Source organism: Podarcis liolepis, assembly GCF_965112155.1.
Source record: "Podarcis liolepis genome assembly, chromosome: 2".
In the NCBI taxonomy this organism is placed as follows: domain Eukaryota; kingdom Metazoa; phylum Chordata; class Lepidosauria; order Squamata; family Lacertidae; genus Podarcis; species Podarcis liolepis.
Window position 1 is genome coordinate 61,781,905 of NC_139555.1, and position 247,593 is coordinate 62,029,497.

The 247,593-nt window shown below is 42.4% G+C and overlaps 9 protein-coding genes and 4 long non-coding RNA genes across 41 annotated transcripts in view; 8 read left to right on the top strand and 5 right to left on the bottom strand.

The window, feature by feature from the left end:
- The window catches only part of LOC310699787, a 94,272-nt gene extending 75,414 nt beyond the window's left edge, over positions 1 to 18,858 (top strand). Inside the window, exon 3 of the long non-coding RNA XR_014522253.1 lies at positions 18,663 to 18,858. This is a non-coding gene — a long non-coding RNA (uncharacterized lncRNA). The remainder of the gene's footprint in view (positions 1 to 18,662) is intronic.
- ADAMTS2 (ADAM metallopeptidase with thrombospondin type 1 motif 2) overlaps positions 1 to 30,490 on the bottom strand; it is a 308,871-nt gene extending 278,381 nt beyond the window's left edge. Inside the window, exons 1-2 of one of the 3 annotated variants that reach the window (XM_083487964.1) lie at positions 30,410 to 30,490; positions 29,228 to 29,312 (exon numbers count right to left, since the gene is read on the bottom strand). Coding sequence is in view for 1 of the 3 variants with exons in the window: in XM_083487961.1 (XP_083344087.1) it covers positions 29,228 to 29,246 (19 nt within the window). In the remaining 2 variants the exon portion in view is untranslated. Of the gene's footprint in view, positions 1 to 29,227; positions 29,313 to 29,982; positions 30,120 to 30,409 lie in introns of those variants that run through there. The other 2 variants (XM_083487961.1, XM_083487963.1) reach the window with 2 other exon arrangements.
- RUFY1 (RUN and FYVE domain containing 1) lies at positions 30,121 to 55,023 on the top strand. Of its 6 annotated transcripts, none has more exons than XM_083488100.1 (18): positions 30,121 to 30,682; positions 39,186 to 39,359; positions 40,335 to 40,452; positions 41,942 to 42,043; positions 42,676 to 42,799; positions 43,354 to 43,415; positions 44,405 to 44,470; positions 45,080 to 45,149; positions 45,773 to 45,874; positions 46,317 to 46,433; positions 46,715 to 46,882; positions 48,105 to 48,202; positions 49,369 to 49,488; positions 51,020 to 51,149; positions 51,518 to 51,612; positions 52,769 to 52,817; positions 53,304 to 53,381; positions 54,309 to 55,023. In XM_083488100.1, the coding sequence occupies exons 1-18, from the start codon at positions 30,376 to 30,378 to the stop codon at positions 54,447 to 54,449; spliced, it is 2,121 nt and encodes a 706-aa protein (XP_083344226.1). In that variant the 5' UTR covers positions 30,121 to 30,375; the 3' UTR covers positions 54,450 to 55,023. The 6 variants fall into 6 exon arrangements, with proteins under 6 accessions (XP_083344226.1, XP_083344227.1, XP_083344231.1 ...); XM_083488101.1 differs by having other exon boundaries at positions 30,258 to 30,682; positions 39,189 to 39,359; XM_083488105.1 differs by having other exon boundaries at positions 30,378 to 30,633; positions 39,189 to 39,359.
- A 905-nt stretch (positions 55,024 to 55,928) lies between these two features.
- On the bottom strand, positions 55,929 to 71,753 carry HNRNPH1 (heterogeneous nuclear ribonucleoprotein H1). 18 transcript variants are annotated; one of them, XM_083488177.1, is made up of 13 exons: positions 71,612 to 71,753; positions 63,221 to 63,349; positions 62,323 to 62,478; positions 62,002 to 62,145; positions 60,683 to 60,821; positions 59,612 to 59,790; positions 59,455 to 59,526; positions 59,267 to 59,379; positions 59,036 to 59,171; positions 58,702 to 58,785; positions 58,528 to 58,578; positions 57,392 to 57,484; positions 55,929 to 56,671 (listed from the first exon to the last, which is right to left on the bottom strand). In XM_083488177.1, the coding sequence occupies exons 1-13, from the start codon at positions 71,658 to 71,660 to the stop codon at positions 56,553 to 56,555; spliced, it is 1,464 nt and encodes a 487-aa protein (XP_083344303.1). In that variant the 5' UTR covers positions 71,661 to 71,753; the 3' UTR covers positions 55,929 to 56,552. The 18 variants fall into 18 exon arrangements, with proteins under 18 accessions (XP_083344303.1, XP_083344301.1, XP_083344302.1 ...); XM_083488175.1 differs by having other exon boundaries at positions 59,267 to 59,397; XM_083488176.1 differs by having other exon boundaries at positions 63,221 to 63,355; positions 71,612 to 71,752.
- Positions 64,956 to 70,063, top strand: LOC310699742 (deoxycytidine kinase 2-like). Its single transcript, XM_083488248.1, has 7 exons — positions 64,956 to 65,089; positions 65,898 to 66,013; positions 66,211 to 66,404; positions 66,753 to 66,900; positions 67,900 to 68,015; positions 68,419 to 68,518; positions 69,646 to 70,063. Exons 1-7 carry the CDS (start codon positions 64,993 to 64,995, stop codon positions 69,667 to 69,669), a joined length of 795 nt encoding a protein of 264 aa, XP_083344374.1. The 5' UTR covers positions 64,956 to 64,992; the 3' UTR covers positions 69,670 to 70,063.
- Positions 71,659 to 82,106, top strand: LOC310699761. The gene is made up of 4 exons (XR_014522222.1): positions 71,659 to 73,519; positions 73,571 to 77,232; positions 81,811 to 81,897; positions 82,010 to 82,106. It is a non-coding gene; the product is annotated as an uncharacterized lncRNA (long non-coding RNA).
- CBY3 (chibby family member 3) lies at positions 78,410 to 78,995 on the bottom strand (the record flags this gene model as incomplete). Its single annotated transcript, XM_083488273.1, has 1 exon — positions 78,410 to 78,995. One exon carries the CDS (start codon positions 78,993 to 78,995, stop codon positions 78,504 to 78,506), a length of 492 nt encoding a protein of 163 aa, XP_083344399.1. The 3' UTR covers positions 78,410 to 78,503.
- Positions 79,832 to 81,876, bottom strand: LOC310699762. Its single transcript, XR_014522223.1, has 3 exons — positions 81,601 to 81,876; positions 80,169 to 80,412; positions 79,832 to 79,905 (listed from the first exon to the last, which is right to left on the bottom strand). It is a non-coding gene; the product is annotated as an uncharacterized lncRNA (long non-coding RNA).
- A 6,592-nt stretch (positions 82,107 to 88,698) lies between the features above and the next one.
- On the top strand, positions 88,699 to 115,717 carry CANX (calnexin). 3 transcript variants are annotated; one of them, XM_083488123.1, is made up of 15 exons: positions 88,699 to 88,721; positions 96,956 to 97,153; positions 98,935 to 99,008; positions 99,790 to 99,848; positions 101,699 to 101,840; positions 102,435 to 102,516; positions 103,489 to 103,681; positions 103,960 to 104,149; positions 105,771 to 105,884; positions 108,353 to 108,509; positions 109,295 to 109,510; positions 110,938 to 111,057; positions 111,166 to 111,292; positions 111,458 to 111,567; positions 112,777 to 115,717. In XM_083488123.1, exons 2-15 carry the CDS (start codon positions 96,959 to 96,961, stop codon positions 112,828 to 112,830), a joined length of 1,833 nt encoding a protein of 610 aa, XP_083344249.1. In that variant the 5' UTR covers positions 88,699 to 88,721; positions 96,956 to 96,958; the 3' UTR covers positions 112,831 to 115,717. The 3 variants fall into 3 exon arrangements, with proteins under 3 accessions (XP_083344249.1, XP_083344248.1, XP_083344247.1); XM_083488122.1 differs by lacking the exon at positions 88,699 to 88,721 and adding an exon at positions 88,754 to 88,995; XM_083488121.1 differs by lacking the exon at positions 88,699 to 88,721 and adding an exon at positions 89,413 to 89,531.
- A 1,961-nt stretch (positions 115,718 to 117,678) lies between these two features.
- Positions 117,679 to 141,786, top strand: MAML1 (mastermind like transcriptional coactivator 1). Of its 2 annotated transcripts, none has more exons than XM_083487979.1 (5): positions 117,679 to 118,553; positions 130,765 to 132,162; positions 134,301 to 134,564; positions 136,254 to 136,365; positions 137,746 to 141,786. In XM_083487979.1, the coding sequence occupies exons 1-5, from the start codon at positions 118,128 to 118,130 to the stop codon at positions 138,723 to 138,725; spliced, it is 3,180 nt and encodes a 1,059-aa protein (XP_083344105.1). In that variant the 5' UTR covers positions 117,679 to 118,127; the 3' UTR covers positions 138,726 to 141,786. The 2 variants fall into 2 exon arrangements, with proteins under 2 accessions (XP_083344105.1, XP_083344106.1); XM_083487980.1 differs by having other exon boundaries at positions 130,768 to 132,162.
- Positions 141,787 to 143,958: 2,172 nt separating this feature from the next.
- LTC4S (leukotriene C4 synthase) lies at positions 143,959 to 164,542 on the top strand. Of its 2 annotated transcripts, none has more exons than XM_083488274.1 (6): positions 143,959 to 144,627; positions 151,267 to 151,338; positions 157,848 to 157,947; positions 161,733 to 161,803; positions 163,255 to 163,336; positions 164,313 to 164,542. In XM_083488274.1, exons 1-6 carry the CDS (start codon positions 144,582 to 144,584, stop codon positions 164,422 to 164,424), a joined length of 483 nt encoding a protein of 160 aa, XP_083344400.1. In that variant the 5' UTR covers positions 143,959 to 144,581; the 3' UTR covers positions 164,425 to 164,542. The 2 variants fall into 2 exon arrangements, with proteins under 2 accessions (XP_083344400.1, XP_083344401.1); XM_083488275.1 differs by lacking the exon at positions 143,959 to 144,627 and adding an exon at positions 150,363 to 150,568.
- Positions 164,543 to 165,518: 976 nt separating this feature from the next.
- Positions 165,519 to 239,246, bottom strand: MGAT4B (alpha-1,3-mannosyl-glycoprotein 4-beta-N-acetylglucosaminyltransferase B). Its single transcript, XM_083488150.1, has 15 exons — positions 238,793 to 239,246; positions 196,406 to 196,585; positions 194,899 to 195,039; positions 193,268 to 193,401; positions 190,252 to 190,298; positions 186,213 to 186,326; positions 185,122 to 185,197; positions 184,050 to 184,164; positions 182,070 to 182,200; positions 177,485 to 177,592; positions 175,791 to 175,984; positions 174,298 to 174,376; positions 173,716 to 173,803; positions 167,747 to 167,859; positions 165,519 to 166,589 (listed from the first exon to the last, which is right to left on the bottom strand). The coding sequence occupies exons 1-15, from the start codon at positions 238,887 to 238,889 to the stop codon at positions 166,566 to 166,568; spliced, it is 1,641 nt and encodes a 546-aa protein (XP_083344276.1). The 5' UTR covers positions 238,890 to 239,246; the 3' UTR covers positions 165,519 to 166,565.
- Positions 226,180 to 229,189, top strand: LOC310699217. The gene is made up of 3 exons (XR_014522007.1): positions 226,180 to 226,264; positions 227,812 to 227,967; positions 229,051 to 229,189. It is a non-coding gene; the product is annotated as an uncharacterized lncRNA (long non-coding RNA).
- Positions 239,247 to 247,593: the final 8,347 nt, after the last annotated feature.

The window sequence follows — 247,593 nt, forward strand, 5'->3', positions numbered from 1 at the left end:
GTAGTGGTGGGGAAGCAGTGTGCGGTGGGTCAGGCATGGAAGATGGAGAAGGAGGGCCGAGAGTGGTGGTGGCCTCCCTTCCCATCGGAGCAGCCCCAATCCCATTCCTACTTGCATGCAAGCGGGAGGGGTCGGGGATCCCTCAGCTGGGAAGGGAGGCTTCACACTGCCTTTCGGAGCAGTTCCATCCCAACTCCTACTTGCCTGCAAGCAGGAGGGTGCAGGAATCTCTCAGGCAGTGCAATGCCTCCCTACCCATCGAAGCAGCTCCAGTCCCATTCCTACTTGTGTGCAAGCAGGAGGCAGAAGGGATCCCTCAGTTGGGAAGTGAGGCTTCCCATTGCCTAACTGAGAGATCCCTGCCCCCTCCTGCTTGCACGCAAGCTCTGATAGGCAGTGTGAAGCCTCCCTTCACAGCTGAGAGATCCCCGTCCTGCTCCTGTTTGCACACAAGTTGGGAGGCTGCTCCGATAGGCAGCATGAAGCCTCCCTTCACAGCTTAGTTGCTGGGGTCAGGGAAGGCGGAGGCAGCCCGGAAGCTGCATCTTAGAGCCCCAGCACCACCATCATATGGGGACCTCTGAGCAGATCCTGAAGCCAGCCAGAGCCAACTGCTCTGGGCTGCTGAAACTGCGGTTGCTGCATTTCCCGGGGACATTAGATAAAATCTGGGGACATTCCAGGGATGGAATTTGTCTGGGGACTTATTTGCAAATCCGAGGACTGTCCCTGGGAAATGGGGACGACTGTTGTTGTTGTTGTTTAGTCGTTTAGTCGTGTCTGACTCTTTGTGACCCCATGGACCAAAGCACGCCAGGCACTTCTGTCTTCCACTGCCTCCCAAAGTTTAGTCAAACTCATGCTGGTAGCTTCGAGAACACTATCCAACCATCTCGTCCTCTGTCGTCCCCTTCTCCTTGTGCCCTCCATCTTTCCCAACATCAGGGTCTTTTCCAGGGAGTCTTCTCTTCTCATGAGGTGGCCAAAGTATTGGCGCCTCAGCTTCACGATCTGTCCTTCCAGTGAGCACTCAGGGCTGATTTCCTTCAGAATGGATAGGTTTGATCTTCTTGCAGTCCATGGGACTCTCAAGAGTCTCCTCCAGCACCATAATTTAAAAGCATCAATTCTTCGGCGATCAGCCTTCTTTATGGTCCAGCTTTCACTTCCATACATCACTGGGTAAACCATAGCTTTAACTATATGGACCTTTGTTGGCAAGGTGATGTCTCTGCTTTTTAAGATGCTGTCTAGGTTTGTCATTGCTTTTCTCCCAAGAATGTCTCCCAAGGACGTCTAGTAACCCTAACATATGTAGCACTCACAGGACAGCAGGGTTTTTGCAATGGCCACTCTTTATGTATTTAATTTATGTATCACTGTCCATACTTTTCTGCATCTCATTTCCTTCTGACCTCACTACAGTTGTAACCTCGGGTTACAAACTTAATTCGTTCCGGAGGTCCGTTCTTAACCCAAAACCGTTCTTAACCTGAGGCACACTTTCGCTAATGGGGCCTCCTGCTGCCGCCCTGCTGCCGCCATGCTACCGCTACACAATTTCCATTCTCATCCTGGGGCAAAGTTTGTAACCCAAGGTACTACTTTCCAGTTAGCGGAGTTTGTAATCCAAAGCGTTTGTAACCCGAGGTACCACTGTACTGTATTTGTAATCTGCCCCCAATGTATAAATGTATCTGCAACCCAGGATAACACTTCATACATCCGATGAAGTAGATTGCAATTCACAAAACCTTATGCCACAATGCATTTGTGAGTCTTTAAGATGCCACATCGTGCTTTGTTGTTTTTGCTGCAAAAGACTTTAGTTACCCCTCTGTAGAAGGAAGCATACATAAGCTTCCACGCAGCTTCAAATGGTGCCCACAGAACAGTGCAAAGCAGCTAGACTGAAAAAGGTGAATGACATTTCACATAATTCTTATGACACGTGGATGTCTACCTGCATTACGGTGCCCATTCACACATTATGTATTAACTGCAGCAATCAGTACAGTATGTTCAAGTTCTTATAACACCCCCTTGTGGGAAACCCTATTATTGCAGATTAGGAGTCTCACTTCCCGCTACTTTTAGAAATAATGAAATAATTAAGGAATCACTTTTTAAAAACTATGTGCACTTTCATCTCCATTACGCAAAATATATGAAGTCTTTCAGAAAAGAGCAGCCTTTGCCATTTATCATTGTTATCAGTAGTAATAATTTTATTATCAATCATTTGTTACATCTCTAGGCAACTTGCATACGCAGTTAAAAAATAACCATGCAGTTTTAGAACAATGAGACAGAATCACTAGCTGTGTGGAGTGTGAAAAGGAAGGAATCCTTTGCTGTACACAGGCTTTGGGGTCATCTTTCCCCTCCCTGTTTTGTCTACGTGTTAGTGCATCACTCTCAGCAAGTAAACAGTTTGATCAATAACTTGTTATGGAAGCAATTAGTTGGTTCTTGCTCACTGACAGCGCTGTTTAGATTTAGGACAGGGAAAGGTAAAAACTATATGTTGTTTTCCTCCCTTCCATTGCTATACAAGGCAACTGTGCAAGCTTTGCTGCTGTGGGTCTTGCACATCACTTTGATTATGTGTAAATGACATGCAAAGGCTTTAGCTCAATATTGATATGGGCAGTATCTCTCCAGCGTTTCAGAGAGGGCCCAGGGGTATTTCCCGGGACTGAACATGGTACTTTCTATATTGACACAGAGCTACAGACCCTTCCCTAGCCTGGATGCCATAGTGGTGATGATTGTCTTTCATAAGTTTTCTTCCCTCTCATCAGTAGATGATGATGAAGAAACTGAAAACTGCCTTTTACATATACTGTATGTCTCAAGGTGATTTACAGCAGTGTAATCAAAACAGCTAAGAGAGCTGTTTATACAGTACAAAAGCCAAACTGAAAATAGGTTTTAAAATGATACGAAATGAACAGCTAAGGCAGGGACGTTTTCACCCAGCTTCACTTAACTGAAGCTTGTCTTCAGTTGTTTCTGGAAAGTACAGATAGTGGGCACATATGCTTTTCTTGAGCTATGAGCGTTTCCCATGTAGGGTGTTCTTCAATAGGCTTGTAGCAGTTTATTCCTAAACAGGAGATAACAAACAAAAAGAAGGAAAAAGCCAACAAAACCTCATCAGTGATTCAAAGGAAGTAAGCAGAACAACAAGGCAGGGGAAAGAGTGATAATGCAAATAATAAGCTCTTCTATAGAACAAAGATTACAAGAATAGGAATGGAGAGGTAACGAGGAAGTTTGTGAGTACAGAATTTGGATTTCTTTGGTGCAATATGTGAAATCCCTCCCCTTGTTTTTTACGTAGAATATGATTGGCTTTTGCTTTTTGTGGTTCATGCTTCCTTTAAGGGACAATTTACATTTATTTACCGTAGTTATTGTGTTTATTTATATCCCACCTTTTTCTCCCGTGCAGCTCAAGATGGGGTACATGGTTCTCCCCTCCTCATTGAATCCTCACAGCAACTCTGTAAGGTAGATTACGGTAAGAGGCAGTGACAGGCCCAAGTTTACCCAATTTGCTTCATGGCCGAGTGAGGATTTGAACCCTGGTCTCCCATAGTCCTAGTCCGACACTCTAACCACTACACTACAAGGTTACTGGTCTGGGGGCAGAGGTTAGATGGTGCCTGTGGTGCAACATATTGCAAAGTTAGTATTCCATCCCTACAGGTAAACGTATTATATGGGCATTTGTGTGCCACCAGTCAGACTTTTAATACAGTACCCATGTGAGACAGCAATGCAAGAGCAACCCAGAATATCAAAGGCAAAAACAAAAAACAAAAGAAACAAAGCCTCCATGTGCAAACAGCAAAACTCATTTCATTTGTAAACACAACTAGATATGAGAAGGGATAGTGGAATTAGTTCTAACAAGCACAGTGGTAAGGTTGATCATATCACTTAAAAGGCAAAATTAGTTTTGACAAGCACAGTTGTCAGGTTGATCCTATCACTTAACAGGCAAAATGTAATAATTCCAGAAAGATCCCATACAAGAAGGTGAGAGCAACTGTGGAGGAGGGATGGAGGAGAAATTTGACTCCATGTGTGTTTAAAGGCAAATCTACCTTTGCCTTTAAACTTCAAACTTTCCAAAATAATACACAAATCATAATACAGCTATCCTTCAAAATTCACACTTAGCCAAACCTGGTGATGCAGTTTTCGAACCAAATAATGTTTATAAAAATGCAGGTATTAGGGGGAAATTGTACATAAAAATGAACGTATCCCTGAAATCAAAATGCATTGCATTAGGAGAAATTGCTTTTAAAAATGTGTCTGTTAGTCAAAACTCAATACAAACAATGTGCTTATTCAGAGAAATAAGCACTAAAATGCTAATGTTCATAACGATTTTTTTTTAAAAATGAAATTGCTGCAGAAATGTGGAGAACCAAATTTAAGACTGGAAAAAAATAGAAAATGAGTTAACTGAAACTGACACATTCAGCCATCTCTGGTGTGGTGTAATTGTGAGGCTAGGACCAGACACAATTCAAATCCCTGCTCAGCCATAGAGCTTGCTAATACTGCAGTCCTATACACTCAGTGAGACTTAGTTCTGAGAAGACATGCAGCAGTGGATAACCCTATGGCCTTCAAGATGTTGGATGCCAATTCCCATCAGCCAGTCAATGGTCAATGGTCAGGGATGATGGGAGATGTGGTCCAGCAACAACTGGGGGGGGGGCGCACAGGTTCCCCATCCCTGTCTTAAGGGGTTGTTTCAGAAGTCCTACACATTTCCCCAGGAGGACCTCAACTAATTCCCAGTATGTTTCCCACAATATCTCATACAGGGGGAAATTTGAGGTTCTGACTGAGGATTTAGTGGATAATGCTTTGATATGATCCCTGCCTGGCTCAGCTCTTGGATGCAATATCTTTGAAGAGTATTAATTCCTTTGAAAAGGTTCAGCCCCCTTCAACACAGTCTGTTCCAAAGTGACTTTATTCTCTTTATGCCAGATTCTTTTCAGCTAATTTTCATCTTAGTGTGTGTCAATAAATTTGGTGCCTCTTGGGCAATGACTTTTACTCAGCAAATGTTACCTAGAAATATAATGGCACACAAGAAACCATTCAAGTCTCCATCAGGCTTTTAGCAATATATTGATTGGCTTCTCTTTTTCTCATTATTGGGTCCTTTGAATCCTTGACCTCAAGAAGGAAAAGGTCTAATGAACACCATATGGCTTTTTGTGCATGTGTGCATGAACATTTAGAGGATGTGTGCACATCTCCCAAAATCTGCTGAGATCCTGATCATGATAAGTGTCGTCTCCAAAAGCTATTTGCATTATAAAATCATGCATGTTACATACAGAGATGTATTTAACATTCTAGTTTGGCCTGTTGGCTCCATTCAGCAATTAAATAACTCACCTGTTGGCAGAGATCTGAATCTACAGAATTAAATTTTAGCCAGGTCTCACCAGATCTCAGCCTCTGGCACTGACAATAGGTTTAGAAACTGCTACAGAGCACATGCTGAATGCCTGTCCCTCCCAAGTAAATTGGGAAGGGAACATATTACAGTGACAGACCATATGCTTTGAGACTACAAAAGGTAGTCCAAAAAGAACCCTGTCCAAAACCTTGGAGAGTAAGGATGCACGTCAGTCACCATCATTAGAGTAATCAAAAGAGAGCAAAGTGCTCTAAATATTAGGCAACACTGGGCCCCTACAGTATTGCACATTTATGATGATTTGTGCTAGTGATGATATCGGGGCGATCACATGCATTTCCACTTTCCCTGCTGGAGCGGGAGCAGCAGCAGAGCCAACCTGCCGCTCCAAATGAAGCCTCCTGCACGGTAATCCCCTCTTCTGACACCCTCAGTAACTGGCAGCAATAGGCGGTATTGGGAAGCCAGATCAGAAATGCAGCCCCACTTAGAGAATAGCAATGTAGCTTTACCCATGCTGTCCTGCCAACCACTACTGGCTAATATATAGCGAGTATGACTAGTAGGCATCAATTGCCTAAACCTCCATGTTCTGGTCTTAGCGCCTTTTAAAGTAGGTGATCATCACTGCATCTTGTGGGAGTGAATTCCATGTGCTGTGTAATGAAGTTCTTTCTTTTCTCCCATTAATTTTCACAGTTTTTGTCATCTTATTCTAAAGCTGTTTTAAAAATAACCAAGAGAATTAAAATCAAATACACTTGAGACATGATCAGGGAAGGGTAATTTTAAAAAAAGAAAAAACTCCACATGTTAGAATAAGCTTGCCAAAAACAACAACCTCAAAGCCAAAACCCTGAAGGCAGAACAATTTGTTCTCTGCTTTGCCAACAATGAAGCACCATTGACTCTAGACATTTTGAGAACAGATTGTTTACTCCATTTGCTTAATTAAATGAGTGTGGGCCTTGAGCGGGCACTCCAGTGTTGGTGGGTGTCGTTCAATAGCATTTCATGGAAATATTTTCCCATCCAGATGTGTGAAATATTTCTGTAGCTGGTCATCTGAAGAAGGGTAGGCAGAAAATCAAGGGAGGACCTCAACATTTTGGATGGCCTCAACCATCAGAACAATTAACAGAACAATTCTAACTCCCTGCTGCCATCGCTGGGGCACTGCAGAGTGGCAGGGCCACTGCAACCTCTGCAGCCTGGCTGCTTACAAGCAGCAGAAGATGGGAAGCGGTCAAAACAATTCCATTGCTAATTGGCAGCAGCTATAAGAACAACTCTGGATCCAATGGATCTCGGCTCAGCTCTGTCTCCTTGCCACCCTCAGAGTGCTCTATTTTGGTGCTCAGCTGGTGGGGATATAACCAGTGGCCAGCTGCATGCTCATTCTGGTGGCCAGAAGGAGCCCAGCTGAAATGGCAGAAGTGAGCAGAGGGATACTGCTGCTCAACCCACAACCCAGCATAAAGGAGATTCGGGTAGTGGCCTAAACCTTCTTATTTAATTGCCACTTTACTATAACAGTATCAAATGAAATTGAAGTTCAGAACCAGCAAAAATTATTCAGAGGAGCTAAATGTTTATAAGCAGCATGGTCATCCTCAAAATTCAAGGGCTTCTTTCTTCATTCCTGCTTGTCATCATGAGCTTCTGCTTCCATTCCATTTAACAGGCATCTTCAACAAGTGCTGAAAAGACAGCAGACATGATGGGAGGGAGTTCTCAATGCAGGGGTTGCAACACTGAAGGTCCAATTCCAATATCCTATGGAACTAACCTCTTCACGACATGGTATCTTCCAGAGTCCCTCTGTTGCAGAAGGCAGCGATCACTTGCATATTTAATGGATAAAATCTTCTTTTAGGTATCCTGGTCCCAATCTGCATAGAGCTTTGTATACTAGTGCCTATGAACTGGACTTGGCTCAGAGAGCACTCCAGATGGAGGGCTGCCCTCTGTAAAGTATTTCGCCTGACCACCCTAATCTCCAGTGACATTAGCTGGTGGAGGGGAGTTCAACTGACTTTGCAGGGTCATGACTGCATCTTTAAATATATCTGCATATATGCTAGTTGTTTTTTATCTGCAGAAACAGATGAAAACCAGTAGAAATATCAGAGATCACTGAAAAGCAGAGATTCTATATTTGTATTGGAATACTAATAAAGATGTGGTTCGGCCTCAGTCATATAAAGGGTGTGTCTCTTTTTTTGGTGATGTTTTGTTTGTGTCTTGTCAACTGTGTTTGACTTCAGGTAGAGAGGAAAAAGAGGGGTTTGTGCTTGTCTGTGCAAGCAAACGGCTTATTTTTACATCTTATTTCAGTGACACTTTTTCTGTTATTCTAATGCTGAAATTGGCTGGGTTTGCTAATTGTTTTCTTTCTCTCTCCCTTTCTCTCTCCTTCCCCTCCTGTTGAGAATATAAAGGTTTGCATATTGTAGGTTTTTGAACTGATTCATGTTCTCAGGTAAAGGTAAAAGGTCGAAGGTTCAAATCTGCGTGGCGGAGTGAGTTCCCATTGCTCTGTCCCAGCTTCTGCCAACCTAGCAGTTCAAAAGCATACCAGTGCAAGTAGATAAATAGGTACCACTGCAGTGGGAAGGTAAACCGCGTTTCCGTGTGCTCTGGCTTCCAGAAGTGGTATAATCATGCAGGCCACATGACCCGGAAAGCTGTCTGCGGACAAACCCTGGCTCTCTTGGCCTGAAAGTGGAGATGAGCACCACAGCCTATAGTTGAATTCAACTGGACTTAACTGTCCAGGGGTCCTTTACCTTACCTTACCATGTTCTCAGATAAATAAATAAGTAAATAAATAAGTGTGAGATGAACTGCTACACACACAAACACTAAGATACCTAAGGCTGGATTTCTTTTGTGGTTATTACAGACGTCTACAAAGCCTTATCACTATCCCAGGGTTTTACATTAATGAAGTTACTTGATGCAGTTTAGACCCCATGTTAAGTAGCTACTGAGAGTCACCTGTTGGGACAGGAATAGGCCCACGTTTCCCACCCAAGAGTGCTTTGAGTGGAGTGGAGGGGTACTGGTGTTAGTCTTTTGGCTTATGCCATGAGCCTCCTGCTGGAGAAATATACTAACTGTTTCTCTCTTTCTGCAGTCTTTCATGAGTGCATGACTGTGTACGTGGACAGTCTACAATCTACAGCATATGGGACTCTAGATTGCACCCTCTGTACTTAATCCTCAGCTATTGGCTTTTTATTGACTGTGAAATATGCAGATATGCCTTTCCAATGCCTGAACGGTAATTTACTACAACCAAAGATAAAACTACAATTTGAGAAGCACTTTTTAAATTCTGAAGTAGTAAATGTATAATCTTAGGGCCATAAACACTCTTTATGGTATTTTTTGGTCCTCTGATTACTCTGGCTTATAACCCCCCCCCCTTCTCTCAAAATATTTATTTAAATGGGTGAAGTAAGGAGGGGAATAAAGATCAACTATCTGGTACATTTTGTTTCTAACATCTGGCTTGAAGAGCAGATGAAAGCGTTATCCAGAGAAAGCCTATAAATTTGCAGAGGAAGGAGAGACGTGGTTGTTAAAGTGCTTTTAAAAAACAGTTTGGAAGCGCACCAGTACTTGCATGCATTTACAAAATTTGAAGTATGTGTTTGTGAAATTTAAAGCAAATATCTGTGTCAAGTGTCTGAAATTAATTGTTTTCAAGCATCACTTATAAAATGAATGCAAAAATTCATCCAATAACTAAGACCTTAACAGGACTGTGATTCTCTGGCCTTTTGCCCAATGTTGCACTTGCCACGTAAACTCTTCTCTGCAACACATTTTTTAAAGTGTCCCCATATACTTTGTGCCTCGCCTATTTCCTCTCTAAATTATAGACTTCAGGAACTTTCCATGCTAGCGAGTAGTTCTGAGGGATAAATTTAAGCTCCTGCCCCAGTACAATTCTTGAGACATATTCAAGGTCTCCACTTATGTGATCCTAGCAGGTTATCTCCTGGCTGGTTCAAAACAGGCGTCACTGGGGAAGCAGTGTGTGTGTGTGTGTGTGTGTGTGTGTGTGTGTGTGTGTGTGACCGTATATCAGTGAATTAATTTGTTTGTTTGTTTTCCTCCCCACCTTAGTAACAGCTAAGAGCAAATTAAAAAAATTCAAAACATTGACATGAGATAACATGGAAGAGCAATTGCCTTTTCTTACCATGTGGGAATACTGAAAGGGCGTCAAGATGCTCTGGTGCTCCAAATGTTGTTAGATTCCAAATTAATCAGCCTCAGCCAGTGTAGCCAGTGGTCAGGGCTGCTGAGAGCTGTAGTCCAGCAACATCTGGAGGAGCACAGATTCCTCAACCCTGGTTTCACCTCTGCCCTAGCTGTAATTTTTTATCGATGTTTTGTTTTAAGCTGTAAGCGACTTTGAGAGATTGCTTGTATCTGAAAAACCACATCAACAAGAAAGAAAGAAAACTGTTGCATACACATGTTTAGGTTGGGGGTGTCCATGGGAGCCTACTGCAAGGGATAGGCAGGGGCAGAGTCATGTGAGTGTGTAGACTCCATCGAAAAGCTCAGAGGAAGCAGCACTGTGAGGTAGCCAGCAGCAGCTTAGTGGGAAACAGTGATGCCACAGGCAAAAGGTGGAAGGTTCATTTCCACCTCTGACAAATGGGAGTCTGGACACAAGAAGAGGAGGGTGGGGGAGACATTTGGCTCAGCACACATTTAAAGGTGAAACGATATGTGGACTGAATCACAACCATCCTCCAAAATTCACACTTCTCTCAGTTTTGCAGTGCCGTTCTCCAGCCAAGCAATGTGTACAAAAACCCACATATAAAGGTAAAACGTGCATAAGGAATGAAAATGGTAACACAAATGCATTATGTTATTAAGCTTATGTTTTGTAAAAATGTGTATATTAGGCAAAATCTAGGCATACAAACATGCCCATTTTGGGATAATTTTGCACTAAAATGCTGGTGAATTTTCATGAAGCCTTAAAAACCAAAAAGCAAAATGATGTGGAAATGTGGAGAACTGGCCTAAAGACTGGAATAGACCAATTCACCTATCCTTACTTGAGAACAACAGTACTTTTCAACAGAATAAAAGGCAGGCTTTCCATTCAACTGAGCATCTTTCTAACCACACAGCCAAAAGAAAGTTATGGAATTTGCAATCTTCCAAAGGAGCTCAGTCCTCCTTCCCCTTCTCCCTCAGCCAAAGAGTCAATAAAGACTAGAGTCCACATGTTGCTCTGTAGCAGGGGTGCCGTGTCCTGTTTTGCTGCTAGAGGTAAAACAGGAAGTGCCGCCTTGCCCTGCCGCCACTCCCACCACTACCATACCTGCTGCTACTGCTACCGCCATCTACACCACCCATTCTATACAAAAACAGATCAAGAGAACCTTTTTCTAGCCTTCTTTCTAGCAGCCCTTGCCTGAATATTAGCATGCAAATACAGGTCTCTTTTTCTGGCATGGTGTTGAGCTTCACACCTTTCAAACACCTGTAGCTTTGTTCTCAACTGAGTAAAGTATTTCCATCATGGCTGAGAAACATTGCTGATTTCCTTGTGAAGGTTCAGCGCCATCAAGCCTGACATTCTGTAACTGGAGATGTGATGGTTCAGTGCTTCACGGCAAAATAAGCCAATTTTCTGCCCCTTTCTGGTTTTGCTATAATCTGGAGTGTGAAGCTTCTCAGCTAGTCAGTTCCTGCTCTTTGGAGGAACAAGAGCTCAAATATATTAGCAATGCTTAGGGGAAGAGCAAAGTTTTAGTCCTCCTTATTTCTTCATCAATATCCCCTTTTGTTCTTAAAGAATAAAGTGGGCCACCATCCAGCATGGCTTCAAGACAGCTTGGAATTTTATTTTATTTTTACTAAATGGTCTGTAACCAGTGACTATAGGCTAGAACACCAAGCTAGTGTGAATGAATTTTGCTGTGTGCTCTTTGAAATATTTCATTTTTCCATCATTTAAATTCTGATCTCCTTACTAAATTCCTTAAAAACCTCTTATATCAGAGATTGTTGTGTCCAGGGGCTTAATTTCCACTCTCCAGCCTACCCACTCCACCACATGGCTTTACACTGCTCAGCTTTGGGGAATCTTCCAAAGCTACAAATTATTATTTTCAAATTACATGTGGATGCTCTGTTAGAGATTCCCCTATCCACGTCTAAAAGTGGGATGCTATCAAGATGTTTATTGGCTTTTATTCTACTGAAGGAACTATTCCCAGCGCCCAGATCCTATGAGTAAAGAACCCTTATTCACAGGAGCAACACACCACACAACCCCCATATGTATGAGTACTGGAAGGTTTAGGCTCAAGCAGCAGGCTGGTTCCTGAGAGCTCAGTATCACCACTCTCCTCAAGAGTAAAGGGCACCTTAGGAATAATTGCACTCAACAGTAAAGAGATCCCAGCAAGCAGTTTTAAGCATCTGCAGCTGGTTTGGGGCAGGATGCCGGGGGCCGGGATATATAACCCTTCAGTTGAAATGACCAGTGGTCTGGGATGATGGGAACTGTAGTCTCAAAGCATCTGGAGGATCAATGTTGAGGAAGCCTGCCACAGAATGATGGTGGATTTGGCTGCCCCTACCTGCATTTCTTCACTTTTTCTTTTTCTCAAGATTGCTCAAGAGGGGGGAAGATATGCTGCAAGTTGTAGAAATTCCTTTCATCCTCATTGAGAATTTTGCTCCATTTCCTTCCTCCTACATTGCATTAGATACAGTTTCCTTAGCGGAAGTTTGCCTCTTCACTCTAGTTAGCTTTACTGACTTGCTAGGCTCCATACCATATTGATTGGCTACGGAGACTAGCCAGACTTATGTAAATCTAGGCAGCAAAGGTTTGTGTAAATAGCAGCAATGGTTGGTTATGACTGTACTAATTCACAGGACTGAGCTTCATACCGCTCTGATCCATTTCCCAAGTCAAACCTTTCCTGGTTAGCAATAACTGCTGGCCTGAATTTATTTATTAACGATATGTATTATAAACCCCATTTCAGCAGAAGAACGCCTAAAATATACTTCAGAATAATTAAGCAACAACAACAACAAAAACATGAAAATTGCCTTGCTGGATCAGGTCAAAGGCCTATCCAGAAAAGCAGCCTATTGTCACAATGACCAATGAACGTGCTCCGCATGACGTCAAGACGGCACTAGGAGGAGCCAAAAGCGGCGGCAGCACAGCAGCTCCAATGACCACAGCTCCTGCTCCTTCCCCGCCACTGCAGGAGGAAGAAAAGAAGGAGCTGGCCACTGAAGCTGTGCCACCCTCAGCTCTATGCTTGGCTATTTGAACATGGCGAGGGCCTGGGTCCCTCCCAAAAATATTGGGGGGGGGAGCAAAAGGGCTCAGCCCCTAGGAGATGGCGCCCCTGATTCCTAGCAACTGGTATTCAGAGGCATGTTGCCTCTGACAGTGGAGGTAGAGCAGAGCCATCGTGGTTAGTAGTCACTGATAGGCTTATCCTCCATGAACTTGTCCAGTCCTCTTTTAAAACTATTCAAGTTTGTGACCATCACTGCCTCCTGAAGAAGTGAATTCCATAGTTGAACTATGCGCTGTAAGAATTTTTTTTTTTTTTTGTCTGTCCTGAATCTTCCAACGATCAGCAAATTGAATGGCTCTGGGTTCTACTGTTACAACATGTTTAAAAGAACAACCACCCAGAGGTTTCTACCCTACCCACTTTTTCCAAAACATACATATTATACACCTCTATAATGCCCCCCACCATACTCTTTTTCTAAACTAAAAAGCCCAAATGTTATAACTTCTTTTCATAGAGGAGATGCTCCTGTCTTTTGATCCTTTTATTTGCCTTTTTCTGAACCTTTTCCAAATCTATAGGTAAAAGGTAAAGGTACCCCTGCCCGTACGGGCAGTCTTGACAGACTCTAGGGTTGTGCGCTCATCTCACTCTAGAGGCCGGGATCCAGCGCTGCCCGCAGACACTTCTGGGTCACATGGCCAGCGTGACAAAGCCGCATCTGGCGAGCCAGCGCAGCACACGGAACGCTGTTTACCTTCCCACTAGTAAGCGGTCCCTATTTATCTACTTGCACCCGGGGGTGCTTTCGAACTGCTAGGTTGGCAGGCGCTGGGACCGAACGACGGGAGCGCACCCCGCCGCGGCGATTCGAACCACCGACCTTTCGATCGGCAAGCCCTAGGCGCTGAGGCTTTTACCCACAGCGCCACCCGCATCCCTCCAAATCTATAATATCATTTTAAGGTGAAGGTAACCAAAACAGTATAACGCTGTCTTTTATTTTCTTCATATATTATTTTTGGTGGGTTTTTTGTATTTTGGTATGGATAATTTTAATTTATCTCTATTCTACACTGCCCTGGATTCCATGGCTCTTTAGGAATGTTTGACAATGCATCAATAAATTAATGGAAGCAACTAACTGCTTCACCTAATCAGCAGACAACTCACTCCACATTCACAGATTACAGTTTCCAAAGGCTTCAAAGTAAAGGCTTAAGAGTAAGGGAGATAAATTCAAATAGCTAGGAACCCTATGGTAATACAAAACACATACAGAGCCTGCTGAATTAAGCCAATGGCCCATCTAGTCCACCATCCTATTCTCACAGTAGCCAACCAAATGCCTGTGGGAAACCTGCAAACAGGACACAAGCACAAGAGCACTCTCCCCTCCAGTAGTTTATGGCAACTGGTATTCAGAGGCACAGGATAATTCACACAAGGATAGGGAGGGAAAACAGTCCCCCAACAGAACTTTCTGTACCATGCCCTCTTAGAAGGAGGTGAGCCACCGCAAAGTATTGCCTATTGTCCCCAGCACTTGGCAACCCAGGTCGTGGTCCAGAATGCATATCCCTGTTCACACTAAATCTTAAAAGCAAGCAAGATCATGCTGGTTCAACACATTGATAAGATATTTAAACAATGCTGTGTGAGCATGGAGAGATTGGTACTGGGGTGAGATGCTGTGAGCAGCTTTTCAAATACATAATGCATTCTGATCACATCCCAAACCAAACTTCATTGTCAGAGCCAAACCAGACAAGACACAGGAAATGTGTGAGGAGCCTCCTGATTTTTTAAAAAGCTGAAGTACAGCTGGAAAGGGCTGAGATGTGGCTGGAGTAGCAGTATGCAGGAGTAGGCAGTGATTTGCTGTTTCCTGTGGGCTGCCATCACTATCCTCACGCCTTCCCTTAAAAAAATCCATAGAAGAAAATATACTTCCTTGTATTTCTCCTGAGAAAAGCAACAAGGCAATTTTATTCAGAAAGATGGGCCACAGGGAAGGGTTTCCACACCACCACCACCCCAATGCATCTCTGATCGGATTTGCACAGACACAAACATACAAAAATTGCAGCTGCATTTCAGTTTAACAAAACAACAAAACTGGGAGGATATTCATGTGCCTTGCCTTGTCAAATTTCACCCTCAGGCCTACTGAATCAAATCTAAATCTGTGTCTCAGATTCAAGGCTTTGGTGAAAAGCAGGACTTTTTTTTTTCAGCCAGAACTCACTGAAACTCATTTCCAGCACCTGTCAGGTGGGCACCATTGCCATTATATGAGAACACGGGATTCATGCATTCATGGTGAGTTCTGGCATCTCTTCTTCTAGAAAAATAGCACTGTGTACTCTGTGTGTGTGTGTGTGTGTGTGTGTGTGCGCGCGCACACACACACACACACACACACACACACACACAACAAGGCCTTCTCTGTAGTGACACAGCACCAGTGGAACTCCTTTTCTATGGAAGCCTACTTGGTCCAATTCCTGTTAACTTTAACAACTTCCTTAAAGACCTTCATTGTAATGGGTGTTGGTTTTTGTTTTAATTCTTTACTGCCATTTTTAAACCTTTAGGTTTATGTTTTTGTTGTTTTTACAATTGTAGAGTTTTGCTTATTGTTTTTGCTGGGGTTTGTTGCTCATTGTACTTTGTCCTTATTATGCAGATGACATTGAGAGCTGATAAGCAGAAAGGTAGAGTATAAATAGATAAAGAGGTGGCAACGTAACATTAATTTTCGGTGTGGAAATAAAAAGGTGCTCTTCTGGCTGGCTTGCATTAATAATAAAAAGGAAATATAGCTTTTGTTTTTCAAAAATCTTTGACAAGCACACACACACACGCACACACACACACACACACACACACACACACACACACTTTAGGCCTTAACCAGCTAAGTTGTCTTGTAGGTGCAAGGACTTCTGCCTATGCAACGGGACTTCGTCTCCCTTTCCTAGTGTTCTCCTACAATCTGCTCCAGAGGGTTGTGGGAAACAAAAACAGATTTGGGCCCATGCAGGGTGGGGGGCAGAAGGAGCGGAAGTCTTTGTGCTAACAGGATGATTGCTCTGGATACAACCCAATGTATTACAGATTACTAAGAAATTCTGATGACAGCAGAAAATATTCCTCTTGTTTCTTTGACAGATGAGTTTCATCTATAGTTTATTCCATTTACAATCAATTTGCTTTTAGTAACTCCAAGACAGCAAGTGAAAAGGATAACATCCACCCTACTATGGAAGTCTCCTGCTAGGTCAGGGGTGTTGTGGCACGAACACACACACCCCTCATCCCAAAATTCGCTTCTTGCCTCCTCCCTGCAATTTTGGCTCCATCCTCCATTCTCTATTATTTGTTTGTTTGTTTGTTTGTTTGTGGCATAGTTTTTTAAAAAACAACTCAAAATCAACCTAACACTTAACAAAGAAAAAAATACATGGAAAGATTTAAAACCATTATTAACTCATAGCGCTCAGCCAGCAATAACTGTGTCACTGTCATGTCCATTTGCACAGGTGCTGCAATTGCTAATCTACTCCTCCTAACAACCTCTGGGTCAGCTAAGGTACTTGGCAACCACTTGACTCCAAAACAAGAAAGCAAAGTGAGTTGCCAGAGTCACAGGCAACAAATTCAGTTGCTGGGGGGCGAGGGGAGGATTTCTGATTCACAGACAGTAAAACCACAGGAGTGCAGAGCCAGCTCTAACATCTGGCAGAGTGAAGCACCTCCCTCAGGCAGCAGAAGCTGGAGGGTGGCGAACATAAGAGCTTGCCGGATCAGCCTATGGACCACTTAGTTCCCCCAACCTGTTCTCACAATGCCCAACCAGATGCCTACGGTAAATCCACAAGCGGGACCTGAGCGTGACAGAACCCTTTCTATCTGCGATTCCCAGCAATTGGCATTCGGAGGCACACTGGCTTCAAAGTGGAGGTAGAGCAAAACGATTGTCGCTAGTAGCTATTGATAGCCTTGTCCTCCTTGAATTTGTCTAATCCTCTTTTAAAGCCATCCAAGTTGGTGGCTAGAGAGTAGTGTGTCCATATTTTTAAAAGCACTACACAGCTAAAGGTGCAGGAGCTCTGTCCTCTTTTGAATCTGTCCACCTACCAGAGAACAGAGATAGTGAAGGAAATGGGGCTGGGGGTCCATTAAAGGAAACTAACATACTTTTGCACCATTACCAGCCATAAAATATTGGAGTTGCATCAGAGTCCTGTGACAGGCCACCATCTAAAGTAGGCAAGCCAGAGATGAGAAGGCAGGTTGTTTCTCTCCGCTGGAGATTATATTATTGCATTGAAAGGAGGGGAAAGCATAATTTGCAGACGTGGTAACACACATTAATTAAAGTATTAGCAATAGAGTTAGCAATAGAAATATGCTGAGGATACTATTCATGGTGTGGTACAATGGCCAACCTTTTTTCTGGCAGGACTCCTGCGCCTTTAACATTAGGCGCTAGAGAAAGCTGCACCAGAATTTATCTCTGGCATGCTATTGCTCGAGGCACAAAGAACCTGCTCTTATTTAATAGCAAAGTAGAAAATAAAGGTTTGTAACAAAGTGAGCCAATGCCATCGGAACTTAAGGAGAAATGTGGTGTGGTGGCTGGTGCTTTGCCACAGCTTATGCTGCGGTATGTTAAGTGCTATCCCACTTTAAAGCAACAATTCTGGGAATTAAAATACATAAATAAATATGCCTTTCATCTTTATAGGCAAAGGAAATACTAGTCTTTCAACAACCACCCTTTTTTGACAAAAAAGGGCAAAAAAGATCACAAAGAATCTCTGTAGCAAATTAGCAGCCTAAGTCTCCACAATCAAATGGAACATCCGAGCCAAGCCACTGAAACAGATTTTTTGTTCAGTTCTTTCTTTTCTTTGTTTAATTATACTTTTTCCAAAGCAAATAATAAAAGGCTGACTTGTACAATGGCATCTAAACCCTTTAGTATTTCCACTCTGTGCATTTCTCATTTATTTCTCCTTCCCACTGGCCGTGCTTCTCTCACTCTTTTTTCTTTGTAGAGCTTCCTGGCTGTCTGGGTTGTTTTTGAACAAAACCTTTTACATAAGGAGCTAAAGCAAGAACTAAGAAGAGAAGCAGTGAGCATCGTAACTCAACATTTAAACTTAAATCCGCTTAGCCCCAGTTCATAACTTGTGTCTTAATGAAGAATCACAGAGAAGGAAGCCTACCAGCTACTGTAGTGGCCAACGGCTCCCAAACTACCTCACATACCGGTACTTCACAATCCTCCTTCAAGGCCTTCCTCCCCACTCCATCTTTCAGGCATGGAGAAAGCCTCTACCACTCCCCTACTGGCAGTGCATTGCCTGGCTGTTTGGAGATTTCCTTGGCTGTGTCCACAGTAGGGAGCAAATGCATACATAGATCACAGATGAGCCATTATAAGAACAAAGCACCAAAGGGCTTGTGAGAGATGGTGAATGGGTAGACCCTCCCACCATAACAGATACGGCCACAGTTTAGAGTTGAAAGGTTAGGAGTGATGTCACCGAGATGGAAAGCGGCAAGCTCAAGAGAGAGGGACAACGTTAAGAGAGCTATGGCTGATGTCTTCTTGAATCCAACTCTGTGGTTATGGAAGAAGCAAGCCTTGATTAAATTCTAGCACTTACTGGTCCAAGGGATTTAGAGGAGTCTGGACTCACAAAATCATAGGAATACTGTGAGCATGCCCTCAGCAACAACTAGTGGAAAAGGCAGACTGGTTCTTTTCCTTATGGGCTGATGGTGACAACCCAGAGATTGCATCTGATTGTCGATTTTTAAAATAGATATCCAGTAAAAATGTAGCCTAAGCCTCTCTTGTCCTGCTTCTTCCCCAGACATCACCCATCATTATCTCCTCAAACACGCAAGCAAAAACAAACAAACCTCCTGTAGGTAAGGAGGAAGGATTGGTGTCAGGATAACGAGAAGACTTACATGGAAGAAGCTGTAGCTGCATCCTAGTTCACAACCACCGTTCTGTCAAAGAAGCCGACACAGACGCCAGCTTGTGACCTTACCACCCAAGTAGCAAGAAACAAAGGGTAATTGGTTCCATAATGTCTATTTTCACTTTGCTGCTTCTAATCTAGGCTCTTTAAGGCTATTTCCATAGTCAAGAGAATCCCTTTTATGTTTGAGGTTCCTCTTAGGGGCATATAAAAAAGATAAAAGCTATTGGATTTATCAAAGGGTGAGACAGGTGTAATTTTATAAAAATGAAGGTGGAAAATAATGAAGAGTGGCAATGCCCTCTCTGAAATGAAGGCTGAGATTTTCCTATCTCAGGTGAAACTTCTTTTTTTAAAAAAAAAATATTCTGCTATTTGAAAGTGAGAAAAGATCACTAATTAAATTGCCTGCCTGAAGTGGGCCAAGAAGGATACCTCCACTGAGTTGCTCTGTTTGCTTGAGAGTGAGAATAGTAATTGGTATCCAGCTGTTGAGATTCAATGTCGTGTCATCTTTTCATTTTCTCTTCATCCTATTAATTCCAGAACATTTTATACATTCCATTTCTTGGTTTCTGGAAATATCTGCCTAGTCACTGTAACAGTATTTTCTTGCAGTGCGTATGAATAACATACATCCCCCCCCCCAAAAAAAAACTTCACTTGAAGGTGGTTTGGCTCACTGAAGTGTGTAAGAAAGAACACAAGACCATAAAACTAACACAGGACACTGAAAATCATTTTTATTTGTTTTTCCAGAAAACATAAAAATCTCAGGGTTGAAGGTACTCATCTGACTAAGCCTTTGCTTTACGTGAACTGAATTCGTAAATAAAAAATAATGCCATTTATATTGTTGTACTTTATAAAATAGATTTTTTAAAAAGGCAGGGTTTATCTGCTGCTTTAAAAAAAGTTTTGAGGATGAGAAATCAAAAGCTTCTGTATTGTTCACTTATTGTTCCAGCTTATACGCTGGTCAAATATAATAAAATAAGCAGAACTGATCCAGACCATCAGTTATTGTGGAAGACCTCATTATGCCAGGAACATCAGGATGTGGAGGCACTGGCCTGGTGTGTTATTGAAAATCACTGTCTGTCAAGCAAAACTATACACGAGAACCTCTGGCAAGCTGTTGAAATTCATGTTTTGCAAGCACTGAGCTGCACAAATGACTCAAGCAGAGGCATAAAATCTAATGGTGAATTTATAATCGATTTGAGACAGGGGAGAGGTGGGGGGTGCATTTGGAATAAGAACCTAGAAATCATTCCAAAGCTGATACACCTCCTCTTTGCAACAAAAGTATGTATGTCATTCTGATGCTACGAATTCATGCATTTTGAGGTACAGATACCTATTTATCTGGTGGAGAAGGGAGGACTCATGAGCCTCTGATAGGCAATAGGTGCTTTTTAGCAGCCACAGATTCATAGAGTTGGAAGGGACCCTGATGATCATCTAGTCCAACCCCCTGCAATTCAGGAATATGCAGCTGTCCCTTACAGGGCTCAAACCTGCAACCTTGGTGTTATCGTGCACCTCTTTACCTTGGACTTTGGTGGTTAGGTTTGTTTGTTTTGTCTTATGGGGCCCACTTCTAACCACTAAACCACACTGACTTTTACAATGATCTCCATTCCAAGCCCTGTCCTAAAGCCATCTAAGAATGAGAAGCAGGGTGGAAATGGGATCCCTATCTGCTCATCAACAGCACCAGTAAACAACAGCTGTAGGCTATGGTGGCCAGCATCAGAGCTGGAGTTGGGATTCTGGAAGCCAAGCAGAGGAATAGGGATGGGTTGCCAATGTTCTCATCCTAGCAGGGCCCCTGTGGGCTCCATAGCATAGGAACCCAGATCTCAGCAGAGTCCTTAAATCCAGTTAAAATCAATGGGACTGAAAGGTGCTGAAATTTGGATTGTGTCCGTACAGTTTTATCTTTATTTATTTTCCATCTTTATGGTGTTTGAAATCATTTTAGGAATGTGCTTTGCATTTTCTTGGGTTAACAAAAATATTTAATTTTATCCTGTAATTCACAACATGTTTATTTTGCATCAACGGAATCATGCTGAGTTCCTTATAAGGGCTATTTATGTCCTATTTAGACATTTTCATGGCTGCTAACCAAAGATGTGTCATATTTTTAAAACTATTGCATTCAATTTGTGTGTTTAATCTATATTTATACCCCTTTCTTATCAAATACTTCAGGGCTTTATTAACTGTTACTACCTTTTAGGAAGCCAAAACAAAGAATACTTGACACCTCATGTTCCTCTGCACAATAGAAGCAAAGTTCAATGAATTGGGGAGAGAGGGAAACGCAGTAAGAGCTAAAACAAATAAACAAGCAAAGTAAAACACAAGACAAGGAGTGAAACAAAAAAAGAAACAACCACATCAGCAAAAACTAGTCCAAAGTATGCAAAAACAATTATAATTCATAACAGTTCTTCTTCCCTGAAGGGGAATTATCTCACCCAGAGGTGGGGAAGCTTTTTTCAGATCAAGGGCCACATTCCCTCATAGGCAACCTTCTGGGGGCCACAAGTCAGTGGTGGGCAGGTCCAGAGGCAAAAGTGGGTGCAGCAGAAAGCGTGACTCTGACCTTTGTACAATGAAAGCCAGAGGTCTTTACATTCACCCATGCATTTCTCCATCCAGCCCAAGAGGAATTGTTAAAGAGCAAGCATACATTCTAGCCAGACAACAGCACTCAAGGAGGGCCTAGGAACAGTCCCCAGGGGCCAGAAAGAGAGGCCTGGAGGGCCACTTTAGCCTTTAGGCCTGAGGCTCCCCACCCCAGCTGTAAATAGTTAGCCATTTCTTCCATTTTCTAGTAGACTTCTGAAAACTTTACACGTTACATACTTTGACCGGATGTATACACTTGTTTATTTTTAAAAGGAAGTCCCACTTGATCCAGTAGGACTTTCCAACAAGTAAACATGGCTGGAATCTGCCTGTTATTCTGGACTCGCTGCCATTGTGAATTGACAAGCAGCTTCTCCAGCCCAGACTAGGGCTCCTAAGCCTTATAACCACCCTTCTTTGTGTGCCTTCAACAGGCAGGCTCACACGCAGGCATTTAACAGATGAGGCAGAAAAAAGAGCACTGGGGGAAAGACTGTTGCCTACTACAGGCACAGGGAACTGTGGCCCTCTGCACAGTGTTGGTTTCTGCCGCAGCCAATGATCAGGGGCAATGGGAGCTGTAGTTCAACATATGAAGGAACACAGATTCTCCCTCCCTGGCCTGGATATTCTTATTTGTGATCCCAGAGGGAGCAATAAAATAAACAAATGAAAGGAGCAGCATTGGCTCCGTTACCTACAGACTGATGAAGCAGCATGGAAACATGGATTGCGTCACAGCTGAAGTGGTGGGAGTGTGCATCTCTCAAGACTTATATCCAGGCAAGAAAAAGCTTCACCTGTTATATTTCTGTGTTGGAAAGACCCAGGAACTGTTTCAAATGTGACAATTCTGTATCCACACAATCACTTCAAAGCATAGTAAAAGATCTGTTCAGGGAAGTTTTTAATGTATGATATTTTAGTGTGTTTTTTTGGTTTCTATGGAAGCCGCCCAGAGTGGCTGGGGAAACCCAGCCAGATGGGCGGGGTACAAATAATAAATTATTATTATTATTATTATTATTATTATTATTATTATTATTATTATCTACCAGAGCTTGGCCTGGCAACCCTAGTAAAAGCCCACAAATCTTTACTGTTTATAGCCTTGTTGTTACCTGTAAGTAAGACATGTAATATGCGCTCCTTCCCTAATTTGGGGTGCTCCCTCAGGATGCTTTATTTTAAGGGCATTTGGCAACTGTAATTATTACTTCTTGATTACAAACTGTTGCCAAAACCACTTAACTCTCTCTTTATAAATAGGGCTGGAACCCTGTCTAGACATTTCAGGCTACAGCTCCCACCATCCCTCACCATTGGTCCTGCTGCCTGAGGCTGATGAGAACTGGAATCCAACATCTGGAGAGCACAGGTTGAGGAAGGCTGCTCTACACACTTACCTGGGAGAACACCCCGTTGAATTGTACAGGACTTGATTCTGAACAGCGAGACGTGGGATTGCCCTGTTAAAAGCAAATCTTGTGCATCCTACAGTTAGTGGCCTGGTTTACAAAAAGAGCTGAATCACCAAAAGCAAAACCGATCGGCGGCAGCTGGCAGATTGAAGTTCTCAGCAACTTTCAGTGGAACATCTCTCTGATTAGCGATAAACTTTGTACAGGAGAGAAGGTTTAGGTACCCCAGTATCAATCATTACATCTCTGGCAGTTCTATAAATGTCAGACAGGCTGCTGATTCATTTCCTAAAATGGCTTCCTCTGGTACGGCCAATGTCTCTGGAGATAATGACTTTAAAGGCTCCTTAGGTAAGCGATGACTAGTGTTTCTTTTAAGGTCAAAAAGCAAGATTCTCCCATAAATCATCAGGAGGCTTTTTTAAAAGTGAGAATTTAAGAGAAGTAGCAGAATTTATAGCATCCGTTGCTCCAGCCACAGAGTAGTAGAAGGTGGAAGCATAAATAAGGTTGCCATATTTTGAAGAGCAAAAAAGAGGACACATTTGCCAACATCTACTTTTAACTATGGATCGCTTTGATGACTCTGCCGATGAAAAAGAGGACAAATAGCAACCCTACAAGCATTTGTGACCCCATTATTGGGCAAATGAAGAGAGGCCTTTTTGGAGTGAATGTGTGCCCACACCACTTCAGTGGCAGAAGAAAGACAGAAAAGCATGTTGGCCATTCTCTAACAAAACATGAGACATTAACTACTTCCAAATAAAATCACTGGGGGGGGGGGGAATTGGGGTGTGTGGAAATTCCAGGTTTTCCTGTGTGCTTTATAATATCATTTCACTCCCGAATATAGTATCCCTTCCCAAATCTCATTAAGCAGTGTTTTCTTAATATTTTAGCTTCCCAGTGAGCAGCACAGGAGTCCTGAGTAAAGCAGCTTCCCTTAGACAAATGTATCCATGTTTTCCCTCTGAGTCGAACTTCTCTGTTGTGGCTTCCTATAGAGTTGGGACTTATCACAACAGCACAGCACATTCAGCAGGGTTGCAATGAATGAGATGAGCTTTAAAAGGATTCGGTATCCATCTGCTTATTTTGCATTAGCCAAGCAAATGCTTTGAGAGGACACATATTCTTGAACTGCTACTATATGGCAAGATAACGTACCAAATATGTGAGTTTCTTGATACTTGCAATTTGGAGCAAGCATCTGAAAATGTAGGGGGATATACTGTATATCTTCATAGCATTAAGATTCTATTGGCTTCATTTAGTATTCCGCCTCCCCTTTTAAAAATAAATACTTTTTTTTACTCTTCTTCTTCTGTTAAATATTATTTATGAGGAAAATTAGAAGGAAGTGCATCCTATGTACTATATGGCGGGGAGTTAATGGTGAGCATTATTTTACTCCATTCTCTCCCTGTGAACTAAGAATGTGCCTTAATAAACTAGGGTTGTTTTTAGTAATCTCCTGAGATATGTCAGGGGAATTACCCTTTGAAAATGGTGTAGTTTTACTAAGCAGCTGTATAGTGGATTTGCTAGAGGTCTGAGCAAATAAAGCCTATTCTGTGAAGTGCAGATTTCCAATATGAGTAAGGAAGTGCTACAGTGACATCTATTGGAAAGCACTATGATCCATCATTACAGAAAACAGATTAATCCAATAATCTGTTTTGTTTGTCTGGAAGAATGTACAAGCCACTTGATCAAAGAATCCCTAAGCAGCGTACATAGAACAGTTTTTTAAAAAATTATTAATATGTTTCTTGGTTTGCCATGAAAACCAGTGCTTTGTGAGTGGTAGGAAATCACTTTCTACTTCATGATACTTTTCATTGGGCTAATCTTTCACTGATGTTCACGACGGTAACACTAAATCCCGGGTGTCTACACAAAAAGTTCTTCTGAGATGAAGTAATGCTATCCAGAGACCTGATGCCAAACTTTAGACAGGAATCAAGCATGGCATCCCAATTCAGTGAATTATAGAATGACTATACTGACGATACATTTTGCCAATAGTGGCTGGCACAGGCAATGATGTGTGCTGTTGGGAAACCAGGTAAGCAACGCCACCCTCTCCACACTGGCCACTAATACATCTGCTCCAGATGCGTGATAAAATTATCCATGAGACCTAAGATTCACAGAATGGTAAAGTTTGAAAGAAATACACAAAGCAGAAGGATAAAAGGTGAGATCCTGGGATACAGATCCTTTTTATCACCAGAGCAATCAACAATCAATGATGGGGTAAGGGTGAGAAGATGTAGATTGGGAAAATAATGAAGAGAAAATCTGAATTCTCTCCCCCCCCCCCAACTGTTCTAATTTGGAGCCCCCGCTCCACTCAGAAAACAGCTTATAAATGAAACGGGGGGGGGGGAATCAGGGAGGTCTGATCACAGATTTCCAATGTAATATATAGTTTGGTCCAAACTCTATTTACTTCCCCAACAGTTTGCCTCACCCACAGCCACTCAAGACATCAGTCACAGCTGTTGTCCAGCTTTAAAGTAGAACTTTTCATAAGAGCTTCTTGTGGACCTCAGGAAGGAAGGAATTTGCCCCAGTTCTTATTTTTCTGCATGACTACAATGTGTGCAGCTTCCTTTAAGCCCTGAAACAAATTGGTGTGACCAAGGAAGTATCTTATCGCAACCCTACAGTTCCTTGGCTGTTCCTTATAACAGTGGTACCTCGGGTTACAGACGCTTCAGGTTACATACTCTTCAGGTTACAGACTCCGCTAACCCAGAAATGGTACCTCGGGTTAAGAACTTTGCTTCAGGATGAAAATAGAAATCGTGTGGTGGCGGCGCAGCGGCAGCAGGAGGCCCCATTAGCTAAAGTGGTACCTCAGGTTAAGAACAGTTTCAGGTTAGGATCGGACCTCCAGAACAAATTAATTTCTTAACCCGAGGTACCACTGTAGTATAGAAGATAACCATCCCCTGAGCAGAACAAATAAATAAATAAATGAGCACTTCGAAAAGGACATCCTTTTGAAGCTTGGAGAATCCTGCAAGATATATAAACTTTTCTCTTCTAATCTGAAACTCTGAATCTTTCACTTCAACAAGCCAGAACCTCAGGTGTCTGATTTTTTGTGGTGGAAGTCTAAGTCTGCGGGAAGTAAGTTGGTTGTGTCATAGTCTGTCTCTCAGCATTTAGATGATTAAACGCCTTTCGTGTGCAAATTTTAATATCTGGAAAAGTTGTATAAAAATAGAGAGAAAGCAAAATCTCTAGGAAACCAGAACCAAGCCTTAAAGATGAAAGAGTAGCCAAATTGAAATTTATCTGAAGAGATACTTTTGACACTTTGAAGTTATGGTGAGCAAAAACAGTTAAGTACAAGCAGTTGTCACATTTTTTAACCAATCATTGAGAGAGGGGGGGAATCTAGGGAACTTTTATTGGGCTAACAATAGGTTCAGTAAGAAGAGAAGACTTTAAGATATCAGATCCATAAATAAAAGTTAATATACACTGACTGGCCATGGAATGCCTGGGTGGAAGCCAGCTGAGCCTGTGGTTTATTCATTTTTGGGACCACACTGCAGTGTTGCCTCCATGTGCAGCCCATAGAAACCTTCCTATAGGAATGAATGGCAGCCATTCACATATACAGTGGTGCCTCGCAAGACGAAATTAATCCGTTCCGCGAGTCTCTTCGTCTTGTGGTTTTTTCATCTGGCGAAGCACGGCTATTAGCAGCTTAGCGGCTATTAACAGCTTAGCGGCTTTAAGAAAAAGGAAACAAACTCGCAAAAACTCGCAAGACATTTCGTCTTGCGAAGCAAGACCATAGGGAAATTCGTCTTGCGGAACGACTCAAAAAATGGAAAACTCTTTCGTCTAGCAAGTTTTTTGTCTTGCGAGGCATTCGTCTTGCGGGGCACCACTGTATCAGAGAAGGTAAGTAGATACATTAGGGTGGAGGGAGCTAAATCTGGCCCTGTACTCACCATAGTAATCCCACTCTCTGGCACGAGGAACACAGTACTTCTTGGTCATGCTTGAATGCAGTGAAACTCAGGACCCAGCTTTTTAAAAACATTAGACTTTTATAACTTTCCTTTAAATAAAATTACCTTTACAGCCAAAAAATTACCAATGAGAGGGGCCAACAGTGATGGTTTGCATTTGTCCATCAGTTTCCAGTGGAATAGCAATTACTATGAAAACTCCTCTATGAAGAAAGGTTGCAACATTTGGGGCTTTTCCACCTAGAGCAAGCAGTGGACTGGGACCTCCTGGTGGGTCTTGGGTCATTTTCACGTGCCTGCCCCATGCCCTCCTTCACTTGCCTGCTCCTTCCCCTGGCTATGCCATAGCCTTTTGGTTGGACTGATGCCAGCACCAGCAACCCCTTGAATGCTGAATAAATGTTGGCAGAGATAGAGAAGTTTGTGGGGGCAAGAAGAAGAAAGGTAGGTCTCCCTCCTCTGAGGAGAGAGAGTGAGAGAAGGCATTGAATGAAATTTGAAAGAGAAAAGATTTGTTATTAATAAAATGGTGTCAGTAAGGACCAGCTGCCAAACTCTGCCTCTCTCTCCTAATACAATAACTCAGGACTATCCAGGCAATGTTGGTTGATTGAGGACTGATGGAAGGAAACATCTCTTTACACAATGCATAATTAAACTATGGAATTTGCTCCCACATCATAAATTGTAGTTAGCTGAATGGCTTTAAAAGAGGATTCAACAACTTAATGGAGTTTAAGGTTATCCATGGATACAGTACTAGGAATGGTGGTTATAGGATACCTTTGCTGTGAGAGGCAGAATGCCTTTGAATACAATCTGCTGGGAATTGCAAGTGAGGAGGGGCCTTTTGCACTCGGATCCGGCTTGCAGGCTTCCATAGGTATCTGGTAAGCCACTGTGAGAACAAGAACCTGGCTGAGATAGTTCTTTGGTGTCATCTGGCAGGACTCTTCATATGCTCTTACTACACATTGGTGTGTTTTGTGACCATACAAAATATGTCTCTAAACTATATATATATACATACTGCCCAATGGCAATAAAATCCACCATAAAAATGATAAATCTGCATAACATAGAACAGTATAAGAGAACAATAGAAAGATTTAACAAACTTAAAAGTTGTTTTTTCTAAAGGCAAGCAGTTAAAAATAAATTAGATGTGAATTAAAACACATAGAATCATGGAATTATAGAATTGGAAGGTACCCCAAGGGTCATCTCGCCCAACCCCCTGCAATAAGGGAATCTCAACACAGTCCCCCACCCAATTTAAAACCAGTTTGCAAACCTGCTTAGCTTTGCAAATGTGGTAGCAATTTATTGGGGGGGGGGCTATTTTCTCATGGGACAACCTCATTTGGGGGGGGAAATGCTTTTTTCATATAAACCTCTGGCTAAATGCATCCAAATGGCTAGAGCTTTTCTTTATTGCATTTCTGAAGGCTGAGATGCAACTGACGAGTGCCTCAACGTGTGTCCGAGGACTGCCCTTGAGGTTTTTTCTGGTGATCTTCAGCAACATTTGACACCCCACCCAGCTCCCATGCTGCCTTCCCAAAGCTGGGTAACCAAGGTGCTGGTCTTTGGGAAGGAGGTGTGAGGGCTCTGACAGGGTCCTAGAGTCCTCTCTATCCTTCCCAAAGCCTAGTTAGCACCTTCCCAGCTTTGGGAAACAATGGGGAGCTCTAGGACCCTGTCAAAACCTTGTGCCTCCTTCCCAAAGCCCTGTGCCTCACTTACCAGGCTTTGGGAAAGCAGAATTAAGGGCTGGGGTGCCTCAGATTAGGGCCTCAACACTCCCCCCCCCCCCGTGACTAGGCAGTGTGCAGCCTGCATGTTCTGTATTGAAGTACTCTTGCAGCCCACTTGGTATGAAATGTTAGACTGTCCTGGACTAGCCCCTTCATCCAGGTAGATGAGATCATTGTAGTGGTATGAGTATGGTCCACCCAAACCTCAGTGCCTTTTTGTTTAGGTTTCAGCAGAGGACACATGAAAGGCATTGAAATATAATGCTTCACAGCTTTATTGCTTGGTCATTGATTGGTGGCCTGCGAGTCATTAAGGGTTCAACCACAGAATCCATTGCAATATTTTATTGCAAACCACTCCACTCTTTGTTCTTGTTTCCAAAATGAGTACAGTACGGTAGTTCCCTAGACAGTGTAATTTACCAGATCAACCCACTAGGTGGCAGTGAAAGCTCATAGTTCATGATACCGTGCTTGGAACAGCACTGAAGTCCAAGCTAAGCTCCCATGCCAGCAATTTATTCAGCCTTCATCCTGATTTGCTTGCACAAAGCTTACCCCAGTGATTAGACTACCTCTAGTCTTTACTGAGCATTTATCCTGATTTGTTTGCAGGGTACAGTACTTACATGTCTTCCTGTTAATCATTCATTCATCCTACGCTTTTCAGTGCATTTTCTTGTCACTTTCCTAACTGCACTTTCTTTAAAGTCCCTTTAAAGAAACAAGCAGTTTTGTTATGCTAGTGGTCACTTCCAGATGCCTTGTTTACTGAACATTCATTCAACATGCATGGAGAATAAATGACATTTGACTATTTATTGAGTGATCCTTCTGATTTGTTTGCAAAAAATGCTATGCCAAGCAATTCTTAACCCACACTTCCCATTCCATTTTCTGGGCACTTCCCTTATTTCATCAAGTTCGAACTTGGGGGGGGAAGGGGGTTTATTGTGCAAGATCTCCAAATCAGTGTTAACTGTGCAGCCTGAATTTGCCAGTGTGTGAGTGAATCCTGTCGGAAAACAGCAAGCGTCTGGAAGTGTCCGCTTTAATTGCACAAACTTTCTGGTATGTGCTTGAATCCGTCCCGCAAAATAAATCGTTTCAAGACTGGTGATGGCCTTTCATTCTGATGCTTTTTAAAGCGCATCAGAGGGAGAGATCCATCCCAAACGGAAAGCTTCCAACTTGGGAAGCTTTTCTTACTAGATGCATGCTGGGGGCAAAGGGCAGAAGTTATTTCACCCAGCCTTTCTTGGGTCTGGGCCTTTGGAGACGGTGTTACACTGGCTGGACCTTGACCTGGTCAGTCCTCAAGGTAGTTCTTATCTCTCGAAAAACAACTTTTGTCCACCCCGCCCTTTGCTCAGAAGCTGCCCACCTGGAAGCCTGCAAGCTTTTAAAATCAGGTCGGTGGGACTCCTGGCTTTCCTTCCCCTAAGCAAAAGCAGCAACCCCAGACCCTGCTCTTCCGCGAGTCGACTCGGAAAAGCAAGTTTCCCTCAGTCCCAGGTGAGTGCAGGGTTGCGGCCTGACAGCGCGGGAATCCCATGTTAAACGAGCCCAAAGGAGCAAAGTTCCTGAGGCAAAAGTCGGCTTCGCGAAAGAGGCGCTTCCTTAGGAGTAAGCCCGCCCAAGTTCCTCCCTCGACGCCAGTGCAGAGCAGCCACACCAGGGCTGTGGGCGAGGAAGCCAGCGAGAGGGACCCGAGAGGGACAGGAAGAAGTTGCCGAGGCCCGAGGGCTCCTGACTCGCGTCATATGACCCAGCAAAGATGGCTGAAGGAGGGCAGAGTTGCGAAGTAGTACCTGCTGCTCCCGCCGCGGGAGAGAGCGAGGGCTGCGAAGCCGCCGCCGCCGCCGCCGCCCGGACCCCCGGCAGCGCGCCTGAGCTGAGGGGCGGCGGCGGCGGCGTCGGCAAAGAGAGGCCGGCCGAGGACTCGCGGTGGCCGGCTCCCATCCTCTCGCTGGCCAAGAAAGCCTCGGAAAACTTAGCAGCCGGCTATGGGAGCGCCCTGAAGTCCGCAGCCTTGGTAGGACTCGTGCCCAAACCGCTCAGCAATGACAGCCCAGCCAACCCAAGTAGGGCCATGCTTTTTGCTTGTGATATTGAATTTATTTTTTTTAGGGGGCGGCGGGAGGAGTGCGAAGAAGCAGCAAGTGGTTTTATTTCCTAAACTGCCGGTGGGGGCGGTAGCGTTGGTCGCCCGGCGGAGGGAATACTTTCTTACATTGTTAGCCAATATAAACATAAGGAGGTGGCTAGGCTTAAGTCAAGGCTGTCTGCATACGATGGATACCTTTATGTTTTCCCCCCTTTTATTTGGGGGGGACATGATAGAAAGCGTATAAAACGCACGTGGTGGGGGGAAACCTGCCGCGTTCCAGATGTTGCTAAACTACAACTCCCATCATCCCTGGCCGCTTGTGCTGATGGGAGCTGCAGTTCTCCACTCCAGAAGCAGAGTGAGAAATCCCCCCCCCCTCTGTCATGATGTTAGAACCATGGGCCACGTTCAACAAAGATTCAGGGCAGGCAAAAGGAAGTACCTCTTCACACACCTTCTATTCTGGGATTTGCTACCGCAAGAGCTGGTGATGGTCACAGACTTAGATAGTGTTACCTTCCATCGATTATTCTGCTACCGTCCCCCCATCCTGTAAAGCACTACCAACGGCTGCCAGTCATGATGGCTATTTATTGCCTCCAGTATAGGAGGCAGATAGGCTTTGTTCTTATCCAGCAGGGCTCTTTGTATGTACTTTTGTTTGATTGACCTAGAAACACTCCCCCCCAAATTCCAGACTGAGGCTTTGTACTTGGTGTCACAGATACAGAAAAGCCACTCTGCACAGCAGAGAGCAGCAGATCCCTGACTGGTTTGAGGCCAGCGTTTAGAACATGGAGCCTGTTACCACTGCAAAGCACAAGGCTGTTGTGAACTAAAAGTGTGCCCCCTGCAAGAAGATGCTTGCTGCACTGAGAAGTGCAAGGAACAACGCCCAGAAGATTGCCAGGCGATGTGCCAGTGACTAAAGCTAAAGCTGTGTCAGAGCATTTGGCTTGCTGCTGACAGTGGCAGTACTCACAAAATATCCAAAGGCATGAAGAAAGCCTTTGAACCAACAGTAGAAAAAACTGCACCACTAAAAACCTTGTCTGGAGAGACCATCACAGACCATAGCAAGCAGATGAAGTGATGGGCAGAGAACTATCAAGAACTGTACTCACAGGAAAACATAGTCTTCAACACAGCTGTTGATAGCGTCCAGGCTCTGTCTGTCTCAGGTATGTGGGGAAGCCCTAGGATAGGACAGGATGGAATTCCAACAGAGGTGCTGAAAGCATGCCTCAATTTGCTCATGACTCACCTCCACAGACTTCTCTTGCAGTGTTGGGGAACGGGATCTGTGCCACAAGACATGTGTGACCTTCTACAAGAACAAATGTGACTGCCATGACTGTAACAATTACAGTAGCTTGCTGAGTACTTTCACACATGTAGTTCTCAACAGATTACAGTCACTTGCTGACAGGGTCTATCTTGAGTCACAATGAGGCTTTAGAGCTCAGAGGTCAACAGTCAACATGATTTTCTCACTGCGCCAGAAAAATGCAGAGAGCAGGAATGCCCCATGTACATTGCCTTCATAGACCTGATGAAGGCCTTTGACTCTGTCAGCCGGAAAGGACTCTTCACACTGCTCAACAAGATAGGGTGCCCATCTAAGCTCTACAAGATTAGCATGTCCTTCCATGAGAACATGTGTGGCACCATTCAGTATGACAGTTCATCCTCGGATACCTTCCCTATTAATACTGGTGTGAAACAGGGCTGTGCTCTCACTCCAACTCTCTTTGGCATATTCTTCTCCCTGTTGGTCTCCCATGCCTTCTGTTTGACTGAAGATGGTGTGCACTTCCATTCAAGGAGTGAAAGGGTGTCTGTTCAACCTGTCACGTCTCCATGCCCCAAAAAAGTGTGATGGGTTATCATCTGCTAAATTTTGTTTGCAGATGAAGCAGCCTTGACAGTCCGCTGCAAGAAAACTCTACAGAGACTCATCAACCATTTTGTCCAAGCCTGCATGGAGTTAGGACTTACCATCAGCCTTACAAAGACCGACATCTTGGGCCAAAACATCGCCAGCACTCCACACATCAGCATTGGTGACCGCACACTTGAGGTGGTAGACAATTTTGTCTACCTGGACTCCACCATAACCAGCAACCTGTCCATTGATGCAGAGCTAGACAAGTGTATTGGTACAGCAGCTACAGTATTGGCTTGTCTCCCCAAAAGGGTATGGGAAAATGTGATACTAATGACCAGGCTTGAATGCTGAGTATGCTGCTTTATGGAAATGAGTGATGGCCAACTGAACACCTGCCTGGAGCAACACTTCAATGCCTTCCATATGCACTGTGTCAAGATGATTTGGGGCATCCCATAGCAGGACAGTCTCAAACAAAAATGTGCTCTTCTAAGCCCACATTCCAAGTTTTTTTTCGCAGTTTCTCAACGAGGTCTATGCTGGCTTGGTCACATACACAGAATGAAAGATGTCAGGATCCCCAAGGATGTGCTTTACAGGAAGCTGGCTTCAGGCACTAGGCCTGTTGGCAGACCAACTCTGTGTTACAAAGATGTCTGCAAGTGTGACGTGAAGGCTGGCAACATTAAACTCTGCCATGTGGGAATCTCTTGCAGATTACCATAATGCCTGGAGACAGGCATTCAGGTCATGTATCCACAGCAGCAACCAGAGGAGAAGTGGCTGCTATGAGGAGTGCAGAGAAAAGAAATGCCATGGCACACCTGTAACAGCAAAACCAGGCACCTTCATCTCTCCCTGCTGCAATAAAACATGTCTCTCTCATATTGGTTTCTACAGTGACAGCAAGCACTGTAACTCTCCCAATGGTTTGATGGTGCATCGAAGCAGACAGATGCAAACAGCATGCTCAGAGTTCATCTCCTTCACATGTTCTAGTGTTGAGGTGTGGAACTGAAAATAGATTCAAGAACTAAACTCTAGCAAACTCTTTGTTAAAATTTATACACCATTTGATTGTAGAAAATCACAAAGAGGTTTGCAAAAGATAAAACAGTAGTAGCAGACTGCATTTTATTCTGAAGCCCATTAACATTTCTTTCATCCACCTATTACATTGATGTATAGATGTCTGGAAAACTGAGGTAATTTTAATCTGTTTTAGTATTTTAATTTTTGCATTGCAGGGGGTTGAACTAAATGACCCTTGGGGTACCTTCCAACTCTACAGTTCTATAATTCTGTGTATTTAAGAATGGTTGTTTTCTCCTGGAGAGTTTAGTTCAGTTGAAAAATGACTTGCACCGATTGCCTGTATCAGGTGACAATGACTTAGATGAATATATAAAAACATAATTGTGTAGAAATAGAGCATAAAGTTGTAACTACTAAATCTAGGCAATCAAAATGTTTTCTTCAATTATTAAAAGTCCATAAATTTATAAATAAAGGCTGATGGATGTCAGTTGTAGCTTACTCCAGGGGTCCTTTATCTTTTTTACCTTTACTACTCTTATATATAATATTTGGAGTGTTATCAAATTCCAGTAGGAAAAAAATCACTCTAAGGGTAAAGAAAAAGGGATATCCTAGTGTAGAAATGTAACTCTTAAGTTAATTGGAAGGGAACAAGATGGGAGAGAGAGCTGTTACTATCAAGCCAATTATGTAGGAAAATTAGGAGACCCAAATGTGTTGCAAATTACCAGTTCCTTTCTGTGCATTTTTACTCAATGGCAAGCCCCATTGCGTTATTTGGGGCTTACTCCCAAACAACTGTGCACTGTATGTCCACCACTTGAGAATAAGTCCCATTGGGCTGTTTTATCATTCTTCTATTCCTGCAAAGGACTGGAAAGCTGATTAAACATTTAGTCCTGGAACTTAAAACAATTTTCCAACACTGGGATGCAGGATTTGTATGAATAGTTGTGTTAATCTGTGTTATGGCAAAAACAGAATATTGTGGTACTGAAAGAATAAAAATAATCTTGTTAGGGTTGTATCGATTGAAGTTCAACTTGGAGTAAACCCACTGAAATGAAGGGACCCAAGTTAGTCATGGCCATCATTTTTAATGGTTCTACTCTGAGTATGACAAACATTAGTTACAACCTTCAGGGTTTTTTAAGACACTGTATTTTTTATCCATGGTGTAAAATATGTTGGAGAAATAGAAGGCAATAAGGGCATGGAGAAATTCACTACAACTAAATATAAATACCTACAAATACACGGAAACCTGAAAAATAGAATAGTATGCCATTCCAGTAGTCTTAAATCATTTAAGTTTTCCGTAGGTATTTGGTTGACCACTATGAGAATAGGATGCTGGACTAGATAAGACTTTTGGTGTGATCCAGCAAGGCTGTTCTTTATATTCTTACAGACAAAGACTAACTGGGTTATTGTGCCACTTTAGAGGCATGTGTGTACCACCCCACCTAAGCTATCAAGCACATCTCGATTACTGGAGCATTAAATCAGGGGTCAGCAACCTTTTTCAGCTGTGGGCCGGTCTACCGTCCCTCAGACCATGTGGTGGGCCAGACTATATTTTTTTTGGGGGGGGGGGAAATATGAATGAATTCCTATGCCCCACTAATAACCCAGAAATGCATTTTAAATAAAAGCACACATTCTACTCATGTAAAAACATCAGGCAGGCCCCACAAATAACCTAGAGATACATTTTAAATAAAAGCACACATTCTGTTTAGGAAAGCTTTTCATGTTTAATAGGTTATTGTATTTTAGTGTTTAGTTGGAAGCCGCCCAGAGTGGCTGGGGAAACCCAGCCAGATGGGCAGGGTATTACTCATGTAAAAACACCAGGCAGGTCCCACAAATAACCCAGAGATGCATTTTAAATAAAAGGACACATTCTATTCATGTAAAAACATGCTGATTCCCGGACCGTCCGCAGCCCGGATTGAGAAGGTGATTGGGCCGCATCCGGCCCCCAGGCCTTAAGTTGCCTACCCCTGCATTAAACCATATGATGCACTGCCAAATGGGCAGGCAATGCACTTTTTTGTAGCAAGTAAGAAAATAGCCTTATCAGGCTTTTGAGAAATGCAGGTGCTACAAACTTTTTATGAATTCTGATTTACGTAGGAATTCTTAAAATTTATATGATTCAGTTAAAGTGCCATGACAAGAGTATTGTGGCTCAATTTTATTTATTTTTTTGACATAAGCTTTCGTGGGCTATGGTTGACTTAAGCAGATGGATTTTTGCTGCAATAAACTAACACAAAAAGGGACGCGGGTGGCATTGTGGTCTAAACCACTGAGCCTAGGGCTTGCCGATCAGAAGGTCGGCGGTTTGAATCCCCGCAACAGGGTGAGCGCCCATTGTTCAGTCCCAGCCCCTGCCCACCTAGCAATTCGAAAGCACGTCAAAGTGCAAGTAGATAAATAGGTACTGCTCCGGCAGGAAGGTAAACAGCATTTCCATGCACTGCTCTAGTTCGCCAGAAGCGGCTTAGTCATGCTGGCCACATGACCCGGAAGCTGTCTGCAGACAAATTCTGGCTCCCTTGGCCTATAGAGCGAGATGAGCGTGCAACCCCAGAGTCGTCCACGACTGGACCTAAGGGTACCTTTACCTTTACCTTAAACTAACACAACTGGAATTTATGACAATAAAAAGTGACAATGCAACCAAAATATTCCCTCACTGATTTCTGCAAAATCACAGTTACCTGAGTGTTTCAGAATTACCATCAAAAAATAAAAGATATAAACCTCTCATCGTTGCTTGTACATTCACACTTTTTATAATTGATCTGTTCTGCCACTGTAACTTGCTGAAGGATAACTGCTGGCAGATTATTGTATCTGTGAAATGTTTTATTGTGAGTTTCAGGCTGCTGGGCATGATTCCTTAGAAAGAAGCTCCAATGAAATCAACTCAAGTTGGTTCTGACTGAGGTTGTTGGTCCTTTGTTCTGTATTTTATGGTTTTATATTTTTTTGATGTTTTCATGATTTTATTATACACCACCATAATATTTTTAATGAGTTGGTGGTTTGTAAATACTCTAATAAACAAAAAAGCCTGCAAACCTACCCACATTTATTTTGAAGGAAGCTACAGTGGACTCAAGAGGGAGTTGTGTATGAATGCCCACTTCAGACTATTCATGTTTGAGAAAACATAATGTGTATACTTTTATCAATTTCAGAAGTGTCTTAAACTTTTAAGTTATCAATTCTATACAGTTCTATATTAACTACTACCATTAAATGTTTCAGTTTGTATACATAAATTGCCTTTATGCTTAAAGCTGGCAATGACTCTGTTTTAAATTAAATGCAACTCAAATTATCTCAAATGCTCTAAAATAGTCTTCATTTAAGGAATTGTCTCTCAAATATAACAAAACACCCCAGCCATTGCAAGTTTGCAGTTTTATGCTCACATCTGAAAGAAAGCCCCCATTGAACTCAGTGGAACCTACTTCTGGGTAGACATACATAGATTTATAGTATCAATCCGCTGGTGACTATCAATTCATTGGTTTGCCTGCTGCAGTTTTGCAAACCAGAACTCTGGACATTTTTAATTTTAAGCCTAAAAATAGTGAATGATCCATTTTTACAACTCCTAAAGCTTGCAAAAACCGTACTAAGTTCAGAATGCTTTGCTTCTGTCTAGCCACACTGCAGGCAAAGTACCTAAGCACCTTAATACCATAACTCTAACATAGTAACTTCAGTGGGAATTCTTTCAGCTTCACAAAACTTGTGTTCACTTCATCCACCAGAAATTTGGCCATATACTAATGTGTCATTAGGAACACATAGCTAATACTGTACAAGGCTGCAATATAATTACAAAACATCAAGTATTATATATCCCTTATAGTCCCAGGTGCTGACACTTGAAATAACCATACAGCTTTGCTAAGTGCCTAACAGAAACGAAGTGGTTCGTTTAAATTAAAAAAACTCCACTTGTGGCTGGAATTGTACTGTACTGTTAATTATTCTTGAGGTCTTGATTTTTATTTGAATTATAGTGTTACCTTGTTGACAACAATTCAAATTTTATTTCAAACTGGGAAAGCATTTCCCCCATATAGTTGAAACACATGAAATTGTCTAGCAGCGTCTTGAAAAGGGTTGTATTTGTCAGCCACCAAAGCTTTTTGAATGACGTTGAGGTGAGTGGGGGAAGGTGGGGGAAAATCAGCATTTGCTACAGAGGAAAAATACACGCAAGTGTAAAAACACAGTACAGTACTATTATCCTCGCGTTTGGTTTTCCACAACGAGAGGAAGAGGCCTTTAAGAAAGTAACAGCGACCAGACAACTAAAATGGCGCCACCCCTCCCTTGTTTACAGTGTCGCGCTGCCTCTGCCCAAAGCCTCTTTTCCCCGTTTGCCCAATGAGGGCTGCGGTAGCGGCTGGGCCTTAAAACCATTTCCTGGCCGGTCGGAACATGGGAGGGCAGGTCGCTGGCTGTGGCCAATCCGAGACACCGGCTTGTGCACCGGGCGTTCCGATTGGCTTGCAGGAAGGCGATCAGCGGCTTGGGTGCCTTTAACCAATGAAGGGCCTCTCTTTGGATTTTGAGGGGGAGGGAAGTGTTGCTCTGGTAACGCCAGGTGAAGGTGAGATACCAATGGGGAATTAAGCGGGGGGAGGGGGGTTATCGAGGGCTCTGCTTAGGGGTCGTAGAAATGGTGGTGGTGGGTGGGAGCCTCCCTGGGGAACCCACATTGCGGGAAGATTATTAGCACTGAGCTGCCAAAATGCAGGTGTGTTTGTGTGAGCCAGAAAGAGACTACAGAGGAGAGCAGAAGGCAAAACATGCTCGGAAGCGGCTATTGCTCTGCTCCCCTCCTTCCAGCGTTGATCTCGCTGCAATGATCCTTCTCCCTGTGAAGTTAAGATGCTTTCCTTTTCACTGCAGAATGCGGGTCGTACCAAGGCAGAATCCGCGGGGGCTTCCCTTTTAGTCTGACTGGCAGATGTTTGTTCCTCTGTGTCACCATCCTTATGAGCTCTTCTGTTTGTATTTGGGCATAACTAGGACTGTCATTCTCATACGAGACACAAAATAGGATTAAAATATTGCACCCAAAATGTTTTCGCTTTCTTTTTAACAGAAATTGGGATGGGAATAAGCGGGGTGTTTTAATGCTTGTGGGTATTTTAGACCTTAAAGGTCTGTGATTGCTCCTTGGTTTGTTAAATGTCTCTCTTTCTTTCTCTCTCTCACACACCACCTAACTGCACCATTTCAACCCTTTCTAGAGTGCATCTGTTTCATGAACATTCACTGTCTTAACAAGAGAGGTGTATATATAGTTCCTGATATATGAACGGAAAAAATCTTGGATTGTTTTGGTTTTTCTATTGCCTCTTTTCTCCTCCTCCACCACCTCTGGCATATTTCTGTTGTGCTAAACTATGAAGCAAGAGGGTGTTTTGTGGGGTTTGATGTTTTGAGAATAAGTCTATCAATCTTACGTCAGTTTCTTTTCTGATATGTATGTGTATCTACATTTGTTCAGCAGCCAAATTCCACATGATGGAAGAACGTTCAAATCTCATGAACATGATGAAACTGAGTGTTAAAGTCTTAATCCAGTCAGCTCTGAGTTTGGGTCGGACCCTTGATTCAGACTTCCCTCCCCTGCAACAGTTCTTTGTTGTGATGGAACACTGTCTCAAGCATGGACTTAAAGGTGAGCTTCCTTCCAGTATTGGTTTTGGCTTGTGGTTTCAAATAGTATATTTTTCTTATCCTTGTATGTATGTGCCTTTGATTATAGGCTTGCAGCTTTAACCAGTTTATCTGGGACTATCCCCCACTGAATTCTGAATAGGCATATATAGGATTGCATTGTAAGAGTATTTTAATTGATGTGGATCTTAGCTTTAGTGTGCACATAAGCAGGCTAACCACCAGATATTTCTAGAAGTCAATAAAAATTGTGTGGTTTGTGCCATGAGAAAATTCTTGGAAGGAGTAATAGACAAAGCAAAAAGGAAATGATGTTCAAAGTGGAATTCATAGCCTGATTAATTCGTCAATTTACCTCTTACTGAGGAAACAGAAGTGGCATTAAAGCAAGGTAACGCCCATCTGCTGGACCACTTACAGACCTTGTTCTAGAACTCTGTAGGATGAGAAATGGAACAAGTTTAATAGCATTGAGAGCATTGTTGTGTGTGGCACTAAAGATGACTCTGAACCCTTCCTCCTGCTACTTGTCTGAAAATGTAAATGGAATAAATTTGTGACAGAGATGAACTGCCATTTTAAACTAAATGTTCACTCTAGCCACAGAAGTTTCACAATAAAATTGCAGAATGCAAAGTTGGGGGGTTGTTTTCCTAAAAAGAACTTCATAGCACAATCATATATTACTTGAAAGTATTATCATACTGTGTTCAGTTGGTTTTACTTCCAGGTATGTGTATGCAGAATTGTAGCCTGAATGTGAGGTGTGAAAATACCTTAATTATGCAAGCAGATCCATGTTTACTTAAAAGTTCCACTATGTTTAATGATGGTTACTCCTTCCCTTGTTAAGTGTGCTTTCTGTGTTTTACATTTGCTTTATGTTCATTGAACTGTTGTGAACCTTTTTACTTTGCACACATTAGACTGAAATAATGCAACGTTACTTCCTTTCCATTGCCTCCCTTTTATCTAGCTAAGAAGAGTTTCATTGGGCAGAACAAATCGTTTTTTGGACCTCTAGAGATGGTGGAGAAACTTTGTCCAGAAGCATCCGATTTAGCAACAAGTGTCAGAAATCTGCCAGAGTTAAAGTGAGTTTTAAAAGATTCAGGTTGAGGTTAAGGAAACAAATTGTTATAAGGAATGAGGTTGCTAATAGTATTCATGTACCTTCATAATATTTTATGGGTTGATTTGTTAACAAGATGATGGGCTAATTTCAAGTTAAAAGATGGGGAAAATTTCACTGAAATTATCCTTTATTGACAGGGGTTTTCAGTGCTAATGCTGTTGTTGTATACAGTGACAGTTTAGCTACATTTTCCTGTCATTTAACGCTTTTACCAATACCGTTTTACATTTAAGACTGTCAAAATTATTACAGGTTTCTTTTTTCTTTCTTTATAAGAATTGTTGTGCCAATTCAGAGCAATGGGTTTTCAACAGGTGTCAGATGCCAAAGGGAAACATTAAAGTGGGTACTGGGAAAAAGTCATATTGATCTCAGTAGGACCTGCTTCAATATTAACTATTTAGACCTGCCCATATGACTTTCCCAGTAGTCAAACTTTCTCAGTTTGCAGTTCTTAGTAAAGAAAGTATTGATCTGATATGTAGAGATCTTTCCTATTCTAATTAATTCAAGAGGGTTCTGAAAGCCTCTCTGTGTGAAAGAAACAAGCAGAAGGTTCATGATGTTTTGGTTATTCCTTCAGAGAAGCCGAGTACAGCTGGCTTAAACTGGTTCTCTTATCTCTTCTGGCAAGGTCATGCTGACTATAAAAATAGGCCAGAAGGAGCCTGGGGTTCACTTTTTCTCTTTCTATCTCTTTTCCTACTGGTGTGGTGTTCTGTACATAGTATGCTTAGTGTTAAGGTTTAGACTTATTACAGGTTATTGTAAGTTTAAGTCTGCTGCAACTGGATTTCTTATGGACAGTGCCATTCCTGAATGTATTGGATTTGTGACCATTATGCTCATTTGCCTTCAGTAGCAGTAAAGCTCTACTGGATGAAATATTAATTGCCTCTGGTCTGTGTTGTTGTTGTTTTTTTTTTTGTTTTGTTTTGTTTTGAATCCTGCAAAGTGTTTAAAATTTTACCCTGCTAACTATACGTTGGAATCTGCTATGGATCAATAAGGGTAGAATTTCATGACAATATTTCCTTTACTTAAATGTTCTTTCCAAATCTTCTGTAATAAGGTATTTCCAGTGCTTTTTTCTAAAAAAAAAAAAGATGTTTAGGGGTACTCTCATTTTCCTATTCATATTGAAATACTGCCCATGAATGAGACCAAACTTAGATTCACAAAATGTTTAGGGGTATGTGTACCCCCAGAAAAAAAGCACTGGGTATTACAGTACTTATATTAATTGGTAATTCACTAATTAATCAGTTAAAGGAAAGGCAATGAATAAATGTGTAGGCCTAAATGTTTTTTATCTGGCTTGTATAATAAACAGTTATCTGCTGCAGGAAATATGTACTCATGGTAAACTGCAGAAACATTTATCGGATGCATTTTTATATACCGAGTGGATAGCATGTTTGACACCTGGTGTCCTTGTGGAATTGTAGGACCCCAATTGGAAGAGGCAGAGCTTGGCTTTATCTTGCTGTGATGCAAAAGAAACTGGCAGACTACCTGAAAGTACTCCTGGACCACAAGAATCTATTGAGGTATCTTTTGAACTTTTTATTATTATTCTGGGATAACACATCTTGCCACACAGGGAAGCATCTAAAGTAAATGAGTTTGATCCAGAGAAAAGCCTATGGAAAGGGGGCTGGCAGTCCTCAGCCCACCCCAGTGTCTCCCAACCCTTGAGAGAAGATTTTCAGAGGCTGCTGTTGCACAGGGTGTGGGGTGAGGGAGAAAGGCAGCTTGCATTATCTCCCTTCTGTTACTATTACAGTGGTACCTCGGGTTAAGTACTTAATTCGTTCCAGAGGTCTGTTCTTAACCTGAAACTGTTCTTAACCTGAAGCACCACTTTAGCTAATGGGGCCTCCTGCTGCTGCTGCGCCGCCGGAGCACGATTTCTGTTCTCATCCTGAAGCAAAGTTCTTAACTCGAGGTACTATTTCTGGGTTAGCGGAGTCTGTAACCTGAAGCGTCTGTAACCTGAAGCGTATGTAACCCAAGGTACCACTGTATTTTTTAATCTGGATTGAGCCTAGTGCTTGTATTCTGACCATAAAGTTGATAGGAAGGACTGAGCTCAGTATAATCTTTACTGAATTGTTCTTAATTGGGTGGATAATACAGTACCCCTCACAATAGTTATTAAATTATCTGTTTTCTTTCCTAGTGAATTTTATGAGCCTGATGCCTTGATGATGGAAGAGGAAGGAGCTGTGATCATTGGTCTGCTTGTGGGACTGAATGTCATTGATGCAAATCTCTGCTTAAAAGGAGAAGATTTGGACACCCAGGTAACTTAGGAGTAATATTTAACATTCACAAACCACCCTATAGACCAGGAATAACTTGTGTTTTGGTAGTTCAGGCCTATATTATCCTAGTAGTCTAAATCTGTCTTGAAGCCAGGGGGGGGTCATATGGTGGCATTAAGTAAGCAGAAGCAATTCCGCTCATTCAAGGTTGGACACCTGATTTCTACCACTTGTCCCTACTCACTGCCGTATGGGAGAGCCTCCTACTGTGCTAAGGCCACTGTGTGTCTTTGTGTGTGAATTGAGTCCCTATGAGTAGCATTTCCAAAAGCACTTGTTGTACTATGAGCCATAGTGTTTCCTTCCTTTCCATTTTGTGGGGTGACCATACCCAGCACTGGTTGGTGCACTCCATGGAGGGTTGGTCAAGGATGAATGCATCCCCCAGGCTGACAAAAGTTGGCCTCCTGTGCTTTGTTCCCTTAAAACTCATTTATTAGAATGTGAAGGAGAGGATAAGAAAAAAGTAAAGCATAGCTAATCCTGTTGAGGCACTTAATTCAATTGTAAATAAATCTTATTTGTCTTTTCAGGTTGCAGTGATTGATTTTTCCCTGTACCTTAAAGATACACAAAACAGTGACAATAGCAAAGAGTATGTAAGGTTGAATTTATGTTCCTAATCTTTGTTTAATAGAGTTTTTAATTAAAGTAGATGAATCCATATTTAGGAATTTCTTTAGTTCTTTCTGAGAAAGAGAGGAGTGGGAGAAATGGAATATAGAAAGGCTATTGACAAAAAAAAAAAATAGGGCAGAGGAAATATATAGAGGATCAAACATGCTAATTCTGGCTTCAGTTCCAGTTCCACTCAAATGTGATTTTAAGGGCAGGCATCCTCTACCCAACCCCTATTTCTACACACAGGTCCTACACACCTGTCTTGTTGAACTAGTGGGGACTGAAGGAGCTATGCTCTGCTAACTGGGGAACCTGGACGAGCTGCATAGAAAACCTGTACATTTTATATTTGCATAACATGTATAATTCATAACAATGCATTAAAACTGCATCCATTGCAGTCCTGGGTGCTTTTCTGACTGAGCTTTTAAAACTGTGCTTTTTACCTGCTCTTAAATGTGTGGAGAATTACTTTTTAAAAACCCAGTTTCTTTGTGTCTTTACACATTGGTGTGCTATCTTTTCATATTGATAATGGTTTTTCTCAGCATCTCTATTTTGGGTGCAGCTGCAATTTGACCTTGCTGGCCAGAATGTGGGGCTGATTTTAACCCCTTGGAATCATTTGTCCACTATCATTTTTTTAAAAATCCAGCTGCACATCTTGTTGACACCAGACTGGTCCTAATAAAGGAAGAGCATTTGCATATATAATGCATATGTAGTTTTTTGTATGATAACTTTTCTCTGATATAACATGACAAGTCTTGTGGCAAACTGACTATAGTCCACACAAAAAATTATTTCACAATGCATTTATTAGTCTTTAAGATGCCACAAAGCTCCTGTTGATTTTGCTGTAAGAGAACCTATATGGCTGCCATTCTGGAATGTCTCTAATATAAATGTTGCACTTGAGAAAATGAGTCGTTCTTTAAAATACCATCTTTATTTCAATATCAGAGATGGAGGCATTACTGCGGTGCTTGATCAGAAACATTATGTAGAAGAACTTAACCGCCATCTAAGGTAGGCTTCCTTGGTGAAAACTTGATTTCCCCCTGTCCTCTTCCCCTCCCCCATGTTTAAAATCACAGCTTTAGCTACGGCAGCAGTTTAAGGAATGCTATACTACTGAAAAAAGGGTTTCATGCTTATTCCTTCAGAGGGATCTGCCCCTTTTCTTCGTACAGTGGTACCTTGGTTTACAACCATAATTTGTTCCGGACGTCCAGTTGTAAACCAAAACAGGTTGTAACCCAAGGCACGGTTTTGCCAATGGGGCCTCCAAAAAAAATTGGTTGTAATCCAAAAAAAAAAGGGTTGTAATCCAAAAAATGGGACATGGACTTCCGGGTTTGACATGGTTGTAGTCCAAGACAGTTGCAAACCAAGGTACCACTGTACTATCTTGCTCTTCTGGCACCTACTTTTGCTAGCCTTGTAACTCCTGTACTTTAAACCCCCATATTTGCAATCCAATAATATTTTTCATTAATTTTCTTAAACTGTGAGCGCTAAGTGTTGTGGGGGACGACGACAACAGAATAAATCTTGGTTGCTTAGACTTCCCTTCAACACTTGGCATTTTTTTGAGTGGCTAATGTTAAGTGGGTCTTGGTAATCTTTTTGTCACAGTTGCACTGTTGGAGATCTGCAGACCAAGATAGAGTGCCTAGAGAAGACCAATTCAAAGCTCCAAGAAGAGGTTTGTGGTGCTCAAGTTTTTCAATTGCTACTGGTGCCTGCTCCTTTTTGAAAATTTTGAAGTGACTTCCTTCTTGAAACTGCGAATCTTATCAAATGGGTTTCCTGAGCAGAGCAAAACTGATAGGAATTGGGAAGCTGGAAAGGTCATGGTGAGGAGAGCCAGATAGTTCATTTCCTCTCATATACAACCTAAAGGTACATGGAACATAGGAAGCTGCTTCTATACCAAGTTAGACCATTGCTCCATCTAGCTTAGTGTTGCTGACGCTGACTAGTAGCAAGTCATCAGCGTTTCAGAGGGGAGAGGCAAGTGCTCTGCCATTGAACTACAGCACTTACACAGTGTCTGGACTAAGAAGGACTTAACCATTTTAAGACTGAGAAGTTTTCCCTCTAATGCGTCCTTTCTGAAAGGAATGTTCATCAACAGAAAAACTTGCCAGTTTCTGTCTTGGAATAATAAAACAGTTGTGTGTATCCACCTTAGTGGCTGAATTATGAAATATGAGCTTGCCTGGTCTTAATTTCAGGCTGCAGTTGAATGGGATGTTTTTAAATATTCATCCAGATGATGCATGGCGGTTTGTCTTCTCTCTTCTCACACCCACCTCTGTTTGTCAGCTGGCAGCAGCAACTGATCGGATCAGGGCACTTCAGGAAGAGCAGCAGGAGCTGAAGCAAGAAAATGAACTAATCCGTGAACGAAGCGAAAAGCATGTCGAGGTCAGATACAGTATGTAGCTGATGTGTGTGGAGGTCCACCTAGGAGCTTGTTTTCCATTTAAACATTAGCATACCTCTGTAGGACACTTTGTGCAGGAGAGTCTTCTTTAAGTCCCTAAAATATCAGGAGCCTGCAGAAGGACTTTCAGTGTGGCTGCCTCTGTTTTAGGGAACATCTTCGTTGACATACAACAGGCACTCTGTATTTGTAGCTTTTAGAAACAATTGAAAACATTTTTGTTGCAACAAGCTTTTCCAGGTAGATTATTTTATATATTCAGGACAATTCATAAATTAATAAAACAACAATAATAATACATATCTTCCTGTAGTTAATACTGTCTGTAGATATAAAATCACTTCTAAATAAACATAATTTCTCTTGTGAGAAACTTACCTACTCTACCAACAGGTTGATTTCTCAAATAACCTTTTATTCCAGGTAACAAAACAGGACACCAAAGTTGAACTGGAAACATACAAGCAGTCACGGCAAGGCCTGGATGAAATGTACAGTGATGTCTGGAAGCAACTGAAAGAGGAGAAAAGAATCCGAACGGTAAAACACCATAATTCATTAACTGGAGTGAATCATTGTTTGTTCGGTTTCTGTATGCACCATCATAGCAAGCTTGCTTGGATGCTGTGCCAGGGGTCCCCTGACCCCTCTTTGCGACTATGGGGGGGGGGGCGCATGCTTTCAGAAGCAACCTTCAGCTTCTTTTGATTCCAGCCATTGTCACACAATCTATAAAAACACAAGTTCACACGGGTCAGGTTTTACACAGCTCAACAGAAAATATTTGTTACTTTATGCAGATTTGAATTTTATTTTTAAAGGAGCTGGAAAAAGAGCTGGAGCTGCAGATTGGAATGAAAACAGAAATGGAAATTGCTATGAAGCTCCTGGAGAAAGATACTCATGAAAAACAGGACACTTTGGTGGCCCTTCGCCAGCAGCTGGAGGAAGTTAAAGCTATCAATTTGCAGATGTTTAATAAATCTCAGGTAAATTTGTTAAGTAAATGGAGAAGCAACCTATTCACTAGGTATGAGCATAACAATTTAAATGTGTACAGTGCGTTCTGATCATTAGCTTCGTCCTTGCAAAAGCCCTATGTTGTAGCACAGGGGTGGCCTGTGTGCAGCCCTCCATATATGTTTGGACTTTAACTCCCATCATTCCCGACTGCTGGCCATGCTGACGTGATGGAGTTATGGTCCCCAACACAGGAGGTCACCACACTGGCTACCCTTGATGTAGGATCACTGTTGAGCTCAGGTTTATAAATGGAGAACTGAAAAGGAGAGTGGCCTGCCCAAGCCCACACATTCTTCCTTCCCCTTATATGTTGGCTTCAGTGGAGAGATCCTGGTTTGTTTAAACTAGAGTTCCCCATTGCATCCAAATGAACCAAAGTGAGCATGGCAGGAAGAGTGCATACAGACCTGATGCTCATTCCTAGCTTCATAAACCACGGTCCTCTGTCTCAACTGCATATGCCTTCTGGTTCAGTTATATAGAAGTTTCTTACATTAATTTTTATTGTGGGGATTTGTCACCCTGTTAGGTACAACGTCAGGATTCTGAGTAGACACAACCAACCTTGCATGAATATGCATTTTGGGTGGAATTTAACATTGCACTCTTCCAATAAGCATTTCATCTTAGTAGTGGGAACAATCCCCCCTTTTCTCCCCCTGCACTCTGTTTGGAGTGGGGATTCTCATGACACGCCTTGACTCAATTAGGGCGTGTGTTTAGAGGGATCCCCATTGCCCAAGCAGAAGTCCTTGCGCAGGGCTTCCACTGACAGGGCTGGTAAGATGAATCCTGCCCTTTTCATGTACTCAGTGATGTATAGTGAGCACAACATTCATTCACATTCTTAGTGGCTGGAAGAAAAAGAAAACTTCCTGCTTACGAGTAAGGGCCTCTTCACATGATACAGTTGAAAGCAGGAGATTGCTTTCTCATATCCCAAGGTTAAGCCAGTTCCTTGATTCTTGCCTCCACGTTGCCTGTTCTAGCATTACGGTAGTGAGGCAACTTTATTCTCTGCCTTTTGAAGTGGGGGAAAAAACCTATTTCAGTATGAAGAGGGAGACATGATGAAGTAGCTTTCTGACCTGTTTCATTACTAAGCTAATCATATATGGACCTGGAATGGTTTGGGTTTTGTAGTCACAGAACAATTTTGCAGTGAGCAGTTTGATTCTTTCCCTCCAGAATGCAGAAGGTTCGTTGCAGCAGAAAAGTGAAGCAATATCATCCTTTGAAGGCAAAACGGATCAAATGATGTCTTCTGTCAAGCAGATGGAGAGCAGGTAATCCCTTCCATAAGCCTGATTAGCTGTGACCTGCCTAGTTCCCCAATTTTAAATGTTTCCAAAGTCAACATTAGTTTCCTTTCATGGGCACAACATGTTTCTAGGGAAGGCATGGATGACCCACTGACCTATTTCCTGTAATCCCCTTTACCTTTCTGTGATCAGGAGTGGCATAGCCAGACTCCCAAGGGCCCTGGAGGGCTTAATTTGGCCCCTGAACCTGAGGTCCCTCACCCCTGTGCTAGATGCTGAAGAAGGATAAGGCAGACATGTGAGAAAGTTCAATGTGGTGGAAAAATCAGGGGAGGGAAAGGGAAAGAGCCATGCAGGGGAGGCTTGGGATGCCCTTGGGCGGAATGGAAAACTGATGAATTTGCAAGAGGGAACGGCAAGTTGTACTTTTAAGAGAATTGTTCCTTTATATGCCGCGTTTCTGCCAGTGCACCCTAAGGTGATTTATGCTTTTAACATACTAAAACAACAGTTTAAAAGCATAGAACAGGATTCTCTCAGGCCACTCGATGGTCCCTTCAGGAGCTGATGGCATGAGCTGCCTGGCTGCCTTTTCTACTGCCCTCCATCAGGGCACATGGGGCTTAAATAGCTGTTAGGGCTGTTCACTGAAGCACTGTTCACTGGTGGTCTCCTTAGGAGCTGAAGACATAAGCTTATTGGCCCAACTTCCCCAAGCTCAGGCTAGGACTGGTGAACATCTGTCTCCTTGCTAGACAGGGTAACTTAGACAGACCCTTGTGGGCCAGAGTGCTGAAGGCTGACCTACCTACCCTGCAGTAGCTACTGACCAGTGTGGTGTAGTGGTTAAGAGCGATAGACTCGTAATCTGGGGAACCGGGTTCGTGTCCCCGCTCCTCCACATGCAGCTGCTGGGTGACCTTGGGCTAGTCACACTTCTTTGAAGTCTCTCAGCTCCACTCACCTCACAGTGTTTGTTGTGGGGGAAGAAGGGAAAGGAGAATGTTAGCCACTTTGAGAATCCTTCGGGTAGTGATAAAGCGGGATATCAAATCCAAACTCTTCTTCTTCTTCTAATATAACATGTTAATGCATGATAAGGGTGTGTTCAAAGGTGGTAGCTTTGGCAAGAGGAAAGCCTACTATAGTTCTATGTAACTTGTGTGTGTGTGTTTTTTCTTCTTTTTTAGATTGCAGCATGCAGAAAAGGCCAGGCAGGTTGCAGAAGAAAAAAATGTCAAACTGAAACAAGAACTGGGTGGCAAAATTGTGACCTTGAAACAGCAGCTAATCCAGCTGGATAACAAGTGGTAACCTTGTGTTATGTATTGTTTATCCTTGGTTTTCCTGGAAACAGAGCGTTTAATTCACAGCTTAAATGCCTCACAAAATCAGCTAGCCACAAAGCTAACAAGATGCATCAGCACAGCAAATTAGTTGACACTAAACTTTCTAATATGATATGGGAGCTGTGATCGTTTTGAACTGTCATTTCTTATGCATTCTTCCATATATTGCTTCAGATTGATTGTGCCTGTAGATTCTAAAGGCAGGGCCTGGTTTAACTTGTTGCCACTCTTATTGGCTGGGACTAAAGAAATGAAGAACTGCATATCTATTTTCGTGCATATCCCAAAGGAGCCTATGAATTTGGATTTCTTAGCAGCACTCAGCTCAAGAAACATGGCAAATGACTCATGAAACAGAGACGTTCCAAAATGAGGGTGTGCTGTTAAAAGAAAACATCAACCAGAAACTCACATGCCTAAAGTAACTCTCTGGATCCCATCCACTCAGTTGGATCCAGCGAAAGGGGTGGGCAGAAGCAGGCATTCCCATCTCCTTATCCCCCTGGCAGCCCCAGATAAGCTTTTGCAGGTTGGATTCCCCTTGCTATATGTGGTGGGGGAGGGGGTTGGGGGGTAAGGGAGCAATTCATTAAAAGTGGACATAGAGGCCTTCCGTGAGTTGGAATTTTGCTTGTGGAAAGTGCCTCTGCTAAATTTTGCAGGGATCACCCCCTCCCATGCCACAGCCCGCCTCATTTTCAGAGGGCCCCAATCTTCATAGACATCTCTGGGGCTGCTAGGGAGAGGCAAAAGCAGGAAAGTCAGTGTCCACCCCTTTCCATAAGCTTTTCTCTACATCATCATCTTTGGCGATCACTCGTCGTTGAGTAAGATTGTCTTCCATGAACACGTTCTTAACGGTTTCTGTAGGTGACTGTGGAGGCCAGTTCTGGATCTGCACATCCTTCCACAGTGGGGACATAGATTTCCGGGCAGGAGTTTATCATGGTGAGGGTTTGCCAAACCTGCCTTCCTCTTAGCTCATTTCTCCCTTTCGTTCTGAGTTTGAGTGTCTTCAAAGTCCATGACACCTTTGGCAAAGGTTGTTCTCCGATTGGAGCGCTTGCAGGCCAGTGTTTCCCAATTGTTGGTGTTTATACTACATTTTTTTAGATTTGCCTTGAGAGAGTCTTTAAACTTCTTTTGTTGACCACCAGCATTACACTGTCCATTTTTAAGTTCAGAATAGAGTAGTTTCTTTCAAAGACTATAATCGGGCATCCGCACAACATGACCAATCCAACGAAGTTGATGTTGAAGAATCATTGCTTTGACACGGGTGATCTTTGCTTCTTCCAGTACACCTGTCTTCCCAGGTGATATCCACTATCTACACAGAAATTCAAAACTCCTCCCTTGTGGCTTCAGGAGCATGCTACCTCACCCCACCTCCATAATTATTTCAAGAATTTCTAGCGAAGTAAATACTGCTGTTAAACAAGCTTTGTTTCTAACTTGGCATTTGTTTATTTGGTCTCTGAATTTAAAACAGTTTAACTCTTGAGAGAGAATTAAAATCCGAGAAAGAGCAGCGGCAGACTCTGCAACATCAGCTGCATCAAGAGAAGGACACTACAGCTTTGCTAAAAACAGAACTGCAGCAAGTGGAAGGGTTAAAAAAAGTAAGTGAGCTGGAAATCCAAATCGCAGCCAGACCAAATGCTGTAGATCAGCAAATGATCAAGTGAGCATCCTCCTTAGGCTGAATAAAGCCAGTCTTTTGGCAACATCGCCATGGCTAAGACTAGGAGCCTTTCCACATACAGGTTTTTTCAACATACTGGAATGTTGTTCTTAATGGTTAAGACGAAGTCAACCATTCATTGGCTTAATAGCAAGGTAATACATTTTTACAAACGGCAGGTAGTCAGTTTTTCTCTCCTTCACCCAAAAGTGATATGGTTGAGATCTTATCAGTCAAGTTCAAAATAGCAGGAGGAGGAATTTCCTAATGAAAATTATATAGCCTTTTTTGTGTTTTGTTTTGTAGGAGTTGCGAAAACTGCAGGAAGAGAAGCAGCAATTGGAAAAGGTCTGCGAAGAACAGGAGCAAGCCCTTCAAGAAATGGGGCTTCACCTTAGCCAGTAAGCATGTTCTGATATTGGGCCCCTTTCTGTTCATCTCTCATTCCCAGAGAAGATGCATTATTGAGTTAACTTGTGTAAGATAAGAATAATAGAATTGTAGAGTTGGAAGGGACCCCAACTCTAGTCATCTAGTCCAACTCCCTGCAATGCAGGAATCTCAACTAAAGCATGTTTTATATGGCAATTGTTTCTCATGGCTACACCAGTGTTTCCTGCAGCAAATTGCAGAAGCACAGCTGTAAACAGGAGGAAGCACACCATGTGACTCCAGTTTTAAACATAATTTACAGACTAGCTGGATCAAAGGCCCATCTGGTCCAGCTTCCTGTTCTCAGTGGCCAACCAGATGCCTATGGGAAGCCCACAAGCAGGATCTGAGTGTGAACACTCTCTCCCTGCTTGTAGTTCCTGGCAACTGGCATTCAGAGGCATACGATCCTTAGGGTTGGAGGTAGAGCATAGCCATCACGGTTTGCAGCTTTTGATAGCTTTAGCCATGAATTTGTCTTTCGGTCATCAAAGTTGCTCCTTTGTGGGAGCAAATTCCATGATTTTAGCTCTGAATAAGCAGCACCTCTTTTGTCTTCCTAAATCTTACAGTATTGTTTCATTGGATGGCCCCAGGTTCCTATTATTACGAGAGGGGGAGAAAACCTTGCTATTGCACAGCGCGAAACAATAGAGGATGCTGCTGTTAAAAGTTAGTAAGATGCTGCATAAGGAGCAAGTGATTCAAAAACATGCTACTGGGATGGAAATATGGGTGGTTCAAGGCAACTTTTTGGTCCCTTCAATTTGGAATGTGTTTCCTTCTAGAGCCATTTCTCCAGTCTGAGAGCTTGCATATCAGTAGGAGGATGAGCTACAAATTGGAAGTCACTGGTCTGAAACACTCCTCTGCCATGAACTCACCAAGTTGCCTTCGACTAACCACTATTTCACCCTTCGCTAGCCCCACTCCATCTGCAGTGTGGAGATGATGATGATGATGATGATGATGATAATAATAATAATAATAATAATAATAATAATAATAATGGACCTTGCGGGGGTTATTGTAAGGATCACCATACAGTGTATGTGGTGTCCTCTGAATACTGTAAAGCACAATACAAATGTAAAATGCTGCTATTAATTTTATTATTTTTTCTAGATCCAAGCTTAAGATGGAAGATATTAAAGAAGTGAATAAAGCATTAAAGGTATTGCAGCTTTAACAGCATTCTGGCATTCATTAGCAAGCTGGTTGGTGATTGCTGCTGCTGCTTCATTATTTGCATCTCTGCCCCTGCTAGCATGGGATACTTTGCCTCAGTTATCAGGAGTGTGTCATTTTCAAACTTGTAGTAGCAGCTTTTAAATACCTTAATTTTTTATTTTTATTTTTGTTCTCTAAACATGGCATGCTCTAGTCTGAATGGACACTACCAATTACATATAGTCCTTTGGATGCTTATTCAGAAACAAATTCCATTGTTTGATTGGCACTTACACCCAGTTAAGTGTGGATAGGGTACCAGCTTAAATCTTTTCCCCTTTTGGTAGGCAGGGAGGGGGGAATGCTAGATATACTTGATGCTAAGGCTAGGCCAACGTTACCTAGACAACCATTCAGCCTCTTTGAAGCCTACGGTTCACTGATGTCTTACATGAGAAGCTGTATATTGAAATAATTCATTTTGTTTTAGGGTCATACATGGCTAAAAGATGATGAAGCAACCCACTGTAAACAATGTGAGAAGGAATTTTCTATTTCAAGAAGAAAGGTAATATAAAGGGCTAACAAGCCTCCTGGTAAAATTCTGAATTATTCCGTGTATCTGGGAGACTTGCCTGGGAGAGAGCAATTTCTAAAGCACAACCTCCCTTTATAGAACAGCAACAAGGAGGATCAGGGATGAAAGTGCAGAAAAAGTAAATTTGAGCCTTGAAGCACATCTACTAATGGTTGTTTTTTACACCCTGTGGAAGTTAGATTTGTAACATCCCACCCAGTTCAGTCCCGAGACATGCATCAGCAAACAAGTACTTGGTGGATACTATTATGTTTTGGTATCAAAGACCTGATACTAAGTGAGCTTCTGGGGAAAGTATATCAAAATTGGAGTGCCACCACTGAGGAATTATTTCCTCAGTTGAATTATCTTAATGTACAGACCTGTACAAAAGGAACAGCTCCTCCTCAAAACAATCCAGTAGTAAAATCAGCAGCAACTTTACCACTTTTGAAAAACCTCCTAACAGCAAAGGGACACGGCAAGGGGATGGTATCCAGAATATACAAATACTGCTCCAAAATCTCACAACACTTAAGGTCTCACAAGAGGCAATGTGGTACTTTTGTAAACTGAGAAATCTTTAATACTTTTTTTAAGGAGCAGGTCCTTTGGGGCCATGTTAAGTTTGCAAATTTAGAATCATTTTACAAAGCCAGGAAACCATACTTTTACCCTAGGTAACAAATATGAAAGTTATCTGAAATGCATTCTGTTGATTGAGACCATAGGCTTTATGTTGTTTACAACTCTCCTTTGATTTCAGCCCAAACTCATTTATTGTAGCACTTCAGGAGTGAGGGCTGACTTTATTTCCATTTATCTTAGTGAGACTTGCAGTTTCCTTTGATTTGGAGCCTATATTTAAGAATTGCTTTTGCTTATAGTCCTAATACTGTGTTTTCACTACCTTTGCAGCACCACTGTCGAAACTGCGGTGACATCTTTTGCAACACTTGTTCCAGCAATGAACTTGCACTTCCATCCTATCCAAAGCCTGTACGAGTTTGTGATACTTGCCACACTTTACTGCTTCAAAGATGTTCATCTTCTTCCTAAGACATTGGCTTGTCCACAGGAAAATCATTTAAAACTGAGAATGAGCCAAATGTTTAATAGGCTTTATTGGGAATCTAAATGCCACCAGTATGTATCACTTTCTTATGGTACTAGTTTCCCATGATAGATTGGGACATGAGGTTTCATTTATACAAATTGGGCTTACCAAAATAATAAAAACTGATAATGCATAGAATGAAGTGCCAGAGACAACCCTAAATGTGCTCAATGTGCTGCAATCTTGAGATGCAGTCATACTTCTGGTTTTGTTTTTAAGATGTAAAAAGCTATTGTTTGTATTTAACTTTGTACTTCGACATTTGTACATTTGACCTCTAAAATACATTACTTTTCTCAACACTTTAATCCCCTCTACCTATTGTAAGTTCCACTTAAAAATTCCTCTAGATTTATATGTTAAAGAAAAAATGTCAATCTCAGTCCCTATGGAATAATTTTTTACGTAATGTATAAAGAATGTGCCTTTACTTCAAAAGTAAATAGAGTATATAGTGTTTCTAAAGCACCTACAAAATAGTGATTACGCAATAAAGACTTAAACGCAATTAAACAAGTTCATCAATATTTGCAAGTTTCTTGCAATTCAGGTTTAACAGTGACTTCAACCATGTGCAAAAAAAAATCATATGGCAAAACTTGCTTACAAGTTTTTGTAAGAACTGCAATGGAGGCAGAAGCTAACAAACATGTCAATGCAAAGTGAGGATCTTTTTCTTTACACATTTGTGAAAGTTCAAAGAAATGTGAAACAGTGGTGTAATGCAGTGATGATGTCCATTAGCAGAACTTCTACCTGTAAACATCTCTTCTGGGGTTTTTCCCAACCTTCAGAGCAGACTGGTTGGGGCTGTTATGGGGAGATGGGACCCTCCTGTTAGCACAAGATCCTCTTGTAACAGGATGACTTCATTGGAGACAACCCTGTGTAGTCCTTAAGCCTCCTGGTTTCCATTCAGGTTTTAAGTTGGTCTACACCAGTCCTTATAGGTGACACAGGCACATGTGGGAATGAAAAGGCACCCCAAGTAGTTCCCTGTTCCCTAAATCTACACAAGCTAACCAGAACATCCAACTATTTTAAGTAATAGGTAAATAGAGAATAGTGGTGGGTTATGACTGCTCTTCTTCAGCATTAGCATTTACCGTATTTTTTGCACCATAACACTCACTTTTTTCCTCCTAAAAAGTAAGGGGAAATGTCTGTGCGTGTTATGGAGGGAATGCCTACGGGTGGCATGCCTACGGATTTTCCTCCTCTAAAAACTATGTGCGTGTTATGGTCAAGTGCGTGTTATAGAGCGAAAAATACGGTACATTCTTTGTCAAGTTCCGTTTCAGTGGTTATTGACAACTCGAGTCTTTCTGCTGCTGGATGAAACTACTAAACTGGTGGCAGTAATTAGTGTATCAATTGCTGCTGGCAACACAGTGCTCATTTCAAATCAAGAGAGGTTCCAGTTTTTAAAAGGAAGTTTTATTTTAACAATTTTCACTTAAGCGCAAACACCTAAAAGTAAATCACAATACAATGAAAGATTAAATCAAGGCCTCAGATTTCATACGAACACCAAGACCAAAATCCTAAAGGTAGCCGTATTGCGTCTCACATTTCCCCATTAACTTAAAAAGCTTAAATGTGCCTTACAAGATATTAAAAAGAAAAAACTAGAACTAACATGCCAAATGTTCACTTTTTGAGATTCCAACACAGCTCCTATATCTTGTTTGTACAAAAAGGCATGTTCTTGAACATGCTCTGAAAACAGCGTCTGGTGTTATATGGTATAAGAGCAACATTTAACATAATTGAAACAGCTTTAACCTAAATACGCTTACTGCTCAAATACACTCCTACAACAAAAACTGGAAAAAAGCTGAAAATTGTTTAACAGGAACTTCTTTACTTGACTTATATCCTAGATGAATGTTTCAGCATATTCAAAAATACTGAACCTGAATGTTTTAAAATGATCCTGATTTCACTTACAAGTAAAGCATAAATCACAAGCTTGTATTGCAAAACTGTTAAACTTAGTTTGTTTTGTTTTCTTAAAAAAAGTTGACCAAAAATTAGGAGACCAGTTACATTCCCCAGCCCCCACTCATGTTGGACATGTTCGACATTCCAGCCATGCCATTCACTCCCATGGATGCACGATTCCCACTGCTGTAGTAGCTGCTGTTCATTGCACTCTGGTTACCTAAGACAGATAACAAATAAGACAATTCAGTGCAGTCACTTCAATACAGTGGTGCCCCGCAAGACGAATGCCTTGCAAGACGAAAAACTCGCTAGACGAAAGGGTTTTGCAGTTTTTGAGCTGCTTCGCAAGACGAATTTCCCTATGGGCTTGCTTCGCAAGATGAAAACGTCTTGCAAGTTTGTTTCCTTTTTCTTACCACCATTAATACAGTTGCGACTTGACTTCGAGGAGCAACTCATAGAACGCGGTGTGGTAGCCTTTTTTGAGGTTTTTAAAGACTTTGGTGATTTTTGAAGCTTTTCCAAAACTTTTCCAACACTGTGCTTCGCAAGACGAAAAACTCGCTGGACGAAAAAACTCGCGGAACGAATTAATTTCGTCTTGCGAGGCACCACTGTACATGGCACCACATTTCCCTCACCCCAAGTTATCCTTCTAACCTTGCTTTAGATCCTGTACTATCACACAATGGAAGTGGCAGGCTAGCTTCATATAGATTGGATCCAACTCTGCATCACCCAACATCATCTTTTAAATGTGGTGTTTTTTTAATCTAGTCACTGAAAGCTTTTCCTGCTCGCTCATCTAGACTGATTTTTTAGCTGAAACCAAGTATTTGGACAATATATTTTAACTTTTTCAAGACAAGGTGATCCTTGCATTAGGTGGATAGCTAACTGCGTAACACATCCAAGACTAATAATAAAAACATCTTACCATATCCGCTCATGCTGCTTTGACCACCATAGCCTCCTCCATAACCACCACTCAACTGCTGGTTAGCTGGACCACCGTAACTGGATTGGCTTCCTTTCAAGTTAAGGACACACATGTTAAGAACTTGGCTACAGTCACCTTCTACAAAAAGCATATGCCAACATGCTACCTTAAAAAGGCAAGTCTGCTCCTAGTTCACTGTGTACCTGAACTCTAATTTGAGAAGATTCTTATTAATTTGCTCTTCACTCATGAATTTATTTGCAGATAAGCAATTTATAGATTCTTATAGCACCTGAGTTTTCAAATTATATGAACAATTGAATTAGAAGCAGAGGAGGGTGTTCTCCCCCTGAAACTGCTATTTTATTTCTTGGCCATCATTCATTTCAAACCTATTGACCTAATCTGAAGTAGCATTTGGCAATATAGAGCATAGCCTTCATTATGTGGCTAACAGACTACACAAACCCTTTTGTATATGTAGCTTTAAACAGCTCAGGGGAGATGCCAAAATAAGTTCGCCTTTCCAAGCTGTGACTAGGAAACCTGCACCTGACACACAACACCTTTCTACATTTTTGTACATTTTTGTACAAACTAAATGCAAAATACAGCTGGTAACCAATTTCACATCTCTGCAAAACTCTTTTGCAGTTGAGGATATGAAGTTTGCTTTTTTAACTTAGTTGTACCTTGTAAAGCACGAAGCCATTCTGCAAAGTGCTACTAAAACAGCATATGCACCCCATACAAATAAAACGAACCACCACTTCAGAATAAAACTTTTTAATACAAGCAAACCAAGCTTCTGAAGTTTAATAATTTGGTTTTACTGAATATTCAAGTATTCAAATATTTAAGTTAACAGGATATCCAATAAGAGGAACCACCATTGTGGTATAATCTTTGCCAGTTTAATTCTACCTTCTATTCAACATTACTACCCTCACCCTCCCGGAAGTGACTGCTGTAGGTAGAAAACTGTAGCAACATTACGGAAAACAAGCATCTCTTTCCCCAAACAACCAATGTTACCACTCGGCACCCTGAAAATCACTCATACTACCATTCATTCATGCAGTTTTTATTTAGCAGTCTAATTGTCAAAATGTAGACCCAAAAGGTTTATATACCTGCCAATGTGTTCGTGTTCCAATCTTGAACTACCCCTTCCGTTTCCTTGACTGTGATTAAGACAGAATGTTGAATATTAGTTTTAGGCCACCGAGAATAAGCAGAACTGTAAAAATTAGCCAGTTTTGTTAAACATCAGCGGGACAACATGAAACTGAATTGCTTACACATACCCATTGCTCCCATCATTTGACTGCCATAAGCACCACCACTTCCTCCAGCTGTGGAATTCAAGAAGAGTTCTACATATCGGTGTTCTAAGGAAACAAAAAATAGCCATGCTCTGAACACAAACAGTTCAACTTACCACATGTACAGTACAAAGAACTTAGCCACCTTGATGCAAAACTTGAAGGCTGTTCAATTCTGAGAATCATGAGCAGTAGTGAACATTACTCTCTCACCAAGTTACCACAATGTTAACAAGCAAAGCCAGTATAGTAAATGGATTCATTCTACTCTACAGTTTTTTTAAGTGCATACATCTGCAGGGGAGCTTTAACTTACGCATATTTGCTTTGTCTTTGGACATTGCAGCAACAGCATCCTCATGAGTAGCGAACTCAACATCTGCCTCTCCTGTTACTCGACCATCAGGCCCAATTTCAATGTGTACTCTTACAGGATTAAGAGGCGAGAAGAACTAGGTAGAAAAGAGAGTCATTAACTCAATGAAAATTTCTCAGGCAATGTTCTGCAGCAACAAATCCAAATAAAAATGTCAAGACAGTCACTTACATTGTAAATGTCGTTCTCTGTAGCTCTGTAAGGTAATCCTCTCATGTGCACACAGTGACCAGTTGTGCTTTGGAAAGTAGAGGATCCATCCCCATACCTGTGGTCTGACATCCCTGTGGAAACAGTCCATTCTAAATCTTTTGTATGTAGGACAAGTTTCCTCAATTGCCCTAATCAAGAATTCTTACCTCTTCCAAATCGATCCGATCCAAAGCCATAGCCATCATTATATCCATTATAGTCATCATAACCACCATAACCTGCAACCCACAATTTAGAGTTATGTTGAAAATAATCTTCCAACAGAACTATCTGTTTTTGAATAAGAAAGCTCTATATATTTACCTCCTCCATATGCACCACGTCTCATTCTTTCAAAACCACTTCCTCTACCAAGGCTGTTGTAGCCTCTTCCCACGCCCGGCCGGTCATAAGGACCTGGCCTCTGCATGGCCATAAGCTTGCGAGGAGGATCATAATGAGTGCGCACTTCTGCTCTGCTACTCTTGAAGATTTCAATGTACCTAAAAGGTTCACACACATAAAACTAGTTGAGTTTTTTTAAAAATTTGCATATTAGGTTATACAATATAATACATTACAATACCACAGCCTTGGAACTGGCAATTTTAAGCCAGAATTTTTACGTTTAGTCATAGAAAATAATCCAAGGCTAATTCAGTAAATCAGTTTGAGGTTGCTCATTAAGATATCCCAACCTTAAGGGTTAGGGAGAGCAAACTAGTTTAAGCTTCTGAAGAATCAGAACTTGGAGGGACTAATGTCCACTCAACAGCACCCATATTTTGCTCATATGGCAATATGCAAGAGGGTTAGAAATCCAGCCTCCGCCAGAATTCTAATCCATCAATACACTCCAAAAAGCACTATGTGGCTCATGAGCCCATCCTATGCGTTTGCATAGCAAATCAGCAAATGCAAAAAAGGTGCATGCTTCAATTAATACGTCACAAAACTTAGAATAAATCCCTTTGTGACATTTTCGGAAATTATGTGTTTATGTGAAAAATTATACAAGAAAATGTTACATCAATATATAGAACAAGTTTAGTAATCACATTTTCTTATGGTAATAAAATGCTAAGTGTCTTTAGAGCTAGAGGCATAATTGGTGCTATTAGAAAAATTTAAAGCCATAATCTCTCAACTTCCTTAATTATTTAAACTTGTTCAGAATGAACAGTTTTGAGAGGTCTAGGGAAGGGAGGATGAACTAGCCTTTCACAGCCAGTTTGCACAAACATAGCAAAAATTAACGTTTCATTATAAAATTGGGGGTGTTAGTAGGGCATGAAATTACATGTTGTGAGGTGAGCACTTAAGAAGAGAGAATATGGATTTAATAACAGTTTACCATAAGAAGAGCGACATATCCAACCAACCATCCATCCCCACCTGTGCCCTATTCTTTCCTTGTGTTTCTTTAGAGCCTTTTCAGCTATTTCCTGTGAAGCAAACTGCACGAAGGCCTCCCCCGTACTCCTCCCCTGGAAGTCCACCGGCAATGTTATCCCATTTGGCACGATTTCCAACCCTTCAACCCAAGGACAAATAACCCCAGTAGGGGGGTAATATTAACATCACAAGCCCAATCATGATTTTCTTATAGCTTTAAAATACACCAGAAGTTATACTTTATAAATTTCAGAATCAGTAAACCATAGTATTAAACACTATAAAAGAAACATGTCAACAAGAAACACTTATTACATACTATTTAAAAGATTCTTAACTCAGCCTGCTTGCATAAAAGATATTTCTGTAACATCTCTATTAATATTATTTCCAATTAGTGCAGGATGTGTTAAGAAAAACATTAAAGCAGCAATTTACTAATAAATAAATTCAATCGAACAATTAAAATTCCTCTAAAAATACGTCAATTCTAGATCTTAACAAGAATCAAATTAAACTCAAAGATAATTTCATGCAAAATATTTAACAGATCTAATAACAAAATCAAAGATGTGCATTTTCATAAACACTTCATTTCAAGACACTGTATATACATATTAATTTTTATGAAGAAAAAACAACTTGGGAAAAAATATTTCAACAGAAATCTAATACTGTGCAAGTTGATCTGTTCATCACAATTCATCAGAGTACATTCACACTTATCTGGACTACTGCAATATATTCCAAACATTCTGACGTAACACTCACTTCCATTTGCTTTAACATTTCAGTTTCAATAGAGTTTTTAAAAGCAAATTACTTTATGACATACCAAACCTTAAAGCAAATATTTTTAAACCTATCGGACAAATACTTATTTTCTGTATTCTTTTTACATGTCATAAAGAGTTTCTACTACACATGTGAGAATTTCCTTCCATCCATTCAACCAAGCTAAAGTTATAACATTTATTAAATAACCTTATTCTAGACACTCAAATTTAAAAAAGCATTCTAAATGTTTGGCTGAGTGGAGTGGAAGAGTTAAAATGGCAACTTTTCTTCCAATATGGTTTAACGATTAGTTAATCCTTAAAGCTTTGCAGGGTTAGACTGGAATAAAGTTTTACTTGCTATATCAAGTTTTAAGAGGCAGTTCTCAAATTATCAAATAATTTAAAAACACCTAAAGCATAACCATACAGAATTGGCCATTCAAGGATTATTTATTATTAGTTGGCTAGGCATTACTTCAGTGCCATTGCAATTCTAATCTTTACCAATACAGCTATAGCTAGAACTTATACCCCACATACCTGAGAAAAACTGAACAATTTCTTCCTTGCTACAACCAAATGGAAGTCCTCTAAGACGTACAAAACCATCATTAGCCGTATCAGGGCTGTTAGGACCAGTATGCTTCAGAACCCAATCCATTTCAACGTTGTTTGACTTGAAGACTGCAAGAGGCACTTAGAATTAATGAATTTTGGAACATGGCACAAAAAGGTCAATGCACGACATTCATTTGGAGAACAGGTTCACATTTACATACACACAGAAGAATAACCATGCATCTAAGCTCCACCCAACTGAAGAGCTACTTAAGTCAGTTACTATGTCAATTCAATCCAAACCTTCAACATATCTGTGTCCCATTGTTTCTCTGTCTTTTTTCAATGCCAGCTTCACATCTTCTTCGGTCTCCAGTTCAACAAATGCTTCTCCACTTGGTCTTCCTTCCCTTGTGTAGATAAAACGGACCCCTGAAGATCCATTTAGTATTTTGCATTCTAAGAAAAAGCGGAAGAACAAGTTGAACACACTGTGAAGCACCACTAACTTCATCAAGGACTTCTAACTGTGCAAAGGCTTGGCTTGTACGGCTACAATCTGATGTGAGTCCTTGAAATCTCAATAGATGTCAATAGGGTTCTTTCAAGTAAACAGTTTCATCCTGCAGTACAGAATACATTATTTATGTAATTATATGTTTAACTTCAAAAAAAGAACAAAAGCAAAATTAACTTAGCCATAATATTATTATGGGGGTGGAAAGTGACAAAAGAAACATAACCTTATGATCTTTATTTCTGTTCTCATTACCATGAGCTGTCATTCTCATTTCTTTGCAGTTTTAAGCATTGTAGTCCTTAATACTATCTGAAGTAAACAGCACAAATCTAACCATGTCTACTCAAAAGTAAGTCCTACTGAATCCAATGAGGTTTACTCCCAGGTAAGTGGGGTTAGGATTGGAGCCTAATTTGTGAACTGTTCTATCCTTGAAGGCAGCTTCCCCTATTACCAGAGGGGAAAGTACTTAATTGCCCATTTTACTCTTTTTCTAATTCAGAGTTCTAGATTTAATCTAACCTGCAACACGGAAGTTCTTACGGAGGAAAGGGTATGGAGAAAAAAACAACTCTACAGCTTGTTTACCTTTCACTACAGTAACTGAGTAAGGGAAGGAGCCTGCTCCATGGAGACTTGGGGGGGGGGGAGAGAAGAAGCAGACACGCGAACGGCTCTTACCGGAGAAAAACCTCTGCACCTCATCCGCGGAGCAGGACCAAGGCAACCCTCGCACTTTCACGACATACCCCTCGCCGCCTTCGGTGTTTAACATCATGCTGGAAGTGAGCGTAGTCTCCGTTTCGCCTTCTGTTGCTACGGGGCAAACAAAGACGTCGCCACACTGAGTGGGGCAGAAGATCGGCAACGGAGCAACTCTCCCGCCCAAACTCGCCGCCCGCCCGCCCTCTTCCCCACTCCTCAAGTATCTTCCCCACGTACACATGGCAAACCGAAATGCTGGTCCCCCGCGGGCGGGTTTTAGGGTCGCTTCGCCTCTGCGAACCCAGTGGGCCGGGCGGCGGCGACGCGCTCTAGGTTCACTTATGAAATGGCGCCGACGGAGGACTTGCGTTTCCGCTCGGCCGAGCCCTGGCGCCGCCTCAGAAAAAACAGGCCTCGGTCGTCGACAGCAGCCCGAAGAACCGGCTGCGCAGAGAGGCCCCTCGCTAGTCGAAGCAAAAAATACTCGCGGAACCCGAACTGGGACAGGACCAACGGCTACAAAACTACGAGGGGGCTCACCTGCTTCTTGCGCGGCGTGGCCGAAAAGGCAGCTCACGGCGCATGCGCGCACATCCCCACCCGGCGCATGCGCTGCGCTGTCTGCCCACCCCTCCCCCGCGCCGAAAATACAAGCGCCACTTGCGCATGACTTGTGGCAGACAAAACTCCCCCGCCCCCTCCCCGCTGCGAGACCAAGGCTACCAATCGCTGTGCGCTTTTATTTGGGAGTACACCCCAGTGAACTTAATGGCATTTACTTCCGAGTAAAACAAAGTTGGTAGGATTCCGCCGCCCCCTCCCGCAACAACCGATCCTGCTCTCGTCCTCCTCAGCCTGCCCAACTCAATCCCCTCATCCTACGCATGCGCCGAAGAACAAAGCCAACCCCCTCCCCCAAGTTGGCTCTTTTGATTTGCCCTTACAAGCAAGACTACGAGGCCTATACCCTTCATTGCATAATCAAGCGGCGGAGTCATCCATGTTGTACGTGCTTTCAACGCATACGGAAATGGCCATCAAACATGGCAGCACCGACAAATTTCGCTCAAGACAGCACCGCAAGCTGTACCAGTATTAGACTAATGTACAGTGTCGGTATAATTAGCCTCTTCCAACTCAAAATGGCACAGGAACACAAATGGCGCTCAAAGTACCTTACGAAATATGTTGGGTGCTACACAGACCTAACGATTCCTTACATGCTTTATACTTTAATGCCACTCCCTTGATGATCGGGGAATTAAGCCCCAACTAATTATTCCACCTCTTTCCACTTTAACCCGATTCTACACGATCTCGTGCGCCCAATTCTGCTTATGGAACAGTCTGGTTCCATAATTGATAGAAATTGCAATTTTACCACAACAACATAGGCGCCAATTGCAAAGCCCCCAATAATACAGCCGAAACAAAAATCCAACCTGAAATTGCGAGTGCCAGAGGCACTTTGTGAAAGGGGAGACACGCGGCAAGGGGCTAGGACTGCAAGAAGCAACTTCAACCGCGTCTCCCCACAAGAAGGGCGGGCGGCGGTTTGCAGAGCGCGGGAGTGAAGGGTCGAGCTCTCCTTGGCAGCAGAGCCAAGAGGGCGGGACAGGAGAAAAAGCAGAGGCGGGTCGCCGCTATGGATTGGCTGAGCACAGGCGGGATTCTTGAAGAGACGCGAAGGCGCGGGAAGAGCTCGCCCCAGTTCCTTCCTGAAGCCAGGCAAACAAAGACCGCTCGCCATGTATCCCCCCGCCAAGCGCCCCTGCGTCGGACCCAGTGCGTTGGACCGCAGCTTCCAAAAACGCCTGAAGAAAATCACCATTGAAGGGAATATCGGTAAGTGCCTGGCCGTGGACCCGCCTATGTTTGCTTGATAGGAATGTCTTAACTTTGGTGTCTGCCTTTTTAAAAACTAACTCCTGTAAATTAACGGTGGGGAAAATGAAGGCTTTGCTTCAAAGGAGGGCTTCCTATTTATAAAGACAGAGCTATTGGGACGGCAGTAGCACGTCCCAGTAGTACTGTCCCAGTAGCACGTCTTCCGGCGCCAAATTACAGCTAGGAAGACGGACGTTGATATGGCGGGATTTAAGGCGCTGGCGCCTAAACATTGATAAGGACAGTGCTGTGTTCGCCTGCTACCTCTGCTAAAAACACGGCTCAAGGCTGTCCTTATCTATTTACCGAATAGATTCACAGTATATGCTTATGGAACATCCGCTTATATAATATTAGGCCTTAATAAAGCAATGGTAACAAAAACAGTTTTTAAGACAAGTCACTGCAAAGGTCTGGATTGAAACAGCTAAGTCATACAGAAGGGTGCAAGGGTAAGAAAGCCATAAAAACCTGGAGCTCCTCATACTCAATACATACTCCAATACTTCTCCAAGTACACTTATTTTCTGCCCTCATACCTTCCACACAACACAATGTTTTGTCATTTGGGGATAGAAAGCCAAGTTACACGTTATAAATGCATTCCAAATCAGGAGCTTGAGGAAGAGGGGTAAATAGGATTCATAGGAGAAAGAAGAGCCTAGCCTTGCAAGTGTTTTAACACCCCAGCTTCTGGAAAGGCCAGTGTCTCTCTGTATTATACTACCAATGTCTTATCCCAATACTAGCTGAATTTTCTTAACAGCTGCAGGGAAGTCCACATTTGTCCAACTACTAGCAAGGAACAGTGATGAGTGGGAAATCATTCCTGAACCAATTGCCAAGTGGTGCAACATCCAGACAACTGAAAATGAGTCTGAAGTAAGTAAGCATGCTGGCCCTCTAGTGCTAAATGTTGCAATACCACAAATGTTGCAATAGTCAATGTAACTTAGCAATACTTTATGCTGCTTAGGTTACACTAGATGCTTTGTTTTACTTTCCACAGCAGATGTTTGGTATGTCTAACAACCAAGTGACAAGATTACCGACAGACTTTCTTTTTTTATCATTATCAGGAACTTTCAACATCTCAAAAGAGTGGTGGAAATCTCCTTCAGATGTTGTACAGCAAACCTACAAGATGGGCTTATACATTCCAGACCTATGCCTGTTTGAGTAGAGTTAAAGCACAATTAAAACCAATTTCTGCCAAGTTACTTGAAGCAGAACATCCTGTACAGTTTTTTGAGAGATCAGTCTACAGTGATAGGTAAGAGCATACATACATTTACAGAAATAGATATTGGTAGAATTAAGGGGCTACTTTACATACACCTTGCTAAAATAAAATATGAAGTATGCATCCAAATAGTCATTTTAAATGTAAACAGTACAGTGAAAGATGCACTGAGTTCAGTCAATTTGCTTTCATGTGGGGAACCTGTGGGCCTGCAGATGTTGACTTCATCAGCAACAGGGACCCATGGCTAATTGTCAGGAATGATGTTTTCCAAAAAACACCTATTTCTGGTATATAGCAGCTGTGATCAATAGTTGCATTCTGAATCTCTTCAGATACACAGTATCAATTTGCATTTAAAAGCCTTTTCTATTACAGGTATGTGTTTGCCTCCAACTTATTCGAATCAGGAGACATCAATGAAACAGAGTGGGCAATTTATCAGGATTGGCATGCATGGCTTCTGAACCAGTTTGACTCCAGCCTAGAGCTAGATGGTATTATCTACCTCAGGACTACCCCTGAGGTATGCTTCCTTCTCCCCAAACTGACTAGTTTTAGATGCAATACTAGTACCAGAACTAGGAGCTCTTGGTACTAAATAGAGTACAGGCAACTCCCCATTTGCACAGGGGTTGTGTTCTGAAACACCATACACAGCAGGATGAACACAAGCCCACTGTTCCGCAGCCAAAGATGGCGCATGTGCCAGTGGGTCACACGTGCCTTGACAGTGTGCAAATGGGGAGTTGCCTGTATTGTGTTAAGCTTTTACTTAATCAAATTTGAATATGTCTTTGATGGCCCCGAAAAAGTAACTTTTGTCCTAGACACTAAACATGGGCAAATCACAATCTTACCTTTTAGTCCAATATTCATGAACAGCAACTTGATGCTTGATTTTACGCAGAAACAGTCCTGCTCAGTTAGAGTACTGTAAACCTAGATCTCAAACCTTTTAACAAGACATTCTGATGTCAACAGAATCTACTTAAACACTGTTGCCAAGAGACAACAATGGACTTATGTAGTCCTTTTAAACATTCTTATTTGTAGGATCTCCATCTAAACTAAAGCATTGTTAAAATCTTCTGTATCCTCTCAATAACAGTGTTTTACTTGCATTGTCAGGAGACTGCAATCCATTTTCTTAAGTTTACTAAGCATTAAGAAGGCTGGAGTCCTAAGCCTATGTAGTTGGGAGCAAATTCAGTTCATCACACTTGCTTCCAAGTCAGCATGCTTTGAATCAAAGTATTAGGCTGTGTTAAAGCTAATTGAAAAGTTCTGATATTAAAGTTTAAGAAGCTAGTATACCTAAGTAGTTCCACTTCAAGAATGTTTCAAAGTCCAACACTGATGATTGGGTAGCACTCATTTTAGATATATGTAAAGTATACAAGTTTAAGTAGATATAAATTTACAGCAATTCACTGAAGGTAAAGATTAGTTAGATACATGTGAGAACTTTTCATAATAACAATTCAGCGTGCTAAATGTTATATTGTGACATTAAAAATTACAGAAATGCATGGAGAGGCTACGCCATAGAGGCAGAGAAGAAGAACAAGGAATTCCACTGGAATATCTAGAAAACCTTCACTATAAACATGAAACCTGGCTTTATGAGAAGACAATGAAGTAAGAACTCTCATAGCTCTGACACTTTAATTATGCTAGTTCTGCCCCTAACAACAAAAAGCCTGCCATTTTTATCATCACTGCAATCACAGTTGTTACTAGATTATTATGTTTAGCTCATTATATTAGTACTTTTTCTTAAGAATGCCATACTGAAATGGCAAAAAGTGTTATCTTGCAACACAGTGGCTACATACTAAAAGTGTTTTAGGTGCTGCTGGTGCTTGTTGTCTTTAGGAGATGCAACCCTAACTTGACTCAAAGTTTAAGCCACAAATTTCATAAACATAACAGTTTAGAAACTGACAGGTTAACAAATGGGATGTCATTGAGATTCCTTATTTTTAAGTTAATTGATATTTCTTCCAAGTAAACACTGAACTTTGTGGATTTTGTTTTGTAGGGTGGATTTTGACAATCTTAGAGACATACCAGTTTTGGTTTTAGATGTTAATGATGATTTCAAAAATGATGAAATAAAACAAGAATACTTATTGGAAAAAGTAAGTATCTTCCATCCTATGTTTTTTAAAGCCCACGTGCTTGATTTAGCTCAATCTACCTTTTGTAGTCAGAAATTCCACGAGGGCTTAAATGGCCCATAGCTGACTCCTTTTCTTGTTTACAACTTTATTGTTTAAACCAGTGTTTCCCAAACGTTTTTGGGCAACGGCACACCTGCTTACCGGAAAAAAATCTCGCGGCACACCACCATTAAAGCCCCGCCCCGTGACGTCAGCGCGCAGCGTCACGCCGGGAGGGACGCACAAAAGCGAAAGTTTTTTCCCTCCCCCTTGCCGGGGTGGGAGGAGGCAGCAGAGCGAGGGCAGCTGAGGCGGCGGCGGCGATAGCGGGCGGAGGAGGAGCCGTCGCCGGGAGTTGCTGCTGCTGCTGTTGCTGCTGCTGCCCGGACATGCCGGCCTCCTCCTCCTCCGCTGTCTCGCGCTCCTCCCTTTTGCGCGAGCTGCCCCGCCGCTCGGCACCACCACCGCGGAGCCGCCCCCGGCTCGACGCGGATCCTCGCCGCCGCCGCCTCTCGCCGCCCGACTCCCTCCCACGGCACACCAGCCGGTGTCTCACGGCACAGTAGTGTGCCGCGGCACACCGGTTGGGAAACACTGGTTTAAACCATGGGTAGGCAAGCTAGGGGCCGGATCTGGCCCAATCACTTTCTAAATCCAGCCTGCTGACAGTCTGGGAATCAGCGTGTTTTTACATGAGTATAATATGTACTTTTATTTAAAATGCATCTCTGGGTTATTTGTGGGGCATAGGAATTCATTCATTTTTATTTATTTATTTTCAAATTATAGTCCGGCCCCCCACAAGGTCTGGGGGATCTCTTGCACTAAAGCTTTAGTGTTTTATACACATGAATCAAATGCCATTAAATTAAGGTCAAATTTCCAACTCAGTGTATCAGACTGTTGCCATGAAAGTTGTCTGCTACAGGTTAGATTATCTAATGTGCAGAATGCTAAACATTATTAGCTAGCTTTTTTCCTTATGTGACCTCCTCCGTGGACATATTATAGACAACCCCACATGCAAATGTTTAATACCTGGTTTGGCCCTAGGGTTTTGATCAGAATTGTTTTCAATACCTCATTCACGTATCTTGTTTTTACAGGTCAAGGCGTTTTTGACAACTTAGCAACTAAAAATACCAGTCTAGGAGGATATTTGGAGAAGTGCCATTTTATCTAGTGTATAACTTTGTACAGTAAACAGTCCCTGCTTTCTTTGTATGGACATAAGGTGAAAGGTTGCTACCCAGCAGAAAAGAAAAGCTTTAATACATAGATGTAAAAAGCTATTCAAGACACTGGGATCATTTTCAGAACCAATTCATCTTGTGGTCTGAGTTTCTCTGAGGTAAAATGAGAGAATTTGTGCATCTTGCACAAATATACAACTTAGAAGAAATTCTACTCATTACTGGAAGTGTCTAAAAAGCTTACTTGAAAGTTGTTACAAAGCTGTTTTGTTCACCTTGTTTTGTGTAAATCAGATATGTTTTAGGTACAATAAACATTTTGTAAATAAAACCTCTGTGAATGCCTTCATCAGAACTTGACTGCAGCAAATGTTTTCTCCAAGAGAACAAGGCCACTACATTCACAAGTACTACTGGCCATGTGCTTTCAGTAACTAAATTGAGACAGATATCTCACCAGCATGTGCCCACTCTTTGGTGCATTTAAAGCATATTCTTATCAATGCCCCCATTTCTTAGTCAAAGGGGTTCATAACGTAAGAACTGGCAGGCTGAGAAATCTCAAGACTAGCAGGATTTTTTGTGGGGTGGGGGTTGTATGAGATTATGGAGGAAAACTAAAATAGTTTAGAACCATGAAATGTTTACCTTAGAAGCAAGTCAAAGTTCAACAGTGCTCTGGAGTGAGACTATATACAATACAGAGGAACTTTTTTATTTATACAGAAAGACAAGTTTTCCTTTAAGTTTGATTGGGTTTTTTCCTCTAAAGGTCTTACTCCTCACCTTTGCTTAGGTAGATGAAGCAGAGCAATTAAAATACTTCTAAGTAAAGGACCGCTTGGCTAGTTGAGCCTATTGCTAGTTCCATAATTGAAGAGAGGAAGGAATCGGGCATCTTGCTGAAGAGCCACTGCCACGTGCGCCCTGAAACCCGGAACCCAGCACAGCCAATTCTTTATGGCTCGATTAAGATGTCGGGGAGGCTATTATTTTTATTTTCCAAGCGTGCCAGCAACACATGGCAGGGCCGTCTTCAGCAGCCACGCCGCGGAGCAAACAGCGCGGTGCTTTGTGAAAGAAGACGCGCGGTGGGGGGGGGGGCGGAGGACTGGGATAAGTTCGACCCGCGTCGCGCGACCAGTCTCCGAACCGCCGTCGGTCACGTGTCGCGCTACCCTCCATTTCGGGGATTTCCACTTATCGAAACAGCTTTTCTCTCTCCCACCCCCCACACTATTTACAGCGTTATCCCACCCGCAATCCTAGAGCTAGTTACGTTATTCTCTTCCCCGCCGTCGCCTCACTATAAGCAAATAAGGGTCCGACGGGGGGGGGGGAGAGGAAGAGAGGCGGGAGAAAGGCGGCCAACGGCCGGGCCGATTCTAGCCGTTTCCTACCGCGACGGCCTCCAAGCGCGGCTCTACCGCCTCAACTGCCGCCTAGGCCCCGGAATGGCCGCCGAGCGCACAGATTGGGCAACACCCACCACAATGGCGGAGGCAGGACGTGGTCAAAGGAGAGAAGGGGGGGGATGAGAGAGAAGAAAGGGAAGAGAAAAGGAGGAAGGCAGAGAGCATATAAAGGGAGAGGGCCGGAAGAGCTAAGGGCGCGCTCCCGCCGCTTTCCCCACTGGGGAGGCTGGTGGCGGCGAGAGGCCTAGAAAGGGAGGGATGAGAGAGCCTCGTTGGACTTACACAGGCAGGCAGAGCGGAGGACCGAGGCGTCTGCGCCGAAGCCCCTCCTCTCCCCCTCCCCCCTCCCCCGATCTGCGCCAGCGCTCGAAAGCCGCAGCAGCAGCAGCAGCAGCAGCAACGGCCTTAACGGCCGCGGATTCCTTCCGCCGCCGCCTCCTTGCCAGTTGGCGGCGCCCACTCACCCAGGCCGGGGATCTCTGGGCCGGTTTCTTCAGTGTGGCACGGATCCATCGCGTCGGGCCTTTTTTCCCCGCTGTTCTTTTTGTGTGTGCGTGCTCACGCGCAAGTCTGTCTTTCCCCCGGCGACGATCAAGGCGGCTGGCGGAGTCGATCAACCGAGCGTGGCGCTAAAACAATGAAGGAAGAACACGAGAGGTGGTTAAAAAAAAAAAAAAGCCCTCGTCGTCCAGCTTCCCCAGCCGGAACTGGCGTCGCTTCCTTCTCTCTCCCCCCCCCCTGCTTCCCCCATGGCGCACCTCAAATTAAGGAAGATTGTATTTTTGAGAAAAGGCCGAATCCGATGGCGCGCGCGCACCTCCCGCTTCCTCCCTCAGACTCACCAGGCTTCCTCGCAGTTGCTCTCCGCCTCTATAAATAACTCCTTCCCCCCACTTGTAGGCTTGTGACATCAGATTAAGTAACCCCTCCCCATTCCCGTCCAGCGGAACCAACCAATCGCTTGGCTACAGAGGAGCCGGAGGGGCAGCGTCGCCCCCATGCCTTGCTCTCCGTTAAAGCGCCAAGGCTTTTTTGTACCTTCAGGATAGGGGATCTGTGGGGCAGGTGGGGTGGAAGGAGACCTACTGCATCGACCAGCCCAGGGCTGCAGTCCCTGATCCTCCCGAGGAAGAAGCGAACGCCGCGGAACGCGCTAGGGCTGAAGTGAACACGCTTAGGCTGGAGCTGCGGGTCGAGCCCCCTATCTTGGAGCAGCTGGAATCCTATGGACGTTCTTACTCCGTCACATAATAACTCTGCATCCTTATCTCCGTTGGTGGTTCTGCTCCAGGAGATGATCTGAAGAGCCTTTCCAGTCTTAAATAGAGAGGGGCCAACGAAGGGCAGTCAGTCGTATCCTTGCAGACCCTCCAAGTGTCCCTATTTTCTTATGTCCAGGTTTCTGATTTGATCCCGGAATGTCCCACTTTTCCTTAGGTTGTCCTTATTTTCACTGGAGAAATATTGGAGCGTATGGCATTATCCAACCGCCCACCCCAGCCGTCTGAAGGCAGCCCTGTAAAGGGAAGTGGTTTTTTAAAATGGTTAATGACTTAACTATGTTTTTATGTATGTTGAAAGCTGCCCAGAGTGGCTGGGGCAACCCTGTAAGATGTGTGGGTTAAAACTAGTAAAATTGTCATTATGGAATGGGACGTCCCTATTTTCATCCGAGAAATGTTGGAGGGTATGTCCTTGGCGCAGGGGAGCCAGGTATTTCCCCCTCAATTTAGCTTCCATAGTGTTGGGCTAGGAGACTAGGGTTAAAATCCCTGCTCAGCCATGAGGCTCACTGGGGCCAGTCAAAGCCTCTCAGCCTAAACTACCTCACAGTGTTGTTGTGAAGATAAAAAAGAGAGGAGGAGAATCACGTGTGCCACCTTGAGCTCATTGGAGACGAAGTGCGATATAAATGTGGCAAATAAATTTCACCTTTTCCCAACATTCCACACCTGACACACAATCTGTTCACTAGCACATTGATTGCAGTTGATAGGATGTGTGTCATTTTAAGACTGGTGACAAGTGACTCCCCCTATGCTTTGTGAACTTCTAAAACGAACATGGGTGTAGACAGGGAGGGGTAGCTGCCCCCAAAATCAATAAAAATACATAGCTAACTGAGGTTCTGCGCCCCCTAACAAAATGCCTGCCCCCCCCAAATCCTGGCTAAGTCCATGAAAAAGAATTTCTGTTGCATCACCACAGTGAAAAGGTGTCTGAAGTTTGTAGAGCAAAACAAGACACACCAGCAGCAGCTCACAATTTGGGCAACCTTTTGCTTTTTTTTTTAAAGCTCTTAAAATACTGTGCTGACCTCTCCTGTACTCAAATGTATATCTTCCATAATTCCATAATATGTGTGCGTATGTGTGTGTGTGTGTGTGAGAGAGAGAGAGAGAGAGAGAGAGAGAGAGAGAGAGAGAGAAAGAGAAGCAGAAAATGCAAGTATGGCTGTTCCTCAACTGTGGGCCTTATCCCCCTTCCCCCATCTCTGTTACATACAGCCAATTATCTCTTGATTTTAGCTGTGAACTGGCATAGTAGAGCACTAAAGTCTAAAGTCCAAGTTTGTCCACTTGCAAATATGTCTCTGGTTTCTCTTAGCAGTCCTTAGCAGTGAATGTGTCATCCAAAGGTTAAACCAACAAAAAGTTTGTCTATCTGCTTTTAAAGACTTCCACTGACTTCACCTGGTGTATGTTTGTTCGGCAGTAAGTTACCGGTACATGAATTTCAGTGGGCCTTACTGCTAAGCAAGTTTGTATGGGATTGCAATCTTAGGGTTATCCCTTAAAGAATTCAGCAGGTAAAATAATGTAAGGTGGGGGGTTCAATTCTTTGCAAAGACCTGTTAGCTGCACCTCCTAGTAGCAGCACATATGAAGAGAGCAAAGCATTGGAAGATGGTAGGAAAGTATACCATGCAGGTTTTATTTATGTGGCAGGTAGCATTATCATCAGGGAGAAAGACATAGTGGGGAAAATAGGATAACTTTGTGAAGATCTGGTTCCTCTTTTTCTTATACATCAAACAGGGTAGGATGTGTCTCTCCTCTGATCATGCAGAGGTCATTCTGGAGAGACTCAGATGGTATGTGATATAGCCATGATTCCTAGCAAGTATGAGAGAAGTCAGAGGTTGAATTCATTGTACTCAGGCTGATGTTTTATTGTTTTGCTTTTTTATATAAAAAAACCCTGTCCCCTTAGTTTAATATTTTAAAAGGCTGTCCCATCAGAGCACTTGTCTGGTGCAAAATATTCTATCCAACAGAGTTTGATAGCAGATACTCATTTTAAAAACATTCAGAAAGTGTTCAGAAAGTGATGTTGGGGGATGAGTGTTCAGACCCCTGGGTGTGGGGTGCCTCAGGGTTCCATCCTCTCCCCCTTGCTCTAGTTATCTCCCACTTGAACTACTGCAGTGCACTCTACATGGGGCTACCTTTGAAGGTAACCCGGAAACTGCAACTAATCCAGAATGTGGCAGCTAGACTGGTGACTGGGAGTGGCCACCAAGACCACATAACACTGGTCTTGAAAGACTTACATTGGTTCCCAGTACGTTTCCAACCACAATTCAAAGTGTTGATGCTGACCTTTAAAGCCCTAAACGGCCTCGGTCCAGTACAGTATACCTGAAGGAGCATCTCTACCCCCATCGTTCAGCCCAGACACTGAGGTCCAGCATCGAGGGCCTTCTGGCGGGTCCATCACTGCAACATGAGGTTACAGGGAACGAGGCAGAGGGCCTTCTCGGTGGTGGCACCCACCCTGTGGAACACCCTCCCACCAGATGTCAAGGAAATAAACAACTATCTGATCTTTAGAAGACATCTGTTTACGGAAGTTTTTAATGTTTGAAGTTTTATTCTATTTAATATTTTTGTGGGAGGAGCCCAGAATGGCTGGGAAAACCCAGCCAGATGGGCAGGGTATAAGTAATAATTTTTTATTCTTATTCCTTATTTTTACAAATTTTGGCTGTGAAACAATCCATGCGAGTCACAGAAGATTAGAAAAGGAAAGCATTTTAAGGCATAAGAGGTAAATTATTAGTCTAGTACAGGCTTCCTCAACCTCGGCCCTCCATATGTTTTGAGACTACAATTCCCATCATCCCTGACCACTGGTCCTGCTAGCTAGGGATCATGGGAGTTGTAGGCCAAAAACATCTGGAGGGCCAAGGTTGAGGAGGCCTGGTCTAGTATGAGTTTTACTTTGCTTCTTAGTATCCCTCACGTGACGTGTGAGTCTCTAATTAAACTGCTATATAAAGCAGAGAGCTGTATATAGGGCAGTGGAAGAGAGATGTGCAGAAACAAAGCTTATTTAAGAGCAGAGATGATGATTTTGATGATGACTCCTATGGGACTATTTACCAATTCTCTGTGAGCCACATATAAACATTTTCTTAAAGAAAAAACCCACTAAATCAGCTAAGGAGGGGAAGAGGTACCAGTAACATACATTTGCTTTTGTAGCTAGGGGTTATTTTTAAGTACTGTATTATGATGAACCAAAATGTAACAAAAGTTTTTGAGTCTCCAGAACTTTTTATCAAGCTGAATATTATAGCAAAGTGAAGTAGGCTAAAATATTGGTTCCATTAGCATGACAGCTCCTACATTCTGGAACTCCCTGCTTATGATGCATACTTCTAGCTGTTGATTTGCCTGCACATAAGGCTGAGTAATTAGACTTCAATTAGACTTACTTCCAATCTAAAGAGTGCTTAATTTTGGTTGTATAATCCCCACTATTTTTCTTTTTTAAAAAATCCAAAGGCACTAACGGTATACAGTGGTGAGTTATATTAGAAGCTGTCTGATTAGTTGAAAGATAAACTGGATTTCTACATATCTTTTGCCAGTTTTTCTTCTAAATAAGCAACAATCTCTTTATCCATTTGTATCAACAAGGCATGCAATGCACTAGAAATAATGAAGAAAATATAAAACAAAGCATATTGAATGTTGTATACTGTACCAGTCTGAGAAAGGGGGGGAATGTTACCAGTTTCTGAAGTACAGTAACAGAACCACAAATTGGAAAATATATCTGAAATACAGCCTTGAATGTTGAGGGAACTGGCACTGTCCTTCCAGCTTCACCTTCTGGCTTTCAGCAACTTTGCCATATGCCCATTCCGTTCATTGCAAAGAGCAACCCTAATACCATTTAAAACAGCTGCAGATGATTTGATAAGAGCTGCTACTTATCTGAAATGGCAAACAGACAGAAGCCACTGCTCGGAGCCAAGTCAGCAAAAGATAAGTTTAAAGTATCAACATATAATTTTCCAAGTAAGAACGTTTCCAGTGAAATGTTGTATAACCCCAGGGATGAAGGTAAAACAGAGAAGCAGTTGTCACAAAGACCAAAGTGGGGGAAGAGCTTTTGAGTAAATTATAATAAAATATTGATGTGCACTATAGTGTTACTGATTAGATTTGGATTTATATATTTGTGAAAGTTTCTTCTGTAGCAATTCTGCCAAGAAAAGTGGATTTGACAGCACGTTCTTTTCTCCTGGGCCAACTCAACAGCTGTATCTGCCTGCCTTTATATGGAATGTTATGAGGTTTAGAAATGGAGCAGCCCAGCTACTGGGTTTACCACACATGCTGTAGCTAGGCCCTCCCAAGGAGACCTGGGCCACTTTCAGTTTCTGAGGCCCCTAGTCAATGGTGGCTGGTGCCCATTGGACTTGGTGGAGCTGCTAGAAGGTCATGGAGGCATGACCAAGTTGTTCAAAGCAGCATTCATGGTAACATGGACATTCCGGCACTGAACTAATTAACACGTAGTGGGGAAAACTCCATTATCTTGATTCAGGCTACAGGCATTAGGATTAGATTTATTAAGAAATTGTAGCCCTGTTGTTTCACACACCCTCTGAAATTCTTCTGTTCAAGAACGGCCCCTTTAAACTCAGAATTTCCACAGACGCTGAAATGCTCTCTCCCCCCCCCCCCCGACCACTCTTTCTGATCTGAAATAATTTATTTTACTTCAGTACCAGCCTGTTCGTTCCATAGAGAATGCAGAAAGGCATTGCTGACCGATATCACATTGGAAGGTGAGCAGATGATTGAACCCTTGATGTTGTGGCTGACATGGTATTTTGTAATAGTGTTGCCTAAGTAGATACTAGTCCAGTGTTTGTGTGCCTGCTCTGTGATTTATTGTTGCTGGCAAGTAAGTGTTTTAGGTTAGGGCGCTATCTGCCTATCATCATTGATGTAGCCAGGATTTATGTTGGGGGGGGGGTTGAGGCTTCATGTTAGAACCTCAGTTAAGTTTTTTATTGATTTACTTGACCTGGAGGGCAGCCCCCCCCCCCCCGGCTATGCCCACGATTATAATGATTATCATGTTATGTGTGCTTGTTAGTTGTGCAAGCTACCTTTTTGCAAAAGGCCCGGCCAAAAATCGTTCCCACTTCTAACTCCCAGTTCTCTACCCACCCTGCACATTTTGATACATTAAGATGTTCCCCTGCTGGATCCATGCTGCTGTGCTGTAACTAGGAGTCCTGTCCTCTGGTGTTGGTGGGGGTGGAAAGGGAAGGTAAAGGTCAGATTTAGTTGTATGTGGCTCTCCATTCAGACAATTTAAATTACATTGCCTCTTTTGCATGTGTAACATTTCATTCTTGAACACCAGCCACAAGTAAGCATAAGATTCCAGCTAGCTTCCATTTATTCCCTACCATGCCCCAAGCCCCGCATTATTTCTCCCTTTGCACTGGAGAAATGACAGTGTGATTTCTCTCTCCCCCCACCCTGCCCAAATTGGTGTAGCATTGTCTTCCAGCAGCTCAAGGAGTTTTGCAAGCAATTCTATCTCATCCAAGTACGTAATCAGTCAAAAACAGTATTATGCAGTTCATTATAATGCAGTTCATGTATTGTTTCTGATAGCTCTGGACTTCTGTGATTACACATTGCAGTACATAGAAATGAAGTGTGAGATGGATGGGAGAGAATATTATAATTCAGCAGTAGAATTATTTCAGTGATAGCCGTGAAATATAGCCTGTCAGTTGGGATAACATATAATGGGCTAGGATATTTTGAATCACAGGTGTAAGTTGGCTTTTAAGAGGCAGGCTCTATTGAGGATATTGCAAGTAGGAAAAAGAGATCAGGTATATTTGTGACTTGTTTTAGTTATGATCCTTAGATCAAAATATAAAAGCCATGTGCTATTCCAGGGAATGGAGCAATAAAAAAATATTGATCCATCAAACGCAATCATTTTCTTCAAGATTTTATTTAATGTCTGGACATGGGAAGGCAAACTTCTTCAGAAATACAATTCTCTCTGGTCTTGGGTCCAAGATGTTTATTAAGACCGGAGCATGAGCACCTTGCTTGGCTTCTTAATCTTTGGGTGCCATGAAGTCATGTCCAGCTTTTTCTCTACTGAGTGTAGTCGTGCTGTGGTCTCTGTCAGCATGTCCATTAGCAGCTCAAGCTGCAGCTTCAAGTAATTGTTCTCTTCCAGTAGAGCTTTGTTTGCTTTCTTCAGGGCCTTGTTAGGTGATTCCTTATCATGATGAGAGGAGGAGGAATATAACTGTAGTAAGGGCATCTGTGGAGGGACACCATCACCCTGCCACGCACCCCCCTGGAAGACAAACTTGGCTTTGTTCAGCTGAGTACTTGGAGGGCCGTAATCCATCCCTAGTTCAGCTTGCCGGGTTTTGTAGTCCAACAGATAGTAAGTGGACAAAGAGGTTGTTTGGCGAAGTGTTGGCCGCCTGGGTAGAAATCTTTGAGAAAAATGGTCAGCCCAGTAATCACGCACATCCTGCAGAATTTGAGAAATGGTTTCCATGCTGAGAAGAGCTAGGGATGGAGGATGTCAATAAGAGTCCTACAGAAGTAAGTTCTGGAACAGAAAGCCAACATGTGCAGTGTTACAGAGGAGCAGAGACATTATATGGCATTGCTAAAATGAAAAAAAAAACAACCAACAAGAAGCCGAAAATCAATAACTACACTATGACATTGAGGGGAGGAATGACAGGGAGATAAACTGTCAGGGTAACTATTGCAAAACAGTGCAATCCTAAGGTGATAGTGAGGAGCTTCCTTGGTGGAGAATCTGCCACTTCCTAAGCCCATCTGGTTGATGCACACCAGGGCAGAAGTGTGTGTGTGTGTGTGTGTGTGTGTGTGTGTGTGTTATTTATTATTTGCCATTGGGAGTTTTAAAGAAATAAAATGTTGCCCCTCCTAGCAGAAGGAGATATAATTACACCCAGGGTGGATTAAATCAAATTGATTTAAATCACAATTTAAATCACAATTTAAATCACTAGTCAGTAAGGCTTGATTTAAATAATTTTTTTTTACAGGAAGACTTATTCTTGCTGGTATGATCTTAATTTTTACAACAGCTGGTTTTATTTTTGGAATAATAAATTTTCAGAGTAGTTTTTACTTGTTTATCTGAATAATTTATATATTGTCTTTCTGATATACAACCTCCCAAGGGATGCATTATTGATAATGATTAATATAATCCTTAAAAAAAAAAGACAGATTGACCCATAAGTCAACCTTAACTTATTTAAAAGTCTGGGCACATTTTAAAAAGTCTTCAGCCAAAAATTTAATACTTCCTTTGGGAATCGAGTTCTAAATGTGGAGCACCACAATGAAAGAGGACCAAGTCATATCATGTCTCGTCTAGCATCAGGGAGTAGAGAGACCCACAGAAATCCTTTCATTGAGGATCATACCTAGTCATAAGCATGTGGAAAGAGGCAGATCCCCAAGTTAGCAACTGCTTGTGAAAGACATATTTTCCTTGTGGTGGCCCCCATTTCATTTTGGACAAACTGAGTAAACACAACAACACTATTTGGTATTCGGGTTGTGTAAAGTTTATGCTCCAGCACCTGAGGAAATACAATGGGATTACATTTTATTCAACTAGTGCCTGCCACCAACATTACCGGGTGTGGGCGGGCATAAGTATATCTCAGTTACTTTGGTTTCATACCAGTTTAGCATGCATGGCTTCCTCCTAATAATTCTGGGAATTGTAGTTTAGTAAGGATGCTGAGAAATATCTGTTTAGAGGACCCTCCAGCTCCTTCCCTTACAGAACTATCAGGGGGAAAAGAATGACTATTATCCAGTGTATTACAATGGGAAGATGGGGAACCTGTGGCCTTCCAGGTGTTGTTGGATTCCTGCCCATATCAGCTCCAGCCAGAATGCCCAATGGTCAGGAATAATGGAAACTAGTCCAGAAACACAATAGGGATAATAGACGTTGTACTCCAAGTATTTCTGTGTGACTCACAGTGTCTATACAGTGATGCCTCTGTTTGGATTTTATTTTTTTTTTTGCTTGTTTTTCTCATTGAATAAACTGTTTTACTTGTTTTTAATTATGTAATTATATTGTAACCTGCCCTGGGACCTTATGATGAGAGGCAGGTATAGAAGTATTATAAATAAGATTCCTCATCCCTGCCATTGACCTATCTCCTCTGCAGTATCAGTGGATGATATTATTAATGAGTACAGATAGCAGTCATATAATAACCCAGCTTCACACTGGATGGCAGTGCCATTGTCACATCACCAACACCTTCCCATTCCCTCCCCCCCCCCCCGCCTTTTCTCTTCCTTGCCTAAGTCCTATTCCACATAAATAACAGCAAGGGATTGATGTAAAATAGAACATTGACTTGAGGGATTGCCGTTGCTCAAATCACCAGCACCTCCATGCAACAACTCGATAGGATTTGGAACATGGATCCTAGTAGCACCATGGGAAGACCATTTACCCCATTGGATAATTTTTTAAAAAAAGTTAAATGAGTCTGACTTGGATCATTTCCTCAATTAAGAAAGTCATACAAATGCATTTTTCCCTTAACTTGCCTCCCCCTAGTCCTAAGAAAGCCAACCGGCTCTAGGGCCAAGTCCTTGGTGAGCTTGACACAAATGTCAACGTATGACTCATTCCCTTATGCTAGTAAAAGAGCATGTCATTTCATGGCAATAGGACCAGTGAGCTACTCTGGTGGGTGTGAAGAGATTCCGTCTTCCCACTGTACAGTATTCTGTGGAGCTCAGTGCAGCCATAGGAGCTGCTGAAGTTAGCACACGTATGCACCAGTGGAATAAGATTAAGGGAAATATTAAAGAAATGCTGGGTTGAAGTCAACTATCTTCTATTCACTTAGGTTAGCCAATGTTTCAATGGGTCTACTCTGAGTAGGGCTAACATTGGCTACAGCCTGCAATTAGGATCTCAGTTTAATAAGGATGCATTGTTTTATCTGAGGCACTTCTCCTAATTTAACCCGTCACAACCTTGCCACACCTATTAAAAGGCTTTCTAACAAACATATGGAGGCAGGTCACCCACCAGCCATTAAAAAACCATTTTCTTCCGTTTCTCAAAATACTCTGCTCACCAGACAGTACTTTGTTGCAGTCACTTAATTTTTTGCTTCTGTTGAAACCTCAGAAATGAACAATTTGGGCATGGGAAATAATCTGTTTGTTGCTTTTCAGTAACACATGCAAAAATTGTGCCTGACATCATGTTGATTGCCTCATGTCATCATGTGGTTTGCAGTGTCTCACAATTACTTTTCTTACTTTGGCCAATCATATTTTTGTAGGCAGTAGACACCCTGATGTGTGTATCTGTGCTTCACTGCTGTCAGCAATCAGCTCAGTGTTTAGCTTGAGCTGATTAAAACAAACAGGTAAGTTAACTATTTACATATATGGCACCTGTACTGGGCAAAGTACTCAGAATTAATGAATAAATCAATATATTGGACATTTGCACAATAACCTGTTCATTACTGGTGACAGTATAGATTCAATGTTCAAAGACTTCCTAACCTTGATGATTGTGGCTAGTAGCTAACTACCCAACATTGGAAGACGGCTACCAACCTGAATTTAGAGACATGGTGGGGTCGAGTAGGGAATGTAGCCCGAATGGAGAAACTGACAAAACAGCTTGGAGCACTGCAGAATATAAAAGGCAAGGAGGACTTTGGAACAGTTTGGCATATGTTTATTCAACATGCTAGAAAAGACAGGGTTGCTGTATTGCCACTCGTCACCATCAACAAATGGTTCATGTTGGAATAACCTGTTAGGAAGACATGCAAGATACTCTTGATCTGAACAGAGATCAAAATGAATGGCTGAAGTATTTACAAACTTACCTGTTACTTACCTAACTGGGGAAAAAATAACATTATTGGATTGTCTGGAGGGAGGGGGGTTTCCTGTTAGATGTCTTTTTGAAAATGCGAAATTAAGTATTCAATTTTTAAAAATTAAATGGCTGCTGGTACATATTTGACACAAGGATGTATTGTGCAAATGTAGCAATTAATATGCTCTTTGAGTATATTTCCTGCATATATTTTAATCTTTCTGTATATTCCCTGAGATACTTAGTTGGAAGGCTTAAAGCGTGTTATAAGGTCCCAACTCTCTGATGCTACATTCATTTTGAAAATCAACTCCATACTATATAGTAGCTTTCATGCAACTACTTCAAGGTGTATGGACTTCAAAGGTCATTATTAGGAAATGTATGGAGTAAGTCAGAGAACAATCTGTAGGATTCCAGCATGTTTGAATCTAATTAGCGCATGAAGAGGTTAAACAATAGAGAAAGCTGTTCTATCAGGCTAAGCCCATGTCATCATTCCCTACCTTGAGATGAAATGGGTCACATAACCTTTGTTATCTCTCTATGTGGATTTCAGTATGCAGGGAGCTCTGAGCTGGTCACTCCAGCTGCCCACATGGCTTTAAGGATCTTCTTTAGTGTTAGACCAGAATGGAGCAGAGTAGACCCATTGAAATTAATTAACATTATTAAATCAGGCAAATTAATTTAAGAAGTATACTCTGAGTAAAACTCATCTGTGGTATCATGCCACTTTGAGCAGTCATGTCTTCCCCCAAAGAATCCTGGAAACTGTAATTTGTTAAGGATGCTGAGAGTTATTAGGAGACTCCCTATGTGCTTCTCATTACTAAAGTTCTTAGATCTCCCTGGGAAGAGAGATTGTTAAACCACTTTGGGAACTGTAGCTCTTTGAGAAAATTAGGGATCCCCTAATAACTCTCAGCACCCTTAACAAACTACACTTCCAAGGATTCTTGGGAGGAAGTAATGACTGATTAAAATGGCATGACAATAAGTGTACTTTTAATGTATAGTGGAGATTGGGCCTCAGTTGAATACCAATCTCAGTATTTTGTGGGAGCTTTAGTTTTGGATAATCAAAGTGGACTGAAGTCACCCTAACATGACAAATCCATTTTAAAAAATCCATACTTTTCAGTTATGAAAGAAATGGGGAAAGTGTCGATGAACAAATTATTAATGTGAAGATGTGTAAACACCCCACAAGCAAATCAGAATAAAATGCACACCAAAGACCAGACATTATCTAAGCATTGCAAAAGCTTTGTGCAACCAAATCAGGATGAATGCTGGATAAACAGGTTGCCTGAAGGAGCCCTAGGATCCCCTTCCTTACAAGCAAGCCCTGTTTGGAGAGAACTGGTCACGGCAAAGCAGCTTTTGGACAAAACCATAGCTGGGGAAAATATTCAGCACCCACCTCCTGACTGATACTTCTCTGCTTTAGATCACATACAACGCACACTTTATATTTATTTGGGAATGCTTAGAAGTCAAATCACTGTCAGAGCTAGTTAGAGCTTAAATCTTTTGGTCACAGACGAAAGTGGGTCAGAAGAGAATTGGAGTGCAAACCTGTGCACACTTACCTGGGAGTAAGTCCCATTAAATTTAGTCAGATATACTTCAAGTAAACTGCGCATTGGATTGGGCTGTTAACTGTGAGAGGATTTAGGCCCCTCTAGAAACAAAATGGAGTTGGGCCGTTTACTACCCAATTGCACACTGTTTTAGTCTGTCTTAAGACAAACTTAATATAATGTCCAGTTAAAGGGTTGCCTCTGAATTTGTTTCTTGGCCTGAAAAGAACAAGAAACCTTTTCTCTTTCTCTCTTTTTTTTAACATCATAGGTTTCCATCCTTAACTCTTGTCTCTAGCCTTCCCATTTCTCCTCTTCTTTCCCTCACTGATCTGGATGTGCTTTTTCTGATCAAAGTGAGTATTATTTAGACCAGTCTGACCTACTTCTGCCCTGCAGCTGGCTCCCTTTTGTTATGGATGCAGCTACTATGGCAACCTGTGTAACACATCTGCATCACAAAGAGTAGCTTCAAGTAGACTCATTTCCATTGCTACTTTGGGGTTTCACGGCAGGCTTTTTTCACACACTTGTGGCAGGCTATTTGTTCACATGCTGGGAAATACATTGATGCTCAGTATGAGATGCACTGCATCCAAGATACTGACCTGTATTCTTTTGAAATTACAGCTCTAGGATTCAGGATATTTCATTAGGCCTTCAACACTCTTGATTGCTGAGTGTAAATTGCTACTGTCTGTAAACTGGATGCTTACTAAATGTTAATTTGTGAATATATTACCTGCTTTGTGCTTATAAAGGTATAGTGACTCTGGAGGCAAACACACACATTTTGCCCATTAAAGCTGAAACTTAAAAGTGATAGGCTGTAGCCAGCTAAATCATACTAAAGGTAGATCCATTAAAATCAATGGACTCCATAACTCCATTGATTTGAGTGGTTCTATTCTGAATATGGCTTAGATGGATACAATCCCATAGTGACTATTGTTTTAAGGGGGGGAAACCAAAAGTTTCATGATGTGGGGTGAATTAAAATATACATTTTTGTTAAAATTATTTTGTTTACATAATATTTAATGTTTAATGCCAAAAGGACTGCTAAAGTAAGAGATGACTCACATGACTCCTATATGCTGGGGCTGTTCACCAAATATCTCTTTAAAAGTTTATTAAATGGATTTTTAATGCATACGTTAGTAAAAGAAAACAATAGGAAGGAAAAATGTCTTAAATGAAGGAATGTATATACATATGAATTGTGCATACACAAACTTATTTTTTAAAAAATGTGATACCTGGCATTTTTCTACCGAGAAGGTTTTCAACACATTAGAATAATAGAATTGTAGGGTACACAAGACAGGGACAATTAGAAGGGGCCACTAGGGTCATCCAGTTCAATCCCCTGCAATACAGAAATCTTTTTGCCCAATGTGGAACCCAGGACCCTGAGATCAACAGTCTCATGATCTACCAAAGAAGCTATCCCTTCAGGATTAGTTGAGATGCAGGGAGCTTCAGTCTAGGATATCTGTACAGCCTGTAGAATGGCAAGTCCTTCAGGTATGTAAAATGGCTTAAGTTTTGCTTGTTTTCAGCCGCACCTAATAATCAAGCAGGGTTGAATCTGTGCTTAAAGTTTTGGTTGTTTAATTAAAGGCTGCAGATTTAATCCGCACATTAGTATACCAGCGGCAAGTATTCGCATGAGAGCGATTAGGTTTGAATGTCTGTTTTTTGTTTGTTTGTTTGCATTTTCAAAAACAGAAACAGAGAGCATACTTAACCCCCCTCCGCCTCCCCATCCCACTTACAACTTCGTACCAAATACAGCATATATACATATACCATGACTTCCCTTCCACCCTTTTCCTGGTTCCTTTGCTTTTCTACTACTCTGCATAATCCACATATTTTTAATCATCCAATTTGTTATCTATTAAAAACTCTTTATCTATTTCAACCCTGCTAGATTTACTCAAGACCTGCTAAGCTATGTATTTGTTTATAAAATATTCAATAAACATTATCCATTCAAAGCTTTGGTTGATTAATTGAAGCCTGCAGATTTAATCCGAACAAACATATGTTAGTACCAGTGGCAGGTATTAGCATGAGAAGTATAGGGTTTGAATGCCTGTTGATGGGTCATGTGAGTATTCTCAAGCTGTGCCCACCCCCAAATATCTTGGCTATGCCCATGGTTGGTTGCACAACGTTTAGCTAAACATTACACAATAAACTTTCAGATTTATTCAAGGTTTTGCAAAACAAGTTCTAGGTAACTCCTTGTTTTGACTACACCACATATTCCTAACGCCTTTAATCTTTGTGTCTGTGTTTTGATCTAATAGTGACCACCATGGGAATTAGCAAAGGTCTATATCTTGCACACATACTGAGCACACTGAATCAGTATGCCTGCTGCTACCCACCTTATCCTTATCACAGTATTCTGGAAGCACTGCTAAAATATCCCCCAGCCCCGAAGAAAAAATTGTAGTAACTACTTTGCCATTGCAGGACTATTGAAATGGTGGAATAATATTGGTTATTATAGATAAGGCACAGTATTTATTTAGGTAAAGGGACCCCGACCGTTAAGTCCAGTCACGGACTCTGGGGTTGCGGTGCTCATCTCGCTGTACAGGCCGAGGGAACCGGCGTTTGTCCATAGACAGCTTCTGGGTCATGTGGCCAGCATGACTAAGCCGCTTCTGGCGAACCAGAGCAGCTCACGGAAACGCCATTTACCTTCCCGCTGGAGTGGTACCTATTTATCTACTTGCACTATTTGACGTGCTTTCGAACTGCTAGGTTGGCAGGAGCAGGGATCGAGCAACAGGAGCTCACCCCGTCGTGGGGATTCGAACTGCCGACCTTCTGATTGGCAAGTCCTAGGCTCTGTGGTTTAGACCACAGTGCCACCCATGTCCCTTTATTTATTTAATAAGCTCCATAGTAAATAGATTTGTATAACAAACCATAAGTTGTTTGAGCTTCAGGCTTATTAAAAGTGCTTTAAAAATGCTGTGATTTAAATTATTATCCACTTTCTGTCAGCAGCTGCTTTTGGTTTTCCAGCCCAAATTCCATAATTCAAGATCTCCTACCCAGTCCAAGTCTAGAACTTGACTGGCTTCAGAAGGCTCCTGCTTTTTTTGACTTACAATCAGAGACATTATGTTTTTGCCCCTAACAAAGCTTCCAATGAAAATTCCAACAGGAAGCTGGGTGACGTGCGTAGTCTGTCTTTTAGTTTTGACACAAACAGCAGGATACAGTACTTCAGTTAAGAAAATCTGATTTGTCTGAAGTGCATAAAAAAACAATGTGGGTGCTAAACAAGAAGAACAGGTAAGACACTGTCTTAGCTCCTCATGTGATTATCAGCTTATCATGCCAAATCTGGATACACCCAAATTACAAAACAAAAAAGTTCAACTGTGCCAATGATACTTGGTTCAAGGACTGGTTCAATGTGCAGTGTTCAAGGACAGTGCCTTTGTGAACAGTGCCATCTGGCGTGAAGGTGGGGTATTCAGGTATCCCAAAAAGAGCTCTCCTTGGTTTGCCCACTTGAAATGGATTATGTTTGACTTATCCTTCCTTCAAAACTGAGCAGATACCAAACAGAAAAATTGTAAAGCTATACTAGTAACTTTCCTTGGAGCCATATCTATATGTATGCTTAAAGATTAACCAGTTTATTATGGAATAAGCTTTCTTGGGCTAGAGTCCAGTTCACCAGAAGCATCATTCTTAGTAATCCATGAAACCTATGCATTAATACTGTTAGATGCTTGTTCATTTCTGAAAATAAAATATAAAAAAACAAATAATTAAAAGACAGGTGGTGGATAAAACTGCCCCAAAGGTACACAATAATTTGTATGTGTGCTTTTTGTACACCGTTATATGGATTTATTTATGTAAGATTTATACTCCGCTTGATTGCGGGGGGGGGGGGGGAATCCCTCAAAGCAGTTCTCAAAAGAAAAAACAGTAAAATCAAGAAAAAAATCACACATCTCCTTTAATACTAATGCAATTAAAATTACCTCAACTTTTTATGCATCTGGGTAGGCCTGACTAAACAAGAATGTTTTTAGCAGGCGCCAAAAAAAAGTGCACGGAAGGTGCCTGCTTGAGCTCAATAGGCAGGGAGTTCTAAAGTGCAGGCGCTGCCAAAGGTCAGAGTTCTTACAAATGCGGGTATTTTGTGGCACCTGTAGTAATACCGGCTCCGTCCTATAGCGCATGAGCGAGGCCCTACATCAGGTATAGGCAAACTCCGGCCCTCCAGGTTTTGGGACTACAATTACCATTATCCCTAGCTAACAGGACCAGTGGTTAGGGATGATGGGAATTGTAGTCCCAAACATCTGGAGGGCCGGAGTTTGCCTATGCCTGCCTTACATGCTGCAGGCTGAACAGGTGTAGAAATACAGACCACTGCTTCCTCCCTCCCTCACAGTCTTTCCACTTCATTCAAAGAACACCTCCCTGTCACTGCCTACGGAAACGCTCGGTGCCCGTTTTAAAAAGGCGCCCGAAACTACGCCTCGCTTCGGACCTCTCGGGACAATGCGCGAGACTACATTCCGCCCGAACGCAAAGAGCTCTTCCCTCTAAGCAAGCCCGCTGTCTCTTTAAAGAATGAATCGGGATCCGATTCACGCTACGTACCCGCCTTCCCCGCCTCTGCCGCCCAATCCGCGGGGTCTTCGTGCCGAGACGGGGGAGCCAATGGGGACGCTCCACGAAGGGCAGCGCCGTAGGGACGTGGCTGAAGGCGAGAGCCTCGGTAAGTGACATGCCCTCCCGGCCAATCGGATCCAGGCGTGAATCCAAGGGCGGGAAGTTAGTACCCGCCGGAATCAATGGGGTAGGGAAGCACCCGAGCGTCGGAGGCGGAGCTCGGGCTGGGAAGAGAGGCGGCGGAGTGGGTGGGCGGCTGGCGGCGCCGACTCTCTCTCTTTCTTTCTTTCTCTCACTCACTCACTCTCCTGAGGGGCACGTGACAGGAGCCGCTGGGGCTACTACAACCGAGTGCTTCGGCGGGTGGGGTGCGCCGAGAGGTGAGCGTTCCAGTCTGTCCCCCCCCTCTCAAAAAATGAAACCATCCTTTGCCTCTGACAGGGTGGAATAGAATAAGCCTTTTGGTGGGCAGCCCCTCACTCGCCCGCGGAGAGAATGCCGGGACTCTGGAGGGGGGCATTTTGACCCCAGGGAGGGCAGTGAGGGGTGGGTTGTACCATTGCATGTAGGGGAGATTGGGCCATGGGGCTTAAAAGAGGGGAGATGAGAGTGACGGGGGAGGGGGCCAGTAAGGCCTAAAGTGTCAGGCCAGGTTGTGGGGTGGGTATTGATGCGGTGGGTCCGCAAAGTCTGGGCGGTTGAGTCTTTTTGGGGGGGGCAAGGGCCCGCCAGGAGCAGCCAGGCCTGGCCTTCTGGGGTTTTCTCTCCTTTTTTTGGGGGGGGGGGTACAGAGGAAGGAGAGGCGTCGCAGGCGCACCGCGAGTGGGGAAGTCGGGCCTTCCCCGTTAGGTCATGCTGTGGCAACGCCGTGAGACCTGCTCGCGAGTAGCACATGCGCGGTATGACTAATCACTTGGTAGGTCTGCGCGGTCATGCCTTGGAGTTTTTTTTGGGGGGGCGCCTCCTCCGACTGGGCTGGGGACACGGGGCGTCGAAGGAGCCCGCAGTTTCTCACGTCGCGTATTCTTGAATATCAGAAAAGGAAGAAGGGAGAAATGTGGCGGTTGTGGGAGAGGCCGCAGGAACCCTCCCTGCCCCCTGTTGGGTTTAAAGAGTATGCGTGACTTTGTGACTATTTTGTGGCGCTTTTTCACATGAGGAAAGAACATGGGGCATGGGAGTGGATTTGGCACAGGCCAGTTTAATAAAATGGAGTATAAGTCAGGTATGGTGACGTTTGAATGGATTGATGACTTGGGAACGGTTTTGCACATTTTGTTGCTGCATATTTTCTAGTGGGCATTCTCAAAACTGGAATTTAAGCTATTTTAGTGCTGAACTACTTATGCAGAGCACCAGGGCTCCCAGGACACATATTCTGGAAATAATTGCGTGGGCAGGGAAATGTGCAATATAAAATAATGGAAGTTAAAATTAAGTCTTAAGACTGGCTTGTACTTAATATAGATTACTGGCAACAGTTGCGTGAATGTGAATTTTTTTTTTTTTTACTGGAATTGGGTAGTCAAAGAAGATAAGGGCAAAAGTCCTGTCTGGTGTGAAGAAGGAAGTGATAATTTTGCAATGTGCCAAGTGAAAGCAGAAAGAGGACAAAGGTGAACTGCAAAGGGAGGGTAAGGAATTCTCTAAACTATAGAGGCCTTGAACTTCAAATGGATAGTGTAGTAACTTATTGCAGTTCACACAATACTAAGGGGGAAAGTATTGGGGTATTATATTGGCACAAGTAGTAACAAATTCTTGTTTCTGTTATGTTGCAGTTATGTTGAACCGAAAATGACAGAAATTTCTTATATATGTTAAGAGGTTTAGGTGTTGCCTTAAACACGATTCACTGCCTTTATTTGGTATGGAGTTAAGTTAACTGGTGGGTGTGGTGTCCTAAAATAACTAAAAAGCTGGTGGGTGAGTCTGACTCCATTGCCTTCCTACATTGCTGCCCCACTGTTCACACTCAAACTAATTTTTCCTTCTTGCCCTCCCTCTTAGGAAACATCAAGGGGCAGCTGCTATTGGCACCCTTCTAATCTACTGTGATGTAGTTCTAAGGGCTGCTGCTCTCCTTCAAGGCTAGTGCTGCAGGCTCCAAAGCTGGAAGGAAGAACAGTAGCTTGGAATTTGCATTTTGGAGGCCCTCTGTGGCACCTCATGAATGAAGCCCCGTCTTAAAATAGATTATGTGTATCTCCCCCCCCCCTTTTGTCCCCAAAGAAACTCAGATATATAAGCTCAGTGCCAAATGGCTTCCTAAACCAGGGTTACAGTCGCCAAAATGCAATGCCTAGTTGCCATTTTTGTGCCAGACAGAAGTCATTTTTCAATATGACTTTTTGGTTCCTGAAATTCATTCTGATTGTGCAGATAAAATTCAATGGATAGAATTGTACAGGATGCATTGCTAGTGTGTAAAAAGTGTCCTGATCCAACGACCCCCAGATATGCGCCTCCAGATGGTGGAGATCTCAGGCAACATCCTGAGGCAACTTGGTCACAAGTGGCCGATAGCCAGATGCAAAATGTACCTGGCGCATAGTGAATTTCGAATGCTGTCCACAGATATAGCTGAACTGTACCTCCCTTAACAACTGTTTATTGTTATTTATGGAGGCTCAGGTCACAGTTAGTGAACCATGGATTTAAAATATTGATGACTTGCTAGTTCAGTGGAGTGCAAACTTGAATGAAATCTCTCCCTGCTAGTCAGCCTAGTTTGATCTAAGAAATACACTTAATGTGGAACCTAATATCCTCTGTAACCCTGGGTAAGGGGTTAGGGATTATTAGTACAGTGGTACCTAAGTACTTAATTCGTTCCGGAGGTCCATTCTTGACCTGAAGTACCACTTTAGCTAATGGGGCCTCCTGCTGCCCCTGCACCGCCAGAGCACGATTTCTGTTCTCATCCTGAAGCAAAGTTCTTAACCTGAGGTACTATTTCTGGGTTAGCGGAGTATGTAACCTGAAGTGTATGTAACCCGAAGTACCACTGTACTGGGTAAAATCTGGCCTGTAAAACAATTTTACGACTCACTACTGCTGCACCAAATTTAAATAAAGGTGAGAGTTACATGAGAGAATTTATATGGGTTTAATAATAATAATGTCAGAAGTGTTCTCAGTTTTTTCACTAGGACTAGGGCAGACAAGGCAATAGCCCCTTGATATTTTATTTATTAAATTTGTATACCACTCGCCATCCATAGATCTCAGGGAGGTTCACAGCATAAAATAGTTGAGTAGAAAAGCATGCATTTTGACCATTGTTTGTTGGAAAACCTGGTTCAGAAATAAAGACTAAAAAACTACCGCCCCATGAAATACTGTATTAAACTGTATATTGGGAGGGGATGTGATTTTGTATGTCGGCTTGCATTTAGAATAGAAAAATTTAGATTCGAATAAGATAAATTTGTCCAGCTGTTTTCTTCTGCCTCCTGGTTTCATATTATGCCAAAGTACTTTATGCTGCTCTATTTTATCACACTGTTCTCAGCACAGAACTTCCCAGTGTGTTACTAACTTCATATTCTATTTCTGTGAGCGGTAATACACACATTCAGATACCAACAACTGTACTCTCTTCAGTAGCTGTGAACTGTTTCAGCTAAACCTGAAAAGGCACTACATGGTAGCTCATAACTTGTTACAAATCCCATTTGTAATGTATTTGCAAACATGCAGCTTTTCTTAAAAGAACAGCTAAAACAATCTGCAAACACTTTCCCATGTACTCTTAATAACCTTTAACAATTAGTGCTTGGTGTGCACAACATAATAGTATTTGCTTTAATTACTTCAAGACAAGTTATAGAAGATATATAGAAAAGGGGCAACTTGTATGTTAAATATTCATGTGTGTATTTTAAAAGCTTCCAGTGTTTGCTAAGTTATAAGGAGATTTTAAAAAGCCAAGAATTCTTCTTGGAAACTCAATCCTCTAAAAGGTCTCATAAGAATTGGTTTATTCCCCCCCCCCCCGCAACAGCCAGCCATGTGCCTATGGCATACAGTGGTGCCTCGCAAGACGAAATTAATCCGTTCCGCGAGCCTCTTCGTCTAGCGGTTTTTTCGTCTTGCGAAGCAACCCGCTTAGCGGATTAGTGCTATTAGCGGTTTAGCGGCTATTAAAGGCTTAGCGGATTAGCGGCTAAAAGGCTATTAGCGGCTTAGAAAAGGGGGGAGCGGAAAAAAATTGGAACACTTGCAAGACGTTTTCGTCTTGCAAAGCAAGCCCATAGGGAAAATCGTCTTGCAAAGCAGCTCAAAAACGGAAAACCCTTTCGTCTAGCGGGTTTTCCGTCTTGCGAGGCATTCGTCTTGCGGGGCACCACTGTACTTAGAATCAGAACATGAAGACTACCCCTTTCCTGTCTATCCTCAGCGTTGGATATTCAGAGGCATATTGATTCCGAAGAGAAAGGTTCTATCACTCAAATTAAAACTGTCAGTTACCTCTAGTTCTGTAGGAGCTACACGTACACATCCACTTTGTAGTTAGTACCCTAAATTAAATTAACCTGCTTGCTGTGTAGGCCTTGGTTCTTTTTGCTTATAAGGCTATTTTTCTAATGGCAGAAGGACAGAAGTGCTGGTTACCACTTGAGCAGACTAATTTGCTTTTCTTCTGCAGGCGACAAATGCTCATCACAGTAGAAACAATCTGTTTACAAAGCAGAATTTGCTGGAAAGCCAAATTAATCAGCAGGACTGTCGTAGATAGGAAAACAAACACTTGGTAGTAATATCCACAAATCAGAATATGAAGGGAGTGTAGCAGAATACATTTAAAAGACAGAAATCTCCAGGTTTTCCTGTATTCAGTTTCAGCTGAGGTGTTGACTTTAGCTAAGCATCACTGACCTGTAGATGTACTTGAGCTAAGTACTTTCATTCTGGAAGCAAATGTGCATCTCAGCTATCCATTTTTGGATGTTCTCCCCCCTCCATATAAGACATAGTCTGAGTGAAGAGGCAACAAAAGTTGTACATCCCTAGGATTATATCACCTCTACAATTTTGCTTGCTCTGTGCTAGAATGTTGGGATCATGTCCAAGTTTTGACTGCAAGACCTAAGAAAGACTCAGACTTCCATGTACTAAGGTCTTGGATTTTGTGTATTACAGCTTTCTCTGTAGCAGAATTCTCACTAATGTGGGAGTAGGCTAAACATTTTGGGATAAGACTGTGTCCCAAGCATTTTTGTATTTATTATAGAAACAAAAATGTTGTCATTCCAGTGAATCGGTCTGCAAGCATATGTCTGTAGCTTCCTTTGCGCTTGATTTTGGACCCCTTAGGAAGTACTGGAATCCCACCCCCCTTTTCAGCTGAGACCTGTGGGTATAGGGTGGTATACAAATTTAATTCAATAATAGGCTCTGGAAACAGTTTAGAACACTAGAAATCTTAACAAATGTATGATATAAGATACATGAGAGTGCATGGCAGTCTCTTCTGTTCCCTGGCACTTGGTGAAATGATCAACATCCAGGCTGTTCCCTCCAGAATGTGGAGTTGGAAGGAGCTGTTTGTTGCTGGACATGGACTGGCTAATGGGAAAGATGCCAACCCCTGTGTCTTACCCATCACTTCCAAATCTGGGCTGAGTGCAAAAATGTTTCATTTTAAATTCTTCTAATATATGGTGGGCTAATAAATGTGCACCAAATACAGTCATACCTCGGGTTACAGCCACTTCAGGTTGCGGACCGCCAAAACCTGGAAGTACCGGAACAGTTTGCTTCCGGGTTTCAGCGGTCACGCATATGCAGAAGCGCTAAATCGCGCTTTGCGCAGAAGTGCCGAATTGCAACCCGCACACGCGCAGACGTTGGTTGCGAATGCTGCGGGTTGTGAACGTGCATCCCGCACGGATCACGTTCGCAACCCGAGCGTCCACTGTATTAGCTTCCTTGTTTTTTCAGAAATAACCATGTAGGGGTGAACTTCAAAGCTCTGGTTTTGGGAGAGAGAGGTGTACTAATGTCCCATTCTCTCCTATGTATGATATTTGTCATGCTTTTAAATGGCCCTCTTTTCTGGAATCCTAGAGATATGACTGAAGAATTAGTTTATATCCCATCTTTCCTCCAAGGAGATCAAAGTAGTGCTCATGGTTCTTCCCCCAACTTATTTTATGCTCACACAACCCCATGAGTTAGAAGTTGGACTGAAAGGCTGTGCCTGTTCGAGGTCACCCACTGAATTCCATGGCTGAGGGGGGATTTGAATGCTCATCTCCCAGAATGAATCCAGTGCTCTTTGCAACACACTGGCAATGTGCAATCCTTTTTATATTCTAAAAAGCCCCTCTAGGTGATGCATGCAGACATATGCTGTAAACATTTGTCTTGCTTAGTGGTTTTATTTAGTAAAAGGTTACTTTTCATAGTTCTTGTAATGCAGGGGTAGCGAATTGGTTGGCCTGATTTGGCTCACCAAGCCGTTTTCAAAAGACACATCAGCCTATGCCGAAATAGACTGGTGGTGGTATTTTCAGTGGTAGCTTCAGCAGTGGTGGTGTAGAACAATCTGCCCCCATGACAAACAATCAGGATCCCTCTGGGAACAGGAAGAGGCACTCTGATCTATTCCAGTGTTTCACTAGTACTCTGGTATACTACTTCCTTTTTTCTGAGCACTCCAATCTGCTCTCAATGGTAGCAGGCTGTTCTGCGCCACCACAGGGAAGCTGGAGGAAGAGAGACTCACCACTGCTCTGCTATCTGTGCTTTTCACCATAACTGTTGTTGGTACTCTCAGTAGAGCAAGGGAGCATGATGGAAACAAGTGCTGGGGCAATTCCTTTCAGCTATTGATATTGCTAGTGCGGCAATGTGTATTGTATATATGGGAGTGTGTAGGTGGGTGTCTGCTTTCTGTTTGGCCATGTGCACCTGGCTTGTGGTGGTCCACTGAGGTTGGCTATCATCGAATACTGCCTTTGGGCAAAAAAAGAAACTAGTCACCCCTGAAGGTTGGAAAGAAATGTTTATGAATCAGTAGGCAGAGATTTTCATTGGCCCAGAGGTAAGACCATCTGACCAGTGTCTCCCTCTGTTTCTGCTCACAGAATATCAATGTGCGCATTTTGCACTTGACTTGTGTCTACATCTATGACAATAATAGCATGAAAACAAAGCATGAAAAGGGGACAGAACGGAACTTTGTATAAAATGCAGGTTTGCTCATAAGACTGGAACAGCCACCAAAAGCTTTGTTTTTTTAAAAAAGGCTTTCAGTTATGAAACTTAGAGAAATTGATATGCTTGTTTCTAGTATGGCGTTCTTGCTGCTAGTTCTGACTCATTCATACTGCATTAGCTTTTGCAAGTTTTACTTGTTTGGTTGTGATAAATCTCTTCATTATTTGAAGTGAAGGGATGGGGAGGAGCTCCTGTAGCAGTATTAAAAGGAACCAGGAAGTTGCGTCTCCATGGAACCAGCACTGATACTTTACCTTTTTCCTCCTCCTGTGTTTGTCTATGTCAATATTACACGCCAGAAGTAACCATTTCATACTGGAAGCGTGTGTTTTCAGCATGGGAGCCGTGGCGAGAAGCTTGAGCTAGTGAAGAAGCCAGTCAGGAGTTAGAACATGGCAAGGCGGAGTTCCTGAGGGATCTTCAAAGCCATATAAGGAAGGGGGTGGTTGCTATGGGGACTGCTTCCTGTTTCCTCTTGGGTGGGGGTTCTGTGTGCTGTCCCATGGCAACAGCCCCTTACTTGGGTGGGGTGTGTGTGTGTTGTTTGGATACAGTAGCCTCTCCTTCCTGATATTTGTGGTCCACCCTTGGGACACCTGATGTCGTAATCAAAGGGGAAGGGTGTCTCAGAGTATGTGCAGAGTGCCTTTTCATTTTCATGCCCTAAATTGCTGCCAGTTGGGGCTGTCTAATAATCCTGTTTCAGTTTTATTTTACTGGGTGCCACCTTACAAAAAACAACATTTAACAGGGCAATGAATGACTCAATTTTAAAAAAAAGTCTTTTCAAAGCTCTACTGTTCAATTTTTAAGCCTTAAAAAAATGATAGGCAGAATGGCTATTTTACAAAACAACACAGGATTTTACCAGGTATCCCACAGGGGAGTAATCGGTTAAGGGAACTGGGGACTCATAAAGGTTGAAAACCACAGGTCTACACCATTAAATAGCATTTTTGTGCATGTATTGGCTGGGACCTAGTGATGAACAGAGAACCATTTTGGTAGCATATGCCTAATAGTGTGCATATATGTTGATTTATGTTGATTAGCCCTTTCCTTTGCTGGTAGGCGTAGTGATATTTCATGCTCATTTTTTACCCTTATGCATAGACCATGAAGCAGAAGTGGTTGCTGTGTGCAGCATTGCTGTTAGCTGGAGCCTCTGCTATCCTGGCACATGAAACTCACGATCACGATCATGATCATGATGACGACGACGTAATAGATATTGAAGATGACCTTGATGATGGCGTTGAAGAGGTAGAAGAGTTGAAGCATGAAGCGAGCACTCCACCCCCACTCCCTAAGGTTTGTTTGAATACTTAATTCAAGTGTAGATCTCCAGATAGAAATTATTAGCAAGTTCCTTCATTCTGATGATTGGAACAGGTCTGCAGCTTTCTAGCTATAATTCTAATTTTAACCGGCCCGTTATCTGAGTGGGGTGCACTCTTCCAAGTTGTTGCTTTCCTTTGGCTGCTAGAACTTGCTTCTTGAAAAGATGTGGAAAATTCCTGCATCCTAACTTAAGTTGCTGCACTGTCCAGAGAGGCTTCTCCTGTTGTTTAAAGCTTTGTGCTGTTTGCATGGGTGTAGTGTAAGGAAAGCCCATGTGGTGCTATCCATATGTTTTGGACTGCATCTCCCAACAGCCCCAGCCAAAATAGCCAAAGGTAAGGAATGATCGGAGTTGTAGTCTGCTATATCTGGCAGGCGCTACATTGACTGCTGTGGTGTTAGTAAATAGGGATGCTTGGGGAACTTATTCTTCTGCGTTCTAGTTTGAACTGATCCATTCAATGTCTTCTGGATGACTGTGTGGATCAGAAGATAGTTTTCCTTGTGTGATGTAGTTGTTGGGCCTAAAAACAAACCAGACTGCATATAAAAATGCATATATGCTTAGAAATGCTTATTTAGTGAGAACACATTCAAAAACATCTGTTTAAATCTGGTTCTGTGCAGATTAATGTGGAAATTGGACAGAGCAGGCTTTGTCGACATGTGAATGTGATACAGATGATATCAGTGGGAAAGTAGCATCATGTACATTGGAATTAGCTATGCTTGGAAACAGTAATACAACTATATTAGCAGTTTATGTCGCCATCATAGAACTATACCACGACATTATAGCAATGCAACATAGCTTTGTGTTGTACAGTGGTACCTCTAGTTGCGGACATGATCCATTCTGGGGTGCCGTTTGTACCCCGAATAGTCCGCAACTAGAGCGGTGCTTCTGCGCATGCGCAAAGTGTGCAAAACGCTTCTGCATGTGCACGCGCGGCGAAACCCGGGTTTGCCGCATTTGCAAGCTGAAAAGACGCAACATGAACCTAACGCAACACGAGGTATGACTGTATGCCTAGCTCTCTCTCATGCTTGCCTTCTGGGCTCCTAGATCTTTAAGGCAGAAGGAACATGAAAATTGAGCCATGGGTTGCGTTCATCATAGTGCTGAAGATAACATTTCATCAGCACAAGGATTTATCCTCCCGCATGCCCCCTAAATTCCACCAAAACTCCAGAGCAGATTTGGGGATGGTGCAAGGGGTACTACCTTTGTGGTAGTTCTAATATTTCATTCACTACTATCCTATGAATTGCTAGTGTAGTGCTACACTACACCCTAAGGTTGGAATCTGCAATTGGAAGTGGAGTAAAGCAATGAGTTCAAATTTCTAAACCATTATTTGTAGTGTTCTTTCCAGTGAAGAGCTGTTTCAGTAATTCTGCTGTTCAATAAGAAGTGGAATAGTTTGGGATATTAACATACAAACTATGGGCAGTATCCAAGATGTTCCATTAGCACAAGGACTTTTGCCCATGCCACAGAACGTCTCCTGCCTCTCCTTTTCCCCAACCCCAAATCTGTTCAGGAGGTTACCCCAGCCCTTCAGAGCCAATTTGGAGAGGGAGGGGAAGTTTTATTGCACTAACGGAAATACTTGTGCTGTCACAACAAGTGCATTGTGTACCCAAAAGCATATTTGTCAATTCTACTTGATCACAAATAATATGAATTGGTTTGTAATATTGTTCAAGATATCACTTATCAAGGTATATCGGACATCTTTCTCAATCAGGTTACCTATAAGGCCCCAGTCCCAACAGGAGACGTTTATTTTGCCGAGAACTTCGATAAAGGAACTTTAGAAGGGTAAGTTTAAGCCCAAGAGGTGTTAGTAGATTTACAGAGAGATGTTTCTGTTGTGTGCATTAAAAGCATTTATATCCCTTTTGCCTCAGTATGAGTAATTCAGTGGGGCTCACATAACAAAAAAGCAATTCTAAACAAAGTCAAAGCAAAATGTACACAGGTACTTGGCAGCAACCAATAATCACAGTGCACTACCATGCAGATACATGGTAAAAGATTAAGAAGCGGGTCCTCAGATGCATGTGGGGATTAAAAGCAGGTCCTGGGTCTGAAAAGGTTGAAGATGTGTGTCTTAGGGCATGGCATTTCAAAGCCTAGGTGTTGAAACAGAAGGCCCTGCCTTACATCTCTGCCAAAGTATATCTTAGTTATAGTGCACCAATCACAGAGCCAGCAGTTTGTTACCAGTGAGCCATTCAGTTGCAGGTTCTTAGACTTAAATATTTCAAATGATGGACATGTGGTAATATGCATATTTATTGAATTTGTTGCAAGACATACTAATTCACTAAATTATGTAATTACAGAAGATAAAAAGGTGTTTAAACACATTTAAGCTATGCAACGCTCTCATATCTGGTGCCTCAGTTTGCTTGTCTTCCTTTACCCTTCTTTTCCCCCATCTCCTTTTTTGCTATGTTTTTTAGATTGTAAACCTGAGGGCAGGGACTGGCTTGCTTGTTAATGATTGCTTGTTAGCCACTCTGGGAACTTTTTTGGCTGAAGAGTGGGGGGGGGGGGAGAATGCTTTAAACAAAAAACAACTGTTTTTAAATTTTAGGTGGGTTCTATCTAAAGCTAAAAAGGACGATATAGATGATGAAATAGCCAAATACGATGGTGAGTATAATGCTTTGCTTGGTCTTCACTGTATGCAATGACTGGGGTTAGTAGCTAAGCACAACTACCGTATTTTTCGCCCCATAGGACGCATCAAGTTTTTTGGGGGGGAAATAAAGGGGGGGAATTATTTTCCCCCCCCCAGGCGCTTGCGAGGCCGGCAGCGGGGAGAAGCGCTCTTCTCCCCGCAGCCCGCCTTCAGATCAGGTCCGGGGACAGCAGGGAGACGAGCTGCGCCTCCCAGCTGTCCCCGGAGCTTGCGGGGCAGGCAGCAGGGAGAAGCGCTCTTCTCCCCACCGCCTGCCTTCAGATCAGAGTTTGGTTTTGATATCCCGCCTTTCACTCCCCTTCAGGAGTCTCAAAGCGGCTAACAATCTCCTTTCCCTTCCTCCCCCACAACAAACACTCTGTGAGGTGAGTGGGGCTGAGAGACTTCAAAGAAGTGTGACTGGCCCAAGGTCACCCAGCAGCTGCATGTGGAGGAGCGGAGACGCGAACCCGGTTACCCAGATTACATGACTGCCGCTCTTAACCACTACACCACACTGGCTCTCAGGTCCGGGGACAGCGGGAAGACGCACTGCGCCTCCCCACTGTCCCCGGAGCTTGCGGGGCTGGCGGCGGGGTCTCCCCGCCGCCAGCCTCCAAACCACTTCGGGAGACAGCGGGATGGCGGCGTTCCGCCTCCCTCTGTCCCCCAACCTTGTGGGGCTGGCGCTGGGGCTCTCCTGAAGCCTGGAGAGCGAGAGGGGTCGGTGCGCACCGACCCCTCTCGCTCTCCAGGCTTCAGCGAAAGCCTGCATTCGCCCCATAGGACGCACACACATTTCCCCTTCATTTTTGGAGGGAAAAAAGTGTGTCCTATAGGGCGAAAAATACGGTACCTTAACTGGCCCAGCCTCCTCCCAGTACTGGATGGTATTTTTGTTTAGAACTGTTTTATTTGTTTTTATAACAATTGTTTATATTGTTATCATATGCATGGGACCTTATGGTGAAGGGTGGGTAATAGATCTTAATCTCAGGGTTGTGGGTTCGAGTCCCACGTTGGGAGAAAAATTCCTGCAGTGCAGGAGGTTCAACTAGATGATCATTGTGGTCCCTTCCATCTCTACAATTCTAAGATTCAAATGTGACTAAATCTCAATTAAACCTTTGTCTTGCTGTGGCACTAGTGGCCTAGTTCTCACAGAGATGATAAACCTACATCTGGACTGTGATTGCATGCATCCCAATACAAAAAAAATAAATAAATTTCCACATAGAAACCATCTAGCCTTAATCCTAAAATGTTTTTTTTATGTGGAAGAAATGGTTTTTTTGTATGGAAGAACACTCAGTCAAATGAGCCCCCACTTGCAAAACGGTACAGTTTTGATACAGAATGACTGCATCAGTGAGATCTGGGGCAGAGTCCTGGGAGAGCATTTAAACATTTCTGTGAACTATTCAACAGCACTCATGTGAAAAACACATGGCATAAAGCTGGCATTTATAACTTCGCACATACTTGATTCTAACAATTTCATTTTCATGTGTATAGAATCTTGTTTATTGTTAGGTTGCAGTTAGGCAGTGTTGTGGATGAGTGGCTGTCCTGAGCAAAGTTCCTTGTGTGTTGTGGAAGGTTGTATTTTCTCATAAACTAGAGCTGTAGTTTATTGCAGTCAGTGGTAGCTGAATTGTGCATATGGGTTCTAAAAGTGGTAGACATTTTGTGCAATGAAATTTTGGCTGCTTATGTAAATACGGTGAGTAGAAATGACATGGGGGGTGTGTGTGTGATTTCTTATGAATAGAGTATTAAATCAGCAATGGGCTTCCTGATGTGTTGTCCTGTTTCTTAATAGGCAAATGGGAAGTGCAGGAAATGAAGGATACTAAACTACCAGGGGATAAAGGACTTGTGCTGGTTTCTCGAGCTAAGCATCATGCAATCTCTGCCAAACTCACCAAACCCTTTGTCTTTGACACCAAGCCTCTCATTGTACAGTAAGTGACCCTTTTTATTTTCTATTTAGCAGTGAATGGGTGTGTACACTGAGCAGTTAAGTTCGGTGGAAATGCACTCACTGTATTGTATATAGGCCTATAAGGACTGAGCTCTGTGGAAGCAGGTTTTGCCAGTTCACAGCAAAATCCAACGATTCTGTATAATGGGCTTTTTTTCATAACCAAAGTCAAAATGTCTTGCCTTCCTCACAATCTGGACTATAAGCTTGCTTCACTTGTAATGTTCAGACCATGGTTTGGCAGCTGGGGACTTGCTTCGGATTTCCACTCTAGATCTGTCTTTCATTTGGTGCTTTGGGCAAACCAGTATGTGCTGTGATACATGAATTGGGAAAATTATGATTTGTTGCAAGCCAGAATTGAAAAACACGGCTTAAAAGTGGGGTTCCATTTCTGAATTGAGTCACACCAAAGAAAGAATTGAAGCATATGAGGTGAGACGAGGAAAATGCCATCTCAGTTGTGAAAGGAGGATGTGGTTGTTGTTTGAAATGAGTCATTGTCTTCAGGAAAAAATGAGGTGGGTTTTCTTTTTAAAATGAGAGTATTATTTTATATTCCAAACTAACTTAGGTATGAAGTCAACTTCCAGAATGGAATTGAGTGTGGTGGTGCTTATGTAAAGCTGCTTTCGAAAACTCGTGAGCTGAACCTGGTAAGTGATGTTCGGACTGTCTTCCAGTTTCATTCATAAAGCTGTTGCCTTCTGAGTTTTAGCTCCTAATGTGTGTTGGGCTGTATCCACAACTATGTTTACTGTGCACTTACTGTGTTTCCAGTGCTGGGTTATGATTTTTATCCAAAATACATATCCTGTACTTTTTTTATAAAATACTACTATTTGATGCATTGTTTCTCCAACCAGCTTCAGACTGTTTGGAATCCTTAAGTTACTCCTAATTTGTCTGTAGTTAAGGTGTGCACACCTTTCTTTGCATAGAGTAAATACATCTCCACCTTCCCACCCTCAATGTCCCCTGGTGTGTATACAAACAGAGAACCTGACAGTAATGAAGCCACGCTGATGTGAACATCTGGGGGGAGCTAAGAAGGGCGGGGGAGGGAGAATGTCACTGCACTCTAAGGCAGTAATGTGAGCACACCTTTGGACTTCACTTCCAAACTGAGTATGTTCAAGGACTAGTTATGGCTGTAAGAGTAGTCTGCTGGCCTACTTATCTACAGTTTGTGGGTCTATCATTCTTATGATTTCTGTGGTCTACCAAGTATGTGTTTGCTGAAAAATTATTAATTCCTTGCCTTTTGGATTACTCTAGATGGCACATTTCATACATCTCATATGCTAATACCATGAAAAATGCCCTTGAATCGGTAGCATGAATTTCGCTTTTTGACTAAGCATCCATGACTTATAAGTTGGTCGGTGCAGTGTTAACAGCAGTTTTTGAAACTTCAGGTTCCTGAATTGCACTATTAATACTCCTAACAAGGAAAGCCTTATTTTTTAGACTTTTACAATTTTGGTTGATGTAAGTCTGCTTATACAGAGGTTATTGATTTCTAGATTTGTAGAATCAAAGTGTTCATAAGATGTAACTTAGGAGCTTGTCCTGAAAGTTAACTTATGCTGTGTGTTTGAAGCTTGGGCCATATTTATATTTTTAAGGATCAATTCCATGACAAGACTCCCTATACCATTATGTTTGGCCCCGACAAATGTGGAGAAGACTATAAATTGCACTTCATCTTCCGGCACAAGAGCCCCAAAACGGGCATGTATGAGGAGAAGCATGCGAAGCGTCCTGATGCTGATTTGAAGAATTACTTTACTGATAAGAAGACTCATCTTTATACACTGGGTAAAGCAACCACATATTTGGATTTCTATGTGAAAGTCTAGTGCAGACGGCTTTTATGGAATGTGGGAGAGGCTGTTTGCAACAATGGAAAGTATTGTAAAGCAGGAAGTGAAGAGTTTTTTATTTTATTTCCTGTGTAAGAAACCTTAATGATAGAACAACTTCCTGCAGGAGAAGAGTAGACTATAAAGCAGGGAAATGGACCTTCTTGAACCTATATTTTTATAGGTTCTTCTCAAAAGTATTCAAGTTAACTTTATTTTCCTTGGTCATCCTAGTTCTAAACCCAGACAACAGCTTTGAAATCCTGGTTGATCAAACTGTTGTAAACAGTGGGAATCTTCTTTCTGATATGACCCCTGCCGTGAATCCGCCACGAGAGATAGAGGACCCAAATGACCAGAAGCCAGAGGATTGGGATGAGAGAGCTAAGATTCCAGACCCAGATGCTGTTAAACCAGATGATTGGTGAGTAGCTGTTGAAATTTAAGGAACCTTGGGAGAAGCTTGCTACAACAGCTTTTTCTGAGAGTGGCATGAAAAGAAGCATAAAGGGAAGTAACTGGAGTGTAGTTTTTCTAGCGTATTCTCTGGTTTTCTAGGTAATCCTTAATTACATTCCCATATATCTGCATGAGCATTGGGCAGAGACTTGATTGTGGTTGAACCTCAGGAAGGTTAGAAATGGGCTGAGGGGAGTTGGTCTGACTATTGTTCTGCAGATTCAGTCACAAATCAGCTGAAGTCTGTGTCTTTTCTGCAGTCTGTGCTGTTTGAAAGGCCTTGAGCTAGCTGCTGTTGATCCCCCTGCTTTTCTGGATCAGGGGATGCCAGCATGTAGCGCAACCTAGCACCTGAGAGGGGGATGAATTGGAAGCAGTTGCTAGAGACTGGAAGAACCAGGTTTATGGCACCACATTTTACCTCTCATGTCACCATCTGTAACACTGCTATGCTTTCACTTGCTGATGACATAACTTGGAAGGGAGTGACTGTGAATTGTACTTGACCCTGAATGTGGGTGTTGGATGCAAGTTGGAAAGACACACCAAAACCCATAGCTCTAAATAGTCAATCAATTAATTAAAGGATGTCCTGGTTGCATTTTATGTTTTCTAAGAGCTTCTTGGGATGCGGGTGGCGCTGTGGTCTAAACCACTGAGCCTAGGGCTTGCCGATCGGAAGGTTGGCGGTTTGAATCCCTGCGACAGGGTGAGCTCCCTTTGCTCGGTCCCAGCTCCTGCCAACCTAGCAGTTCGAAAGCACGTCAGAGTGCAAGTAGATAAACAGGTACTGCTCCGGCAGGCAGGTAAATGGCGTTTCTGTGCACTGCTCTGGTTTCGCCAGAAGCGGCTTGGTCATGCTGGCCACATGATCGGGGGGGGGGGGGGGAGTCTGTGGACAAACGCCGGCTCCGTTGGCCAGTAAAGCACCGCAACCCCAGAGTCGTTTGTGATTGGACTTAACGGTCAGGGGTCCTTTACCTTTACCTTTTTAAAGAGCTCCTTAGCCTCAGGCCAGGAGAGCCAGTATGATCTCTTTTCCCTGTCAGTAGATGGCGGTGGCTGGTTCTTCAGGCACACCCTCTCCTGGCTTGCTATCTACAGACAACTGGAGACCTGAGGAACAAGTTGAGAGTGGGGACAAAATGGAGGACAACTGATGTTCTCTAGTAGCAAGGCCTTATTTTGTTAACCATACTTCTCATGCTCTGCCAGAGTGCTCCAAATAGCTTATGATACCCTAAAAATAATAATGATAAAGTAATATCACAATTTTTACAACTGTAAAAAATATAACAGAGTGAGATAACTTGGAAATGAAAACTAAACATAAGGCAAACCAAAGCTTGCCTAAAGAAGTCTTTTATGCCCCTTACCTTGTTACCAGCTGTGGTCATGCAGGTGGGTCTCTCCAGCTGACCACAAGAGATGGGCAGGATCAAAGATACCCTTCTTTTAAATTGTTGGGGACAGTAAAGTGGTTCACTCATTGAGTTGCACCCAGAAATGACCTAGAAAGTCCCAGCATCTACAGGCCTAGAGCAACATGCTCCCTGAAAGTGTTAATGGTTTCTTCCATCTTTTAGGGATGAGGATGCTCCTGCTAAGATTCCAGATGAGGATGCTGTGAAGCCAGAAGGCTGGCTAGATGATGAACCAGAATATGTTGCTGATCCTGATGCAGAGAAACCAGAAGATTGGTAAGTTGACACTGATTCCACTTTGCGATGTCTTCAAACTAAAATAGTAACTCTGCTGGTGATCCTTAAAATAGGGGGTTTTTTGTGAGCGTTTCAGTAACCACAACTAATACTTCCAGATGTGTGGTACTTAAACTTCTGTTCTGTTTTGTGTTTAATATGTCTACTTGGCATCTAGTTGTATCTGTGGAACACAGCCTGATATACTTCAACCTATTCTGTGTGTTCAGGTTCATTTTTTTCACTGATTGAAAAACACAATTCTGTTACTGGTCTAAGACAGACACTTGGCTTGTTTGCCACTTTCAAAAGCAGGTGAGAGCTGTTGCCTTAATGTGCTGCTATGGGCTTTCTGGAAAGCTGCTGCTTAGTCCAGCGTTCCCCAAACTGCTGCCCAGCAGCTCTTCTGGACTACAGGGGAAGGCTAGATTGCATGAACCCTTGGTCTGTACCCCTTCTTTGACTGAAATGAAATGGGGTAATGGTCATGGTGAACTTGATCATTGAAATATGGCACTTGAAAGACCATAGCTACTGGCCCAGATAGTCAGCAAACGAGCAGGTTGATGTTTGTCATTTTGTATGAATGACATACATGGGAGTTGCTGTGGCACGCTCATATTATATATGATCACTCCTGGAAGACATGATGTGTAGTTAGTTCAAGCCCATCTAGTCATGGTTACAGTTGGAACTCTTTTAGATGAGCAGCACAAAGAAAACAGAATGAGGAGTTCAGGAGTATGGATCTGAATTAATATTTGATTATAGTAGACTTGTGACTTCTTGCCCTGACTGGCTGAAGCCAGAAGTTCTTGGATTTGTTTCTTAAAAGACTTTCTTTCAAATGCACAAGTTGATGCAATCAAAGTCTATTGTTCAATCAAAGCTGGAGGTTGCATAACAGCTTTAAGACTTTGCCTGATGAAGAGATTGCTCTAAGCAGCTGTTGATAAGATTAATCAAGAAAGAAAGATAACAGTGAAAGGCTTTACAGATAGTGTGATCAGCATTGTGTTCCTCACACAAAGAAAGGTGCAAGCAAGTTGTGAAATTTCATGTATTTCCAAATTTTGTATTACCTAGCGTGAGAGAAAACTCAGAGTATAAGAGGAATTCAGTAGTTGAGGAAAACCTATAAGCTTTGTAACATTACTTGTATCTCACCAGCTTAGAGGCATTGTTAGTGGGTGGTTTGCTAGACCAGATGGGTGGAATATATATGTTTAGAGGTGGCAGGGGTATTGGAATTGGGCATTTGGTTACCTGATGCAGCCAGTGAGGCAGAGTGAGACACATGACTTGCCTGTTGTTGAGTGGTAACTTGGGGGTAGGAGTTTACATGTCCTTACTGGTGGATGTTACATGAGAGGTAGTGAGTGTTGGCTGAATACAGCCTTCTGCCTGAATTTAGTGGCTGCATGTAAAGGCAAAAATTACTCTAGGTTGCTCATTTGATAACTTGGTGGTGGGAGATGCTAACCTGCAGGTAGATCTAGTCAGAGTAACTCTGAAAGTGTTGTAGTCCCTCTCAAGTTCTTGCTGTAACTTATTTCTGCAGTAGCTCCCAGATCTGGGAAATTAATGGCCTGTTCTGGATTGAGTCCGACTCCTTCTTGAAAGAGTAGGTTCATAGCCTGGGAATGCTACTTGAGTCGTCTCTCTAATTGGAGGCCCAAGTAGCTTCAGTGGCGAGGAGTAGCTAGTTTGTTGGCTACAGTCATTCGTGGTTTGGGATTGCCTCGCCACATTCTTGCATGCTCTGGCAGCCACCTATCTCAACTACTCTAATGTGCTGTTTCTAGGGCTATCCTTGATGAACGCTTTCTGGAAATTGCAGCTAGTGCAGAATGCTGAGTTGGTGAAATCTGATGGAGCACCTCTTTGCAGACCAGCCTGCTTGGGCATTGAGTTCAGCGTAGGAGGCTTTACTTTCCATTCCTTCAATGGTTGAGCCTTCTTGAGGGTTGTTCCCTGCCTTTAGGACTCATTCCCTGGAGGCACAGTTGGCTGTTTAGTTGATGTGTTCCCATTGTCATGGGAAAAGATTTCTGTTCACCCAGGCTTTACAGTGGATTTGATTAGCTTGCTCTGGATCAGAGGTGTTTGTTGCTGTTCCAGTTTAATGTGCTTATGCTGTACTTTTTAATGAACATAGGTTTTCACTTCTGTGTTTTCATTTTATTAAACAGTGTAGATTGGCAAAAGGTGGTCTTTAAATAGTGGTAATAAGCTAAATTACGCATTTTCTGAATTGTTGACACAAGTTGATTGTAAAATGAATTTGCTTAAATTTTGAATTTATTTGATTATGCTAAGGTAAGGAATTCTAGCATAATTGGTGTAATCATTTTGATTTTCAACACTGATAATCATTTCTAGATCAAAATTTCTACCATAGGTCAGAGACCTTTTAAATTTCTTGTTAAAAAGTAAATGGAGTCCTAAAACAGTGTTACCTTTTTCAGGGATGAAGATATGGATGGAGAGTGGGAGGCACCTCAGATTGCAAATCCCAAATGTGAATCTGCCCCTGGTTGTGGTGCTTGGCAACGTCCCACAATTGACAATCCCAACTATAAAGGCAAATGGAAAGCACCCATGATCGATAACCCTAACTACCAGGTAAATTATCTAGTATTACAAATTATATTTTATACTCCTATTTCAGGGCACATTCTTTGTATTCTGCTACTTTTTTCAGCTATTTAAGACTAAAGTATGATCTGGTTAACACATAACACAGAGTCATGGTTTGTTTAGCCAGAGTTGATTTCTGAATCTAGCACATCAACAAACCTCAGTGTGCAGTGGTTTATTGGCTAATAAAATATAGCATTTTAAAACTATGGTTTGGTGTTTTGTCCAAACCAAAGAGCCTCACTTACACATTGATTGTTTGGCTATGTCACACAAAAAACATGCCAAGATACAGAGGCATAAGGCAAAGAGCAATTGAAAATCATTTTGGCTAAACAAGCTTGGGGTATCATTATGTGGAAATAGAGCCGTTACATGTTGTAGCGTAAGAGCAGAATAGAATTAAAATACTTGTCCTTATTTGAATTTAGACCTGTATCTATCTCCATATAAGAGAGTTTCTCTCTACAGGATCTAGGCAGTGGTCTTTCACAACTCTGCTTCCTGGAGATGTGAAAAGCTGAACCTGGGATTTTCTCCAGACACAGCATGTGCTCTGTCATTGCTCTCTGAACAGACAGCTGCTGCAGAAGTGGGAAAAATAGCAAAACAAGAAACAAAAGGAAATAACAGTACACTGTATATATAGATGTTCAACAAGATTGTGAATATAAGCCAAGAATAAAATGAAGTATTCTATTTTGTTCAGGAATCTCTGAAGGGTCATTAAAATGAATTCTTGTGTTATAATTGTTCTGTTTCTTCATCAGGGCATCTGGAAGCCAAGAAAGATTCCAAACCCAGATTTCTTTGAAGACTTGGAACCTTTCAGGATGACCCCCTTTGCTGCTCTTGGGCTTGAGTTGTGGTCTATGACCTCTGACATATTATTTGATAATTTCATCATCTGTACAGATCGGGCAGTGGCAGATGACTGGGGTAATGATGGATGGGGTCTGAAGAAGGCAGCTGATGGCGCTGCTGAGGTGAGAAATAGAAGCTTTGTTTCTGACAACAGACAGGATAACAGAGACTAGAATCCACATGTTATTATTTAATTAAATTTGTATACTGCCCTATACCCACAGGTTTCAGGATAAAATCAGAATATAAAACCACAAAATACATAATCAAAATAAAAACAAGGACAACCCAATAACCCCTCCAACACATTTTAAAAGGGCAAAGGATGTCAACCAACTAGAGAAACGTTTTTGCCTGGCGTCTAAAGGTGTATAATGAAGGTGCCAGTTGAACCTCCCTGGGGAGAGCATTCCACAGACGCGGTGCCCGTTCTCGTGTTGCCACCCTCCAGAGCTCTTGTGGAGGAGGCACATGAAAAAGGGCCTCAGAATATGATCTCAGGGTCTAAGTAGGTTCATATGGAAAGAGGTGGTCATTGATGTATTGCGGTCGTGAGCCGCTTTAAGGCTTTATAGGTCAAAACAAGCACTTTGAATTGGGCCCAGAAACTAATTGGTAGCCAGTGCAGTCGGACCAGGATTGGTGCAATATGCTCACACCATCTTACTTCGGTGAGCAACCTGGCTGCTGAATTCTGCACTAGCTGAAGTTTCCAAACTATTTTCAGAGGTAGCCCTACGTATAATGCATTGCAGTTATCTAACTTTGAGATTACCAGAGCATAGACAATAGTAGTTGGGCTATCCCTGTCCTGTTTAGCTGGACTTCCAGCAAAAGCTGATGGAAGGCACTCTGTGCCACAGAGGCCACCTGAGCATCAAGTGACATCAAAGGATCCAGGAGTGCCTCCAAACTATAAACCTGCTCCTTCAGAGGAAGTGTAACCCCATCAAGAACAGGTGATCTCCCACCCATCCGGCCTAGGGAACAACCTACTAACACTGCCTCAGTCTTACCTAGATTGAGTTTTGGTTTGTTAGCTCTCACCTGGTCCATTATCGAGGCAAGACACCGGTCCAGTACTTCCACTGCCTCACCTGCAGATATAAAGGAGAAATAGAGCTGAGTGTCATCAGCATACTGCTGACAATGTACTCCAAACCTCTTTCTGTTCTTTGGTCATTAACAGATTTGTATGTCTTTTTTGAGTTAATAAACACAGAGATCCGACTTTACAAATGTTCCCTATGCGAAAATTCATATCAAAACATGAGGAATTAGTACACAAACCTTGCTATGCACACTGCAGATTCAGACATTTGAATAGAGAGCATTTTTTACTTCTTTGTTTACCTTTTGCTGTTGGCTGAAGAATGGGGAGGTGTGATTGGATAGATCACATAGCTTTTCTGGGTTTTCCTGGGCTTTTTGGCTTGGAGGGAGGACAAAATTCCATGGCTGAGTGATTGTTAAATCTCTTGGGCAGCTGTATTGCCTCATAATCACTGCTAAGTACAGATAACTTCATAGATTTTGATTTGTCTTCCAGCCCGGTGTTGTGGGTCAGATGATGGCAGCTGCTGAAGAGCGTCCCTGGCTTTGGGTAGTCTACATCCTTACTGTGGCTTTGCCTGTGTTTCTTGTTGTCCTCTTCTGCTGCTCTGGAAAGGTGTGTGTTTTGGAAACAACTGGTTTCAAAAGTATGTTGAGTAGGATTGGAATTGGAAGTGAATAGTCTCTGAGAAACTTACTTGTGGAATTCCTACAACTGTTTCAGAAACAGCCAAGTGCTGCAGAGTACAAAAAGACTGATGCTCCTCAGCCAGATGTAAATGAGGAAGAGAAAGTGGAGGAAAAAGACAAGGGAGAAGCAGAAGCAGAAGAAATACATGAAGAAAAGCCAGGTAAGCAAAGTTGATGATATTCACTAGTCCCAAAATCACTAAAGCTTTATCCTGATAAAGTTACATATTTTAAAATTTGAAGCCTAATCTTGAATTGGAGAGTAGGCAGCAAAAAACACAAGTATCCTGTAAATAATAGTAATAAAACCCTTTTACACACTTCAGAAGAAAAGCAGAGAGGTGATGGTGATGCAGGAAGTGCTAGTCAAGAGGAGGAGGAAGAAGAGGAGGAGGAGGAAGATGAAGATGAAGAAGATAGCAAACCTATTACAGAGGTAAGGGTTTTTTTTAAATTGCAAAGTGTTGCACTAGAGCAAGCCTGGAGGTAGTAGCCTGTTTATAAGAGCAGCCAGCAATGCAGTGCTTCCTAATTTTGAATTGCAACCTCAGTGCCATCAGTTGATGGGATCATTTCACTTCATAACCTGTGGAATCAGTTTTGTGAATTCTGAAAAGCCAGTGTAACCTTCAAATAAATTTTGAAAAACTTGTGCGAATGGGATACACACAGTTCTGTTGATATGAGTATTGTAGTTTAAATAAGTGGGTCCTAGTCCAGGATTGAAGAATTCATGGCCCTCTAGATGTTGTTGGACTCAACACCCATCCGCCGCTGGCAGAGGAAGAGGAGTGTGGGGGGAGCGCACCGCCCCTGGCAGCGCGATCCCATTGGGGTGCCATTGTGGCTGCCCTCCCGCCCACACTGGGTGCCCTGCCCCTGCAGGCAGCGTGCCCCGCCCCAGGATGCGCATTACGCCCCTGTGGGCGTGCCAGCCCCGCCCCCACTTGCTCTCTGCCCCCCCCCCCGGTGCTGGAGCATGAAGCTCTGCCACTGCCATCAGCCCCAATGGTCATAGGAGCTGTAGTCCATCAATATCTAGAGGGCCACAGATTCTGCATCCTTTATCTAGTGCAGCCTGCTCGCTTGTACAGGAAATCCAGCACTACAGCATCAAAAAAGAAATAAAGATGGAGAACCACTATTTTAAGGTGATCAGACAACTTTCTTCTATGGCTGCTTTCTGTTGGATAATCCACTATCTTAGATATTATGCCAACCAATCACAGCTGCTCAATAATTTTTTTCGGGGGGGGGGGAGGCATTACAGTTCAATTGAAGAACGTAAGCTTTAAATGTTTTTCTTTTTCTTTTTGGTTCTAATGTTTTTATGTGGAAGTGTTGTCTGTATGTCTGTTGAAATGTCCTGGGTAAGATAAAAGGGACTGACAAATTCAATAAATAATAATAGATGACTATCTAACCTGTTTTAAAAAACCTCAAACCAAGAATCTAGTACCTTTTGAGATGGGCTTTTCCACTGTTGAACAGTTCATATCGTCCGGATGTTCTTCCTAATGTTTTGTTCAAATCCCAGTTAATAACTTCAAAGATACTTTCTCATTGCTTTCTAAAGCTAAGAGGAAATTGAACGCAGGAAGTGGCTTCATATTTATGTAAGAGTTGTGTTCTTTTACCTTTACAGGAGGAAGAAACTGTGAATAGATCCCCCAGAAACAGAAAACCAAGAAGAGATTGAAATATCCTAAAAACTTGATCTGATTAATTTTCCCCAACATGGTTTTGGGAGAGGACCTTGGATACCTTTTGCTGAAACTCAAATAAAAAAAACCAACCTCAGACTTCACCATCCACAGGTTCCTGTCAAATGCTCTCCAGTGTAAATGAGTGTTAGCAGTAAAATATTCGCAATTGTGTTTTTAAATAGAGTATTCCTGTAGAAAAAGAATGCATTTAACACAACCCAGCTAAGAATTTCTGGAATGTTACAATAACTAACATTTTTTTGTTTTGAAAATTTTTGTTTTTGAATAGAATGATAGAATTGCCAGTCTCAAAACCTTGGCTCAACTTAATGTATTAATCTATCAATGGAAATGAACAGCAATCCTTAGAAAATTGCTTGGTATACAATTTTTATATGTTTATTTTTCGTATTTTTCTTTTACCAAAATGAACATACTCATACATCACAGTTCCCTTAGTTTGATCATGTCAAAGTATTCTGGTCAGTTATGTTAAAACTTGTACTTCAGTCAGATAGGAGAGAGAGAGAGCTCAAATCCATTTCAAGAAACTATTAAGTGCTTAAATAACTTTCCTTCTTATTGGAGGAAGGGCATAATGAGGCCATGGAATACATATATTGGTCATGGGTACTGCCCAGTGAAAACAGTATTCATAATCAACTTGAATTTGAGAGTAAGTTCTGGTTTAGGTTACTAAGACTGAGACTGGATTTAGCCCTTGGAATTCTTTTCAGTATAGAATTTATTTTCATGGTGTTTGGTTTTTTGGTTTTGTTCTTTTTTAAACAACCCCCCCCAAATGGTTTTAAAACTAATTCCTCCTGTTCTAGCTTCTGCTGCTGCTATGCAGTTTGTTCAGAATGCAGCTTAGCTGCTATAGAATGCATATGCTCAGTTCATTAAATCTGTTTGTGATGTGTGTTTTTAATCTCAAAGGTAGAACTACTTTCTGGGGTCCAAACACTGTGGATAGTACAGTGTTGCTAACATTCTCATTATTGCCATTGTATGTACATTCATGCGCAGAGATGAAGCAAAGGCAAGCCAATCTAAAGATTTGCACCAAAAGCAGATGTCAGTATTTTGCGGCTAAGGAAGGAGCATGTGAAAGCTTCCCGGGTATATGTACCATTTTGAGACTCAATCTGCTCTTCATGTATCAAACTATATTGTTAATGTAGGGGGTTCCAATTCCAGCTGAATAAATTTTTTAAAAATGTGTTGCATTTTGTATCTAACAATTGTAATCCCTTTTTTGTGGAATACACACTCTGCCTCTAAAGATAAAATGTAATTCTGTGCTGTTGTATTGGAAGACTAGGGGGTTGGGAAGAAAGTAAATAAGCTTGTGGGCAAAACTACTGTATGTGCACTGAATAGAAACACTCCAGATTTGTATGTGTGGATAAGAGGTTCTCAAAGTCACAGAGGTTTTGCTTCTTTAAGGTATGATTTTCACATTCAAATTTCCCTATATGCTTTTCAGGTATGCTTCCTGGCACCTGGTTTGTTTGTTTTTCCACAATAGTGTTGCTGTTCTCATTGCAGGCTCCAGAGTTCACAGGCTTAATTAACTCCTTTTAGTTGTTTAGGCAGCTGATAAAAAGAAATTGCTTCCATAGCTGCCTCTTCTGTCTTTTCCCCCTCACATGGTAGACTTGCAGCGCCCCATTCAACACCTCAGTTTGTGCTAATTGTAACATACTTTATTTAATGCTGTGTGTCATGTGAACAATCTTATGTTATTCTTTATTTCTGGTGTGTTCCTCTTTCTCCAGACTGTGAGGGAAGTTAATTTTTAATTTCCTTTTCTGATGGAAGTCATAAGGCAATCCTTAATTTGAAGCTAAAAGTAATATATTTTTGGAATTTGTAGGACCTCTTCAGAATATGCCTGTATGCATCTTTTGGCTTTTTTTATATCAGTGAAATTTGCAAAGCACTACATCATTTTTATCAATTGTTTTAAATGTACTACTTAAAGACTTTGAGCCTGGTGTGTAATTGTGAACCCATATTAAGAAATATTCCACACAAGAGGGTTGCCCCATCAACAATTTCAGATTAAAGCATGAATTTGCATATTATGGAGTAAGTTGAAGTTTCCAAATAATTTGAGGTTCTTATTCTATCTTACTTGAAGATGATTATTTTTGTTTGTTTGAAGACAACATTCAGCTGTAGGAAATCTTTTATTGCCAACACAGATGAATTTATAGTGGGGAAGAAGCTGAATCCTAAAACTGCATTGGTACCTTGATAAGACTTCTAAAGAAAAAGGTTCCCTTTCAAAGAGGATGACTTCAAGGTTAATGGGATGTTAGACTACCTATTTGGCTTTTTATTTTATGTAAAAGATAAAACTGCATTCAAGCAATTTCAGATCTATCTGTATTAGTGTGTTGAGTAAAAGGTAGATGACTTTAAGCAAGGTAATGCTATACAATGAAAAAGTGGGTTTTCATAGGATATTTACACTGCAAACTTGCTTAAATTTTAAAATTCTAATGTTAAAATCCACTGAGATGTGGATGTTACAGATGCCTGGAGTCTTGTGCAATTAGCCATGAATGGGGAAAGGTATCTTGGATCTTCAGTGCTTGGTTCCTCTTAATCTGTGGCAGTAAATATGGTGCTAGACTAATTTCTTGGCACCTTGCTGCCTTCTCTTCACTATAGTTTTCTAAATGCCAGTATTGCCTCCATACAAGTTTCAGATGCAAACCCCTTAAGTGTTGGTAAACAAGACTGTGACTTTCTTTAAAAAGTCCTGACTGTTATTAAAAAATCTAAAGATGCGGTATGCATATAAATATATTGGTTAAGTTATAAACAAATGTAAGCTTGCTCTGATTAATAAAGAAACTTAAATCACCATTTTTCTACTGTCTAGTTTGGTATATTTTTATCTTTAAAAGTTCAGCTGATCTAAGGGCAGAGGATTCAGCAAATGCTAAAGAAAAATCTAGGCTTGGGGCAAAGATTTCCAGAGACAAAATAAGTACTGGAAGACATTACCGTCATACAAAAGGCACAACAGTAAAATGTTCTCCATTCTCTTATGTGCTACTGAAATACCTTGAGTCCAAGCTTAACTGTCTTAAAATCTCTGAATTGCAACATTTCATGAATAACATCCTCTTGTTTGGATTAAGAAAGCTGAACTGTTAAGTTACAAAAATGGAATAGTTCAAGTAAGTTGCACCTTGCTTTCAACCCTGGTCATCAAAATGCAGTGGCTTGGCTTGGTCATATAGGTTTTTAAAGATTGATTTGTTTTAGCATTAGCAGTTGTGGACATGGCAGGATTTTAATCTCCCATAACCTTTGTAGAACTGGCTACAGATAAAATTGCCTGAAAACTAACTAAACTCTAATCCGTATTTGCAAGGTTTCATTGCTTGGTCACATCAAAGCAATCACACCACACCTTCAAAGACATTTGGGATGTTAATGTGACGTGTGTCTCCCCCCCCCCCCCAAGGTAACTGACTAGTCTGGGAGTAAGTTGTGTTATTTTGTCCAATTATTATCTTACAGGTTGAATTAAAGTTCAACACTTCTAGGGCATTATTTTGTGTAGTGTCCCAGAATTGGTGGCTTCCAATGCTTAACTGAAAATCTGACCAGATCTTTAAAACATTTGTGTATTTTCACTCTAAAAAGTTTGCTTTTTCTTCTCTCTAGTCTAGTACCTTGTTCAAGTGAATTGCATGAGACTAGTTCAATCTTAAACATTCCTTGGTTTTAGCGGGGTGGGGCGTGAGGTGGGGTAGTGTTGCCTAGATGGTAAAATGTCTTGATAAAGCGTCAAAACAGAATAAAAATTTCCTTCCAGTAGCACCTTAGAGGCCAACTAAGTTAGTCATTGGTATGAGCTTTCCTGTGCATGCACACTTCTTCAGATACACTGAAACAGAAGTCACCAGACCCTTACATAGAGTGAGAGGGTGGGGAGGGGTATTACGTACTCAGAAGGGTGGTGAGAATGGGGTAAACCTGTTGTCTACTTCATAAAAGAAGTCAGAAGTTCTTGTTTGTTTGCTTCTGTGACTAGAGCTTCCAAATTTCCAGAGCCTACAAAAGAAATGTTTTTTGCTGCTGGCAGCTGTGTTTTCATTCCTGTGTTGAACCACTATATTGCCCAATTAATGAAGTATTTCGACATTAAAACTATCAGACCCATACAGCTGCACAAAAGTATTTAATCTTTGGATTGTGGCCTTGCTTCACAGCAGGGAGCAGAAAGAAGTATCAGTTGCTGTGCGTGGTTTTCCCACACAGTCATCCAATCGGCTGTGCTGGACTTGATGGGCCACTGGGCTGATCCAGCAGGATTCTTATGTTCTCAAGAATAATGGGGGGGGGGGGAGTTGATTAAATTGTCGTGTCCTGCTGTATCGACAGAGGCATAAAGCCTACAGATTTTGTGTGCTGCTTTTGCTATGCATCAAAAGCCTCAACCCTAGAATGGTAGGCATTTTGCTTTAAATAAATTGTGGGCGAGAATTCTACATCTTTAATCTTGGCCTTAAGCTTAATACTCCATTAAGTCACGAGTTGTTGCTTCTTTTTTTCAGGCCAAGGAGACTACCACTAAGTCACTCTTTCAAGTACTTCACCATCTCTCCCTTCTTTGGTAGGCGGAGCAGCCGCGAAGTTCCAGCTTCTATCACCTTTTAATCACACCTAAAGCCCCGCCCTTTACCCACTTCCGGAAAGGGCGGGGTGGCGTGGGGGAGGGGAAAAGAAGAGATCAGAGGCGGAGGGGAGGGGGAAGGGAGCTCTGCCTCGTCTTTCCGCCCACCCACCCCTCTTCTGATCTCGCGTCCGATAGGCTTGCCCTGCTGTCTGTTAAACCCCGTGAGCAATGAGTGCGGGGCCGTGACGTCAGGCACCACATAGGAAACTCCTCCGCCTTCTTCGCTGGGGCTGGCTCTCGGCGGGGGAGGGGAGGGAGGAAAAGGGGTGAAACAATTTCAAGATGGCGGCGACTGAGGCGCGGATAACAATGGAAAGCGGGAGGCTTGGGTGGCTCCGGGCCTGAGCTGGGGTCGGGGCAGGAGTGAGGGAAAGTCGGCGGCGCGTCGCCAGGCTCCCGGCAGGAGGCGGGGCGGGCCCGGCCTGTAAAGGGTGGCGGCAGCGAAGGAGGAGGAGAAGGACGACGACGACGACTACAGGGGAAGAGAGCCGAGGCTGTGAGGGCTGCCCGGTGTCTCTGGCCGCCAGCCATGGCGGAGTGAAGCGGCCGCCTGGTCTCTCTCGTTGCCTTTCTCGCCCTCGGCTCATGGTCCTGCCCCCCTGCCCCATGGCGGAGTTCGTGGTTCCGCGACACAGCGCGGTGATGGAGCGGCTCCGCCGGCGTATCGAGCTGTGCCGGCGGCATCACAGCGCCTGCGAGTCCCGCTACCAGGCCGTGTCCCCGGAGCGGCTGGAGCTGGAGCGCCAGCAGACCATTGCCCTCCACCAGCGCTGCTTGCAGGCCAAGGCCAAGCGGGCCGGGAAGCACCGCCAGCCGCCTCTGCCTCCCCCGGCAGCCGCTCCGCCGGCCGCCCCGTCCCAGCCGCCTCCCCCTGCTCCGGCCCCGGGCTCCGGGGGCTCCTCTGCCTCTACCTCCGCTCCTCCCGACAGGCCTGGAGTCAACGGCCTGGACGCCGACACCGCGGGCGGTGAGCAGCAGCATCAGCACGGCCGGACCAGCGCCCTCATCGCGGTAAGGTCCCAGCTGGCGGGCCCCGGGGTTGGTTGGGGCTTTGCCCGGGGGAATCCGCGCCACCCCTTGAAAAGGACCTGTAGGGCCGTGAAGGCTGAGGCCGGTGGTCAGAAAGGAGTCGTGGCTTGGAGGGAACTTTCCTTTAATAAGGCTGGAGAGGTTTGAGGCCTCCCTCAGAGCTCGAGTTCCTCATATTGGGAACAAGATAAGAGGATGTTTGTTTCCACCTCCCCCGGGCCGCTCCAGCTGTGCATGAAAGAGAAACTTGATTGTTTGCTCTCCCGATTCTATCTACCCCATTCCCCGGCATATATATAAATATATATAGTCTTGTCTCTTCCAGCTTATTAAGGCAGCGTACATATGTAAATAGTGATTAAAGAAAAAGCGGGGATGTCTAGCAAAGTATGTAGGAAAAGTAAGAAATGGTAGGCTTCCAGTTCTGTTATGAGCAAAATAAAGGTTAATGCGATTCTTTACTTCCTTTAGCGTTGCTATATTTTGGCTTTACCGCGAAATGGGGCATGAGAATGATCCATCCAGGCAGGCAGGCAAGTTGGTGAAATGCTCTTGAAACTCTGCTCATGCCCAGTGTAACAAGCCTGTGCAGATAGTCGTTTGGCAGGAAAAATAAGGACTGCATTTCCCCCATTTATATATGTATTGTTTTTTCTTCTTAGAGTAGTTCACATGGGAGACACTGTTTTTATTTTCACAGCAACATTGCCTGATAGGTTACTGTATGCGAGCAACTGGCCTAGTCCCTGCCATACTGGCTATGCAACAGAGGGGGAGCTTCAGTATGAAGAGTTTTTAATGGGGGTTTAGGGACCAACTTGGAGACTGGTATGGAATGTCTGCATACACAGAAATTGAGAATTTTACTCCATATAGTGGAGCCTGCTTGTTCTGGTTTTCTAAGCATATTGGTCCAATGACTCAATCCACCACATCATGTGTATGAGTTGGTGGAAAATGAAGAAGACTGCTTATGTCTTTTCCTGCTGTGGGTTTAAAGATGTAAAGATAATACCTGTCTTCCCTGTAAAAGAGGAAGTTTTGCTAACTTTCCCTATAGAATCAGGTCAGTGCTTTGGGATTGAAGCAAGGTGTAGAAAAATCACACAAAGTTAGATGGTGTGTTAAGAAAGCCACAAATAAGAAGCAGTAAAGCTGTTGTGGGTAATCCCAAACAGCTGTAGGTGACTATGTTTCATGTTCACTTTGAGATGATGCCTTTGAGTTTAGGTTTGCTCGCCTTTGATCCAGTGTTAGAAATTTAGATATATAAGCTAGGCGCCAAATGGTTCCTTAAACCAGGGCTACATTTCCCAAAACAGAATGCCTAGTTGCCATTTTGGGGGTAGACAGCTCAAAAGTAATAATTTTCAATATGACTTTCTGGCTCCTGAAATTCATTCTGATTGTGCAGATAAAATATAGTGATAGAATTGCTAGTGTGTAAAAACAGTCAAGATCCAAGGATGCCCAAGCATGCACTCCAGATGGTGGAGACATCAGGTGCCATCTTGGCACCTGGGCATCTTCACTTGGTCACAAGTGCCCGATAGCCAGGTGCAAAATGTGCCTGGCAAATTTTGAACGCTGCTTTGATCACAACTGAAAAATAAAATGAAGCTGCAACTGTCTATTCAGCCTAGCACCAGTGGTTCAAGGTCTGAAGTAGAGGCCTTTCCTAGTATTAACTTCTGTGATTATTTCACCAGGATTTAAACCTGGGACTTTTAGACAGGCAAATCACTGTGCTGTGGCCTCTCCCAAATAAGTATCAAAATTTTGGACTCCTATTGGAATTGGAAGATATACTTTCTGACGGTAACTTTTGTGTTGAAATAGTGAAGCATAATTCCAGATACAATGGAGAGGTAGAATACTATAAATTTGTTGGGATTTTAGTTCTCCAAATTTTTCCTCATGTACCCTTACTTGTGCTTTATATTATAGCTCTGTGAAAGGATGGGTAAAGACTCAGAAACATCACATAAGCATATTTTCATTGTCTTAAGTAAGGCAATGTGTATTTCTAATGGATTCTTAGAATTTATTAATAAACATTGTAATCTGAGTTGCATTTTAGCAGCCTTGAAGAGAAGGACATGCATTGGGGAAAGTTGCTTACTTATGTTACTAGTTGTAGATAGTCCCTAAGTCAAAATAAGCAACCATATATCAGATTGTATCCAAAGGGCATATTTTTTCCAACATTGCTCCTTTCTTTAGGTGTAATAGTTTATCATTTAAATACCAAAACCAAATTATTTACAGCAGGAACAATATGGTTGGGTATTATCCAGTGATTCCCCACCCCCAATGTACGATACATTAATTTTCTAGCAAAGCACTGGACTTGGTTCCTCTTCTAGTTCTTTTCAAATAATCATCTAAGCTATCTCCCGAGTGCGTTTGTACAAATGCATTAATAATAGAGCTGTAGCACTTTTTCATAAGCAATTCCCATTAAATCCAGCCTCCTCTCTTCAGTGTCCAAGCCAATGGGAAGCCTGCAGGCAGGATCTGAGTGCAGCAGTGAGCTCCCTACTTGTGAATCCCAGAAGCTGGTATTTATAGATATACTGCCTCTGACACTGAAACATGTTATTTTTTTCCTACAAAATGAACATTTTAAAAACTGTGCCTTCATCCTTTAGGGTAGATAAAATGTTACTAATCTATGCTGCAGTTTTATTACCAGTGGCTATTGGCAAGTCTCCAGTGGGTAAGATTAAGTGGGAAGGAAGAAGTATTCTCTTTATTGGTCATTGAATATTTGGCTAGAAAAATGAAACTAAAAATTTAAATCTCTCACATTCCTTGTAATATATTGCGATTTATTCTTGATACAAGAGATTGACATATCTAATCTTGAATTTCTTCTGTGCCTGAGCTTATAGTGATTTTTAAATACTGAAAACAAAGAAAGTTAACTATGTTGGTAAAGTTAAAGTGAATTGCCAAGCTGTTTAGGTCAGTATGGTTAACAACACATCAGAAAGATGCATCCAAAATGATACTAATACCCTTACTAAGCTAGGGAATGAGAAAAGGAACAAACCAGGTAACCCTTTCTATAACATTTTAGGTTGTGATCTTTGCATCTGGTAGAGTCCGGAGTTGCCTGCCCTATTAGTCATTTGTCTGTTTTAGAATTTGGCTGGACAGAGCTAGGACATAGTCAGAAGGATGGGTCACTTTAATCTTTTTCTGGCAGTGAGGTTGTAAGAAGGCCTTGTGATCTGACAATGTCTTAAATGGTATGTGTCCCAGATAGAAGGTTGTTTAAAACTTTGTAAGAAGAGCTTGGTAAATTCCTTGATACTTTAAACTTTATGTTGCATTTCAAAGTGTACGCTTTAAAATACACACTTCAGAAAGCAAAATGGCTAAGAACATAAAACATAGCTCTTTAACTTTCTGTTTTATACATATTTTGCATTGTATCCAATGCTGTCAGTGCATGAACAGAACAGATTTCCACTCACACAACTGGAGCTCACTTCCCTCTTTTAACTCTGCAGTCCTCACACACGCTAAAAAACTGCTTTGTAGGTTTGGGAGACCGCCAGAAAACATTTTGGGGTGTGGAGTTGCAGAGGGTAGAAGAAGGTGATTCCTTGTTGCTTTAGTACAGGGGTGCCCAAACTTTTTTCAAAGCGGGCCAGATTTGATGAAGTGAACATGCATGAGGGCTGACCAAAGTTGTTGAGCTTTGAAGTTGTTGAGTAGCAATGTTGGGTTCCACCCTTTATTGTCAGAAAAGTAAGTGTTAAGCAGAGCAATTGAATCTTTCATAGAGTTAGAAGGGACCCCGAGGATCATCTAATTCCTGTACACTATGCCAATATTTCACATACACCCCATAGCCCTGATGCTGCCTTTCCAAAGCTGGGTAAGCAAGTTGCAAGTCTCTGGCAGGGTCCTATAGCCCTCACATCTCCTTCCCAAAGTTCAGTGCCTTGCTTACCCACAAAGACAGCACATCTGCATGAGGGCTGGGGGGGCATAAAATGTTGCTGAGGGCCACCAAAAAAGGCTTCGAGGGCCATGCATTGGACCACCCTGCTCTAGTATTTTCCCTTAAGCCTTTTGGTTTTGAATTTCCACATCACCTGATTATTTTCAGGTGTTGATATCTATGTAACCCTCTTGCCAAAAGGAAAGCAAAAGGGTAAGAAAAGCCTGATTAGACCTCTTAATGACCTTCTAATGACTAACTGTTTTTAACATTGTGTTTTAATTGTTGTAACTCGCCCTGAGATGTTAGGGTGAAGGGTGGATAATAACAACTTTATGCTTACTTTTGAACAGTTGGACCATACAGAATGTGACCATATAGTATGGGTTAAACTTCTAATTTTTAGATGATCTACAATATATATTTTAACAGGAAAAAAAGCACTTACACGGATATAAGTACCATACAATCTGGTTATCTGCCCTTTCTGGTTTAGCAACAAGGAACTAATGTGCAAACTATATGCTTGATGGTATTTCTCACCATCAAGGTTTTTCTTTCAAACCAAACAATATTCTTAAGCACTGCTGGAAGAGATGTGGATGGATCTGCCCCTATTTTTGAGCAGTCAAACTCCAAATTGCTTTACCATTAAGTGTGGTAATGAGCAGAAGTTGGGGACATTTTATCAATGAATAAGATACCACCACAACTGAAAATTATGTCAAACCCTACATCCTTACTTGCCTTTCCACAAATGGAATGGCTTCTTCTGTTCATGAAAGTGACATGAGTCCATCCACCTTCCATGCTATTTCAGAGGATCCGCCAGCCTTCTGGAAGAGATTTTACTGGGGCACAGGGAGTGCATGGGAAGAGGAAATTGGCGAATATCACCTTTCCCCACTTCTGGTAGTCAGGTAGTGGCAGTACCCCAGGTGTGGACTTGCACTCATAGGAACTTAGAATCTAAGTTGAGGCAAGGAACAGATCCAGCAGAGGTTCTTTCCTGTGGGAAGAGAGAGGAGCAGCAATTGCAGTGATTCCTCATTGCCCCAGCATCTCCCATTAGCACCTCCCTTGCTTTTCTGGAGGCCCTCCCTCCCCACTTTGAAACAGCTTTTCAAGGCCCACAAGTGGCTGCAAGCACCAGCAGAGCTCCAGTGAGCACATTAGGGTTGAACCCTATGGAAATTATGTTCTGTGTTTATGGTGAGCACCTTTAAAAAATTTAGCCAGTATATATCCTTTCCTCGTACTGCTGTTGGTACTGACAACTTGCATCACTTGCAGGCAAGTGCTGTATGTTGTCAACAAGAACACTGTTTGCTTTTTATTGCTTATTAGTGTACTGAAACATAAACAAGTTTTAATTAAAGTACTCTCGCAATGACGATGATCCTGTTGTGTGTTCTGAAATTAATGTTCTCCCTTTTACATGTAGGCACTTACCAACAAAATAGCGGTATCTACATGTTTCTGTGGTATTCTCTCATCAGAGGTCTGTCATTGACCTTACTCACTTCCGTAGTTCAGGGAGCCATGGTTTGGTATACATAGGTGAACTTGGGACCCAGAAATTTTGCAGGCAGTGCCACTGCCCCAAGCAGTTGTATCCATCCTGATTGGGAGATTTTGTGATTGATTAGAGCAGTGTTTCCCAACCGGTGTTCCGCGGCACACTAGTGTGCCGTGAGACGTTGGCTGGTGTGCCGTGGGAGGGAGGCGGGCGAGTCGGGCGGTGAGAGGCGGCGGCGGCGAGGATCCGCGTCGAGCCGGGGGCGGCTCCGCGGTGGTGGTGCCGAGCGGCAGGGCAGCGCGTGCAAAAGGGAGGAGCGCGAGACAGCGGAGGAGGAGGAGGCCGGCATGTCCGGGCAGCAGCAGCAACAACAGCAGCAGCAACTCCCGGCGACGGCTCCTCAAGCCCCGCCGCCGCCCCCTCCTCTGCCCGCTATCGCCGCCACCACAACTGCCGCCGCCGCCTCAGTTGCCGCCGTCCCTCAGTCCCTCGCTCTGCTGCCTCCTCCCACCCCCAAAGCTTGGAGGTTCCCCGGCAAGGGGGAGGGAAAAAACTTTCACTTTCGTGCGTCCCTCCCGGCGTGACGCTGCGCGCTGACGTCACGGGGCTGTAATGGTGGTGTGCCGCGAGATTTTTTTCATTAAACAGGTGTGCCGTTGCCCCAAAAAGGTTGGGAAACACTGGATTAGAGACAGGACAGTACTGATAACAGTTACATTGCCTGTAAGTGTGTGATAGTTGCCTTCCAGGCATGCCTAAGATCTGCTTTGGCTGCCTGAAGTAATGCAAGGTGTGGAGTTGGAATGACTGCAGACCATTTTGTGGGATTACACACACAATTGCTTTCAGTGCTTGGATAGAAGTTTCTGCTAACAAGCTGATTAACTTGTTGCACAACAAGTTGAGGTAGGGTGTTGTTTACTGGTCTGTGTTCTGTTGGCAGTTTAAATGCTGTCTTCTCGCAAGTCTCATTTCATTCTACTGTAAAGCACTCAGAGCAACTAGTAATGCTGTTCAACTTTAAAAGAGGTGGACCGGCTAGCATTTTGTTTCACAAGTCACAGAAGTTCTGATTTAGAAAAAAAGTTTCTACTGTGGCTGTGAATTAGCGTATTTTTCCGTCTATTAGATGACCCCATGTATAAGATGCCTCCTATTTTGGGGGACTCAGATTTAAGAAAATGGGGGGAGATGGTCCAGAGTATAAGACATCCCCTAATTTTTGACATTATTTTTAAGGGGGGGAAAACCTAGTCTTATACATGGGAAAATACGGTACTTCACTAATAGGTTGAGCTCAGGAATAAAGGCTCTATCATTAAAGTCCGTTCAGATTTGTTTTTTCCTTCAGATAGGTCGTTGTGTGTTTGTGCATTGGGAACAAATTGTTAACATGGTTCTGAATCTGCTTATATTTCAGTGCTGCTAACTGAAATATGTAGAAATAAAAAAATTCCTTCCAGTAGCACCTTAAAGACCAACTAAGTTAGTTCTTGGTATGAGCTTTCGTGTGCATGCAAGAACATACCAAGAACTAACTTAGTTGGTCTTTAAGGTGCTACGGGAAGGATTTTTTTTATTTTGACTATGGCAGACCAACACGGCTACCTATCTGTAACTGAAATATGTAGAATATAGAAATAAGTATTTTAAAATATTTTATATTTACAATATTTTAGAAAACTGTTGATCTCTATTGTAGATCAAATAACATTTGATTAGGGGAGATAATTCATATTGTGAACTGCCCTGAGACCCCTGGGTATAGGGTGGTATATAAATTCAATAAATAACAACAACAATAATAATTGTACTCTTGTAGGAAATAAAGGAATTATCAACACTGTTATTAGCAGATGAATACCTTTTTATTGCTCTTCAGACAAATTGTCCAGTATTTCCCTTTTTATTCTGTTCAGAAAGCAGAGAATAGAATATTTTTTAGAAAGGCTTATCAGGGTGTTAAATATACACATTGCTAGAACAATAATTTAATTAATTTTTAATTCAGTGTAATTGTCTGGCATCAATTAAACTGATCAACAGGATGTAGTATCTCGACAGATAGTATTGAATTATTTTCCAGTTGTTTCCTCTCCTTTGAATTTTCATCTTAGAACAGGTTTTTCTCGCCTTGACATACTTTGGCAGGGCTGCTATCTGACTCACTTGCCAAACTGTTGTAAACTGCTCTTTGGAGAGAGCTGTACATGGTAGTGTAGATTTTGCCCATTTTTTGTAGACTGCCAAATACATGATTCTTAAAGAATGGAATACAAAGTTCATGCATGTGCAAAGTCATAGAACACTATCGTGATGTTCACAGTATTCTGGTTAAACTGAGACTAATTAAGAGTGACACACTGTTGCATTCTTTCTTTGTTTGTGTTAAGTTTGCAGTGAAATAGTTTTGTAACACTGAAAAACAAATGAGAACCACAACAGTGTGGAGTGCTCCCATGTAGAGTACCAGGCAGCCATTTCTTTTCCCAGAATTCTCCTTTCTTCTGCTGACCCGCATCCAGCTTGTAGCATTTTGTAGCCACTGAGGATGCTCAGTCCTTATTGTGTGTTTTTGGAGAGTGTTTTTGGCTCCCTTAGGGGGGGTCCCCTCAAGTAAGCTGATAGCACCCTCTTGTGGGTGAATGGAATTTTTTTTTTGCTGCATACAGATCAGCCCTAGAGAATGAGTTTGTTACTAGTAGTATAAGATTTATTTATTATTACACAGTAGCTCATTCTTAAGCAAAATTATTGCAGGTGAGTTCACTCTATACTTGTAGCTGTATGATTTAAAATAGAATTCCTTTCAAGAGTTATAGTGAAGGGGAAACTTGGCAAGTACAGTTTATTTTATTACTACCGTACTATGATGTTTAAATCAGGCTTATACAAGCCACAAAGCTAAATGTGGACGTGTTTGGCAGTGTGCCAGGAGCATCAAGTTCTTGTTTTTGGCTGTCTGACTGGGACTGCAGTATAGTGGGATTGGTGAGCACCTGGCAGGTGACAAGTTGTGAAGGTCTGAAAAGTTAGTAAAGTGGCACAAAAATCCCAGCTCACAAAAGCAGCCACTAGAACTAGAGTGAATATACAATTGTTTTTGCAAATAAGCTGGAAAATGCACCATCTGAACTGGCTTGAAAATCACAGTTAAGAAGTTTGACGTAAGATGCTTCCTCAAAGCCACTTAACACAAGATGGTTTTCACATCCAGATGGCAGTATCAAGTAGGAACAATAAAGTATAAGTTGTGACAAGGGCACATGTATCTGTTTTTTCTACATATGGGCACATGTAGAAGCTTTGTAAGCTTTTTGCACCTAGCAAAACAGATAATATGCATCTGTCCCAATGTTAAAGTGCAATATTACTTCATTGCACTAAAGTGATATTCTAGTAGAAAAATGATTTTGTATAACATGTCCTTTTAGATCAATGGTTGCATTTCAAATTAGTGTAGGCTGCTCACAAAAAACTTATATCAGTACAAATCTCCAATATTTCACTGACTCACTGTAGTTTTGTATAACCACAAAAAAAGAAGGCTCTTTACAACACAGAGTTAGAAAAATGGATGAAGTTGCCTCAGTCTTAAATATTGACAGACTTTGCTTCTTTTTTAGAGGACTCTGATGATAGGACTTTCCCCCTACTACTTACACACAGGCTATACTTTAAAATAGTTTTTATCTTTTTAGGGCAGGTTTACTTAGGATAGGCGGAGGTTTTCATTTTCTCTTCTAATATGTATACAGTACAGCATTTTTCTACAGTATTTTGTGTGCTAAAGCTCTTTAGCGGTATGTAGATTGTATCCAATTCTGCTGTTCTGCTCACCCAGCAGACCTGCATAGTGGAACTTCCCTCCTCTCCTTCCAGCCCCCCATGCCCCCTCAAAATCTGCCCCAGAAGGTTGGAGCACCCTCCAGATCAGATTTTGGGAGCGCACAGTGAGAAGAGGGGGAAGTCTCATTGTGCAAGTGCAAATCCCCTTGCCAGTGTTGAATGCAACTCGGACTGTATAGACATAACATCTTCTAGAGGAGTAGCCATGTTAGCTTGCTGCAGAGAAAACAACAGTCCTGCTACAGACTGAATTTGTGGCCATTTAGCCTCACTGTTTTTTTTCTTTGTGTTTATGTAGTGGGCAGTAGTCCACAAAAGCCTATAACAGAAACAATCTGTTAATATATTAGATGTCACAACTCTTGTTCTTTTGCCAAGGTAAGATTGTAGTAGGTAAGATTCCATTACCTTAAAAATTGGTAGAAAATCTTTTTTTGCAACTGATTCATGGGAGAAGAGATTACTTATTAATATTGTAGTTTGAGGATAGTACCAGGGAACAAATAAGACACTGTGGGCTTGAAGGGCTAAACAAATTGCTGTTTCCTTTAGTTACATCTAGAGGGCACTACAAAATAAGAAATTGCATCATAGCTCATGAACAGAGCATGGATCGTCAAATGCAATTGCTGTGGGAAGAAAATCTTCACTATTAAATTTATCATCTTGTGCTATAGGAACATAGACCAGTTAGTTTGTAGTCAGATAAGATTAAGGAAATGAAAATACATAGCAAAAGTTGATTTTACAAATTTTTGTGGAGTAGGTCAGCAATGTGGTCTGCCTCTGAAAATCTAATAGTAACTGAAAGTAATGCAGGTTTACATGTTCTTATATGTGTTTCACTGAGTATACTGTGACATGGGTTTGGAAAATTACAAGGTAGTAATATTTTATTGATGGGCAGGAGGGTCACCAAAATGCAGATAATATGATAATTGAAAATACAGGAAGTTCAATATCTTCTTAGTTCTTATTTATTATGGTTGTATTCTGCCCTTGAACCCAAAAGTTCTTTCCAACTGAAGGTAGTTGACTTTAAATAGGGAAAAATATTGATCCAATGGAGGAATAAAACAACCAAAGGAAAAGGGGTAGAGGAGGACGGACATAGCATATAGGTGAAAATTGGATAAGAGTTTAATCAATTAAACAACACTGCTTGAAATGTTTGCCAGATTCCACTGAATTTCTCTGCATTCCCTGTTGTGCCACATAACTAGGCCTCTTATAGAGAATTTTAGAATGTCCTTAAAGCAAGTCTTAAATATAGGTGTACATTGTGTTGTCCAGAACTGTACCACATCTTGTTTTGCTACTAATTATTGCTTGCATTCCATTAAATAGTAGGTTTTTTTAAAAAAAGTACCCACATTATAGGAATATGTTCCTGAATTAAGAAGTTTGAATGATAATTCTAGTTTTGGAAGCAAAGCTAAATTGGTTTTGCTACTTTTTCTAAATAGATTTAATGATGCATCAGTTCCAAAACATGCAGACAAGACTTGCTGGTGAAGTTCTACGGATTATTGGTTACATGCTGGAGATGCTAAAATGTCCACAAGGGGGTAAAATGGGGGTTGAGACCTAGGGAGTATGGAATTCAATTTCCTGCTGAATAAGCCAATTTCATTGGTGAATTGATGAGATTTGTGTTGAGTGCAACCTTCCATTGCTGTTATATAATATTTTGCACTAAATACAATCCTCTCAGGTTTGGGGCTACCTGAAATAAACTGGTATAAAATTACACCTTACCTCAGGAGGAAGGGTTGAATGTTTAAAGTCTAGTGCTTTCAGGAGTTCTGAGGCGAAACCCAGTCTTTTGAGGCAGACAGAGCTGTAATTGCTTCTGTTAAGGTTTTTATATTTTTTGGAACACTAGTCTGCTGCAAATTTGTAATACTCCCCCCCCCCCCAATTATTATAATAAAATTTTGAAGAGGAATATTATCTACTCTGAATCATATCTCTTCCTTTTTAAAGTTGGAAGTTAAAGTGTAGATTTGTAAATGTTTGCTTATTAGTCATAAAAACATAGGTTGGTTGAGTGGCGAATTTTCTGAGGAGCATAATGCAGCTTGCTACTAGACTGTGGCGAGTAGCAATTATCTTCAGTCAACTTTTTTGGGGGGGGTCAAACTGTATGACCTGTAGCTTGTTTGCTCCGTGATGAGCTTTGTGCTGCCATGACCTGCTGTGCTGGTGAAGTGCTATTACAACTGTATATTCTACTGTAAAAGCCTGAGTAATTGTTTGAGTAGAAGGGCAAAGAGAGCCGTGAATTGTTGGACAGCTCTTGCATGGCTGCCTTGTGTTGCAATGCAGGCCAGCCCTGTGGGAGTTGCATGTACCGTGCTCTTTTGCAGCGTTAGCCCTTTAGAGTTAACAGGTACATTGTTTGTAAATTCTAAAAACATTTATGTGTAATTATTTTATTTTATTATATGGGGCTTCCAGTGCTCTCCCATCCAAGGGATTGATCAGGTCTAAAGCTGCTTCAGCATTTCTGTAACCTCATATGCTTTCAGACTTTTCCCTGAGTTCCCAAGTTCATAATGGTGTTGGAGGCTGAGCCCAGGCAAACAAAGCATTGTTGGGGGGATGTGGGGGAAAGATATCCAAGGTTGCCTTAGGTGTTACCTTGAAAGATGCAAGTCTTGTTGCATTTTTGTAACTCCAAAGCAAACAGGTTTTTAAATCACATGGTTTTAAGTAGTTAAAAAAAAGGGGATTTTACTCCCCTGCAATTTTTCAACTGCAGTGAAAACAATGGTGCTTGGTAGCTAAAAGAATGATTTCTAGACTAAAAAACCAAAATGGCACTTGGTGTGAGGCATAAAACTAATTTAGAACTGTCTCTCTTTCAGCAGCTTCATGAAACTGTCAAAAGGAAACTTGATAGTTCTGTTTCACCGCAGAATGGCGACCAGCAGAATGGCTATGGGGACATGTTTTCTGTTCCCAAGAAATTGCGTCATGATGATGGTCTTGTTGGACTGAGTGGCTCCTCTAATGGAATCCCTCCTGCATCACCTCTGCACCAGCTTGACAGCAAATCTTCTGGTGGAGACACCTTACAGCTTAATGGAAAACATTCCATGGGTCTAGATGGCATCAACAAAAAGTGTCTGCCAGACTCTAACCTTCAGCTGAATGGAAACAGTGATGCTGATGACCCCTTTGCTATGGTTATTAACAAGGAGCTTAAACAAGAACCAGATGACCTTCCTTGTATGATTACGGGACCAGGAAGTTCAATATCTCAGAATAATTTGATGTCTGATCTTAACCTTAATGAGCAAGAGTGGAAGGAGCTCATTGATGAACTTAACAGATCCGTGCCTGATGAGGATATGAAAGATCTATTTACAGAAGACTTTGAGGAAAAGAAGGATGTTGATGCTTCAAATTCAGCTGCACAAACTCCATTACCACAGGACATCATTATCAAGACTGAATTTTCCCCAGCAGACTTTGAACAAGAGCAGATGGGATCCCCACAAGTCAGATCTACTTCTGCTGGCACAACGTTCATTGGTACCTCTTCTGTTAGTGCTGCTTCTCCATCAGTTAGTAATTCTCAAACTATGATTCAGCCTTCCAGTCAGTCAGTAACTGAAAATTCCAACCAGTCCATGATGCAGCCATCAAGCCAGTCTCAGAATATTCAGAGGCCTCTTCCTAGTTCATTGTTATCTGGTCAAAGTACAGGGGGTGCCAAAGAGATGTCATCTGCTAAACAGCTTCAACAGATAGCTGCTAAGCAGAAGAGAGATCAGCTGTTGCAGAACCAACAGCAAGTCCATCAGCCCAACCAGATTCCTAGCTGGCAGCAGTCTGGACCTTCACACAGTCCATTAGCTGTTTCATACACTATGGAAAATCCCACTAGCCCTTCAGTTTACCAACAGGACTTCAATAACCAGAAACTCATGATGTCTAGTATGCCAAACAAGAGTTCTCCGAGGGCTGGAGTTAATTATCATGGTGGAAATATGTTAAGCCATCAGCCAAACAGCTTAAACCAGAACTCTGTATCTAGTCAAAACTCTGTGCTAGACTATGGGAATACGAAACCTCTTTCACATTACAAAGAATGCGGTCAAGGAGTTACAGTATCTGGACAGAACAAGTCTCCAATGTTGGCATACATGCAGCAGCGGCAGCAACCCACTCTGCCTCATATGAGCGATGAGCAGAATGGGATGTTTGTAATGAAGAAGTCTGGAAATACTGCTTATAGACCTCTAGGGCCACACAGCCAGGTAAGTGCTTGAAGTAGAAGGTTTGATAATAGTAAATGAGGAGGGCTGAATAAGTAGAGCAGCCATGCAAAGTAGTTCCATTGTAAGGTGCATATTTTAGAGCTTAATGTAAAATAGTACAATGGACATGACAATTAGCAACAGTCTCAATTGAGAAAGAAACAGACTGTTTTTCATAATCTCTGTAAAGATAAATACCATGATAATATACTATTTCTGTTCCAAAATAGTCACTGCAATGATCTTTATAAAGACAGGGGTACAGTTCTTCAAGATCTGCTAAATAGGATCTAATTAAATTTTAGGAGGTCTTTTCATTGCTCTGATTATTTTGTTTGAATAGGTGTGACTAGGATTGAAGTTTCTTATGAGATATTACTAGTTACTCTGAAGACTGGAGAAGGGACCCTCATAAGAATATCAGGGGAAGTGTGGTTTTGTTTTATTTAGTCTTAAGATGAGGACTAGACCATGTGAAAAATGAACATAAGATTTTAGCTGCAGTTCATTCATTTTCAGCTTTGTATTCTTGTTATAAAACAGCATGCCTAGACACTCCATTGCGGCGGTGCCCATAATCTAGGTTTAAAATGCCATTTAGCTCTTAGCGTTCATATCTCAGTTTCTAACACTGCATATAGGGCTTTATTAGTCTTCATTTCCTTGAAATCATCCAAGGGTAAAGATTGAACCTCACACAGTGTATTTATGGGAACCTAGAGTCAGAAAAAAAAAAGCCTCTTAATGAAGATGGATAACTGTTTTGACCAATGAGGAGATACAGTCTATCTCTGGTGTAAGTTGTCTAAAAAGCCAACCAGAAATTTACTTAAAGAATGCTTCCACCTCCTTAATGAATAATACGACTGTTATTACAGTGTAATGTAAGTCATATTGCAAAAGTGGCTTACTTCAGGGGTACCAGATCACATATATAGTGTTAAACTGCATCAGAATGTTGGGGTTTTCCCCCTGTGAGAGTGCAAACCCATAGAGGAAATCAATTTCTTTCCCTTATTATTGGAAAGTATGTGTGCTGTATTTAACAAATCCTCTTGGTTATAAATGCCCTTTGGGCTTCTTCTCACAATGAGGTTCCTTGAATCCTGTCACTGGATGGTTGCTGCCCCACGCGGCCATTTCATGGATCTTGGCTTACCACTCACTAGACATTAACAGACTCAGACTTCATTGTGTGGTTTTGTTTCAATCTCACTGTTAGTATGCATGATTGCTGCATCTTCAGAAGTGGCTTTTAATTTAATGAAGATTTTTATTAGACAGGCTTGCTGTACTTTCATTTATCTTCTTTGCTACATTGTAATAGTTGCTGAAAGCAGTACAGTAGCCACTTTTAAAGACTTTTTGAAAGGGTGATCTTTGTGCTGCCTTCTTCTGCTGCTGCTGCAGTCCTCCTCTAGCAGTTGGGCTTGAAAAAGCCTAATTGCTAGGAGAGGGAAGATTGGGGGAGGAGTGTGTGTATGTGTGCGCGCATGCACACATGCACATGTGTGAGATATGTGGTTGTATGTGTGTATGTGGAAAAGACCATGATGTTGGGAAAGATGGAGGGCACAAGGAGAAGGGGACAACAGAGGATGAGATGGTTGGGTAGTGTTCTTGAAGTGACAAACATGAGTCTGACCAAACTGCGGGAGGCAGTGGAAGACAGGAGTGCCTGGCGTGCTCTGGTCCATGGGGTCACGAAGAGTCAGACACGACTAAACGACTAAACAACAACAAATGTGTGTTTGTGCAGTGTGTTTGTAAGTCTGTGGTGTGTGTTTGTGCAGTGAAAGCCACACCTATTTTTCTTTGGTAAGTGGCCCCCACAGGTGGTGAAGAGGGACTATGACCTTTACTTCCTCACCCACTTTATAATGTGTGGAAATATGTCTCTGATTCTCCAGTCTGGTTTGTGCTTTTGCACAAAGGTGGCATCATAATAAGAGAGTGGGTTTCAATCAAAACTAAAAGTAAAATTCAGTCAAAACTAAAATTACATTGAGCATCACTTCTTGGCAGATAGCTATGAATATATGACAAGTCCTCCGTCAGAAGCAGAATCATAGATTTAATCCTGTGTTCCCAAACTGAATTCCAGGCTTCCTATCCAATTTATGTGTTTGCTTTTGTAGGATCAAAATCCTTCTGCTGGTGTTCCTCGCATTCCTGTTTCTGTTCCCGGCTCTGGTGTGAATGCACAGTCACCCAATGTTTCCATGGCAGGTAACCATGGCAATCCAGCCTATCTCAACAGCCAGCAGCAAGCAGCTGTAATGAAGCAGCAGCACCAAATGCTACTAGATCAGCAGAAACAGAGGGAACAGCAACAAAAACAACTGTTAATGGAACAACAAAAACAGTTTATAATGGGGCAGAGGCAACTAATTGCTGAACAGGTAGGGGACATCAGAATAAGTGTAACTTTTCCTTTTTGTATTTGTCTTATTATTTTGATGGACTTGAACTCCTTCCTGTTACCTGATTACTGTATATTAAATAAGGTTTTGCTGAAGCCAAGGTGCATGTTATGCTGATTGTATAAGAGCAGCTCAGACTCTTCCTGCTCCAGAAGCAAACAGACAAAAATGGAGGGGATTACAGTCACGTATTACAGAGAAAAAGTCACATACCACCTTTCTCCTCTCACTGATATCTTTCATTAGCTCCTGACAAAGCACAGAGGTAAATATAAATTCTTATGCAACCAAAATGGTAACTCCTCCCCTGCACACACAGCAGACTTGAATGGATCCCCAAGGTTTGCAAAAATAAAAATAAATTGTTAGAAAAAAAGGATTGTAATAACACCTCAAACTGGTTTACAAAAAGAATAAAACAATAAATATTAGTAAGATCAGTTAAAAACAAGTATCCAAAACATTCAAAAATAAAATAAATAAACTAAAATGAAATTAAAACACTCAGCAGCTTCTACATGTCTGGATATGCTTGCCTAAACAAAAAAGTATTTAGTAGCTCTACAAAGCACTTGGCAAGACCCACCTATCAGCTGATTGTTAGGGCTTGATAAGCCTCTTGCAAACTGCTTCGCAAAATCCATTGATGAGCAGATTGTCACATCTTGTGAAGTGTTTTGAAAGGCACTTTGTTGCAGTTTGATTTCAGACCTTACGGACAAAAAATGTTCTCCTGATGACATTGTGACATCAAATAATGAGCCGGAGGGCAGTGCTGCCCACTTGTTAAATTGTTCCTGTGAGAGGTGGGGGGAGATCTGGCCAGATTCTGTTCTCTAGCCCCACAGTGTAAAAATGGTTCTGGTATACTGTACTACCATATTTATTTAAAATGAAGGTACAGTGGAACCTCGTGACATCATTTGGCGCTTCTGCGAATGCACAAAGCGTGATTTAGTGCTTCTGCGCAAGCGCCGAAACCCAGAAGTAACTCGTTTCGGTACTTCCGGGTTTTGGCACGTCCGTAACCTGAAAAAGCATAACCTGAAGCATCTGTAACCCAAGGTACCACTGTACAGCAATGTATGGCTGGAATGCCAAAGGAATGTTTTCATTGTACTTGAACATGATGAACGAACCTTCTCAGGATTAAAATGTCACACTATTCTTCCCCTTGAATAAATTTGAGAGGAGGCATTGCAATGTGGATGTTGAGTCCCTCAAAATACCGCATTTCCTTTACTAGAGAGGAACTACAGCACAAAAATCTGTGAACTTCAGTGAAAGGCAAAATCTGTTATTCTACATTCCCTTCTGTTTTAGATAAAAAGGCTTAACTGTTCTCAAATTCTTCTAGGCAGTTTGCCTAGTGGAATGTCAGTTTATTATTGAGTGGAGCTCATTGTTTTATAGATATGACTCCCTTTCTAGCACCTTCTGTGATATATTCTGCTATGTTTTATTTTAGTGTATACATCAGTCTTGATTTTCTTACATACTAAGCAGTAGCATTTTTTCTTTAATTGTTTTTATGATGTTATTAACGTGATTGTAGACTTCTTGAGACAGCAGTCAACCTATATACAACATTGCTGTTTACATTAAGGCATTGTTTATGACAAAGTTTAGGCTGTGTGTTCTTACAGTCTTGGATCTGCCCTGTTTTAGGAAAAGCAAAGGCATCATCAGGAACAACAGCAACAGCTCCAGAGGCATCTAACACGACCGCCCCCTCAATACCAAGACCAGACACAGAATCCATATCAACAACAGTTCACAGGTAAATAGAACTGTGGGATTTATTTGTGAAAGACTAGCTGGAAAGCAGGAGAGGTGTATGCAAAAGCAAAGTGTCTTCAGCCTGTATGGATTTGGTCATTAGTTAACTTTAAAATGTTCTTTTACTGCCATAATTCATAATTTTATGCTCTGGATTTAAGTGCTTGGCCTTTTTTAAAACAAACAAACAAACAAACAAACAAACTTGCATCCATCAAGTTACAGAGGAATCACTTCTATTGTGAAGTGTGCAAATGATGGATTAATTTTTTTCTCAGTACTGGTAGAACTGCTAAAGAGAAACGTAAGCTGATAATCTTCTTTACTTGCTATCTATCAATTAAATCAAGTATGTTAATTTTGGGAGGGCTCAGTACTAGGATAGTGGCAGATGAGACAAACTGGATTGGCATATTTTTGCATGTGGTGATGGTAATTTTCATGTTAGTGCATATTCACTCTGAATTTCCAACACAGATTGGCTAGCTTTTCAATATGTGCAAGTGACAGCTGTGAATGAGGACAGAGGTTTCCGCATCAGTGGTTCATTTGAATTCACCCTCATGCATTGTTGTTTTCTTTTTCCTTGCCCTTGTTAGGCAGTTAACAAGACTTGCATAGTGCTCCTGTTCTGCCCTACAACCTCTTCCTCGCTATAGACTTTATAGCAGCACTAATGAAGTAGACGACACATATATAATGCTACAGGTTGTCCTGGTCTCAGAGCTTCTTCATTCTCTGATACGGCCAAAGTTGTGCTCCCAGTGTTCTAGTAATTTTGCCTAATTACTGTTATTGCAGCAGCTGAGAAAATAGCTGCTGTTGTGATTTTATCCATGTATCATCCAGTTTACAATTACACTGTCTTGTTTGGGCACATGCACGGTCAGGCGTGGCTTGGCTCATGTGTGAAGGAATGTGACGGTGTCAAGCAACCCTATGTTTGCATTAAATTTAAGTAGCCAGCTCAGATAGGTTTATTTGGAACAGTACATAGGTGGCAGTCGTGATTCTGCCCTTGCCTTTCACCATAATATTCTGTTTAATTAACAGTCCTTATTCCTGTTCTTAGCTGCTAGCTTTGTGATGTGTGAAAGGTGCCACCACCCAATTTTAGTGATTGCCCTCAACCCCCTGCAAATACCACCCTATTCAAGAGGATCCCCTAACTCTAAGAGAGGTTTTTCACGGGGCTGCTGGGGGGAGGTAGCAGTGGCAGGAAAGTCACCTTCTGCTGGCACTTCTCAAGGTTCAAGACAATGAGTCCTAAATACAGCTTCAAAATGTTGCATGCTGCAGTATATGTGTAATGTTGCACCTAAACTGAGGGTATGTTCTGCTTAGTTTTTATAAATGTTGAAACTCTCGTTTTGTGTTATAGGCTCATCTCCAGCGATGGCAGGGGTAAATAATTTAGGCCAGTCTAACTCCAGTAGTCCACGCATGTTTTCTCAGACTCAGAATATGATCCAGATTGGCACAGGACACAGTTCTGTCTCCTCAAGCAGCAATCAGCAAGATCGAGGAGTAACTCAGTATCCTAGTTTGCAGAGCATTCAGCGAGGTACCTTGTACAACATGGCATCTGGTATGACACAGATGGTTCCACAGCATGCAAATCCAAGTGCCAATGGACAGCCACAAATGCAAAGACAACCCAGTTTGGCACAGGGCACTGCTCTTCCTGCTGGATATGGACAGAGCACCCTAGGAACTGCCAGCATTTCTCAGCAGCACAGTAAAGGAGCACTGAATCCCAACCTATCCAAGCCACAAATGGCAAGGATGCCAACATCTATTGGGGTCCAAAATCAATCATGGCAGCATCAAGGTATGTCAAATATGAACAACCAGGCACAAGGGAACGGTGGTTTAGGGACATTTACTGCCAACTCCACTTTCCATATGCAGCAGACTCACCTAAAGTTGACCAATCAACAGTTTGCGCAAGGAATGCCTCAGGTAAGCCTCAACACCAGCAGGCCGATGACGTCCATGAACTCTGCTGTCTCTGGACAGATGTTGTCATCTATAAGTGCCCAGCAGAGGACAAACCCTCCTACCCAGCAGGCAGTCCCATCACAGCAGGTCTTGCCAGGCATGAATCAAGGTGTCCCAGATATGACTTCTTTCAGCCAGAATCAAAATCAGCAACTGCCTAACAGAGCCAATCTGCATTGTAGTCAAGGTTATCCAGTGAGGACACCCAGTCAGGAACTGCCCTTTGCCTACAGCAACCCATCTGGTAGTAATGGACTGCCGAACTTAACTGGGGATACAGATCTTATAGACACTTTGTTGAAAAACAGGACTTCAGAAGAATGGATGAATGACTTGGATGAGTTGTTAGGGAATCATTAAAAAGAGGTTTGGGGATTCCCCCCCCAAAAAAATCTTTTATTTTTAATTACAACTATCTTTGGACCAAATACCTGTGGAATTGAGAAAATTCACAGGCACTAGTGGGAATGTATTGGAGCTGCTCCCTTCTGGGTCTAACAGCATGAGAAGTATGCCCCAATTTGATAGGATATAACATTCTCATTTTTGTAGTGGGCCTGGAACACTGCTCATGGAAACAGTCCTGGTCAGTTTGGTGTGCATCCCAGCCAGCCCTTCAGAAGTTTCAATTTTAACAGTGTTTTTCAGTTGAAGGTTTAAATGCGAACCATGCTGTGGTGATTCAGAAAGTAAGCCAGCAAGGAAGACTCAAAATACTCAGTGTTAAGGCAATCGTTTCTACAACTAGTACTTGACAGGTTTCTTGATTCTAACTTGACCTGCAAACTAGTGAAAGTTAACACTCTGCGACCTTTTTCTGAGGAAAGATTGTGCAACACTTTCTTTGCAAAATCTACTCTAGTTTGAGAAGTCGTTCTTCTAGTCTCTAGTGATACTTGGCAAGCAAGATATGAGAGTTCACAATAATAATAGCTGATGGCTTTCTGTGCTGAAGATCTTTGAGTGTTAAAACTTGTCCAGCAGTAGGTTGCTAGAGCCCTAAACTGGGGACCTCATCCTTAAATAGCTTATGGCTTACTAAGCTAAGCAATTTGCACTCTGCTGTGGGGGAAGACTGAGCTCTTGGTTTTTTGATGATTATTTTTTTTAATCGGAGAATCAGCTTAAAATCAAGTATGCACTTTTTCTATCTCCTTTTTAGCATCCATTAAATGATAACGTTGGGTTGATCACAGCTTATTTCTTCTCTTGGATTCAGAGGGCATTTATAATTAGCAATCTTTTGTTGCCACACATAGGCTGTACCAATGAGAACAGGATCTGTTACTTTTGGTCAAGCAAGTGAAGGAAGTTTTGTGCCTTGGAAACTGTTACTAACCTGAAAAACTTTGCAATAATGGCACAGAGAGCCCGGGGAAGCGTAATACTTTATTAAAGGTTCTTCCATTGTGAGAGCCCCCATATTTTGGGGAAATTTTTTTTAGTGATTTAATCTCTTTAGAAATATGTAGACTAATCTCCAGTGAAGCAGATGCTGCTATTTCATCACGGTTCATGGAGACCCCTTCATACATATGTAGGGACGGTCCCATGCAGGGCAAGGAAAAGAGAGAATTGTTCTTAACAGGTTACCAAAAATTCTTCTACTTGCCAACAAACCACCTTTTGCCTTAACCTTTCGTTTATAAAGGTAATAAATTTGAAAGTTGTTTTAGATGCACAGATACCTCTGTTCCCTACTCTGGGTCTGGTTTTGTTCTTTAATGAACAGGACTGTTTACCTCCTTAATTCATCACACCTGTCACTGAGAATCAAAGAATTTTCTTCAGGCCTATTCAGGAGCATCTCTACACAAGAAAAGGGTGAAGATTTGAGTTTGGGATATTTTAGACAGGGAAACGGATAAGGGATACAACCGTTGAACCATAGGAAGGAAATATTTTACTGTATCTGCAGTGTTTTTCTCAGATGTGCACTTTGGAAAAAAAATCCGCTTTAACACTACTTTTATTTAATCTTTTCCCAAATTACACATGGATATTAGTTCTGTTTTATATGCTTGCCACCCATGAGTAGTTATGTATGCCATGCTAAACAGATTTTTGTATTGTATCTTGATGGACTGTTGATGGGGGTTAAATTGTGGAAGCTGCATGTTGATGAATGGTTTTACTGCTGAATGTCCAAACTGAAGCAAATCACATTATTTGTATATTTTTAAAACACAATTTTCTAAGAGGCGGCTCATTTTAATGAATGAAACCTTGGTATGACTGATACTATAAGTAAATTAGATTAGAGTTAAATTTACTAATATTTTCGACAAGTCAGCGAGTGAGTGAAATTGTTTGTGAGCTCGGTTTATTAAAAAAAAAAATTGGTCCAAAATGTCACCAGAATATCTTTTAATCTCTATAGATTTTTTTGGCCAGGGAACACATGCAGGGGCTGGGAGAGGGGTTAGGTATGGAAATAATTGAACTTGGCTTATAAACAGTTTTAAATTTTGCACCAGCGTGCCTTCCTTTTCTTATTGGAGGTGTTTGGAGCCTCATAGTTTTTTAATTGTCTGGGTTCTGCTGATTTTTTCCTCTCCCTCAGGCACACTGAAAAATAGCAGGTTTTAAGGAATTAAATAATACTAAATTCTAGTTGGATCTCCTAAATATAATTTAGGTCAAAAGAAAATGAAACCCCTTGTGTTTCTAATGCTGCAATCAGATTTTGATGTCCAGTAAAATGCTAATGTCTTTTTCAGCTGTGAGCATACGTTGTTTAACTTTGTTCAGATACAGTTTTAAGCAGAATGGCCTAGAATATTTTTGGCAGTGATAATTGAGTATGGAGGCTGGGTGGGGAAGGGCTAAGTGCTGCCCTTCAGCCACTTGTAGCAGTTCATAAATGAATATGCACTTGAGCTTTGCATTTGCTGCAGCTTTAGAGCAATAAGATGTGGCTCCCCTGAGCTTTACCTAGCCTGCTGCCTCAGCTTTATTTATATACTGTGGTCATGGACAGGTGAAAAGGTGTTCAACATCCACTGCCTTCCAAACCCCCTACAACTGAATCGAAAAGGGTGCTCAGTTTTCTATACTACACATTTTTTGTGTGTAAATAAATGTTTACAGTTTTATATTAAAGATTGAATAAGAGTTAGATCTGAGTGTATATTTTTTACTTTTTATAGATTTTAAAACTATAATTCTTTAAATATATATATATATATATAATATGTGCGTGCGTGCGTGTGTGTGTCGGGGGTGGTTATGATAAATTTTACACTTGTTTAAATGAACAGTTCAAATTTGATGCTAACCTTTTTTGTCATTGAAATGTATAAAGAGCCCATTAATCCATTTATTTTCTTTAACTACAATTACTGTGGCACACCAAAAAGAAATATTTCACTTCTGTTACGTCATTATAAAAAATAAATATTTTGCTAGTGTATTAAACAAATAGTCGTGTTTTCTGAAGCATCACCTGAACTACATATAGTTTAGCTTTGCTGTGGAGACTGATTTTAAAAATTCTGGTTCCTTTTATCTGGCAGAAAACAAACTTAACTCTCTCCCTTTTCTTGAACTAACCCTTATATTGAAAGACAGAAGTAAAATGTGTTTGAAAGTCAAGACCGCTGTTGTTGTTGTTGTTTAGTATTTCTTTTTTTAATTTTTAATTTTTATTCAAAGTTATAACAAAACGTATTTTCCCAAAACATATCCTTACCCCCCCATTTTTCATCCCTCCCCCCCCCAGACCCCATCCCCCCACCCCCTACCCCGATTTACCTCAGTTCCAGTCTTTGGTTTCTCCAATAATGCTATTTTCTGCATGTTACAGAGTTGTATAGATCCTCAAACTGTTTAGCTAATTATTATCAGTAAAAAAAATTGTGAATGTTTATTCAAAACCTGCCAAGGAGTCCAGTTCGCTTTGTTGCGTCTTCAAATACTTTGTGAAAGGTTCTCATTCATCCTTAAAGTCACAGTTATCCTTGTCCCGTAGCTTATATGTCAATTTTGCCAGTTCTGCATAGTCCATCAATTTTTCTTGCCATGATTCTTTAGTTGGGATTTCTTCAGTCTTCCATCCTTGTGCTACCAGAACTCTCGCGGCCGTTGTCGCATACATGAAGATGTTTTTCAACTTTTTTGGCAGGTCTTTCCCTACAATCCCCAACAAAAATGCCTCGGGTTTTTTTAACAAATGTTAAATGGAACATTTTCTTCAATTCATTGTATATCATTTCCCAAAATTTTTTAATTACTTTACAACCCCACCACATATGATAAAATGTTCCCTCCTTTTCCTTACACTTCCAACATATATTTGAACTAGTTTTGTACATTTTCCCTAACTGCACTGGTGTTGTGTCCCATCTGTACATCATCTTCATGTAATTCTCCTTCAATAGGGAACAATCTGTAAATTTTAAGTCAGTTTTCCATAATTTAACCCAATCTTCCATCATAATGTTGTGACCTACATCTTGTGCCCATTTAATCATAACTGATTTTACCTCTTCATATTTCATCTCCCATTCTAATAATATGCTGTATGCGGCTTTCAGTAGTTTCACTTTCCCTTCAATCACTTCCATTTGAAAACTAGATCTAGTATAACTAATGTTGTTTAGTATTTCAGCAATAGGTAGAAAAAGCTTTTACTAATGTTACCCATTTATTTCTGATCACATTTTGGTACCCTTTAACATGAAGAGTTGTTATATAGGAAACAAGCTATTTTTCACCATTTTGAATTGTTGGCCTTTTTGCCACTTGTAGGCATTCAGCATACAATGTTAGGTTTTGTTAATCACAGAGGAAATGAAAATGTTCAACACATTTGTATATTGGAAAACATCCAAAATGATATATCTATATCTATCTGTCTATATGAATATGAATATGTATGTGTATATGTATATAGGCTTCACTTACCTTAACAGGAAACTGCAAAACAGGCATTTTCTTAACATCATTTTTCACTAGGGAGACAAGCAAGTTACAGTCTAGAAAATATTATTTTAAAAAATTAACACACTGGAAAGAAGGTGGTGTGTTGCTCTAAGCTCTTTAAGGGCCATTTCATTCCTTTTGAAGAGGCAAACTCCGGGATTCTACAGAGTTAACCTGTATGGTGTATATTTGTTTACATTCTTGCTTCTTGTTTTATTTATGTAGGCATTTGTGTAATGCCTTTCAGGGCTATATAGCCCTTTCAAGGCAGTTCACATCATAAAATAATGGGAAAAAGTAATTTCACAAACAGCAATAAGCACACTTCCCACAGGAGGGAGTGCCATAACAATTGGGCCACCTCTTTTTATTTACTTGACCACCTTAAAGTAAAATGTTTGTACCTGCCAGCCTGATAGACCATGCTAGTGGTCCCTCACCCTGGGTCTTAAAGGTCAGGAAAATTCATATGGGTCTCCCTGGTCCCAAGCCATTTAGAGCTTTAAAGGTAATAACAATAGCAGTACAGAATCACAATTAAATATTCCAAGCAACTGGACAGATGCATTTTTAACCAGCTGAAGCTTTCAGACAGTCTTCAAAAGCAGCCCCACATAGTATGTGTTATCAGTAATTAAGTCTTACCTGTAACTAGAGCATGACATTGTGGTAATACCTGCTTTCTCGAGATGGCGGTGCAACAGGTGAATCATCCAGAATTGATAAAAGACGCTCCTAGTCACTGATGCCATTTGCACCTTCATTGATAGTACCAAGTCTGGGAGAACCCCAATTATTAAGTACAATAATCTGTCATTTTATGCATAGGCTCAGTTTCAAGTGTTCCATGTATACATGAAAAATTGCATATACTCTCAAACCCTTGGAGCCACTCTATGGCTAATAGGTGAGGGGGAGAGAGAGAGAAATCCAAGTACTCACACAAAAGCATGGTAGGCAGCTTAAAAACTCTTTTGTGCCAGGTCTCCTTGGGGTTACATAGTGCAAAAAGAACCTTTAAGCTTTCAACCTTGCTTGTGACTTGACTTGTGCAATTTCAACCAGGCCACCTTCAGCTTCATATTGTTGAAATTGCATAATTCAAATGCACATAAAACGAGGAATTACTATACACCTAAAATGTTAATATGTGAGGAGGTCCTAACTATGCTGTTGCTATTGTGTATAGGTTAGAGTAAAATCCCATGTACAATTGTGTGTTGTTCTTTCGCATAAAATGTTCTTCTGCTCCTTTCCAAGAAAACTTAACTTTGCAGGTCCATACTGGTTCGCATGACAAATGCAGACCACAGAATGATAGCAGCCAGCGCTTTGCATGGTAAGTAACTTTTTATCTGTTTCCCCTTTCAAACTGAAGAATCATGTTTTGCATCAGAACAAAAATAAAGTATTTCTGACTTCTATCAGTCCATCCAAGCTGAATCAGCGGTTTTCACAGTTCTAGTGCAGATCTTTTGGAGAAATCAATTGTGCCTTTAGCTTGAGAGTCTATTTTAATCTTTTTTTGTGGTTACAGAATATTCATATTCTAGTCTGAACCCTTAATTGATGCAGTATCACTCGGGGGGGGGGAATAGACTGTTCCGTTTAAGATACTTACTTGTGTGCTTTGTAGTCACTCTACAAAGACATGTGCAATTATTAGATAAGGGGTTGCTAACCTCCTTTGGCTTGAGGGCCACTTTCACCCTTGGTTAACTCGCCTGGGTCTGTATGCCAGTGATGGATGCCATCACCTGCATGTACACACACAGAATGGACCCAGCCACACACAGCTCCACTCCTTAGCTGATCTGTGCAGACAGCAGAGGAGGCATGGTTATTCCCTCCTCCATGCTCATCAAATGATTGATCTGACTGACTGGGGAAGCGACAATTCCCATTCCCATCAGGGTGCTGGGCTGGATGGAGAAATTTAAACAGGGTCTGCTTCCCCCCACTTTTTGGGATCTTGGGGTTTTGTCAGGGTCTTGGGATTGGGGTTACACTTCCTTGGTTTGAGATACTTTGTACATGGATACTCCAGCACAGGACGGAGGAATCTTTTTCGTTCGTAGGGCATTTCCCCTTCCTTCCTGGGCAACCAGGGGCTGTATGCAACTGGTGGGTAGGGCCAGAGACCAAAGTGAGCGGAGCAACAGATGTACCTCTAAGCTGTATCCCTGCCGTTCAGACGTCAGGTGTTTCTCTACATCTGCACATCCATCTCTCCATCTAGCCAACCAAGAGACGGATACATTCCGAACAGGCAAAGCCACTTTGGGGTGGGGTGGAATAGGGCTGGCAAAGAGCATGGTCTGAGCAGAGAGTCTTTAAGGATCATATAGGGAGCCTGGATTTTGACCCAGAGGCATGAGGTTCCCCATCGCTGCTCTACTGTATCAATAACTTAGGGTCTTGCTAAATGATTTGCCAAACTTTGTTCAGCCATCAGTTATATATTAAATTAGGGGGACAGTAGAGATGCAACTTTTAGCTGTGTGTTTCTCTTATGGTTTTAAACACTGCAGTACAAGATGCTAAAAAGAGCTGCTTTTTCTGGTGGTGGAAGAGCGGTGCAACATACTGGCCACAAACTGACAGAGCTGGCAAGAATTTAAAGAAAGGTTAGGCTGCGATGCCCATGAAGTTGTGGATTAGCAACTTGTCCTTTGGCATTCAGAAGAGACTTTATAGCCCCATTTGCCATGGATCCACTTGCTTAAAAAGCACATGTGCAGGTTTCTCTGGAGTTCATGGCTGTAGAGTTGGCTGCAGGCTGTTGTACAGAGAGCCTGACTCTAGTCTGTTCTGCCATCTTAAATTATTGATCTATGAAAAATGGAATAATCCTCATAGGTGTCATGACTTTTAGAATTATTTTGGAATGTGTTTCAATAGAGGTTTTAAAAAAAATCTAAAGTAGATTTAAAACTCAGGAGGATACTGGGTCAGTTTTTCACACACACATTTTTGAATTCCTTTTGTATTTCCTAGGGAGACAGCATTATAAACGCCTTGGAAAATCTTACATTAGTTGCCACAGATTTTTGATAGTATTCTGATATCAGACCTTCACCCTAGATGGTTCAGGGATGAGCAAGGAAGACATCAGTTCTTGTTTCACTTCCATCCCTCAGTGCACAGGGCTTGCAGAAAAATACTGTAGTCACCTGCGCACCTTGCTGAGCTGCATTATTGAACCCTGTGGGATTTCTAAGCAAGTGTAATTTGAATACATCTGCAAATTCCATTTTTTATCAGCTCCTTTAGTGGGGAAAAATGAAACTGAGCAGGAGGATTTTAATATGAAAATATATTTCAAATAAGTCTTGTGTTCTTCACTTGCCTCCAGTTAAACTACACAGTGGGTGACAGTATTAGTCATACTTAGAGCAGACTTACTTAAATCAATAGGTTTACTCTGATATTGCCTCCTATTACTATGAAATATCTAAAGTTTTCACATTGCTATAAGCTTCAATAAATGCTTTAAGAAAGTACATTAGACATTTCAAAAAAGGAAGATTTGTATTCAAGTATAATCTTCAATACAGTTTTTTTTACTGTTGCAGATTTGCTATTTGAAAATTATCTCTGCATCATCAATACCATCTGATGATTTGTTTTTATATTTCCTTCCTCCGCACATGCATGAGAGCACACAAACAAAGACCACTCTTGAAAAAGCCTTTTCAAATAGGAATTGCGATTTGCATTCCCTGGATTTTGTTTTAACGCTTGACTTGTGCTTGGCACTCATTTTGCCAATCTGTGTGCAGTATTTTCTTACTGTGATAATCTATCAAGGCATTCATAATACCTGAAAAATGCATTGTGAACAGCTTGCTTATGACTATTGATGTGTGGCCCGGGACAGCTGGTGGAAGTGAGGGGAAAATCTTGGCTGCTGGAGCAGATATAGAAAATGAGTTACTTGGAAGGACTGAGGCTGGTTTGGGGTAGTGCAGAGAATAGCAAAAGTTGCACAAGTTTTATTTTGGAGGTCAAGGCATTTATGCCAATGTGCAGCTCTTGGAGCCCAGAATCCAGATAGGAACGTTTATTTTGGGGGAGCAGCAGCAGCAGCAAGGTGGACTCATTTAACCATGTATGCTGCTGTACTGATAGGTCAATGTCTTTAACTATCCAGAATGTTTATGCATTGGACAGTGGAGTCTGTGTGTGTAAGACACAGAATGGGAGAGTGAGATAGAAAGGAAATGATCCCCCCCCCCCCAGTGTGATAGGAGGCAGGGAGGAACAGCAGGAGGGCACAGCCTGGGGTGGCAGGAAAAGGGTAGAGACCTTGTTGGCTGCTTGGACATATGAAAAAGTAAGTTATAGATGGCAGAGAAATGGAGATGTATGAACAGTCCTTTATCTTCAGGGATCGACAGTAGTGATGCCCTCTATCCCTGGCCAACTCAATCACACCATTAAGTTCCAGCATGTTCAATGGGAGTTATCCCAAATTTTCAAAAAGAACCACACATCATTTCCCAGGTAATTGCATCCAGTCCTTTTTGAAGTCATGGGTGGTGACATTTGCACTATGACTCAGCCACCAAGATGACATGGTCAAGCCCAGCACTGCAGGAATCACAACAGAAGTGTGTTTATACTGAAAATATATCCGTTAAACTTTTGGATCATTCATTGTCCTTTTTTGCTGATGCAGTGAGAATCTCAATGAAGCATATAATGGCATCATTGGAGAAGTGCAGGTGCATTAAGAGTCTCCTCCCCTTCTACACTAGTGGTGTCCTCCTGAATAAGAAGACCACAGCAGCCATACTCCACTGGCATCAAGCACAGCATCTGAACCTGTGCAGTGTTCTGCAATAAAAGGAGGGCTGTAAGGGCAGTAGATGAATGGTTGAAGCATTCTAATCAGTCTCCACTAAATTGAGGTGAGGATCTAAAAGAGCCACTTGATGTGGGTGTGGCGTCAGCCATGGTTGAAGTGTCCCTGATTGAGATAATGTCTGCTGCTATTCTACATCCAGTTGTATCTAAAACTCAGAAAACAACAGAACAGCAGAAGAGTTTGGATTTGATATCCCGCTTTATCACCACCCAAAGGAGTCTCAAAGCGGCTAACATTCTCCTTTCCCTTCCTCCCCCACAACAAACACTCTGTGAGGTGAGTGGGGCTGAGAGACTTCAGAGAAGTGTGACTGGCCCAAGGTCACCCAGCAGCTGCATGTGGAAGAGCAGGAAGCGAACCCGGTACCCCAGATTACGAGTCTACGGCTCTTAACCACTACACCACACTGGCTCCAGCACCTTGTTCTGGAAAACAATTTCCTTCTGAAGCAGCCGCAAACCACCACTGCCACAACTATGAAGGCCACTTCCTTTTCTTCTGGCGATAATAAAGTAATGTCACACCACTTCTTCACATCAAGGTGGCACCTACAGCTGCGGCCACGCTAGATGCTGACAAAGTAGGCAGCACAGCAAGCATGGCTGGCAAGTGTCCTCCTTTGTATGAGAGCCTAACTTAAATGACAATGGCAAATACCTTATCAACAGCAAGTACTGCAAAGTGATTGTGTGGTTGGGGAGAGATGGAGGATGTTCAAAGGTTGCTACTACATTCCATGCAGTATCATCTGTCTGCATTACAGGGGACTGCTGCAAAATAAGAGAAGCAGAACACATCAACAGCATCTACACATTCTTCCAGGTTCCCCTCCCCAGGGCAATCTCCATGTCCATTGAGCAGGTAGGAGATGTGCAGTTGAGTTTGCATCAAGGTATTAACAATGGCTTACAAAGCCCTAAATAGCTTGGGACCCAAATACCTGCAGGAGTGCCTTTTCCATTACCAGCTAACCTGCTCCTTAAAATCAGGTGGCAGCAATTCTTCTTGTAGTCCCCACTTGGATTTTGGGGAGGGTGGTTGTATATAGAAAGGCCTCCTTGGTAGGACTCAAACTTTGGAACGATCCTCCTACAAATGTATGCCATTATTATTGACCTAAAGATGTCAACTGAATACATTTATATTTTTCCATAGTTTTGTAGATTGACGGTGGGACATTTAATCCTCAGCAAGAATATTTGAATTGGTGTTTTAATGAGTTGCTGCTATTTCTTTTTAGTATTACGATTTTTTGTTTGATGTACATTGTCCTGAATTCCTTTGGAGGAAGGATGGTTTATAAATATTTTAAATAAACAGAAGAATCTCTAGGAAGCAAACCTGACAGCCCATCACCCTACATGGTGGCAACAACATGCTTCACAAGGTACAGTCCTGGGTGACGTTTGAGGAGTAGTTGAGGAAGGCCATACAGGAGAATGGGTAGTTTGCTTGTGCAACTACAAAACAGACATATCGAGGCTGTGGAAGGTATTGATTCCTGATCACCTGGATGGACCCACATTTCCACAAACCTCTGGCAACTAGGTGTGGAGAGATGGTCCTCTGGAAATAAAATCGAGACAGCATGTGACGGCCATCTGTTCTGCAAGAAAAAGGATAAGAAGAAGCTTCCTCTTGAGTAGCAGCACTTTGCTTGCCTTTCTTCCAGGCGTACAAAGCTGTTTCTTATCATACTGATCTTGGGCTATAGGTTCCAGGAAGCTTACAGCTTTCAGATTTTTCCTCCCTCAAGCAAAGAGATGTGCCACATTTCACATCCAATGCAATTCTACTGCCTTTACATTTGAACCTCGGAGCAGATCAGGCTTCACAAGTTAACCCTATGTTCCTCAAATAAACAGACAGGAAAGATGCCCGTTTCTGGATAATTCACAACAACTCATAAAACAAGATCCCCATGTAAGCCGTCCAGGACAGCAAAGTTCAAAGGAGCACAAGCACCTTTTTGGTGAAACTGTCAACATCAAGTTGAATAAGTGCATTGAGGCTCTAGCCAATGAAGCGCTGATTGAAGTATCCCATGTGCAGTAGAAGGCCATATCCCCAATCTGGCTGGTTGGGACCACTGCTCACCACCTTCCTCCTCCTGTCTAGCCTGGAAATCCACTCCTGCTGCTTCTGCCACCACCCAAGTTAGGATGCAGGAGGAGCAGAGCAATGATAAGGAAGATGGCCCAAGGCCCCATAAGATGTGAAATGGGCCCAGCAGCCAATGCTGCCTTTCAGACAAAGTGATCAGGAAGGGAAAAGAAATAGGCCCATGATGGCCTGGACCAGGAAATAAGTTTTCTTGACTTTTTAAGAAAAACCTTGCATACCTAAAAACCTTGCATATACAGGCACAGCCAGTATAATTGGAAAAGGAAGACCTAACCAACTTTGGGATGTGAGTCAATCCGAGATGACTGTCCAGAGGGCAAATTGGATTAAACTGTGTAAATGCACCTGTGCTCACAAGATGTCACTCATTCTCATCTGTTCGCAAGTCACTCATAGGAAGGAAGCAGTGTGACTATATCTGCTTAATCAAATGTGTATATGCTGTGTTTTTGCTTTACTCCAAAAGCACACGGTTTCTAATTTTCATTGCTTTAGCTACCAAGAAAACAAAAGTTGGTCATTGAAGTGGTCATCTGCTGTTCACATTGGTTCAGTATTTCACTAGTGAGCAAGTAAATGTCCAAAAAGAAATATTTGGTCTCAAAACTGAATGACATTTAAAAGAAAAGAAAAGAAAAGAAAAGAAAATATCACTAATTCTTATCATACCATGGCTGAAGTGGTGCATATAGTGCTTATTGTAAAAGGCTAGGTATTCAGCCATTGTGAAGTGCCCACATCTTAACAATAGACTATTGAATAGGTAAATGAAGCTCAGACTGTTTCAATAGTACCACTGTTGACGGGATCCAGTCAAAACCATCCAGCAAGCAGTGAGTTAACTAACCAGCCCTTTGGAAGAGGAAATGGAGGGTTGTGCTGTCTGATTATATTGACAGCCACTGTGGGCATATATTAAGGAGCAGAAAAGTCATAGCTTCAAAGTCTGTGTAGCTCTGTAGCTGTCTCGCTTTTGTCTCGCAGTTTCAAGATCCAGCATGCTGCATCAGATAGCCTTGCTGGCCACTGTTACTGTCCTGGGAGTCTTGGAACAAGGTAAGGAACATGCCACCACTATTAGAGACAAGTTTAATATCTCTTTTTAGGCAATATAAGCCAAATAAGATCTCTCAAGTTAAATAGGAAATATGTACCATTGATGTAGCTGTTGGGAGAAAAAGATGAACTTTAAAGTCTAAAAAGATAATTGACTTGCAACTCTTGCCTTATATTTTAGAGCAGCAGGGAATGGAAACTGGATTGTAAAGCCATACTTGCAATGTTGATAATGGTGTAAACAACTTTTTAAAACATTTGTTCATTAGAATGCCAACAATTGCCTGAAGAAACAAAATGGTAAGAAGGGTCAAGATTAGCTGAACTAAATCAAAGGGATAATTTGCTAGGGAATTTAGGCTTCTCTCATGGGAAACCTTGAGTAGTAACAAGATGATTTAAATCTCTGTCTCCAGGAGTTAGACCAAAATACAGCATAAAGTGAGGTACATGGAATGTAAAGTGTCCCTATTTCATCCTAGCAATTTCATATGCAACGGCAGACTAATACATAAAAAGGCACTCAAATCAACTTTATTCTTTTTGCATAATGAGCAGGGAAAGAATAATGATCAAGACCATTCAAATCTGGCAACAATATAAAGAGACTTTAATGTGGACTTGATAGATAGCAGCCTATTTCCAAAAAAAAACAAAAAATCCAGCCCTTTAGTTGTGGTATAAACTGACAGTGAGATTTGTTTTTAATTCCTAAATTGACAGCTTGGCCAATTAAATATGTCAGCTAGAGTGGTGTGTTTATTGTGTGCTGATGTATAATATCTGAAAGTCTGTTCTGGTGATATGCTGGGAACTGTCTTACCCTTTTTAAAAAATACCTGTTCATACAAGTGGGGTCTTCATATGAGGGGATAACATGCAGAGCAAACTTTCATGAGTTTATGATTCCCCTTACAACAAAAGTAAAACTGTAGGTTGTAGGGTTCCCCCCCCCCGAAAGAGGAGACTGTAATCTCCCCGGAGCTGATGAGTCCCACATCATGCAGTTCATGTGAGTAAACTGCCTGTTTTTTGTTATTTTTTTATTTCAGTTGTCCTAGCATATTTTTAGGAACCAGGTTTGAGTATTAAAAATAGAATTGTAGAAAATAATCGACCTGATGGCAAATCAACAGTGTGTGTCATTTAAGACTGATCCTAATTGTAGTAAGTAAGATATTTTGGCACCTCAGGCAAACCACAAAGTGGTGCCCCACCTCCCAGCTAGGAAAGAAGGGGTGACTGAGTATGTACATCAGCAAGAAGCAACATAGGGATCAGCTGCCCCTGTGGATCCTGCCACTTGAGGTGGTTGCCTCACCTTGCCTCAGGGGTGGGCCAGCCCCAACTAACAGAATTTGTGGAGGCCCTGCCATTCCTTGTTCCAGTCCATCAGGCATGTCTCCCCTGTGCTACTCTGGTTTTCCATCCCCCCCCAAACAGTCAAGTCAGTACCTCACTGGGCTGCTCCTGGGTTTCTTCCCTCAAGATTTTTTTTCCTTTTGTGGTACTTCTGCAAACTTTGGGGTTCCTCTGCATTTGCTGATACCTCCAATTTATGCATGGCTATGACTGTTTTGGCATCTTAAGGAACTGTACACATGCCTAAAAGGTAAAGGACCCCTGACTGTTAGGTCCAGTCGCGAACGACTCTGGGGTTGCGGTGCTCATCTCCCTTTTTTGGCCGAGGAAGCCTGTGTACAACTTCCGGGTCATGTGGCCAGCTTGACTAAGCCACTTCTGGCAAACCAGAGCAGCTCACGGAAACGCTGTTTACCTTCCCGTCAGAGCGGTACCTACTTATCTACTTGCACTTTGACGTGCTTTCGAATTGCTAGGTGGGCAGGAGCTGGGGCCGAGCAACAGGAACTCACCCCGTTGCAGGGATTTGAACCACCGACCTTCTGATCGGCATGCCCTAGGCTCTGTGGTTTAGACCACAGCGCTCCCTCTCCACAAAAACAAAAATAAGTGCTTGTGCAGGAAGCCAGAGCGATCTTATCTTTACCTTGGAAAGGCAGTACCCAGGCTAATATGAGTCATATTTTCTATCTTTTGGCTTTCAAGCCTGACATCCTTAGTCAATTAATAAATCTCTCCCTTTCTTTTCTGGAATAAGTCAGTGGGGTGGAGGCAGAGAAACATGAAAGTCAGCTGAGGAATGCAGGTCTTATAGAGTGCTTTCTGCAGCAACTAAAGTATTCCTTAAAGGCGCTCACAATTAATAAATATTGGTTTATTCAATTCCTGAAACAGTTAGGCTAGTTTCCTGGTAAGGTAATGGGCCATTAAGGTGACAAAGGAAGTCAGAGTTAGAAAGACAAAGGCCAGAGCTGAGAGTTGAATTATGTGAGCTAGAAGCTAGATGCTGGCAGGTGGCAGGTTGCGCATCTGGGAGACATAGCCATGCCTGATTTCTTTTGGAATCCAAGGCTGTGGCTTTGAGGGAAGCAAGATCCTCTAGGGGTGATAATGTTGCGAACCCCTCCATCGTAGGCTCAGGTTATATATATGTGTAAATAAGCCTTCTATCATAAAGACACCACAGTCTCCAGAGGCCCTCATTTCAAAGGAAACACAAAGGTAAGCACCTTTAACCCCTAGAATTTCACACCGCTTAGAGATTAGGGCGGCATGCAGCGATATGAATGAGACATGCAAGGTATGTGGAAAAATAAGAGAGCTGAGAGATTGAGGAGTCAAATTAGGAAAGGGGAGCTGAAAGACACAGTGGAGAAAAAGGACAAAATAAAAAATTCCTTCCAGTAGCACCTTAAAGACCAACTAAGTTAGTTCTTGGTATGAGCTTTCGTGTGCATGCACACTTCTTCAGATACACTGAAATAGAAGTTGCCAGATCCTTCTATATAGTGAGAAGGTGGGGAGGGGTGTTACTCAGAAGGATGGTGGGTAACACCCCTCCCCACCTTCTCACTATATAGAAGGATCTGGCAACTTCTATTTCAGTGTATCTGAAGAAGTGTGCATGCACACGAAAGCTCATACCAAGAACTAACTTAGTTGGTCTTTAAGGTGCTACTGGAAGGAATTTTTTATTTTGACTATGGCAGACCAACACGGCTACCTATCTACTACTGGAGAAAAAGGAGCGAGAGTAGGCACAAAGTGAAGAAGTCATTTGTAAAGAATGTCTAGAGCATGCAGTAAGATAAAAAGGCTGGAGCAGGCGCATGAATAAAAGTCACACTAAAAGCCTGAGGAGATGATGATGGAAGAGATGAAAGTGGAGCTAAGTATTACCAAGAGATGTTTTGGAGAGGAAGACTGAATCTGAATATAAGAGAGGCAGAGTGCTGGAGTAAAAAAAGGACATAAAATTAATATAATCTAGGAGAAATGGATTCAGTGCCCGCCCCACTGTCAAGATGTTGTGCTGCAAGGGCACAGTTCCTAAGCACTTAAAAGAAAGCAGACAGCACTGAGATGGAGGTCATGGAGAAGGGAGCAAAATCATTGGGGGATAAGAGGCAGTTGTGATGTCGAGAAATGCCTCTCAGAAAGTAAAGCAGGGTGCAACAGGAAGCATCTGGCTAAGAAACAAACCAAGTTTTCACTCAGATCTCCCACAACATGTTTTTAATAAGTGAGCAAACCTTTAATATTTTACTTCATGCAGCGCATGATTCTGTGATTAGATGGAGCAGAATCATAACAAGGGCGGAAGTTAGTTTTCCCTGGGGGTCGGCAACCTCTGCCAGGCTCTTCAGACCACCATTGCTACCTGGGCTGAATTCTTTATTGCTTTCTCCTTGTCACCTTGATGTTGGCATCTTTAATTTAGAGAGCTAAAACCATATATTAGGAACCCTTAGATTGATACACAGAGTGTTATCTGTTTGTAGTGCCTGGGCTTCACCTTTGATCAGGTGCAGAGTGAAAATCCTTCATGGTCTCCATGTGTTAGGGATGAAGGCTTTCTCTTCCCATATCTATGAAATGCTTCCTCCTGGGAGACTTGACTGTCCGCCCTTTTTATGAAGTCTTTTTGAGAGCAGGGAAATACATTTCCCGCCCCTCTCCAAATATTTCAGTAATTTTGGGAAGTGTTTTGTCTTAAAAGTAGCACAATTTTGTAAGGTTTTAGAGTCAACATATTTTAACTGATTGTTTTTGTTTGCTGGGGTCACTACTTTTTCTTTTGGTATGAAGAATTTTCTTTTATGAATAGTTTTGTTTAAGAGAGGGGCTTGGTGGTTGTTTCTGAGATATAATCTTATGTATTAACTTTTGTCTTTGTGATTCTCTGCGTTTTCGTAAGCTGCTTAGAGGTTCTGGTGCAGACCATACACATACCCAATTAAATATTCAAATAAAAAAAAGAAGACCTTCCAATTCAGAGTGGGGCGTGTGTGTGTGTGTCCGTCCGTCCATGTCCCCTTTCCCTGGCCAGGGTTGAGCTCTCGCATCTTTTTCCAAAAGGTACATAAGTACCTGGTACATAAGTGTCAGGGTGTATAGCAATTGCTGTTAAATTTTCACTAATAGATACATCCAGCCCTTTGGCCACCTAGTTCTCCAGTCATTATATCTTGACTGCCCTCCATGGTTGTCACTTGACAGTGCAATGCGGACTGAGCAATCCCAGAGACCATACAATTCTGTGTCTATGTTGGTAGAGAAATGGAAAATGCAGGGAGTGGGTGGTCAGGGGATGGAATGGGTATCTTGGGAGAGCATGGCTGGTTGTCACTTCACAGTGCAGGACTCAGGTCTTTGTTTTATTGGCCTTCTTGTGTTAAGATAAGCCACAATGCTAGGCTAAGGGCAGCTGGGAGCAAATCTGTGCAGTTGTGTTTCTAAGAAGTGATGGCCTCATTGGCTTGATTCTCTGCTTAATTCAATGGTCTTGAGGGGCTGCTGAATTATAATTTCACTCCTTACTAGAAACCAGGCATCCTCAACCTCAGCCCTCCAGATGCTTTTGCCCTACAACATCATGATCCATTGCTAGCAGGACTAGTGGTCAGGGATGATGGGAATTGTAGTCTCAAAACATCTGGAGGGCTGAGGTTGAGGAAGCCTGCTAGAGACTGTCATTCAATAACTGATCTGATGACGGTGCCAGTTCCATTAATGAAGATAAAAAGGGAGAGGGAGATGTTATACAGTCAACCATTTTTCTTAATAATCAAGTTTATATCTCAGTTTTTCACCTCTTGATTAGGGTAGATGGAGTGGAATCAAAATGTTAATTTAAATGTCATTTTTCTAGCTTTCACTGCTGGGAAAGAAAATGTACAGGCTGTTTCAATTAAATGTTTAAAAATGTGAAAATGGTTTGGGTATTAGGGACCAAAACAACAGAGTTTTGTGGCCCCTTGAAGACTAACAGATTAATTGTGGCACAAGCTTGGGATGGAGAAGCTGTGGCCCAAGATGTTCTTGGACTCCAGCTCCCATCATCTTCACTTGGCATGGCCAGTGGTCTGGAATGATGGGCGTTGTAGTTCAGCAACATCTGGAGGGCCACAAGTTCCCAATCCCTGGGACAACCCTTTTCTAGCCTAGAATCCACTTTGTCAGGTACATGAAGCATAGTCCTCAGTTGGCAGGCTATCTTTTTGCATTTCACTGCCACTGAACTCCAACCTTTACCTGTTTTCCCCTTGTACAACTGCATGCATCTGAAGATGTGGACCTCCTTGTTCAATGGAAATTTTACTTGTTTCTTTTCCTAGTTTTTGGTGGCACTGGTTAGCCTGTTTTTGAGCCTTGAGTCTGTTTTTGTTTTATAGTTCTGATTTTGTGGTTTTACTATTGATAATGAGGTTGTTGATATTTTACTGCTATCTTAATTGTGTCTTGTAATTAAACTTTATTTTTTAATGCAATCCCGCTTTGCCATCACTTGTGATAAAAAGTGATATACAAGTACATTAAAGAAAGGAATCTTTTTTTAGGTGCCACAAGATGTCTGTCCTCTTGTTTGTTTGCTGCCACAGACTCTAATGGCTCCTCCTCTGAGTTATGGGTCTTCATGCAGGATCTATACCCATTTCTGTTTTAGCGCCTTTACACTTATTCCCTTGATATCAAGTGTTTCAAAGCAACCTGAAGCAAAACTGTGAACCCAAAATGAAGTATGCACACCAATCAACAACATAAATCTGCTCAGATTGCACAGTTTAAGCCTCTTGCTGAGAATTGTGGGTTTTTGGCTGCACAGTTTTATAATTTTTCAGGCACCTTTATTGCTGTTGAGAGGAAGGCAAGACCAGGATAATGAGACTAAAGGTTAGTTTGCAAATGGATGATTCTGTAATGGATGAGACTTTCGTTTATTACTCTTTCAAGTGGAACGTGAATGGTGTTTGCTAGTGCGGATGAGCAAACTATGGGCATACTGCTCATCATCCACTGTGCAACTAGCTGCTCTTGGTTGTTATTTAATGTGATAAACATAATTTAAAAAACAATAGAGAACTCATTGTGCTTCATTGGGTGAAATAACTGGCTTCTCTTTCCTCCTTGTTTTACTTCCCATCCAGCCTATTTTGCCATGCAGGTGATCTATGTTCGGCGGAAGTGCAAAGTCTCTCCTCCTGTGACTTCAGGTCCACCAGAATTTGAAAGGATCTTCAGAGCTCAGTAAGTTAACCTGCTTCCTCCTTCCCTTCCTTTCCCTTCCATGCCATCCCTCTCTATAATTTAATTTTATCCCAGCTTCCCACCCCTGGAGATGTGAATCTAGATTACTCCAAGTAGACATATCTCCCAATGGCATACTTCCAGTCTCGTGGTGACATTGGTTACCATACAGTCATCTACTTAGTTCCTAAACCATACTTAGAACCAATTTCTATTGGCAACAGCAGCTGCAATTCTGCATACACATTTTATGTGATCAGGGTGTTAACCAACCACATATTTCCTCCGCCCCCATTTCAGTCTCTCCAACGGGCTGCATAGACTGGCAATGCATCATCTCCAAAGGTTGCGTTCGTAAAATTCTTAGAAGAGAGTTGCAGCAACAGGAGATGCTGTGGTCTTGTTTGGGGGTTTCCCACAGGCATGTGGTTGGCCAATGTGAGAATAGGCAAAGACATTTTGATGAAACCTTTGACCAGTTTAAGAGACACTGACATGCTGGTTGGTACAGATGAGGTGCAACCGCATACACTTTGCTCTTCAGACTCTTCATATACTACTGTGTATTATACTCACTGGCTTCATGTCTGTGTGATGTGACTACAAGATCACTGAGTTTGAACACCAAACCTTCCATACATTGCAACATTTGTGGAACAAATAGTCTTGAATTTTCTGCAGTTCAGTGAATGTTTGGCATTGAAGTGATTTCATGGCCCTTGTGATTTTGTCCCTTGGGTAGCATTTTGGCCAGCATGCAGCTGAATTCTGATGGCAGGGAAGAGCAAGCTGTGACTGGGAGGCACTGCTTAGCTTAGCAAAGAATTCCTACCCACTCATCTTCACAGCTCACTTGACCACCTACTCTGGTTTCTAACTGACACTTTCAAAGGAGATGCTAAAAATTGCTTTTAGAATTCCGCAAAGACATCGTGACAGTCTGTATTCAATGTATGAAGAAAGGGATTGTTATTATTTTGCATTTTCTCTCTCTCTTCTCCTCACTCCCACCCCATAGCTTTTTATTTGGGAGATGCTCCAACTGCAGGAGTAGAGCTTCTAAATTTGGCAGAAATGTGAACACCTTGTCGTGGGTTCCAGTTAACACATTCATTTTAAAGCTTGCCATAGACTAACAGTGATGGTCATATACCCTTGTGTCCACATGGGAAGTCACAAAATATATGTTGGGTGGGGGGAAACAGGTAAGTTCTATCAAATAAGCTGATGCTGTTTTTACACTGAAATTATAACTGCTTAAGAGCAATCTGTACTTCCCACTGACAGCCCCATATCTTCAAAGTTCAAGGTAGGAGGGAACAATTTGCTTTGAACAATGGACAGGGAGAAATGGAAGGCTTCGCCTTTCCCTTATTGGATGTTTCCCTTTCCCTCCAAACCCTCCCTCCGGGTTCCAGACCCATTTTTGTGAAGTAAACATGTACCTGGAACACAGTTGTGGGCAAAACCTGCTACCCGCAATTTTCAGAGGAAAAGCAAAGTAGCTTTCACCTCTCCAATGCAAATTTTCTCTCCAGTGGGAGTTTTATGAGAGCAAAGAGGACCATGGGCCTTTATTGTACACAGCTGCAGTATAATATGTAATTTGCCTCTCAGCTGAATGTAGCCGCCTGCAGACTTTACCATTCTAAAAATAAGCATCAGTCCACCCGCATCTGTTCATAAACAGACACACATGTGTGTCATTTAAAATTAAATGGGTTCTACTGTGTCCAGCTGTATCCTATTCAGACTTTAAATGATTGATGTGTGTACTGGTAATCACCAGATTGCACTACTGTAACATAACTTTACATCGGCCTGTCTTTCTGAAGACTGAATTGAAACTTCAGTCAGTTCCAAGTGTGCTAGTATGTCTCTCTGATGGATACAGTGCAGAGGAAGCAGATACTACCTGGGCCAAGATAAGTTCATTGGCACAATATCTTTTTTATGCGCAATTTCAAACCTGAAATGACCTAAACTCTAGAATACATTGGGGAAACAAGTGCCCATTCCCACATGCCAACCTTATCCAAGATCTGGCTGACTGAAATAAGGGGCAGGGCCTGCAGGGCCTTGTGAGTGGTCGCACCTATACTCTGAAATTTCTGCTCTGTAATGTACCTTAAGAGCACTATTTGGAGATGGTTGCTAATCAGATTTTGTTTTATTGTCCTGCTGTTTTGAATGGTTTCTAATGGATTTTAATAGCTATTTCATTTTATTATATGTTCTATTTTACATATTTTTTGTTGGGACTGTCTCATATTTCTGCAGTGACTTGTCCCATGGGGTCCGTTGAGCCACAGTGTGAGATTTAAAACGATTAAATAAACCTTGTGTTGTTCTCCCACCTCAGTCCCCTTATTCTTTATTCAGCTCTCCAATGGCAAATATGTCCACCTCTGTTAAAACTGCAGTTCCGTGATACCACTGCTTAGCTCTCTTCCCTCTTGGCTTCCTGTCTGCTCTTACATCCAGCGTGACCTCTTCATCCTTTCTCTTGAAAACCTTCAAGCAGTCCTTGCCCCCGCCTCTTTTCTTTCATCCCATCACGCTAACCTTTCAGAGTTCCTTGAGAGTGGCAAGCATACAGGCAGAAGTGATCCAGTCAACACAGCATACATAAGACTTTCAAAAAGACTCCCCCATTCAGCTTAGCAGTCACAGAACAATAAGCAAGTTCCTCTTTTGGATCAGTAACTGGTTACAGAACAGAGAGCAGAGAGAGTATGCATCAGTACACACTTCTGGGAATGGAGGAAGTAGCCCCCCCCCCAGGCATTGGGGTCTATGCTTTCTCTTGGCTGCTCTGAAGTTCTCCGTTCACAACCTCCACTCTTCTTACCTCTGAAGCTCTTGTCTCAAATGACTCTACCCTTTCCCCCTTGCTGCCCTGTGTGTGCTTCAAACTGCCTCTTAGAACACTTGTAGGGTCCCAGCTGTTCCTTCAAATTTCACCTCTCCTTTTCCATGAATGCTTTGGCACAACCTCCTTTGACCAAACTGCATCTAAGCCTAAGTATGTGCATCACTGTATAGAGTTGCCTATGTGTCCCTTGTTATCTGTCTCCTTTGCTACCCCCACCCAGTTCCTCCCTTGTCTCCCGTTTGTTGAATTTTTGAATGCGAGCCCACTGATGTTTTTTTTCTTAATCATAACACAAGGTGCACTGATGGCAGTATAATAAGCATAGTGAATTACATAGCACAAAATTTTCCCTGTATTTTCAGTATCTCTCAGCAATAGAAGCAACTTCTTTGTTCCTTTTTAACGAAAATCTTAGATTCTCTGCATTCAACATGAGTTCCTTGCTGCCGTTCCTCACCCGCCAAGTACCAGAGTAGTATGGCCACAATCAGATAGTACCTTGCATTTGCCTCATGAAATGTCAAGGAAGCATTAAGATATTCCAAATGAATTGGTACCAACTTTCACCTTCTTGCTAGAGGTCAGGGGAGAAAGGTTCTATTCCAGCCTTCTCTCTGACATCCTCATCTCAGGGAAGAGTTTTCTTTGCAGGGACATTCAGTCATGTAAAATGTCTTAAAGTGGTATAGCCCAGACACGGGTCCATTCTCTGCAGTGTGAACTAGACCATAGTGTTGTGGGTGGAGATAAGGATAGTGTGCCCAGTGTGGGGTGCTTCATGATAAATCCAGTCATTAAAAAAGCTGCTTAGGTGGGATATTATCCAGGGTCTAAGCCTCTGTGATCGTTGTGTGTCATCTCCTCATCCCCAAACTACAGATTAATTAATTTTCTTCTTTGTTTTGTTTAGAGCAAATTGCACCGAATACTTCCCAATATTTCTTTCACTCTTGTGGGTGGCTGGAGTCTTTTCCCATCAAGGTAAAAAAGCAAACCTTAATTCATAAAACTCTTAATGTGAAAAGCATAAAACATTTTTGTCAGCTAAGCTGCTGCCGCTGCACTACTTACGCAGCTGCAAAATGATATTTGTTGCTACATAAAGGGTGGCACTCAGCTGCCGTGTCATGTCAATGCAAGAGTTCTGCTTGTGCAATGGGACTTCCCCCCACCCCTCTTCCCTGTCTGGTGTGGGAGTAGGAGAGAGGGAGAACTTTTTCTGGGCAAGTAGAAAACATCGTGCTGCTGGAACTGTTGGATTTCACCCTATGCTACCATTATTGCATATTTTGAGCAAAGGGTTCAAGTCTTCTGCTCTTTAAATGAGGTAGCTTCATGCTTCAGGTTTGAAGTGGGCAACTTATTTTGCTTCTGAAGATCACATGTGATGGGTGGCCACTCAGGGGCCTCATTCCACTGGGCTGATGTTGGCCGTTGCCTGCACATAGATGTTTTATGTCTCTTATGTGCAGACACATGCACTCTCTCACTCATTCACACATGCACACTCTGTCGCTTGCACACATTCATGGTTAACATGATTGCTGCAAGTGTCTTTCACTGCAAAGTGTGACTAATATAACCTGTAAGTCGTGACCCAATCAGAGATACAGGCACACAGGGGGTTTAAGATGTCAGTATCCTGTCTATACTTGACTTGCTTGCTGCAGTGGTGAACCTACAGCAGTTGTTTCTGCCACATGTAATGTGTGAAGCCACTCTAACATGTTTTTACCCTCAGTTTTGCTTGCAAGTTTGTGAAAGGGTGAAAACAAATGCTCATTTGAGCCACTTCTTGAAAATGTTTTGTGTAGCATGTGACATAATGGCCCAATCCACATAGCAAGTCCTTTACTCCCCAAATTCCCTTTGGTTGTGGTAGCATGGTAATTCCAGAGCCTAGGGGGGAAATCTTTAAAGTTCCAGGAAAGTCGCTGCTGTCAGGGGGAGGGCTAAGTAAAATCCTTCTCCTCTGACCTCTAGCTGGGAGGTGCTATGACCTTCCAAGTTGGTGTTGATTGATTTGGAAGATCTCAAAGGCTTATTTTAATGCTTTAGTCACAGCAAAAACAAGAATCCTGAGGCAACTTAAACACTGACAAATTTAATGTGGCACAATAGCACAGGATGCCTTCAAGTAGTGATGGTGTGGTAAATAGTTGCTTTCACTATTAAGGCAAGGCTAATGCAGGGGCTGTTGTGACCTCAGACTAAAGGCCTCCTGCTTTGCTTTGGTTCACTTCTCCAAATAACTGATGGATGTGGACTTCTGCAGAACTTTGTGTGCTTGGATGTATCTTGTGAGTTGCTGTAGCATAGTGCTTAAGAGCAGGAACTGTAAGTGTAAGCTGTTGATGGGTTTTTTGTTTGAAAATAGGGTCAATCTTCCCGAGTCTCTCCATAATAACTACTTTGATTGTCTCCTCCTATAGTTTTGGCTGCATGCTGTGGGGTTCTTTATCTGATTGCTCGCTACCAGTACTTTAGTGGATATGCACGATGTGCTCAAGGAAGGTGAGTTGTTCTAAGCACAATGCTCTGTGTTTTTCAGTGTGCCAGTCAGCTTCTCTCTCAAATAGGCAAGTGCCTGTCTGCCGCCTCTGGATATTAGCTGGCATCTGCAGTCTTGATGGCTTCAGGCTACTGATGGGGGGCAGGCATACAAAGTCGAGGGCTCTTTCATACCAAACACATTCCTTACTTATAGAAAACTTAAGTATCGGGGAGCATTACCGTTTTCCTGGCATCTAGATTTCTATGTGTAGGCATGTGTTATATTTTCTTGATGCAGAGGTGCATTTAAACCTGTGAGCTCCAACTGCAGCCTGAAATGATACACCCCACAAAGACTGACCACTTTACTGAGAGCAATACCTTGCTCCAGCAACCACAGGTGGCTCACATTCTTGATCTCCTTTTTACAAAACCTCTTTGGAAAACCCCACAATCCTGCTGTTCCTCAGGTGTATCATTGCATGTGGCCTAGTACTGGCAGTCCTGCTTAAGGATGTCCCATGTCAGGAGATAATTGCCCTGCAATCATTATAGAGGGGTGGGGCTTGGACTTGACTGATGACTTTCTTAGGAAAGAGAACAGGATGGGGGTCACTGGACAAGGAGCTTCATAAGTCCTGTAAGTAACTGTATGGTTACATCCCATACAGGGCCTGTTCCAACAGGTTCCCAGTTCCAACAGGATCCTGTGTTATATGGAAATCTTCCTATTTGTTGAAATTCTGTTTGGTGTTGTCATCAGAAATGTCCAAATAAAAATTAGAATAAGATTTAAAACCAGATTTAACAAATGGTACACATGAGGTTGTGAGAACTAAAACTTTTCTATACTTTCAAACTAATTGCAGTTGTCTCAAAGTCTATTTATCATATTACTATGGAAATCATCACCCAAGAGAAGCTTTTAATAAGTTTCCCAACTGACCACCCGATCCTAATAGTAACTAGCATCTTGTGTTCTTGTTCCTCCCCACAGACTCGCCCCCTTGTACCTCAGTGCTGGAGTTCTTTGCATTCTTATTGGCTTGTCTGTGACAGGGCTCCTTGTCTATTTTGTGCCACTCCCACGTTTTCTATTCCCGAAGTGAGCTTCTGAGTCAGCGTCTACTGCTCTTCTGCTGGTAAATTATCCTGCTTATGACACCATAGGTTTCAACTTTCCAACATTCATTTCATTTCTTTAAATTAAAATGATTGTACATCTTTCTTCCGTTTTTAAAAAAGCAATTTTGTGATGGTACATTTTCTTAGCTGTGTTGTGGTTACAACAGCTTTTACATTAAAAGTGACATTGGGTCAACTTCAACTGGTAGGAGAGAGTGAGCAAGAGATTTAGAGTAACAATTATTTGTATGTGCCAGCAAGTTTTGGGAGTCATCAGTGAGCTCTGAGATGGCCAGCCCAGTTTGCTTCTCAGAAACTTTGCTCCAACATGATGGTTTCTAAACAGTATCTGTCATAACCAAGCTGTCAACTCATAGTGAATTCCTGTCTGAAGCAAGAACTTACTATCTCTGGTAAGGGTGAGGGCTAACCTGTGGTCTTTTGGATGTTGTTGAATTTCAGTTTGTTTTGGAGCTTTTCTCCCCCCCCCTTAAGGTTTTCTATCAACCTTTTCCTTTGCTTGAACCTTTGCTTACATGTGGCTGCCTTATACAATACATTTAACTCAGTAATGTCTTCTGTGTGGCTGCAACTCTCCAATATCGCAGGACCTTCCTCCATGCAAAATGGCTGTACTTTGTGCTCCAGTTGGAAACCACAATGCTGCTTTTATTTATGCCTCAGTGGTGAGCTTCAGTGCCTGTGGGAAGGCAGCCTTTGATTTGGTCACAACTATTTTGCACCCTTTTGCTTGCATTTGTGCACAGCGCTATCCATCAAAGGGAACCTACTACCATTGTGAGTTCACTAATGGATCGCATGGAGAATACCTGTGATAAAGGAGGAGAACATGCAAGTTTGACGACGTTAAGGGCCAGTGTGTTAAATAGGTTACTGTGTAGAGGAAGTATCCGTAGGTTTTGGTTTAAATAGAAATCCTCCCCATTGCAAAATCTGTCTTAGCTGTGTCTGTACAGAAAGCATGTCATACTTTTAATAGCCCTATAAAATCACGCTTTGCCTTTCTGACTTTCCTAATTAATGAAAGAGCCAGTAAAATAAAACATGCCACTTTAAGTTGAATTAAAATTTTACAGTGCACATTTTAATATATATATTTTATATAGATATACTTAAAAATCAAATGTATCCAATAATAAAAAATACAGCACATTAAAGTAGTATAACGCATTCCAGTGTATAGCTAGAGACATTGGGGGGTTTTTTGTTTTAAATTACTCTAATCCCTACCATTTGAGGACTGGCCTACATGGTTTATTTTTCTCCAAAATTCACACCAACCAGTAAATAACAGATATGGATTTAAAAGGATGGACTTTAGCACTCATTCTCAAGGCATGAAGACACTGGAGACTTCGACAGGAACTCTTATTGTATGAAGGGCACATGTACAACCCTGGCAGGCACAGTGTGGTTTTTCATTTCCCTGCCATTCTGTTCCCTCCATACATCCCTTCCCTCCCACCCCAGACCAGTTACCCCTCATATTTAATCCTCAGCTTTAGTCTGCAGCAACTGCTTTTACTTACACACATGGGGCCGGAGGTGCAGTCTGCTTTGCTCCCAAGATGGGTCAGTGCTTCGCTTGACAGTTGAGCTGCCCTCGCAGTTAGCCTTCATAGTCCTTAAACCCGTATTTCTAAATGCACCCTTTAGTGATACATTCAGGAATCAACACCCAAGGGGCCAGGGGTAGGGGTGGGGAGGAAGAGGCATGGGAATAGTGTGTGGTCCTTGCTCAAAGGAAGGGGGGAGAACAAATCTTTTACACGGAAAGTTAGTCTCCAAGGTCCTCTTTTTGTAGCTGCAGAAGCAGCTGGATCCAAGATAGGCCAGCACTAGTGCTTCATTTTTTAAATACAGTCCAGCACCTGTGCATGAAAAATGCTTCTCTTCTCCCGGTAAATGTGATCCAGAAACCCTTAAGGCCCTGCCAAGTTTCACCACCAACATTTTCTTCCTGTTCTGGGAGCAGCAGGTGCCCTTCAGCAGGCACCTTTGACTAGGCTGCTCCTATTCTGCTGTGTCTGCAGTTTCATAGACAAGAGGAAGAAGAGGGGAAGAGCTGACAGCCATGTTGTGCATTATCCCTGTGTCTTGAAGTTCAATCAGCTTTCTTCAGGAATATCTGGAAGTACATGGGATTAGCAAAACAACAGAAAAAGGTCAGAGCTTGGCAAATCTGTTTTTCTCCTCTAGAATATTGCCCTATTAATTAATGCCAAGTGCAAGCGAAAAGAGTTTTGTCTTTTCTGGACAACCGTACCTGAAGCAAATCACAGCATGAAATCTCTGTCGGAAATGGGGAGGGATTTCACAGTTGAGACATAAAATGACAGCTGCAGGCAGATGCAACTGCTGTCTAGAGAATCTGGGTAAAGGTAAAGGGACTCCTGACCATTAGGTCCAGTCCTGACCGACTCTGGGGTTCCGGCGCTCATCTCGCTTTACTGGTTGAGGGAGCCGGCGTACAGCTTGCGGATCATGTGGCCAGCATGACTAAGCCGCTTCTGGCGAACCAGAGCAGCGCACGGAAACGCCGTTTACCTTCCCACTAGAGCGGTACCTATTTATCTACTTGCACTTTGAGGTGCTTTTGAACTGCTAGGTGGGCAGGAGCAGGGATTGAGCAACGGAAGCTCACCCTGTCATGGGGATTCAAACCGCCGACCTTCTGATCAGCAAGTCCTAGGCTCTGTGGTTTAACCCACAGCACCACCTGCGTCCCTAGAGGATCTGACTACCAAGCTTCTATTTCACCAACTCAGTTTGCATCACCGCACAAGCCCCATGCAACAACCAAATAAGCAAACTACTCCTGTTCACCTGAGCACCAAAGTGTGTTTTATCTTCTAAGCAACATACATTCTCCTTTCTGGCTTTGGGAGGTAGGTCTCTTGAGTTGTGGGGGGTGGGGGACAGCTCCTGTGAAGGTGGTTGTCAGGAAGCTAAGCCTGTCTCTGTGGAGGACTGTGGTCAATTACTGTGGTTACTTACCGAATGCATGCCTGGGGAAAGACCCAGAGAATCCCCGGCAGGTTGCATTGCCAACTGGCATCTGTGCTCAGCCCCTGGCAGTTACAAGCCACAATTTTAAAATTCCCCACTGTGCCCCAGATAGAATTGTCTGGGGCATTGCAGGCAATGGCCCTAAACAGACACTGTATCTTTCAAGAACTTTCTTCCCCTGTCCTGCCTAGACACATCAGTTGGCGGAAAGGTTAAGTGGGAGCTGCTGTAATCACCACCCTTATAAAGGGTGTTTTTCCCGGGAAAACAGATTACCTCGCTCAAGATGATCCATACGGGAGAGTCAGTCTGGATGGTTAGCCGTATTGCTTCCAGAGGCCCAAAGGAAGGGTCCACTTCTCCTTCAGCAATGCCCTTTGAAAAAGAGCCTGCACAATGGACGAAGAAAAAAAACTTCAGGACAACTCTCAGTTCCTCTTAGTGGCAGCAACACCACTGCACGCTCAGCTCTCCATGGTGAAAGGGGGTCATTTCTGCAGGCTGGCTCCAGCATATGCAGCCATGCCTAGAAATGTCAAGGCATGCACTGGAGCCTCTGTGCTCAAACAAAGGGGCGCTGCTTGCAATGTGAGATGCAGTCAGCCATGGTAACTGCTGTAGCTCCTAAGCCACCATCTCCCTCTTTCAGAGAAGTCAATAGAGCTACCTAAAATTGACTCCTCTTTTCAGTTTACGTGACTGGCTGTAGGGGAACGTGCTCATGAGGAAACGTTTCCTACCCACTGTTCTACAAGCTGACCCGGTTTATAAAAACCACGCCTTGTGTGAAATCGCATGACTGGATTTTCAAGTGATGAGCATGTCACACAATATTATTGCCCTACTTGCTGTAGGGTTACTCTCTGTCACGGGCCACTTATCACCCAAATATGTATGGCAAGCCTGGCGTGGTCATGTTAACATTAAAAGGCCACAAGACACACATCTGAATATTTAGTGATGACCAAGTGATAAACCCCCTGCTAGCTCAGTGTAGATGTTTCAAATGCAGGCAGCCTCCTGGGTTTGGCTTCCCCTCCTGCCTAATTTTTACACACTGACCTCTTCCCTTTTTAACAGAGCTAACAAACATGTAGTAGTAAGAATCACTTTGTGAATGAGTTATGCCCTGTAGACATACAAAGGTTTTTTCTGAAAGAAAATACCATATTGCCCAAGAGGAAGGATGCGGCTATTGGCATCTGTTTTAAAAAGAGTTCTTGAGAAATCTTAATCTTAATACATTACATGATGAGGGAGCACAATGTCTGACCTCCATATTAGCAGTCCCCAAATAATAGCTTTCTGGAGGTGGAAGCAACATCCAAACAAGACATAAACATGACAGTTACAGACCACCAAACAATATCACTTCACTAAGTTGTGGTGTGAACGGCTGCAAACGTCAAATCTTTCCTCCCCTGAAGAAACTTAAAGGACTACAGTAGTACCTCGTTTTGTGACCGGGATCCATTCTGGAGCCCCGGTCGCTGGCCAAAAAGGATGCTGGCCAAAGTGCCACATCTGCGTGCGGAGCAGTTTGCACATCTGTACATGTGGCAAACCCGGAAGTAGCCTGTTCTGGTACTTCTGGGTTTGCCGCGGACGTTCGACAGAATGGGTGCTCGACGAGGCGGACACTAGACGAGGTGCCACTGTATTTAGTTCCATGTTTTTATGCTTTGCAAAGCTGCAGCTGTCCAGTAGGTGGCACTGCTTTATCGTGTATTATAATCTCTCACTCTCATTCTCTCTCACACACACAAATAGTGTATTCATTCTCTGTGTACTGATCCTTATGTAATGAAAATGGCACTATCCGTAACATAAAGGGGGTGCCCCTACACACACATGCAACATCCCACGTAAGATGGCACATGGAGAGTGCCAGTTGTCAGTGCTATTTTTTCTAGAAAAAGAGGTGCCAGAACTGAGTTCTGGCGAGTTCCTGCTGAAAAAAGCATTGCTTGTTGATGTAAATGGAAATCTGGAGGGAGAAGGAAAGGAAAGGAGTGTCTTCAAAGGCCATTAGGAATTCTAGGAAAATAAGAAGAGCCTGCTGGACCCAGGACCCATCTAGTCCAGCATCCTATTCTCACAGGGGCCAATCACATACCTGTGTGAAACTTGCAAGCTGGACATGAGAGCAACAGCACTCTGCCCGTCTGCTTACCCAGAAAGTGGTAATCAGAGGCACACTGCCTCCGACAGTGAAGGTAGAATATAACCATCATGTCTATTAGCCACTGATAGCCTTGCCCTCCATTAATTTGTCTAATCTTTTAAAGACATCCAAGTTGATGGCCATCACTGCCTCCTGTGGCAGTGAGTTCCATAGTTCACTAGGCACTGTGTGAACAAGGACTTTCTTTCATCTGTCCCAACTCTTCCAACTTTCAGCTTCTTCAAATGTCCATGAGTTCTGGTGTTACAAAAGAGGGAGAAACACTTTTCTATATCCACTTTCTCCATGCCATGCATAATTTTACAAACTTCTACCATGTCCCCTTTCATTTGCACTTCCTAACACTTTGTGTTCTTTGTGTATACTCTCTTGCCATACTTGCCACAAGCCTGCAAATCAGAGTCAGTATTGTGCTATATGGCTGAGGCTGAGAGAAGAGCAGTTTGCCAAAATGACGGGTGGTATTTGAAGGAGGGATTTCTCAGTTTGTAGCACAATCTCCTAGTTGCTATGCTTTATTTGCAGGGCTCTAATCCTTATAGTTAAAGCTATGGTTTTCCTTAAAGCCATGGTTTTCCCAGTAGTGATGTATGGAAGTGAGAGCTGGACCATAAAGAAGGCTGATTGCCGAAGAATTGATGCTTTTGAATTATGGTGCTGGAGGAGACTCTTGAGAGTCCCATGGACTGCAAGAAGAGCAAACCTCTCCATTCTTAAGGAAATCAGCCCTGAGTGCTCCCTGGAAGGACAGATCCTGAAGCTGAGGCTCCAATACTTTGGCCACCTCATGAGAAGAGAAGACTCCCTGGAAAAGACCCTGATGTTGGGAAAGGAGAAGGGGACGACAGAGGACGAGATGGTTGGATAGTGTTCTCGAAGCTACCAGCATGAGTTTGACCAAACTGTGGGAGGCAGTGGAAGACAGGAGTGCCTGGCGTGCTCTGGTCCATGGGGTCACAAAAAGTCGGACATGACTAAACAACTAAACAACAACAAATCCTCATAGATACTGCTACCTGCAGTTCATAATGTAAGAGCCACTTTATTCCTGGCATCTTGTACTTTGGCACAAAAACCAGAATAAAAAATACACACACAAAATCACAGGCCTTTTACCTGCTACCTGATCCCTGCTAACTGGTGATGCAAGGACTGAACCTGGTGCCTTTTACATGCAAGGCATAAGCTTGTATATACATACAACACAGTGCTTTGATTTACCCCAATGACAATTGTGAAGGACACAAACTTTCATGCAAACAATTTGTTAGTTTCATCTGCATGTTATTTTATTGCTTCCAGGCATTTTTGTAGTTGCATATGTTCCTGTAACTCTACAAAACTATTAAATAAATTGTTCTTAGCACTGTGCATAGAAGTGGCATCTGGCAGCAGCAGAGCATATGGCTGCGCTGCCCAGGGCAGGCGCACTCCTGAGGGGGGCATGGCACAGAGGGTGCCCTCCTAGGCGCAGGATAGCCACTCAGGTGCCCTGCAGCCGGTGGTGGAGCAAGCCGCCCATGGCAGACATTCAGCGCGCCACCTGCCCGCGACTCCCAAGCCTCCCCCAAGCTGTCAAAATGAAGGGGGAAGGGGGGAATGCCTCCGGCAAAGCGGCGCAGCTCCCCCCTTACCCCGACGGCTTGGGGTAGAATTGGGAGTCACGGGTGGGGGGCATGCCAAATGTCACCCCCCTCAGTGAGGGCACCCAGGGCGGTCCGTCCTCATCACCCCCCCTTTCCTACATCCCTCGCATCTCTGGTAAAGGACTGTTCCCACTTCTGCACATTTGAAGGGGAAATAGCTATTGATCCACAGATTTGCCCTTGCTAACTGAAGATATGTATGGATATGATGTCCTCTTGAAATCTATGCCTGCATTAAATGAGCAGCCATCTTAAAAGCAGCAGGGAATAATATTCTTGCCTCTCTCTTTCTGCTACCCAGCCATTACCATGCATTGCCTCTGTTTCCTCTTCAACATCTCCCAAATCAATTATTTTCTCTCTGCTAAAATTATCATTTGCGACCAGTTCCTGTCTCTCCAAGTCTACTGTAACGTCTTGTCCTGATCAATATGCCTGCAGTCTTTCCTTTCTCGTGTCAACTAGAAACACCTTTGGTAAAATTTCTCCACCCACCTGTCACACCCTGTGGAATCCTGTCACCTCTCTCATCAAGTGAACGCTGGTACCCTGCTGTTTTGCACTTCAAACCCAAGCTTCTAGCTCTGGCATGGAATGCAGACTCTCTTATTTGCCTCTGCTTCTCTCCTTGCTTTCCCTGTTTTGCACAAGGACATTGTGACATCATCCCACTTTGGCTGCCCTCTCCTGCTGCAGCTATCATGGAGTTTCCTAGGCCTGGAAAAGCACTTCCTGTCTTATCCAGCTAGTCACCTCCTCTGCCTTCAAAAGTCCACCAAATTCTGTAAAGCCTTTCCTGCGCTGCTAGAGTCTCCATTTTTCCTGCCACCACTTAAACTCTTCCCACTCTCAACTTATTTCTCTTAACGTTCCCCAAAGGCCACTTCAATGAGACTTTAAATTACAAGTGAGCAGTGGCCAGGAAAGGACTGGATACCTACTCAAGGGCTTTTTAAAGAGACAGACAACTAAATATACATATGGACTTAGTTCACATTGAGATGTATAGCACATGTATTTTGTGCTCATAAATCATATTCAAATTCCAAAACAGCCTGTTTTCAAGATGACTGCAAACCCTCTGGGCTGGGCATGTGCAGATCACAGCTTCGTAAATGGGGTTTGAAGGCACAGCAAAACCAAACAGCTAAAGCAGTTTGGGTGAAGACATACCTCTGGTGTGTACAGAAATGTGCAAATATGACTTGGAAAAGTGGCAGGGAAGAATGACTTTGCTTCATTTTAAGCCACTAATGTGTACGCAGCCTCAGACTTGGTGCTAAATGAGGCTTAAGGCATTCTAGCAATAAGAATGCGCAGATTGCTTACAAGGAGCAGCTATGATACTTGCTCAGCTATAGCTTGTGCCTCTCAACAATCAAGGAATTCTCTGATTCACACAAAGTAACTGCATAAGCTGAGGACCACTTCTGATGTTACAGTTCCTGCTCCCTTTTGCTTATTCCCTGGAGCTACTGAAACTTTTCAAATACAAAACATCCCTCTTCCATGTCCTCCTTCCCCCATTCCCAGACACATAGATGCTCAGTGAGACCTGAAAGTTACTGGGGCCAGAAGTACTTCATCTAAGTCCAACCCCTTGCATGGTTTTCGACTTGTTAAAAAAACAAAAACAACCGGTAACAAAGCAACCATGACACAGCCACTGGCTGGCACATGTGGAAAGTGCTCAGAGTAGGGTTTCAGACCCACGAGAAGATACCATTCCTACAGGCAGGAAGATGTAAACCTGTAACCATTTGCTCCCCTAGTTCCTGCAAATGTTTTCAGAAAGCAAGTAGGCAGAAGAGATGATGCTGGAAGCTGCCCAGAAAGAGCAGCAGGATCAGTAAATGGTTTCTGCCACTGAGTGCCAAAACTCCAATCATAAAAAGACACCACATGAGAACAGGCTCCCCTGATTCCACACATCAATGTGCTTAAGAAGAGAACTAAAGAGAAAACACTTTTCATTTCATTTCATTTCATTTCTTTTCTTTTTTTACTGCCCCAAAGAACAATTTGAGATTAACTGTATAATCAAGCTGTTATTTCCGTCCTTCAGGTTTATCCGTACTTCTTGACCTCTGCAGTGTTGTCAACATTTGCATTTGCACAGTGTTAGCCAAGAAAATCCACCTCAGCAAAGTCTTTAAAATGAAGACATATGCAAATTCTAACCCTTGGGAAAATGACAAAAATGTCATGTGTGTTCTGAGTGAATGACTTTCACTCTAAATTCCAGGTCAAGGGTGGAGTGGGGGATGCTAATTAATTCAAGATAAGCTTGTCTCCCACCCCTGAAACTTTCCATGCAATCACTGTCTGCGTAATTGTGTTATCTGAACAGCAACATACCACAGTGCATTATCCACAACCAGCAGGCTGCTGTTTGCCTTGAACCAGCAATTTACCTATCTGTATGTAGCCGTCAGATGTCCTGTGGTACTTGAATGCTGTTGCTCTTCCCTCCTGCAGGGCTTCCTTATCTGACTGGAGACTCTGTGCAGGAAAAGAGACAATCTTTGCAAAAAGCCAGCAAGGAGGATTTAGGCAGCCTGCTGCGGGTACATTTTAAACCACTATGGTCATAAAACATCAGGCAATGTTTACTTTTTCAGAGACACAGAATTACTCTAGCATACTTGGTTGCTGGAAGACCTTCTCTATGCTTTCAAGGACCCTCCCCCCCCCAAAAGTGTATTAAAATATACCTTGTAAGGACTACCTTCTTCCTGCCATAGGTAGTGTACTTTAAATAAAGAATGAATAAGCAGGCTTGCTCCTAGGTTTTGGAAAAATGCCTCAGGAATTAGAATTAGAATTCAGATTAGGTGGCACAGGCTTCTCAGAAGCTTCCATTGCTAAGCCCATTGACCCCATACATATTCTTCTCATGGTATCCAACCACAAAGTAACAAAAATCTGGGTTATAATCTCCTAAACCTTTGTCTCCCCCCTCACCTGAACTCCTATGGTAAGCTCAGTAAACTTACATCAAAAGGTAACACTTCCACAGTTGTGTTGAAGAGCTTGTCTTCAGGGTGTTCAATATTGCCACTGCGAAAGAAAAACCTGTGGGGCAGGAACCAGCAATGAATGCACAGCTTCACGGGGCATGTAACACAGAAGGACCCCACCAGGCATAAGCTCACCCAACAGGGGCCTCTCTTCCCACAGAAAGCCGCATTTGCGAGAAAGATGGCTCTAAGTGCACAAACAACTAATTATGGGTTGATTGTTTGATTGCGCTTGCAAATTAAGCACTCCATCGCATATGAATGAATATCAGTAAGAAGTGCAATTATCTACTCCTGTGATGAGAACAGTTCACTATTCAGTGATACCAAGCTGGAAAAGTAAGAAGTGACTCCTTGTGCTTCCTGAACGGATTCTAGGAAGGATAAAGCCACACACACAAGACATTCTCATGTTAACAAATCGAGAGGGAGAGGAAGAACACCCACCCACCCACCCACCCACCCTGGACATTAAATTCTCAGGGAAATTTAACAGACAAACCAATGGACTTCTACATACCACATTCAATTTCCCCCATAATTCCTGCACATGATTTAAGTTGTAGACCAGGGGCCAGATTCAGTTCATGAGTTCTGCTAGTAGAAGCCAGTGCAAGATTCTTCTGCTAGCACAATAGGACTTTTTGCCCTCTCACCTCCCACCACCTTCCTAAATTGTCTGGAGTGTGTGTGTTAGGGGAACCCCTAGACCAGCACATGGGGGACGGAGAAGGGAGATCATTCTGTCTGGCAAGCTGATGCAATAAACTCAGCACTACATTCAATCCCTCCCCTGGAATGGCAACTTGTGGCACTCCAGAGACCGCTGGACCACAAAAGCCCTGCTTGGCCTATCATTATGCTCTCAGAGGGGCCAGCCCAATGCCTAAGGGAAGCTCACAAGCAAGACATGAGTGCAATAGAATTCTCTCGCTCATGAGCCTCATATCAATGGCTGGGACTGATGGGATTTGGAGTCTAGTTACATCTGGAGAGCCACAGGTTCCTCATTCCTATTGTAGATGAATATTTCTTAGTGGTATCAAAATGAGGCAAAACCTCATAGAGCCACTAAAGGGAGGAAACACACACAGACAGGCTGAACTTTCATGAAAGCGCTACACATGATTCACAATGGTATCGGAACCAAAAACAAACAAAACCTAATTAAGCATACCCTGTTAGAAAGCAGGATGGGGTCTAGGTGACTTGGGCACCACTGAGACTTGGGTAGAATTCCCTTTGTAACTGAAAAAGCCAATTAATTTCATCTGTGCTTTAGTTTACTATCTGTAAGGCTGTGCAGGCAGAACTGAAAGCTAAAAGGCCATATGTGGGAGAAGCAGGGTGATGAGTGGATGAGATGCAACCTGCCTTTCAGATGAACTCATGTTCTACCACAGGGGAGAGGGGATGAGTGACTTTTAAATGTCAAGCTAATCTTCCTCCACAAATCTCCATATACTCACCGTTCAATGCGTAGGGGCTTAAAGAAGCGAAAGCGTATGAAGTCACCCGCTGTGGGGGTAAATGCCCAAAAGAAATCTTCCCTCAGATACGCTTTCTCTAAGGAGAAGTGCTGGTAGGTTTTCAGACTGGTGCTAACTTCTGCAGGAGGGTTGACGTGTTCTTTTCGAAGCGCTTGCTTTCCAAAATCTTTGTCCTCAACATGCAAGGTAAAAGCAAAACAATTCAAACTATATAAAACTGTGTTTCCTACTCCCATTGCACTTTTATGGAAATACTGCTATTCTGATGCATGGGCAGTGGTGGGGCTGCTTTAATTAAGGGGGGCTTTAAATATTTCCTCCCTAGCCTCACTCTCCTTCTGTATCCCCTGAGCCAATGAACATCATCACCATCCAGGCTGCTGTTTGGGCTTCAAAAAACCTTAGCTTTATCTCTGTTCTCTCCTTCCGCTTTGCTCCCTCTATATATTCAGTCCATCACCAAAGTCATGTCACTTCTGCCTGCACATGGTGAAAATACACCCCAGCAAGAAACTCTGGTTCACAAGCCAGTCATCTCCTGCCTTTGTATCTTTTCCTTGCTGGGCTTCTGTTGTCACTGCTCAGGCCCCTCATTTCTATCATTCACCTCTCTCATCACTCCAGTCTCTCAGACAATGTGATGCCTCTCTTTAAATATCAGCACTGGCCTCCTGTCCACCCTGGGATCCAGCACAAACCCCTCACTCTTATCTTCAAAAGCACGCCATGGCCTTGGCTCCCCTTTTCTTTCCACGCTTGTATGTCAATATATCCCTGACTAAGACGGTTTATTATTATTTTTGTTTAGAAAAAATATATAGTCCTCTTAATCAAAAATAAATAAATCTTTAAGGGGTATACATAAAGCAAAGAGAAACAGACAAATAAGCAAATATTAGTTTGCATAACTGTTGCTCTTCAAACTCCCTCCCTCCCACCCCATCCCAACTTCTGTCTGCCCTTTCTCTCACATTGCCCCACATGCCTGGAACTCCCTTCCAAGAACACATGCAACATTGCCCTTCTCACTCTGTCTTCAAATCTATCCTCAAAACTCCCTATTTCTGTGATGCCTCTGGCAATACCCCTCTCTCCTGAGTCCTCTCCTTGGGAAAGGGTGGAAAAGGAAGAAAGAAAGAAAGAAAGAAAGAAAGAAAGAAAGAAAGAAAGAAAGAAAGAAAGAAAGAAACTTAAGAATCCTAGAACTAGATCTTTAGATTGTAGTTTTGGTAGAGCTCACTGAAACTAGTACAACTCTTGAATGTTTGCATGGCGTTCCTGTCCTCTGCCCAGACTCACTTTCCAAAGAACACTGCTGATATGAGGCTTTTAAAGCTGCTGCAACACATAGCTGCTGAACGCTGGCTAGCAGCTATTAATCAGAGTTGATACCTGCCATGCTCCAGTTCCCTTGGCTCCTGACCCTGATGCCTCGCCTTTGCTTCCAAGCCATTAACAATTTCTTTCATACTCTGTCAGTGAAGCATCCACTCCTTCTCTGCAGAAGAAGCACAACTGACCTCTCTTCCCTAGGGAAGGCACCTGCATTTGAAAGCACCTGCTTTCCCTGCCTAAACTGCTACACATATTTGAAAACTTATCACATTTTACAATATAAATTTGCCCAATGCATAGGGATGCAGTTTCCCAGTGCTATGACGTCACATACTCACTTTCAGCTTCTGTATTTTACCAGCGAGGGAGGAGTGGGTTCCTACGTGCTGGAAGAGTGAGGGCTTGAAGCGTATCCTCAGGTTTGCCTTCTGTCTGTCACAATGTTTCTAAAATAATAATAATAAATAATAATAATAATATATAAAAATCAAGATTTGTGCTTCCTGCTTAGGAGGAAGCACAAAGCAGGAAATAGGTTGGTTAACCACTTTCAGTCAAGTTTGCCATTAGTGACTTTTTAACTGTATGTGTGAAAGAAGTGGCTTCAAAGAAGGCATGTCCAAACCACACTTAAGGTGCTATTTCCTTCCTCACCCTAAGGCTGTGTACACACAATGGGTGGGATTCAGCTAATGAGTCCCACTTGAGCAGGGGTAGGCAACCTAAGGCCCGGGGGCCAGATCCGGCCCAATCGCCTTCTCAATCTGGCCTGCGGATGGTCTGGGAATCAGAGTGTTTTTACACGAGTAGAATGTGTGCTTTTATTTAAAATGCATCTCTGGGTTATTTGTGGGGCATAGGAATTCATTCCTTTCCCCCCCCAAAATATAGTCTGGCCCACCATGTGGTCCTGAGGGACGGTGGACCGGCCCACGGCTGAAAAATGTTGCTGGCCCCTGCCCCTGCACTAGAAGAAGCCAGCACCAGTGCTCCTGCTAGCACAACAGGGCTTCTCTCCTGTAAACCTCCAGAAATGGGCTCTGGGGAGTGTTGAGACAACCCCAGAAGAGTGGAGCAGAGGGAGAGAGAGAGTATTGTTCCATGGGGGAAGCTGAAATGCTTGCACTGACTAAAAAACTCCCACTGCACTACAGTTGCACCTTGGTTTTCGAACAGCTTAGTTCTCAAATATTTTGGCTCCTGAACACCACAAACCCGGAAGTGATTGTTCTGGTTTGCAAACTATTTTTGGAAGCCGAATGTCCGGCAGGGTTTCTGTGCTTTCAAATGGCTGCAGGAGCTTCCTGTAGCCAATCAGAAGCCGCAATTTAGTTTCCGAATGTTTTGGAAGTTGAACGGACTTCCAGAATGGATTCTGTTTGACTTCTGAGGTATGACTGTAATTTGAATCCTTCCTACTACATTTAAAGCGCATTAAAACACATTCTATCCCTCAAAGAATTCTTGGCCCTGTAGTTTACCCTACACAGAATTACAAACGACCATGCCCAGAATTCTTTGAGAGATAGAATGTGCTTTGAACATGCTTTAAAGGTATAGTGTGTACACAGCCTAAGTGTTGTGAAAGTATTTTGAATACATATTTACTACCCTGAAAACAAATACCTCAGAATGCAGCAAATGTGTGTATAAAATGTTTCTGCCACACTTAAAACAGGTATGCTTTCATCTACATCAAAGTTGGTATGAAGGTCTAGTTCCAAGTGGACCACTATCTTCCCTTGACTGGTATTGCAACTTCTTAAAAATGTTTAAAAGATGATGGATATAGATTGAGATCAGCTGTCCAGCTCGATTCTGGTGTCACTACTAGTGAGTCAGAATGAAGTACAGCTCAGGAATGTGTTCTTTAACTGGATTTCAACTGAGCCAGGTTGCTAGACTCAACTCTAAGGGAAGTGGATGGGTTAGGATCTCACTAGGAACATAATGATTAGTATAAACATATAAACTTGTGCACGCATGTTTGCCCTTCGTTTTGTTGATACATGCTTGGCTGTTTATATGGAGCCTGGGTAGCAATGTATTGTTGATCTCTAGCAACCTGCTAGAGTCAGGGAATGGGAAGGAGGCGGGAAAGAGGCAGCCTTGGGCAGCAGGACGCTATGACCTTCTGGTTGGTGGTGTAGTCTCATGAATGTGTCATTACTGTTAAATTAATTAACTAGCTGTCGGGATAAATCATGGGCCTTCCTCCCAACTTCATATGTTTGTATTCTTTGTTCATAAAATACTATTTTGCTGATGTTCATTGCAACCGTCTCATTTTGTCTCTACACAGCTAAGAGGAAACTGAGCCACCTTCTGTTTCTACCACCAGTTTGTAAAAGAGAAAATTTTGATCAACTCTAGAGTGGTACCAAGCAAATCTGCAGCACTTTTTCTTAAAAACAAAAAAAATCCTCTGCCCAACTCTGTCACCTGGGAGACTTTGAGAATACATTTGTGAATGAAAATATGCTGCACGTAGGAGACTTATGAAGAATAGAGACACATAGGCATGAAGGAGAAACTGAGCTCTGAACAAATAAGCTTTTGACATTGGCACATGCGCAGACTATTCTTTTACTTATAGTACTGTGAAAAGGAGGTATAATCTGCGCCTAATACCACTTTCACTTCTACCACCACCTTCCTAAAGTACAAAACTTGTCCAGATGCAAGTTTGAAGCTGTTTCTCGTCTACTCATTATCAACCCTTCCTCCTCCATCACTAGAGGCTTTTTTCTCTTTTAAAAGTCTGTAGGTGTATGCCGCTGAACCCTTGCGCCAATTCACCTTGTTCATTTCACTTGCTAATTTCTCTTAGAATAAGCTAAAGCTGCCTACTTAAGAATACTATTTTGTCATCTTTTCCCAAGGTCATTCCCCACTGCCTTGCCCTGCCTCCCTTTCATGAGGCAAATGGCAAACGGGTGTATAAAAGGTATGATTGCCTGATGCCAGCATTTATTAAGGAAAACATATTTAAAATCTTAGCCTGCAATTTTATGTGAAGGAAAACATGCAACCATTAGGAGGACTAGAGCAGCAAAAGACAAAGCAAAATGAAATCTGCCCAAACCACCATGTCACTCTCTGACCATTTTTTAAGGCATCACCTACCCCTGCCCCATTTTTGTCCCCTACAAAAAATCTGTCTGCCACACATTTGCATTCCCACCTCGTTTCTTGAGGTGTGACATACTTTATGGCTGGTCCCAAGAAGTGGTGGTCTGGATGTACATTCTTATTAATGTGAGGTGCTAAATTAATCTTTAGCTAGGAAATTATTCAACAAATATAACAGAAAACAATAACAATAGAACTCACAAATCCCGCTGGGTAAGCCTTTTTAAGACCAAGAACTTGCACATTTTAGGAAAGGCAGTCACCTGTGGTTCCACTGCCAATATAGCTGTCTACCCAATATGTGTAAGAAGGGGCCCCTTGAGGCAGCCCTCTCTCACAGACACAGGTTGCTTTGCAAAACCATTTGTACTACCTGCAACACTTGGTATTGCAGACATATTCCCTGAAGCCCTGCTCCAAGATAATCCCCTAATCCAGCTCTCATTACTTTAGAAAATTAAAAACCTGGCTCCACTCATGAGAGAATTCCTGAATGCAGCTAGCAAAGGGCTCCTTCCCGCCTGATGTTAAGTGGGACACAGCAGTCAAGAGCGGTTCCACTCTCTGCCTTGTGCCTTCTTATTGTTGTTACCGATGCAGCTAATGAAAGCAGCTACAGTGGGTGAACTATAAAGTTGGTTTTCAGACAAAAGGAAGAGATATTCAGATCAGGCAAAGCATTTCACCACTAAACCTCAGGTCAGGCAAACTTTCAATCAAGGAGACAAATCCTACAAGTTACCAATTTGATTCTACACAGCAGGATTTACAAGAGCAAGTCTGGTTTAAAAGACTGTTGTGCAGAGTTAATCAGGCAAGCAGCAGGAGTGGGAGCCAGAAATCTATGCTGGAACTAGGTTACATTTTAAAATAGACAATGATTTAGATGCTCTCAGGATCCCCTGGAAAGCATGCCAGGGGGCGGGAGGGGGGAATTTGGAAGGGGAAGGCAAGTGAAGGTGGATGCACAGTGACATTGAAACTATGTTCTAGTTCAAGGCCTTGTAAACAAGATAAACACCAGCAACACCTCATTATATTGACACAGAGCAAACCACAAGGCAAATCCCAGCCCAGGGAAAATCGCTGTCCACCCAGCAAACCAGGTATTAGTCAGCCTCAGCTGAGCGGAAGCAAAGTCTCTCTTTTGGGAAAGTAGATATTTCTTTCTGTGGCAACTGCTGGTCTTCCCTGAGCGTTAAGTGCTATGGGGTGAGTGAAAAAGCTTTGTTTGTTCCAGAAAAGGCTACGTGTGGGTGCTAAAGGTAGACTGGAACCAGGCAAGGAGATAGGCAGTAGCCGAGTCTTACTCTGGGTACTAATGTTGTCTCTTAAAAATAAGCAAACATTAAGTATGATATCACAAATGATTATCTTCTGACTACCTTGCATCCAGTTGCAATAATTACTTCATCACCCAACTATTTGATGTGTTTTTATTGGAGAGCATTTTGCATCAAAGCAATGCAAACCAGCCCATCTCTCTCCAGTGCCAGGAACACTCTTGTTTGGGGCAGCATCTAACAGCATGCCAGAGGGAGGAGTTCTGTGGCTTGTAATAGCTTTTAGGAACCACAAATTGTATCCCCTCCGACCAAAACCCAGTATTCCTTAACATCTCCACAAGTGATTCCGCCCTTTACAGAATTCAGTTTTTAATTTAAAAGAGACTCAGTATACCTTAAAAATGACCCACTGTAGAATCCCTGCATAATTTCAGTATCATTTCGTTAAAAGGCACATCTGCATAAGTTAGAAGGAGACCATTCAACTAATTTGGGGTTAACTTACTGCATCTTTCTCTGGGTTGCAGACTTTTACCCAGAGGATATGATCCAGGAGCCAGTCTATGGGCTTGTCCTTATAGAACATGAGTATGAATTCCACAATAAGACTGAGATCCAAAGACTTGAACATCTTCCCTGAAAGTGTGGACAAGAGAGAAAAATTAGAAATGCATGTTGGATCAGAGAAACAACCCTTTCCTTGCCCTGGAGTATTCTCTACAGATGTGAACTTCTTTTTAAAAAGGCATTCAGCCTGCTGATGCTGAGCCAATTAGCAGAATCTTAATACTGGCACACTGCTAACCCCTTACATATGGCCGTGCTCTTACAGACAACTCTTGACCAAGACTTTAGGCCAACTTCTATGTTCTCAGGGGCCAGTCTATTCTCCAAACAGTGGTCTGCGGGCCAGAAGTACATTTTGCTACATGTTCTGACCTCCTAACAGGAGGTCAGACACTGTAAATAACGTTAATGCCTCATATCAGTGAGGGCTTTATAAGAGTGGACTGTATTTGCTCCGGCACAGCCTAAAATCAATATGTGCTATTCTAGGGAGAAATGTAGTATCGAAGCAGTGGTGGCTAACTAGTGGCCCTGCAGATGTTGCTGAACTATGACATCCATTATCCCTGATGATTGGCCACGCTCACTGCCTGGGGCTGGAGATGTAGCTCAGCAACATCTGCAGGGCCAGAGGTCAGTCAGCCAGCCATCCCTGCATTTGAAGAGTGCAGTAGGTCTGTCTCCTACAACTTTTGGAAACATTTATTTTTCCTTACAAATGAACCTAACGAACACACACCTTATGCTTTAATGGCCTGCCAATGAGATCCTGCTTGGGGTACCATTTGTTGTTTCAACATAAGCACCCACTCAGAGCAGGGCCTTCTCACTTGCTGCATCAGGGAGACAAGCCCTCTCCCTGGCCCAGGTGATATTGGAAAGCAGTACAGAAACAGTGCAAATGAATGAATGAGGAGGATACTTCTTAACCCAACCTTGATTAAGTTATAGAGAACCAGTGTGGCATACCAGTTGGGAATGTTGAACTAGGTTTCAATCAGCCATGAAGCCTACTGGGTGACCTTGGGCCACTTACTCTCTCAGTCCAACCAACTTCACAGAGTTGTTATGAGAAAAAAATGGGGAGGACAACTATGTAAGCCACCTTGAGCTCCTTGAAGGAAAGGTAGACTACTAATGCAATTTATTATTATTATTATTATTATTATTATTATTATTATTATTATTATTTTGTTTGTCCATGAGCCATGTCTGCTCTGCTCCTTAAATGGAATGAAGGTTTGAAGCAACCTTTCCTGTTAGGCTTCATTCAAGGCCACCTCTCCAGTTCCTGATTCAGTTGCATTCAGTGCCCCCATATCCCTTCCAATATTGTTGCCGCCCAAATAGGAGTGGTATGAAAGACTGGTTTTTTCCCCACCTGTAATCAGTGAAGGATCTCTGCTGTTTTAACATCATAGTAGTGGTAGTAATAAATTTATATGCCGCCCATCTGACTCGGTTGCCCCAGCCACTCTGGGTGGCTTTCAACAAATTAAAACACAGTAAGACATTAAACATTAAAAACTTCCCTGTACACAAGACAAGCATGCACATGAACCAGCTGCTCCTCCCAACTAGTAACTAGAGCCTCTTAAGACGCCTGGCCTGTTTAACAAGCCACATCAATAAAACATTTGTGTCACACAAAAAAGCAAAGTGAAACTAGAGATGGCAGGCTTTGCTGTATGTTCTTTGTGTTCTGCGTTGAGTTTGGAGGAAGCCAGAGTGTAACTGTCACAACTTTTGTGTTCCATTTGTGCCAAAAGAAGCACAACTGAGAACATGGATGGTGCTTTCCTTTCTCCTGCAGGCAGAGTTAGGCACAGCACTGAAGCAGATGCCGCTGGGAGAGGTTTCTCCTCTAAGCAAAATGCACCTGAAGGTGCTGTTGGTGCTATGTTGAAGGGAGCCTTACCAATAAACCCAAGCTGTGAGAACTCCAGGATCATCCATTCCTCTGATGGCTGCTGCAGAGCAAAGTTCTTCATTGTGCTGAGATAGTTTGGCTTGGCTACAATATCATCTTCCAGCTACAAAACAAACAGTGGGAGATGCCAGTACTCGTGACAGATCATGCACTCTGCTGAAGAAAAACTCTACCCTACAACATGCCCAACAAGCAAAAATGGGAGGAAGAAACCTCTAGCCAGGGACAGGGTTTTAATAAGGAAGACAAAACCTTCCAGCAGTTTCCTGTTTTTGTTAAACGAACTAAAATAATGAATAATACTCAATCAGTAATGGTCAATTAGCTCCAGGCATGCCAGCATTATACAAGAAAAGATCTATTCCCATAATCAAACACGGATCTTGTTTTTCTAGCCATTGGAAGCAGGCAAACATTAGAAATAGACCCTGCTGTCAAAAGTCATGTTACATAATAAGGTACCAGCAGCAATATGCTGATTCCACAGTTAGGCTACCAAGTCAAGACCACATAATGTCAAAGCTGAAATGCTTAAAAAACAACAACAACCCCCCCCCCAAACGTCCCATTCTACCACTCCAGCTAACTCAGGATACAGGAACATATGAAGCTATCTTATACCGAGTCAGACCATTGATCCTTCTGGCTCAATGCTGTCAACACAGACCGGCAGCCAGGAGCCTGTCCCTGCCAGGAACTGAATCTAGGACCTTCTGCATTCAAAGCAAATGCTTTGCCCCTTAACTATGGCTCTCCCTCAAACCTTGTGAAGGTTAAAGTGATTATTTCCCCATCTAAATCTTAGCAAAATTCATTTGGCCAACTGCTATTAGAACACCAAGGTCTTACCCAAGAAAGAGACAGAGTTAAAAGTAACAGTTTTAATGAAACACATAACAGCCAGATCAAAATAATGAACAACATGGTCTACTGTATGTACCCTCCCTCCTTCTAAAACACAGGCTTCCCACACATACTTTTGTGTTTTGATCAAGGACCCAGACAAAATGTTCCTTGCTGGGAGCAACAGAATCTATACTTTAGCCAATGTTTAACTTACCTGGACATAATAGATGCCTTTGGACTGTGCATACATCATTAGAAAGCAATAATCTAGGTTCTGTTTAGTCCTCCACCTATAAAATAGAGAAAGGCTATAATGGCACACAAGGCAGAAAGTTGTTCCATTGCTGGCAGGCAGCAGGTGCTTTCAACGGAGAAAAACACAAGTTCAGCAGGGAATTCAGAATCTGGTACACTCTCATTCTGAGACCATAATGAGTTCCAGATCTATTCTGAGTACATAGCTATCATTCTAGCTTGGACTCTAGGTGATTTTAGGACCAAACGACATCTGTTGTTATTCATGGGATTAGCAACGTGTAGTTTTAAAAATCTAAGTAACGGAACAGTCATGGGAGGCGGTTCAGTCCAGATTGTAACTGCAGCATTGGGGGGGGGGGGAGTAAGAGATTTAACCCTCTGTCCCTGCCACAGTCCTTACTTTCGTGGGGAAGGGCCATAGCTCATTGACAGAGCACCTGTTTTACATGCAAAAAGCTCCAGGTTCAATCCCTGGAGCCAGGCAGGGCTTGGAATGTCCTTGGTCTGAATTCCCAGAGAGCTGCTGCCGCTCAGTGTAAGCAATATAGACCAACAGCAGTCTTGACTCTGCATAAGGCAGCTTTCTATCCAGCCCCCTTCTGGCTGCTATTTGCATTAAGATTTTTTTCCCCTGTGGGTGCCAGTGGGAGTTTCCTTCCTTTCTGATGCAAATTGCCATGGGAGGGGCCAACATCTGGATCAGAACTGCAGTGGGAGCAAAGGGTTGTGGGCCCCCCCCCACCCTTTGCTGCGGGGGCTGCTTATGTTAAATTAAAAGAGCTGTCACATGATTAGCAATTGTGTGAATAATGGCACTAGCTCTAAGGCACACATTCCATTGGAGTCACAAGAAAAGAGAAACAGCGCTGTTCACAATTTGAGCAGCTTGCTCAGGCAAATACATTTTGGAAAAGAAGTACAGGCCATTCAACCTCTACTTGCTCCCTTTAAATGCCTGTTTCTTCTCTTACAAAGCCATGGTGGTGGGGGGCAGGGCAGACGAACACAGAGTGCCAGTAGGTATCCAGTCAGCAGGCTCTCTCTTACCTGACCCTTTCCTTGGGGTCGCCAAAGGATTCCCGGAGGCGAGAGAAGTCTGGGTAGAAGTGTGGAGAAGGGGAAATAACTTCTAGAAGGCCAGAATGTATTTCATTGGGGAACCTGAGAAGGAACAAAAAAAAAACAAAACAAAAAAAAAAAAAAAGGCAAGGAAGAAGCTGTCACTTTCTGCAAAGAGGAGAATGCAACCCAACACTAGCGATTAATAGCCTGAAAATCATGGCACACCACAGGGCAGGACGACATTAAAAGCTCTGGGGAAGAAAACCTCCACAGGAGCTACTGTGCTTTCAGGTCCTATTTTAAAACAGAAGAAACAGCAACAGGGGGAATTGTTGCCATTTTGAAAAGCTCTCCCCCTGCCTTGGATTTCTCAAATACCTCACAGCAGCTTGTGGAAGGTGAAGTTAGATTTTCCTACCACACTTGTGCCCCATTCTTACATGAACATTACTTTTGAATGCTGCTCAGTATGAGGGCTTGTTTGTTTATTGCGATTTTTTACGTATTACATGCTAAATGTCCTGATTGTTACAAAAGGCAACTGGGTACTAGCTCCTCCCCCTAGTTCATGGATATGGGGCCTGTAGCCCTCTTGATGTTGTTGGGACTCCCAACTGCCCTCACCCCTGACCACTAGCCATGTGTGTCTGTATGATGCAGAGTGTTGGAGGAGGACCTGGCTGAGAGTGTTTGTAACTGTTTTTAGAACGTTTTAAAACTGCATTTAGTTTTTATTTCTAATGTGTTATTATTACTGTGTCTGCTGGCTCCTTCAGAAGGAAGGGCAGGATGTAAATAGGATGTAAATAAAATAAAAAATTTCTTAAATGTGTGTCCTTTCCTTTCTCCCAAAGGAGCCCAAGGCAGTTTAGACTAGACAGGTTCCCAATTCATTTTATATCTGATGTTATCTGTGTTATATATGTTATTTGTGTTATATGAATCTTCATTACTGTATTTTTCGCCCCATAGGACGCACTTTTCCCCCTCCAAAAATGAAGGGGAAATGTGTGTGCGTCCTATGGGGTGAATGCAGGCTTTCGCTGAAGCCTGGAGAGCGAGAGGCATCGGTGCGCACCGACCCCTCTCACTCTCCAGGCTTCAGGAAGCTATCCGCCAGCCTTGCAAGCCCGGTGGGAGTTCCTGCGGGCTCATAAGGCTTGCGGGCAGCAGCCTGCAGCCCCCGCGAGTGTCCGCAAGCCTTGCGCGCCCGGCAGGAGGTCCCGCCGAGTGCGCGAGGCTTGGGGCGGCAGCCTGTCGCCCGAAGCACGGGGAGCCCTCCGGAGGGTGCCCCGTGCTTCGGGGAGGTGAGCGCAAGGCTTGGGGCGGCAGCCAGGGCGGCGGCGGGGGGGGGGGGAATATATATATTTTTTTCATTTCCCCCCCAAAAAACAAGATGCGTCCTATGGGCCGGTGCGCCCTATAGGACGAAAAATACGGTAAGTCAATATTTAATTATTAAATTTGTTAGTCATTTCCCCAGGCAGGCCAAAGCAACATACAATATTCTGTTACAAAGATTACATCACTGCATTTTGTCTCTCTGTTCTTTAGAAAAGTCAAATACTTTGATGTTTTTTCCTGTCATGGCAGAGCTACTGCATTATTATTATTATTATTATTATTATTATTATTATTATTATTATTACTATTACTACTACTACTATTCCAAGGGTCAATTAATGACTCGTTCACTTTTCACTTTGTTTAAATGTCTTTTCATAGGGTTACATCAATATACCAGTACACATTCAAATTCCAAAAAGCATCTGTGTTTTTGGCAGCCCTTAAATAATACATGTTTTGACAGTGTTTGCCTGTAGATAATCAGTCTCAGCATGTGCCCTGTAGTAAGTCTTTTTCTTAATCAAGTGATTGCAAGGCGACAGGAACCAGCAGTGGGATTAAGGAATAAAAAAGTAGCCTTTCTGTCTCATTGTGGGGTGGGGGTGTGCGTGGCTATTTCCTGTTGACAACTTTGTGTTCCTTTCAATTAATCATCTTTCTGCAATATTTGAACAGTGGCTTCTAACTGGGAAAGCTGTTCTCTTGATACAGGAGCAATTGCTTTTCCTCTAAGCCATCTAAACTAAAGATGGCATTTGCCACCACTGTGTTTCCCCTCCCCACATAGAATCATAGAGTTGGAACAGACCACAAGGCCCATCGAGTCCAACCCCCTGCCAAGCAGGAAACACCATCAGAGCACTCCTGACATATGGTTGTCAAGCCTCTGCTTAAAGACCTCCAAAGAAGGAGACTCCACCACACTCCTTGGCAGCAAATTCCACTGTCAAACAGCTCTTACTGTCAGGAAGTTCTTCCTAATGTTTAGGTGGAATCTTCTTTCTTGTAGTTTGGATCCATTGCTCCGTGTCCGCTTCTCTGGAGCAGCAGAAAACAACCTTTCTCCCTCCTCTATATGACATCCTTTTATATATTTGAACATGGCTATCATATCACCCCTTAACCTCCTCTTCTCCAGGCTAAACATGCCCAGCTCCCTTAGCCGTTCCTCATAAGGCATCGTTTCCAGGCCTTTGACCATTTTGGTTGCCCTCCTCTGGACACGTTCCAGTTTGTCAGTGTCCTTCTTGAACTGTGGTGCCCAGAACTGGACACAGTACTCCTGGTGAGGTCTGACCAGAGCAGAATACAGTGGCACTATTACTTCCCTTGATCTAGATGCTATACTCCTATTGATGCAGCCCAGATCCTATTGATGCAGCCCATGATTCTTCCTGTTCAGTTTAAGGGAGCTAAAACAAGCCATTTGTGTGCATGCAGTATGTGCGTGCATGCATGTGTGTTCAGAAATCAAATTGCTAAACTGATAAAAGGGAAACATTTGAGGCATCTGATAGAGAGCTGCTTTCCAAGACAATGTCCATCCATTTCATCGGGGTCCATTACACAGTCAGCCCTATAATGACTTGATAATTGTGTGGTCTCGTCCACAGCCAAAAGGAGTTTGCCAGACTCCACATAAGCCACAGACTCTTCATCAGCACTGGAAACAAAATGACTCCCACCTTAGCTATTACAAGAGCCTTCTCTCATCACCTGTACAGCTCACGGAGCAAAACTTTAGTTAGTAGGTCACATCCTTTTTTCCAGGTCTTGATCTTAGCGGCTGTTATTAATAGGCAACATGCAGAATGCAGAAGCGGTAATGAAGTCAGGGACACTTCCATTACCATTATCTTCTAAATCTTCTGTCCTCTGAGCACTGATGCTACTAATTCCTGCCCAGTGTCTTCTACAAGCTCACTAATCATTTTTTAAAAAACAAACCCACCAGAGCCTCCCATCCAAATCCTTAAAACCCCCAGAAAACGCCCTGAGCAACTTATTGATGAGAGAACCCTGACAACGCAAAAAGAAACCCACATAATGCTTTGAGAGGGAAATTAACTATTAGGTTGACACAGAGCTCTGGAGAAATCAGATGCAGACCTGGTAGGAGCAGCAGGGAGACAGAATATAACCCTAATGAAGCAAAGGACATCATGGCAGGGATATTGATGTTGGAACTAAGCCTTATTTTGGTTTGAGGTCTGTGTTGCTGGCAAGCAGCCGCTTCTCCTGCTGTGAACAGGCTGTAGAATGAAGATAACAAGAACTGTCTGCCCAGGACCACTGTTAACTCTTAAGGCAGCAGTTAACTGACATGGAGCCCACAAGTAACGTAAATACTGGCCAAAGGCAGCATAGCACATGCTGCTGTTCCAAAATAATGACTCTCCTGATAATCTAAGAAACAAAGGGGAAATAAATGGATGGCATGACTGATGCAGACTCACAACTTGTTTTAACAGGGGAGGGGAAATTAAAGGTTAATCAGCATGCAAACTCAATGCATAGGCTTAGTAAAAAAAGAAAGAAAAACCTTCCTCAGGAAGAAAACATAACATGCAAAAACCCCCCAAAATACTTTTGTTCTCATTTTTTAATTAAAGGTAAAAATTGGTATTTTTCCTAAGAAGAATGCAATAGTAATAAAGAATGAAAGAATGCTGCTTACAGGCTTTTGATACTTTCTGCCACTCCTGTTGTATACTGTGGATCTGTCTGCAAAGGAAAATTGAAGAGTACAAGTCAATAAGAACAAGCAGATTTAAGAAGTTGTCAATATGCATATTCTGCACCTCAGAGATCATGCTTACTAGCCCTACTTATGCCAACATGCTTGTCCTGTTGCCAAGTGCTGCTAGTCTTGCCAAGGGCTGCCAGATACACTTTATTTTTAAATTTCCTACTTCAGAAGATGCAGTATGTGTTTACATTCTCAGCGGACTCCTAATAGCAAGATAAGGCAATTTGAAAAGTGAGATCTGGCAACAAAACAACATAATGAATGAATGAAAGGTCAGGATTTTATGCCCAAAATCAGAACCATCTTGGAAACAATGTTAAGGGAACAATAAAAGTGCATTTGGAGGGGAGGAGGGAAGAATCTAAGGATGCTTTCAGTTTCCCAAACAAGGAGTGGTTTCTGATCTAAGAAAACAGACAGCAAAATGAAGACAAGGTGCTTTATGTTCTTCGTAAATGGATGCAGCATGCATCTGCTCCAATAACTGCCTCAGAACTTGGCACCAGAAAATGAGAAGTACACATGTGCCTTCAGGAAATGCCACCTTGCCTTGCTCTGTACGGCACTTCCTCATCAGACACCCAGTTTAGAGGAAGTCTGCCTGTTCCATTTCAGTTGTGCCTTAAAGCACCCCAACACCACTTTAGCAGCCATAGGTTTCCCCCCCCAAAAAATAACCCTAGATTGTCAAGAATGCTGGGAATGTTAGCTCTGTGAGTGTAGGGTGTGGATGTGACCGTAGTCTCTTGGTGAGCAACAGATCTTCAAATTTCCTCACACATTCAAAAGACATATATAATGATATTCTTCTTTCATTTGTGGAAGTGACTTGGTTTTAGCAGAGCCTCCTGCAGAAAACGGGGGCGGGGAGAAAAGGTGATGTTCACCAATTTAACCTCCCCCTGGCAGCCCCTAGTGCCACTTTCCATGCTTTTCCAAAGGGTTCTCTAACTGTCCACAGAAGAACTGGGGGAGAAAAAGGGGGCTGCAGAGGCATGGGGAAGTCAGCAAAAATTGAACCCCCCTCTTATGCCCAAGGGAGCAGTTAGTGGAGTTCCAACTCTGGGCAACCGGAAATCCAAGCTATTTCAAGTTCACTATCTCCTTAAAATTCTCACAAGATGCACACACACTGGCTAAAAGCTAAGACGGAGACATTAAAATGTGTTGTCTGCAGGCAAAGCATGCCAATCAAGCGCCTTAAAATTACTTGACATGCCATTTTTTTCATTGAATAATTTGTAAAAAAAACAAAAAACAACATGTATCCAGGCAGTAAGAAAAGGACAGCATGAGTATCTTATCCAAAACAAGAAACAAAGGCACACAGAGGCTTTCCAGTGCATGCATGAAATGCAAGAGAGACTCAGACAGCCCTTGATACACTACAGATCAATTTAAGTGTAAAGGAAAAAAAATATGTGAAGCAGGCCCAACTTCCAGTCTTGGGGGGGAAATTTGGGCAAGATGGTCTCAGTGGTCCCCTACTGGTGGCTGCCCTTCCCCCACCGTGGACAACTTAGTAGCTTGAGGGTAGACTGCCTGCCCATGTCTGCAGCAGTCAGTGAGTTAAAGCATGCTGCACAGATCTGTCACTCCATTTAGTGTACAGTGGTGCCTCGCAAGACGAAAAGAATTCGTTCCACGAGTCTTTTCGTCTTGTGATGTTTTTCGTCTTGCGAAGCATGGTCCGTCGCAACTGCGCCTCTTCAAGCGGCTTTTAAAAAAAGCGCAAGACGTTTTCGTCTTGCGAAGCAAGCCCATAGGGAAATTCGTCTAGCAAAGCAACACAAAAACGGAAAACCCTTTCGTCTAGCGAGTTTTTCGTCTTGCGAGGCATTCGTCTTGCGGGGCACCACTGTATTTGCCCCTGCACTGTTCCTGTTGCCACATAGCTGAGCCACATAAGGTATGGTGGCAACAACATCAGCAGTGCCTCCTCCTGGGCTCCAGAGCTTCGCCATTTGCTGGAGTATATTCTGTACTGGGCCTGATGTGAAGCAGCCCTGAGTTCTCCTTTCTGCTAAGCAAAGTATCTACCATTTTAGAATAAGAAGCCATTTGCTCCTCAAGTGCAGCCATTTTCTTCTGCTTAATTGCAAAGTGGGAAGGAATTCCACATACAAAAATACCATCAATGAATGCTGAAAAAAGGAATCAGTAAAGGGGTCATTAAGGGCTGCTGTTCTCTTCGAAATAATTTGCTACTGAAGGCTATTTTTGCAGAAAGGATTTCTGGAAAGCAAGAAAAACTAATTTGTTTCAAGCTTGAGACAAATAATCCCAATGGGACTGCTACATGAAAAACACACACACACACAAACCCTGAGACAAAAAGTGGCCACAGCGGATTAATGTGCAAAGGTCATCCTAACTCTCAAATCCAGAAGCTGGTTATGATGTGAGGCATTTAGTACAGCAAAATGCATAGGCATTTTTTTCAGTTAAGGTTCTTTTTGGGATCTCTAGCAGGGGGTGGCAGCAAATGCCCAGGATCCTGAAAGAACACCCTGAAGGCAATTGTACCAGGCCCCTTTTTTAGAACAGCTGCCTAGCGTTCTGCTGGAGCAAAGGTCAACAAGCCGAGTGCAATTTAAATTAAAGGGACATACACAAGTGCCTTCTTGGCAACAGCCATGCAGCCTTCTGCTAACATATTGACCCTCTACAGCTGAGTGCATCCAAGCATTGTTTCACACTGGAAACAGCCCGCTGGGCCCCATTGGCGGGATGTGCCCGATGATCCTTGTCGGACAGCAGCCTGAGGTTAGACTTATCTCCCTGTGCCAAAGGAGAAGTTGGCCCGCAGCCATGTGGAGAGAGACATCCTGCTGTTTCATGACTACATGCAGGCTCCTGGATCAGCATCAAGTCCCTGTCAGATGGACAATAAAGGGATACGGAGTTATCAAAGCTGGATTCGGAGGTGAGGTGATAACTTTACCTCCGCAATCATGACAACAATGACAGAGTCTTCCTTTTCCTGCTGGTTGAGCTCTGAGATCAGAGAGTTTAGGGTGTCTGTAAGATAGGAATGCACCTCCCGCTTGACACTAGGGATCCCCATCACTATCGATACTGTAAATGAGCAGAACAAAAATATAGTTAAAGTTAGCTTGCTAAAAAAAACCACAGTTTCTCACGTCATACTTCACATCTCAAAGGAGCACAATTTCCTTTTCTACTTGTTTTTTGGCAAAGTTCTCCATATATTCTGGATAATGAAGGTGGCTTGTCAAGAAGGACATCAAGAGCTTCATGGCAGGTCAAGGGCAAGACAGCAGGAAGATGGGCATAGTGCAAATGCACCAGTGGGCCAAATATGGCAATCCTGCCACTATGTTTGCACCAAACCAACCTCCCAGCCACCTTGTCCCTCCCACTCCTGGTAAGCAACAGTGACCCACATTCCAGAAAGCTAGCAAAGCAGTTCTGCACCACCCAGTAGCTGCTTCTGCTGGAGAATGAACTAATACCCTCAAACGAAATGTAGATGGATGTGTAGCAGTGGCCACCATGGCTGTCCTGGGATTGTAAGCTGGCAGAGAGTCCTCGTACACCATATTGCTTTTGACTGAGGAAGCAGAATCTGCCCTACATTGCTAGAACAAGACTTGAGGGGATCAAAAGTAGAGATTTAACTTAAGTACTTTACCTTCTGGAGGATTGGGTTTGTTCTAACAAAGGCTTAGCCAGATCCCCAAAAGACACTCTATACCAGGGACCCCACAATCTTTTTAGGCCAGTGGGCACGCTTGCAAATCTAAGAAACTGTTGTGGGTACCATAAAATACCCATTTCACAGAAGAAAACCTGGTGATGTGCATACATAAACATCAAAACAACAACAACAACATAAAGGCAGGCATTCCCCTCCTTCCAAAAGAAAGGTAACTCCTGATCAAACAACCTCATCCTAAAATAAAACAACTAAATTAAAAACATTTTGAAAATTGAAGGGGCTTTGCGGACACCAGCAGGGGTACCTGAAGGTGCAGTGTGGGGATCCCTCCTTTATGCAGTAAAGCATTGTCTCTTAAAATAATATAGCACAGGCAATATACCCCTGAGACAGTTTCTGAATGGAAGGTACACAGCACTCATGCTCAGCCTGGGCAGGTCATCTTGCCCATCTGTGCCACAAAGTGGTGTATAATGAGATAAGTGCAGAAGGAACAGTTCACATAACTGAAAGGAGAGACTCTAGCAAAGCAAACTGCCTGCCAGACCATTTCCAGGAGCTTCCTTCTGTCTCTGCTGCCTTGTGCACAGAAACAGAAAGAGAAGGACGGGACGTTCATGTCCATACATGCCCTTGGCAGGTATAGGGAAGCTATTTTCCATGGCAGCACCATCTCAACTGTATCAGAAGCTGGCCACACAACCAGCTGGCTTCTCAAAAATGGCCACCACAGGAAGTGGCCTAGGTATGGCAGCAGCCGTAACATATAAATCTTATGCATCCTTAGCTTGTCATTTGATAATTCCGTTAGGTCTGGGACAGGGTAGGCATGGGGGAAGAGTTGGAAGGGAAGTGGCCTAAAGAGCAACAAGAAACCCACGGCATCCACTTACCTCCGGTGCGTCCCTGTCCAACATGCACAGCCGGCTGCAGGCTGTTCTCCTTGGACAGCAAATGAGGCAAATGATGGAAGATGGTGGGGAGATGCAACACATTCTTGTTAGTGATATTCCAGAGTTTCAGTTTTGTTTCATCTGTTTGAGAAAAGAAAAGACGAACGTTCTGACATTTCCCCCAATGTTATAATGAGGAAGGAGGGAGACTGTTAAGCTTGAGGGCATGCCCACTTCATAGCACCATCTGGCCAGCTGAGATGATCACTTAACTTGGGTTAATCAGTCCAATCTTTTTCACTTGTACCCTATAATCCCATTAAGTTTAGCAGGAATTATTTAAGGCTCAAGACAGATAAGCACACACCCAAGTCATTTGAGAAAAGAATAAAACTTAAAACAAACCTTTGGCAAAAAGGCCTAAATTTGCACCTGGTATTATTGTGCTTTTACCAAATCTCAAGGACCTAATTTTGCCCCATTACTATGTACTAAATCTGTGCTATTTGTGGAGACTGAACACACTAGCGATCAGAAGTTCCAACAAGTCATTAAAAAATCACTTTGTTCAGGGTAGTAAAGTGTTGTTTAAAAGCAACTATATTGAAACTTTTATTTTAAAAATGGTATTTATACTATACATCCATCTTGATTAAATTCATGATTTTTTATAAATAATGAAAAGGGGGGGGGGAATCAACATTCTGCCCCTCTGAAGTGCTTATTCAATCACCACTAGGGAGCACTGAAGGCCATCTTCTGCAGGCTGCCTCTGCTACCAGTGTAGCCTATGAAGGAAAGAATGGGCAGAATGGGCTTTCACTGCAGAAGGAAGCAACATTTACAAGGCTGCCCAAAGCAGGAATGATGAACCTTTGGCTCTCCAGATGTTGTCAGGCTTCTCCTCCAGCTACCACAGCCAATGGTCAGGGAAGGTGGGAACTGTAATTCAACATACTTGGAGAGTCTCAGGTTCCCCATCCTTGGCCTATGGGAAGCTAGGATAATTGCAAAAGAAAGAAGCAGGCAGTCAGGCCATTTGAAAACACAACTGTGCAAGTGGGTGCGAGGAATGATATTTGCGGCAATTCATAAGGGACCAGACTCATAAGCAGGCGGAGACAAGTAACTCGGTTGCCAAAGTTTAAGCGCATAGAAGTATAACTTTCACAGAGATTTCACATACCATGTGACAGTAACTGGCAAGTTGAAGATGACTATGTTTTCACTGGATTTCCAACCTTTTTTTTCCCATCATATTCACATCACATACATAGTGAGGATGTGATATAGGTGAAGGGAAATGTCTTAATGCCACTCACACCCGACCTACCAATATTATTTTCAGTCTTTATATGCTCAACAAAACATCCAAATGACCTGCTCCCTGTGGAAAGGCATGCCTGTCTATCTGATGATCTGTGTGAATACACACACTTCTGTGGAGAAGCTTCTTCTCTGCAGCTTCAGTGTATCATGAGCTCATCCTTGTTAAAGCCAGATTTACCAGATAAGCTGCTCCACGTCCGGTTTATATCCCTCAGGGCCTGCTTCTCAGAGATGGCTCGCTTTATCTCATCCAGGACTAGGTTCAGCTCCTTCGATCGCTTGAGGCTCTCCTGTTCTGCAGCATGCAAGCGGTCTCTTAACGCCAGGAACTCTCGCTGATAGATATCCACAACATCACCTGCACAAAAGAGAAAATGCTGATTATTATTATTTTGCTGAAAAAGGAAGGATTTCTGTAGTGCAGACAAATTGGTTCCATGTGGAGAGGGGGAGGCAGGGAAGAGGGAGACCCTCCTCCTCTTACTGGTTTGGAAGGGGGGGGCACACTTTTGATTCAACTAGAAGTGTATTACTCAGTTCAATATGCTCATTTGGGTCCTACACACCTCTAAACATTCGCACCTGCATTCATGGTTAATGCCTTTGGGCAGGAGTACAGATAAATTTAGAAGTAGCCGAGAGCAAAGTCACTGTTAAATGGTTTATATATAAACTGGATTCCTTCGAAAGTCACCTTGAGCTGGTAGCTTGCTATGCAATACATAGAATTGCCCGTTTTGTTAGAATACCTACTAAGGAAAACAGAGGGAAGCAGTGACTAGTTTCTTCTGCTTCACTGTGATCATATATGTAGAACAGCTAAGGGAGTAATTTGTTTGAAGTAGTATGTCAGAAATTGGCTCATACACGCACATTGTAAGGTGGGAGGGGGAGGTTAGCCCACTGGCATGTCCACTGAGGATTTGCAAGTGAAAACAACAGGATGAGCATGTCATTTTTTACCATTCCAAGTAAGTGGATAAATACCACAGAGATCTATATCCTCCTCCCCATCCTCTGAGTTTTGTTTGCTTATGAGTTTTCATGTGTGGGCTAATCCACTGAACTTGGAGTAAGGTTACATTAGTGGATCTGTGCCCTGCCAAGCACATCCTGGCATTTTGAATAAGACTTGAAAAAACATTTCAGAAAATAACCAATGCTAACTAATTTGATATTCCTAATTTCCCAGGTGTTAAGTTCTTGTTTTAACTATCCTGAGGAAGTGAATGCCATTTTAAAATATGCCATTTAAGGAAACAGGGAGAACCTACTGTGTCATGGAAATACTGTTCTAGCTTGCCCTTTCAGACCCAGCAATTACAGGAAACGTCACTTTGAAAAACCAAAGGGGGGGGTGCACGCCTCAGGACTATATTTGAAACCAGGAATGATAAACCAATCTTAAATTTAACCTCATCCCAAACATTCAAATGGGTATTTCACAATGCTAAGTGATGTTATTATTAATATTACTATAGCAACCAGTGTTCCCGAGACCAGCCACCAGAAAGACACAAAAATAGCCTCTCCACACATACACAAAACATGAAAAAAAACCCTCTCTGAATTGTTTCCCACACTCCTGATGCATTGTGTACAAACTGGAATTCCAGCAGCGACCAATTTAAAGAGAATGGAAAAGTAATAAAAGGGCTAAATTAAAATTCCAGGCCAAAGGCTCTGTAATGAAAAAAAAAATGCATGAAGACTACAGAACCAGGATTCTTGCCACCATCACCTCATGGCCAGGTCAGGAGAGGCTCAAAAGTCAGATCTGCAAGGCACCTTTCTCCAGCTGCATCCGAACTGCCAGCTGCTTCCGAACAGACCTGCATAAATAATTAAGGGAAGGATACAGGACCTCAGACTGCCCCCTTAGACAGATGGCACAAGGCAGCTCTTGGGAAAACAAAATCAATGGATGGAGCGAGTATTTAATTAGCAGGCTGTTAGGCAATTCCCTGAGTGTCCTATATGTAAACCATGCTTCTGATTAGCTAGAAGTACACTGCAGGCAAAGTCAAATTCATATTATTTTCAGCAGGACATACCCAGAAGGCAGTGATGGACAAGCAGCTGCTCCCCCAGCCCTGACTTTTATCTACTAAAGGCTTCTGGCTCAGTCCCTTCCTCCCTGTCTTAAAATCAGCGATGAGTGAAGACTGCAAGATGACCCTGCTCAGATCCTGCTGGCACAGAAATCAGAGATATTGCTCCTCCACAGAATTTACACTGATGGAGCACAAGAAGGCACTTGGGCAGAAATGAAGCTGTAGCAAAGGTTGCGATTTTTTACGGCAGATGTATGCTTGGGCTTGCCCATTGCCAACTCACAAACTCACCAACAGAGTCATATTTCCAAGGTATTTGTTACCTGAGTGCAACAGTACAGCTACAGAACCATCAAATGGCATTTTATATTCTGCAGAAAATCTCTTAAAGCACCATTCTTGCGCTGTCTAAAGGGCAGCCTTTACATGATCCAACAATCTCTCTGTAAAGCCAAGCCCTTTCCTCCTTTGGACCCCACAAGCTGCAACAGATAACAACTGTTCAGAAGTGCCAAGGGCAAGGCTTAAGAGAACAGGCCTTTCCAGGAGCAAGATGTGAAACTGAACTCCACACTAGTTGTAAGAATGAACACGGATTCAACCTGTTCAGAGAACCAGAGTACTTTTAAGCCGACTACCAAAATAAAGGCCAAAGACACAATATGATGCAGAGACCCAGAACACAAAGTAGGGGGCAGGAACCTGCACCTAGACACGTGAGTAGGATTCAACAGAGTGCAACAAGAAATGGTTCCTTGAATGCTTATGTTATTGATGGCTCTCCTGTCCCATCCCAGAGGATGTGCTCAGCTCAGAGCAAGGGAGGAAAAATTGTGGCAAGTCCAGCCTTTAAGCATTGTCTAAAGATACCCATGTTATAATTCTGGATCAGCCCAGTGCAGTTAAGGAAAGCAAGGTGCAACTTAACTTTTGCTTCAAAAATATTTTACATAAAACCTGGAAGATGAATAGAATTCTCTAATCAGTAGTTTAAAAAGAAGCCAATTCCCCCATCACAGGTACAGTAGGAAGAGAAATGTCACTGATTATTGGTCATTAATGATCTGCCTGTTTCATCAGAGAGTGGAACTGCTCATTAACCCGGAAAGATGAGGCAACATCGGAGAGATTCCCTTTCATTAGCTGGAAATTTCAAATGTGAAACTGTATCTGGTTTTAATGCTTCTGATTTGTAAGGCTCAGAGCTACTTTGCTCCCAATTTCCTGTCTCTGTCTCTCCCCAAGCCCCAAACAATTTTAGCCTGTAAAGACAGAACAGGCAATTTATAAGTAGTCCCCTAGTTGTGAAAGATGATGATGATGATCATTATATTTATGCATACCCCACCTTTTTCCCTGCTGGGACTCAAGGTCGCTTACAGATAAAATCAAGAATCGCTTAAAACATAGAGAAAGCCATCATTAAAAACAATTAAACATTAATAGAATTAAAACCAGATACATAAATAAAACCTGTTAAATAATGAAACAGCACGGCACCAGCCCTTTCATTAAACGCAATCAGTTCTCAACGGCTGTAAAAATCAGTTTTACAAAGGCTGTAAAAATATGATTCAGACAATGTCTCCCCCACCTACAAAAGTCAGAAAGAAACAAAGAAATGGCTAAAATCATCATTCTAAAAGTCAGAGGCAGGCCTTCTTATGAAATACTCTTAGTTTCCCCTAATCTGATTTTGAAATGTGGAGCAATCCTTAGCCTTCCTTAGGTCTCTCCCTATGAGGATATTAAAAGCATGCAAGTACTTTGGTGAAGGGCCATAGATCAGTCGAAGGGTCCCAAATTCAATATATGGCATCTCCAGGTTGGGAGATGAAAGAAGTACCAACACCCCATGCTGTACACATGAGGAAGCAGACTATAGAGACACATTAAGAGATCAAGACTGAATCATTTGGGGTTCAGTTGTTTGCTACATATACCACTCATAGCAGTGATAGATGCATGAAAGACAGTCTCCCGCATTTAACCACACACTCACCATATTGATGCCTGTCTGTTTAGTTAATACATACAAATATTTATCTTTTGTTTGTTTAAGGTAAGATGACAATACTAACCAAATATATAGGGCAGGAAGCATGTTTCCTAGGAAACATAATGTAAATAACAGAAAATCAGTCTCAGTGCGACTCAGAATGGGATTGTTCTGAGGCCAAATGTGGAGAAAGTTTGAGGAAATGTGTTGTTGAGCAGGATTTCAGGAATAGTTTCCAACCTGATGCTGTAAATGATATGCCAGAATACAATGCTACAACCATAAAATAAACTAGTTTGAGAAATAGTTCATACATGCCAGCTCTATGCTGGAACACATCAGGCAAAGTATTTTGCCAGCTAATGAACAAACTGTACTGACTTGAAAACCTACACTTTGGGGTCTCTGCCAAGTTTTGCAACCTGGCACATTTGCTACTCAGCTTTTACTGCCTTGAATTTCAAAGCAAACACTGACCAAAATATCTACAGCCACAGCACCACTTGGCAAATGTATTACTGCACTGAACCATTTACAAAACAATCCGGCAGAGCCTAGATGGATAGCACTTCAGTGGGATCAAGGAGAGAACCTGCCAAAGATGACAGAAATGCCCTTGAAATAAGTGCTTTAGGGTCCTGAAATCCAATAAATGTGCCTTTCCACTTCATGTAACAACCTGAAGAGACCCCAATAATTAGCTAGTTCAGGCGCAGCTTAATGGCTACCATCAAGAAATGGCTCCTGTGAAAATACTAAGAATTTCAGCTAATTATTAAAAACTTTCTAGACTAGTGTAAATATACTGAAAACTTGAAATAAAATAGGAATACATACCTGGGAAACATTTAATAAGAGACAAAAGCAGTGACTTACAAGGGATGACCATATTTACCAAACTTACTGCATGTTGCTATTTTTTTTTAACAGAAAAAAACATGTGTTGAAGATATCAGGAGCTGACTATAACAGCAGGCACCCCTTCATTTTTTCCTTTTCTCCCCTGGACTCTCCCCTTCTTGCTGCAATTTTTTTGCACCCTTCTCCTGCCAGCTTAAAAATAAAAAAGCTCCCTTACCATTAGGATTTGAAAATAAGATTTGACCTTGGATAATATTTAAATGTGCATAGGGGCTGCAGCCACTATAACTATATAGATTTACTCACACGGCATCTAAATAATATTTATGCTACTCTATGAATTGGTATTATCATTACTGTCACAGTATGTATCACTTGGGTTAGGGACCTGAGGCTGACAGTACCTCGCCAAAGACCACTCAATACGCTCACACCTTAAGGAAGCAGTGACTAGTGAGGTGAGATGGAAAGCAATAAGCAGTTGCTGAGCAACAAATGAGAGTTACCAGTAAGTGTCTGTTGGAGGCAGCTGAGTCAGGAGGCTGCTCACACTGCACTGGGCAACCATGCTGCTGGCTGAATAGCTAGTTCTCTTGGACATGTTATATTTAGAATCACAGAATTGTAGAAAGGACCCTGAGCATCATCTAGTCCAGGGGTAGGCAACCTAAGGCCCGGGGGCCGGATGTGGCCCAATCGGGAATCAGCGTGTTTTTACATGAGTAGAATGTGTCCTTTTATTTAAAATGCATCTCTGGGTTATTTGTGGGGCATAGGAATTTGTTCATTTTCCCCCCTTCAAAATATAGTCCGGCCCCTCACATGGTCTGAGGGACAGTGGACCGGCCCATGGCTGAAAAAGGTTGCTGACCCCTGATCTAGTCCAATCCCCTGCAATGCAGGAATCTCAGCTAGCTCATACATGACAGGCGGCCATCCAATCTCTGCTTAAAAACCTCCAAGGAAGGAGAGTCCGCCACCCTCGAGGGAGTCTGTTCTGCTTTCGAACTCCTCACCGCCAGAAAGATCTTAGTAGGAATCTCATTTCTTGCAACTTGAACACACGATGATTTACCTGAATCATCTGCAACCTGAATCATGATGACATAATCCTTCTGAACTTAGAAAAAATGCAATCCGTGTCCAAATAATTCCATGAGGCTGCAATGTCATTCATAATCCAAATGGCACTTAACATGTGGCTCAGCATGCACCTTTAAAAGTTCTCATATACATCTAAATTCAAGCTTAGCCATGAGACACCCCTCCCCATTACACACCATGTTCACCCAAAGCTCACAGTTAAAAGGTAAATGCTGCACATCAGATTTTTTTAAAAATTGAGAAAACATAATAACAATAATAATAATAATAATAATAATAATAATAATAATAATTTTGCACATGATCATTCAGAGACCAGCTGATCCACATAGCTCAGTCTCTTGAAACGCTCATAAGACCAACACTAAAGCACCATACCATATGGTAAGGGAGGAACAGGAATCTTCCTGCAGTGAAACATCCTGTGTCTGGGGCCCAAGGCAGTTGCCAGGAGGAAGAGGCTTGCTGGAGCGCACAGCTGACAGATGCAACATTGTGATGGATAATAATCTGTGCCATCTCTGACCTGCTGTTTACAGAAATAAGGGGGCGATCTTATCACAAGTGCCTTCCAGCTTTCAGACAAGGGGATGGGGGGGGGGAGAAAGCCCTTACGTAGGAAGATGAACGTGACTTCTACTCTGAGAATATGTTGTTTCCACGCTGCCTTTTTGTGAAGCAAGCCTCCACAAGGCAGTTTATTTTTTACTTTTTAAGAGTAAACGCAAAAAGAGTGGAGTATGCCTGAGCTAATGTCAGAGTATGTCTGAGGCCTTTACAGCTGGTTCTGATGTTATGGTTAAGTCCAGTCAAAGACAACAACTGGGTTGCGGTGCTCATCTCTCTTTTAGGCCAAGGGAGCCGGCGTTTGTCCACAGACAGCTTTCCAGGTCGTGTGGCCAGCATGACTAAACTCTTCTGGCACAACAGGACACTGTGACGGAAACCAGAGCACACGAAAACACTGTTTACCTTCCCACCACAGTGGTACCTGTTTATATACTTGCACTGGTGTGCTTTCGAAGTGCTAGGTTGGCAGGAGCTGGGACAGAGCAACGGGAGCTCACCCCATCGCGGGGATTCAAACCGCCAACCTTCCGAACAGCAAGCCCAAGACGCTCAGTGGTTTAGACCAGTGTCCCGGTTCTGATGTAGACCTCTCCTACCCCAAAGACTACAAGCTGACATTTTATTGCTTCTGCACTCATGTAAAATAACCCATTGTACCCATTTTAGAATAGCAGAATGGACCTGCCCCCCCCCCAATCAGTATTTAAACTGATTACGGCTTACATTCAAAGAAGTTCAGTACAGATGCAATGCCAGCTGACTGCCTAACCCTTGGGAGGTGATCCACAGCACCACATCGGTTTATGAGCTGTTCCCCACTCCTTTTCAGTCTTGGAGCTAATGATGGCTAGTATAGTGTCTGCACAAGTGGTTTTGTAGCATCCTACTTCTAACCTGGTTCGCAAACTGTCATTTGGTGCTAACTATGATTAGCAAAACGCTCGCGCAGTTGTAACATCAACCACAGTGCACTCCACAACGGGAAGGGTGGGGGAAATGATGATGCAAGGGGGCGGGGCGAGACGGCAAGGAGGCGGTGCAAGCTCAGGGATACCTATTCAGCTTTTCCCAACCTGGTGTCATCCAAATGTTTTGGGTGATTAGTTTATATATTTTCATAAACTGCTAAGGGTTTTTCTTGCAATCAAGTGGTATAATTTTTTGTGAAATAAATAAAATAAATACTCCCATCACCCCTGTCCATTGGCTATGCTTGCTGGAGCTGATGGGAGTTGTAGTCCAACAATACCAGGCTGGAGAAGGCTAACCTAAGCCAGGGGTTCCCAAATTGTGGTCCATGAGCTTCATACAGGTGGTCCACAGCATGTATGGAAAAAGCAATGAAAAATCCTACAGCATCTAGCACAGCACGCTACAATTGCTACAACAGTCAGGAAAACCATTAACTCCTCCACCAAGACCCTTAGCAATTTCAAGTCGTCTGTGGGGTTGGGGGAAGTTTGGCAACCACCAGTCTAAGCAATTGTCTGACAGCTTTAGGCTTTCACTAGGCCAATATTCGGAAAGCAGATCCACACAGTTTAAGGCTCTCCTCCCTTTTACTATGGATTTTTGCTCTAAGCCCCCACCCACCCCCACCGGCAGAGCTACTTCATTAACAGACTAATTATTCAAGGCGTGCAGCACAAATAAAAGCTTTCTAAGCATTTTCTCTGTTCTGTACAAAACAGGAGTTTTGTTTTTGTTTCTGTGTTCTCATTTGATTGGGGAATAAAACATGCTGGGAATAAACAACAGAACATATTATGGGGGAAGGGGGGGCAGATAATCAACATCTAAAAATAATGTAATAGAAAGGATGGATTCCTAAGTTAATGAATGCCTGTTGGTTACCAAAAAGGAGAACATAAGCAATTCTGCATGGTGCAATGGTAATAGTCCTATTTTAAACAGTAAGTGTTCAGCATGACTCACTGCAATTGCTAAAAGAGTGGAGTTGTGAATCTGATGAGGACCCAGTGCTACTTCGGGCTGGAGGTGAAGGAAGGTGTGTAGGATCTAATTAAGCATTCCAGAGATATATAAGAGATGGTTAAACCCAATGAACTATAGTTAACCAACACCATAGGAAAAGTCTTTTCATAAAGACATATGAGAAACAGCAAGGTTTAAATCCCACTTTCTACACAAATTTCAAATTAGAGCAAAGTTTTAAAATGAGGAGCTGACATTTGTGACTTGTTTAAATGTCTCACTTCTCAGCTGCTCCTTAACTAATGTAAAATTAAAATTCTTGCTAATCTTCTATTTAAAAGCTACTGTACAGATCAGAAAGCATTTTTATTTTTGCAAACTACTGCACACCACTTGGCATCCTGCAGACTAATGAATTCACCAGACAACTATTAAAAATAGAAGGAAGGTTTTCAAAGAAGCAAAAATTCTTCCCTTTGCAACTTATCTATAATTGCGATTTCCCACGAGCAAAAAGTGCAATTCAATCATTTCAAAAAATCTCTTAATCAACATACACTAGAAAGTATTAAACAGATATAATTCCCCCTCACACAAAAAAATATTTCAGTACTTGTATATACTCTCAGATTAATAATTCAGTGCCATCTGAATTCTTGGTAATGCAGAGGTAAATTTAAAAGTTCAGTAATTATACTGATCCTACCAATCAGCTACAGCATCTAAGATACTTGAGTCTTCCAAGCAGTTTCAAATTAGCCAGAAAGAGAAAACATAAAGATTTGAAATTAGCATTCTTTGGCATACAAGTAACAATCATAACCGACAAAATTCATAGACAGGTTTGCAAGTTTATATTTTCTCTTTTTTCCATAACCATTCCAATCTTGATGGGCAGTAAATTATGCTTTATTCTGAGTTTATAAGTGATGCTAGAAGCAACTTGCACACAATATGGAAATGCTTCTGTAGCAAAACACCATAATTATTCCACAACAAAGCAAAGTTGGCCAGTGTCAGACAGAGGCGGAGCTAGCTACTCTGGCACCCAGAGTGGCGCACATGCAGTGCACCCAGGAACAGGGCTAGGCATCTGATCTGCGAGCATCGGGGGGGGGGGGCGGACTGGCGATGTCACCCCCCTCAGGGATGGCACCCGGGGTGGACTGCACCCACCACACACCCCTTCCTCCACCAGTGGTGTCAGGAAGTCATAAAGGATGATATCAGATCCTGTATATCTGTACATTGACCACTAATAACAAAACATATGTTGCATATATTTTTCCATATTTATTACGCTATTTTTGTGATATACAAATGACAGGAGAAAACTTGGGATACTTGTTTGTATAATATTATTCTTGTTAAATAAACCCAATCAATCAATCAATAATTTTTTATTAAGGATTATCTTAGGTTACAAAAGTACATGCATTGTCTCTATTTTCAGGTTGTAGAATCTTTTCTACAGATTAGTTTCATTCAATGTGAAGCACAAATGTTGCATGCAGCATAAGGTTGGGGTAGAAGAGTGGTGCGGAGAGAGAAGGGGTGGTAAACTTGCATTCTTTTACTTAGGGCATGTGTGAGGTTTTTTGTGTCATGTCACTTGGGTGGGTTCTCTTTCTATTCATGTATTAGTTTTCATGGGCAGTGAGAGAATGTTGAGCGGGGAGCTCAGGGCATGCTTGGTTGCCTTTAGTTGACTGCAGTGAGATGTGTTTTTGTGTGTGAGGAGGGGGAGGGGTGGTTGGGCCAAGCTAGCCATATTGATTCGTATGCTGTCAGTGGATTCTTGTTGTTGTCTTGTCCGGATTCATGTGTAAGAAAGGGGAGCCACACCAGGGTGAAGGCTTCCTCCTTTATTTGTCTCTGTGTCAGTTTCAGTCTGTTGGTTAGCTTTTCTAGTGATGCTGTTTCACGTACAATTTGGTACTAGTGGTCCAGGTTCACTCCTGACAGGTCTCTCCAGTGTCTAGCTACAGTGCTTCTGGTTGCTGAGAGTAGGTGGGTTATAAGCTCTTTATAGTGTGAGTGAGCGACTTGGAAAATATTCAATAGGGCCACTTCTGGGGTGCCTTGTTATTTTGCGTATTTCTTGTAGGACTGCCATCCAAAAGGGTTGGATTTGGGGGCAATCCCACTACATGTGGAGCTACATGCCTGTGGAGGTGCAGCCTCTCCAGGATTTTGGTGAGGTTCCTCACCAAAATGAGGAACACCAATACCAGTCAGTGCCAATTTCCATGGTGTTAGGTGCTATCTATAAGTAAGATTCAAAGAGAGTTCCCTACATTTGGCTGAGATGGATTTAAAGGGAGGTTTAGACCACATTTTAGTCCATTGGGTAGGATTTATTTCGTAGCCTATGTCATGCTCCCATTGTTTTTTTGAATGTGTTGAGGGGGGTTGTGGGATTGTGAAGCAGCATTGTGTATATTGTGGATACCATCCCCTTGCTGTGTCCCTCTGCTGCCAGGAGAAGGTTTTCAAAGGTGGTCAAGAGCCTAGTGACTGCTGGTTTTACTGCTGGGTTGTTAAGGAAGACGTGTAGTTGGTGGTGTGTTAGCTAGGGTATTTGGGTGTCCCCTAGTTTGTCTTGTATTTCTTGTGTTGATATGGGTTTGTTATTTTTATAGAAGTGTGTTAGGCGGTATAGGCCTTTGGCTTGCCAAGCTTTTATTTGGAAGTTTTGGGCTGCGTGATGGAACAGTGGGTGATGAGCCAGGGGGGGGGGTCTGTGGGGATGGGGTTGGGGACAGTTTGCCTACTTTCTCCTTCCATGCTTTAAGCATGGACTTTGCAAACCTGCTTGGTATAAACTGCTCTTGAAGCCAGATGGAAGACTACAGTTGGTGCATGATCAAGAAATGATATTTGGGATACAAAACAGAGTTTAAATTTTTACATTTTACAGTACCCAAAAGTCTTAAAATTTGCTAGCACAGAAAAACATTTGGCCCAAACAGTTGACCCAGTACCATCATAAGAAGGTGCTAAAATCCCTAAAGGGCTTGAGATAGAAAAGAACCGTGTTTTCTATGCTTCACTGAGATTTGGCCAATCCACTAGGTGCAGCTACTCCCCCCCCCCCCAGCTTCAGATGGTCTTTGTGGGCAACTATGCACTGCATGCATAATTGACTGGAAGCTTTTAGTTTTCAACTGGCAAGCATCTGTTAGTTATGTTACCATCACCAGCACGTAATTGTATTTCCCCCTTTGTTCCTCTATGAACAGTATCCTGTACTTTGTGTTCTGTTTTGTTAAGCCCATAAATCCTGCTTTCACTGTATTTTGTCGTCTGTGACAATCATGCAAAAAAGTCCTGTTTCCATGTCCCAGTATAAGATGGTGAACTATTAGAAACTTGTCTCAAAACAAGTCCTCATATTGCCCTGCTTCACTGAAGAATGGCTACAAGAGGAGCCTTCCTTGCTTACACAAATCCTGTTTAAACTCCGGTGAACTTGCAACATGAGTCAACATGAGTATAGTGCCCATATCAGTGGAAGTAATAGTACCTTGGTCAGACCCCCACCTGGAGTTCTGTGGCCAGCTCTGGGCACCACAAATTGAAAAGAATATTGACAAGCTGGAACATGCTCAGAGGAGGGTGACCAAGATGGTGAAGGGTGTGGAAACCAAGCCATATGAGGAACTGTTGAGGGAGCTGGATATCTGGAGAAGAAAAAGACTGGGAGGTGGCATGATAGCCACCTTCAAATATCTGAAGGGCTGTCATGTGAAAAATGAAGCAAGCTTTTCTACTGCTCCAGAGAGTAGGAACTGAACCCATGGATCCAAATTACAGGAAAATGAGATTCTGACGAAACATTCGGAAGAACTTTCTGACAGTAAGACCAGTTTAATTCTGTAAAAATAAATAAATAACTGCAATATATAAAGGTCAGCAATATTGACAAATAATCCCATCTATACAAATACAAATTATTTTACAATTTACAGGTTTTAAGCTAGCTAGGTTTTATCATGTACAAATGTGCGACTGAAGCACGGAAAATTAATGAAACTCACCAATATAATTTTTCACCAATAAGATCAGTAGATGCCACAGCCAACTTTAAAAGATTGTTTTGCCAGAATCTGAATATATCCAAGGAGGAAAGAAACCACAGAGCCTTGATATAACCAAGTTTCTTGTACAACTATGGATTTATTCTATGGGAACATCTGTCTCATCAGACACATAAGCCTCTGGCTAGAATTCAGTAGCGCAAGTAACTGCAGAGCCACCATCTCAGGGCCATTTCGCACAAGGCGGAAGTTGTTATACTTTCTGATTGGTGAAGACACTTCTATTCTGGAAGGCTTTTGCCAGCTAAATGCCTGGTGTTTTATTCAGAGGTTGTGTTTTATCGGCAGTCCCTGCCTTTGTTGTATTTTTATTGTATTTTTTATCTAAATGTATATTTTAGGCATGATATTGTGATTTTTAATTGTTGATAGCCCCCTCAGTAGTACATAGGCAGTAGAAGGGCAAGAGATAAGGTGTGTGTGTGTGTGTGTGTGTACACAAACACACACATATGCATGCATGCTGATATTGCTTTTGTGTAGGAAGTTATACATTCCCTGTCACATACAATTAGCACACAAAGGGTTTTCTGCTGTTTGCACTGAAGTGAGAGAGACGTGTGCTCATTATACTGACAGCATGCACATAAATTTCCTATATAACAGCAAAAGTCATGTAGGAAATCAGACAGTCTCATTAGGTGAAGCACTCCTTCATCTGAACAAAGAGCACTCCTAACTGATTACAATAGTCTTTTCAAAATTTGCATCAATATTGACTGCAGCTGTGTGTGTTTATAAAACACATTTTAAAAAAACCTAAACTTTTAAATAACATTTCTCATATCATTTGTGCTTTCAGATTCCAGGTTAAATATGAAATAAACTTTCATATGGAAGTAGAATTAAGGTAACACCTAGGGTAGAATTAAGGTAACACTTTTCTTTTTCTCAAATATTTGGCACTTTCTGCTCCCCAAAAAGAACTCACTAAAGTTATGCAATGTTAAGGTTTCAATAAATGAGTCATTTTTAGTCCTTGGGCATTTGGAGAAGCATTTGAAAAAGCTTCTTCAAAAGCTCAATAACAAGATTAGAGGAATCCAAGTTCAAATGCTCTGAAGGTCAAACTTGAGGGGTTTGGGGGGATGGAGGGTACTGCACAACAGCAAGGGTTGACCCTGCTCTTCCTTTACCCCACTTTACATATTTCATCAGGACAAATAACTGAAGTTATATAGCAAAACAAAAAAACTGTTCAAGCTGATAGATGCCAACACCTTTTAAGCTGTAGCTGTCTGAGCCAACCAAATCTGTGAAATAGTTTGCAAGAGTAACTTTATGTTACAGAATAAGCAAAAAAAAAACCCCACACATAATCTAGAGAACCACAAAATTAGCTACACATGCCCACGTGGCTTTGAATCTGTATTTCTTAAAATCAGAAAAAACAGGACTTTTATCTGGATTCCTTAAAAAGCAGCTCTGTTAGTGTAGCAAGCTGCTTTTGAAACTCAGGAAAGCCTTAAAAGCACATTAATGTTTGCTGTCCAAATAAAACAGGGGAAAAAAACCTCTAGTTGTACACAAGGACACACCTAAAAGTAGTAGCTCCCTGGAACTTGGCCAAGATAATAAAAGTCTTAGCAATTTGGAGTGATTAACTTTTCTGCACCAAGAAGTCCAGGGACATAATGTCTCTGTGGTGCTTAGAGTTTGCAAATCAATAAATGAGCTCCATTATGATTTCTGATTTTTCCTTTGTTCAGGATATTTTATTGGCAAGAGTAAGAAATATAGCCATTTGCGTTAATTCTGAGTCTAAATATGTACCAAGTGGGCATGCAAATTCTCACCCACATCATCAGCATTAAGAGCTTCTGCAAATCTGTGTAATACCCAGTAGCATTATGGAAATGGATTTTACAAGGGGTGGGGAAAGACAAGAGAGAAGAACAGTTGGAAGGGATTATAAACAAGCATGAAAGCAGGCCTTCTAATAAAAACGAACTCTATGGAAATTAACAAGAGCAAGAGGAAATAATGGCATGGGTGCAGTAAATGCGGGCTCTTATTACCAATCAAACCTAGAGGAGCTGAATGCATTTCTGCCTCTTCTTCACTTTGCTTTCGTTAATAGGTCAACTCAAATAGGCCAACTCACAGAATTTCTGTGAACATTTGCTATTAGTTTCATGAGAGGGAAACTTTCCACTTACAGATTAATCATAGATAGGAAAATGTGTTGAAGTCATTGTGCAATAAGATTCCTTTGCAGCAAAGGAAAGCTTCTTGGCAGCACTACAGTGGGGTAACTACTGTAACCCACATGCTATAATAAGCATTTCCAATAAATATAGAAGGCTGCAAGGAGCTTTGGGGGTATGTTAACAGGTCGTGTCGGAGGCAGTGCAGCAAGAGATTGTTTGGAAGGGAACAACTACCTAAGCAAAACCAGCAGGAAAGTCCCAAAAGCAGTCTGAAACTGCAAGGAATGTTTCATCTCCCCACTTTCAAGAGAACGCCTGTTTCCTCATGGGAGTAAATCACTGAAAACTTGCAGGACTTATATGCACTAAATAAATAGGTTGCACTAGCACCAAAGCAGTGTCACCCCCCCCCCACATTGTTTCTTCCCCGCCTGCTGTGAACACTAACTTCCAAAATGCAAACCTGCTTCACAAACAGAAAACCTCAACTGGTATTTCAGCCTCCAGCCAAACAAGAACATGATGTCTCAAAATACGGTCTTTAAAACAAAACACCGCCATCAGAGTTTTAATGGCCACTGCCTCCACCCCAACCTCGAATCAAACCACAAAACCTAAGGGAGGAGGCATTAAATGGAAGAGCCAGTGTGTCAGTATTTAAAGTTTTTAAGTAGAGAGAACTATTTTAAATTCTTTGGCCTAAGTGTTGTATGTTTAGAAACCAAAGACAGCATGAAAGTGTTTCTGGGTGGAGTGGGGCATTCATTTTGGGAACTAAGGAAGCTTCTACAGCACATCTGATGCTCACACTCCATGCACTTAAGCCTTCCCTTCTTTCCTGTCCATCCACTTGGCAAATCGGAATGGCTGAGGAATTTGGAGACCAAAGGCATTCCAGGATTGGGGGAGAAGAGATGAAAAGGCAGCTTCCTAAACTTGCAATTATGAGCTTCAATGCCCAAATCAGAGTGCAGACAGCTGTAGACAGATGCTAACAGCTCAGGTAACATATGTATGATATTGCTCCCATTTAGTCATGGATTTGCATTTCTGTGCCATCCAAAATACTGAGACACTGTGCTACCTTTCCATAGCCTAGGATGGCAGTATGTGCTCATTTCAGCATTGTGATCAGCTCAGCTATGTGAACCCCAACCCTGTCCTCTTCCTTACAATTTGCTACTTGCAAGTCAGAGACTTTAGAGCAAGGACATCAAAGGGATGGACATCTCTATGTGTCTCTCACAATGAACCTGATGCTGGAGCCAGACTTGTTTCCCTCATAAAGGAGAGTCAACAGATGAAAGGATGGTGTTTCCTTACTTTTCCTTACCCACCAATGCTTCCCTGCAAATGCACCCTGGGTTTCTGTATTGATCAATAGCAAGGCTCCTAGACCAGAATTAAGTCCAGCTGGGGAAATGTCTAATGGGTGGATTTACAATAGATAATTGACAGGAATAGAAGAGGTTAAGCACCACTATCTCTGCTAACCCTCCTGTGCAAATGAGTCCCTACATTTCAGCAAATGCAGATTGGGGAAATTGTGTTTCGTCAGGATGGAGCCCAACACTGAGTTAAGCTAAATGTGTGTCAGCAGATAAGTACCGTAAATATAATTTATTCATATTGGGGGTTTTTTAAGTTGAAGACTGCAGAAAGTGCTGTTCTGGTGAAGTTCTTTAAGCCTTTCATCCCATAGCAATACTTTCCTGATCTTCAAAACAGCCCAGGAAGCTAGTAATTAGCAAAAACAAGCAAAATCATACAAAATATTAATCACAGATGTCCAGTCTCTTTTAGACCACTTCAGACATGTTACAGGATTTGGGAGCTGGGGTGGATTATGCCTGTGAGTCCCCAACAAATCTGTGTTATTGTATCTAGAAGACTGTCATCTGTAGTAGAAGGAACCACGGAACTTGTCAAATCATTCTCTTTATTAAGGTAATAGGCCTGACCATGTCTCTTAGACATTATGTCTAAAGAGTTGGTGAAGAACAGATGTGTTGCCACAGAGGCAACTGGCAGGTGATGCTCTTTCAGAAATGGGTAAACCTCCTCTAAACCTGGCAGGATATGCATCATCCTAGGGGTGGAAGAACCAGTTGTATCTTTGTTTTAAATCAAGTGGAAAACAGTGGTACTTCCCTGCAAGCTTGGCTCTCTACATTGATTACATGCAGATTCAATATAGTATGCTGCTAGTGGATTATATGCTGCTGTGGCACAATGTTTGCCAATCACCTAGAATAAAACCCAAGTCAATATTGGGGAAGGTAGTTCACTAGTATGAAGGCACTATAATTTGCAGTCAAGGTTACAGAAAGCAGCATGACAAGTCAAAGAATTATGCACAAGCAGCTTCTGTCATCGATGCTTTAGATGCATTGCAGGGGGTTGGACTAGATGAAACTGGGGTCCCTTCCAACCCTAAGATTCTATGATTCTAGAAGAACAAATAATCTTCTTTACTTTTAACAATAACAACTCCTGTATAGAGGTTTTTGCCCTGCAACTTTTAGCTCCCATCCCCTTGTTATTATAAAAACTAAATTTAGGCAAAACTAGTTATTTGTATTCCCAATTAGTTTCCCCTGCAAATCTGACAGCACTGCCTGGAATGAATCTGTTTTACTCTTTTGAATTAATAGTTTCTGTAGGCTTTCTGCATACACATACAGAAAAGCAACCAAAAACAATGTCATTAAGAAAAGGGGAGTGGCAGACAAAAAAATGCTGTTAGAATTACAGAGATGGGAAGAGCCCTCATTGAGCATAAAGCTGATAGTGTTGTCTTCCAAGTATCAGATGCGTGGTACCAGTTCACTGGTAAGTCCCTACAAGACGTGTCCATTCACAGTGCCAGGCCACAAACATCTGCAAGGTTGTACTTGTGAGTAGTGCAAAGACAAGGTTGTAAACAGAAACAACAAATAAATCCTGCAAAACACCTGAAATTCACATGCTGTACCTCTGCCAACTGAAGGTTTTTCTGCAACCTATAACTATCTCTTTATGTACCTTAATCCCTCTATGTTTTACAAAGCCACAATAATAAGCTTGTTTACCATAACCTTGGAGTGAACTGAAAGTTAACAGAGGCTTTCAAGTAACAGCTGTCCAACAGGACAGCTACCACAAAGCGGGCTGCATCTAAAATCAATAGCCTTGTTGCAGGAGATCTAGTTGGCTATAAAGAGTCCTTGCTGTCAAAGTGCCTCAGCAAAACCTTGCCACAACCAGACACTAATGCCTCCCTCTAGGGAGTCCTATAAGCTTTTATCATTCCTCTGAGGATATCCCCCCATTTGCTTTCCCCAGAGGCCTTGTGTTGTTTCTGCTGACCATGATATTCAGCACACAGCTTCTTCTAATCCAGTAAGTGTCATCTCTATTTCAGATACAGAATGAATCCTAATCAAACAGCGCACTAAATATATGTCTAAAAGGCACAGACATCTGGGTGCTGCAACTGACCAGCCTATGCAGGTGTTGTGGTGATTTCAGGGTACCACAATTAGGTGCATTTCCCCATCCCTGCTTTCAGTAAATACAAGAAAAGCAAGCAAGCAAGCAAACAAACAAACAACCCTGATGCTGCCAAATTGCATAAGGTAACCAAAACAATGCATTAGAAAGAGGGTTTTTATTAAAAGTTGCCTAAAACAGAAGATGGATTCTGGGTCTCAAAACAGGTGGCAAGTTTAGCACAATGGGCTGTTTCCAATTAAGTTCAACAAAGTAAAGCCATTAAAATTAATGGACCTAAGTTAATCATATCCATCCGTTTCAATGCGTATGCTCTGAGTAGGGTTATCACTGGATACAACCCACAGCTCCTTTATAAGGGTCACATTTATTTGGATAAGATACATTAAAAGGTTTTGCTTTGTTCTGCAGATAAAGTGAGAGAGTAAGGCCAAACCTATGACAGACCTAGAAGCAAAAGCAACAACAGGAACAATAACCCACCCATCTCCCAGCTCATAGCCATGCAATCCATTCCCTTTGAATCTTAGGTATCTTAAGACTTCATCCAATTATGAAGTCCTGCAGGAATTCACGTGATTTCATGCATGCGATTCCAACCGCCTGACTAGAAAAGAAACTGATACTTCCCATTCTCACATGGAAGTAGTCAGGTCAAATGTTTCATTGCCACAGATTAGGAAGCACATTTATAGAACACTAAAATTAGCACTTTCAGACTATGATACATATCCCCAAATGCCTCAAACTGTATATCCAGATTAGCTGCATCTAGAAATGTTATATAATAAGATGTTTAAAATGTTTAAGCTCAGCACTATTAAAAAAAGGGTGAACAGGTAGTATGTATAGATGCTGGTACTCTGTGTTTTGTACAGTTTTATGACAACCCTTATGAGAATTTTCCTATAGCTTGAAAAATCTCCCCAACATTTCTAAAATCCTACTTTTCTTAGCCTGAAAAATAGCATACAAAACATGAGCAGTTTCTAGTAAAAAAAAAAAAGCTTAAGGTAAGTGTTTCACACAACCAAGTGTGTAAGATAGGTCAGCATTTATTTAAAACAAGTATTCCAGTCCAACTATAAACTCTTGTGTTCTATTGTCTTCTATTAGAATGACAAAAGTCCTGCAGCATCTTAGAGATTAACAATCCACTGCATCCCACTGTGAATATAAACTGGCCAATTTAGAATTTCACTTTGTATGCCTGATAAAGGCACTGGTCCACAAATGCTAATGCCATGATAGACTCATTACATTTGTAAGATGACACAAGATGGGGTTTTTTGTCCTTGTTGCGACTGACTAAAACGGCTACTTCTCTGGAAATGGAACCATGGATGCATAAATGAGCTCAGGAATATAGCCAAGGAAACCAATGAAGCTAGGCCTGAAATAAAATTACATGTTGGTTTTGACAAGCCACTCCAGGTTAATGACATCGCTACCATTTCTATATCTATCCCACTAATACCAAATTCCAGGTACCTTGTCTTTTTATCCCTGCTAGTATGTCTACTAATATATTTCTGAGATTTACCGAGTACAAATAGGATCTCTGCTGGAAGCTGTCTTGTACGAATTCACAATCATAATTCTGCCAGCCTTTTTATTCATCCCATCTGGATGTATTTTATATTGCTTTCTCTGGTTTTATACAAGAGCTCATTCAGATTAATTGTTAAGCAGAAATATTTTGGACATTGGCACAGTCCTCCAGTATGTTTGTGCCATGCTCTCACTTTTTGATAAATAGCTTTTGTTAGGGAAATATTTGTTCATTCTTTGCTCATGTAAGGAGGATGCAGAGATTGACCCTCAGGTCAAAATCATGTGTTGGTTGCAGCAAAAGAGAAACGAAACAATTAGATTCATAAATCCAGTACATGGGGGTGGGGGTGGGTTGGAAGAGGGAAGAGCAGTGATACTGTTAGCCCTGGGCTTTGTGGCAGAGGTCTAGGGCCATGCCAGCTCAAGCATCACCCAAATGAGTAGGAAAGGCAGGTGGCAACATCCCATTTAAAAATGCGAGAGAAATTACTTTGTTGCAGGAAGCCAGGACATAGATGCCACAACCGTCTGTGTTTGCCCAAGGTGCCTCTGGACTCCCATCTGGGGCCCACCAATGCTCTGAAAAATGAAGATGGGAGTGAGAACTCATGACTGGAGCTGGCTCTCAGCTACTCTGCTCCCACTCCTGGACTGACCGTTTCCAAGAAATCAGAGGAACAAAACAGAGCCCCTGCTCTTCCCAACATCACCAGGTTGGTTGGGTGGGTCGGTGGGGAGAGAACGGGGTAAGCTCAGCATCTGCCCACCATTCTCTCCTCCACACTCACCAAGCAGTGTCAGGAATGGGTTTATTACTCTTCCTTGTAAGTAACATGGCAGCAAATGTACTGCACTGAAAAACAAAACAAACAATAAAAAGGAAACCCTTCCCAACACCATTTGGTAAGCTTGGGGCAGAACAGGGAGCAGAGCAACCAAAGTGGCAGGGGAGGGAGAGAAAGGTATGAGCTTCATGGGTGAACACAGGATCCGAACGCCAACGTCATTTCCATTATATCATACTGGTGGGTTGAAACGATTCCTTCCCTCTGTTTTATATTCTGTAATGATCTCACTGCCAGTAATGTGTGGTTCTGGGTAGAAATTCTGCCTCCACATAGAAAAACCCACCTCCCCCAAACCCACCAGCATGAATAGGGAAGCAGAGCCACATGGAAGGAGGCCAGACTTCTGTTTCCCTTACAACCATGAGTCACTTCTGGCTATACATGCCCAGCATAATTCAGCTGTAACTTTGCTTCCCATTGCAAAGTGGGACAAGATACAGATTTTGCCTATTAAATCGACCCCCTTTGATGCATTCACAATCATTTGTTCTTTTCTGAATGCTAGGTCTCCAAACCTAAAGGACAGTTGTGGATTAAGTCACATTCATAAAGGTTTATGACAGTTCTGCTGCGTGCAGTTCTAATGCAGCATTTGTATTTAGATCTCTCCCAGGTCACATTTTAATTAGAGATGCCCAATATGGGTTTCTGCACCCAAAGTTATCTACAAAAAGGGTTTTTAAGAGTAAATGTGCACGGATTGATTGCGGGATGCTGAGTCTCTAGAGAAGCCAGAAATGACATATTATTAGACAGACTCTCAGCAGTTGTGAATTCCAGTCACCATGCAGCCTATTCTATGCACGTATTCTCCAAAGGGACTTATTCTCATGTACCTTTTCAAAGGACTGCAACCTTAAATTGTTAAAGGGTGTAAATCAGCTTTTGTCTGCATAGTCAAATGATCTGTGGGTCTCATTGGCCTGGCTCATATCACACGGTAAGTCAAACTATAACTTACTCCTGGACTACACATACTCCCGGAGAGAAGTGTGCAACCCTGGTCCTTTTGCTCCCACACTGCAGTGCGCTGAGCCAAGGTTTGGCTTAGTGTGCTATGCACACCGGGACTTGCGGCTAAGCTCTCTCTTCAGTAACTATGAGCTGTAACCAAAAACAAACCTTCATGTCTCAGCACAGGATGGCAGCAGAAAGGAGAAGGGAGGAGCAAAGTGGCCAGCAGATCCTCTCCGAGAGCCCATACATTCACAAAATCCCACTAAGTTTTAGTTTTGTTTACTATGCCGTGCAAACTAGGCCATTATCTGCTTCTCTCTTTGTGTATCCCAATACCAGGGCACTTGAACCTTAGGTGAAAAGCAGGAAACTATAATCTTAGCTAGCAAGTCTATGATTAGATGCATGACAATTCCCTTAGTACACAGTTTTAAAGATACAGTATTATTATTATTATTATTATTATTATTTATTTTTATACTAAACTTTCCCTAAAGGAACACAGGATGGCATGGATGGTGTACCCCTTGTATGGTGTACAGCCCTAGCTTGTGAGGTAGGTTAGGCTAAAAGATTGGAGCAGGCCAAGTTCATGTTAACTGAACTGAGCTAATTGTTGAGTGGGAGGTTTGAACCCATATATTTAGTAAACTTGAATCTGCCACTCTTTAGAAAATACCATGCAGTTCCTACTTCCTACACTTTTACCCTTCCTTACAAACTGAGACATAACTAGTAAGATAGCTCAGTTGGTTAGAGTGTGCTGCTGATAATGCCAAGATTGCAGGTTAAATCCCAGTAAGGGACAGTTGCACATTCCTGCATTGCAGAGGGTTGGACTATATGTGCCTCAGCGTCCCTTCCAAGTCTATGGTCTATGATTCTATAAGAGAGAAAGGCGGCAAACATCATAAGCACACAGAAGTAGAAAAACCCCCTGCAAATAAATGGTTAACTGCAGCAGGAGACAGGGTGGCTTGTAGGTGACAGCATCAGAGGGGTCAGATAGTCGTGGAGGTTTCTGAACACGCAAAAGAGAAATACAATTCCTGAAATACCATTCCATGATTCAAAAAAGAGATAACCAGTTACATTTTGAAAGTATCTAGGCAGGTTTAGCACTCCAGACTGTGGAAACTGTGTCAAAAGCAAGAGTAACTTACTGAAAGGATGGATAGTTAATGCAGCTGAGATAATTATCTGGATCCTTCTTTATTCCATTAGTAGTTTTCATCCATGTCTGGGAATACCATAAGCGGATTGCGCAAGCATTATTTGTCCTTGCAGCATCAATCCCGATTGGAATTATCTCTATACCGTTGTATCAAATGAAGATTACACACTTTCTAGGGCTAGCTGTAATGCCTTCTGCTCAAAAGCTTCCCTATCACATGACAGAGAAAAGTGCTGTATTTATTTATTATCAATAAATAAGAAAAGGACTCTACAGCTGAATTTAGAAAAGGCAGATAAAACAGTGGCCAGTTACGGTCTTCAATGTATACCCATGATTAAAATGGGCCTAACAAATGCTCCCTAATATTTACAAGCATCATCATATATAAGAGGGAGGAGAAAAAAATGGTGAAACTTAAAGGCAAGGACTACAGTATAAATCTGGGATGGCCAACCTCTGAATTATTTTTCCAGACAATGGTTTGGGGTCAGAAATACATTATGCCATACCATCTGACCCTCTCACAGGTGTTCTATAGTCATGTTTGCAATGTTTAGCTCATTTTAATTCAAATCCCAATTAAAGCCCCTTAAGCGGGAAAGTGGGGCTAGAGTAAGAGAACGCCTCTCTTTTCCCATCTAGGAATTTTATCAGAAGCTTATTCCACTGCACTTTCCTGTTACATGGAACGTGTAACATGATCTATTAATTAACTGCAAAACAAATCTCATTTTATTTGCTTAATCCTGCAAACCTATCAAATATGTAGCAACTGACAAGGAAAGCAGCCCACCAGATATGCTGCCATACAACCTCTGCTCACATAAGTGGGGCTTGGACAGGAACACTGCCAAAGAGTGTGGGCAAAGGGAGAATATACTTGGTTGAGCCTCTCATGCAAGGAGAGAAGTTACGGTATATATTTAAGGACCAAGTTATATGTTACACACAGATGCTGGTGATGAAACCCCAAAAAGTGTTTTTTCTTCCAAAATGAAAAGCAGATACAGTAAAAGGTTTTGAGTGGAAGACTGGTAAGGATGTTTGTTTGCTTTCTCCTACTAATCCTTTTAATCCTAAATGTACCTTTATGTCCCCCCCTCCCACGGGATTCCAGAATTCTGGGATTCTTATAAACATGCTTTTGGAACTTCTTCACAAGGAAAACACAGGGGTGGTTTTTGTTGTTGTTGCTACTGCTGCTGCTGTTTTGGAAGTGGGGAGGTTTTGGCTGCAACTTTGCCATTTATCTAGGATTATCCACAAACACAATAGGACTTGTACCACCACTTTTCCACCCATCACCACAACCTTTCAAGGGTACTTTCCATTACAAAAAAACACCACACACATTTGTTTTTCATGTATATTGTGCATCTAAGATATCTCACATTAATATGTGCAAGCCATTTAACAAGTATACATTACAACGCTGTAATTGTAGCCGTGGGAGAGTTGTCTTACATAGCGGGATTTACGCTAGCCTATAAAGAAAGGAGAGAGTGAGAGTGATAACAGGTGCCAATTATCCTTAAATCCTCCAGTAGGGGTTCCTTTCACCTTTCACTAAAGAAAGCTGCAATATTACTTGTAAAACTGTTAGCACAGCTTTTCCTCCCCCCTCCCACACAAGCAGTGAATGTTTCTTTAGACACTCCTGAAATAAGCACTAAAATTCCTATGGACACCATGTAAGCAGTCCTCCCATAGATTTCTCTACAACAGCCCACAAGTCAACTTGAAATCAATATAACCTTCAAGGTGTGTTAGTAATTCAACAGGCACTTAAATCTTTCACTATATTGAAAGGTATAGAACCTAGATATCCCTATTAACAAAACTGTCAGCAAATGCCCTGGGTTTCATTTTAACTGCAGGGCTTTGTGGAGGGGAACCTGGTGATGACACAATTTAGTATTTAATTATAGGAAGCACATCCCTCAGAGGTCTTATTTAAGTGGCACAAAAAATATCTTATACAGAAGTTATTCACCTACTAAACTGGCTTCATTTTCCTCATTCAACAAACCTCAATCTTTTTGCTAAAATTGGCTTTGCTATCACTATTTTCTTTTTTTAGTCAAGTGACCTGCATTCAGATGATGCCAGACAAAAAAAAAAAGTGGGTGGTCTAAGAAGTATGTACATAACAGAACGGCACATAACAAGGCAGGCTTTATCAATCTGCAGATACCAACCCTGGTTTTAAAGACATTAATATCTTTAATTAATTTATGTTACAACAACTGTTTTAATAGCACATAAGATTGCAGTAGATTACACAGTTACGCATTATTTTAAAATCAGGCTTATGTAAGGCAGAAGATCGGGAAATAGGCTTACTGCTGTCAAATAAGAGGGAAGGGGGAGAACCAGTGTAGTAGTTACAGCGTCAGACTGAGAACAGGGATACTCGGGTTCAAATTTCTTCTTCACTATTAAGCTCACCCACTGGCTGATCTTTAGCCACTCAAGATCTCTTGGCCTATCCTCACAGGATTGCTGTGCAAATAAAACAGATGGGTGAAACAGTATGAATACCTCCCTGAGATACTTAAAAGCAGGACAGAACAAAAAATAAATCTAATAAATAAATAAATAAATAAATAATAAACACCATAGGTAAAACTGGCGGAGAGAGTGTTATCATAATGTGTGGCCACGACACAGGATCCAGCAGGGATCACAGATAAAGTTTCACCTCACATCTCCACCACACATTTAAAGCAGTCAAAGAATACTGCTTTGGAAGATAAAAATGGTATATAAATGTATAAATCAATCTTTATTGTGGTCAAAGACCAGAGAGCAAAGTTACAAAGAAAGGTAAGCAATTTGCAAATAAGCAAATTGTTAAGGGTGCTAAGAGTTGTTAAGAGACCTGTCCCAGAATTACAGTTCCTAACAAGCTCATTGGGTGACCTTGGGCCACTCACCATCTCTTAGCCTAACCTAGCCACAGAGTTGTTGTGAGGATAAAATGGGGAGGAGAATCATATACACCACACCTTGAGATCCTTGGAAGATAAAAATGGTATATAAATGTATCAACCAATCTTTATTGCGGTCAAAGACCATAGAGCAAAGTTACCAAGAAAAGTAAGCAATTTGCCTCCTTGGGGAGGCATTGGAGGAAGCAAAAGATCTAATCTCCAACACAGAACATGCTATACCACACACACAAAGTATCTTAACTGCAAGGTTATGAAATGGCTGCATTGTATGAAAGAAATAGAGAATATGAAGGAACTTACACAGTATAATGTCCTTCCATAAAATTCACTCAGATACGACAAGAGTGTGGCTTTGCAATTTAAATACACTCTGAAATACCCAAGAATTTGTCTTACACGCAATAAATTTATATAATTCATAGTTATGAAATTAAATGTATTTTACTCTAGTGCCTTCAATACACATGGCACTTTACCAAGTAGCATAAGCAAGAGAGACAGGCCCTGTCCCATGGAGCTTTCATTCTCCTTTTTGTTGTGGGTCTTTTGGTTGCAAATTCACATTTTTTCCCCTTCAAGAAAAAAAAAGTGCTGCAGGAATCTAATCTCTGACCAGTGCAGTTTCTATTACATTGCAACGCTGCTTGTGGGGATTCTTTAATCAGTTTCTTCCTGTGAAGGGAGAGAAGAGGTGAGACCGCAGGACCTTTCCTTTAGCAGAGTGAGGTGGGGAGCACATCTGAACAAGTGAAAATAGCTACAGGCTATGACTTCATTGTCAGGCTGTGTTGCATAGGGAGGACATTTTGGAAGTTTATACCCATAATGCATCCCATTCCAATAGCCTGCTGAAAATTAGATGCTTTCCAGCATCTCGATTCATGCAGACTGGCATCGATGGGAGATGTATGACTGCATTAAAGTGTAGAGATCTACTCTGTAAGAGAAATAATCTACAGTGGTACCTCGGGTTACATACGCTTCAGGTTACATACGCTTCAGGTTACAGACTCTGCTAACCCAGAGATAGTGCTTCGGGTTAAGAACTTTGCTTCAGGATGAAAACAGAAATCGTGCTCCGGCAGCACAGCAGCAGCAGGAGGCCCCATTAGCTAAAGTGGTGCTTCAGGTTTAGACCGGTTTCAGGTTAAGAACGGACCTCTGGAACGAATTAAGTACTTAACCCAAGGTACCACTGTACAGGAAAACACAGAATCTGCCTGGGAATTCTGGACAGTAAAGAAGAGAGCATGTGAAAAGAAGAATAAATTCAAACTAGGGGGGACGACACCTGAAAATATATGTTAATAGGCTATCAGGTGATCAAATAAGATGCCACGAAGGGGACAGGCTTGTCCGACTTAGCAAATGGGAGCCTGAGACGACCTCTGCCTGAGAGCAACATTCCCTTGAACTATATGTTAACTACAGTAATAGAGATTACAGCAAAATAAGGAACAAGCGATTAGAAAACACAGGAAATGTTTTATTCCAGAGGGTGGTACCCAAGTAGTAAGGTAAAAGGTAAATGGGTAGTATGTCCCATCAGCACAAAGATCTCCACTTGTATAACTGGACTCCCCCCCTCCCACATATGCCCTGTACCGTCTGCATATCTGCTTTGAAGAGTTGGAGAAACCCCCTAGAACAGATTTAGGGGGCATGCTGGGGTAGGAGAGTGGGGGGATGGAAATGTTCTTCTGGTCAGTGGAGAGAGCAGCATACAGGAAAGAATGAACGCCTCTTCAGCAGACATAGTGTCAGATGACCAAACAAAAAGAAGAAGAGGAGTATTTTCCCCTGTCTGGCAGGAAGAGACAGGAAACTCCCTCCAGTCACCAGACTTGGCCTCTTCAATAGCAGTAAGAACTTGTCCAGAGGAATATCTATACAGTATCTACTTAACTGAAAAAAACCCATGCCTATTTGCAATGAGGAAATTGATAAATCCTAAGCAACAGAATAGAATGTAAGGGAAAAGATGAGAAAAGGCTGCAGAAAGTAGTGGGAAGTCCTGACTGTATTACTGGAGTAAACCACACAAATTCAATACACCCTATGTGCAGAATAAAAAGCTAACCCAGGGCAGGTTCAACTTGAAGAGTGGGCAAATAGGGATGTAGAGCCTCTGTTAGATCTACGGTTTATATTCTGTGAAAGAGATTGTGGATGGATAAGCCTTGGCTTGCTGGTCTGTGTCCCGATGCTTTGTGTCTTGGGTGAGGGTCCAGGCAGGAATCCAATGATCCCCAGTTGAAACCTATAGGACGTTTAGGCTGCTTTCCAAGCAGTAAGAGGAACAGGAAGCTAAAAACAGAGGCACAACACCTGGGAGACCCAAGAGAGTCCCAGCTACCACAGCTGTTGTGTTCAATCTACTGCAGGGCCTACCTTCCCTGCCTCTCAGTATGTGAGGGAAAGCAAGTTTCCCCCACCTAATTCTAACTAAGAGCTGATGGAAGGGGGTCTGTGGCTTCCCTGAGGGAGAAAATAAGAAAAAATAACTATGCTTCTCAAAAGAGAAGAGTCCCTGTACCCAATAATGGAGAGTACAGGAGCAGGATCTCAACTGCAGGGAGGTTCTCTCCTCTTCCACCTAGAAACCAGGGGGGGGGGGGGAATCCTTTTCTTATCATATGACCCTGCCTTCTGAAAAGGAGTTAACCCCTTCCTGTATGCTCCACTGTGCATACCTCACTGTGCAAGAAGAAATCCTTGGAGTGATTGCACTGATCCTTTGGACGCAGCCCAAAATAATATCTTTGGAATGGCAGGATACAACAGATGATGAGTTATTCTTCTTTCTCAATTGCTGTCTGAGTGTCAAGAAGAAATCTATAAGAATACTGTAGGAAGAAGTGAATATTGCTTATCACTGTTTCTCCTCCTCTTTTCTATCAATTTGCTGCACTGATAATGTCACACAGAATATTGGAGCAAGAATTCTCCATTTTGCCGAGTTCCTTTTACACAGGAATTGTATGTCGGTCAGGAACATCAATCTGGCATTGTATTCATGCTTATGCTATAGAACCAGCTCCTCTGTAAATAAGAATTAATAATGTCAAGTATTCAACATCACCTAAAGAATTCTGGGCTTGGCACAATGGATAGATATATAATGTACCATTGCAGCATATTCAAAGGCCCAAAATAAAAGGAATTGGGCATGGCGCCCCACAGCTCCTTTTGGGGGTGAGGGTAAACAGTGCAATGTCATGCCAAGCATGTTTCCATGGGAATTTGGAGAAAAGGCCATTTGTCTGACTTTTGCAGTTGGTATGCATTGAGAACAAAGTGGAATTAATTCATCTAAAGGGTTCAATACATCATGCTCATTGTACATTTTTGCAGCTTGTCCAAAGGACTGTGGTTACAAATTCATTTTTCCGCTCAGCCTCTTTAAACTTGTTCCACTTGGTGCTCAATGCATGGTGCCTACAAAGCTCAGTATTCTGGGAGAACACATTCATCTGTGCATTAATTAACAGCCACCCAAATTTCAAAACTTGTAGACAATGACCTACAATTTAGAAAATACCAAAAGCTGCTTCCCTTCAAAGCTGACCTTCAGAGTTGTTGTTTTTCCTTTCACATATACATATGTGCTCACTGTGCATCACCTTGGCCACACATATTAATGCTCATGGAGAAGAGCCATAGCTCAGTGAAAGAGCATCTGCTTTGCATGCAGAAAGTCCCTGGTTCAATACCCAGTATCTCCAAGTAGGGCTGGAAATGTTGTCTGCCTAAAACTCTAGAGAGCTTTGGCCAGTCAGCGTGGACAATACTAATCCAGACAGACCAACAGAAAGCTGTCTTATTTTGAATCAGACTATGTTTTTGCACTGTTCTTTCCTTAGGCATGCTTATCACATACTAGCACTTTTCACAAAGCAAAAGCCCTATTTGGAGATTGGGGGTGGGGATGGAATAAAGCATGCAGTGAGCATGAATGGCCTCCGCCCCCAACATCCCTGCGTGTACCTGCCCTGCCAGCTCCACTGGACCTTCCCACGCTGAGCGGGAAGGTCTGAAAGGGTATTCTAAGGACATTTGGTGTAATGCTATTAGAAGCCTTCCTGCAATCAGGAACATTGCATGGTTGGAGTTCCGAAGAGCACGGAGGATTCTAAACGCATTCAGCTGAGCACACAAAGAATCCCGTTTCAGTTCTTCCACCCAATGAGCAGGAAGGTCTGATTCTTTAGCCTGAAGGGATAGGGATGTTGGCAGCAGGGCTAGTGCTTGCTGCTCTGCTCCTCCCTCAACACATTTTCAGGTGAATGCTTTAATAGGGCTAAAATCACAGGCTGTTAGCTTATTATTTATGCAGGGTCATTTATAATATTTCTTCCTCATGGGCACAGAAATCAATGGTCTCTTCTACTGGACATTAAACATTTCACCATGAAAGTCATACCATTATTCCAAAAGGAGATAATACATATACTCAGCTTTTTCTTTGTCTCCTTTGTAAACGCCATGAGGTTTATTATTATCATTATTCAGGGCAACTGTTTGGCTACATCTTTTGTAATTCTGTATGTAGTTGATGTTGGTTCAAAAACCTATACAAATAATACCAAATACCAAAGTACAACTGCCAAACAGGCTGAGCAAACAACATTAGTTGCTCCCCACCCCTGTTTCTGAAAGGGATAGTTCCATCTGAGATGTGGGAAAATGAGTTATAAAAGGGTTGATTTTAAGCCGGGATTAGTGAAACATGACTCTAAGACAATCTGGCACATGACGTAAGTCAACATTCACATGCAGGTTTTGGTAAGCCAACACCACGGTGAAAACGTTTACCGCAAGTCTTCATACCAAACAGTTAAGCTACACACCCAGCAAAATAAGTAATTCTAGGACTAAACTGCTGCAGTCGAGAGACAGCAATTTTTAAGCTTACCCATGTGAAACAACAACAATCAAACCACCCACTCAGCACAAACTAGCACATTAAGGAGAAAGCTAATGTTTATTTTACATGGAGGAATGTTAAAAATGTGACACAAACACATGCACCCCATTTAAAACTGCAAAATTGCACAGTTCCAAATAGACTTTCCAACCTAATTTTGGTGGATGTTTGTAGATCAACCCTTGGTCAATGTCATATTTTGGAAAGCCTAGCTTTTCAGATACCATGCTGTCCAGTTAACTTGGAAGATGTAGCAACCAAAGAATAGATGGGTACAGATGACCACTTTTGCCATATCAAAATTGATTCACAGCCAATTAAGGAGCAAGAGGCTCCATGATTAGCCTGAAATTCATGCTTCAGACATACCGTATTTTTCGCTCTATAAGACGCACCCAACCGTAAGACGCACCTAGTTCTAGAAGAGGAGAACAAGAAAAAAAATGTTTTCTCCCTCTCTGCGCAGTTCCCCTTCAGCCAAGCGGCAGGAGAAGCGGAGCCCCTTCCATTTCTCCTCCTGCTTTGCAGAAGGTGCGCTGCGCAGCTCCCTCTCTCTGCGAAAGCAACGCAAAGCCTCCTGAGCACAGCGGGAGCGCACCAATCCCTCTTGCTCTCCTGGCTTCAGCGAAAGCTGTGCAGCCTGCATTCACTCCATAAGATGCACACACATTTCTCCTTACTTTTTAGGAGGGGAAAAGTGTATCTTATAGAGTGAAAAATACGGCAATTAATCCAGGTCTCCACTGGTTGTTCTGATTCAGCCAGTCATGCTGCTCTCAACAATAAGAACAGTAGGTCCTCGTGTTTGATCACTGGGTTTGTGTCAATTTCCAGCATTAATAGGGCTGTGGATTGGTTGGGCTTTAATTCCAAGCTTATTATGCAAACAAATCTTTTCCCAGAGTTTTACACTGTGTTGCAGGCCCACCATGCATGCAAAAAGAGCCATAATTCCAACAGCCTTTCCAACATAATGGGGACAAAGTCTTACTTATATTAGACAGTTGCACTGGGAACCAATGGCAGTGGAGAAGGACCTTAAGGCATGCCTCTTGAAGGTGGATAGAGATTGTCTTTAATGTGTGCAGGGGACTTAAGTTTGTCAGGTTTGTGTTTTTTTGTGCAGCTGCCTGTGCTTGCAAGAGACACAGAACATACTCACTTATTAAGTTGGCACTTCAAAGCACACGTCGAGGTTTGGTTGAGAAAACATCACCTCTGAACCTTCCAAGTCTACAAGTTCCTTAGAAAGCTGTAGTTGGACAAGTTGCAATGTTTGTGATACTGGCAAATGCTGAGCCAAAGTGTAACAAATACCAAAAGGTATCTGGTTAACTGCTAGCCCCAGGAGAACCATTTCGCTTTAAACTCTCCAGACAAGGCTCTACAGTAACTAGGAAAAAAAGGGTGCCGCAATTGTTCCTGGATAGTCAAGATGAAGAACAGAACACCTATTTTGCAACAGAGGACCTTGAAATGCTTATTATAAGGAAATGTCCTGTGATCTTTAATTAAAAACAGAATCACAGCAAGAGATGCCTGTTGCTACTAGGGGAAAATATGCCTTTCTCCTTAGGTATTACGTCTTACACTTGCTTATTTTTCAAGCCAGGATACAATCTCCCACACCTTATTTTGGTTCGATGAGCACTACTAGTCAACAGCATTTGCTGAGATCTCATAACTAACATTTATCTTCTATTAGAAAAACAGCATGTCAATGAAATATGTGTGGGCAGGATAAAATTAACTATATATAAGAAATGCCACATTGAAGTGGTTTCAATAATTTTTTCATTACTGCTTTTGTTCTGTTCTTTCAGTTCCCCTGACCTCCTTAATAGTTTTGTAACAGTTAAGAGGGAATCAAAGCAAAAATTTCACAGGGAAAAGAGAGATTTGATAATTTTTTTATTATTATTATTAGAAAACCAGAAGTTTTCAAATTTTACTTTTTAAAAGGAACAAGTGACTTGAGCATAATCTCTCTTAAAACCCCAAAAGACTGATTACTCAACGCTTAGCTAACCTAAAGATGAAAGAAAAAGAAGCAAATACTTTTATTCTTAGCAAAAAAAGAAAAGGGGGTGTTAATGCAATATGGAAACAGTAAGACACTTTTTAAAAAAATCATTCAACAGGTATTCCCTGCAGTGATGATGAACCACAGGAAATCTCAAGTTCTATGCATACAGCAACTCTAATTTTACTGCAGAAGAGTAGGCAACACCTCTGTCACTCAATCTGCCACTCCAAAAGTACAGGGAACCAAATAGCAGACACACACCTATGAAATGATGCTGTATTAAAATCTTAAAACAAAGCAAACCTTCTTCATATTTTTGGTATATGAGGTAAGAAATAAAAGGAGAAATGCAGGGCAGATACTGCCATCATTAAATTATCCTAATTTCCCATGGGTTTAAATTAAAGTGTGTTTTCAAGTTATGAAGTTTCTTAACATACCAAGAAAGCACAAAACTAGCTGGCCAACACCAATTATTAGAATCACAGAATTGAGGGGGTATCTATTCTGGCCTCCTCTTCCCCAACAGATGGCTGTTCAGCTTCTGCCCGAATGCTTTCAGCAAGAGATCTTACCACCCAGCTAGGTAATTGGTTGAACTGCTCTTGCCATGAAGACATTTATCTCATTGTTCAACCAAAATCTATCTTTCCATAATTTCAGCCAATACTCAGAGAAAGAGTATTTACCTTATTCTAACCAACTGCCTCTCAGATATTTGGAGAGCGCTATCCTGTCTTCCCCCTGAGTCTTCTCTTCTCCACGTTGAATATACCTAGTTCCTTCAACCATCTCACAGGATTGTTTTTCATACTATTGATCACCTTTTATGCTCATCTCTGAACCCATTCCAATTTGTCTATATCCTTCTTAGTGTGAAAACTAAGGTTCTACTAATGAAGCCTAAAATCACATTAGTTGTTTTGGTAGCTGCATCACACTGCTGGCTCATGGTCACTTTGTCATCTGCTACAATCCTGAGATCATATACTACTGGAAAGTCACGTATACCCCAACCTAGCCAGGTGAATTTGCCTAGATGCAGAACTTGTTAGTTGCAGCTCACCTTCCCTTCTATCAAGATCATTGTATTACTTTCTTCTGAGGTGTTAGCTATCCATCCCAGTTTTGTGTCATCTGTAAATCTGATGAGGATTCCTACCTGCCTTCTAACCTATTAGTAAAAGGATTAAAGATTACTAGACCCAACCTCCCTCCTGTTTGATGAGGAACCATTAATGAGCACTCTTGAATATGGTTTTCCAGCCAGCTGTGAATCTACCTGATGATACTAGCATGTGGCCCACATGCAGTCAGTTTGCAAGCCAAAAGGGGCTTTGTCAAATTGCCATGTTGAAATCAAGTTAAATTACAATCATGGCATTCCTACAACCTACATGATAAAAAGAGATTAGTCTGACAGACTTTATTCTTGAATGCTGGCAAGAAGAAGAGGAGGAGGAGGAGGAGGGAGGGAGGGAGGGAGGGAGGGAGGAAGGAAGGAAGGAAGGAAGGAAGGAAGGAAGGAAGGAAGGAAAAGTTATGCTGGCTCCTACTAATCACTATAGTTGCTTATATATTTCTTACAAATTGACTCCTCTATAATCTGTTCTATTACCTTTTTAGATATCGAAGTCAGGCTGACCTGTCTGTTAGTTTCTCAGCTCTTTGAAAGTTGGGACACTTGCCCATGGTACCTGTTCTCCAGGATTTCTTAAAAGATTATAAAAAGAGACCCTGATAGTACACAAGCAAGTTCCTTAAAATGCAAGTCATCTGGCTTTAAAGATATGCACTCATTTAAAGAAGCTAGGTACTTCCTGGCCAGCTCCTTTTCAATCTTAAAATGAAGTCCTACCCCCATACCAGTTATGCTACTTATGTAAGGTTGCACCCCTTTTGGGAAATAAAACAGGGGCAAAATAGGAATTTTTGCCTTCTCTTCATCATTTGTTAACATTTCACCATCCTTACTGAACAACTTCACATTAAATTGTGTGTGTAATTGTGTCAATCCTTCTTTTACTGGATACTGGGGGGAGGAGGGTAATCTCCTGTTATCCTGTACAACAGGTAGCCTAAGCAAAAAGCAGATAAAGCCACAGACATCCATATAAGTTATCACCAGCTGGTAATAAGCCTGCATTGGGTAAGTGGATCACATTCTGTTTGAACTTGGTGCTAATTCAGATAAATAATTTGCTGGAAAAATTTCAGAATGTGTGACAAGGAGTCACTCCTTTGTGGAATGCAGCTGCCACATTGGAACATAATGGTTCAAGGGTTTAATTGCTACTTGGCCACCAGAGCATTTCCCCACCTCCAGATCATCAGTCAAACCCGTCACTACAATCAGCAGGAAGAAGTCAAGGCTACCTGGTAGCCTATTAAATAAATGGCTTCCGTCAACTTCCTAATGAGCAGGTTTCAGCTGAAAAAGCCCACAACTCTGCTTCCTTCACAGATTCAGTGTGGAGAGCGAGAGAGAGAGAGAGCTTCCAGGGGTGAAGGCAAACCACTACATTAGTAGCACTACATTAGCAACATGAGCCTGGGCAGTGTGTATGGAGGTCCTGGGCTGCCCAGACAACAAGGCCCCCTTTCTCAGGTTTGCTGATGTGGTCCAAAGGAAAGCAGAGCAGTATGTTTGGCAGCAGCTTGGCTGCAGGAGTTGCTGGAAGGAAGCATACAAGGTGCCATCCAACCGTCTTAGAGGCTCTTCTCCGGATTTGTGTAGGGTTTACTCCTTAGCCTTTTCTTCTCCTGAAAATATCCTGCAAGGCAGTGAAGGTTTAGGGTAAGTTTTCCTTCTCTTAGATGGGCTATCTTCCCAGGTTGATGAGTCCCATCTGCCCTTAAGCAGACAGAAAAGGATGTTAAAAAAATAATTTGAGGAACACATTGCTAAAAACATTGAGACATAAGATGTCAAGACAAGGAGCTCTTTATATTGTTATATGGCTCAGGAGTTGGTTAAGTTGCTCAAAACAAAGAGTAGAGATGAATGGACAGTTCTCTGAATGGAGAGTAGAAGTGGACTCACCCAAGGTTCAGTATTTGAAACTGTGCATTTTAACTTCATCATCATCATCATCATCATCATTTATATCCTGTCCATCAGGATGGGCTTCCCCATGAGAATTAGGAGTGAGAAGTGAGGTGGCCAAGTTTGCTGATGATATTAAATTCTTCAGTCATTAATACAAAAATAGTGAATAGCTCCAAAAGGATGTCTTCAAACCAAGTGAATGGTTAAATGGCAAATGCAGTTCAATGTATACAAGTGTAAAGTGAGGCATGTTGGGGCAAAATATATTAATTTCACATATGTGCTCATGGGGTCTGAACTGGCAGTGACAGACTAGGGACAAGACCTTGGGGTCATAGTAGATGATAGCTCAATGCAGATGCCAACCCAGTGTGTGGTGACTGTGAAAGAGAAAATTCCATGCTAGGGATCATTAGGAAAGGGTTTTAAAATAAAACTGCCAATATCATCATGCTGTTATACAAATCTATGGCAAGGCAGTATTTGGAATACTGTACGGTGGTACCTCAGGTTACATACACTTCAGGTTACATACGCTTCAGGTTACAGACTCCGCTAACCCAGAAATAGTACCTCGGGTTAAGAACTTTGCTTCAGGATGAGAACAGGAATCATGTTCTGGTGGCGCGGCGGCAGCAGGAGGCCCCATTAGCTAAAGTGGTGCTTCAGGTTAAGAACAGTTTCAGGTTAAGTACAGACCTCCGGAACGAATTAAGTTCTTAACCCGAGGTACCACTGTACACATTTCTGGTTGCCTCGCCTCAAAAAGGATATTATATAGTTGGAAAAGGCAACCAAAACAATCAAGGGAATGGAGCAACTCTTGCCTGTGAAGAAAGGTTGCAGCATTTGGGTCTTTTTAGCCTAGAGAAAAGGCAAGAGGTGACATGATAGAATTTTATAAAATTATGCATGGCGTGGCGAAAAGTGACAAGAGAAAAGTTTTCTCACTCTCTCATAATGCTAGAACTCATGGCATCCAATGAAGCTAAAGGCTGGAAGATTCAAGCACAAAGACAGTACTCCATAGCACATAGATAAACTATGGAATGCAACCAAGATAGTGTTTAAATTCATGGAGGAGAGAGCTAATAACAGCTACTAGTTGCAGGTGGCAAAGTTTCTGAATACCAGTTGCTTGAAACCACAGGAGAGGAGAGTGCTCTTTGACTCAAACCCTGGTTGTGTGTTTCCCACAGTAATCTGGTTGGCCACTGTGAGAACAGGAGGCTGGACGAGATGGGCCATTGGCTTGATCCAGCAGGCACTTCCTACATTCTTCTATCAAGTCAAGGCTTCCTTCTTCCCGCATCCCCTAAATCTGCTCCAGAGTCCCCCAACTCTCCATAGCATATTTTGAGGGTGCTTAGGGGAGAAGAGAGGAAAGTGAAGTCTCTGTTGTGAGGGTGGAAATCCATTCTGCTCACGTACAGGCAGCATTAGACACAACCCTATATAAGACACTGCTTGTTATTTGCAAATAGTCGATATGAGCATAGTCCATAGGCACATATTTTGAAGAAAGAAAAACTTGGAAGATTAACCCCCTTAGATAATGAGGCAGGGAGAAAATGCTGTTATTTTGATACATGAAGTTAAGAGGAGATGATTAATAGTGTGAACAACAAAAATAAACCGCAGAAAAGACTCTCCCTTTAATCTGGAGGATCATCTCAGTACAGTAGGTATGCTTACCTATGTGCCATTTCTTTTTTAAATAGAAAATCACATTCCTTTATCTTTTGCAGTCATCATACACACAGTCACATGACCATGTTTTCAAGTGTCCAAAAGAGCGGAATGCCAAAACAGATCATATGTAATATTTTCAAGAAAAAGATCCAAACAGCAATAGCTGCCATAAAGAATTTCTTCACTGATATCAGTCCCCAAATCTCTTTAACTGAAGCTCTGTAGGGAAATGGTTTTAATGAGATTTAAACCACAGCTGAAAGAACCTTTTAGCTGATGAGTAATGCAAAGGAAGCAAGTAACAGAAGCATCACAAAGCCAAAACCCATTATACAGCAGTAACAAAGACGCATTGTTTAAATGGGTAAGGGGAAGTAAAGTAGCCTTGAGACAGATGGATGATGTGGCCCTAATGACTTTTAAAGTGCAGAAACTAGCAGCAAAAGTAGAGACACTAAGTTAATAAAGAGGCTAAGCAGTGTGCAATGCACAATATCCATTAGCTTTGCCAGACTAACACCAAGAGCCATGAATGGCTATTCCTTTAAGCGGTTGCTTTCAAGTGCAGTTTGACAGAGGCCAGGCTTAGCAAAGCTGCCCCCATCCTTTACCCTCAAAGCAGCACTAAGAGCCCATGCCTGTAACTGTCCATTAACAGTATGCACCTTTTGTTTTGGGGCATTGTGAAAACAGAGTACTCCATAAAGGAGGCAAAGCTAAAGAAAATCATTATGCACAGTGTCCTTCCCTCACCTTTTCCAGTCTACCCCTGTCACAAAGATAACATGATGTCGACTGCATGATGGATTCGCTCTGCCTCGTAATCAGCGGCTCCCATTATTGCTGGCAACGATTTTGCAGATGCCCTTTCCTTACATGTATTCCCAGTGCAAATGTGATCAATGCAGAAAGGGAATAACATAATATTTTGCTGGCACTTGTACTCTGCTGTGTACATCAATCACCCTAGTTAAGAAGAGGAGCAACAAGTTTCACCAGGTTAAAATGTTACGCATATACCACCACCAGTGATGCCATTAGGCAAGCCCTGGGGCAAAATTCCACAGCACTCTTCAGCAGAATGAGTAGGAGCACCCATTACTATCAAAACAGTCCCCATAAGAACATAATCTAAAATTGCCTAACTGCGCTACTGTATCCTCTGCACATCTAGATCTACTTTTAAACACATCTGTTCCTCTTCCTAGTTATACTTCATTCATTCTATTAAAAAGGAAAACATGAGTGATGTGATGGGAACTGATACTCTTATGCTGTTATAAGATATAAGGTGCAACATGATAGCCAAATCTAATCCTCAGTAGCCCAGTATAATAATAATAATGATGATGATGATGTTAACCATATTATGAACAATTCATGAAAACAAAATACTTTGGGCACTCAGCTTACTGAGAGATGAAGAGCTGAGAAACCAGCTAATAGAAGTTGTATAAACAGCTGGGTAAAGTGGCAAAGAGAAAGAAACCCTGTGTCCAGGTAAGATGATTGAAGATGGTGAGGTTTGGCAGAGCTCTACAAAACACATTCCACACAACTAGGGAAGGACTATAGCTCAGTGGCAGAGCTTCTGCCCTGCATGCCGAAGGTTCCAGGTTCAATCCCAGGCATGTCCAGATAGGGCTGTCAATGTCCCCTGCCTTAAACCCTGGAGAGCCACTGCCAACCAATGTGGACAACTCTTGAGCTAAATGGACCAGTGGTCTAACTCCATAAAAGGCAGTTCCCTACATTCCTAACAGTAAAAAACAAAACAGCACTAAGTTTACTAGACAGAGGCAACAGTTGCCTCTTATTCAGTTAAGCAGGAAAGCCTTTCTATTCCAAGCACTGATCAATCCATATATACAATGGATTCTTTACGACCAAAACTACTTCAGGACTGTAGCTGCGAGTTATTGACAAGTAAAGAGAGAATATAGTCCTAGATCCAATGGCAATCCTCTCTTTTTCATGAGGTGCCCCCCATTAATGTATCGTGGCCCTCTTTGTTTGACACTGGTTTATGCATTCCATGCATGTATTAATTTCAGGGCCTTTTTTATCTCTCTGTTAATATTCTGTACCACCATAACAATTATTAGGTGAAGGAAGAAGACAAAACTCCCTCAATTTTTCTCAAATAGATAAAAATGTACTAGTCTTGAGAGAGCCTACTTTAGAAATTATTGCTTTCACAATGCAAACTTGTCCTACAACCACTGGCAGGGTTTTGCTGTTCTTCCAGCATAACTGATGGGAGCTAAGTGTATATATTAGCTTGTGGGTGGCGGTGCTAACAAGACTAAGGGAGTGAACTGCACAACCAGCATGATATTCCCTCTGTAACTTGATAGAAAGTTGATTTGATTTATGTTGCACTTAAATAGTTTTCTGTGGTGAAGAAAATAAGACAAGTTGCAAAATTATAACTGTGTGATCACTACAAGAAAGGGGATACTTGTGACCATAAATAGAATAATCCTTAGGCCTTTTGACAAGTAGATAACTAGATATTTCTACAAAAACAAAAGTGAGGTATCTGATAATCTTATAGCCCAATCCTAAAATCCAAAGCTCCTTTCAGAACAGACCTCTTTAAACATGTTGTTCTGTTATTCCAATAGCATAAGTAGTTAATAAGGATGCAGGTGTAACTCAGTAACTAAACTTCCATCTTGACAGACAACTGATGCTCCTCAGTCATTAAACTTACATCTCAGCAGTCAAGTGTCTACTTGTCTGAACTACTGTGCCAGCAATGTGGTGCATATAACTGAGGACAAGGATTGTTGTGCAACTGTAATACTGCAGAACTGTGGCACTGCAACTCTGATGAGGATTGGGACTGGGTTTACAACAGTATAGCAACCCCGATTCTTAATGCTGTTACACTGGAAATAACCACTATTGCCAGATGTGGTGTAATATAAGGTCATAAAGTGAAACAGAAAAGAACATGAGAAGATGTCCCAGAATGAACTGTGCCTGAAATGGTCACATCTCAAGACACCAACATAAAGTCCATTTTTACTACCTCCGAACAAAAATTGCTAGCACTACCTTTATTATTTTTGTTCACCATTGCGATTCTTAGCTCCCTGTTATCAAGGACCCCAGCAATAGTCCTTGATAAGAATCGTAGGTATAAATGCTTGCCCAAGTTCTTAATGTAATTATCCATGCAAGTCATCCTTAACACTGCCACTACCATACATACCATACATACATCAAAGTGCCCAATAAGAAGGTCTGGGAGGGACAAGTATAAGTTTTATTTTATTTATTCACATCTTGCCCCAACAATGCACAACATTTCCAAGATATGTTCCTATTGTGCATAAGGAGCAAGGGTTAGATTGTTCCACTGAGATTATAGGGGAACACTTTTATCTGCAATACATTAACTGTGACAAATTACTTTACAGGGGTATAACTGACTGGTCAGCCACTGTCCTTCATATTTTACAAAACACTTTATCTTAATATAGAAAATATATTTTCCAATACAGAGATCCAATTTCTGTTTATGAAAAAGTAATAGATGAAGTGGCCTCAAGAAAAGTAAACAAGTGAGTGGTGATGCAAATATTTTTCATCCTCCCACATTATGAAGTTAGCTGCCAGATAGTCTATCACCTTCCCAGCATATGCATTTTAGAGTGAAAAAACAACACTAGAGCCACCATTCAACACATTATTGTGTTCTTTCCAACATGAAGCTACAAGTCTTAAAAAGTAGCACGTGAAGCAGTTCTCGAAGACCTAATAACATGCCTCCAAAGTGGTCTCTTGCTCTACCTGCATCAAATGTGGTCCATCGTTCTACTTACATGCCTTAATGTGCCATAGCCATCACTTTACCAAAACGTAAAGGTAAAGGTAAAGGGACCCCTGACCATTAGGTCCAGTCGTGACCGACTCTGGGGTTGTGGTGCTCATCTTGCTTTAGTGGCCAAGGGAGCCGATGTACAGCTTCCAGGTCATAAGAGGTAAATTGCTTTTAGGGAGGCTCATGATTACAACTGTATTTATTTTATTTAAAACACCAACAGAGGAAGATATGGGGGAAATGCTTAATATTCAGATAAAATGCAAGATGTGGAAAGAGGGATGCAAAGAAGCACTAAATGTGTAAAAAAAGGAAAGAAAACTAGCGGCATAAGAACAAACTGCTTTATTTGATAACTGCTTGGCTGCCCTTAAATAAATACAACAATCACTGACAGCAGTGATGCAATGTCAAGCTAACCCACTCGCCTTCTCTCAACAGGCAAGCTAACAGATATCACACAAAAAGTCTTCAAGAGCACAGGTCAAGACTGGAGAACTCAATTTCCTCCCCTTCAGTTCACTTTGAGCAGTATAAAGTTCAGGGCCATTTTGAACACAAGGGTTGCATGCCCTGCCTGGCCACTTTGGCTACAGCCCAGAGTCAAAGACCTGCACACATAAAAACATCCTGTGTAAATAGGCAATGCTGGGAGTCTTAGATGTTCCATCAAAGAGCAGCCTAAACAAAACAAGGGTAAAAAAACAAAGGGAGCTAGGGTGAGAGACAACTACCTGTTCCAAGGAGGCAACCACAGAACAGATTTTGTCACACACTCTGTGAGGGCACAGAGAAAAATGTTGGCGGGTAGGTGGGAATCCTTAACCACCACTTTCTCAGAAAAAGGGAGCCTTTTGTGTCAGAAGCAGGAAAAGAGGAATTGAGGAAAAAACAAATGACCAGGCAGCAATCTGGGATGTGGGAAAGACCTGAAGAGGAGGCAGTGCTAGGCGTCAAGGAATCTGGGTTTTCGGGGGACTGCTCGCCTCTCCAACCCCAACAAAACTCGAAATGCGGTTCAGTTGCCAGAGGCACCCAGAAAAACATTTAAGTTGCATGTCAGGGTCTTCTGGCCTCATCCAGCACGAGGAGGGGACATTCTCAGCAGGTGGCGGCGGCCTTTTGGGGTCCCCTGGGGCGGGGGGAGATGCTGCCTCTCCCCCTCGGGTTCTGCCTGGGGTGGGGGCTCCCTCTCCCCTCTCCTCCCGGGCCAGGCGCAGTGCGTAAGGCGGGAACCCTCCCTGCCTCCCTCCCCGCCCGGCTCCGAGCGAGTCCCGTCCTTACCTTTGTGCCCGCCGAAGGCCCCGTACCAGGAGAGCGAGAAGAGCGCGCAGAGGCAGCCGAGCAGCAGCGTGAGGAAGGTGCCATTGCGGAGCCTCATGTCCCCCGTCTCCTCGGCGATGGCTGCGGCTGGAGAGGCCGCATGTCCCGGGCGCTACGCGGCGGCCTCAGCCTCCCGGGCCCGGCAAGGAGAGGCGGCGGCGGCGGCGGCAGGGGCTGCCAGTGCCCGGGCGGGCAGGCGGGCGGGACTCGCCGCCCCCGCCTCCTCCTCCCCCTCCTCCTTCTTCTTCGGCGCCTCCGCCCGCTGCCCTCATGCACTGGCCGCGCCCCACCGGGCCGCCGGCTCCAGCAGGCAGCAGGGGCTGCTCTCGCCGCCGTTTGCCTTTCCCCGGGCCTGGAGGAGAGAGGGGGCTGCCGTGCCGCCGAGGGAAGAGAAGGGGCGGAGATGATGGCAGCACCGTGTTAAAGGAGCCGCGCGCGCGCGCCTGGGCGCCGCCGGCAGCAGTCCGCAAGCGGGCAAGGGGGTGCCTAGCGACAGACACGTGCAGTCGGGCGCGTGTTGAAAACCGGGGTCGACGAGGGTGTGAGGAAGAGCGGCTGCCGAAAGCCGCTGGACTGTAGGGGCGACCTGTAGAGCAGGACACGCTCCCACGCCCTCGTGTTCGAGCTTATAGTTGGGTTAGTGGGCAGGAACCCACCCCAGTCGAAAGGAGAGGGGACTGTCTTATAATGGAGAGGAGGAAACCTTGTCCTACCTCCGGAAAGCTTAGTGACACCAGTTACACGGTCCTCGAACACGATGGAGAAACCTGCAGCAAACTCAGTCCACCATTACAGGCACAGTCGGGTTCACAGGTGCATTTTATGACGCTTTGTAATCACAGGTTCAACAGCACTGCTTTCCCATCCTCTCAGAATAATTTTTTTTTTTTTAGAGGAGCCAGTGCATCCATTAAGTTTCTAGTCATCAAATGCAGATCCATGTGTGAATGGGTGCTCAGTAAATGGTCCACCAAGTAGTCTTTTTCTGCAACTATGATGCACCGAAAATAAAGAGGAGGCATTTGTCATTCAAGCTCATTAGTGGGTTCGGTTCCAAGGAAGACTGAAGACAGGTTCAATTTTTCTGCTTCTTTTCCTTATCTTGCCCAATATATATTTATGTGGAGGTTGTTGGCACTGGCATAGAGATGCTCCACATGACAGCACCAGCCTTGTAGTGAATTATTTACAAATGTTAGCTACCACATGGGAGCATCACTGCAGGGACCATAATCTTTGAACCGACTATGGACTTTCATAGCACACACAGTGGGGAGTCTCTCCAAAGTTATGGCTGTAGATGCATATCCTTCAGTAACATTTGTCTGGTCATTTGATGGCAGAACACGTGAGCTGGCTCTATGAGGCTGAATTCACACATGCAGTTCATTGCTTAATTACTGATACAGCCTAAAGCTCAATACTCCAGCAGAGGCAGTTCTCATATTTAGCTTGAGTCATGATGCAGCATTGAGTAATCAAGTCATGAGTGTCAGAAGCTGCTGGGAGCTTCAGCAGGGAGCATCTAGGGTGAGCCCCATATGGCAGCATCTGATTGAGCATCGTGGCAACCCAGGTCTGCCACTGGACCCTCCTGGACAGGAAGGTCTATGTGAGGGTTTCCTGTTCCTGTGCAACAAACTCTTTGTGATGAATTCTGGTGTGTTCGTGGATTGTTTGGTTCTGATTCCTATTTTGTCCCTCATTCCTGATTCATGGCTTGCTCCTAGTTTGTCTTTCAGTCCTGACTTCTTCTGTTGGTCCTTTCTACTGGCATTGTCCCACAGCTTCTGACTCACCTCAAAAACCACTGCCCATGGCCCAGCCTGACAAATGAGGCAAACATTAAGGCTGCAAGCCTCAGTTGAGTGGCTATGTATATGACTGCAGTACAAGGGTGCATATATGTGTGAACTACCCTAATGCATGCATGCTGTCCCTCTTGACTCCAAAGGGACATTGTGAGAGAAAGTCTTAATTCCATTCTAAAATACTAAATGGCTTTACAGGACTCAAGAGGAAGACATAGGTTTCCCTACAGTATCTCCCAACACATAAAGTGTGTAAGGAAATCCATGAAACCACATACAGTACTTCTAAACATCAACGGCATAGGAAGAGGAGGAGGAGGAGGAGTGTAGGCGAATCTAAGTGTTATTTGCAATTGCCTTCTATCTCAAGAAACTGCATTAAACCTTTGGACTGTGTCTTGAGGTTATGGAGCATTCTGCAATGCCTACTCCTGTGTGCTTATTATGAAATATGGAGCCAGTAAAAAGAGGAATAGAGGATGCTGAGAAACTGCAAGGGAGGTAAAGTTAGCACAGGCAAAACTAGGCTTTATTTCACATGGGTCAAAGACCCAGTTTGACACACACACAGGCTGGGAGCTTCAATGGCTCCCCTCTGGAGCCTTCACCCAGGGCAAAAAAAACACGGCTAGCCTTCCTGTAGCTATGGCACTGTTAGTTGGTGGCAGCTGGAGAAGGGGGAAGCTGAAGAGTGGAAGAAAAAGAAGACAAGAAAGCCAGTGTGTAATAGTGAGTGGTTAGTGTCAGACTAGGACCTTTGAGAGAAAGCTTCATCTCCCCATTAGGTGACCTTGAGCCAGTCACTGTTTCAGCCTGACTCACATAGATAGGCTTCTTGTGAGGATAAAATGATAGGACCATGTACGCCATATGAAGCTCCTTGGAGGAAAGGTGGAATATAAATGGCATAATAAACAAACAAGCAAAAGATAAACAGGACCTCAGAAAGAAGACAGAGTGCGCAAGAAGGAATGGAACTAATAAACTGAAAATAACTTTCTGTAACAGACACTACTAAACAATTAGTTACAGATAACATCATGCACCATTGTCACTACCATTTGGGGATTTGATTGCACAATTGGGCAATTGTCAACCAGCCTTTACTCATTTGTAACTGAGCACTGTGTGCATTACATGTAACCAAGGCTGTAATCCTTTGCATGCTTACAAGGGAGGAAGCCAAAACAATACTTTTGCAAACCTTTCTGCCAATACCAGAAAGAATGGATTTGTGTAGGTGTTCATCTTGCATAATACTCTTTTCTTCAACTTCAATCACAAATACATTTATAGAAACCACTGAAGCAAAAAATAACTGTCTTGCACATCTACCTTTCCTTATATGAGAATTGATGGGCACAGTTCTTAATTTGTGTTTCACTTATTTTTATTCTGATGCCTTTTGACTTTATTCTGTATCTGATCTATTTGAATAAAAATATTGTGTGTGGTTTTCATTTTTTTTTAAAGCGAAAGAAACCTGAATCTTGAGGCAAGTGCAAAGACTATTTATGCATTTGTGTCTTGCAGAGAGTAAATCAATTTTAAGGATGGGTTGGGTTTATGAGTGATGTCATGGATTGGTTGGATGCAGAGGAATGGAAGGAGGAACCAGCTGGAGAACCCACAAGAGATGAAGGCTCAGAGCCAAGAGACTGGTGGTGGGACGACGATGAGTGGTCAGAGGGAGAAGACTGGGAGGAAGTGTTGGAAGCTGAAAATGTAACAGGGCTTAGTGAGCGGGAGGAGTCTGGGGCAGAGAGAGGTCCATACTCAGAGGCAGAAGCTGAAGCAGGACAGGAGGGAGGCCAAGAGGCACGGGTGTCTCCTCCTGCTGCTGCTGCAACAAACTCCCCTCCCCCAAGTCTCCCAGAACCAGGAGAGGCATGAAGAGGGCAGAGGAGAAGTTAGCTTTACACGAGCGCAGTCTTGGATTGCTTGGGGAAAACCCTGGGAAAGAGAAGACTTAAGCAGCTGTGGGAGGCAGGGGCTTTCAGTCTAGGCAACTGCTTCATGGGGGCAAGACCGGCCAGAAAAGAGTTGCTGTGTTCATTAGGCCAGACACTCCTGTGCAGATTCTGTTTTTGGTAATAAAGAGTTAACTCCAACTTGCTAGGTGCAATTTATTGCAGGCTTGCTCCTGTCAAGTGGGTAGTGAAAATAGAATGGTTCTCTACTCATATTACTGCCTCTGTTGTGTGGTTTGATAGTAGATTATCATGCTTGCTCTCATCACCATTCTGCTGAATTAAAAACAGGTACTGTTCCAGAGAATGGGTTCACACTGTGGCCCTGATTTGTGCATTTTTAATAGCTTTGTTCAATGAGGGTGTTCTTCATCCCCACTTACGTGTGTAATAGACCAAAGACAATGGCCAACCAAATGTCTATGGGAAACAGGACACAAACTTCTCCATCTATCCCCTTTCCTACCCTCTCACACTAAATCAACAAGTTTTGCTAGGTTCTACCACTTTATTAACTATCGTTATCAGATATGGCCTATGTGCCAATTGTTGGTTTTTGTTATTTCAAAACTATGTTTTACACACAGCTCCCTTGTCTTCTTGCCCCCAGTGGATAATTAAAGGAGTTTGAGAGGTCATAATGCTGCACACATTTGCTTGTACACAGGGTCATACATGTCATGTGCAGATTTTTTAAAATGATGTTTTGCAAAGGAGAAGACAATTAGAAACAACCCCCTAATGTGGCCAGTGTTATGGTGGTGGTAGATCAGGAGAACCCAGAATAAAAATTGGCTTTGGATAATTGCAGGCAGCACCACACAGCAGCAGCACATATATATCAAGAGTGAAAAATAAAATGTGGATAAAACACATGGTGCCAAAGATAGGCATAATCTCAGTCTAGTTCTAAAACCTGAAACATTTGCAGTGAAGTTTTCTGAGAGTTTGGCAAGGTGTTGGGGGGTGGGAATCCCTTTTCTGTCAAGAGTCTTAAACTAAAGGATCAGCACTAGAACATGCTGTGTGCCAGCATACACTCAAGGTTGAATCAGTATGCAAGCAAGGTTGAAAACTGATTTTTCTCCTCCTTTTATAGTTCAGCACTGGCTGTAGCTGGTTTCAGACTGCACCACTGTGCAAAAATTCTAATGCTTATTCATAAACCCACACAAGTATGCACATGATCCCAACTCTCTAGTAGTCCCAACAGTACCCAAACACAGATATTTATTACAAGCACCAGCTAGGATTAATTGCCCCAGACACACATATGCCCCCCTCAACTGCAGTAGCATACGAACTAGCCTTAATCCCTCCATGTCTCTCTTCCAACTGTTCCTCTCTATCTACTCCTACAGCTGTCAGTCAATCATTGCAGCAATCCCTAGTCTTAAATATCCCAACTGGAAGAGGCAGTGAACAGCTGCCACACTGCCAGTGCAACCCTCCCAATACGGTCTAGTGTGGGGAGGGGAGGGGACACAGAGATGCCTGTAGAAGTTTTTGAGCAAAGGGAGGCTATTGCAAACTATGATGAGTTTTGCCTACAAATTGCTCAACTATCCCCAAGGAGGACATTTAATAGCAAAGCTCAGAAAACACTGAAATACAGTATTCCTAGCAAGATATATCGTTACAGTGGCAGAAGATAACTGTATCTTTTTATAGGCTTCAGGCGGATACAAATGCTAGAAGCTAGTCAGAAAAATCCAGGTTTTGTGGTGATGCAAAACAAAAAGAAGCTAGGAAGGGCTTCTCTCTGTCCTTTCTTGTTTGTACTCTGTGGGTGCAGAATACAAGAGAAAATACTCATGCCTGTCATATGTGAACTCCAGCTAAGCCAGCAGCACCACCTGCTGTTCTTACTGCGAATTTTGCAAAGGAGAGATTGAGACCGCATATGTCCTTGGGTTTCTCCAGTCCGTCCTAACCTCTCAAACATTTATTCCACCAAGCACTAATAAAGAGAACAGGGATTGAGGATCTTCCAGACATCGCTGGACTCCAACTCCCATCAGTGCTTACCACTAGTGGAATGGACTACCATGGAAGGTGGTGGACTCCCCTTCATTGGAGGTTGGATAGTCATCTGTCAAGGATCCTTTAGTTACAATTCTTGCACTGCAGGGAGTTGAATAAGACAACCCTTCGAGTCCCTTCCAGCTCTACAGCTCTATGATCCTTTTAGTCTATGACAAATGGTCAGGGATGATGGGAGTTGTAATCTTAACACCAGCTGGAGAGCCAGAGGTTCCCCATCTCTGCAGCAGAGGAATAGTAGTAATATCTCCGACTCCACATCCTGAAAAGAGACAGGGGGCTGGTCTGACTGCTATGAGGCCAAACCAGACTTGCTGCTGCAGCAGGGATGGAGGAAAGTGGAAGGAGCATCTCCACCCCCATCATTCAGCCTGGACACTTGAGATCTAGCTCCAAGGGCCTTCTGGTGGTTCCTTCACTGTGAGAAGCGAAGTTGCAGGGACAGGGTAGGCAGAGGGCCTTATCGGTAGTGGCGCCCACCCTGTGGAACACCCTTCCATCAGATGTCAAGGAGACAAATAGCTATACAGTGGTACCTCGGGTTACAGACGCTTTAGGTTACAGACTCCGCTAACCCAGAAAGAGTACCTCAGGTTAAGAACTTTGCTTCAGGATGAGAACAGTGGTGCGGCGGCAGCAGGAGGCCCCATGAGCTAAAGTGGTACCTCTAGTTAAGAACAGTTTCAGGTTAAGAACGGACCACCTTTAGAAGACACCCTGTATAGGAAAGTTTTTAATGTTTTATTATTTCTTTTTTTATATGCAGGAAGCTACCCAGAGTGGTTGAAGCAACCCAGTCAGATAGGTAAGGTAAAGGTAAAGGTACCCCTGACCATTAGGTTCCGGTGCTCATCTCGCTTTACTGGCCGAGGGAGCTGGCGTACAGCTTCCGGGTCATGTGGCCAGCATGACTAAGCCACTTCTGGTGAACCAGAGCAGCGCACGGAAATGCCATTTACCTTCCCGCTGGAGCAGTACCTATTTATCTACTTGCACTTTGACGTGCTTTCGAACTGCTAGGTTGGCAGGAGCAGGGACTGAGCAATGGGAGCTTACTCCGTCGCGGGGATTCAAACCATTGACCTTCTGATCAGCAAGCCCTAGGCTCTGTGGTTTAACCCACAGCACCACCTGCGTCAGATAGGTAGGGTACAAATAGTAGTAGTAGTAGTAGTAGTAGTAGTAGTAGTAGTAATAATAATAATAATAATAATAATAAATTACTACTACATGTGTGGTCATAAATGCCACATTGGAGACCCCTGCTCCAAACCTTCTAAAGTGATTAAGACCTGTATGTAATTCTAGCACTGAACCATACGCTCCAAAGTATATACACACACACACACACACACACACACACACACACACACACAAGCAATGGGGTATTATGTTTCTCTCGGCTGTGAAGTATGAGTGCCGCCTTTCAGTTTTGCTGCCTCTGTTGTGTTCTCTGTTACTCAGAACTAAGCCCTGCACACAGGAGCGCAGGCTGTGCCATTGCACAATTCATCACTCCTTCTGTGAATACAATACATCACCCTTATCACCCAGAGCACATTTCTTAGGGCTTTCTCTAACCCTCTTAATAGTTCATTGCTCCTGGCATCAAATTGGAAATAAACTGCAGTGGTGCACAACAGAACAGGCTGTTGCTGGCAAAGGCTTTGTGTAACCACAAATGCGGTTTATAGCACAAAGAGTTACAAAATATTTCAAGGAAACATGCTTACAAACAAACAAAAATAATTGCTTGATAGGAAGGGAGGGGAGTAGAATGGCACTGCTGCTTAATTTGTCAGTGAAGCACGACAGGCACTTGCTAGGTGCTCAGCGTTCTGCAGCAAACACTGGAATTCTAATTGGAGCCGGCACTCAGTCTCAGAGGCAGCAATGGCTCCAAAGGGACCCAACAATCAGCTTGGATCCAAATATGTTTACTCAGAAATAAAATCCCACTGATTTTAAATGGCCTTAATCCTAGTACTATGTGTATAAATTTGCAGCCTTCAGGTAACACAAACCTTTCATGTTTCAGCCTACAGGGGGAAACTACAGCTTCTGGGAGGTGGGGTAATTTTAATCAGGAAAGCTGTCTCTACCTCCCCAGCACCCTGTAAAGGTACCCCTGCCCGTACGGGCCAGTCGTGTCCGACTCTAGGGTTGTGCGCCCATCTCACTTAAGAGGCCGGGGGCCAGCGCTGTCCGAAGACACTTCCGGGTCAAGTGGACAGCATGACGAAGCTGCTCTGGCTTGCCGGCACCAGCGCAGCACATGGAAACGCCGTTTACCTTCCCGTTAGAAAGCGGTCCCTATTTATCTACTTGCACTTAAGAGTGCTTTCGAACTGCTAGGTGGGCAGGAGCTGGGACCGAAAGACGGGAGCTCACCCCGCCGCGGGGATTCGAACTGCCGACCATGCGATCGGCAAGTCCTAGGCGCTGGCTGAGGTTTTACCCACCCGCGTCCCTCCAGCACCCTGACCTCAATGCAAATAGCTCGCAACGCTTGCGGATAGCAGCCTGTTCCGCGGCTGGGGGGGGGATATAATTTTTTTAAATTTATTTCCCCCCCAAAAAACGAGGTGCGCCCTATAGGGCGAAAAATACGGTAATACTGGGGATAGAGTTTAGCTGTCTGTTGATTCAGAGAGTGGGACTGGAAACGGTGAAAATTTCTGAGAGGCAGATTTCAGCTTAACATGGAGGGGTGGGTACATCCCAATGTCAAGAATTGCTCAGCAATGACAGAAACTGCCTGGATAGGTAAGGGGCTCTCCTTTGCTATAGTTCTGTGCATCACCTGGTGATTGTTAAACTGGTTTGTCTACAATGCAGGTATGCCTGAAGTGATCAGTATGGGAAATGTAACAGTATAGACACCTGATTTGGAGTAGTTCAACATTCTGAACCAGCATTCTGGTCTTGAAGTGCCCTA

Excerpts from the sequence above, each read along its gene's own strand:
- RUFY1 (XM_083488100.1), top strand. The coding sequence starts at position 30,376 with ATGGCTGAAGGAGGGCAGAGTTGCGAAGTAGTACCTGCTGCTCCCGCC. Across the intron at positions 44,471-45,079 it reads GAACTTAACCGCCATCTAAG|TTGCACTGTTGGAGATCTGC; the intron begins GTAGGCTTCCTT and ends TTTTTGTCACAG. Across the intron at positions 45,150-45,772 it reads ATTCAAAGCTCCAAGAAGAG|CTGGCAGCAGCAACTGATCG; the intron begins GTTTGTGGTGCT and ends TCTGTTTGTCAG.
- LTC4S (XM_083488274.1), top strand. The coding sequence starts at position 144,582 with ATGACAAATGCAGACCACAGAATGATAGCAGCCAGCGCTTTGCATG. Across the intron at positions 157,948-161,732 it reads GAAAGGATCTTCAGAGCTCA|AGCAAATTGCACCGAATACT; the intron begins GTAAGTTAACCT and ends TGTTTTGTTTAG. Across the intron at positions 161,804-163,254 it reads TGGAGTCTTTTCCCATCAAG|TTTTGGCTGCATGCTGTGGG; the intron begins GTAAAAAAGCAA and ends CTCCTCCTATAG.
- LOC310699742 (XM_083488248.1), top strand. The coding sequence starts at position 64,993 with ATGTATCCCCCCGCCAAGCGCCCCTGCGTCGGACCCAGTGCGTTGGAC. Across the intron at positions 66,014-66,210 it reads CAACTGAAAATGAGTCTGAA|GAACTTTCAACATCTCAAAA; the intron begins GTAAGTAAGCAT and ends TATCATTATCAG. Across the intron at positions 66,901-67,899 it reads ACCTCAGGACTACCCCTGAG|AAATGCATGGAGAGGCTACG; the intron begins GTATGCTTCCTT and ends TAAAAATTACAG.
- HNRNPH1 (XM_083488165.1), bottom strand. The coding sequence starts at position 71,660 with ATGGATCCGTGCCACACTGAAGAAACCGGCCCAGAGATCCCCGGCCTG. Across the intron at positions 62,146-62,322 it reads GGGACACAGATATGTTGAAG|TCTTCAAGTCAAACAACGTT; the intron begins GTTTGGATTGAA and ends TGCCTCTTGCAG. Across the intron at positions 57,485-58,527 it reads GAACACGAACACATTGGCAG|GAAGCCAATCCAGTTACGGT; the intron begins GTATATAAACCT and ends TTAACTTGAAAG.
- MAML1 (XM_083487979.1), top strand. The coding sequence starts at position 118,128 with ATGGTCCTGCCCCCCTGCCCCATGGCGGAGTTCGTGGTTCCGCGACAC. Across the intron at positions 118,554-130,764 it reads GGACCAGCGCCCTCATCGCG|CAGCTTCATGAAACTGTCAA; the intron begins GTAAGGTCCCAG and ends TCTCTCTTTCAG. Across the intron at positions 136,366-137,745 it reads ATATCAACAACAGTTCACAG|GCTCATCTCCAGCGATGGCA; the intron begins GTAAATAGAACT and ends TTTGTGTTATAG.
- MGAT4B (XM_083488150.1), bottom strand. The coding sequence starts at position 238,889 with ATGAGGCTCCGCAATGGCACCTTCCTCACGCTGCTGCTCGGCTGCCTC. Across the intron at positions 186,327-190,251 it reads GCAGAAAGTATCAAAAGCCT|GTTCCCCAATGAAATACATT; the intron begins GTAAGCAGCATT and ends GTTCCTTCTCAG. Across the intron at positions 174,377-175,790 it reads AAGCCCCTACGCATTGAACG|GTTTTTCTTTCGCAGTGGCA; the intron begins GTGAGTATATGG and ends CCTGCCCCACAG.
- CANX (XM_083488121.1), top strand. The coding sequence starts at position 89,508 with ATGCGCGGTATGACTAATCACTTG. Across the intron at positions 99,009-99,789 it reads GATAAAGGAACTTTAGAAGG|GTGGGTTCTATCTAAAGCTA; the intron begins GTAAGTTTAAGC and ends TTTAAATTTTAG. Across the intron at positions 102,517-103,488 it reads AAACTCGTGAGCTGAACCTG|GATCAATTCCATGACAAGAC; the intron begins GTAAGTGATGTT and ends TATATTTTTAAG.